General features: G+C 46.4%; 1 protein-coding gene across 2 annotated transcripts; it reads right to left on the reverse strand.

The window, feature by feature from the left end:
- Window positions 1-24465: 24465 nt before the first annotated feature.
- Window positions 24466-208328, reverse strand: TMEM171 (transmembrane protein 171). 2 transcript variants are annotated; one of them, XM_069627504.1, is made up of 6 exons: window positions 208211-208328; window positions 207950-208098; window positions 146252-146338; window positions 82813-83519; window positions 31548-31683; window positions 24466-24915 (listed from the first exon to the last, which is right to left on the reverse strand). In XM_069627504.1, exons 4-6 carry the CDS (start codon window positions 83450-83452, stop codon window positions 24687-24689), a joined length of 1005 nt encoding a protein of 334 aa, XP_069483605.1. In that variant the 5' UTR covers window positions 83453-83519; window positions 146252-146338; window positions 207950-208098; window positions 208211-208328; the 3' UTR covers window positions 24466-24686. The 2 variants fall into 2 exon arrangements, with proteins under 2 accessions (XP_069483605.1, XP_069483606.1); XM_069627505.1 differs by lacking the exon at window positions 208211-208328 and having other exon boundaries at window positions 207950-208174.
- Between the last annotated feature and the right edge of the window lie 80030 nt (window positions 208329-288358).

The raw sequence follows: 288358 nt of genomic DNA on the forward strand, positions 1-288358 counted from the left end.
TCTATAGTACTCTACAAAACCTAAAAAGGATCTGACCTGTTTTCGATTACCTGGCATGGGAAGACGTAGAAAAGCTTCTACTTTGTCTAGTTGGGGTATGATGTTTTTCCGCCCCATACTAGATAGCCCAAATACCTGGTTTGTAGTGCTCCTAGAGTTGTTTTCTTTGGAACGATCTTCATGCCAGCAGTCTCCAGTGTGGTCACCACCTTTCTGAAATGTTCAAGATGGTCACTCCAACTGCTACTCAAGTCTATAATATCTTCTAGGTAAGCCGAACAATATTCCCCATGGGGTGCTAGTACCATGTTCATGAGTGACTGAAATGTTGCCGGGGCCCCATGTAAGCCGAAAGGCAAAACCTGTGAATTTGTACAACCCCCGACGGTGTGGAGAAAGCCGTTTTAACCTAGTCTTCTTTTCCTAGTGGTATTTGCCAGTATCCTTCAGTAAGGTCTGTGATACTGAGGTACTGGGCAGCCCCCAGCTTCTAGCAGTTCATCTATGCAGGGCATAGGGTAGGCTTGGTAGGTAAATATGGCATTTAAACTTCTATAGTCCATACAGAACCAGGTCGATCAATCCGGTTTAGGCACTAGAACAATTGTTGAGGACCAGTGACTTGTAGAGCATTCAATAACGCCTATTCTCAGCATTTCTTCCACTTCTGCCTGTAGCGCGGCTCGTTTTGTCTCCTGTTTTCAATTACCTGGCATGGGAAGGTAATCTTACAGACTGGTTGGGAAGAGTGTCTATGGAATGCTCTATTAGAGAGGACCGACATAGATAATATGAAAACACATGGCTTAGTGGGTTAAGATATGTTTGTAGCTCTTTTTTCTTTTCTTCGGTCAGCTGTGATCCCCACTGAACAGCCTGAAGGGCGGTTGTTTCTTTCGCACTGTTGGTGTCTGGGTATAGGGTGGTATGTACTTCTACTGGTGACTCAGAGGATTCCTTCCATTCCTTTAAGAGATTGACCTGATAATTCTTGGTTTTCTCTCTCCTATCGATTAACCAGGTAGTTTACCATCCCCAACACGGCAGTCATCTTATACGGACCTCTCCATTGGGCCACCATCTTATTGTGTGATGTTGGTAACAATACCAACACCTGGTCCCCTGTCTGGAAGGTGCGCACCCTGGAGTTTCAGTTGTAATATTTTTCTTGGTTGCTCTGGCACCTGCCTAGGTTTTCCTGAGCCAGTTCTCTCAATTTTGCGAGGTGGGCCCGTAGCTCAACCACATAGTCAGTAAGGTGTTTTCCTCTTCTTGGTCCTCCCCTCACTTCTAGCTAGGTCAAGCACTGTCCTGGGCTTGTGTCCGAACAACAATTTGAACAGTGAGAACCTCGTGGAGGACTGTGGGGTATCCCTTAACACGTTCTACCAGACCATCTGTTTGTGGGTGATAGACCAAAGTCTGTATCTGCTTAATTTTTAGTTGTTGACATACTCTTCGCATAATACTGGATACAAAGTTTCTTCCTTGATCGGTTATTATTTCTGCGGGTAACCCCACTCTGCCAAAAAAAAAGGTAATAGCTGGTTGCAGACCTGGGTGGCACTTAGCCCCTTCATTGGGAAAGCCTCCGGGTACCTTGTTGCGTAGTCCACTATGCCCAAAAGATATTGGTGTCCATGGCTGTTGGGCTCTAGGGGTCCCACATTATCCATCCCAATCCGGAAAAATGGTTCCTTGATAAGGGGCATGGGGTCTTGAGGGGTAGTCTTCTGGCATACTGTACATTCCTCACAATATTTCGTCACATCCCTGTACACCTCTGGCCAATAAAACCTCTAACACTTTCTCTTGGGTCTTCTCCCGGGCCAGGTGTCCCCCTGTAGTCTCATCATGTGCCAATTTGAGGACAGTTGATCTAAAACTTAAGAGATAGAGATAGAGGAGAGGAAGGACCCAAGTTGGACCTGGGAGGGTCGATTGGAGAGGAAGGAGTTCAGCCAAGCCAGGGCCTGATCTGTGATACCCAGGTTATCACAGAGACAGTTGAGCAGGATGGCATGGTTGAACGTGTCAAAGGCAGAAGAGAGATCAAGTAAGATAAGGACACGGGGTGTTGGAATCATGGTCGGAGAGCAGGTCTTCATGGATTTTCAGGAGAGCATTTTCCATGCTTCTGGCAGCTCTGAAGCCAGACTGATGGTCATGGAGACAACCAGCAGATTCAGAGTGAAGATTAAGCTGGGAGATGGCCAGCTTTTCCAGGAGTTTGCCCAGGAAAGGAGTGATGGAGATTGGACGATAGTTAGCTGGACAGGAAGGGTCAGGAGAGGGTTTCTTAAGAATGAGGTGCCCAAGGGAGTGCTTCAGTGGGGAGGGGAAGACTCCAGGGGTGAAGGAGTGGTTGCAGAAATCAGCCAGAGCTGGAGCCAAGGTGTCAATGTGGTCCTTGATGGTTTTGGAGGAACAGGCGTGAACCTGTTTTGACGAGACTTTCATAGATTGGACTTGTCTAGAAACCTTGTCTGAGGAGAAAAGGGGAAAGGCAGAGAAGGAGGGAGGAGAGGTGGCCAAAGAAGTGCCAGAGGAAGAGCAGGGAGTCGAGGGAGGAGGGGGAGAGGAAGAGAGAGGACAGGATGTCCTGAGTTTTAGAAATGAAATGAGAAGCCAGGGCCGTGCAGAGGGCCTGGGAGGGGACAGGAGAGGTAGAGACTGCAGCAGGATTGGCCAGCTCCTTGCAGAGAGTTCGGCCGAGTTGTTAGATGCCGCAGAGATGCAGGCTTGGATGAGGGCTCTCTTCTTGGTGTGGACAGAGAGCCGGTATTGCCTCTGGAGCAGGCGGCAGGCCAGTTTATCAGAGGATGTACCGGAAGAACGCAATTTCCTCTCAGCCACTTTGAACTTGCGTTTAAGGGTGATGAGGTCCGAGTCGTACCAAGAATTGCACTGGGCTTTGGGCTTCAAGCGGATCCTCATGACGGTGCAAGAACATGAGGAGCAGATATAGAAGAATGGACCATGCAAAGGGCTGTGTCAGGGTGCGAGTCAGCCAAGGGGCTGGGTGATAAAGTGACAGCAAAAGCCTCAACTGACACATGCGTCATGGGTCGGATAACCAAGAAGGTAGGTGGCAGTGCTGGAATTGGTTTGGCCTGGGGGGGGGGGGGAAACGGGTGAGATGGGTGGAAAGGAGAAAGTGATCACTCCAGGAGAGAGGGATCGAAAGGGGAAGGTTTGAAGAGATCAGAACATCCAGAGTGTGCCCTGCAGAGTGAGTCAGGCCAGAGGGGAGAATAGAGAGAGAGTCGCAGAGGTCACGAAAAAGTCCAGTGGAAGGACAGGAAGCATGGATGTTAAAGTCTCCAAGTAGGAGTTGAATGGTTGAGACCAGGAGGGAAGAGGAGAGGTCCACCCACTCGGAGAGGCATGAAGAAATGTGACCAGCTTGCTGATAGGTGGTAGTCACAGTAAGGGAATGGCCAGGAGAGAGAGAGAGAGAGCCCGCAGACGAGGCATTCGAAAGAGGAGTAGGCCTGCGTATCAATGACAGATCAGGAATCCACTTTGGGAAGATCAGGGCCACACCCCCTCCGGAGAGATTGGATCTGGGCGCGGAGCGGATCTTATAGCCATCAGGGAGGAGAGTGTCAAAGCTCGTGACAGAGATGGCCGTGAACCATGTCTCGGTGAGACTGAGGACATCAAACTAAAGTTTCTCCAGGAGGCGGTAGATGTCCGAGTAGTGTTTGACAGCGGAGCAAGAGTTTAGAGTGGCAATATGGAAACAGTTGCTGTCCTTGAAGGACTTTCGGGGAGGGGTACAAATCAGAGGTACACCCTGTGGAGACATAGAAGCAGCCCGAGTGGGGGGGGCAGAAGAGGAAGGAGGAGAGGGCAAGGTAGCCAAGGAGGAGACAACAGGGGGAGGTGAGGATGCCGTGGAGGGGAGAGAGGAGACAGCAGGAGAAGAAAGGAAATTGATGAGGCTCGGGAAGTGTCTATCAAAGAGGAGAAGGTTGGCTTGAGGGCCTTGGACCAAGACGGTACCATTCAAGTAAGCTTCAAGGGGAAGGGGCACCTTGCAAACGGGAGTGTGTGATAAAAGGGGCATGCTGGGGTGAAGAGGATGGCAGGAGGCAGAAGGACATTTGCCGAATACTGGGGCAAGGTGTGAGGGGCTGTCCAGAGGCAAGGCTGGATAGTGAGAGGCAGGGAAATGCTTATATGGATAGGTTTGGGGAGTAGTGGCCCCATTTGTTTGCTGACTTGAAAGGTGTAGAGTCCCTGAGTAGTACGGCTGCTGGCTTTCCAGGTAAGTTTGTTCTTAAATAACTTACATTTGCTTTTGTTTCCCATTTTGCTTACTTATGGCAACTTATTCAAAAGAAACTTCCATGGTTGGAATTGTGCTGTAGAAAGACCAGGGCATATTGCCTCTGTGATGTCTGTGTGTCCCCACCACCCGCCCCCAGTCCCTCTTGCCCCCCAGGAAGCTCTTTCTACTGTGACCAAAAGATGGCCAGAGAGAACACTGCCATTAGTGGACCTCTGCTGCACGAGTCTGTATGCAGATATGCCCGCATCAGCCTCTCAGCCCTTGTGGATGTTTCTCCATGCCCCCCTGGGCTCTTTCACACATGCGCGCGTGCTTGCATCCATCCGCTCACCACCCTCGCCGCCCCTACTGCAGTACATGCCCAGGTTTGTTCCCTCATGTTCCGTATTCAGAGAAAACTTTGATGTTTAACCTGCTGAGGTCAATAAATGAGCACCCTAGTCTGTTGGTAATGAGCAGCGCTCAGAAGCCTGTAGCGCAATTTAACTGCAAAAATGAATACTTAATAAAGTGTGCAGTGCGTGTGCATGCTCAGTCATGACATAGTTAAATAGGGGGGCAGACACGCTGAAATATCAGAGGCATCTTTGTACAGAGGAAAGCAGTTGGGGCAGAGGAGGGGGCGCTTAGGGCAGTGTCTACACACCTCAGCCATTTTACACCAGCCCAGGGCGTGGGTGAGGGGGTGCCCCCGCCTTAGATCTTGTTTGGTGTGGTCAAGGCTCAGTGCTGCCCGGATGAGCCATCGCCCCCAGCAGTAACATGAGACAGGCAGGGAAAAGCATGCTGATGTCAGGGAGAAGGGAGGGGGCGCCTGGCGTTCCACAAGACCCTCCTTCATGAGGGATCTGGGCTCGGCCAGGGATCGAAAGTCAGAGAGGCAGGGCCCTTTTGTTGGAGGGGCGATTTTCTCACACCCCAGTCTATATTTACACAATAATCTGCTTTCCTCATTTTGCCATTAACATGCCCGCCCCATTATGAAATTACCTGCAAATAAAACTCCTCTTTGAAGAAAGCACATCAGAGTTTGGGATGCCGTAAGAGGGCACTCTGCACACCACCCACGTGTGACAGCATACTGCTGGGAACTCACAAGGTCTCAGTCCCCGACTCTTTAAGCAATGTCCCCATCTCTCTATAGGCTGCTACTTCCTAAAGCGCCTTGAACATTGCCCCCTCGGCACACACACGCTGGCTGGGCATTCAGAAACCTCCACCGAGCTCCGTGAGGAGCTTGCATCGGGAGAGGTTTCAAGCCTCTTGGGTATGTCATCAAACTGAAAAAAGAGGAATTGTTTCCATAACCTCTTACACCACTTACCCCGCTTTCCTGGCACAAGGGCAAATGCCTGCTGTTGGTAGGATTTTGTGATGGGTAGGAAAAAATGACAGGTCAGGCTGTCAGATTTTCCTAGCCCGTCACTTTTTCCTACCCCTGGGTGGGTTGCCCAATGCCTGCTCTCGGTAGGATTTTCTGACGGGTAGCAAAAAGTGACGTTACACCGGGTTATTTAATGCGGGCATTGCTTGATGCTTCCATTTGTGGAGATATATATTCACTGGCAATCTAGCTATAAAGCTCCTTTCGGTTTGTTCTGGTGTATTCATAGCACTAACATTACGCCTTCTAACAGCCTACCTGCCTTACAGACGTCTTTAACGAGCGTCGTTCTCTACTTGATAAGCTGCCATGTCTTCCTTAGTTGCAGGGTGTTGACAAACTGGTTTGACTGGGGGTTGAAACTCTTAAATCGCATCTTTTTTGCGGAGCGCTCTGTGCCTGTATCTTCCCTGCTGGACTACACCCCCTCCCCGTATCTTCCTGCTGGACTACATCCCCCAGAATGCTCAGAACACCAACTCTTCTTCAACCACTTATCAGAAGGTTTGTAAAATGGATGGGGGCGAGTTGATTGTATGCAGAACTTCAAAGTCATGCCACGGAGACAGCAGTGTTAGGCGTGTAGCTTCACCCATGGTTGTTTAGTGTGCGTTTATGTGGGTGTGTTTGTTAAGCGAGGAGAACCGAGTTCAATGGTAGTACTTTTCCAAACCGTGTGATCTTCAGGAAATCACGTTATGCGCCCCAGAGCCTCAAATATTCATGAAACATTCAAGGAAAAAAGATTGTGTAATAAAAAGCGGTCAAATTGGGCAAGCGCCACACAATATTAGTGTCTGGGTTCATATTCGTTCTGTCTGCTGGGTTTGTTGGAGTCGCTCCAGACCCGGCTTCACTCTGTTCTGTTATTTTAGTCAGCCTAGCTCAGATAAAGTTAACCAAACTGCACGCCTGGGACTCCAGAATGACAGACACACCACATTCCTGGTGTCAAAAATATCCTATCCATTAAGTAATGACTAAGCATGCACACGCATGCTCAGTCAGCAAGATAGGATTTTTTGACACCTAGCAAAAAGTGACGTTACACCGGCCCATTTCTTGTCCCAGTCCGACCCTGCCAATCTCTTCCTCCACTCCCATCTTCCCAAGGAATCTCCCTGAACCCAGTGATGCTGTTAACATCCTTGTTGCTCCCAGTCGGGGATTCACCGGAGGCCCCATGTTTTTCTCCACCTTCATAACCCTTTGTTTCACACACACCCGCTCTCCTTCCACCCCATAGCCCCGACCTCCTCAATAACTTCTATCATTTGTCAATTCTCAAGTATCCGGTGTGGGGAACTTGGGTACATGAGAGTTGCTGGGGAATACCATGTGGTCCATAACTTTCCAATTGTATTTTTTAAATAACCTATCTGTCTCCTGAGTACTGCATCTGGTTTTTTCTACATAATTTTTATTGTCACCGGAAATTTAATTTGCCCCATCATTTTTCTCAGTTCCCACTGACTTGTTTTGCAATTGCGTAGATGTGGGATCAAGAATCCCTTTGCTTCAATATGGTTTAGTTTCCAGGCTTCAGAAAACATGATCTCAAACCCAGCTAAGCTCTAGAAGTCCCCCTAGATTGTGCCAGGCTTTTGTCTCGCATGGTTTATACAATCTGGGATCAAGATATTGTACCTATGCTAATATCACTGCAACAACAACAAAAATACACGACCTGCACATACCACTTTAAGTACCACCCACCTGCCCACTGGATAAACCAACTGAATAGCTCAGAAAGGGGTGGTCTGGTAACTCGTTTCAAATTATGACTTTTCTACCAGACGTAATAACCTAAGAAATTCCTACTTCTTTGGCAAAGAACTATTGAAACTGGAGTAGGAAAAGATAGAACCTCCAAATGCTGTTTGGATGGGATCCTCCTTATCACTAATGGGCAGATCACCCCATCTTCAAATTCTCAACCGACAAACTACATTAAATAGTTAAAACACATTTTAAGAGAAATCACTTTTTCAAAATGTATAGGTTATTTTGGACCAAGACTAAACTCAAACTGGGAAGCTATGATGTATAGGATGCCACCTGGCAGGCAGACTATTCCACGAGTTTCTTTAGCCAGGTCTGAAAGTTGGGGAGTAGCTTAATTTAAACATTTGTCTCAGAGTCCAGTTTTGTAATCTTCAGAATGCAGAGCAGTGGTGGTAGTTTGGAGCCCAGTTGCGGTAAAGTTAATCTTTTATCTGGTCCTTTTGGCAGATTCATTCCATAAAGGAGTAAATGAAAGAAGAACGTGGCTGAAGCTTATGGTAAACACACCGAGAACGGGTGGAGATATTAACACCAAGTAGAACAATGGGTCATCACTTGCTGCTGACCTCAATATCTGTATTCAAAAACACTGGCTTGGCAAGTTTCAATGCAATAGTTACTCTGGAAGGCATGGCCAGCTGCGTCCAATCTCTAAGATCTTCTCAGGCCACCCGGGCCGAAAGGACGCCATCCATCCCGATACCAGCATGTGCAGAGGGCTGGGTTGTACATCAATGAGCCCCCCCCCACCCCTGGTGTGGTGGAAACCTCTAGCTGAAGCCGGGCATTTACTGGGAGTGGTCACCCGTGACCCCATGATGGAGGTGGGTTTGGGGGCCAAAGGCACAGCCTTGAGGAGGTTGCATAAGCCTGTTCAGTGGGTCAAAGAGCCAGCAGTCTGGACTGAGTGCAGAGACAAGGACGAGAGGTCATGACCCCAAAACGTGGAGCAGATCCAACTCCTGCAGCCTGGGTCAAGCACAGAGCCACAGACCAGAAGGAATGTTCTTGAGGAGCGGGCCAGGCACGTTGGGGAACAGGGTGTTCCCAGAGTCTTTGGCTGGAGGAGCTGCCGTGGTAGCCAACGGATGAGGAGGACCATCAGCCGGGGACATGGGGGAGAGACTCGAGGAGAGTGGGGGCCGAGCCCATCCACTCTACTGGCACCCGTACTTCATGCCTCCCCCCACATCTCCGGCCCCAATCTTCATTGGCTCCCTGAAGGGCTCCGCAGGAGGCGAGCGGTGAAAGGCTCTAGAGAAGGTGAATGAGCTCTGGGGGTTTGGGGGGTTGAGTGCTCCTCCGCCAGGGAGAGACACTAGCCACAATTGTGCCCAGCCCGTTTACAAGCCCAAGAAGGTTGGTAGGTAGCAGGCCTATGGTTCTGGGCAGTGCATATGAACGCATAATGTAATATGCACTCCTCCTCCTCCTCAAGGCAGTGCATCCTCGTGGTGGCCCTACAACTAAGCACCTAGAGCTCTTCAGGAAAGAGCCAGATGTATTGGGCTCTAGTGAAAATAAGAGCGTTCTGACCTGTACACCAGTCTTATATGTCTCCCTGTAAGATCCCCCGTTAGAGGCAGATCGTACCACCTCCTCTGGTTTAGTCTACCGGCCAGGGGAGGGTGTGGCTGAAGGTGAAAGAGGATGAGAAAAAAAAGGGGCAGGAGCAAAGATATCAGAACCCAGGCCAACCGAGCCCAGTGCAACACACCTTTACCAAAAAACAAAACAAAAAAAATAGGACCTGCAGGATCACATGGGGTCTCTAAAAGATGACCTCTCTCAAACAGTCAAAGGTGAGATTGCAGGAGACACTGGAGAGATAAGAAGTCCTTGTTAGTGCTCTCTAGGGACCTGAAGCAAATTACTACAAAGATGGGCAATACTGAGGATGTTATTCACCTCCAGGGGGAGCTAGCAGGGGCGAACCAAGGAATTAACAAATGCTTGACAACTATTGAGGATCTCGTGAACAGGCAACGAAGGGAGAACCGGAGAATCAGGGACCTCAAAGAAAATACCGAGTGATCAGACCGAAGGGTGTGGTTCCTCTGATTCATCGAACAATCATTCCTGGGTATAGCCAGTGAGGGCATGGCATTGGAGCATGTCCTCAGGGTAAGCCCATTGCACAAAGGTGCAGAAGCCTTCCCGAGATATAATAATTAAGTTTCACACCTTCCCGGTCATGGAGAACATCTTGCATGTCTCAAAATCGATGGGTGAAATAGTTTAGGGAAACCAGAAACTCCTCATACCAAGATCTAGCAACTCTAACCCTCAAAGAGACAGTCATTCCAATCTTTTACAGTGAGCTACAAAACGGGAAGGCCAGGGACAGGTGCAAGAAAGGGGGGTTGGGCCCTACTATGCAACACTCCTAGCTCTTCGCTCTGTAGTAGAATTGTTTAATCAGAATATTTTAGACGTACTATCCCGAGCAGTTGGAGGCTGTGCCCTCGTCTCCTCTTGTGAAGACTATAGGGTATGTCCCAGATCTGAGCGCTTCTTTTAGATAAGGATAAATATCTAAACATTTGTTAAGGTGCAAACCACTTGGGTTGTTACAAACTGGTATTGGTTGGGTGAGCTTACAATTGTCGGTGCGCCGCAAAGTTAGAGAATGAGCACATCATGAGATAGAATTTGAAAATCCTTTAATTGAAGATTTTAAAATTTTAGCCTTTGTGGATGACACGTGTTTTGGCAGAGATATATTGCCTTTTTCAAATCCAGGCTAAATGTACAAAAACGAAAGAAGAAAATAAGAAAAAAAGCCATGATAAGGCACTCATAAAAATTCATTTGCAATAATCAGTTGTCATATAATCACTGACTACATTTCTGGCGCTCAAAACATTAATATGTGAATATACATGGAGCTCCATGATTTAGTTAACTCATGCTTAACACACAGTCATAACGAGATGGAGAAACAAATGGGGAGGGGATAGAAGGTGTAGGGGGACTCTGGTTAGTGAAGTTTAAAGTGGTTACAGTCCGCTATGCAGGATACATCAAAAACGAAGTATTTAAACATCAGTGACTAAGAAATATAGACCATAAGGTGGTGGGATCATACTATAGGGTCTTACCCATATTAATGTCGATGGATAGCAGCATAATGCAAGGAAAAGGTAAGTCATGGGTTCAATACCATTGTCCTCCTCGTGGGACGAACCTAATGTGATTACAAGGACTTTAGTTGCTTCTTCTGGGGTTGTACAAGGGCATTGCTTGCCTTCACATGCGAAAAGTAAGCCAAATGGAACAGTGCAAGAGTACTTGCGTTAAGGTGCTAATCACTTGGGTTGTTATATTCATGAAAAAGACATGCTGTCCATGTGTGGTCAGCCGACATGTTTCTAGGGGAGATATATATATATTTGTATTCCAGTGCACTTAAACTCCAATCTCATTCGGCTACAGAGATGCCACAATAATATCACGCCTAGAAACACTTGTGTACACAGGCATGTTATAAATGCCATATCAGTATCAATAAAGTAAGAATCGCCCATATCTCAAAGGAGCAAAGAAACACTTCTTTTCCACAAAGGATTACACCTTTATCTCTCTCCCTCACTCACTCTCACTGGGTGTACTCTGTAACAGACTACTTCTAGGTTGGCAGAGCCACAGTCACTAGCTTGGTGTGAACAATCTTTATTTCCTCGACATAGGAAATATAGCTTGTTCACACCATGCCCTGATACTAATTACTCCATCTCCAGACATAGGCAATGGAAACTTAACCCGGCCTTGTTGAAAGACCCAATTGTGTGCAGTGCGATAGATGGTACCAAACAGGATATCTTCCAGAATAATCCTAGGGGACAGGTGCCCGAGACAGCAAGATAGGATGCATTCAAGCCATTCATATGGGGGCTAGTGATCTCAAAAGCTATGCACTTAACAAAACTAAGGCGATAGCCAGCCCTGCCACTTGCCAGGGAAATGAAGGACATATAACACAAATGTAGGGAAACAGGATCCAGTAGAGCATTTTGGACCCTACAAGCTATTAGGAGAAGGGTCAACACCTTAGAACCTTCCAAGAACGAATTTGCCCTGATCCGAATAAAACTAAGGTGCTTTGAGGAAATAGGGAAAATGTTGGCCTGGTAACTGAAACAAAAGGGAAGGTCAGGGCAAATTCTGGAGATTCGAGGGGAAAAGGGGGGCATAGTTTACACACAAAAGGTTATATTAGGGTATATTTGACAGAAACTATTAAAATGTGTGAATTCTAGGATGAATGCTCAGTATCCCGCCTTAAGTGGAGCAACAACATCTTCTTAATGGGGAGATTCCAAAGGGGGAATTTCTTAAGACCATTTCTTCTTTAAAGGAGGGTAAAGCTCTGGGTTTAGATAGCTTCTCCGTTTACTTTTTAAGCAATTTTTTGCTTGCTTGGTGACTCCTCTCCATAGTCTATTCAACAACATGCTCTTGCATGCGGTGTCGTCAGGGACCATAGGCAAAGCCAAAATATCAGTGATACCTGGGGGGTGGTGGGTGTCGGGGGAGAAGAGCCCACCCTTTGGTACCGCCTACTGCCGTATTGCAGTCCTGAACGTGGATATAAAAATATAGGCCAAGATACTGGCAAGCAGGCTATATCAGGTGCTGCCTTACCTGGGTGGTGTGGAGCAGGCAGGGTTTGGGAGGGGGAGGTAGGAGTCAGACAAAGTCTGGAAGATCATAGGCCTCAGAAACATAGCCCATAGAGCGCATATCCCCTCCATGCTACTCGGACTCGATGCCGAAAAGGCATTCGAGCATGTCGAACAGCCATTTCTTAAGGAAGTGCTTAATAGATTCACCTTGGGGGAATCATTTTATATGGGGGGCCTTCTCCTTATACTCCACAACATAGACAACAGTGGCAATGAATGGATTCCAGTATAAGAGGTTTGATCAGTCTAGGGGCACCAGGCAGCTCTGCCCCCTTTTGCCATCACTGTTTGTCCTGGCGGTCGAGCCCCTTGCAGAGGATGGGATCAAAAGGTATTCTGTACCATGACTATCCCATAAAATCACCCCATTTGCCAATGACGTACATCTAATGCTTACAAAGGCTGAGATCAATGTCCCCATAGTTCTGTGGCTCAAGACATTTAGGGAAACTTCAGGCTACAAGGTGAATCTTGATAAGATTGAAGCTCTGAACATGAATCTAGACCAGGGCTCTATGCAACACCCAAAACAGATTGTTCCCTTATGTTGGGCAACTGGCTCATTAAAATACCTATGGGTGCACTTGGCACCACGTGGACCTGACCTCTATTAGGAGAGCTATCCAGGTCTGTTCAAAGCGATCAGAGCGGAGCTAAGGTTGTGGTGCATCTGTGAGATATCCTGGTTTGGGAAGATCATTTTGATTGAATTGAATATCCTTCAACGGTTTCTACAAGATTCAAGCCTTGCTAATACCCTTTCCTTGTTTTGTAGGGGAACACCAATCCAAATATTCAATACATGCAAGTCCACAACAGTGCACATGAACATTAATGCTTTAATTAATGTAATGCTTTGCTATTAAAAATGCCATGCCACAATGAAAACATGTCCAACTGGCTGCACAACGTAGACCAGTCTAGACACGTAATAACATATTACAGTAAAGCATTTAGATGTACCTAGACTGGTTGCAGAACAATGCCAGTTGAAGCAATAACAGTTATTGCATCACAGATGCCCAGAAAAATAATTAAGAAACGACTGGCAGCACTCAAATGCCAGTCTAACCAGGTAATTAAACTTAGCAGGACTCCTATTAGTGATGCCCAGTTAAAAAAATGCAAGCCAAACTAAGAAAGGAATAGATGGGATGAGGAAGAGTGAGACTAGGAGTAATGAAGATTACAGCTAACTAAGCCAGGCATCACCTCCATGTCCCTCTACCTCATCCCAGTACTTGTGTGCGAGGCAAAGAGTCTCATACAAAAGAATAGAGCTAGGAGTAATGAAGATTACCAATACATAATCAAGGCATTAAACACAAGCAGTGGCACAACACTATTGAGCTGACTAGGCTTCAGCCCCTTCCCTTACTTACCCCAACAGTTTGGACTAGGTTGACTCAATCTGGCTGACCCACAGAGCTGTTGCTCGACAGAACAGGGCACAGATGTTAAACGGTACCTGGGTTTCACTGTTAACAAAGGCCCAGCAATTACTAATGTAACGCATTACACTGTTAGCACCTGCATTCAAATTGTGATGTGGGTTTAGCATACCAGGGGAGTGATTTGAAGGGTATAGAGGGGATAGGAGACTGCTCATTCTCACAGCAATCCATAAGTGGGCGCTTTCAGACATAAAGGAGAGAGTTAACGGCTTGTTAAGATTGAAGATGCACTAGAATAGTCGCATTAGAATGCGTAAAGAGGTTAGATGCCCCCACACAAATACATTTGCCCCTCCCCACCGCCCTTGAAGTTGGCGCCTCTCCCAACATTTGAAGGGTTAGCCCCCCCAAATTTTAGGTTTTGTTGTGCCCCTGAACACAAGCACACACACACAATTCACCATACACACACGCGCATACCCAGCCACCCATACATTTAAGCGTGTACCCTTTCAGCATACAGGCACAACCAGGCAGCAATTCCTACAGTTAAATGTACATCCTTTACCCATGCAGGCACAAACATGCAACCACCCATACATGCAAGTGTGCACCCTTTCACCATACAGGCACACCCAGGCAGCCATCCATACATCATGCACTCACTCATTCATGCACATTGCATTATAATCATATACACACACACACACACACTGAAAGACAACACATTTTCTTAGCTTTAATCCGTTGGTCAAGGGAACGAGCCTTACAGGTTCCTGCAACAGCCAGAAACGCTTGTTCCCGTCATCTGAAGAGGATCTCGAGGCTTCCAAGTCATGGGGTGGAGGGGAGCTCTAGGACTTTAAGAAATTTTTTTTTTAAGTCACTCTGACATCAAAGAAATTATTTCTGTTACACTGAAACAGAAATAATTTCTTTATGAAGGCAGTGACTTGGGGGGCGTGGCTAGGCAGACATGAAATAGGACGTGTCTTCCCGAGTCTCTCGTTGATCCTTAATGATTCTGCCGTGCACATGGATCATTGCCAGTGCATTAGTGTTAAAATACAGCTACCGACATGGGAATAGGAAGGAGAGAAACGTGGAGAGCTAAGCCTTATGGCAATTTGAGGTCGGAAACCGCAGCTCCGAGGATAAGTGTAACTGGTGACTCCGGAGAGGGACACCTGGAAAATGGTGCCCGCCTGATAACAAAGGAATGGGCAGTGTCAGAGCGGAGGTGAAGCAAGTCTAACGAGAGGTGCCCGACAGGAAAGGCTGCGCTAGCCTGGAGCGCAATAGATATGTAAGCCCTGATGGACCAGCTGCCTGTTGAGAGCTACCGGAGCTGCTGGCGACTTGGGGACACGGACAGCGAGGCGGCCATCATTTTCATGGGCACGGTATGCAGCGGAGATCTGGCAGTGTCAACTAAGCGCACCTAGTGTAAGCACAGTGCGTTCTACATAACGGACACAGAGTGACACAAACGTCGGATTCGATCTTTGGATCACTGTGCTTCTCAAATATTACTGCTGGAACAAATAAAACAGATCGTGAGCCACGCAGCACTGAAATAAAGAGCAGTGTGAGATAAATCAGCTGTGTACACAACACGCAGTACTACTGAGGCGCTGCGATACATCAGGGCCGCCCACCTCTGTACGGCTAGTCTGAATAACATGATGAGGATCCCCGTGGCTGCAAGCACGACTCAGCTGGTGATCTGTGGGGCATACGTTTTGTGAAACCAGGGAGCGAGCTGGCGGCCCTGAACGAACATAGGAGGTAAGCGGACGGACACAGGCAGCAGAGAAGTGTGAACTGCAACACATAACACTGTTGCACTTGGTCTGGCGAGCAGCAAAGAACCGAGAGATACATTGGGCCTCATTACAAGGTTGGAGGTAGTCATGGCACTACAAGCGCCATGACTAAATCCAATACCAGTACCGTGTCCGGTCATGTTCAATGGTGACTTACCGGTCTATTCTGACCTTTGTGGGACCGGTAAGTCCCCATTGAAAAAGCCATTCCCCATTCCCATTTCAGCCCCCATAGGGATCAATGGGAAGGTGCTAATAACGGTACCGCAAATTACGGTACCGTTATTAGCTCTGATGTCCCTTAACGGGTCCCTTCCATAACGCCTGGTAAAACCAGGCATTAAGGAAGGGACCCGCCAAGGGACCTCGCAGTAGGGCGGTAAGGGATTACCGGCAATGGTGCCCTTACCAGTGCTGGTAATCCCTTACCATCCACCTCGTAATGAGGCCCATTGTATCTAACGGGTGGCTCGGTTGGTGATTCCAAGGCGCACAACATCAGAGGCTGTGCTACTGGGTGCCCGGTGCAGTCAAATAAAGGTGCCCTGGAGATAAGACCTAAAAGCGGATCAGGACAATACTGCAGCAGTGTATCAAAGCGGATCAGGTGGGTGGGGCCCCACTCTAGAACAGCCTGCTTGGCACTAGTGTGTATGCACCCAGGTTAACAGGCACTCTGGAAATCCCCCAGAGGATTGGGACAGTGATGAGTCGAGGAACATGATTGTGCCAACGGCCGGATGGTTGTGGTCCAATAAGAGGGGCCGGCAAGCTACTAACTGGACTGAGGGCTGAAGGGTGCCGGAACCCGTGCAGGAGGCACCTGAGGGCTCAGACAGTAGTGCTCCAAAGCTGAATAGACAGCCCCAGGCAGGCAGCACTGCCAGGAGGTGCACTGGCACATGTGGCCTGCGCAGGAATAACAGCCAGGCAGCAAGGTGGCAATAATCAGGATTTGGGCTGAAGAGGAGCCATTGGCCCCACTGGACTCCGTGATTTCACAGGCTAGCAGACGGGTGGCGAGGACCCTGCACACAGCGGACCTGGTCTCTAAGGCAAAAGGGCAAGTGGTAGATCGCACCATTAGGAGCCCCGAACACTCACTGTGGGAGACCGGATGCCCAACACTAGATCTTGTACTGCCCCGAGGCCACAGGAAGTCGAGGGGGGGCGCAAGAAAGGCAGACGTCGACGGGGGTAATGGCGCTCAAGGGTGGCAAAGTTAAAGGTAATCAGCCAACAATGGACATTTTTGCCAAACCACCGCATTCCCCGACCATGCCTGCACAGACTAAAACTAACGCACAGGAAACGACGGCCTCGACCCGGGACAATCACCTGGTCCTAGATGCCATAACGAAACTGAAATCCTCGTGGGGGACCATGATAGAGTTGAAGGTGGCACTGGAATTCAAGATCGACGCAATAGGAGCGGACGTCAACCTCCTGAGACAGGATGTGAGCGCGGGCGGAACGCACAAGTGGCCTAGAAAGCACAGTGAAAACTAACACAGAAGTCAGCTCTACCAACGCCAAGGATGTTCATATATTGAATCAACAAGTGCGCCACTTAGAAATCCGAGCAGAGGAGGCAGAAGGATGAGCAAGACGCAACAACATACGCATGGTATGGCTGCCTGAAGGGGAAGAGGGCTCGGACCCTACGGACTACGTGGAGAACATGTTGATGCAGGCAACAGGAGCAGGCAAGCTCTCCCAGGGGTTTGCCATCAAAAGAGTGCATAGGGCCCAGATAAGGACGCCTCAACCTGGGGTTCCTCCCCGTGCAATCATTGCAAACGTTTTGAACTACAGGGAAAAGATCCTGGAGTACTTTCGTAAAGGTGGAACGATAACCAAAGCACCTGCCATGGTCACTGTGTACCCGGATTACACCATGCTGGTGCAAAGACAATGTTTCAGCTATGTGGCAATGAATAGATGACTGAGGGTAGCCGGTTTCAAATATATGCTTTTGTATCCTTCGAAGCTCAAGGTCCTACACAAAGGCAAGGCACACTTCTTTGAGGCACCGGAAGAGGTGACAAACTCTTTGGACACCCAGAGCTGTCTGCAGGATGCAGCTGGATCGGAACGACAGACAGGATAAGTGAACCAGAGCCACTCTACTGATTGCTAAGGCTGCATGTCAATATAGATCATTAGAGGAGTCGCATTGGCATTTCAGTGGGGTGTAGGCACTGACATTAGGCACACTCATCATGTAGACTTGTTGGACTGGAATATATAAGCATGCAACGTCAGACATTTGCGAGGAGTGCGCAGCGTATTATAACTTAATACGGGAGACATAGGAGAAGCATGACCTACCCCTAGTAGTTAGAGTAGTTGAAACCCCCACCCCGCACAGGGAACAAGCTTACATCCACGCGCTACTGCGCATGGGGCGGAAGACAAGGGAGGACAGAGACGGGACGGGGTATGGATGAGAGATGGGAGACCTTAACATAGCAACCTGGTATGTCAGGGGGCTCAATAGTTATTTGAAGAGGAATAAGATCATGATGTATCAAAAGAGGCAGAGGATAGATATCGCCCTATTACAAGAAACGCACCTCACAAAAGAAAAACAGGAGGTGATAATGAAGAAATGGAAGGGGACTACCATAGGGGCAAAGTATTCTGCATACGCCCGAGGGGTGATCGCGTAAGATAGCACCACATGTCCCCTTTCAGTCAGATGGGAGGATGGTAGTGATACAGGGATTGATAGCTGTGAATCATTAACACATGTCCCAAACCAGGATACTATGGCCTATTTTAAGTCCTTATATAGTAAAGCGAGCCCGTACCTGGGAGGGGCGGCGATATGTGGAGGTGCCTTTTATTGCATGTTGGATCCCATGGTGGACAGATCAGACGAGAAGTTAGACAGACCCACCCCTGCAGCCAAAACCTTGAGGACCCTGTTGAGAGACTTTCATCTGGAGGATATATGGGAGGCTACACCACCCACATGAAAGACATTCTCATTATTCAGCCACACAAAATGTATACACACGGCTAGATTATATGTTTGCCACTCCGGAGCTGATGGGGGAGCTAGTGCGGTCGGAACACAAAGCAAGGGTCCTTTCAGACCACTCTCCACTGATCTTAACATGGCAATACTCGCCTTCCAGAGCTAGGATCCCAAAGTGGCGGCTTAGAGCCGAAGCATTAAAAGATACAATGTTCAGGGGGAACTTGAGAAAGGAAATTGTAGAATACTTCAAAAATAACACTGGCAGCGTAGATTCGGCTGGCACTCTGTGGGAGGCAATTAAGGTGGTGGTGAAGGGAGCAGCTATATCCAATTTGAAAGGGTTACAAGGAGGCATAACACAGGAGTTGCAAAAGGCAGAGGCGAAATTGGGGGCAATTAAATTATGCGGAGAGAAGATAATTCCCTTGAGGATGCTGAAACCATTAGCCAATTGCAGCAGGAGTGTGGAGGTCACTGGGAGAGATTATGCAACTTAAACTACAAGAAATACATAGAGAGGCAGCACGCAGGCGGTGACAAACCGGGGAGGTTGCTAGCATGGTTATATAAAAATGATACACCCAGATCAACGATTAGAGCAATAAAGGGGGGAGACTGGGCAGACACTTGATACCCAAGAGGGCGTGAACAAGAGATTCCTTGAGTTTTACTAACAACTGTATGGAAACCTTGAAGGGGGAAGAATGGAGCGGGATGATAGAAACATTAGAGGATATAGGCTTATCTAAACTGAATGCTGAAGAGAGTGAGAACCTAGAGGCCCCAATCACATTAGAGGAACTCAAAGCAGTAATTAAGCTATTGCCTACTAGTAAGGCCCCGGGAACGGACAGACTACCCAGTGAGTTCTACAAAACGTATAAGATGGAGGTGCTCACCCCCCGCTACTGGCAATGTTGAATGAAGCGTTCGAAGTAGGCACACTGCCAGAATCCCTGAGAGAGGTAACTATTATCCCACTTCTCAAACCTAACAAGCCAAGCACAGACTGCGGGTCGTATAGACCGATATCCATGCTAAACCAGGACAGCAAGATACTCACGACTGTGTTGGCAAACAGACTGAGACAGGTCATTAATAAACTTATACACCCTGACCAGACCGGATATGTTCCGCATAGAAGCATATCCGACAATCTCAGGAGGCTCCACTGTGTTATAGAGCAAACGGAAGGGGACTCCCAAGAAGTTGCAATTGTCTCATTAGATGGGGTAAAGGCCTTTGACTCCGTCAAATGGCCTTGGCAGATGGCAGCCCTAAAAGAATACGGGCCCGGGTATTTCAAGTGGGTGAAACGACTGTACAGCAGGCCACTTGCCAGGGTCAAGACAGGAGCAATCATCTCGGAGAGGTGGCAACTCAGTAGAGGCACCAGACAGGGCTGTCCTTGGTCTCTGATGCTGTTTATCCTTGCACTAGAACCCCTGGTGATATATCTGAGGCAACAATACGGGGAGGTGGGATTCTATACGAAAGGAGGGTCACATTTAATATCAATGTACGCTGACGATATGCTGTTATATTTGAGGTATCTGGAGGAAAACCTGCAATATATCTTAGAAGTAATGGAGCGATTTGCGCTGCTCTCTGGCATTACAGTCAACCCGAAGAAGTCGTGAATATTCCCCTTGGGGAGATATAAAGGGATTACATGAGAAAATTTACCAGTATTACAAATACCTTGGGAGACTAGAACTTTTAGATAGCTAGGGATAAATGTCTATCATACGATGGAGGCTGAACATAAACATAATACAGTGAAGGCAGTGGCAAACATCGAGAACAGCATGAGATTCTGGGCTAATCTCCCTTTGGCCATGGTAGGGAGGGTGGCACTGCTGAAGATGGTTGTATTGCCGAGGGTTTCACTTTTTTTTGGGGAATATACCATATATGATACCCAAAATATTCTTCACCAAACTTCAGAGCATATAGAGAGAGTACATATGGCACAATACCAGGAATAGAAAAGCCCTGTGGAAACTGCAGAAAACGTATGATAAAGGGGGAAACAAATCGCCCAACTTTGAGGTCTATTATCTGGCCAGCCAAGTGCAATATGTGGCTAAGTGGTTAACAGAAGACTCATCGGAGTCCAGATTGTTGAGGTCTGAATGTGCCCTGTTCTTTTTGAAAGAATGGATATGGCTGCCTACAACAGAGCTAAAAGGGTGCATGAGAATGATAGAATTGGGATGGAAGATGTGGCGTAATGCTTGCCAGGCCATGGAGAATCCGACCCTGTGTTCTCCGCAGGTGCCATTGGTGGCAGTGACCGGAGGGGATGAGCAACTGAGGAAGACTATTTGTACGCATTGGGAACCATTGGGCATTGCAACGCTGGGAGATGTATGTCAAGATGGGAAGGTAATGGAATTTAACATATTGGTAGAATAAACAGGTCTACACCTAGGGCAATATATTATCGATACCAGATTGGTACGGCGGGTGAAAGAGACATGGTCCGAAATAGTGCTGGAAGACCAACCCGATACGGCCATAGAAACAATTTAGGATATCTCAGAGGGGGAGGGGAGGCACAAGTTCTCTCGAATCTATGAACTGCTGATGTCCAGGGTGGGTAAGGAAATGACCCAGCTGAGACAAGACTGGCAAGAGGAAGCTGGGGAACCCATGAATGACGGGTTGTGGGTCCAGAGAGACCATTAAAAAGTATCTAGGAATGCGAGGCTGCAACAGATCCAGCTGTATGTCACCCACAGGGCGTACATGACCAAGTGGATTGCTCTATTCAAGAGCGCAAAGATACAAACATGTCCCAAATGTGGGGAAGTGAACGCAGGGATGATGCATATGTTCTGAGCATGAAAATTGTGGGGAGAAGTAGCCCATTGTCTAACCGAGAAAGGGATCAAGCTAGATGTGGAATCTGTGTGGGCATGCATGGTGGGGGGCTTTTCTAGACCGCGCAAACTGAAACACGCAAGCAAACTCAAGGACTTGGCCTATATAATTGCCAAGTGTAGAATTGCCATGGGTTAGAAAGCAAACAGGCCAAGGGTAGAGGTCTGGTGGCACGATCTCCAGAAATGAAATGGGCAGAGGCGGAAAGGGCAGTTTTGAATGTGGTGGCCATTAAGGGGGTTGGGGGTGGGTGGGAATGCTGATGGCCTGGAGTCACTTAGTAGCAACACTGTCTGGGTCCTCCCAGGCATGCCTAAGTGAACATGCTCCTCTGGGGGTATAGAAGAGGAGGAGCCCCTAGAGGAAACAACGGCGGGAGGAGGTTGAAGTGGAGTAGGCTCGAGTTAAGGTGGAGGGTAAGAGGGAGGCAGTGGATATCCTATGATACCGTACATGATGTTTGAAGCAATATGACATGCACTGTCGGGTTTGTTTGTGTTTATTGGTTGTTGTAAAAACTAAAAACATTTTTTTTTTTTTTAAAGTCAGTGACTTCAAAAAGAAACTAATTTTTAAAAAAATCTATTTTTTTTACATTTTCTTTCGAGGGGGCCCCCTCACAGGACATGCACTGGTGGGGCCCCCTGCACCGCAGGGACAAGTGAAGTTGGTATCTATAAAGGCCTTATGTCTGCTTTAGTAGCCGTTTGTTTTTTTATGAAATGTAAGCTTATGTAGGATTTTTACACCCGTCAGTCACTTCAGGTGATGTTGGCAGGGTTAAATGTCATGTGATTTTATTTCGGTCATGGCAGTCAAAAGGTGATATGACATCACTTTCTGTGCCATAATCGGGTGTGTGATGTCCTTTCCGCTTCTCCTTGCCTCCACTGCTTTTTCTCAGAATTAAACAACGCAATTCATTATGGAGTTTGTAAAGCATCAACACTTTTTTCAGTCTTTTCAATTATTCAGTGCATCTGCTGAGCTCTTAAGCTGGCACAAACAGTTCCCAAGCACAAGAAGCCAATGTTTATACACTACCTTTTGTGAACCAGCCAAATGTTTTATTTACAGACAGATTTCATTAAAACAGTTCCAAGAAATAGCATGAATCACATGAGAAGATCATCATTGCAATCAGAGCATGGAATTGGAACCAGGCATTGAAGGAATCGCACATCCCCGTCCTTAACCTGTGTAAACTGTGGGAAGTTACTTCAAGTTGAAGATCAGGAAAGATAATATAGCGACTTCATCTATAACTGGGAGTTTCCTCCATATACACGAGCAGCCTTGAGCGATAGAAAGTCATTACCGCAACTCCCCGATTTAGAGAAGGGTGAAGGGCGCGGTGGAGGAGAACATCCATAGCCTATCCTGCAGTCAGCATAAACTGGAGTTGTCTGCAATAGTATGGCAGTCTAGGCTACTTCCCCCTTAAGGCATTGCCCTGCCGTTGTTGCACTAGTTTTGTTTTGGAAGCGGCATGTGCCAGCAGAGGGTCACTTATGTGTAGAGTGCCAAGGTTACCTCCCTTTTGAGCACTTCAACACTACTGCGAGCCGTACCTTCTACTAGGAGCGTGCTGCGCCGTAGCATGCTAGAGGGAGATTGGTTCACTCTTGGTTCTCCGTCATCCATCCTCTTGTACCAGAAGGTGGGCTTGGTGCTAAAGACCCCTTTAGACAGTCACTTCCTATCCAAACACATTCAAATATCCAGGCATAGCCGCACAAAAAAATGATATGATCATGCTGAACACACACACACACACACACACACACACACACACACACACACACACACCTCCTTGAGGCACTTGACCGCTCATTTAGAACTACATTTTTGCACTACAGCGACTAAAAATACAACAACATTGGCAGCAGTAACCCCGATGAAAATCAGTAATTTCAACAACCTCTCCAGCTTCTGGTTAATGTTTTACCTTTAGAATTATATAGTCCGGTTGATAAATTTGAACCGGTTCGGATCGTTTGCATAAGTCGTCGACAGCACTAAAGCGCAGCAAATGGTCAGCATGTAATACGCACTGGTATGAATTAAAGACTCATCTTGGAATAGGGAGGTGTAGGTGACCGGCTGCACTCTTCTTGCAATATTAATCGAAAAAGCTAAACAAATCCTTAACTAGATTTTAAAGTTCAAATTAAGCATTAGGCATTGGTGTGTGCTACTGACAATCCTTGAACTATCAGTTTCCTTCAACTGGCTCAATGAATTTAATTTACCCACAGGCCAACAGAGGCAAGGTACATGCGCGTGGTTGCCTTTTATCAAAATCAATTCAGATTCCTTTAAAAAGACTTGTGCCGATTTTTTCAGAGAGTTTTTTTCCTTTAAAAACCCCATCACTGTTTTGAGTGAAGGGAGGGTGACAGTCCCAATTTAGTATAAAGGGACAATAATTATAAAGTAAATATACATAACATTTTCAGAATTTTGATGTGGTAGGTTGGACTCAAACCCCAACCTTTCAGATACCACCTGCCCTATCCCCCAGACCCAGGGCATGCCCATGACTCTCCTGGATCTGCTCTGAAGCCCCATGTCGCACAGACCTGCAACCCGTGCTTCAACGAGCAGGTGGTTTTCAGAAGACTGCAGCCTGCAGAAAACAGTCGGCTAATTGAAGCGTGGGTTGCTTGTGCATGTGATAATACCGCTTAAGAACAGGATCTGTCCTGAAGCCGAGTTATTACATACATGAGAAACCCACGTTTCAACAAGCAGACACTTTCACTAGACATCAGCATGGTAACCGACTACAAAAACATCCAAAGCCTCACATACTTGTTGCAGCTGTACAAACTGGTATATATGTCCCGCAATGTGCAGACATTATTTGCTTAGGTTGAGTGCTGTGATCAATCAAAACTGCAGAGCCCAAATTCCATTAGTTGCTCAAAAGGGTTTCTTACTGAATCACTATAAGACATGTTTCAAATTTAAAATTGTGGACATTCCTTTGTTCCCATAGTGCTCTTTGCTTTTATGCATATCGCCAGGATTGGGTTCAATGAAGAGATATTGTATTGAGTGACCTTGCCTGGGGCCACACAGCTCGACCCCGCCACTCCAAGGATGAGAGGGATCCCCCAGTCCATTATTTCCGTTTGCAGCATAGAGTACCACCCACATGCATTAACTGGTTGTGCCACAGACACGTTGAAAAACACACACAAAGGACCGTCATATCAATCAGAGCCATAGTTCCTTTTGTATTAACCTCCATCCATCCTGATTTTAAACCACACATTTATTTTAAAAACAGAATCTGTGCTGGGAATTCTGTGGGCAGGGAGGGCAGGCGTTGTTAGGGGGGGAGGATAAATAGTCCCTCATTTATGTTGTTGTCCATCTCGGTTTTTCTTTTTGAAAATCTTGTCACAGTAGCAGGTGATAGACATGGAGAAGCAATGTTAAGCAGCCATGAGATTAGTTCTAGGAGTGGCGGCATCTGGGGAAGCGGGCTCCGGGGAAGGAGCCTGCACTGGCAGGTCCACGGTTTCTTCTTTTTCTTCATATTTGGGAGGAGGATCAGATGAAAAATACAGACTAGGAACAATCTCTGTGGGACCAGACCTGGAAATTGAATATACGGATTCTGGACTTTCATCCTCTGTACCGCCAGAACTCCTTACATGTGATCTATAAAAAAATAAATTAAAAAAAGTACATACAGTTCAAGTTACGAGGAAGGTTCAACATTAAAGCCAGATTTATCATCAGGTAGACATACAATTAACAGTAACCCACAAAACAGGCAATGCATTCTGCTGCACATTCTATACCTTGATTACAACACATCTTGTGAAGACTCTCATCATTCAAATATTACTGTGGGTTATTTTAGGGGTGGTGCTTTCCATGGAGATAGTGAGCACCTATACCTATAGCAATGCCCTAAAATGGCGAACCAAGCAGCATCAATGTTACCCAGTGCCAAGGCCCCAAGCATGATAGACGTACAGTAAGTAGTGTTACGTAAATGTAGGTAAGAGGTTCTCCAGTATCATGAAGACTATGACAAAATGGCCTTTGGTACATTGACAGTGCGCAAAACATGGAATCTGTGACAAAGTCGGGGTTATGCAAATGAAAACTGAGCAAGAGGAAACGGGAGCACCCATGAGAAAAAGCGGGTCCAAGAAGTTCTAATACAAGGGAGCTACTTAATGCATATGCCCTGAACCTGGAGATGTGCTTCACAAACCATGAAATGGGTAGCTTCACATGGTGTGACTTTTAGTTTGTTAATTTTTGTCTCAGTTCAGTAATGTCAATTTGTTGTGTAAAATCCAGTTTGTAGCATCTTCAAATCAATTGCCACACAAACTAAGCAGTGCGACGTGCTTTTTTATTAGCACTCATTTCATAGTTTCAATCATGATTTGTAGTTTGCCAAAGAAAAATACAGAAATGGACACGTGTTTCATCCACATCAGCAACTTCTTCAAGGCTTCAATTGACCTGGAGTGAAATTCATATAGACTTGTGGCACTACTTAAAGGCTAGACATGCAGTGTGTCATTTTCATTATACCAGTGTGATAGATGGGGTGTTCTCTTGCTGTACGTGCTGCTCATTTATGAAGTAGCTAGCACACATTGCTATACCAGAAACTATGTTCGGGATGACTAGGCTTAAAGTATTGCCACAAGGCCTCATGAATTTCACCACAGATCAAGCAATGATTTGAAAAAGCATCTGCTGCGGCATGAAACCCAGGTTGTAGAAAACCAGAGAGGACAGCACCACTGTTAGATTAGGATAACGTTTATACTCATTAAAAAGAATAATAAGGAAACAGTCCCCCAGCAGGCTCCGTTGGGTAAACATAACACAGGAAGAGACAAGAGCAGTTAGCTCGGGTGCTGTCGGTGCACACCTATGGTTGTAAGCTAATTCTTCTTTAACATTTCAGAGAAAGAAGACTCCAACGTTTCAACATTTCAAAAAAAGTCTTAGTGATCCAGGTCAGTCATTTGGTTAGACACAGAATCAGACAAATACGATTGGTGACGACAATGCTACATAAATGGATGGCTTTCCTACATTTCAGATCTCTTAGTCATTAGGTTTGCACTTAGAACCACATCTACCTGGCCACATCCACCTGGTCTTCTCGCTCCCCTCCTCCGAGAATCTCTGGTTTCTTCTCATCGCTCTTGGGCTACTCATCTATGTAACATCGTGCTCTTCCTTTGATCTGGTCCAGTTCCATTTCTTTCCTCTCTGCGTTTCTCCTCAGCCTCCCTGCTCACACAGGTGCAGTGTCTGAGGACCTCCCAGGATTAACTTCACAGTAATTGCGAACTCCTCTTCCGTCATTGTTCCTCACGCATCAGTGTTGCAAGGCCATCCCCTGCCACGCTGACGCACATCCTTCCTCACCTCCTTAAACTGTCTCTCCTGAACCTCGGTCAGTGCCGTTTCTGCACTTCCCTCCCTGGTAGCAGGCTTTGGTCTGCCTTTTCTACTCGCAAAAAGCATTCAGCATGCAGGCCGGTCCAACCTGGCAAACATAGCACCTCTTTGGGCGAGAATACAGCGAGAATACAGCACCTTGCAGAAGGCATCTCTACGGTTTGCCCTGTGTCTCTTCTCCTCCCCAAATACACTACTCCAGCATGTTCAAGGAACTCTAGGCCCGGTTTCCTCCAACTGCAAATCATCAGATCATTGGTAGGCCTGGCTTCTGTGCCCTTTCTCACGGTGTAAATCTCTCCTTTTGTATGGCCTGTAACTCCGCCAGGGTGGTAAAGGAGTACGAATGGGGGAAAAATACACAGACGTCTCCTCTGCTCAGTTGGTGTTCGGACTGTGGCCTTTGGCCACCACGGGTATTGCGATTCTGCGAGTACGTCCACTGCCATCGGTTCATCTTGAAAGAACACCTTTTACACCTAACGTGGAATCCATACATACAGCCAAAAACATCATCCTGTACTTCAGAAAAAAGTGATATGAAAAATGCATCGAACAGCCAGGAGGGGACTGGATTGGGTTCTGGTGGCCAACATTCCTCGACAGAGCAGTACCCTGCATATTACTAGGAAGATCATGGGGTTGGATATTGAATACTGTAATTGACCAGGATGTTCTCCCATTTTCTCCTCATAACTGTCAATCACCTAAAAGAAAATACCTGGTAGGTGTATCTGGTTGTGAATGCAAGGATTCATTTTATAAGAGCAGATATTCTTTACTGCAGGCAATACACATCTAAATTGTGAAAAAAAATATTTCTTGTTTCGATCCCAAAGAGCTGTGTGGGGCTGCAGAATACAAGGCACAGGTTATGTAAATATTTTCTTATCATGCCTTCAAGCTTGGTTTTAACAGGAGGCCAAAAAAGCTAACATTACATAAAACATGTCCACAGTGATCCCACAGGGCCAGTCTGTAAAAAGGACAGAATACACAGTCCCTTAATGAGTCGGACTATGAACAAAGACTGCTTAATTCTCCATTCTTGGAATCAACGCATGTCATTCTAATATAAGCTGGCTGGACATCTATTTATTCATTCATTTATAAAGCATAAAGCGCAATAAACCTGTGGGCATCAAGGCGCTGTTACAACCAGTTACACATACTAAACAGAGATGGTAGGGTCCAGGGTACAATGTTACAGTGTTCAGGTCAAATGTTTGCATCCCACTGTGTGTAGTTATGCAAAAAGCAAGGTTTTTAGTGATCTCCTGAACACCCACTAGTATTTCTCCACTCTCAAGGATGGGAGGAGAGAATTCCATTATTTTGCGGCAAAGGTGGGGAAGCTGGCATCACCAGCTTTGGAGCGTTTGAATTTAGGTTGGAGTAGTTTGTTGCTGTAGGCTGCTCTGCGCGGTCTGCTCGACTGATCCTTGATTTTCTCTATGAGATAGGGTGGGGCCGTGTTGGATAGACATCTATGCGCAATAGATAGAGATTTTAAGATGATGTGCTTTCTGATTGGGAGCCAGTGGATATTATTCCTGGCAGCAGAGATATGCTCACATCTAGGGATATTCAGTGCAGCCCGAGTAACTTTTTGCACCACCTGTAACTTTGCAATGTTCTTTCAAGAGGTGCCGGAGAACAGGGCGTTGCTTTAGTCAACCTTGAGCCTACGATTGCCCAGGCAATAGTGAGGCAGCTGGCCAGGAAGGGCCTGGCGGCGTTAGTTTAGTAGTATGTGCCACAGACGAGGCAATCACATTCACTTTTCATGTGAGGAAGAGAGTAGTGTCAAGGTAGATGCCGAGGTTTTTTTTTTTTTTAAGGTGACACATGGATTTGGATGCCGTCAATGAAGGAAGACTATTGGACATCCAGGTTCTTGATTGTGGCCGGCAGCCCCACCAGGAGGAGCTCTGTTGTCTCGTCATTGAGACAGAGGTGTCGAGTGGCCATCCATGCATGAATTATGGAGTAGACATTATTTGGAGTATCTGTGTCTTCAAGGTAGTTGCCAGAGAGCAAAAGGGGTACTTGTGTATAGTTGGTGTAGGATAAGCCAATAGAAAGATCAGAAAGGGGTTTTGTAAATGTGTTGTAGAGTGTAGGAGACACACAAGTGTGGGAGACAGACAAGAGCCTGGGGGTACTACGCAAGATATAGGGTCAAGTGGGGTGCTGTGGTTCTCTGCAAACACGCTCATAGATCTGTCCTCAAGGAATGAGACCACCCAAGCAGTGGCTTCCAGCGAGATGCATGCTGCAGTGGTTAAGTGCTGGCAGAGGATTTTGTGATCGACCAGATCAAATGCAGCTGAGAGGTCCAAAAGCAGGAGATGGGCAGACTTTTCCTGATCTCATCCATTTTTTTTTTTTTTTTTTTTAAGTCAAGTAAGGCAGATTGCGTCCCGAGGCCTGGGCGGAATCAGGAATATCGTACTCAGAGGATGTGGTGGCGTTTCCAGAAATTGTTGGATGTGTATATATATATACAGCTCTGTCCAAAACGTTTAAGAGAAAAGGGACGGTGATGATGGCCTGGTAGTTGTTGGAACCGCTGGATCAAGAGATGGCTTTCTGATCAGGGCGAGTACCCATGTTCCTTGAGGTTGGCTGGTACTATGCCTGAAGAAAAGGAGGTATTGGTGGATTTAGTGATGAATGGGACCAGTTCATCTGCAGTCCTTTATGATTGTGGCAGAGCCAATGTCGCCTTTGCATCTGGAGGTCTTCAGACATTTGAGAATAGATGCTACTTCCGAGTGTGTGATGTTGGTGAAATAGAACATTGAGCAGGGTTAATCTCAGGTATAGACACTGTAGATGGGTTGTTGGAGAGCAGGTGTTCAGCTGGAGTGCTTGAAATTTGGGTGCAACGCTGTCCCTCGCGAGATTTCATGAACTACATTTCCAGGCTGGGGCAAGGATGATTCAGCATGCGTGGTCATCTGAAGGGATGAGATAGTAAAGGAGACTATACGGTGGTCGGACTGTAGGCAGGGCGTGATGGCAAAGATGGTTACCTGCCAGTTGGAGTCAGCTACCCAGTCAAGTCTGCGACCTTTTGTGTGGGTAGGACTCTGGGCACGGTCGAAAGCCAAAAGGCACTGAGCGAGTTGGCTACTGTATATGCATGCAAGCCCGAAAGGTCGTAGAGACCCAGGTTCAGGTTCCATACAAAGATAATTGTGGAGGCGGGCTTGATGTTAGCTAACACAGCATGAGGGAGGTCCTCTTCAAAAGTAAGGAAAGGGCCAGGGGGTCTGTAGACAACAAAGATGGTCATGGTGTCAGTGTGTGAAAGCGACATATTGGCAGAAAGGGGGTGACAATTGCCCGCCATGGGTATTGTGGTATGTAATGGGGATGGACTCTTTGGCAATTAACGCCACACCACCGCTCTGGCGGATAGTCCGTCAGTCCTGTATATGACATATCCGGAGGGGATGGCAAGTGATAAGACTGGGCCAGCGGAAGGGTGCAGCCAAGTTTCCGAGACAGCCAGGAAATCTAAGTTATGGCTGCTGATGAGGTAATTTATGTCAAGGGCATATGGAGGAATGGATCTAGCGTTGATCGGGCCCCCCCCCCCGAGGACCTTCCTCAGTGTATCTATCTTGTTGGATGCCGAGGGTGTGTTGGTGCTACGGTTCGAGAGAGTCTGTGGGTTAACTTTCTGAGACCTCAGAGGGCATGGTTGTCGCCATAAGTTGACATCACATCAGATTTCTTAGAAATGTGTTATTTTATGAAACAGCTTTATTAATTTCACGTTTTTTCATATATGTATTGAACCCCTCTACCTACCCTCAATCTTTCATGGATTCAGTCAATCCTTTGACATTGCTGGGATGTTTACACAACAACCACCCTTACCAAATAAGCTAACTTCGTGTTTTTCTAGAAATGAGATTCCTGCCATTGCATTGGCTTTTGAACATGTGATGGAACAGGGGTTACCTGCAGAAACAGCAGCAATCTGGAACCAATGAAGGATGGTACGGCAACCAGCCATTGTGTGGCTTAATGTACATTGGCATGCATGAGGAGTAGACACAAAGGGGGTACGGGTTTCAATCTGCAGATTAGGTATGGTCATTTTTCTTGGATCGGGCATTAATTTAAAACTCAATTAAGCAAATATATAAAAAAGAAAATAAAGAACCTATGCCCTTAGAGTAGTTTACCTTTTCTTCTGGGTCAATGCGAAAAAAAGGTGTTCATAAAATTGTACTTTGTTCTTGACAAATAACTAAATAGGTTTATACATTAAACATGTAGACCACACGGTTCTACTACATAGTAGAAGTCTATGGAGCCCCTCGGCAAGAGACTGTCTCTACAGCCCTGTGCTTATACTGGGGCTGCACAGATGTCTACCTTAAACCCCAAGTGCTGTGGGTACGTATGTAGTTAAACTAGCCGTATTCTGGACAGGATCTGTGCCCAGTGTTGCAGAACGCCAGGTAAATAATTGTTCAAGCAAGGGAGAACGAAAACCTCCCTTCGTGCCCATGGAGAGTGAATTGGGTGAACAGTGTAGATCCCCATAGCATTAGGGTGAGCTTCAGTGGACTCCAGGTTAGTGGCAGAGATGCACAGGCGCCACCACCGAGCAGTCTTGTTTCCACGCGGTGGGAACACTTGCTTGTGTGGTCTCTTCCAAGTGTATGTATAGTCTAGCACAAACATAAAGCCAATGCAAACATGATGTACAAAAAGGGGGGCATGATTTGCGCCTACAGAAGTGAAAAAGGAAAATTATCACACAAACCGAACCAATTGCCCACCAAGACACAAACATGTCTATGTATGCACTCTAAAGAGCTTTGCCTTACCTGCTACTGTAAATACTATTGTAAGATGGAGGGTTCTCTCTACTTGGCAAACAATTGTTACGATTGATGCTTCCTTCGGAGAACGGATCTGCAAAATAAGGAGGTGGTGGAGGCGGGAATAATACGACAGCGCCACCTAAATAATAGAAAACACAATGCATCAGGGGGGGCACGGGCAGCAGCAAGTTGTACATGCAGAATTGTATTACAGGGTTCTAGTGTGTGCATTACAATATTCAGTTTGGTACAAACCAGTTTAATATTTTCTGCTGGTAAATATGCTGAACTTGCATGTATTCGATGCACACATACAACTAACGTGCTCGTGTTTAGGGAAACGGAGACGTTGTGTCCAAGATTACGCAATGTGTTGTCTCCAGAAATATCTTCAGCGGGGAAACGGAAGAAAGCAGAGTAGAGAAGAGCAGGCTATTCCAGCTAAGACACACACATGCCACAGAGAAACACACTAACCCCTCCTGAAAGTCCACCACCAGTTCAGAAACACTGACCAATGCATGGTTATAGAGCAACACTAATTTATACACAGCTTTATAACAGACCCCACGCAAAGAGCACATAACCGCCTATGCACCTCACCCCCATTAGGGATCAGCATTGTGGCCCAGTCTATCATCCTTGTGATTGGCGCATTTGCTGCACGTACCCTAACACCATCAATATTCTGATGGTGCTAAACATGCATACAAAATAACCTTTCAACCTGAAATGTGGGAAGAGACCAGGTCATTTAAGAAAACAATAAAAAGGCCATGCTTTTCAGCTAATGTACATATCCACAATGCATTGCTCAGTGACTGGGAACTGGAGGTTAACTTGCATGGATGGCAACTAGATGGCGCTGTGGCATGTGTGGCCCTCCCAGCAGCTGAAATGGTGTATTCCATTCTCACAGTTCAGCTTGAGGGGTTCCTTTAATGCATTTCTTTAAAATTCCACCATAACAAGTATGGTATTTTGTAGACCGAGCTAATGAGAGAGACTCTACAACAGCACATCCAGTACAATGTCCTACATTTTAACACTCATGGTCCCCCCTCCCCCAACTACTTATCAGTATGAAGCTTTCGGAGCACTTTCATTAGCCAACTTGACTGGAAGTGTGTCATCATACAGCTTCATTATGAATAACAAATAGGTTTCCATAACAACCATCATACAACAGATAAGACAAAGCACTTCTAAAATATAAGCATGATTTACAGTCATTACATCTCACCATATTAAAAATAGCTCACTACTTTGCTCGGTTGCCATCAGCTCGGGGCAAACCTCTATGCACGCCGATTGGAGGTGCCTGGATCTGTATCCAAATATAATCACTAAACAGGCCGACTACTGAATTGCAGTGCATGTTCCCCAACTAAGGGCATGAAAGGCATGGATTCAGGTAACTTTTGTATTGGGATTCAAGACTTCGGTTTCAAGGTTCAAAAACTCGAATCACGTGCAATTAATACATTTCTCAGCAAGTAAAGAGGGGCAGGGGGTGGGAATTCCTTTAAACCAGTACAGCATTGAACAGCAGCTGTCTTTGTTGGATTAGGGAAGTCTCCAGGTTGCGGAAGTGGATTGCTTTCATGGGATTAGCCCCACTGAGGCTCTATTCCATGCGCTCCTTAACTCCCAAGTAAATGAATCCTAGAAACCCATACCGTTTAGAGTCCCTACATTAGATGGCAATCCATCTACACATTCATTTGACCGTCTAAATTGAATTAAGCCGCAAGGAGAACGCCAGAGGAAAATGCCTGCACCTCTTTGCAGCTCTTCGCTGCTCATCTGCCATAACGCTATGCCGCTTCAAAAGGTAAGGAGACTGGCTGCTACCAACTCCATCCAAACCCAGGCCTTGCCGCTATTACACTCAGACTAGGTTCCCGCACTCATGAGGCCACCACCAACTCCCAGACCCTCCCAACGAGCACCCACAATGCACGGCAATGCTCTTGTATTCAGATTCCTATTCACTGTGACAGCAAGACCAGAACTATCAGCCCCATTAAAAACCCCACTGCACAGAATGCTACCTCCACTATATCTGCCAACGGAGCACAATCTTCTACCGCCAATTGTACTGCTATTGTGCCAAATGTGATTTTACCTGTGTCTGACACCACTGAAAATGAGCCCCCAATGCAAAACCTGTAATGCAACAACCTGACACCCCCAACTGTGCTGCATATGTGCCAAATACGACTCTGCCCACTACCTCGCCCACTCCTTCTATGCCCCCCCCCTCCAGCCACCACAGAACCGCATATCAAATGCGCCATGGTCAACTCCAGGTCCATTAACGCCCACGCCCTAGACATCCACAACCTCATAACCACCCACGACCTTGATCTGCTCATGACCACCAAAACCTGTTTACATGAAGCCTCAGGTCCTGCGCTCTCTCTTGCACTGCCCCCTGGCTACTCCATCACCAGACAAGATCGCCCATCTAAAGGTGGAGGTGTAGCATCTATTGCCAAAGACCACCTCTCCATCAGAAAGATAGAGAAATCCATGAACAACAGTGACTATCTCCAAGTCAAAATCAACCTTTCTCCCCACTGTACTATTGCTATTCATCTTGTCTGTCGCCCACCAGGCACCACAGGAGACTTCCAAACCTCTCTCACCCACCTCCTCTCTGACAACCTCAAAAAACCTTCGAAATCCATTCTCTTTTGGGGACGTCAACCTAGGCCTCTTTGACACCAAGGACCCAGCAGCCAAATCTCTTAACTCAGCCCTCAAGACACTAGGCTACAAGAACAACATCTCTGGCCCCACCCACACCCTGGGCAGGACATTCGACTTGAATGCCCAGCATAACTGCCCACTCATCATCACTGGCAACACTCCCACCCCATGGCCTGACCACCACATCACATTTAGCCTCCCCACCCCCAGCTCCTCCAACCCCTCACCCCAACCCCTGCCACCAGCCCTCGCAAGAAGCTCCCGCCAACTCACCAAGGCCCAGCCTTCAGACCACCTTTCTCCTCTGACCCAGAAATCCTTGCATCAGCCCATGATGTTGCCATCAAAGCAGCGGTCAACTCGATAGCCCCACTCAAACCCCGTGAATCCAAACCCACTACCCATTCTAATACCTGGTTCACCCCGGACCTAAAACGGGCTGCACTCTCACAGTGGCAAACCTCCCATTCTGACAAAGAAACTGAACTTCAAAGCCTGCTCCAACAAATACAAGAAGGCAATCGCCCAAGCATAGGCCAATTCCTTTGCATCTAGGATCTCAGAAGCCATATCGAATGCAAAAGAACTCTTCACCATCTTCAGGCAGCTAGAGACTCCAATACTCGCCCCCAGAACTTCCCCAAAGATTTAGCCTGGTGCAATGAAATCCAAACGGCTATGCAAACCAAACTGAGCTCTCTCCACGTCAAAATACTAGCTACTAAACAAGCGCTGCCCAATACTCACACCCCCCCATCCTTAGATCACCCCAAACCCTTCTCTTTCAAAGCCATACAGGAACAAGACATCAACCTAATGAGGAACATCAAACCTAACTGCAAAGGGGATGCCTGCAAAGCCACCATCATTAAGGACTGTACCGAAACCCTAGCACCATTTCTGACCACCTTTGTCAATGCCTCCTTTGCTACAGGGAAAGTCCCCTCCTCCCTCAAGGAAGCCTTGGTCTATCCGCTCTTAAAAAATAAAACTACCCTCAATCCTACCTCCCCTAACAATTACAGACCCATTACCACTGTCCCATTCCTCCTCAAAATATTGGACAAAGCAGCTTACCTGTAGGTTAAGGACTTCATTGAAGACAATAAACTCCTAGGACTCCGCCAATCTGGCTTCCGCCCTAGACACGGGACTGTGACCACCCTACTTGATCTAAAAAACCAGATGGACAATGCCAGAGACCTGGATAAACCAGCACTTCTCCTACTCTTTAACCTCTCCGCTGCATTCGATCTTGTAGATCACAATGTCCTCTGTCACCACCTCTCTTCCACTGCTAAGTTTTCCCCTGATGCAACAGCCTGGATCACCTCCTTCCTACAAGACAGAACTATGCAAGTATTCTCTGACTTGGCCTCTGCCTCGCCCACCATCATGCTTTGTCGTGTGCCCCAAGGCTCCTGCCTCTCCCCCACGCTCTACAACACCTTTACACACCCCCTCTTCCTCATCCTCGACGCTATGGGTATCTCCTACACCAACTACGCTGACGATAACCAGATCCTACTCACCCTTACCAGCAACTAGGACACAGACTCCTCAACCCTCAATAACATCTACAACACCATCCAAGCATGGATGGCACACAATGGACTATGCCTCAATTTGGACAAGACCAAACTCCTCCTGGTAGGTTCCCCCCGATACATTAAAAAATCTCGACTCCCAATTCAGTCACTTCACCATTGACTCCAATTGACCGATACCAGTTTCAGACTCAGTCAAAACTCTTGGAGTCTATTTGGACTCTAACCTATCCATGAACAGGCAAATCAGTGCAATAGCCTCCTCCGCTGCCTATCATGCTAAACTAATCAACGCAGCCAGGCCCTTTTTCTTCAAAGTGAACTGAACCAACATAGCCAGAGCCATCACTGGCTATAGGCTAGACTACTGCAACATACTCCTTCTAGGGACTTCCGCTAAAAACCTGGAGAGGCTCCAAGTCATACAGAACAATGCCCTCTGTGCAGCCCAAAGCGTCTCCAAGAGAGAACACATCTTGGAGGCCAGGAAATCAGCTCAAAGCTCTGACACTGACCCAAAAGTGCATCCATCACACCGCTCCGGCCTACCTCTCACAAAGGATCCACCCCGCCACCTCTACAAGACCAACTAGATCACCTTATACCAACATGCTCTGTGTGCCCCTAGTAAAAAGAACCAGAGCAGGTGGCTCCAGCTTCCCATATCTCGCACCCACTGTTAGGGAGAATTCTCCAAATGTGGTAATTTCTCTTAACTTTTGAGACCCCCGGCAACTTTCCTAGGATTTTATTTTTTACCTGGAAAGAGTGTGAACCTTTTTTTTCCCCACTCATGTATTTTGATGTGTGTTTTACTTTTGTGTTCTTTGGATATAGTGTTTTAAACAAACTCCATGGCATCATCTTTTTCTGTGCGTCACACAGCACTTTCAGTGCAGTGGCACAGGGGTGTCTTTCAGACTCCCCAAGGTTTAAGTACCTTCTCTGGGACCGACTATTGTCTCCAAAGAGCATGTAAAGTTTACTAGTCTCTTTAAATTTACTGACCCAGCACACCCTATCTTCCTATAGAGTGTTGCAGGGGTCGCTTAGCTTCCCCTGAGTCAAAACACTTGGGTAACAGTAAAATGTTACCATTTCCTACTTTAAATGGCTGTTGGCAGTGGTTTAGATCAGCTACCGTGATTTTTCCCGACCGCTAGCAACGGCAGCTAAAAATCGGGTCAGCTATGTTTTTCAATATGGCGCCCAAGACCTATCTGTAAAAATAGACTCTGGTCATCTTTTTTCGCCATTTCTTTTAGGAAAGGTCCTTCTTGTGTTTGTCTCTGCGTGCCAAACCAAGTTTGGTCCCTTTGTTCATTGGCCTTTGGTGGGCTTCAGTGCTGAAGCCCTCCTCTGGCGCCTGAGTGTCTGGGGTGGACAGGATGGGAGGGAGGTGCCCGAAACTCCCTGTGCTTAGTCTCCTAGGAGACCTGAATGCACTCTGGCGTGATTGGCCAGCTGGCTGTCTGGCAAGGACAGCCACCCTGCTCTGAGAGTGACAGCCAGGCTGGTATGAATGGGGGAAAACTGTTTAAAAGCAGATCTCTGGGACTTGGAAAGCAGAGTCGACCACTGGAACGAATGAACCAAAGAGGAGAGGAAGGATGAGGACTGCTGCAACTCCTGGACGACCGGTGAAGCCCTGCTGCAGGTCCGAATTGCCTGAGACTCCGACGAAAGAGAAGCCCTTCAAGGTCAACTTCTTCCCTTGAGTTTGGTGGGAACAACCAACTCGCAAGCCACCTGGACACTGTCCTATTCTAGTCGAATTTTCCTCAGAGTGCTGTTGAAAACCAGATAGCCAGAGGGAAGGAAACCAGCTTGTGGACTTTAAGGCACTCACACCTTAAACCGACGTCTTGCTACAGCTTTTGGCCTCTTCCCTGGGCAGTGCAGGAACCTCCCGACGTCCTCCTTGTCCCCATGACTGAAGCTCAGGAACAGCGAGATCTGCTCGAACTGCCAGGAACAACTGCCTCAGCTACAGCTTTCTTCATTGACAAGGTACTGTGTAAACGCTGTCCGGAAATCTTTTCGGCCATCGAGAATTGCGTAAAACTTTCCTCAACTACGAAGGCTCGTCCTTCCCTTAACATTCGTCAAACTTTTCGCCTAGCCAAATCCTTAAAAAATCTGTGGAAAAGACTTTGAACCACTGACTTTGGCCCAGGCCTATTGAGAAGAATTGCTGGTTGTATTTAACTGAAACCCTTTGCCTATGCATGTATTTGGGCTGTCTATTTTTATAACCTTGTCTTTTCCCTCCTTTAGTAAGTATCTGAAGTGCCATTTTGCTCCCACTTCATTTTGGAGCTAAACTTGTTCATTTACTTACCGGTTAGATTTTTGTGGTTTATTAGTGTGTGATAATGAGCTGCTTATGCTAGAGTAATGTTTTCTAAATGAATGAGTAAATAAATGTATATTCTTTTACTAAGAAACCTTGAGTAAGTGTCTATTTGAATCACTGTATTGGTTGGTCCTTTGTGTAACTTGTTCTACTGCTCACACAAACTCTTTAGATAAGTCTGGCTGCTCAGCCATCGCTACCACTTTACTGTGAAGTACAGGCTTGTACCAAAGGTGAAATTGTGCTTATACGTGTAGTCCTAATTGCCTGCAGTGTTCCCAAAGGGTACTGCAGGTGATTCTGCCTAACACCCACACATTGGAATGCCCTACCTCCCACGCTCCAAGGTGAGGCTTCTCTCATCTCCTTCCATAAAGCTATGAAAACTAATCTCTTTACATAAGGTCCCATCTATCAGCTATGAATGACTAGCCCCCGACCCATTGCATAAAACTGTACTAATGTATTCATGTACTGATTTGTAAATGTGTCCTACAACTGTTACCACCTCTGTAACTAAGCTCTTGCAAGTAACAGCGCCTCAATGCCCATCGGCTGCTTGTGCGCTATATAAATGTAATCAATAAATAAATAAAATAGAAGAGTCTAACATCCATTTATCTCCTGGAGTCTAGCAGTGTCCCAAATGCACCCAGTAATGGCAACGCATAATCATCTGTATCACCAAAGCTCGTAATTTATAAATGAACACATCGGTAATTACCTAATACTAAGTGATGAGAAGAGATGTGCTTCCATTCATGAGCTCAGCTATTACCCATTTTGAGTAATACTCTGGACTCCCAATATTTAAGATTTCCCGCTGCTGAATACTAACCAATGTTAATTTTTACAAAATATAACCTTAATTCAGCAAGTGTGCATCTACCCGAGAAAGGGGTAATGGCGATTATATTTTGGAAGATGATTTGAAATAAAACATTAAATTAACTAGGTATATGTTAGTTATCAAATGCAACTGAAATCCTAAACGTCAAAATTTCAAAATAACAGGTTTCCAGTTCTTGTAATTTCTAATTTGGTCTTGAAGGGCCAAGTCCGTGAAATATCAAGCGTTACTAGCAGAATCAAAGCGGGAGTGTTCAGGGAGTATATCAACTTTAAAAATGGAGGACTAAACAAAAAGTATTTTATGAATTTCATACCCAAGAAATTGACAAAATTGGAAAAAATACAAATGGTAATTGGACTTCAGGCATTCGATTCAAATCCCTCATTGCTTAATAGCAAGAGAACATACAGCACTCCGCAAAGGCTGTAGTATAATTTTAACGATGCTAAGAAAGCCACAATATGCTCTAAATGGAAGAATGAGGAAAATCACTTGCATACGATTATGGGATACCCTCGACTCAGCCAATGGTGGAGGGAAATGAATAAACACATTCTATGAACACCAATGGATCCTGGGCGGTAAATTAGGTTGTCTTGCAGAATCTCTGTCACCCAATAACTTTCCCACAGCAGCTCTGGTTTCTAAGAAAAATTGCCACACAAGGAAATAGTGGGAAAGAATCATGGCCTTCGAACAAGCAATGAATCGGAATAGGAATTAGGTCTATAATCATAGATATGACATATCTGTAGGGTGTAGCTGAAGCGATATACATGACATTTAAATACTAGAATGGCTACTGTACAGATGAGATCTAGAAATGGTTTATGATCAGTAGAACATGCAAAGCTAAACATAATTAAACTAGGAAGAGGCATCCACAGATCATTCTTTAGTAGGATGAGAGAGATTAGGGAGAGAGACTGAATCAGACTACATAAAATCCAGGGCTCTTAGCTTCCTTTCGTTTACTCGTGCCTGCACGGCGCAGACACACTGGCGGGCCAAAGCATGGTTAGCAGCAGCAGCACCAAAAGATATTCTGCAGTAGAGACCCTGCATGACAACATCTTTGCCCGTTGCCATGTCAATCAAATGGTGTGCTTTTCGCCCCTTTCCAGTCTCTCACCTCTCAGTAGCATTGTTTTTCGGTGGCACCAAACTGTAGGCATAATTTGCAAAAGGGTACCCTATATTTCGAATGATCACCCTAAAAAACTATAAAAGATTCCCCTGGCATAAAGATAGTGTGAACATTGCCTCCATCCTACATGATCGAGCAATCATTGATCAGAGGACAAACAAAATAATATGTACTCTTTTACAAACGCGTGTGGCCTTGCAGGGCACCCATACCACCATGTGATGTGTGTGCTCACACAAGGAAAACCTCAAGGAAAACCTTGTCACCACGTACAGACACAATCGCTTCATTTTCAGAGAAGAGTTTGCTGAATTAATGAGGAAGATACACCTGAGGCAGTTTTTTGCTGATAAAGAGGAAATCAAAAGAGAAGACAGTGGACTCCATAGAAAATCGGACTTCACTCCACCAATGAAGCTACAAACCGCAGAGGCTAAGGTTTTTGAAAGAAGGGTCCTGCAAGAGATTAGGAAACTAGAAGAAAAGGAAGGTGAGAAATCCTTCCAGAATACGACCAAAGAAGAAAAACTAGCCTTGACCCAACTATTTGAAAATGAATCAATAGTTATTCAAGGTTATTTTTGTTTGTATATATGTGGCTGCATAGTCCGGTAAAATAGGCCTAAAAGTGTTCATGCAAAGGTGGAGGTTGCAGGATAGTACACGTGTGCACCCAAAGCATGCGATTGGTTCAGCAGCATGGGCTCATCCAAAGTCTAAGGAATTGGTATTCTCATCGGGTGGTAGGAAGAGTGCGCGAGAGGCGAGCATGCGCATCATTGTTCCTTGGCAAGTGGGCTGCCAGAAACGATGCAGCCACTTATGATGATGTCAAAAAGACGTGCATGCATGAACATGGTTCGGGCAGAAACTGAGAACGAAATGAATTGTGTTAGCACCGGCCCAATTGGGCCCCTTCAGATAGGGAGCTGTAGGTTAGGGGTTAAGTAAAGAAGGATTTAAAAGAAAGAACGGAGACTAACACACTGGAGTGTTAACAAAGTCTTCTTTAATTTCAATGTTTTATGTGCTTAAAGGATAGTTCCGGGACTTTTTTTTTATTGTCCCTACGGGTCGGCCATGTGTTTGTAAGCATAAATCGGTAGATCGTAGGAAACTTTCCTATGGACCTTACCCGACTTTTCGCCCATTATCGCACTCGAAATCAGCCTCCATTTTGTGATAATCCTATCATTCCGCCGCATCGACCTGGCTCACCTGCCTTTGCGGCACTAAATCAAATCCCCCGCCCCTGAGCCTGACATCAGCAGACGCGTACTGCCCATTTCAAGCACGTCTCGTGTCAACAATCGCTGCGCCTCAGCTATTGACGTGTTGCCATGGAAATGGCAGGACGCCTCTTTCCCCAATAAGTATAAACAGACCGTTTCACAACACACAGCAGCAGATTTTCGATTCCATTCCTCTCTCTGTGTTACTTTGAGTATTCTGTGACTCGTTTCAGTGCTCTGGTCAGCTACCTTCGCCGCTTGTAGCCCGTGTGAACACCTGTACCATCTCTGTAAATTATTTTACTATCTTTACCGCACAATGGCCACAATAATGCCGTATATGTACGAGCCCGAGTACACCGAGGAAGAACTACTGGAAAGTCAAGCACGCGAAAACGATGGGGATTCGGACGGCAGTTGGGAGGACCAGTCAACGGATGAAGAGCCTGGACCATGTCGCATGGACGGCGTCTCCACCTGGTGCACGTGCAATCGGTGCGAGCTAATGCCAACTGAGGAGGAGAACTGCTGCTGCCGTGAAAATTCCGGGTGCTTGGCCTACATTTCGGAAAGCGAGCAAAGTCTGCAGGAAGGCGAGCAAAGTCCGCAATGCATCACCGAGCTGCCAGAGTTCAGGGAAGCCTGCCTCTCACGGACCGTGTTGAGGATGATGATGGTGCTTATGCACGAACTTCGCGGCACTGTTCGTCCGCGTAATCCGAGTAACGAGTAAGTATACTCTGTTTGTGATGTCAGTGATGCCACCACTATTTCATGGTCGTCTCCCACATATAAAATTACATTTACATATCATTCGAACGCATGTAAATTTGTTCCATATAGTGCATTTTCTAGATATAATTTTTTTCTAAGAAAAATGACATGTGTTACCTGAATCGACATTGATAAGAAAGTTTGGTCAGTTTAATACAGTTTGCATCTTTTTTTTTCACAGGTGGTACAGGCTGGTGGCCTATCGTTGCTTCACTTGGTGGCTTCACGGGAGGCTCGGACACCGCGTTCGGAGAGTAATACCTGCCTGTGCGGTACTTGCCATTAGACAACATTTCCCCAGTGACAGTGGACAATACCGCGGATTTTCCCTCGATGTGCTGCAACCTCAACTTTACAATGTGTAATGTTTATTATTTATGTTTAATTAAAATCTAAAATAAAGCCCAACATATATTTTAACAATGGTTGTTTTGATTTTTTAAATGAATCTAGTGTATATTCTCCTGGGAGGGTGAGGTATTTATAAACTCACCCCCCTGCATTCCATGTAGTAGATCCTGCAGCCATCCTCTTACATTCAGTTAGATGGCCTCTCCTTGGTGAGGCCCTGCGGCAAACTGGTCTTGTCTGCACGACCACCGCCCCGATCCACCCCCCGCCCTATCAAAGGCAGTTCGCACCGGGGTACTTGTGCTGGCAAGTGGAGCTGTCAGGGAGCGATAAAGGCCAAGAGGTGCCAAAGACCATGTACACTTCAAAGTGGTCTATAGAGCATGGGTTGTTGTTCCCATGTCTACCTACAGACCCCGTGTCTCCTGCCAAGCATCCCCCCTCACGCTGGACGGCCCCCTGCAATCCACATAAGTGTGTCTCCATTCACGAGTCTTCCTGTGTCTTGTCTGCACGACCACCGCCCCGATCCACCCCCCGCCCTATCAAAGGCAGTTCGCACCGGGGTACTTGTGCTGGCAAGTGGAGCTGTCAGGGAGCGATAAAGGCCAAGAGGTGCCAAAGACCATGTACACTTCAAAGTGGTCTATAGAGCATGGGTTGTTGTTCCCATGTCTACCTACAGACCCCGTGTCTCCTGCCAAGCATCCCCCCTCACGCTGGACGGCCCCCTGCAGACCGCATAATGCCACGACATATACACGTCATTCATTCACAAACACACCCCTGTTTCGAATTCTTTATAACCCACTTCATATTTCTAATGAGAACTTCTTTGCGCTTTGCTAGTCAACCCGTGAAGGTGCTGGTTATCTGCTCTTCGTCTCTGTGAACTTCCGTGACCACTTTGAGCAAACTCGTCAGTTTGCAACCTGTGAACTGCTCCCTGTTCTACGACAAGAAACTACTCTGATCCCTGCATCTAACTGTTTGTTCGTCAAGGTAAGTCCATGTACCATAATCATTTTGCGTCCAATTTTTTAATTTATATCTATTTGCTAGTAGTCATCAAATTGCATCCATGTTTTCTTTTCGTTCACGACAGTACATGCAAGGAACTAGTCACATGTTCTGAGTTTAGTCAAATTACTTTTTCTATTTTTTGAAAGTTATTGAAATACTTATCCGCATGTGAATAACGTGTATAGTTCCAAGAACCAAAACGGACCTTGCATTGAACCTTTTATGTGTCATTTAATGTTTTAACACATTGGTATTCATAGAGAATTGTTGATCTTTACTTTTCAGAACTTTCCATAATGCCTGCCTGTTCCATTGGCGGTTGCCCTTCGAAGACCCATAACAAATCTGAAGGTACTATAATGCATGTTTTCCCTAAGACAATAGATCAGATAAGAGAATGGGTCCGATATTGCGGATATCCAGCCTCTGAGATAGAAAGTAGAGTCCTAGAAGTCTTTGCGGACAAGAGGGGTGATCGATACCGCATCTGCAGCAGGCACTTTAGCCCAGACATGTACTCCACATCATTGCTAATAAGGACGAAAACACCGCGAGCGAGGCGAAAATTGCTCTCAACCGCTATTCCCACTCTATTCGTCCACATCCCTCCACTGGTGAGTCAAGTTTACGTATTTATCTCTCGGCATTGCGGTAGTGTGTAGCATTAGCTAACAATAATTTCCCCATTTATGTATCCACTCAATATGAAGGCTGAAGATTCTCCATCCGTGTCGTTATTGCAGTCATCAGCCACTTCAAGCGCCTATCGGGTAATCTTACTTAGCTATTCTGACACTGACTTGTTTTAGGCATGTAAATCAATAGTTTTAATTGATCGTGTAATTATTTTACCTAATGGTACACCACAGTACTCGTCCTCTAGTCTTTGTTTTCAGTTATAATTATTGTTATCCAAAATAATGCAAGTACTGTCTTTCAGGGAGATGCTGAGGAGTCCAACGCATTGACGACAACCGTAGATGTCACTCAGATGCTCGAGGTACGTTTCCGGACAGTTCCATCGATGGAGATCATCAGATCTTGCATTCTTGTAGCGTGATTGTTACACACAATGTTTCTTTCGTTTTTAGCCATTGGTATGTCCTTCTGTCGTCGCCCTCCTATGTGTCTTCTTTTTTCAATATTGTGTTCATTACTAATGAAAGTCCTATGTTTCAGGGAGTCGATGGAGCATTAGTCCAAGAGGAAGGGGGAGCATGCAGTTACGGGTCGGCGCAACAGCTTGCAGAAGTGTGCACCGCAGTTACAGCGTCCCTTGATGTTCTTATGCATTTCGAGGTATGGATACTGACAGATCAATCATACGAGATCAAATGACGTGATTACATCCGCTATACTTCCTTCTTTATTAACGCAAGTACTATGTTTCAGGGAGCTGACGGAGCTTCTTCAACAAGAACATCACCCCTAGTAGTTGATGCAGATCTCTGGGTGGTGACACTTCCAACGATGGAGCAAATCGAATCATATTTAGATATCCATTATTTATTTTAGACAACTGATCATTTGTGCAGGTCTATTTAGATGAGCCGTTGACGCCTGCAGAAAGTTTATGTTCTTTTAAACAAAATACAAAACCATACTAATGCAATTACTGTGTTTCAGGGAGTTGCTGAAGCCTCATCTTCAATAATATCATCAATGGAAGTCTATGCGGAGCCCGAGGTATGGATCTTGACAGTTCAATCTAACTAGATCAACAATGCGTGAACTATTGTCGTTTGAATGTTCTACACAATGCGTTCATTCGTGTTTTGCTATTGAGATGTACGTATGGGTATTGGTCCCCAAGTACATTTTGTGTTTTCAATATTATTATACATACTAATGAAAGTTCTATGTTTCAGCGAGTCGATGGAGCCTCAGTGAGTGATGGATGTGCTTATCATGAAAGTATAGTCGTTGCAGCGCGAGAGGAAGTGGAGACATGCACACACGAGTCGGAGCAACAGCGTCCAGATGTTGAAGTTCGAGGAAAGAAAGTTTCAAAGAAAAGAAAGCAAAAGAAGGTTAGTGTCCTGTTCACTATATTATGTTGTCTTTCACTGTCAATAGTTCAATACTGTAAGTTGTGTTTAAACTGAACATCCCTTTTCTAATCTGTCCTCTAGTTGCGAGTGGGTGTAAGAACTAGATCTACACAGACAGTGAAGCGAACGAGAGATGTTGCTTGTCAAACCTTTTGGCAGGGACTTGAGACTGGAGATGCATCGTGCCAATGGGAAGAATATGAAGTGATTGACAACGGAGCTATACCACCACCAGCCATTGATAGTGAATGTCCTCCTGGTAGTTTGGATGCAGTCGTAGATCAATTCACAGAATCCACACCCGCAAAAAATAAGAGCACGCGAAAGTTGAAGACATTGTTTTTTTCTCCCATCTCCGGACAAGGAACAGATGTTGCAATGGAAGAGAATGAAGTGGACGACAATGAAACACCATCAATATCACTCAGCATAGCGGAAGACGATATCAGAGATTGTACCTTTCATGCGAGTGACATGTCCTCAACGTTACAGGCCGAACCAGCTGGGATGCAGAGTGACAGTATAAGGAAAGAGGCCAAATTCATTGTATTCGATAGCTGTTTGATGGATATTATTATGATGATGAAATGTGGGCATTGGGTTGGTGGGGAAGTATGTGGGGAGCCATTGATTAATGTGACTCGTGCAATTCGAGGCACTAACCTTAAAATACATGCCACCTGTACACAATATCATCCGTTCGCATGGTCTGCACAACCCATGCTGGGGCAACTGCCAGCAGGCAATCTACTTTGTGCAGCGGCCGCACTTTTTAGTGGTTCAAGTTTTAAAAAGTTACAGTATTTCTTTCAGTTTGTGGGAATCCATTTCATTGCGAAAAGTCAGTTCTACAAATACCAAACCGATTATCTATTTCCAGCCATCAGCGAAGCTTGGAGAATGGAAAAAATGTCAATGGAAAGTACATTCGCGGGCAAACGCTTCAGGCTAGCCGGTGATGGACAATGCGACAGTCCAGGATTTTCAGCCAAGTACTGCACCTACCACTTTCAGGACATGGAAAGTAAGAAAATTGTGAGTTCGGTGGTCGTGCAGGTGTCACAAAGTACATCCTCAGTGGCCATGGAGAAAGTTGGCTTTGTAGCATCATTGCAAGAACTACAATCGCGGGGAATGGTGATCGACCTGATAGCCACGGACAGACACGTTTCAATTGCCAAGACAATGAGAGAACAGTACAAAAATATAAATCACCAATTTGACGTTTGGCATCTTGCAAAATCAATCAATAAAAAATTGTCGGCTGCAGGAAAAAAAAAAGATATGCAGGTATTTCACAGTGGTCCAAGTCAATCAGCAACCATCTTTGGTGGAGCTCAAAAACATGTGAAGGGTCGTTGGAAATTCTACTGGAAAAATGGCGGTCAGTAATGTTGCACTGTAGCAACGTACATCGATGGTCGACAAATGAGCATTTCCACAAATGTGAACATGGCCATTTGTCCACAGAGGAGGCACGGAAGAAGAAGTGGTTGATTCCTTCATCACCCACTCACAAGGCCATTGAAAAGATTGTATTTGATAAAACTATAACAAGAGATTTGAGGGGACTCACGGAATTCTGCCACACAGGAGATTTGGAGGTGTTCAACAATATGTGCCTAAAGTACAGGCCCAAAAGATTGCATTTTGGCATGGAAGGCATGATAAATCGGACTCTTCTAGCGGTCTTGGCACATAACCATAATGTTGGCCGTCAACAAAGTAGGACGACCGGAACTTTAGGGACGCTTCGCTACAATAAGGCCTTCACTAAAAGAAGTAAACAATGGGTGATCAAACCAGTGTTTGAGGATATGCAATATGAGTTTATTGAGAGACTTATCGTAGATGTCCTCGATAGGCACATACATGGAGTGGTGAACGAACCTATGCAGGGGACAACTGCATTGCCACCCAACATTGCCTCTGTTCCATGTCCACCTAAAGCAGAGCTCATTGAGAAATACACATCACGGTTTAAATGATTGTAATTCGATTGTCTGTTCTCTCGAGTCTCCTCATGTTGCAGGCCCATTGCAATTAAACCAAACAGTAATATAAATCATTTTTACAAAAATTATAGAATGTTTCCGTATTACAAACACATGGCCGACCCATAGGGACAATAAAAAAAAAGGCACGCAGACAAGATGCCCTTACACTAACTGGAGCTAACTAGAAATGTGTGCTCGCTCAAAGTGAAGGTCAGCTGCTTTGATGTTTTGCTCGGGTGGCGGAACGGCCCACGACCCAATATAAGGTTCTATTGTGATTTGACCTTGACAGGCCGGGACCATCCTGAAAGACTAAGAAAAGATAATGAATAAAATTTCAGAAACGAAACGATGAGCCACGTTCATTAGAAGAAGTAACGTCGGCAAAGAAGGAGTGGTGTTTCGGGTCTGCCCTACACAGAGACACAATGGAAAATGCAAATATAATGTAAGTAACTTTTGATGAGTTTATACCGCAATTTCATTACTATACAGTGGCTTTAAAGACGGGTTCAGTTGTACTTGTTCGTTCTATGTGGCATAGTGTTTTCTACCGCGCACTATCTGGAGGAGAAACATCTGCTTTTACTGAAGCACCTCAAAACCTTCCTCTTTGCTTCTGCTTTCTCTCTCCCTCTCCCCTGCTACAACTGGTCCACTGTCTGCGACCTCGGTCCTGGGCCCTTCCACTCTCCACCTGCACTGCCTCCCTGTCAACCCCTGCACTGGGGGACTGTCTCAGTATCCTACAGCCCCCCCTTCCCAGCACTTGTTCTGCACTTACCTTGCACTTGCCACCAGCTGGCCCTATTTATTTATTATTTTATGCTACTTACCTTGTACTCCACTCCCCCCCCCCTCCATGCCTCGCCACGCCTTTAAACACTTGTGTACACCCAGTAGCGCTGTCCTCGCTATGAAATGAATAATTTTAATAAGGATCTGATGGTGAGACTAATTTCATTTTTTATGTTTTTAGGTACATCATTCACTACTGTCTGTGTCACGAGTACCAGACACCGGCGGACGGCTTCTACAGCCGCCAGTTGCTTCTCCGCGTGAACAACGTTACCACCCTGACCATTTTATGGGACGATCGCCAAGTACAAGTATGCCCTTACGCGGTACTAACGGTTAGATGCAACATACCTACCGTTGTGGTGGCCTAGTGCCTCGTTGTTGGAACAGCCATGCGATTATCAGTGCGACAGAAGAGCTTATTTTTATCGTAAACCAACACCCTGTGTACTGCACACGAACATCGCTTCCCTCAAGACGAACTAATTTGGATCGAGAGCAAAGAAAAATGCAAATCGCTGAATATTCTCTAAACATTTGATGTCCAATAAACGTACTTTGCCAAATGTACAATCTTGCCGTTTGCTTTTAAACCACGGTTTCACATTCCGAATTGTGGTGCTGTATTGTGAGATGCTCTAAGACCCTGTGTACAGCAAAGGACCATCGCGTTCCTCAATACGAACTTTTTGGAACATGAGCAAATAAAAATGCAAATCGCTGAATATTCTCTAAACATTTGATGTCAAATAAATGTACTTTACCACATTTACAATCTTGCGGTTTGATTTCAAAGTACAGTTTCATATTCCGAATTGTGGTGCGCTGTATTGTGAGCTGATCTGTGTTGATTTCCGGGGTCTGTGTGGAGTCGCGTAGAAGACGCCTGGGCGCGTTTGCCTACGCAGCTCAGTCACGTCACGGATAGAGGCGGGGAATATGAATGTTTTGATAAAGTCTGTTTCAGGGGCGGGGGATTTGATTTAGTGCCGCAAAGGCAGGTGAGCCAGGTCGATGCGGCGGAATGATAGGATTATCACAAAATGGAGGCTGATTTCGAGTGCGATAATGGGCGAAAAGTCGGGTAAGGTCCATAGGAAAGTTTCCTACGATCTACCGATTTATGCTTACAAACACATGGCCGACCCGTAGGGACAATAAAAAAAAAGTCCCGGAACTATCCTTTAACATGCGCTTACCTGAAAGTACCAAGTTGCCCACCATGGGGGACAAATGGAACACTGATACAATACACAAATAGGCAGGTCTCCCTTGCCAAGAAGAGTGGACTGGACTTGGGAGATTCCAAAGTGAAAAGGAAGACAGAAGTGACAGTTGGAAGAAGGACGACAGAGATAAAGACAGACGAGGCAAAGAGAAAGAAAAGCAGAAGAGAAAAAAGATCTAGCACTCCCTGTCTTGAGGGCCCCGCCGCCCCCCAGGGCATCATGAGAATGGCTGGCCGGGCTGTGTAAGCCAGCTGCAGGCCGGCGCGATCCAAAGCCCCAGGCCACGTTTGAGGTGTGGCCTGGGTGAAGTAATGCCCCCGCCTGAGGCCCGCATGTGTGGGTCTATCCAGAGAAACGAGCAATGGCCCACCCAGGGGTCCATCCAGACGGATTGGGAAGGAGAGAAAGCCTGGGACATGTAGTGGGGGCTTCCCGATTAAGTGCCCCAACCTGAAGCCGCATAAGTGGGTATCACCGAACCAGGGCGTGGCCAGAGAGGAAACGGTCCACCGAGGGAAGATGAAAGTCCCAGGCTGCATCGCGCACGGTAGCCCGGGTGAAAATGATGGTGAGGCCTGTGTAGAAAGTGCTCCGGCCCCGGAGCCAGATGGGGCAGGTGGTGAAGATGTAATACCCCAACGAAACCAGCAGTGTTTTTGTCAGGCAGCCAGCAAAGACGGGTGGCCTGTGAGTTCCATGCCCCAGCCCGGGGCCACACAGGGAGGGCTGCGCAAAGTGGGGCTTACTTGAAATGCGGCCGGTGTATCCGGCGGGGGTCCCGTGCGAGGTGCATCGGTTCCTCAAAGGCTCCGCCCAGGTACGCAAAGACTAGGCGGAGCTCAGAGATGCTGCCTGCTTGCCGCCAAAGAAGAAAGTGATTGGCACAGCGCCATGGAGGAAATAGAAGAGGGACTGCCAAAGCCCTTACCGTAGCACCAAGGAGGAAAATGCCAGGGCTCCAAAATCCCCTATCCTTCTACACCACCACGGAGGAAACCACTGGTTTACACATAACATGGGCTGCACTGGAGGGCAGTTCTTTTTTCCCATGCCAACCACCAGCAGCAGAGCGGGGGGAATGTACAAAGTGGAAAAGGACCAGAACAGGTATGAAGAAACATGACATTAAGGTACTGCGAATTTGGGACATCTTACGTTTAAGGTACCTGAAAAACTGGAAATGTGTACTCAAGGCAGACTGCATCTGCTCAAGCAATTTAAAAGGAATCGAGTGTCAAAAGTATTCAATGAAAGGGGAATTATTGGTTGATGGGAGGGGATCCCAGGGGATGTGTCGTTAGGAACTTGGCTAAAATTAACATGGAGATGGGTTTGTTTTGGAAGGGCATCTACTATCTGTGACAATAAATCATGAATGGGGCATCGGAATGGGGGCACGTATTGGAAGGAAGAACGTCTACCGATGTAATGGTTTCATGATTTTTATAGAATAGCCTGAAAAGTAATTACAAAACTCCCCTTCAGGGTACTGTGCCTTATTTAAGATCTGGAACTCAGGATTGTGGCACATCTCCTGTATTAGCACCTTTAAAATCACAGGTTTCTCAGCGCCTCACCAGAACAGCTGGTCTGAGACAGTGGGGTGGTTCCAATGCACGCCATTACTTGCCCGGGGGAAATGTAAAGCATGCTCTCTCGCGCCAGGACGAATGCAACCAAGGGCTACGGTGGCACTGATGTAATTCGGATGCAAACATCATAAATGCATTATATAAGAGATGCTGATTTCAAAAGGGACGGCACAATAGCGATGAAGGCAGTCTCCAGGCAGAAGCTCGCTAGTCACTTCTAGCTGCACGTGAAGTGCTGCTGATCCACGTATTCTAGCATTTGACAGAAGAACCACGTGGTTGACAGTCTGTGCAACAGAGACATGCACCTTCCCATTTCCCTCCACCAAGTGGTGTGCGGTGGAAGGACTGGGGCAAAGGGTGTCCATTGGCATGTTTATGAAGTTGGTGGTATTCCCAGGACAGCGCTTTCAAAGACAGTGCGAGCCTTCCAATGCCAAAGGAGGCCCATAGTTATGGCGTCAGCCACCTTTTTCTTTTAGTGTCTAATGCACATGGTGTTCAGGCTGGGGCTACTTTTTATTTTGATTTACTAATCTTGCAGCAGTAATAGGCCACAAGCAGAGCTCAACTGTGTTCGGAATATCCTGAAAGCCAAACGAATCTCGCATACGCATTGCTCCGCAGCACATTGAGAAAAATATGGTTACAATATCACGGTTATATGATGTACATTGCAAGAATGGATCACCAGTGTGTGTTATCAAATTACTGTCAATGTAAGCAGACGACCAACACAACAACCTGAACTATCGTACATCACTCTGGCTAAACTGCAAACAGACAGAGCATCCAGAAGAGGACTTAACCCCAAAGTGCAGACATCCAGTGCCTGCCAAGTGTCTGGCCAGAGACTGGAAACAGCAACTAACCAACATAAATCCAACCAGGAGACAATCGGAGGCTGTACCACATCATGCTTTTACACTTGGACAAGGCTTGCAGTGATTTTCTGGTCAATAGTGCACTTTGAACCACTGCACAGCAACCTACTCGCACAAGTCACCCAGAGCCTTAATATCCCAAAACCATTTTCACCACAGCACTCCACCATCCACTGCGAATCGATAAGCAAGGGACCTCCGTCAACAACTTTAACTGTCTGGCACCCATTCCCGGCCTCAACACCTCACGCCTCCAATGCCTCTCTCCAACACCTTGTTTACACATTGCCACCCTCCAGCAACTTAAGTCTCTAGCGTTCTCCAGCACCATCAACCTCAAGAAAACTAGCAATTTAAGTCTCGAGTACTCTCCTTCAACACCCTAACAGTGCGAGTCTCAACTACCCTCCTCAAACATATCTGCATTCAATGCATTTCAACTCTTTCACAACACATTAAGTCTCAAACACTCTTCCAACATCTGTAAGCCAATAGTACAACATCTTAAGTCTCCAGTACCAGCCGGCACCTCAAACCCAGAGTCGTGCCAGTTGTTATGAATGATTTGAAACCTTCCAGCCATCACCTTTCTGTTTTGCTTATTTGGTAAGTAACCCACAGTTTGTTTTGGTAGATGGGATATAGCGGGCAAGGATGTGTTGCAGGTCACAATAATTACACGTTTTTTTCCATTTTAAAATGTAAACAGCAGCAGCAGCTCAATGACGTCACCCCTAGAAAAGGCCCATAATATTTTCTTTCGTCCTTTATATGTGCTTCCTCCGGTTTCTAAGCACTGGAACTGTACCCATGTTGCACTGCATCTTCTTGTCCCCAAAGCAAGTGCGTTGTCACTGAGCTATCCTTCCAAATATATTTGTTTGCTTGAGGAAGATGGTTTACCTCAAAGGCCGGAGCCAACTTCATGCAAGTTAATTATCTCACCATGCGTCTATCTACAGTGTGCCTGTGATAAGGGTCTGGCTGATCTGGGTCAGGTCACATAGTGCCCAGGCAGGATTGGTGGCAGAAGCTACTGGGGCACACCCCTATCACAGGCCCAGTGGCTCACTGGATGTGCAAAGTAGACAACGGGAAACACGGATGACATTTGCATTCATGCTGAGGTGTCACTGAATACTGAAGGCTGCTCTTACCCATTCCCAGCTAGCTAAACCTTGGCCCCACAACCTTGCTGTTGCTACTGTACTGGGTATGAGCTACACAGACAGCCCAGCCTCTTAACCCAACCATTTTGGCATTCTTCACTAATGGACTGTAAACATGTTGGTGATGGCGGCTTCATGTTTGTTCCTGCATTCCTCTCCAGCTAACGAGATCTAGATTCCCGGAGAAAGAAAAATCGCTGGCACATTTAGCTGCATTTACAACTGCCTTTTTCAGGTGCAACACAGATCAGTCTGACTTGAGCCTTCCCAGGGGCAGTGGGTTGTGGGTACACCGTAGGAGTAGGGCCTGTGGGAATTGAAGTGAACTCACATTCTGCGTTATAGGTGTCTGGTTTGTGTGGGAGAGTGAACACGCGGTAACTCACCAACGAAGGCTAGGACCTGTCTAACGATCCCGAGAAGAGTACGTGAGTGCAGCACTATACACGCGAACACAACGGATGCCTCGGAAACCTGGGAAAAGAATGCCGTAGCGTTCTCTGGCAACCATGGGAGATTAAGCGTGAAATGGATACGCAAGATCAGCTCCAGTAACAGAGGTAAGGCAGCCCATACCCGCTAGATTGTAGCATGTAACAACCCCAATTAATTGTCTCTTAAATATGTTAAATCCATAGGGCACTGTGATCTGGAATTTAGTGGCACCTACAAAAAACATTAATGAACCCCTTGATTGAGGCCAGGATAAGAAGTTCTGACTGGTAGATGCCAGAGGAAGCTTAGATAATCCTCGTTCTGACTAAAGATTATGAACATTGAAAAAGGATACATGTGAAAAGAGGTAATATAGAATTACTGGGGCTTTTTAGCCAAAACCGAATGAAAGCATCATGTTGGGAGTGGACTGATAATACAATACTACTCTTATCTCTCTTTACCATATAGGGGGTGGTCTTTCTTTAAACCAATCCTTGAACAACTAAATAGACAAGAGAAAAAATAACTGCAGGAGTATAATTGACAGCTCTCCGCCACTGGGAATAATACTCCTCCTACAGGTTTTGGAGATAATTTGCTTAACCCTAACGTCTTAAGATCTGCGGCTAGAAGTAAACCATAAAGGTATAGAAAATGTACCCCGCAGGGGGTAGAGTCAATACTGCCAAATACTTGTTAATGTGACAGCGAATTACTAACAAGAATAAAGGGGATGCAATAGAGAAAAAGAGAAAGACGATAGGGACGAGTGTACCCATCGGTAAATGTAATTAAAACATTTATAAAAAATGTATGAATTACACTACATTTAAAGAGTGGTTTATAATAGAGCCCTCTGTATTCCGCAGAAGATCATCCAGAAACTGACCTTTAGCTCTAATCAAAAGGGATGAGAAAGGAGACCTAGAAGACTGGTGAAATCCAAGAATAAAGAACAATTCTGAAAACAAAGATTGCTTTTTTATGTATCTAATATTTTTTTCTTCCCCTGAGGAATTTCCTGTAAAGTAGTGTGAAAGTTGGTAATGAGGAATAAAACATGTCGGGTATGTTTGTTTGAGGAATGAAAGAATGGATGAATGAGGAGCCATCGGTATAAAACAATGGAGATACTAAAAGACGGTACTTAATAACCAGAACTGTGAACAAGTATCCCATGGTGCTATTGAAAAGCTATAACACACTAGATCTAAAATTGCCTTTGGGAGATGTACTGTAAGAAAATGTTTGTCAACATGGGAGGCCTAAATGTTGGTATATGTAATAATTTTACTAAAAGAAATTGAAAAAATAAAAATTGATTGTCCTCACAGATAATGAAATATGTTGTTTGCATATAGGAAATGAAGAAATGGTATATTTGTTTATGAAAATAAATTGGCGATATATATTTTTTTGAAAAAAGGCTCTCTGTAGTAAGTCTAAATATAATTGGGTAATGACATACATCTAGGGTCAGTAGCTGGATGAACAGTGGAAAGCAAGGGACCTTATGCACATCTAATACTATATTGTGGGGTTCCATGTAATAATGTCCCTGCAAAAATATCGCCATGCCAAAAAAAAATAAAAAAATGTAAAAAAAAAAAATTAAACAAAAAAATAAAAAAAATATCGCTGAAAAATGGCCGTTTGTTGTGGGGACATTATTACATGGAACATGCGAGGGACATCCCTGCAACCCCCACTGCCCCTGTCCCCATATATATGGTCACCCAAATAATATCACCACGACTTTTTCCCAGCGATATTATTTACGGCGACCATATATATTGGGATAATATTACCCGATACCTATTGTGGGCGGTTTTTTTTCGAAGAGGGCTGTTGCATATAGGTCCAAGACAAAAATATTAGTCAAAAACCTCTATTTTCTCAAATTTGTGTGTTCCATGTACGGTCGCTAGGCCGTGAGACAAATAGTGAATAAACTATCTCTTTTTCTCATGACATCCTTTGACACTTGGGAGGAGTGCCACACGGCACAGGTGATTCCATGGCTGAAAGATGTAAAAGTTATGACGATGGATACATCACCGAACTCTTGTGCAACTCATCCCTCTTCGGTGGAGTGTTGGGAGATACATCCAACCTCACGAACTGGGATGACTTTACTCAAATTAAAAAAAGATTGATAAGATCAGAACTACATGGAAGTATAATGTTGGAATACTTAAGAAATGGCATTTTGCCACAAGGGTTGGTGGTAAGAAATGAGTGCAGACTTTTTTTAGATAACAAAGAATTCCTCATACAATGGAGCTACATTGGAAACAAGTGTGGAAGGGATTTGGTTATCTTAATCATCAACACGGCGAAACAAACTACAGAAAAAATTCCCATAGATTTACAGAAACTTGAAGAAATTAAAAAAAATAGTTCCTATTGAGCAGTATAAGAAGAGAGTAGATGAACTATTAATGGAAATGAAAATATTTAAGGAAGATCTAACTAAAGAGCGGGTGAGAAGACTGAAAAAGGATATCCAACAATTACCCATGAAAAAGCATTCCCCTACACACAGGAGAACTTCTTCAAAGAACAGAGGGAACAGGGAATCTCCCAAAAAGGTAACAGTGGGAACAGAAGAGTAAGGTTCAGAGGAACGTCATACAGCTCCAGTGAAGACAGTATAGGAGAAAGCAACATGGCAAGACGTGGGAGGAATGCCGAATTCAACACAAGTCGGAGACAATATAAAGGCAGACAAGGTGGCAACAGAAGGAACACCAATAGGGGAAACCCTAACGATCAGCATTTTTTAGGACGGGACAGGATGGAATGGGACCCAGACCAGAGAGTGACACCGAGCATGAAAGCACTCTGGTAAATCTTTCAGACTACACACAGAGTGAAGTAGAAACTAGAACACTAGAAAAAGGCCTAGGATTTGTCACCACGTACAGACACAATCGCTTCATTTTCAGAGAAGAGTTTGCTGAATTAATGAGGAAGATACACCTGAGGCAGTTTTTTGCTGATAAAGAGGAAATCAAAAGAGAAGACAGTGGACTCCATAGAAAATCGGACTTCACTCCACCAATGAAGCTACAAACAGCAGAGGCTAAGGTTTTTGAAAGAAGGGTCCTGCAAGAGATTAGGAAACTAGAAGAAAAGGAAGGTGAGAAATCCTTCCAGAATACGACCAAAGAAGAAAAACTAGCCTTGACCCAACTATTTGAAAATGAATCAATAGTTATTCGAAAAGCGGACAAAGGAGGAGCCACTGTAGTCCTAAACAGAAAAGACTACATTGATTAATGCATGAGACAAATAACGACACAAGCAACTACCAGCTATTGGGCATAAACCCAACAGAAAGACTGGAGAAACTCATAAGTGTAAAAGCTCTAGAAAGGGACTGGATTACCAAAAAAAGAGGTGGATTTCGTACAACAAGAAAAACCCATGATTCCTCAATTTTATGTGCTCCCCAAGATTCCCAAGTCCCTCACAAGACCACCAGGTAGACCAATTGTGTCAGGGTGTGAATCAGTTCTAGAATCGCTCTCAAAATTTGCCGATGCATTCATGCAACCAATGGTAAAACAGATGCAGTCCTTTGTCAAAGATACCACGCAATTAATAAAGGAGGTGGAAGGAAGACCTTTCTACTCGGAAGAAGAAATCCTGATATGCCTTGATGTGGTTGCATTGTATACCAATATACCGCAACAGGCATCCTTAGATGTCCTTGAGGAAAGACTCCTGAGTGAAGCAAGGAACAGCAAGACCCCAAGCTCCATGATGTGTGGTGTGCTGAAGTAGCACTCACAGAGAATGACTTCCATGTCAATGGAAAGTATTACAAGAAAATACAAGGAACAGCAATGGAGTCTACTTTAGCCCCCAGTATAGCAAACCTATACATGGAAGCCTTTGAAAAAAGCGTGATCTACAGCGAGAGTAATCCCTACAAAGACAACATCAAACTATGGAAAAGGTACATAGATGGTGTACTTGTGATATGGAAAGGGGATGGACAAGAAATGTTAAACTTCTTTATATGGCTAAACTTACAAAACCAACATCTGAAGTTTACATTTAACCATAGTAAGGAAGAAATCAACTACTTGACATCACAATAAAGGTCGACAAAAGGAATTATATACTGTATGTGAAACCTTATAGAAAGTCCACAGACCGGAACTCTCTCCTACATTATCAAAGTTTCCATCCAGTTCACATCAGAGACAACTTGCCCTTCGGCCAATTTTTAAGGTTCAAACGTAACAGCACCAACAGAGAAGATTACAAAGAATGAGCCAGAAAACTGAGAAGTAACCTGCACAATCGGGGATACCTAGCAATTTTGACTAAAAAAAGCCATGAAGAGAACAGATAACCAGGAGGCTCTACTGCAATACCAAAAAAAAACTAAAAATAAAAAGGTGGTATAGTGTTTGCCAACACATACAGTAACCTATCGAACAAAATTCAAAAGATTATCTATTGGAACTGGAAGATCCTAGAAACAGGCAGTACTCCAATTAAAAAACCACTGATAGCGTTCTGTAGAAGCAAAACCATCAGAGATCAAGTAATGAGAAATTACATCACAACACAGAGGAAAAAGCAGCCTACATCGACTGAAAACTGGGGTCTCAACACCCTCACAGGCCATTTCCCATGTGGAAGTTGTACCTGTTCTCAACAGACTAAGAAAACATCGCAAATAAACATAGGATTGGACACCAAATGGAAACAATGCAGTATGACAAACTGCAATTCAACTTTTGTTGTTTATGGCATCTGGTGGCCATGCAACAATCTGTATGTTGGAAAAACTGAAAGGAAAATAAAACTAAGAATAACAGAGCATAAGAGCTGTCTCAAGAACCGTGTACATTAAGCATCTCTAGTAGGACACTTTGTGGAAAGAATCCACAGAACGGAAGACCTGAGATGGTCAGTCATCTATAAGCTTAAACAGAGTAATGACATCAATGTGGATCGAAAAAGGCTACGAAAGAAAGAAAAAGAGCGGATTTTCCTGACTAAAAGCGCAGAAACAGGTCTGAATGAAAGATCAGACTGATGCCATCAATGCAGCACCACGAGAAGAAGAAACGTCCGCCCCCAATGGCCAATACATACACGATGCATCTTGAACTGGATGTCATATGCTGGAATGAAATAGCTTGGTGCTACTGCTCGAATTCATCTGCACTCTGCAAATGAACATTTTGGATAAAAGCTATATATGGCAAGTACTCACCTGAATAGCAACTTGAACATGGTTGGGGAAAAAGACGTGCTTCCTGCGTAAAATGGATCCCAGTGGGTAGCGCATAAAGAAAATATCCCAAACAGTAGAGAAAAGGACCTAAAAATGCAGAGAACATACGGAATGACGTCATGACGACTATAAACAAATGCACGATCCATCCAGTAACAGATGTGAGGCGGGACAAATGGACGCTGCAACGCAGGAGGAGGAAAGAGAGCGTAACTAAGGAGACAGACGCCACTGGATGAGAAAACATCTCCGAACTGAAGCGACAAACAAGAGAAAGGGAGAGCGAACACGCAGTAACTCACCAACGAAGACGAGGACCTGTCTAACGACCCCGAGAAGAGTACGCGAGTGCAGCATGATACACGCAAACACAACGGATGCCTAGGAACCCAGGGAAAAGAATGCCGTAGCGTTCTCTGGCAACCACGGGAGATTAAGCGTGAAAAGGATACGCAAGATCAGCTCCAGTAACAGAGGTAAGGCAGCCCATATCCGCTAGCTTTTAGAAATAGCCTATATTGGAAAGATGTAGCATGTAACAACGCTAATTGTCTCTTAAATATGTTAAATCCATAGGGCACTATCGTCTGGAATTTAGTGGCACCTACAAAAACCATTAATGAACCCCTTGATTGAGGCCAGGATAAGAAGTCCTGACTGGTAGACACCAGAGGAAGCTTAGATAATCCTCGTTCTGACTAAAGATTGTGAAAATTGAAAAAGAGGATACATGTGAAAAGAGTTAATATAGAATTACTGGGGCTTTTTAACCAAAACCGAATGAAAGCATCATGTTGGGAGTGGACTGATAATACAATACAACTCTTATCTCTCTTTACCATACAGGGGGTGGTCTTTCTTTAAACCAATCCTTGAACAACTAAATAGACAAGAGAAAAAATAACTGCAGGAGTATAATTGACAGCTCTCTGCCACTCGGAATAATACTCCTCCTACAGGTATTGGGAGATAATTTGCTTAACCCCAACGTCTTAAGATCTGGGGCTAGAAGTAAACCGTAAAGGTATAGAAAAATGACCCCGCAGGGGGTAGAGTCAATACTGCCAAATACTTGTTAATGTGACAGCGAATTACTAACGAGAATACAGGGGATGCAATGGAGAAAAAGAGAAAGACGATAGGGACGAGTGTACCCATCGGTAAATGTAATTAAAACATTTATAAAAAAAATGGATGAATTACACTACATTTAAAGAGTGGTGAATAATAGAGCCCTCTGTATTCCTTGTATTTTCCACAGAAGATCATCCAGAAACTGACCTTTAGCTCTAATCAAAAGGGATGAGAAAGGAGACCTAGAAGGCTGGCGAAATCCAAGAATAAGGAACCATTTTGAAAACAAAGATTGCTTTTTTATGCATCTAGTATTGTTTTCTTCCCCTGAAGAATTTCCTGTAAAGTAGTGTGAAAGTTGGTAATGAGGAATGAAACATGTCGGGTATGTTTGTTTGAGGAATGAAAGAATGGATGAACGAGGAGCCATCGGTATAAACAATGGAGATACTAAAAGATGGTACTTTATAATAACCAGAACCGTGAACAAGTATCCCATGGTGCTATTGAAAACCTATAACACACTAGATCTAAAATTGCCTTTGGGAGATGTACTATAAGAACATGTTTGTCAACATGGGAGGCCTAAATGGTGGTCTATGTAATAATTTTACTAAAAGAAATTGAAAAAAGAAAAATTGATGATTGTCCTCACAGATAATGAAATATGTTGTTTGCATATAGGAAATGAAGAAATTGTATATTTTTTTATGAAAATAAATTGGTGATATATATTTTTTAAAAAGGCTCTCTGTAGTATGTCTAAATATAATTGGGTAATGACATACATCTAGGGTCAGTATCTGGATGAACAGTGGAAAGCAAGGGACCTTATGCACATCTAATACTATATTGTGGGCAGTTTATTTCGAAGAGGGCTGTTGCATATAGGTCCAAGACAAAAATATTAGTCAAAAACCTCTAGTCTCTCAAAATTGTGTGGTTTCTGTGTGTGACACAATGACTGAGGCAGCCCTGACTGAAACTAACATGAATGCTGAAAGGTTGGGTGCTTACCCCAATCCACATTCTTCATTATGGGTGTCTGCATGAATGCCCTTCTGTGGGACTGGTTGATTGAGCCTGGCTCACTCCGAGTGAATGGGAACCAATGTGTATAACGGGGGACCTCTCACTCAGCAAACTTGTTCAGAAGCTGAAGTCGCAGCTGAAGCAAGAAGAAGCTGTTCCTTTAAGCCCAGCTGGAGGAGAAGTATGCTGCTGCATTTTTTTCATGTAATCCAAAAGCTGCCGTGTTCTTCCAAGGACCGATTGAGAGAGGACCTGCAAAAGAGACCTCTCCCGAGCTACAAGGGACCATTGTGCAAACTGCTACTCTTCATCAAAAAGTACCCTGGAAGCCAGTCCTGTGTGCCCGCCCTCCAGAGAAAGGATCTTCGTGAGTCCTGAAAAGGAGAGCCCGATCATTTTGAGTAAAAGAAGTCCATTGGTGTTGTCCAGGGTCCAGAGGTACGTTTCGTGATCCCTGTAAACTGTTGCCGTCTATAGCCCAGAAGAGAGTGTACCCTGGCGTAGAAGCTGCAAAAGTTCCAAACTGCCTAAGAACATTCAAAAGGACCTCCTTGCCATCATCACGGACCGCTTTTTTCCACCGGAAAGAGTCCAGAGTCATCGAGTACAGAGGAAGGTCTGTTGGTGGGTTTCCCACCACCAGAAGCTAACGAAAATGTCCCGAGGGTCCAGACATGGTGAGGGTCCCAGGTCCATTCCAGTGGTCGAGTCCAGGTCACCAGAAACCGTCCAGATGTCTGTGCTGCGGCCACAGCACTGAAGAACCAAAAGTCAGAAAGCCACAATATTCTGAAACCCAAATTGATCTATGCGCCCATCGCCGCCATAAGTCATCAACAACCTCAGGGGTCTTACTCTCATCTGCCACGCCTTTACGGAGCCCACAGCAAGTTTCATCTTCACATGACTTCTATAGTTGGTGAAATCGTTGACCAAAGGAGAGCCCCACGAAAAAAGTCAAACTGCTGCACTCCAGAAAGACTTTGGTTCCATTGTTCTTCTTGGACTTAGCCTCCCAGTGGCTCATTCTTCCAAGGTGAGGGTCCGTCCTCGGAGGGAATCGTCGAGTGAAACTGAAGAACTCTGCCACTTTGCCTGCCAAGGAACCAAATGTACTGTGATGAGTAAGAGGATCTTCTATCCTGAGGAGTCGTCCAGGGGTTCCAGATTCATCTTGGATCCCGTTCTCCTGTGGCCTCATGTACTTTGCGATGCTAGAACCTTTTAAAGAAAGCAGGTTATTGAACATTATTGACAGGGCTGTAAAAGACAAGATAAGTTACTCCCTAACTTTTCCATTACAGGTTTCCCCAGGTGGTCGGGGGGTGGGGGGAAGAGATCTTCACAATAAATTGTATATCTAGTCTAAAGAAAGCATTCTGCCACTGTTCACAACCAACCTGCCTTTCTTCCCTATACTATGCTGATACACCTCATTTAAGAATGTACATGCCTACTTTATATATTCCTGAATCTTATTTATATAAAGAAGCTGCGTTATCCCCTAACAGTGTGTGGACATTCCTTTGTGGGACCTTGGGGGACTAGCTGTACTTAACAGCCTGTCTGCATCACCTCCTGAAAGCTTAAGCCTGGCTGCTCGTCCATTGCTACCAAACAGATCCATGGCTGGAGTGTTCTGTGCATTTACCCTACCGTATTGAGGGCAGAAGTACAGATACCCCCCCTCCAGTCTTTACAGGCCTGAATAGCCAAATGCCATGGAAGAGAAAGGAGATGCGGTTGCCATAGAAGACACTGTATTTTCTGTGTCAGAGAAATAGGGAAGACACCATGATGGGGTTTAAAAATTTAAAATAAGTGGCACCTTGAATGGGTTTTAAGTGTGTGCCACTAGAGCGATCAAAATGGAATTTCAGAGACTTGTGAAGGATTCACCAGTAAAACGGCGGGAAAAACTAGCCATTGATTATATTAGGCCACTTCCATAACTAGGCGAAGACTAGTTATGGCCTAGTGGTCACACATTACCAAAGTATGATGTATGCCCAACTGGATTGAGTGAAAATAGCGTGCGGTTTGCTAAGCTAGAAGTAGGTACGCTTTAGGGATAGTGGCAGCACTGTATCATCCACAGGGTAAGAGGCTTGTGGAGCGGTAGACTTGCCTGGGTAAAAAGGGTTTGCAGTGGGTTTTGCCTAGCAATATAGTGGATGTTGAAGCTATTGGGACAGCACCACATTCTAAAGCATTCATAATAGCCAGGTGCCCCATCCAAAATGCTCAGATTTTACATTTCAGCCATCGAGCTCAACAATGTTAGGGAGGCGTGAAAAATGTCAATGTGCCAAGAACGGCAATCTGGATGCTGAGAGAGTTCCGGGAATATTTCAGAACACCAAACGTGGCATGGCATGGGATGGTTGGAACCATCAGAGTCAAAGTAGTTGAACAAAAATCTTAACTTAGTAAGACTCCTCGGAAGCAGAGGAGTCTGAGGAACACCAAACAGTCCCTTGTTCTACCAACCTCAGACGACTTCAGCTTCCAGGTAGTTGTGGGCAGGCTCAGATGGGACATCACTGTGGTAAAGAGCACTCATGTGCAAGACAATTTGGTCAATCTTAATAAGGTTCAAGTGTTTTCTGGGACACTGAACGCTGGAGGGTCCATTTCAAGTAGAGCATGATGGCATCCACTCACGTGAATTTACAAGGGCATTGCTCCATCGATTTAAATCTAACGCCAATAGCATCAGTTGAAACAGAAGTGCTAAGCCCAAATGTGGTGCTGGATTACAGATCGGAAGGGGAACTAAAACCGTTCATATTAGAAGTAATAATGTGGCTAATCTTGCTCCGAGGCTGGGGAAGAAAGCAAAGTAGTGTAAAATGATTGCGTTCAGGTCAAGTTACCCAATCTGATGGAGCCTACTGTCTGGTTCCCAAAGGCTATATATTGAAGCAATGCCCTCCAAAAGCCATCAGAATTCTGTAGAATCTGCCGCTGCGACATAGATCATGTGAAAAGATGGATCTCAAGAATGGAATCTTCTGAAGTGATCAATTGTTTTGAACTGCGACATGACAGACAGGTCCCAGTTAAACACCCCATGCCACACCAACCCCCTTCTCTTCAGTCTTGTCAGGGTGATGTGAATGCAAGAGTCAACAAGGCTTCAAAGTCTTGAAACCAACACGCCAAGGTTTGAGAGTACAATGATCATAGTAACTTGAGGAAATCCTGCCAGGTGTGTGAAAGACTCCCTTGAACACAGTCAAGGAAAGCACAGATTATTCAAATCTTCTCTGTATGGGACAAAACGGACTGAGAAATGTTTGGAAAATCTCTGGTGCACTCGAGTGTTACATACCTTGTGCCGACTAATCTGGACTTGGTTGGAGGCCTGAATCAACCAGTCCATCACCGATGCCCGGGTAGAGATGAACCATTCCTTGGCAGAAATGCACAACTACTACCAAAATGCCTTTCATGAAGACTCTGCATTCAGACCATAAGGCAAGCACTTCAACTTGTAATGACAGTCTGCCTCACAAAGCAGACATGTACTGTGCTCTTCAGGAGCCGAATGTGGAAATGCTCATCTTGGTGGTCCACTAGCACATCTAGTTCTCCACCTGCAGTGCCTCCAATATCTGAGCTAGAGCCACCAAGTAGTAAGTGTCCATATACAGAAGGTGATTTAGATTGTAAAGCTCCAGAATGGGTCCAAGGCCACTTATCGATAACCAGGAGGAGTAACAACCATGACCTTTGATCTTCGAAAACCAGCTCTATTGCATGTAGCAGAAAGAACCTCTGCATTTCTTGAAGCAACTCAGGAGAGGATTTCTTAAACTACAGGGATCATGATGGTGGGATGTGAGCCGCAAAACCCTGTTTAATGATTTCTAGAACCCAGAGGTCCTGGTTTATGCGAGTCCGCTGATTCTAATGGTAAATACTCGGCCACATCTTGGGCGTTAATGCTTCTTTTTTGGAAAGAGGAGTCACCATTCGCTGCTGAAAAAAAAATCCACAAACTTCTTGAATATGTCTGAAGCATCCAGGTGGGAGATTTCATATTTATATTCAAACTGCTCTTCTTTGGGAATTCTGCCAGTAGTTTTGGAAGAGAGTCCCTGCCAACCTGTAAAATTCTAAAAAGCCTCAATGGGCCAGCAGAGAATCTTCGTTTGGGGATTCCATATCAACTGATGGATATTACAATAACCGCCCCCAAGATGCACTTCTTCTAGACACTGTTGAAAAAGCCAAGTGCCATCCCCATCATCAGTGGAAAGTCCATTTTTTATAAATGTGGATGGCCGATGGGCATAGCCAAGTGTTTGTTCTCATCTCTACCATCAAATTCATGACTCTAAATGTAGGGTGTCAAATCCTCAATGATTTGGAATGGCTCCTTTCCTGCTGAATGCCAGGAGGTGTACTCTTCTACCACTTAAAATGGGGTGGGAGAGGAATGGGGCATCCCAATTTATTTTTCAAGTTGTGCAGGACATGGCCAAAGCAGCAAAGGGAGACCGTGGCTTTTTGGTTAGAGGTGTCCTGTGATTCCCATCCTTTGGCTTCCTTACATAAAACACAACATGGCTGAGGATTAGGAACATTTCCCTTCCCAAAAACTGCTCTCACCATGTCTCACTGGGCTGATAGATTAGCCACAGACCACAAACTAGTGACCAATAGGGATCTTACATTTGAGATCAAAGACTTGAAAATATGTGCCTCAGAAGGCATTTTGTCAAATAAGAAAACATTGCTTGAATAAGAATGGGTCCATGTCTAAGTTTGGTTCTTCATATAGGCAGACAATCTTGAGAAAAGCTCCCACCCCCCAAACCACCTTACAGACTTTTCAGAGAGTAACATGCCAAGAACGCACATGGCTTTTCCTAAGGAACATATTATACAGTCTGGTAGTGTGAGGAGATTACATTTCCTGTTCCCCATCCAGATCCATACCTGTGCCAAACTTCGGTCTCTTTTTGGCGTCAGAAGTGGACTGTTGAACTGGACCACCCGGATGATCTACTAACATCTAATCTAGAAAAGGAGTCACCAGAATGGAGCCTAGAATCCATGCACCTGGAGCATGTATTGGAATCTGAGAATCCAGGGACTGCAAATAGCTCCCAAAGAGGCCAGAGCTCAGAGAGCATGGCCTGGAGCACGGCCACTCTGCCCACATCCTCAGCATTTAGTGGAGGTCTGAATCAGTATAGGCTTCATTTGAAGAGGTAAAGATGGCAAATTAACCTGCTCGGGAGCCTAAAGGGAACCAAGCATTAATGTAGTGTGTGCATGGTACAAATCGAAACAAATTGGGCTCAGAACCTGAACTTTCTTTAAGAAAAACAGTTGTTGTGGATGCAGCAGTTCAGAAGTATGTGCTCAGAACAGAATACTCCAAACTCTTTGATGCCATATTTGCTGGTGAAAACTGCAGAGGTGAGGTTGCAGCAGCCAACTCCAAATAACCAAAACAGGTGGCCTCGAGGCACCCACAGTTCAGGTCCTAGGTCATTAAAAATCCTATGGAAGACAGGTCACTCTGCTCAGAGGCGTGGTCCACTGCTGCAGACTCATCAACCAGAACAAAAAACTGCTCAGTGCCAGAAGAGACCGGTTTAAACCAAATGCTAAAAGGAACTTCCATGCCCCATAATTACTGCAAGCTATTTGACTTATGCTTAGAACAAGTAACAGATGAACAAACATATTTGACACCAAGGGTTTTAAGGGCCTTAAAGCCTTCCTAACCTTTCTTAATCCCAAAACAGAAGCACAGAAGGTTTGCCCTTCTAAAGACGCAATGAAGTCTCAGGAACAACCAGTAACTATCATACAGAAATGGGATCCAGGGAGGGGTAAATGCTACTATTGAATTTGCAGAATCCATAGAGGAAAACAGATGGTTTTGTTTAATTTGGCACCCCAAGACACAAGAGGATCTCCAAGAAACCCCATGCCTGAATGACTGTCACAGCTGGAGCTAACCCTCAGCAGCACTTCTGTAACCTTGCCCGGTATTAATGGGTCGCCAGATACCACGGGAATTCCAACCGAAGTACTGGAAGCCTCCCATTCAAGAGTTACTGACCTGCATTTGTGTCTGGGGTGGCTCCCCCTGACTGATGGGGACAAAGGCTCAGAAAAGGAGACATTCCTACCAGCACTGACAGATGCTGGCGGTTTCAGTACCATCCCCCACCACTCTCCATAGCGGAGAGCTTGCAACCTTACACAAATTCAAGGCATAAAATAAGCAGTATTGCATCGCAAATTATGATATAATTAAGCCCTTTTGCTGTTTATGTTCATAATCATGTCGCAGTTACTGCGATCTGATTTTCCCAAAAACAAAAAAAGCTTCCTTTTAATGCCTGCCTCTGTGCACAGCGTGCACTGCAGTCGAGGCAGGCAGAAGCACCCGGGCTGGGCTCAAAACATTGTATCAATGTGATCCCAGCCCGGGTGCGGCATCATGTGAGAGGAGGATCTCCGCCCCCCTCGCTCACTCGACTCCGGGTTCCACGGTAAGGAGGTTTGGGTGGGGGAGCCGGGCCCTTTTTATTAATTTATCTGTTGGGTGCTGGGTGTAAGTGGCTGATAATACATCTCCTGCCCGTTCGGGCGTGAGAAATATTCTCAGCCACTTACACCCAGCACCCGCCGTAATACCGCAGCCTTGTGCTCGTGGAAGACCTCTTCTACAAGCACAAGGCTGCATTATTACGGCGGGTGCTGGGTGTTACAGAGCAGGTGCTCTCTAACACCCAGCACCCATAACTGCCTACGTTTTGAAAATTAAAATCCCTGAGATTTATGCCCTGCCTACAGTGAGTCACAAAACCGCGCTCTGCCCACATGTCAAAAAGGTAAACTAAATGTGATGTCAGAAATTTGCGGTTCAAATTGAAATATGCATATTTCATTAAATTGCCTTTTCACAACCACCCAAATTGCATTGGACAAAATGCATTTGCCTTCCACAAAATCAACACTTTAAAATGTGCACATGTAAACTCCAAGAACCAATACAAAGGTTTTCCCTGAATTTTGCAGTACCGAAATAGGACATTTCACCTTAGTTGTTTTTCATCAGGTTAGTTAGGGAGGCACAAGGGACACTGCTCCCCTCCTAGCTAGGCCACTGGTCATACAGTGAAGGTCATTAAATAAGAGCACATTATAGACGCCAGGGTGCAGGACCAGATATAGAACCATGGAGGAGACTCTGATGTGTGCCCACCAGCCTCCCCACTGCTGATGGTGGAAACAGTGGAGCAGGGTCGGACTGGGGCATACAATTGTCTCGAGCACCAACTGAAAAAGTGCTCCACAGTGAATTAATTCCTTTTGTTACATTGTTTAAATAACCCAAGGGGGAGGTGAGGCAAATTGCACATTTTAATTCAGCAACACTGGTCAAAACTATTGGGCCAGTTTTATGAGTTACTGGACTCCAGTAACTCATCAAACTGGCCCACATTGGCCAAAAAGTTGGCTCACTTTTTTTTGCGTTCTTGGTTAAGCCATGGGCCTATTGCCCTATATACGCCAGTCCGAGCAGCCTGCAGTGGTGCATGGAGGTTAGCTGCCAAATTTATCACGAGGCAAGTAGCCAGAGCCAGTAGGAAGCTTTACACTGGCCAGTTTGCGGACTGGAACCCTGGGGGCAGTTGCTGGACCTCCCCCTCCTCCCCCCAAGAGGCTTGAGGCCTCACTTGTTTGTAAAGGTGAAAGGCCCCAACGCTGTCCCCGATTGCTGGGCTGGGTGTTGGCAAGTGGCTGCGCTGGCATTTGTTCGGCTGTCGATTCCCGAGGCCCCCCCCAAAGTGAGTGTGCATGGTTGTGGGTAGCCGGTAAATGAGTTGCTTTTTGCCTATTTTGTAGGAATTGGTCTGCAGTGTAGAGGAAGATTAGGCAGAGAGGACCTTCCCACTTGATAACAACGGCCCTGAGAGGTAAGCCTAGCCCAACGTTTTATTCTAAAAATATCTTGCAGTGAACGTTTACATTTTACAGACATTGCACTGATGTTATACTTCAGGAGGTACATAGAAATCATTTCTGCATTCTTGCTAATTCTATATTTTGGGGTACAACTAATTCTGGTGACATTCAATATTAGTACCAAATTGCTAATCAAATTAGTTCATTTGCTAATTTAAAAAAAATGTAATTAGCAAAATCTGCTAATCAATTTTTTAAAACAAATTTATGCCTTGCAAATGGGACTGCTGCCTCCAGTTCGTTGTCACCCACCGCAACCAATGTATCTCTTGAACCGCGTGTGTAGAGGGTGGTGGCAGATGTTTTTGAAGTTAGGTTCCGAGAGAGAGATTATCTGGGGACCTTACAGAGCAGCACTCATTGGCTTGATCAATGATTTTGAAGAAGAGAAGGTATTGTACAATAGGTTTCAGAAAAATAAATGTGCGATAGCGAAGTGATTGATCAATTCTGTACTCTGAAGGCTAGCAGGGTTTTAATAGGGCAGAGGCATCTACAAATGAAAAAAAATTCTAAGGCTATGTGGTAAGGTTGTCAGTGTCTATGGTTCAATGGGTTTCTTATGGACATTAGTTTATAGCTTTTCACTTACTCGATGATGCATTGAAATGTTGAGTGGCAGTGGAACATGTGATGATCACTGTACAGTTGCACCAATTGAGGAAGAATATAGGTGCCTAGTGCAATAATATGGTGTGAACGTTCTCCGGTGGACGGTTGGTGAATGGGAGCAAGACTGATGCCGGCTCCAGGTGGTTGTGTCAGTGCGGGCTTTGATAATGTGCATTCTCCGTTTTGCCTTCGTTTCACTACAATTTTCACAGTTAAATTTTGCAGTTGCGGATAGTTATCCTGTATAATTTAATGGTGCTAGAGAGCCAACAAGAGATGTGGGCGTAGCTTACATAGAGCACACAGGGTAGGTTTCTGTAGCATGTATAACGTTCTGGAGTATGCCAGCGTGACTGCACCCCTGTCATGAGCTTTGGTAGATCTGGAACGTGGGGAAGTAGAAGGTTTTCATATGCAGGGGGAAGGCAGTTGCTGCAGTCTTTTTTTCATAGAAGGACGTCTTGAGAGGCGGTATGGGGGGGCCAGGGGGAAATGTAGCCCGGGTCTTTTGGTTGTACACCCGGATAGAAGCTCAAGAACTAAACCAAAAGTCTACTTAGCCCAGAGTCCCAACATTAGTGCAGGCCCAGATCTTTTCCAGACCTAGCAACATCCCTGGTCGTCTTACCAGTTTACCTGGGACTCCCTCTCTAAAGCTTTTTAGAAGGAAATATGTGTTCTGCCTGTAGCTCCTTAGACCAACAAGCCTGTCACAAATCTATCTGCCAATGCTGCTAGAAATGGAAACAAACTCCGAGCACAACGAGAGCGATGCATTATCCAGAAAAGCAGACCGTGCAGCAGGTGGAATGGCCGGAGATATGTAAAGTAGCAACAAGACTTTGGAGGCAGTAGAAAACAAGGAGTAAAGTACGCGCGTGTGTGGGGGGAGGAGGGGAAACGTTATTGCTGCCCGGAAAAGCAGTCTCCGAAAGGCGCCTGAATAGGCTGGAATAAACCAGCGGAGGAAAGCTGGAAACAGGGCAGGTGAACAGAACCAACGCGATAACGATTGCAAACCAAGGTATACGAGTTCATTTCGGCTGACGTTCTGGCAAAGCAGTCGGCTGTGGACAAGAGTTGGCATTATCCGGGTCTTTCCACTTGCAATTGGGAAATATTCTTAATGACCCCAAATATATGTAAAGGCGGTTCATTTACATGCTACTTAACATCCTTTACAATACGAGACAGCCTGTATATCAAGGATAGCGCATTATAATAATAAGCCAACAAAATGGATTCCAGGCACTTTTGAATCTCGTTTGGTTAGATTGGGTCACTGACAATGAAGCGTCATTCCACCAGAGGCCTTGGGAGCAACAGTGCGAGACCTACTCATTCATTTACACTGAGGTTTCATTGTAAGGTAGGTCAAATGTAACACACGTATTTCATACCTTTGCTTTACTAGCCAATACTACTGTGGCACATCAATACATATTATGGTAGTTATTGAGCACGGACGTAGCTCCGAGAAACATGATCCTCATCCCCCCTTCTCCCTGCTGAGCTATGTATCCTTACTACAGTAGCTACTTGGGCACCTCCCAAAGAACTCCCCGCCATGTTCTCTTCTCCAGCATAGCCACCTCACCCCCCTACAAAACCTGCAATTGTAACCTGGCCTTCTGCCCCCTCGTTTAACTTACACTTGAGCCAATTGGAGCACCACCCACCCCTCCTACATCTAATGCCAGAACTCATTCCCCTAGTATTAAAAAGAACCATTGGCAAAGCCAATAGCTTTACTTAATGTCCTGTGGAGCTTTACCGCTACATTTGAGGAGAAAGGCCTCTTGTCTTTGCCAGTGCTTGTTACAATGGAAGACATGATGGACTGGGAGCATCAACGATTTACGATTTATCGGAGGCTCCCAATCCATCATGGATGCACGTTTTAACCACATGAACAGTGGAAGCCATAGATGTTGGCAATAATATTAGCCACAACAAAAAAAAACCGCTGTGTAATGCAGCCCTAACTTTGAAACTGCTCTCTTCTCTACTTAAACGGTTTCCTTGCGTCTACAAAAGGTCTGCCCAATTTAGCAGAGCGTTTACCATGATGTACTTGTTCTGCATCACTGAACAGCCGATTGTCAGCACCGCCTCTCTAATATACATCATCCAGAGCGCTGGCAGAGCTAGCCTACTCATGAGCTACACCTAAAAAGCAGTTGGAGGATGGGCTTCCCAATCCAGGAGTGCAGCTAGCAATGGCTGGACCTTCAGTCAGTGTGTGTGTGACCCAAGGGTGTCCCACTGGCCGAAAGGCAGACGGGGGTGGGAGGAACCCTTTCAGCTAAGGATGAGGGCCAACACCCCACTACCCCAACAGCACTTGAGAGCAGAGTCCACCCTTCTACTCTGCCCTTGCTCAAAACACTGTTATATGTTTTTCAGCAATGAAGTAAAGAACGAAGTGAAGGAAAAAATACGAGAAGTTGCAAACCCTACCGAAAACGAGGACACACAAGGGTGTGGTTTTCACATTACCAGTAAAACCGCTTAAAGAAAAGAAATATGAAGCATGGCGTTTTCCCAAACTCATGCCATCAACATAGTTTAAGAAATTATGCATCCAACAGTGCGCAACCACCGTGAGCATTTTTTAACTAGGTTATCAGTACACACACTTATGTAGGAGCCCCTGGAGGGAGTGAGGGGCAGCCTCTAAAGGCTATGCAATAACTTTGTAAAACTTTGCTTAGGTTGACTTGCTAACTAATAATACAGCATGCACGAAAACCCATACTTCCCAGAAAGAAAAGAGTAAAGTATAATGGCAGAAACCTCTCATTTCAGCAACAATCTCAACCCTGTGGATGGCCACACAAACTCACTACTCACTTTGTGAGATTCAATTAAAAACATTGGGTACAGGCAACCATAATCCAAAAGGTGTATTCCCATCGTAACTAACTTCCATAAACACAGTTCACCTTTGAACTTCACCCACTGGCAATACTCACCTGAGAGAAGAGGAAATAAGTTAACCGAGCGCCTAGGGTTTTTCATAACTGGCCTCTCTTTCTCTGAAGCAAAAATTAATGTCTTTGATAACTCTTAGGACTTTGCTTAAGGTAAGTGAGTGGAAATACAGGTCTGCCCCCTCCCCTCATCTGGTAATTTCCTGATCCTTGTTGTGCATAGTGTACAGTACATCTAGAAGAGAGGGAGAGCGAGAGGGAGAAAGAAAGAAGAGACAAACCGAGCAACAGAGGGACAGGTCGAAAGTGAGAAAGAGCCCAAAAGAGGGGTGAACGGCCGACAGAGACCGACCAAGAGAGAGAGGGATAAAGGGGAGGAAGAGGGTTACAGATAGGCCAACAGAGGGAGGAGAGTGGGAAGAGAGAGACTGGCGAAATTAATTCTGCCCTAGAGGAATACAAAAAGTAGTGGCTAAACCGCCAAGTCAACCCTCACACTTCTACAAAACAGTGATCCAAATCATAAAGATGAAAACGGCCGCGTAAGAGATATACCTCCTTCACCTTTTGTGGCAACATGGGTCAAGGACAGTCTATCCTCTCAACATTTATGTGAATTGGTAAACAGTAGCAACCCATAGAAGTATACCACTCCAAATTAAAAGAATGTCCAATCCTATAAAAATATATACATTTTAAATACACCATATGCAAAAATAAATAAACAATACAACCCCCATACTATTCAATTCCATGGTGAAGGAAAGGCAACAAACCAGTATTCCGATGTGCCCTGAACTGTGGTCAAAGATTCAGCCAGCCGAAAACTTGACACACAGGTAATAGAGGCAAATCAACATGCCATGAAGGACTACAACCAACTAGTAGGAAGGGCACCTCAAGTGGGAACAATCCAATATTCTAATGTAAATCTGTCCAGATGCCCAATTTAGTAGTAAAAAAATACTGACTTCTGTATTATTCAGGCAGCCATGTCTAAGCAAAAATACCCTATACCTCTCAACTCACATGCTGTTGGTGGGTGTCACTGCTGTTGCATACAGTCACTCGTGCCTCACGCCCCTTGCCTGTCCATACACTTCAATGGGCTCCAAGGACCCCACCCCACCAAAAACAAAATCATCAATTTTCGCCTGCCCTGCGGATTCAAAAGGTTGGGAAAGGAGATAATCGTGTGACCCTCTAATGTAGGCCCCCGGCCTTGACACAGGACATTTTCAGATGGTCATATATTCTAAAACTCATAATTATGTCCATTGATGCCCAACGTTATGCCTGGTGATGTTGATGGAAGTCCGTGATACTTTGCCAGTCCTCATAGTGGAGGATGCAGGGGGTTGAAGGTCTTTGCTAGAAAGGCTAATTTTCAAACTGTACAAAAGGACCCCTGAGCTCAGCACATTGCCACCTAGCTAGAAATGTGCCAAACATAAGTCAACTCCTTCTGCGTAAGAAGCAGAGCTTCCCTCAAACATTGCCAAATTACTTAACCAGATCCAAAGTTTATCCTTCACTAATTGGATGAACCATCACTTCAACCTTTTACAATTACCTGCTTCCCCTTGGTAACACCTGAGAGACCCGCGCAGATAAAATTATGGCTTATAGCTTACTCCAAAATTACTATGGGACTCTCCCAGGACCCGGTGTGACCAAATCCCCCCCCAGTGGTTGACCCAATGCAAGTCCCCCACACACACACACCTACAGGTACATATAATGCAGATTTAACAAAAATTGCCTGGATGAGTCTTCAAAACAGGCCCTTGAGAAAGATATCATGACATACTTTGAAAAATAATAATGGCTCAGTGCCTGGCAACGCAGCCCTTTGGGACACATGAAATTATATAATCCAAGCTAGGTACATGTTGAAGGAAAACTGAATACTAAAGTCAATCGAAACCAGTGTGAACGAACTGGAAACTGAGTTGAAAGAAAGCCAGTACAAAACGGGCGAATCAGCACTCCTGGGAAACCTCAACCACCCTCGACACATTTAGAGGGTTGAGGCCACTATGGAGAACAAACCTATCCACAGACACCAAAATGCTGGACACTATAAATGACAAACCAGACAGGCTGCCAATATGGATAGTTCCTGCGAGACCAAGGAAAGACCTAAATCAAGGAACTAAGAAAATGTTGCCTGGGAAACGAGGTCAAGAAACAGACGTTTCATTCATATTACAAACTTCTTTAAATCCCTCAAACACAATGCACCCAAGCGGACATTCTAGATTATCTTGACACAGCCCAATTCAGATTCCTGAATTCAAGCAGGCAATAGTACTTGATGCCCTGAAAACTAAGGATGATATTAAAAGAACAATTAAACATCTCTCATGTAGTAAAGCACCAGGGACAGATGGTCGGCTTCTACCTCATTGCCCTGTATCTCCTTCATATGCACGGAGTAGCCCTATGCTTCGGCAAATTCCCAGACACCACATGTACATAATGTGCTTATTTGATTTCTGGAGCAAACGCATCATATTTATCCTTTCTATACCACAATTGTGGATCTTAAAAGTGGTGTATCTAATCTTCAAAGCTTTATTTCAATTTATGTCTTTTTTGGCTGGCTCCCTTGCCACGTTGAGAAAGGTTGTCATTTGGTTTGAGATTTCGTGTGTTAAAAAGGGCCTTACTTCAAACGGAGCATCCATGCTACTGGGCTTCATCTTTCGCCTGAACTTTTAGAAGATACACATAGTCTACCGGCAAAACATGTTTATCACCGCTGTTGTACAGTCCTATGTTAGCCACTTCAGCATGGTTCGTACTATATTTGTAAGGAAAAAGGTAATAAATGGTGGAGTTTCTATGCATGGTCTTGTTGGGTGACCCCCAAACTGATAGGTTGAGGATTCCACTTATGCTGCAAAGACTGATCTTTTGGACAACACAGGATCCACAGGTGCATGGAACCCAACCAGCGTGTTCATTGTCTAAAGCAAAGCCTTTATCTCCCCCATAGAAATAGGTGATCAGAATGGTGGCCTGAACATAGATTAGAGATATTGATCTCTCAGATATGCTATGGACCTAAGGCTGCACAGGACCAGCCCAGAGGCTACTCCAGCACGATCGTTTTGACCTAGTCTTTAAAGCACATTCATTTCTTTTCACCAAAGAACAGGTTCCCAACCCCTACCTGGAGAGCTATAATCTTGCTCTGCAGTCAGCTATGTAATTGTTCCCTTTTGCAAAAAGGCTACATGGTATTGTGACAAATCTGAACAATTCGTCCCTTCTCCCCAAAGGGGAGCCACCCCCTTTGAGGCTAGGGAGGTGAGCCCACTAAGCAAGACCCTCGGTAGGGGTCTGAGAACTCACTGGAGTGACTCACCTCTTATAGAAAAGGCCTCCCATTCCGACCAGGAACTCGCAGTCCCTAACACCCTTTCTGCCTATATGGGGGTTGGAAAGTCTTTGGCATCTGCCGTTATAACTGTAACCAACAAATAACTTTCTTGCACTCTTTTGGCTTCAGGTAATTCTGAAGATAGCCTAAATTCCATAAATTCCATAAGAAAAGGAGGACAATTCTGCTAGTGCTGATGACATGCATAAGAGCAGAGCAACCTGCGAGTGCAGATGCGGCTCCTACGGAGGAAGGAGAGTACCTGCTATGCAGAGGCGAGCCACTGTAGGGACGTCTTGGAGGGGCAGAGCCACGCCAAGCCGTGGGAACCCGCAGTGGCATGGAAGAAGCGAGACCTGCTAGTTGGAGGATGCAAGGTGGTTATTTTGACTGAGCAAGAGACTCCGGTCTGGAGAAGGACGGCGATGGTTAGACAACTGTCCTCACTGGTGGCACAACCACTGCAGACCAGAGGAAGGAGATGAGCCCAGGTCCCCGATCTCCACACTATAAGTGTCTTTACTGCCGAGATGAGAACTAATGGGAAGCAAATGCTCCAGACCTGAGAACGCAAATGATGTGTGTGAACTTTGGGATCTTGTCTATGCCTGGCGTGGGAGAATCAAAATTCTTCATGGAGCAGTTAGCCACTAAATAGTTGATGACTACATTTATATAAATACAGAATAGGAGTGGGTCAAGGACGCATCCTTGTCTCGCTCCTCTTTTTACATCAAATGCATCAGTCACCTCCTCTGCAAGCCCCCAGCGCACATCTGCCTTGTTTTCAATGTACAACTGTCAGATGATAACTAGCAAATGGGTTGGAATGTCCCTCCTTTAAATACCCGCCAGAGTAGATTTTGTGGAACACCATCAAAGGTGTTATTCAGATCCACAAAGACTGCATATATCAAACTTTATTTAGAAGAGTGTACTTCTGCAAAATGAAAAACAGGCGAAAGCACTGATCGGTTGTGCACATGGCTGGAACCCCACCTGAAGGTGACTGATAAAAGCACTTAACACCTCAATCCTGCAGGACTGCATGTGATAATGTCGCCATGAAAACGTCGCCAGGTAGGCAACATTTTTACCTAGACCCCTAAAATTCTATCCCCAAATATTCTAGGAGGGGTATACTTATCTATTACCTCCAAACCTAGACTATTTGGGGAAAGCGTTTGATTGTCTGGAGGGTGCATTTTTAGGGAAATGTCACCACCTGGCAGCCATTTTCACTGCGAGATCATCACTGGCTACCATCCAGCAGGTATCTCAGAATAGCCTTGGCAAAGATCCCCCCCCCCCCCCCACTGAGTCGAGTAATTAAATTGTCTGCTAGTTACCAGGCTTCTCCCTCCCACCTTTTTTATATTTCAGCCCTGCGGCAATGTGATGCTGGAAATGCATTAGAGGGACAGGGCCTCACCTTCCTTGTCCTGTAGTCATTATTCATTTGTGTTCTGTATTGTTTTCTGGCCAGGAGTCCATGTGGGACTCATGGCAGTGCAGCTCTTCCTGTTTTTTGATTCGGTGTACAGACCCATGGGATACTCTTATGGCACCCACAGGTGGGGGTATAACCCTGTGCCCCTAGTGTATGTTTTTGGGCACCTGTGTGTGGCCCACAAAGCAGGGTGTGGGCTGGTGGCAGCTCCATGCTGAATTTGAGAGGTGCTCTGAGAATCCTCCATTTTGGGATACCCAGGCCCTGCCATTGGAATCAGTTGATTCCTGATAGGAAACAAGATGCCCCTGTGGCCTCTTGCTTTCTATTGCCCGTTACCTTGTTTTCCCAAAGTCCTGGGCAGCCCTGTCTCTGCCCCCCCCCCACAGGCTTTTGGGTGGAAGTTCCATATATGGTATTGTTGTGGAGTTCATTCCAGACTGGCTGGCACCTTCCCAGTGACTGTATGTTGTGGGTACACCCTGTGGGTGGGACCTGGGTGAATGGAGTGTGTGACCAATATGCACTTCTTGTTGTGGATGTCTGGTTTCTGGTGTTTGACACAGTGACTGAGACAGCCCTGCCCAGTGTGTAGTGTTGAATGGCTGGGTACTTGTCCCAATAGACATACCTTGTTGTGAGTGTCTGAGAGGGAGGAGAATGGCCCGAATGCACTGTATGCCCGATTGGCTGACTGACTGCTGAATGCCCTTCTGAGTGATTGGTTGCCTGAGTGTGACCCAGCAGAATGAATGGGAGATCAACTAGTATATCTGGGGGCCTCTCACTGCTAGAAATCGGTCAGAAGTTGAAACTGACGCTTAAATCTCGAAGCTGAGCCTGAAGAAGAAGGTTGACTGCGGTCTCCCTTCGCCGTAATCCGAAGGCCGAAAGCTGTCAAGACTAATCCAAGAGAGGACCTGGTTAGGCATCCTCTTCCCTCGCTCCGAGGCACCATCGAGCACCACTAACTTTTGCCGAAGAAACCTGGAAGTCAGACCCCCGACAGGCTGCCGAATGGAGACTGGGACCGCCGAGGAGAACGAAGATCAGCCCCGGACATTCCGTCCACCGTCATCTACCACGGTTCGCAAGTTTGCTGCAACTGATGGAGGCCCGTCGTAGCCATGTTGCCGCCGTGCCGCTGATGACAGGAGTCAAATGCTCCTTTGCCTAAGACTTTTGATTCACGGACACACTCGTCTGTACCGCCGCCCACCTTAGCCCGCCGGAGAAGGCCAGGCCGGCGATGCGCCGAGGAGCATTCGCCGGTGGGTTTCCCACCACCCAACGACCGTAGAGACGCCGGACTCCTCAACGCCCTTGCTGGGCCACAGTTCTTCACAAAATCTTTGCAGTCCTGAACTATCGACATCGAGGTCGAGGATCCCAGCAAGCCTCTTCCTTGCAGATCGTCTTTCTTCGAGGGATCTCGACGATCCGTGGCTCCTGCTTTAAAATGAGCCACTCAAGAAGGATCCGTCGATGACTTGTCGTCGAACTCTGCTTTTCCAGGTACATTGGGGTGGTAGAAACATTATAGAAGAAATAAGACTTATAGAACAATATGTGGACTGGGCTGCTGATCTATCTTTACTTTACAGGTTACCCAGGTGGGAAGGGATCTCCACAAAGAACTGTGTCTAGTTGGTATGGGCCAGTATTCTGCCAATTGTTCTAACCAACTGCTTTCCTCCTATGAATATTGTTGGTTACCTTTATTAAGTGATTTGCGTGACATTTAACCAGAATACAGTTGATGCACTTTAATGAAATCTGATACTAATTGAGGTACCACTTAGAACTGGATATATTTACCATGGTAGATTTACTGAGCACAAAGTGAGTTATTGTGATTGTGTAGATAACCATGAACTTAATTATATTAAGACTGCGTTTTAACTAATACAGCGTCTGGACATTCCTTTGTGGGGCTTGGGGACTGCACTGTACCTAAGAACCAGCCTGCATCACCTCCTGAGAAACTAGGCCTTTATTACTTGTCCATTGCTACCGTAATAGAGAATCTTGGCTGGGGTCCTCTGTGCCTCTCCTCTACCATATAGAGAGCAGAAGTACAGAACCCCCCCACCCCTACAGTCTTTATAGGCAAGAACCTGGGAACTTATTTAGTTTAATTACTGCATTAAATAGCCCCCACAAAGTTGGTACCCACACAATTGTTTCTTCCTTAAATAAAACAAGGACTCGGTCCAGATACAGAGCTTTCAGTCCCTTTGCCTTCCTAATGGCTTCTTCCACCCCTGCCATTGTAAGAGTGAAGTCCATTACACCCAAATTCGATGAGTCAATCTCGGCCACCAATTCCGGTCCATCAGCACCATCTGCAGTGACCCCATATAACTCATGAAAATGGCCATGTACTTGGGTTTATAATGCATTGTAGTTTGGTATCCCCATGCACCTCTATCCATTACAAGCTTCCGGTATGTAGCCACGTCACCCCTTTTAGCTGTCTTTAATAAATCTTCCCACTTTGCCTTGTAATATACCTCTTTCTGTATTTTTATAACAGATTTATAAAGTACGCTGCAGAGGAGTAATTGTGTCTTATCTGCCCATGTATTGTCGGCCAAACAGAGCATTACATCCTTTTCTGAAGCTCTACATTCCTCATCGAACCAGCTGTCAACTTTCAGTCCGTTTCTCAACCCCAAATGTTGGGTGGGTTACCAATGGGAACAAATTAACTAGGTTATCAAATTCTGCCACCAAATTCATCACTACAGGCGCCACTGCAGATGTTCTCCAAGTTGCCCAAGGCAGCCTGGTATATGGATTTCTTAGTATCAATGGATACTATCTTTGCCCACCTAACCAAGCAACTGGAATGTCTAGTGATATGTGAGGTCTTAATTGGGTTTGCGGGTCTTGCCATTAGTTGGCCCAGAGATCTAAGGCCAGCAGATAAAGGACTATGGTCGCTTTCATAGCGTTCTAAAACTGTGAAATGTTCAACTAAATCCCAATCTCTAGCTGAAACTAAGATGCCGTCAATCAGGTAAGAGTTTCCATGACCGTAAAAGGGTTTGCTTGCTGGTTGGTCAAGAGCAAAATGACCAGTACAAGCACTCATATTGAGCCCATATAGGACCCTTGCAGAATCAATGGCTTTGTTATGTGATCTTATAGGATATTCTGCTACTAGAGCAGGGATCTCCCAGGCTACATTTTGCTCATTCCAAAGATCCTGGAGTTCTTTCAAGGGCTCAAATTGTGGGTTGAGGTCACCTACGGCCAAGACATGATCTCTACTGAGATCAAAATGGTCCCATCTCGCAATACATTTTTTCCATTAAAGTCAAGGTTCTGAGTGGATTATTACCGCTACCACTATTGAGAATGAATACACCTATCAAAGAGCCACAGGGCTTAGGTGGAGTCCCAGTGCCACGCAGATGAAGACACAGAAAGTGTGTTAAAAGTGATCCTGGTGGGGATTTCAACACTTGTAAAAATCTGGGAAAGTAATCTAAGAAGAATTCTCCTTTTCCAAGGCGGAAGAGAATACAATACAGAAGATTTGTAATTTTAACTACCAGACTACTGTATTACCATGTCCTAAATGAACTTTGAGACTGAAAAAGTCAACTATAAGTTGGGCCAGGCAGAAGCTCACACCGAGACTGTTGCTAAAGTCTCCCCTTTTCTTTCAAGTTAGATTTCCTAAAGTGGTAGGGCCAGTTATTCGATTAGGAATTGGACTTCGATGAGCACCGTTAGTTTTGTTTAGAAGGCAGGGAACTTCCCTCATACTGATAGGGCCATATAGGCGGTAGACCCACTGTAGTCCGAGTCCTTCTTCTGGTTCGCCATAGTATTCTCGTAAGCTCAGACGCGTTTGCCTGAATATGCAAAAAAAAACAGCAGTGCTGGGTGAAGAACATTCAGTGGACAAATGGTTAATCTGGGCAGAGCAGTACAATCCCATATTGCCTCCGGTTCAAGGACATCCTGCTGGATTCTTCAGGATGTTTCACAACCAGGTTCATGCAGATTGCTGGAACATCACAGTTGATTGAACTGAACAGCACAGCAGTGAATCCCTCACTTTCATTGGCAATAGGATTGTTAACCTCTATGCAGATTTTAGCTCAGCATTATTTCCAAGCCTTAGCCTCAAACACACAAACAATTCTCATGGGTGCACATCACATGGTCTTCATCAAAGCAAACGCCTCATATTAACTCATGGGACCTGCAACCTGGATGCCAGACCATTGGATCGCTTCAGGGTACTTTTGGACATGTAGTAGTATGATTGGTTTTGATTAATGGCTCATGTTGGATGTGGATGGTACTGGCAACCACCACACAGGCTCTCCTCAAAAAGACAGCCAACTATTGAACAAGGTCGGAATTTAACGAAGTATGAATTGAACAGCTCTAATGGAAGTCCCTAAACACCTTCCTCAAAGTGAAAAATCACATCTACTTAATGTATATGTATTTACCTAGTCACTATATGTTTGCATGTAGCTTTTCTATTTTTAGGAAACTGTTACCATCACTTCTTGATGTTTTGAGTAACCTATTCATATAGTTCTAGGAGTTCTGCAATAAAAATGCACGTTTGCCCCTACCCGTTTTACAGGTCTACGTCACAGTCAATTATTAACTATGCCTCTCTCTCACTCTCGATAAATATTAACTAAATAAGCAATTCTATTACAAGCTCAGCATGTTGCCTAATTATGTAGTACTCCGCATGAGGAACAAAAAGCATTTCCAAGGAGGAGTTGACAGGCCGGTTGCCAACGGAGTGATACATTCAAGGAATGCTGTACCAATTTCATAGTAGAGGCAAGCAACGGGACAGAGGTCTCCCTTGCAGTATCACAAATGGTAAGGTGACAGCAGCGAGTATTAGACAAAAGTTCAAGTATGCCACTGCCAGTGGTAGCTTAGGAGGCGGAGAACAGGAATGCCAGTAGACTGAAGTTCTAAGGCCTGCCAAAGGAGTGCATGCTTGAGGTTTGCCCTGGAGGATTTTACCAATGAGAACCAAGAACAATTCTGCAAGACTTTTGGGGCAGGAGTACAAGGGGCACTGCAGATAAAGATGATCAGAAAAGCGAGCGCAGCCGCTACGGTGGGACTTTTACTACAAAATGAATACCATGACTTCTGACCAATCAGGTTGTGACTAAGAAATTGGAGCATTCTGCTTAGCCTGCAAGTGCATAAACAGCTCCAGAGACATTTCAGAAAGCAAATGTTAGATACAGGGCACAGGCATCATCATTAATGAAGGCAAGAGCAGGAACATAAATCAACAGGTACAGTTTCAAACTATCATTCTAGAATGAAATCGATTAAAGATGAATAGACATCCACCTACCCACGGTTATCTGGAATGGCTCAGAGCTATGCGTCTGCTGTTCTTCCTCAATAGATCCCTCGTCATTTGGACCCATAACGTGCTTCTTCTTGATATGTGCCACCACAAAAAAACACAGCCCCACAAGAACAATCAAAGGCCCCATTATTTGTAGGGAAAGAAAGCCACAGCTTCGATGTTCAGCGTCGGAAATGCTGGTATTGTTCCTTTGCTGTTGTGGTGATGAAGTGGTGCATCCAGGTACCCACATTCCAAGCACACTAATGAGAACTCCACTGGTTAAAAACAGGAATCCAAAAATCAGAAACTGGGCAAACTGGTTATTTTCTCCACAGAGGAAGAAGCGGTCAACGTCCACCTGTTCTCCCTGCAGTTGCCTTTGTTGCAGATGAAGCCTTGCTCTAGACTTTGCTATCAATATAGACCCCAGTCCGACTGCAGCAAGCGAAGGACCCAGAACTTTCAGCGTCATGCTGCAGTCGCTGAAGCTTTCAGCCTGGCATGCCTGAAAACCAAAGATCGAAAGCAAGAGTCCCGCACAGAACAGGACCACTCCAAATACGAAAAGAACAAAAATAAACTTGCTGGAATGTCCGGTACTGCTGCCTCCAAAACAAACAGGTATGGAAAAGGGATACATTGTGAAACGGTTAGTTGGAAGGCAAGATTCTTTTTCCTTGGTCAGAAGAGAAGACCGTCAGGAGGACCTATAACAAAGCATAGAACACATTAATTAACACATGCACAAGCAGTGATGGAGCTCGTGATCTTTCAGATGTAGTTAGATGTGTATAGCGCATACAGAGCACTTAGCCACTCCATCCAAGTGTCTCACTGAAGGGTTCATACAAAAGGGTATCCATAGAAACCATATGGAGCAAAGAATCTTACATCCTTCCAAGCTGTGTAGATTTACCTATATTAACATTGCCATGGAGTCCCCTCCCCAGACATCGCCTGGCTACTCACAATCTCTGCCTCAATTTCAAGCAGATAAATCACTGCTTGAAGCTGCTGGAGCGCTCCATGCATAGGCCTTTGTTATATATGGAAAACTGTCCGAATGTTAACAGGTTTAAGTCATTAATACTGGAGACCAAGTTAGCCGATAAGTCATCCCCTCAGACAAGGCTGAGCAGCAAGGTTCTGCTTGGGAGAGGCCTAGAGAAACCAAGCAGCGAAGAGCCATTTGCAGAAGGTGCCGCAAAGTGCTCTCGGCATTCCACACTACAAGCAAGGTCTGCTGCTGATGCAAAAGTGAATACAAGTGTGAGCCTCCACATTGACAAACTGGCTATGGAACCCAATATTCTGCATGCCCCACCCAGTCATGACTTATTTGATCATCTTCTCCATTTGTAAGCTGCTATGAACGAAATAAAAAGTGATTAGCTAACTCTGTGGGAAGAGAAGCAATCTGAAAGGGTGCTTCTGGGAAGAACTCTGTAGAACTGTCAAACTATCTGGTGGCCTCTGGGAGACAATTGCAGAACACCTAAATCTCTCTTCTGACCCTAGTGACAACTTTCTAGGATGAAGGTGAAACTCGGCATGGCTGCATGCCGGTTCAGTCTGGGCATTTGCCTCAAGCTTCCACATTGGCTATTTGATCAACTATTAACAGAAGCAATGGGCCTTTGTCCTCCTCTGATAAGGATGCTGCCGTTCTATATCATGCAGTGGCTGTGAGTATCTTCAGCATACCCTAGAAATGTGCGATGACAAGGAATCTTTACTGCCTCTTGGAAATCGCCAATCTTAGGACCTAGAAGTAAATGATGATGGCAGACATCTTGCACTGGACTGCTCTAAAACAACTACCGCAAGTCGGTTTCACACAAGGCCCAGCTCCACACAGACAGCAAAACAACGGTAAAGATGCACTTGAGAATTCAAAACCCGCTACCTAGGAATGTTGTGACTAGCACCCCGCACCAAGCTCCCCCTGATGCCTGGGGCTACCACACTGGATGCAAAGGTCAAGATGGTGCCAGCCATGGACCAAACTTGCCACAACACAGAAGGGCCAACAAAAGGGCCCGTCTGCACCTGTCCGTGACGGGTCGCGGATGGTCACACGTCTAGTTATCACTTTATCTGCCACTATGCGAGTACAGTTCACCATTAAAAAGTGCTCTGCTTCCTTCAGACCCCACCTCCCAGTTTCTGATCCTTACATAGTGCTTCGCCCTACAACATCCGACAAACTTTACTTGGTGCAGATGTGCATACTACTGACACTATGTTATCATTCACTTGCTATACATTAACCTGATACCTCACGTATTGTGCCACCGGGAACCTCCGAAAGACATACTATGCTCAGCCCACTCAGACGAATTGCATGTTGTCAGGTCATTTCATACAGGTCCATGCACCTAGAACTTTGAATGCTATATTAAGTTGTCTATTGCCTCTCCAGTACTTGGCGATGTTGCCCTGCCGAGCCCATTAATGCCTGTGATTAATATTAACTAAAACCTGATTGCTACATAGACTGTTATATGTAATTTGACTGCTGCCGGTCCTCACGCCAGTACACGGCACTGTTGCCCTGCCTAGGCCCATTACTGCCTGTGATAATCATTAACTATAGTCGGACAGCCGCGAGAAAACTGTTTACTGCCCACCTAGACACCACCATAAGGTGCCACCTAGCGCCTTGTTAACCCACAATATTGCTTGTGGTTATTGACCCAGGCACACCATGCTGCCCAAAGTCTCCAACAAGAACTCAAGCTGCCCCACCACAACCTCTTTGCTTGTGCTCCTTCTCCTTCTCACTCTCTCCTCTCTCTTCCTGACCACTTCCAATACCAAACCCACCTGCGTGCGTGCCTCCACCTCATCACACCACATCAGCGCCATATCCACATGCCACTATGTCCACCTTAGCCATCAAACAGCGGCTCTGCAACCCACATACAGCCACTTCATGCCTACCTCACTGCCCCACTACAGATAGTAGACTCAACAGACTCAGATTTCGAACTCAACCTCTAGAACTTAGTTGTCATCCCACACTCACAGCATCCAGAAATCTACGATTAGGATCCCGTTCCTTCCACAGGAATACTACTCCACTCCTCGAACACCTTACCGCACCTAAATACATACCCACACTCCCGAGCAGATCCCATCATGGCTGCGCCCCCCACTCTGGACTCAGCCACTCACAGACACCAAAACCACACTTACACCATTTATTAAATTTGCTCTACTTAATGCTCACTCTCTCGCAGCCCATGCCCTAGAAATACAGGACCTCCTAACCAATCTTAACCTTGACCTACTAGCCATCACAGAAACATGGCTACATGAAGCTTCTGGCCCGCCCTCGTCCTTTCTCTCCCCCCGGGTTTTACCATCCTCAGACAAGATAGACCAGCACGCCTAGGAGGCGGAGTAGCCATCATCACTAAAGACACCCTCCCCCTCAGGCTTATCAGTTACCCACCAACCAGTAACGCAGACATTCTATCTGCCAAGTTCTCTCTGTCCCTTAGCAGCACAATCAACATTCACGTGTTGTACCGCCCCCCAGGCCTCTCCGCAGACTTCCAGGGACACCTGATCCATCTACTCGGTGACAACCTAAAAAGCTCCACCAAAACCTTGCTACTTGGAGACCTGAATTTAGGGTACAATGTCCACAAAGATAAAGCTGCTGCTTCACTCACCAAAGAACTCCATGACCTAGGCTTTCCACAAAAAGTCTCAAGCCCCACACACTCCAAGGGCTGCATCCTGGACTGGGTTGCAGACCATAACTGCTTCACCTCCAACACATCCAATACGGCGATGCCTTGGACCGACCACAACTGTATTGAATTATCCCTTCCTACCATAGTCAACCCTAAAACCCTTACCGCTGCACCTGCTGCAAAAGTGAGAAGCTCTAAAAACTCACCAAGGAGAACCTCCACCCTTACTTATCCCTGTACTAGCCCCCCTCCAATGATCCCAACACCCTATCAGACATATACAAAGACACGCTCACCAAAGCCATCAACTCAATAGCCCCACTTGAAAGTAAAAAGGAAGAAAAGTCCCTGCACGCTAACTCCTGGTTTACTGAAGAACTGCAGTCCCTTCTCTCCCGCAAAAGGGAAGCACAAAAAAGCTGGCAAACTAACCCCAACGACACTGCCAAAAACGATTTCAACCTAATCTCCCGTCAATTTAAAACTGCCATCACCATAGCCAAAGCCAAAGCCAACTCTGCGGTCATCGACCGCATTTCCAATGCCAACTCACAATCCAAAGAAATCTTCGTCATATTCAATGAACTCATCTCTCCTCCCAACACTCCGGACGAGATTATCAAAGACAAAGCCTTGTGTGCCAGTATTCAATCTGCCATACTAAATAAAATCGACCTGCTTCAAAAAATAAATCCAGGACCACTGCAAATCCCTACCCCATCAACCTGGCCCCAAACAAACTGCTTCCACTCCCTCTTCAATCAACTCCACCAAACCCCTCTTCTCTTTCAGCGATATCACTGAAACAGAAGTTATCAACCTCCTCAATAACTTAAAACACTCCATGTGCAAATGCGACATATGTCCTCCTAAGCTCATCAAGGAATGTGCTGACCTTCTCGCACCGCTACTGACAGCGTTCATCAATGACTCCTTTAGAACAGGCACTATCCCTGCTGGCCTAAAAGACGCTTGGGCCAGTCCCCTTCTAAAAAAACGAAACACTCTAGACCCCCTACAGCCTAACAACTACCAACCCATAACCACTGTGCCGTTCCACCTCAAGATCTTGGATAAAGCTGCACATAGCCAAATCCAACACTTCCTTGAAGCCCACTCCATCCTCGGCTCAAGGCAATCTGGCTTCCACAAAGGACACGGCACAGAAACAGCCTTAGAAACAGATCACCCAAATCATGGATAATGGAAAGCCTGCCCCTTCTGTTACTCCTAGACCTCTCAGCTGCTTTCGATCTAGTGGACCACAATACTCTCACCTAGCAACTCACCCACTCGGCTAACTTCTCCAAAGAAGCAGCTCGATGGATCACTTCCTTCTTGGAAGGCAGGGCAATGAAAGTATTCTCCAACCTAGCCAACGCGGCACCCACCACCATCCACTGCGGAGTCCCACAGGGCTCCTGCACAGCACCCACTTTGGATAACCGGTTCACGAAACCCCTCTTCGACAAGCTCGACGCACTTGGTATCGCGTATACTAATTACGCAGACGATACTCAGGTACTCCTACCTCTCACTGGACAATATAACAGACACCGAAGCGCTCCATCAAATATACTCTACTATCCAGGCATGGATGGCGACTAATGGCCTGTGCCTCAACGGTGACAAGACCAAGGTCATCATATTAGGTCAAAAAGCTACATTAGCCAAACTTGACAAACTCTTGCAACTTCACCATTGACAATACGGTTATTCCTGCCTTGACATCTGTGAAAACCTAGGGGTCTACATAGATTCCACACTATCCATGACTAGGCAGGTCAGCGCCATCACCTCCGCCTCAGCACACACCACCAAGTTTATAAACGCTATAAAACCTTACCTATCCAAGCCCAACTGTCTATCAATAGCTAGAGCAACCATTGGTGCGAAACTAGACTATTGTAACACCCTTCTAGCGGGTACTTCTGAAAAACAACGTACACCGACTCCAAGTCACACAAAACGATGAGCTACGAGCAGCTTTAAGCATCCCCAAAAGGGAAGATATCTCCCAGGCTAGACAAGCAGCTCATTGGCTACCGGTCAAAGAACGCATCACTTTCAAAATCCTAACCCTCACCCATAAATGCAGCACCCTCACAGCACCATCTTACCCATCAGAGACGTTATCCAAACATACGTCCATTCGACCAACCAGGAAGCACTACTCTAACCAACTGCACACCCCACGCATCAACAGATCCAAAGCTGGCGTGCTAGGCTTCCCCCACATCGCAACCTAACTTTGGAACGCACTACCCACTGACATCAGAGCAGAAAACTCGCTCCTTGCTTTCCATAGAAAACTCAAAACCTCCCGCTTCGCCTAATCCTTGAGTTGCTATACACTTTCTCTTGCCTGTACTCTAAACTGCGTTTGTTTGAAAATATCTGTAACTAAGAAAACTGTAACAAGCGCCACGATGCCTCCGGGCCATTGCGCGGTCTACAAATTTGAATAAATAAATACCCCTAAAAGCCTACGGTACCATACAGAGTGCAATGTATAGCACAATCAGGCCTAAATCTTTCACATCATTGCCGAACCAAAAAGGATTTTACATCTCTGAAGCCGGTTGGGTTGGCATTTCTCTTACTAACATGGGGCTTTTATTTTTCAGAGTATACGTTAGCAGATTTGTAGGACTGCTTGAAATCTAGTGTGACATGTTAGTCATGGTAGATTCATTGGTATTAGTAGGCCTGTAGAGGACCCGGCCTACAGAGGCGCAAGGAATGGTTTGCCAGAGCGCAACAGGTAAGTTGGAGTTGGATTGTAGTCATATAAAGTGGGGGCAAAGGGCTGGGCTGGAATGGGAAGAACTAATTCCCATTCCACATATTAAATGGCCCAGGCAGATGTGTGGTGCATGCATTACAATTGATAGTAGGCTCCTAATGCACGTTACAATGGGCGATTTCCGCTGTGTCATCATTAAAGTTGTAGATCACGAGCCCCACCTTGAAACTCATTAATCTCCAACCATATTTGCTGCCTCACACCAAAGAGCTGAGAGTATTAACAAGTCTATAAATATTTCAACTGCAAGGGTTAAAAAGTTCCCAACGCCAGCAATGTGAACTATACTAGGAGATCCTGTGCTCAAGAGCTGGATAGGATGCTGCACTCAACACGCATTCTAACTTTGTATACAGTAGAATAACCGCTTTTACATTAAACGGGAGAGCATGAAACTAAATAACAGAACAGAACACGTATGAAAGATACTATGTACATCTGAAGCAAGTGGGGGCAATTACTTTCTGTGTAGCATCCAAAACCTCCTCTAAAGTGCATCAAAAGCTTCCGATTTTTACAGGATTCCCTTACGTTTCCCCACCAACAGAATATCAGATGGAACTTTTGTCCACTGAACACATGGCTTTAGTAACCGGTTACACCGAGGGTAACAGCTCGGCAGCCCAGTTAAAGGCCCAAGCGAAGAAAGAGCGTTTAACGAGGCACGGGACATTACCCCCCTGTATAGCCAGTGGAACGGGTTACAAACGCGATGAGCACCCCAGGTTGCCTATCCAGTAACCTGGGGTCTTGATAGCGGGGTCTTTCTATGAATGAACGGGACATCTCGTGGGATACCCTTCATTCATAGAAAATAATGTTCCAAGATGGCCATCACGGAGTTGTAAGGCGGGGCTCCTTATGGAGCCCCTCCACCATTTCTGTGGCGTCTGGCAATGGGAGACCGAGAAGCTGCCAGGGGCGTCACTGCAACCATTAGGTAAGTAAGATGGCTTTGCGGGGCAGGGGAAGCAGTCTGTGGGTTTCACTGCACCCAGGCGGTTTCTGCCCACGATCCACATAACCTGATTGGCTGTGCCCCTTGTCCCAGGTACTAATAATTGGAAGGTTCCTACGAGGCTAGGAGGAGGAAGGCTGGTGTACATTATATTAATACCCCTTTTCTCCCCAAACATCACATGGTGGGTGTGAGGGGTTCCTACACTTGCAAGGTACAGTTGGCAATTAATCCAAGTTGTCTCCTACATAGGATGGCCCAAACAGAAAAAAGGGCTCAAGCAGTAGGGCCAGGCCTCGTTTAGAATAGGCTACAAAGATTGACACTGTAGGTAACAAGTGGTTGATGATTGAGTCACCCATGACCTACATCTGGTATGATCAAAGGGGGATGGAGTAACAGCCATTTTTCTCTGGTCTCCACAAAGTCACAACTGTTGATTCCAAAGAGAGCGTTTAGAATCAAGTATCCCCTGAAGAAGGCTAAAAGAGCGCAAATTATAACATGTAGGGATTTAGCTACAGACCAGTTCCAATGCACAAAATAAAGATCAACACAATGTGTTTCAGAACAACTGACCTTATAGAAGGTGTAATATGTATGCACTGCACGTGAGTTTTATGTTGTATATTGTAATCTTGAAGAAAACGATAAAACAGTTGGATATTTTAAAAAAATGTCAATCTATGATAGTGTTGACTTCTTGAAAAGGTAAAAAGGAAGGTAATACACGGATAGGATGAAAATTAAAACTCTTTAAATGAAGCATACGTGTTTGAAATGTCATTATGAATATGTCTGCAATTTATTTTTTTATTTTTATATATGCTCACTGATGTTGCCACATTGTTGGGTGTGACCTGTGTACCATTAGGATTGTTTCAACTACCACTTATCAGGTACTGCTGTCCTTGAAAAGACCTTGCTTGCTGGGTGGCTTACACACAGATACACAGACGAGGAGGTGACTCGTGTGTGTTAGGAAAGTTCGATTTGCTCACAGAGTCACACAATCTAAACAGTAAGGAAGGAATAATAGTTGCTTGTGCATACTCTGGATGTGGGTTAGCAATAAAGAAGAGTGACACAGAACCTAAAGTAGCCAAGGGTAAAATGTTGCCCAACAGTGAACAGTACTTCCCAGGAGGAGAGGACGACACATAATGTTTCCGTACACAGAGTCACAGCAGCCACCAGGAGTGAGCAGTGTCTGAGCCATGGCATAGAAGAGGAGACGCAAGTTTCAAGACTGTGGGTCTAGTGGCAATCAATCCAGATCAGTCTCGGTGTTTAGGCGAGGCACTGACAAGTGGAGGCTGGAAGTGAGAAAACTGCCAAAGAGAGATGGATGTATTTGATCTCCAGCAGTTTGGGTAATTGTGAGGCTTCAGGGTCAAATAAATGCCCTTCATGCGCGCGAGTAGGGAGCCAGATTCAAAAGGTTCCTCAGGCTCAAGTGAGGGGCAAAGAGCAATCAGTATTCGTTCTAAAATCCCAAATACTACCCTGTGAAAATAAAGCACCTTAGCAGAACGGAGGTCATCTATAGATGTCCTAATCTGCTCAAATGCCACAGGGGCACATGTGCAGCCCTGCTTTAACTTCTCAATTCGCATATAGATTCACATACAAATCCCTGATGTTAGCGTTGGTGCCAAAGAGCGCAGGAAGCTCGCAGTTCTGGTCAGCAATGCAATGGATGACACAAGGGATGGACCAGGCCTGTCGGCATCAATGAGAAGTTCCTCGTTTCCTTAGCTACTGACTTGAAAGCATGTACCTTTTCTTTAAATTTCAAACAATATCTCCTAAAGATGCAATGCACTGTAGTGCCTTTCAAGTATCCTTAACACTCGTTCTCTACTTAAGTCTGCCTTTAGTGCTTTGAGGACTCCGTGTTCTGTTGACATAGAAAAAGCCTCGGTATATAATTCCCAAAGGGTGACATCTGAGCCCACTGTTCCTAGGTTGATTTCAAAGAATTACATGATATTATCGTGCATCAGGGAGTGGAACACTGTGTCCAGAGAAGACCAATTAGATCCCCATTGCGGCCAGGGGACAGGTAATGTAGCAATATGACGCTTCAGTACTAGCGGGAAATTGCACGGCAGGACAACGCAGCATTCAATCATGAACCCGGCTGTCACAAACAGCAGCCACAAATCTATCCTTGAAGAAGAGGTGCTGTGCATTGACGATTAGAACATCAACTCCAGGCTTGTAGGGAAAATCAGTATCTGAGAGCTTGCACTCAATGTCATTCTGCAAACCATGCGTGCCACCATAGACAGCCTGCATCATCCATAGACTAACTCATCTCTCAAACGGTACTGAAATCTGTCCAGACACCGATGAAGCCCTCCTCCTCTCGTAACGTGTGATCATTTCCCCAAAGAGTTGGGGACCAAGTATTTATTACGTTAACTTTTTTCACCATTACAAATGTCCACATGGAGACACAGATCTCATTCAGTGGCAATCGAGTGTTCAATCACCTCTCTGGAGTAGGATGTCTATCAAAAAAGAAAAGTGCTATGACTATGCATCCCAAATCACTTGCTGCAAAGTTACCAGCAAAATGGAGAGTCCACCACAGCCAATTTTCTGTGACCTTGCAGATGGCTTCATGCACTATATATTTTACACTACACAGAGCGGTGGAGAATAGAATAGCTTTATAGACCCCTATCCTCTAGTCGTACTGGATGGTATCGGCCTTACATCTTATTAAATATCCTTGATGTGCTGGGGCCTTAATCTCACTCCGAGGACACAAAAAGCCAGGTATGGCCCTCAGACCAGGTCTATAAAGCATATTTATGCCCCCAATGGCCCATCTCAGAAACATAGCAGGAGCAGGGCTTCCAAGATCCCCACCTCTCTGGGGTAAATGTGTGATGGCTAAATGGGGCAAACAGATTGTGAAATTAATAACGCATTACAGTCAAGCATTGCCGTAACAAGTCCCCCATTCCTCACTACACTGCAATTTCTTGCTTTCCACCGACCACCACCACGCATTCAATTGCCAAGACTTGAGACCAGTTTGGGAAATTATTCCTTTTGGGTCCAGCTACATCACCACTAGTCGCATCCGGGTAATGGCTGAACTTATTACTGCCCATGGAGTAGAACACCACACGTGACATTCTTTAAATGTGTGGCATAGTTGATGACCAGACTCTTTTTAAATACTGAAAGGTTGTCATTCATGGGTCCACTCTCCATCAGATTTTCAGTCATGGCTTTGCGTCACCCATGTTAGATTCTATGAAGAGGGCCGCATAAGACATATGCTTTGACTTTCTGTTGTATCCAACATCTGGGCAGGTACAGCATTACATGCATGGGCCTCTTTTTTTTACTTCTGAATATTTCCGGATATTCTGGGTCACCAGAGAGATATCAGGCTAAAGCGAAATTATAAGGAAAACCAAGCACTTTTTCATAAGCAGGTCTTAGAGCCAAGGCACACTCCCTGTATTTGGGGATTTTGTTATGGTCAGCCAGGTTGGACGTCAGGATAGCGCGTATAGCGTTCTCTTTAGCTCCTGATCCGGAACAAATGGACGTCAGGATAGCAAAAATAGAATAGAGAGATGAAGAGTTCCATCTAAAAGTCGACGGCCTTGAGAACCGGGAGTGATGCAACAATATACGCATGTTTGGTGTTCCGGAATGAGAAGGAGAAACGGATCAGGACCTAAAGAGAACGCTACACGCACTGATCAAAATACTCTTTGAGGACGACTCAATAGACGAGCCAAAACTGGACTGCATCCACCGCACAGGCAGATCCGCGGAAGGCCCGTGAACAATACTCGCCAGATTCCACAATTATGCCGACAAGGCTCGGGTCCTCGACAAGGTCAGACATGGAACGCAAATCCCCCTGGAAGGAGCAAACATAACTGTATACCAAGACCTCTCATCTCTCACCCTTGCCATGAGAAGAAAATGCCTCCTTCTCCCCAAATTCCTGAAAGACAAAGCAGTAAGATATTAATTGGGATACCCTTTCTCCCTTAATTTCGAATGGGAAGGAGACCAGATGCAACTAAAAACCGAAGTAGACATCAATCGGTGCATGACGGAATTGATTGGCGGGCGAGACAAAGGACCTGCCTCCAATGATGGAAGAAACAGAGATGAAGAGTGGAAAACCAAAGGATCAAGACAAAGGAAGATTTCAGGCTCACAAAAGTTCAGGAGGATGAATATATCCCCAGACATGGAACACTGAACCACTAAAACCAAATCAATGATGCTACTTTAGTCTCGATCCGAGAAAGAAATCCAGCGGCATCTTCCGGACAAGGCACTCCGTCTTCGAGATTAGACAAAGCTAATCAAGTGACAAGATGGACAAGACTGATAGAAAGTAAGAGCCTAAAGGGCAATCAAAGGTACTAAATGTTAGCGGGAGGGAGAAAGAACAGAAGGGATGTATTCTTCTAAAAGTATTAAACGCCTTCGATTCTAAAGGGGGAGGGGGCAACCAGGAGGGGTTAATTTATAAGAAATGTGTTAAATTTGAGGAACCAAATGGGGTACGATTCTCACCGGTGCTCCAAAACCGACCGGGTCAAGGCAACCCAGATGGATCGAACGCCACAAACAGTCAAATCGGAGGGGGGGGGTGAGGGAGAAGAAAAAAATTAGACGACAGGCGAACATATTGGGACACACAATCTCAGAAAGCTGGCATTGAACCGCAACATGTGGGGACCAATGAACAGGCACAAAAGGTGTATGCATTGCGCAAAACACTGATACAAGGGCTGACAGGTCCGGTCACCTCAAGACTGTCTCTCCGAACGTCAAGGGTCTCAACTCCCCCACGAAAAGGTCACTGGTATCCTGAGAATTCAAAAGGGCCAACCTCGACATTCTATTGCTACAAGAGCCTAGATTTGCACTTGGGGAGGAACGCATTCCAAGTGTGGGTTTGAATATTGGGTCTCGGGCCCTCTACGGAAAGCTGGAGTGGGAATCTTAATCAGAAAGGGACTCAAATTCAAGGTCCTAAAGACTTGGTCAGATGTGGGAGGTAGACCAATCATGATTGTAGGTAGACTGTACAAGACTACAGTCTCTCGTGCCACCCTTTACACACCCAACACAGGACAGTCTCGCTTTCTCCAGCATATGGTCCCGAAGGTGATGATTGAGGCTGAAGGGGAGGTTATCCTTGGAGGCGACTTTAACATGTGGGCAGACCTCGCACTTGACAGGCACCCTGGCAATCCACTGGCGAATGAACCACCCAACGGAGGCCGCAATGATGTGATCAACATGATGGGTGTATACAGACTACATGACGCATGGCATAATTCACACCCGCACCAAACGGGATATACACCCGAGGTGGCGACATTGCCATTATCTCTAAAACTTGTCTCTGCCTTAGACTAGTCCCTACCCATTTGTCACAATCATGTGAAATTCTCTGCCAAATTTCAGATTAAATAATTCACAATCACTCACTATTCACCTAATATACATACCGCCTGCTCCTCTTGGTACCTTTGAGGAGGATCTGCATAACATAATCATGAATAACTTTAAACCTACCTCGCAACTACTCCTATCAGGAGACTTTAACTTAGGTTTCAATGACTAAATGGATAAAAATGTAACAGATATAGTCAACATAATCAATGCACTAGGTTTCTCCCAAAAAGTCAACAAACCCACCCACCTAAAAGGGAGAATACTGGATTGGATAGTGGACTTTAACTGCTCAGCAACCATTTCTTCCATCCTACCATTATCATGCACCATTCTCTGGTGTCCTTCCACTTATATAAGACCCATTCCATTGGATCAGCCACTAGCCCCACCATGCTCAACTAGAAGTAAAAAGAAGTATCACAGTATAGAAAGTCATCCCTGCTATCCTGCCCACCCTCAATGCACTGCCAGAAAATCTTTACCCTAGTATCCTAGTTCAGGAATTTAACAATATTATGCTCACCACTCTGGACAAAATTGGCCCTGTCAAACTCAGACCTAGTAAACCAATAGCCCATTTAAACAAATGGTTCACACCACAACTTAAAGACCTTCGTATCTTAAAGAAAACAAGTGAAACTAATTGGAGACTTTGCCCCTCCAGCGAGAATAAAGCTAAATTAACCCCACTTTCCTCACATTACAAGAAGGAAATCTGCCAGGCAAAATGCAACTCCTACGATGAGCGCATTGCTAATTCCAACTCTAGTATGAAGAACTCTTCTCCATACTCAAAGAACTAGAGCCCTCAATAGCTATACCCGATGTTTGCACCAAGGACACATCCTGGTGTACAGACATCCAACACGCTCCAGCTAATAAAATCAACACGCTCCAAAATAAAATTCAAGAAAAAAAAAAAAGAAGTACTGAACCTATAGCACTCGCCCAATATCCTCCTGCATAGTGTTTCACCACCAGCACACAATACCACCCTCCATTTTTCTAAAATGTCCACCTTGGAAGTAGAAAAAATGATCCTGTCACTGAAGCCTTCAAACTGCAAAGGTGATATTTGCCCAGCACAATTAATAAAAGATGCTGCCATAGAACTTTCCCCATTCATCACCAAACTGATAAATGCCTCCTTTGCCACGAGCACCATCCCTGCTTACCTCAAACAATCATGGGTGCTCCCTCTTTTCAAGAAACAGACACTAGATCCTCTCATCCCTACTAATTACCGCCCCATTACTACGGTCCCATTTCTACTCAAAATATTGGATAAATCGGCCTATATCCAAATTCAAAAACATCTTGAACTGCACAAACTCTTAGGTAACAGACAATCTGGCTTCTGTCCACTACACAGAACAGAGACAGCTTTAATTGACCTCAAGTCCCAAATAGACGAGCAGAGAGACAAAAAGTAAGACAGTAGTCCTTCTCCTACTTGATCTCTCTGCCGCATTTGATCTGGTGAATCACAAGGTCCTATGTCGGCACCTTGACTCTGCGGCCCACTTCTCCACGGGAGCCATCAAATGGATTGAGTCCTTCCTGAGCAAGAGAACTATGAGAGTCTTCTCGCCATCGTCAGCCACAGACCCAACACCCATCCTATGCGGTGTTCCTCAAGGCTCTTGTGTCTCGCCAACCCTTTACAATATCTTCACTAAGCCCTTGTTCGATGATCTGGACCATCTGGATATCACCTACACCAACTACGCAGATTCTCCTCCCGCTTTCTGGGAATCACAGTTTGGACACAGGATTGGTGAACAAAGTATATCTTATCATCCAAGCATGGATGGCCACTCATGGCCTGTGCTTTAACGATGATAAGACTGAGTTAATAATTTTGGGCTCATAGGCCAATATTAAAAAACTAGGCCAGGATTTTTCCTCATTTAATATTGACGGGAACACCATCAAAGTCTCTAAGGAGGTAAAACCCTTGGATTCTACTTGGACTCCAAATTGTCTTTTGATAAACAGGTCAAATCCCTTACCTCCTCCACGGCCTACACCTGCAAGTTACTAAGAGTTGGCAAGCCATTCCTCTCTGACAACAGCTGCCTCATCTTGGCCAGACCCCTAATACTCTCTAGAATGGACTACTGTAATGCCCTATACAGTGGTGCTAATAAATCTACCATCCAAAAGCTCCAAACATTACAGAACAATGCCCTAAGAGCAGCCCTAGGCATAAATAAAAGAACCCACATCTCCTCCCTGAGACGCCACACAAACAGTTATCCATGGCCAATAAAATACAATTAAAAACGCTTTTCTTGACTCACAAAGCCCTTAATAACGCAGCCCCCAGCTACCTTATAGACATACTCCAGAGAAGAACTTTGCTCAGATCCACCAGAATTGCGAATGACAACTATCTGACATATCTAAATATAAGCTCACCACCATCAGTGGTAATAGCTTCACTGTAAAGGCAGTTACATTTTGGAACTCACTGACTCAAGATTTTGAGAGCCGACCAACCCTACACAGACTTCAGAAAAAATCTAATAAAACACATCATTGCTACTGACCCCTAGTCTCCCAGCACCCGCTTTGGACCCTATTTGGTGCACATCTGAAGAGACCTATTCACCCTGTATTATTATTGTATCACTGTGTCTACATTAATGTGTAATTTAGCCTACCTGTGAGCCTAAGTGATATATGTTTGCACATGGTCTACTGTTTATCTCTAATTACATAGGGCATTTTTTTGTTTTGCTCCCATTTTTGTACATTGTATATATTTTGTAAGCATGTAAGTACTATATTTGGTGTATATTTCACAACTTTGTAAGCTTTGCATCTTCATACTGCTGCGCCCTTTTACTTACGAGTCTGGTGCGCATAACAAATGAATAAACAAACAAACATGTTTTACTCGGCCACACACACCACACACACAAGAATAGACATATATATATATATATATATATATATATATATATATATACACACCTCACCCCAAGCTTGATCGACGCGATGTCCACATCAGAGATCACTCCAATCTCATGGTCGGATCACAACATGGTTACTGTCACCCTCAACATGATAGCATTCCCATACAAAAACTCAAAATGGCGCTGTAACGAATCACTTTGGAAAGATCCCATATTCCGCAAACAATTTGCAGCTGAAATCAAGGAATGATATGAACACAACAACAAAGAGGATATGTCCAAAAACACTGTGGGAAGCGGGGAAGGCGACATGGAGGGGAATACTGATGAGGTAAAGGGCCTCTAAAAAAAGAGAAAGGCCAGATAGAAAACAAACTCGGGAAAGAAATCTCCATGTTGGACCTCCAGGCACAGTCCAACAGAGATGAGAGGAGAGAAAGAATAGCGGCAGCAATAGGGCAACGGAAAGAGAGATGCGTTAAGGTCATAGAAACTCTACACAACCCCCAGACATCAGACCCTAAAAGCATTTCCGAAGCCTTCGCAGACTTCTATGAAAACGTATACACATCCAAAACCACACAGGGAGAGAGGAATTTGAACCAATACATGAAAGAGATCACCATGCCAAAGCTTTCCCGTGATAAAGCAGACACATTAGAATCTCCCATAACCCCAGATGAAGTGGAAAATACGATAAAAAGACTGCAGTCGGGGAAAAAGCACCCAGAAACGATGGCTACACAGCAGGGTTCTACAAAACCTTCCTAGGTCCACCTCCCCTTTGTGGTCGAATTGTTTAACCAAATTCTCCTCACAGGCGTGGCCCCTGAATCATTTTCAGAGGCACTAATTTCAGTAATTCCCAAGAAGGGTAAAGATCCTAAACAATGGTCATCATATCGTCCCATTTCCCTCCTGAACATTGACGCCAAAATATGCATGAGGGTACTAGCAGCAAGGCCTAAAACCCATATGCCATCAATAATACACTCCGACCAGGTCGGATTCATACTTGGTCGACAAGGCGCCGACTCTACCGTTAAAACCCTCCACCTAATACATGCGGCCCGAAATATGACTAACGCCCCCTCACTTCGATTGACGCTGAAAAAGCATTTGACAGTGTGGAATGGCGGTTTCTAGAGGCAACATTATGTAAAATAGGCTTAAGCCCATCAATCCGGAGGGGGATCAAGGCAATATACACCTCACCCCGAACACCGGTCATGGTCAACTCCGAATATTCAAGTTGGTTCTCCCTGGGAAGGGGCACTAGGCAGGGATGCCCCCTCTCAGCAATACTATTCATTCCATCTTTAGAATCTCTAGCCCAAACGCTCAGAGCCAACAGACAAGTTGAGGGCATACAGGTGCAGGGAAGGGAATACAAACTGGCCCTATGTGCCAATGACATGTTACTTAATGTACAGAACCCCCTAACCTCTGTGCCCCGGGCCATACAATTGATTGAGACATATGGACAGCTATCGGGCTTCAAAATCAAATTGGTCCAAGTCCATCCTCTTCCCCCTGCAAGAACCTACCCCAGACACTCGAATAGAACTTTCTCAGTTAGGTCTAGTGATAGGAGGTCCGACGCTCTGCTACCTGGGGATTAACCTGACCCGGAACATCGCAAACATAAGAAGCAAACTTCCCACAACTCCTCACCGCGGTCCATGCAGACTTAGCTAAATAGCGCCCCCTCATGATATCATGGATGGGACGGTTGAATGCCATCAAAATGGTCAGCCTCCCTCGCTTTGTATACCAGTTCCATGTCCTCCCCGTAAAAATCCCTGAAGAATGTTTTAGAGAAGTTAAAAAGGCTATACTGCGATTCCTGTGGGATGGGAAAAAACCCAGAATATCATACGACACCCTCATACTCCCGAAAGAGAAGGGTGCCGTGGGACTCCCAGATCTTAAATCATATTACCAAGCGGCCCAACTGAGGGTACTTATCCCCCCCAGAGACAGGAAGGACCTACAATGGGTACAATTGGACAATGATAACCTAACCCCAGTTACGCTCTCTGGTGGTTATGGGTTCCGGGATCCAAACTTCGACGCAAACTTCGGGAACACCCCATACCTGGAACAACATGGGGAATATGGAGGGAGGGGAGAGAAATGGTGGGAGTCACAACCTGAACACTCAAGGTACCAATCCTGGTTTTAGGCGGTTCTGGAGAGGTTTGGACAGCTATGGAGAGACGGAATATTTTTGATGATACACAAACTTGAGGAAGCACTCCAGCTGAACCCAATCCCGGTTTTCCTCTACCTCCGACTTAAAGGTGTGTTATGAAAACAAAATTGGCGTGCAAAAATATGTAGAGAACTCACACCGTTTGAAAATATTCTTGACACAGTAACCACAACTAAGGGGCTAATCACTCATGTACCAAGCACTACAAAGCAAAGGCCTAAACTCAATCTCAAAACTTAAAAAGATGGCAGTATGAGCCCCACAGACTATCCAAAATGTTTCAAGCCACTAGTCCTAGGTGCTGGAGAGGATGCAGAATGAATGCCAATTATTGGCACATGTGGTGGGACTGTCCTAAAGTGCGCATCTACTGGAATGAAGTCCTGGGCTGGATCAAGCAGGTTGATGGGATTTCACGGGAGGCAACACTTATCCTAGTGCTGTTTGGCCTGGAAGGAGGCAGAGCAGGCGGAATTGTGTGCCCATTGCTCCTAAAAGCATGTGCATGCTTGGTGACTAAATGGAAAGCACCTCATCCCCCCTCTAAGAACGAATGTATCGGAGTGGCCACAAACATATACAATGGAAAAAAAATCACTGCAGCCCTCCATGACAGATATGCCCAACATGAAATACTCTACAGTGATTTCTCCAACCTGTATGCCCCCAACTCAGGAACAAACCACACCGACAGAGGTGAAATATAAAACCAGTAACTCACGAGAACAGAACTTCAATTAACACCCCGAACGACTGGAAAAATTCCTGTCAAGTTAACAGATATAATCAACTCATTAACAAACGCCATCACACAAGCAACGTGTCCCCACACAATGAAAACTTGCATATGTGTCACTGAATTCTACATGTGCCAACAACGTGTCTGGGGTGGGGGGGGAGGGAAACGACAAGTTAGGTGCTTTATCGCGGTATGGTGTTACATGAACATGATATTCTTTCTTTCTCATTTGTTAAATGTCTGTGACTTAATGCCAATGTTAAGTAAGTTGTATTTGTTCTTCTCTGTTAAAACAAAACCTGATTTGAAATAAAAACAAAAAAACATCTTAACAGGGGGTCCTCGCAAAATGTTAGCTTGGTGTACCAGGATGGATGAGTTTGCAGCGCAGTGGCGGATGGTCTACAACACCAGGCAGTCAGTTGAAAAGCAGGCATCAGTTACATGGTCCCAGCACATTTGTGGGACTTCACACTGATATGGATGCCACAAAATGTGCACAAAAATGGAACATGTGTGGGCTGTCCTCAGTACTCCAACAGTCTCCTCAAGGCACAACCTGTTCTCAAAGCTGTGTAGCCTAATAGATCAAGTGGAATAGGTTGTGCTGCAGCTCCTTATTCACATGGAACCATGGAACACGAGTGGAAAGTCTATGCACATTCAACGACACTATTCACTATGTGGCAGAAAATCTTCAAATGCCTAGATAGCCATCAGGATTGCCAAGCCACAGTCCAGAAATAATATATCCCATAATATGCACTCTTGTATTTAGCCCAGTGTCAATCCCAGAAATGGGTGACAACCCATAGTCACATTACCAGTGCATCCCCCACCGATCACTGGGGTAGCTATGGGCGAGTCCCCTAGTCTTAACCAAAGCTGCAGGCCACATCAGTGGCTCGAGTGCACATCAGCAGACTTGCAAGGTGGCCACTGGAGTAAATGTAACTGCGCTCTGCATCAGGTCTGTGAGCACCCAGGAGGCCTTTGCGCTGGAACCGATTCTACAGTAATTATGTCAAAATGTAAAGTTAGTGCTTCAAGGTTCACAGACCAAAGTTTGGCTTTGTAAACCCTTCATACTACAGAGAAATCTCAAGAAGCTCGAATTACTGGTCAACTGGTTCCCTGTTCAAGTGGGATTTGGGCAGGCATCTTGAGACAAAGCTACTAAAGCCACAATCTTGCTTCTCATTTAGAATTCCCAAGAGGTCAGGGGTACATTTTCACTGGAAGATTTGACAAAACATTCCAGTTCTGAACTAAAGGACTACAGTTTAATTCACCAGTTGTCAAAAGAATGTACTACTTCTTTCAGCCAATCTTATTTCATACACATCTCAGACCAGTTTCCCGCCCCAACCCCAGTTATCCCAATTTATCACCCACCCAACACCCATATACTCCTCTCCTCATATTATCTTTTGCTTGAGTAGATGCTGGGTGTAAACCGCATGGTCATCTCTCCAACATTATCAAGCCTCATCATTTACAGCTCCTAGTCTCACACCACTTTCCAATTAACCTACATAGCCTTCCAATAGGCTTCCAATCACACTTGTGGGACTCCCTTGATCCCCATATTCCTATCCTCCACCCTCAACTGCTCTGTTCTCTCCATAGACCATTCTCCCTCTTATCACCTACTTATTCACTGCATCATATTTTCCCCCTCCACTCTTATCCTCCCCTCCTTCACCTAACAGCAAAAGGAAGTTCAAACCCAGCTCTATGGCTCAATACCTGGTCAAAGTGAAGTCCTCCCTTCTACTTGCATACTCCATTGAACACATTTGCCTTCACAGAGTTCAACCATCACGACCCTGCTTGCTCCTTTACCTTCTCTCACCCTCAACCATGGAACTCCTCATCCATCCAACAAATGAAGACAACCATGCATCTCCATCTACACAGCCGAGTCACAGGTTGATTTTCTAATCTTCTCACAGTCTATACAGCTTCTCTGCTGGTCCTCACCACTGCTTGATTCTGCCAAATCCTCTTAATATACTCTCCAATAAACTAGTTATGATGTTCCAAGCTATGCAATCGGCACTAAAAAGCTGCCGATTATAATCCACGCTCTGGGCCGTTGACTGTTGATAGTACTTTTCTTCCAGAACTACTCAAATATGCCATGCCGTATCCAACCCTGCTCACCTACTCCCTCATTTACTGCACCTCCGGTCAGCCCCAGCCTCCCCTCATTATCCCAACTCGCCCGCTGAGCTCTCTGCAATTCTCTGCACATTCAATTAATACAGTGATCGCATTCACACCATAAAGAATGTGTACCCCATCACACCCTCTTACCTCTTGTCCCCAGTCTATATCCTACTCTCCACAGGCACCTTCTAGGCCGGTTACAAAATAGGTGGTGGCATCCCCATAATCAATAAACAAGCCCTCCTTCTACAGACAGGTACCTCTCCTGACTCATATGGTACAATCCTCAAGAGTGATGGCATTTATCGTATTTTTGACTACCTTTTGGACTACCTCTGGGATTATACATTGATCCTCCGCAATCAGGCTTTATGAGCAAACACTCCACTGATAAAACGTTCTAATCACTGGTTACCACTCTCCTGTCTCCTCCATACCCTTACCTGGCCTCTCTCAGACCGTCCTTCAGACCCTTTCCTCCTGTGACTTCAACGACGCTACACTACTGGGTGGTCTCTTTTCTCTCAGATGACTCCTCTTCCATCTCATGCAACGTCCTCCTCTACACGCTTTCTGTAGGAATCCACTTGGCTCACCAGCCAAGGATCAGGCTGTGGCCCACGCCACTCCACACCTAGGTAGGCAACCTCGCTGCCTCTCGCTACCACTTTTTGACACCCTGTTCTTTTTCTCTTCTCCCTTACTCACCCTTGATTGTTCTGCAAGCATCACAAGCAGACTCACAGCCATCAGATATTGGACGGCTTTGTGTGCTAGTGTCCCCAATGCCAACCCTTTTCTCCCAACTCAAATCTTCTTCAGTCCAGACCAAACACCTTCAGCAAAGGTTTGGAACCTTAACCTTGAAGGCCTCTTTGACAGCCTTTATGTTCAATTTAAATACAATGCTTCTTGTTTTTGTTATCGCTTTGGACTTTAATAGAAGCTATGAACCACTTTTGAAAGCTTACATATCCTTGAAGAGACTTTCCTTCAAAATCTTATTCAGAGCAAAAAGGGCACTATAATACCACTGAATCTATGCACCCAAAACATTAAGCTGCAGCACACAAAGCTGATCCAGAATCAAGGTAATTGAAAGAAACTAGGAGCTGTGGTTACCCTTTCCTGGAAGTTTGCATCACTATTGAGCCTTTAGTAACTGTGATTTATGTGCAGTTATGCAGGGCCACCCGATTTCTAGATGACTCACCAGAAGCTAAAGAGCCCTCCCCTTATTCTTCTGAATTTGCATTTGTATTTATTTATTTGTATAGCGCGCATGGCCCGATGGGCGCATATCTTAGGTTACAGTGACATAATATACAACAAAAAATAAGCGAGCAAAAAAATAAAAAATAAAAATAAAACACAATGTACATCAGCAGCAGGAGGTGTGGTGTGTGAACCGGCACGCCAAGTAGTTAGGAGCCTGGTTGGCCAGACATTTGTGCATGAGAGCAAGAGATTTGAGGGAGACTCTTTGGGCTACTGAGAGCCAGTGTAGGCTGCATCTGGTGTCAGAGATGTGTTGATTCCTGGGAATATTCAGTACTGCCCCGATAGTATTGTTTTGGGAGACCTGAGGCTCGCTAAGATTTCGTTGACGCGTTCCTAGATAGAGCGCATTACAGTAGTTTAGTTTTGTCATAATAAGGGTTCTAGCAAGAGTGGTGCAGTTAGCCGCTGTGAGGAATGGTCGGCAGGCTGTAATATGTTTGCACGTGTATGCGGAAGCTGAGATGACGGCATTGGTTTGTCTAGACAGAGATAAAGTTGAATAAAGATAGATGCCTAAGGTTTTAGTATCATTGGATACCTTGATGGTGTTGCCATCGATGAAGGATTTCAAGGTGGGCTCTAATCTTCTAAGCCAGTGGTTGGAACCCAGGACAAGGAGCTCTGTCTTATAGTTGTTAAGACAGAGTTCACGTTGTGCCATCCAGGCCTGAATGACCTGATAATCATGTAAAGCTTTTGTGTCCACAGAGTGGTCTCCAGTGATAGGGATGAGTATCTGGGTGTCATCTGCGTATTTAGTGTAGGTGACACCCAGATAGTCAAGAATATCGAAGAGCGGTTTTGTGAACACATTGTAGAGTGTAGGTGAGACGCAAGATCCTTGAGTGACCCCGCAAAGGACTGGTGAAGGTTCAGCAGAAGGGGAGAAGAACCTCATGGGTCTATTGGCCAGGAAGGATCTAATCCAGGTGGTGGCCTTTTCTGAAAAGTGGGCAGCCGATTTAAGATGAAGGCAGAGAATTTGATGGTTAACCAAATCAAATGCTGCCGATAAATCAAGTAATAGGAGGGCCAGATTCCGGCTGTCTTTCAGATCCTCGATTTGAGTTTTTAGATGCATGAGGGCTGTTTATGTTGCGTGCCTTGTTCGGAAACCAGACTGAGGCCGAGTAGTTTATTTGATTCCAGATAATCCTGGATCTGCAGGTAGGCAGCTCGGTCCAAACCTTTAACCAGAAAAGGAACTGTAGCGATGGGCCTCTAATTAGTGGGTATGCTGGGGTGTAAGGGGGATGACCCAAGCGTCCTTGAGGTTGTCGGGGACGATGCCAGAAGACTACTTTGGGCAAACCATATACTATCTGCGAGGTCCTTAAGAAGGGCAAGAGGACACAGTGAGGCAAGCATCACGCTATGTGATGTCTAAGTGAGACCTCTACACAAACACATGGGTAGAATGGAGAGTTGAGGGCTTTCCCTGGCCAATTTGGCTAAGGCATAAAGTCAGTTTTGAGGGATACAATTCTCAGCTCAAGACCTGGCCCTAGAGCTGCTGTAGACTCGATGTTTTGACCTTGGCCTGGTCGCATTTGCACGCCTACACCCAGGCAAGGGAGGAACTAATGCAACCACCAATCCCCTCCACACACATGCTGAAAAGGAAGAAGGGGTTAGGCAACCTGCAACATGAAGAGGACAAGGAGAACGTTCCTTCAACAGTGGATGAGCTACAGTCCAGAGTTCCTTGCAATGATCGCACAACACAACCAAAAGACACTGGGATATGTTTTAAAATACAATAGGGGAACTCTACTGGAAGAATCATTAACCCAACACATAATGACAATATTTATAGGCATACCTTTACCTAGCCTGCCCATCAAGGGAATCAAAGTGAGGACACCTTGGGGCACACATGCAGATCAGTTCTCCCATATCGCCCACATTATACAGAAATCGAGGATAGATATGGAGCAGGGCCCCAACCATTTACCACCACCCAAACTTGCCTCTACCAGTTCCTCCAACTACCTGTATTCTTCTGCTGACACCACTTTAAACCCAACATTGCCTTTACCAGTAATGCTTTAACTATATATTATTAGGTACAAAAAACATTTTTAAATGAAGAGTTAAGGATAATCTAACAAAAAGTAAAATGTACAATAAGTGGGAATAACAACATTAAAAAGGTACAAACACCCCATACCACTACAAATCAAACACCAACACTAATTTCAGCAATGTTATTCTTGTAACCTGACAAACTTGAAGTGGAGTCCCGAAAAGGACTAGCTCAACTCTAGTCGCATCACAAACGTCATCCTTGTTAAACCTGCCTATTGGTGAGCCCTATCAAGAAGATCTGAAATGTGATGGTATGGGTGTGATTCCTTGGCACACTGGATATAATCCTTTCATAGACTACAAGCTGCACACTATATACTTCAGATTGTCGTACTGTACAGAACACAGCTACTTGATAAAATCCAGGGAGTGCAACCCAGTGACGAGAGGTGGTGATGCGAGTATCGAGATGGTTAGTACTCCCCCATTCCCTCTAGGCTGTTGAGGGAGTTCTTCCCAAGATGTACCGCATGTGAGAGTGTAGGGTTACTGTTTTCAGCCAAATACATCCTTCTACTACCTCGTAGCTCTTGAACTTGTAGCCTGCATTCCTTATAGTCAGTTGTATGTCTTACCCCAATCAGAAGTAACACCTACAATTGGACATTTAGCAACCGTTTTAGAAAGCCTCCAACCTCACCAACAAAAGCTTTGCCATGATTTCTCGTACCAAACACAAACCAAAAAAACAAAAAAGAATGCTACATTTGTTCAGTTTTTTGTGGCCCTCAATTACCATCAAGTATCACTATACACTCCCGCCAATCTCCATATTGCTCAATCCTGCTAACATGTGCACAAAACTAGACCCGTGTGGCATCATCTACTATGTGTGTGAGAAATGGAACACCACGTCCAGTACAAAATTCTGCCTTATTGAAAAAAATCAGGTGTTGCATTTCGCTTTTTACTGTGCTCCAGCTGTGTGTCAATACTGGATTAACTAGGTGTTGTGAGAATACATAGAGTGTGGTTACTGTGTACACAGATGACAGACCCACCCAGAGGAAGAGCACATACAATATGTCGGGCAGTCCTCCCCAAAGTGTGAAAACTTCAATTGCTCTAAATGGATTTTCAGGCTGCGTGCTGGCCACTAATGGTACAGAAAACGAAATTTGAATAAGATTTGCCAAGTGTTAAGGAAATAGCTACCTGGGGTTCTCCAATTTTTATCAGAGATTCAGCTAAGATTTTTCCTAAATCATACTTCAAATCATACACCGTCTTAAAAAGAGCACAGTATTTATATTGGATGCAGATAATGAAAACATTGCACGAGCCCACTCAATTTCACATGATTAACTTTAGTACATCCAGATCCATCCCAGGCATCGAAGGAGGGAGGGCAAAACTGATAATTCTAAATTATGGTGCAATTTATCACAACATCACAGTTAAAGAGGACAGTGGTAACCAGCAGGTTTCTGTTCTTGTAAACTGCAGCTTAAATAAAGACATGCTACCGATTGGGGTTGGAAGAAAGTAGATATTTATATTATTTTCCAACCTGACATCTACGAAGAGTTTACAGTGATTAATGGAATTCAATTCCCCCCATACAAAAAACAATTAAAAAAGAAGAAAAAAAAAAACAATCAACCCATTCCTCGATAGCCAGACAGTTGCATTAGTCATTGTTTTTTGGGGCCTTAGCATAATCCGCTGGATGCGTTTAAAACTATCAATGCCTGCAAATTTGCCGACAGGACAATATCCGTCTGCTATATAATCATATCATTTTATAAACCTTCGTGCTGCTATCTTTCTGCATGAGCTTTTTAATGCGATTAAGCTGATATTGCTCAGAGCAGATTAGCTGCTTTTGTACTCAACTGCTTCTGATTTCAAGACACAGATTAACACACATCTGCTTTTCAATTCAGGAATGGCTTCTGAAAATCTACTATTTTGTTACTTTTAAGAGTGCCCACAATTCCTAGTGCTTCCGTTATCTTACAGGGGCTTTCACTTCCTTTAAGGCCTATAATCTTCCATCTATCCCTTAAATCAAGACTCACTCATTGAGCAAGTCATACAGTCACTCACAATTGCTAGGATTTGATAATGTCCTGAATACTTTTCTCTGGGTTGGTGTAGGGGTCGTCAGCGTCTCGTGTTGATCATCCTGGAAACTGCTACCAGGTACCACCAGCCAATACCTTAAGGTCATCCAACAGGGTTCAGGAATCCAACAGTGAATTATCAGTTTTCCCCTGGTAAAACTCAACCCTTTCCCCATACGTTTTGCCCTCAGAGAGCTTTACGCCCTTCTTCCTCCCAGTACTTGGACTTCTACTCCCTCCATTTGTTACCGGTCCACTTTCTGCTCGCTGTCTCCCCTCTGTATCCTTCTCTTGCCACTTACTACTTTCCTTATCCTCAACCCAACTGCCGGTTTCACCCCCTCTCACTAGATCTTCATTTTCCACCTCTACACTGTTCCACCCTTCTCTCGGCACTGCTCTTCTCCTTCCCCCCTCTTTTAATGACACTCTTCCACCTAACCTCCTACCTCTCAATTTAGATATTCCAACACCTACACCTCTTTTCATTCTTAGATTTTTAACATCCCCCATCTTTTTTGCACTTCATCCATTTCTCTCTTCATCAAGGCTTCCTTGCTCAGACATCTGACAGCTCCCTTCCCTGCCTTTTTCTCCATGCTCCAAGTCTCCGACTCCCACACTCCCCCTCTTGGTTGCACTTCCTTCATACTCTACGTGGGATTGAAATTGGATTAGTGAACAAGGGCAAGTGTAGCTGTGCACTAATCGGACTGGGAGCAACCTCTGTAAACTACACGTCACCATGTTGTAGCACATCACCATGTTGTAGTCACTTGTGCAAATAAAATAAAGTGGCTCTTTCGAAAACACATCTAGGTCTACTGCTCACTGCACAGGTTTAAGGCAAAATTATTTTTTACCGCTGCATTGGATTTTTCAAGTTTCCTGAAATTGCGACGTTCCGATGTAAGAGCTGGAAGGGCTTTGATTTATTACAGACCAAATTGGTTTGTCAGAATATATTGATTGAGCTGATGAATGACGGGTTCTACATGCACCAAGTAATGATTGTGTTTTGACAGTCGAACCTCATTACAAGGGCAGAGTTTTCGTAAGGGATACTAATAAATATAGAAGTATGGAAGCAGTTAACCAACAGATATATATGTACTTTTATAAACCCGGCCAATTAACTTTTGATTCAATATAAAGTAATAGCGCATTAATATGTAAATGCGGGATAGAGGCGGAAAAGGGATTTTTTTTTAAATTTAGATTTTTATAGATTTTAAACGTCAGTAACAGACATACAGGTGGGTACATGTTACATTCACATATTAGCACCAGGAAACAATTGCTTCATCACCTGCGTCAACTTTTAACATCGACTATTCGTCTCCCCTTCGCGGGGGAACGTTTTAATCCCATACCCCCCTCCCACCCATCCCTTGTCCTTGCACATGCAACTTCGGGTTCTTCGGCGTTCGTCATGGTGATTTGTGGAGAGCGACATGATGTGTGGCGCTGATCAACGTTCGGTTTGGAGTTCGTTGCGTGCACAGTGTAGATTTGTGACAGGCATGTTAAATTGGCGGGTTGCGCTGGGGCGTCCTGTCTGGGCCAGGGGAGGACGTTTGGTTTTGCTGGTGCGATGGGTCGTTCGTCGCTGAGTTTGAAATGTATTGGTTGGCGAAGTCGCACCAGGCTTCTTCGTGTCATGCAGCCTTGTTATGGAGTGCCGCCGTGATTTTTTCCATTGTGTAGATGTTTGTTGCAATTTGTATCCAGTCCTTTTTAGTCGGGAGGTGTAAAGACTTCCATTTGAGGACTAAGCTCGCTCTAGCGGCCAATAGCAGGGGGGATACTAGTCCTCTGACTCTGATCAGCTCATCGTCCTCTTCTTCCAGACCGAAGAGGATCAGAAGTGGGGGACGGTTCCCTTTCTATGCCGTCTAGCTGTTTGATCCATCCCAGGACTTCCTGCCAATAGATGCGGGCCTTGGGGCAGTCCCACCACATATGCCAATTATCAGCATCCATGCCACATTGACGCCAGCACCTGGGGCTGGAGGACTGAAACATTCTGGAGAGGCGGCGTGGGTCATACTGCCATCTGTGGAGTAGCTTTGTTGCGTGTAGCTTATATTGGGCTGCGATTGACATTTTAGATGGAGTTTCACAAATTCTGTCCCAGGCTTGTTGGTCAAATTCTCTACCGAAGTCTCGCTCCTATCTCTCTTTCAGGCGGGAACTCGAGGGTTGATCCTTTGTGATCAGAGCACTGCACATGCGTGCTATTAGGCCTTCGTTTGTGGTGGTTGTGTCCAAAATTGTTCGAAGGGCGTGAGCTCCCTCTGGGTTTTGGTCTTCCATTCTTTCCTGGACAATACACCTTTCAATCGGAGATACAGAAAAACCGGGATCGGGTGTAATTGGAGGGCTTCCTCAAGGTCCGCAACTGGAATGAATTTCCCGTTTCTCCACAGCTGGCCTACTCTCTCAAGTCCTGCGTCGAACCAGGCTTGGTATCTGGGGTGTTCGGGGATGCATTGTCTGATCCCGGGAGACCAGAGATGGCTCAGGGGAGAGGGCCATGTGGTGACTCCAGACGTTCCCTTCCCTTCCTTCCATATGTTCCACAGCGTCCCCTGTATCGGGTGGTTGTGCAATCTCGTCAGTTTTGGTCTGGGAACCCATAGCCACTCAGCGAGGGTAACAGGGGTCAGGTTGTCATTGTCTAGTTGGATCCATTGCAGGTCTCTTCTATCACGCAGATGAGGAATCAGGATCCTAAACTGAGTCGCCCTATAGTATCGCTCTATGTCCGGTAGACCTACTACCCCATGCTCTTTTGGTAGTATCAGGGTTTCATAGGATATTCTAGGTTTCTTCCCATTCCAAAGGAAATCTAATATGGCTTTCTTGACTTGTTTGAAGAATTGTTCCGGTATTGTGATGGGAAGAACCTGGAAGGGATACAAGAAACGTGGGAGGCTCACCATCTTGATGGCATTCAGTCGTCCCATCCAGGAGATCGTAAGAGGTTTCCACTTTGCAAGGTCCGCTTTGAGGGCATCGAGGAGTTGAGGGAAGTTCACCTCAAAGATGTTCGAGGTCTCTTGTTAGGTTGATCCCCAGGTTTCTCAGTGTTGGGCCTCTGATGATTAATCCCAGGGTTTCAAGGTCCGCCTGTTGGTCCGGGGAGGGTTCGTGGAGTGGGATGAGAATCAATTTGGTTTTGTTTATTTTGAAGCCTGAAAGCTTTCCATATTCTTCTATCAGGTGAATTGCTCGGGGAATCGAGGACATCGGTTTCAGGACGTCATCTTCGTACAGGACCAGTTTGTACTGTCTGCCACTTACTCGCAATCCCTCTACATCGGGGTCTGCTCTGAGTGGGTGGGCAAGGGGTTCGAGCGCGAAGAGAATAGCCGAGAGAAGGCATCCTTGTCTCGTCCCTCTGCTAAGGGGGAACCAGCGCGAGTATTGGGAGTTTACTGCTACCGAGGCACATGGTGCCGTGTAGACCGCTTTGATCCCTCATCAGAGAGGGAGTCCCATGCCTATTTTCACCAGTGTGGGTTCTAGGAAGTGCCACTCAACTCTGTCGAATGCCTTTTCAGCATTGATCGAAAATAATGCAGGCATGTCCGGCATTTTCCTGGCTTCGTGTATGAGGTTGACGGCCTTTCGGGTAGAGTCCGCACCTTGCCTCCCAAGGATGAACCCCACCTGATCATTATGGATTATCGCTGGCATGTGAGATTCAAGGCACGCGGTAAGAACTCTCGTGTAAATCTTTGAGTCAATGTTCAAGAGGGAAATTGAACGGTAGCAGGCGCACACGGTGGGGTCCTTGCCTTCCTTGGGAATGACAGTTATTAATGTTTCTGAGAATGAGTCCGGCGCAATGCCTAATTGAAGAATATTATTAAACAGCTCGACGAGAAATGGGAGGAGTGCATCCTTGAAGGTCTTATAGAAGCCCGCTGTGTAGCCATAGTTACCGGGGGCTTTCCCACCGGGAAGTCTTTTGATCGCCGCTTCAAACTCCTCTCCCGTGATTGGGGCGTCTATGGTTTGTGCCACATCCAGGGGGAGGGACGGGAGGGACACCTTGTCCATATAATCGTTGATCGCCTCTGGGTGTGGGGCAGCATCTGAGGAATACAGCTTTTCGTAGAAGTCGGCGAAGACTTCAGGGATATTGGGAGGACGATGGTCATGGGATGTCTCACTGTTGTGTATTGTTGGAACCCATCGCTCTTTACGTTGCCCTCAGAGTCTTGCGGCTAGTAGGGCACCTGCCTGGTCTCCATGTTCACATTGTTTCTGCTTGAGGCGTTGGAGTTTATGGACGATGTTATCAGTTTCTAATTGCTGTAGTTCTTCCTTCTTGTTGTTAGCTTGTTCTATGTTTTGTAGTCTGTCGGCGGCTGAGGATCGAGCGATAAGATCGAGTTGAGAAATGTCTTTTCGGAGTCTGTGTTTTATGAGTTGGCATTCTCTTTTTTTGGTGGCCCCCTCCTTAATGAGTAGTCCTCTCCAGGTGGCTTTACCTGCTTCCCACACGGTATTTAGAGAGGCGTCGCCTGTGTTATTTAGTTCAAAGTAGTGGGTGATGTCCTGCTCCAGCTGGTCTCGAAAAAAATCGGGTCTTTGAGGAGTGTCTCGTTACATTGCAATTTAAAGCTCCTCTGGGGGAGGGCCATCCGGTCAACCGTGGCTGTGACCATGTTGTGGTCAGACCATGTTATAGGAATTATCTTGGAGTCGGCCATAGCCTCAGTGTGTTGAGGAGTGAGGTATATATAGTCAATTCTGGTGAACGTCGCGTGTGGTGCAGAGTATTAAATGAAGCCTGTTGCATTTGGGTTCATGTGTCTCCATGCGTCCTCGTAGGCCTCCATCATGTCCGTGACCTGTGAACGACCAGGTCCAGCTGGGGGGGGCTGCGAGTGGGTTGCCTGCTTGTCCATCTAGATCTGGATCCATCCATGAATTTAGGTCCCCTCCGAGGATCACTTCGCCTTCTGCTTCGATCATAATCTTGGGGACGGTTTGTTGGAGGAACCTGGACTGACCAGTGTTGGGCGCGTATATGGATGCGAGCTTGAGAATGGTGCCCTGTATTTAACCAACAAGGACGAGCACTCTACCACTTACGTCAGCCCAGGGTTGGAGGTGTTCGAACCGGATTGCGCTGTTGATTAAGATGCCGACTCCGGCTTTCTTGAGAGGGCCGGAGCACCAATATTCAATGCCAGCTTTGGTACCTAGGATCATCCTTTCCTCCCCCCTGGCATATCGGGTCTCCTGTAGAAAAAGGATGTCAAATTGTGCTCACTTGAACTCTCTGTAGACTAGTGATCTCTTGGTGGGGTAATTTAGTCCCTTTACATTCAATGTGCCAATTCTGAGTGTGCCATACCTGTCACTTCGGTTGTCATGTCCGTTGGTCAGAGGTGCACTCTGAGTTCGCTCATCATGTGTCGCTCGCCGCGGAAGATCGCCGTAAAGGAAGTGTTGAAATAAGCGCCTCTGGAAAACTGAGGCTGTGCCATTCCCTGCCTCCCTCCCCCCACCCTCCCCTTTAGGGTATTGGACATCATACCCGTTGCCCTCTGTCTTGTCACATTGCTCTACGGACCTTCAATGAGGGTTTGTGTCTGTTTGTGGTGGTGTCCGAGTTGGACTGGATGTGGACAGCCGGTCTACTGTCGGACCACCAGCAAGGGTCGTAACCGCACGGCCCCGTCAACTACCATCATCAACATAACATTATGAGCCCCCGCAACCCTTATGTAAAATTGTGTAACAAACATGTTAAACGACAGCAACTTATACTGTGAACTAGTATATGTAATGATACATGCGGTTTCCGGAGTCTTCGTTCATCGGCAGCTTGTGTTTGCGGTTCAAGCAGTTCACATGTCGTGAGATGGAGCCAGTGATACGGGAGTGCCGAGATCCGGAATATAAGTAGGTCCTTTGCAGGAACTCTCGAAGCGAACATTGCTGGAATGCAGAACTTAGTCACACAATATCACTTGTTGTCAGGCGTGTCGTTGGGTCGCCTGTACTTCCTGGATCCCTTTACTAGTTTCCTTCTCGGGCCCTGAAGTTCCCATCTCGATCTTTCCTGTGCAGGGGCGTCCTGTGTTCCCTCCCCCGGGGCCGGCATAAGGAGGTCTGCGATGCATTCTCGGATTTCTTCTTCAGAGCGGAGTAGTATCTTCCTACTACCATGTTCAAACACGAGGGAAAAGGGATATCCCCATCTGTATCTCGTGCCTTGATCTTTAAGCCATCGCGTGAGGGGACCACAGAGACGGTGTAGGGCCAGTGTAAGCGATGATAGATCCTGGAAGATGGTGATTTGGGCCCCTCCAAGGGTGAGGATGCCTCCGGACCTGGCTTTAGTGAGTATCATTGTTCTGTCCTGATATCTGTGGAATCTGGCGAGGACCGATCTCGGGCCACCTGGGGGGCCACCAGCTCTGTGAATCCTCTCGATCTTGAGTTCATCAATGTCCTCGTCCGCCGCTAGGATTTTGACGATATCATGTACAGTTTGTTTGAGGTCTTCTTCTGTCTCCCATTCTCTTTCCGGAATTCCCAAAAAACCGTAGGTTGTTCCTTCTCTCTCTATTTTCCCAAATCGTCTAACTGAAGGCGAATCTCGTCCTCCCTCTTCTCTATGTTCCGTATTCTGAGCTCCATTTGGGCTTCTAGGGTATCGATTGAGGCTTGGTTGTTCTCGACTCCATCTAGCCTCTCCTCGATATTATCCACCCTCCGGGTCATCTTGTCCATTTTACCACCAAGGTTGGCCCCCATATTCCGGATTTCACTTAGAAGGGCAGCGATGTATCCCTTGGTAGCCGCTGCACCCGTTTCGGAGGCTTCTAGCGACATTGTTCTTCTTGGTTCGGGAGCCTGAGGCATGCTGTGTCAAGGAGGCCGAGGTATCGGTGCCGGCCCGTGCTAAAGGCTCTGGAGAGAGTGTGTGGGGCAAGGCCGCCGACGAGGGGGTCTTGGCTTCAGGCGGAGTGGAGGGGAGAGCACCTCAGGATATTCCGTTACTCTCTGTTGGTGATCCACCTATCCATGTCCTGGTCGGGCAATAGGTTGGTGCTTTCCCAGAGGAGGGCACACGCCCCAGAAGTTGGGGCCCAACCCTCTGCTTAGACTTGGTGTAAGGCTGAATTCGGTGCTGTGTAAGCTGTGGCCTCGTCCGAGGGGATTATGTGGGTAGGTCTGGTTTGGAGCGATGAAGGCTGGAGCCTAAAAGGCACTTTCGCTGGTATGTGAGTGCCTCGTATCTGGAAGGCGGACGTGGCAGGCAGTGTGCAGGGGGTGACTTTAGTGGCCCATGAGGTGGCCGTTTAGCGAAGCGGGAACCAACGTCGTAGCCAGCATGTGGGGTGCGCTGGGCCGGGTCTTCGCCTGGAGGTTGGGGCCGCCCCCTGTGGGCCCTTAGTGTTTTGGTCGATGGGGTCCCCCAGGGGTGTCGGGAAGAGGATGCTGGGGGCGTCAGGCGTGTGGATAGCCCGCTCGGGGGCCCTCGTTGTTCGGAGCTAGGCAGCTGATGAAAGGCCTCTGCGGGCCTGCACACCATCCTAGGTTGCGGCACAGCTGGGTCCTCAGTGGAAGTGGAGGGGTGGGGGCCTCTTCAGCACCCCCTGCTCAGCGGTTCAGGCCCCAGGTAGAGCACGCTCTGGGGACGGAAATGAGCCCCAGCCCAGGTGAGGTGCTTCGGAGCACTTCAGGGGGGGGAGGGTGTGCACTTTCCTGCTCCGCTAGTTGATTCTATCCATCGTGGGGCCCGTGTCTGGAGGCGCGGGGGCGGCCGCACAGGGAGTGCGCGTGGGAATGCCTGCAAAAGGCGTGCATCCGGCCCCCGAAGAACGCTGGAGCGGCCGCTGCTATTTCAGGAGTCACAGCAGGGTCCGGATCCGCCACGGGGGGAATGGAGGGAGGGGTTGAGTGCAGCGGGCCACGTGTGATCGCGGCCTACCTTTCAGCTGGTGTCTGCGTGGGTGGTAGGTCGATTCAGATTAAATTTTCTCCTGGATAGGGGGTCCGATTTTTGTCGGGTTTTCGCTTGGAGGGTGGGGGGGCAATTCCGACAGCTCAATCTGCTGTTGGTGGGCACAGGGGGGGCAAAAGTGGGGGCTCAAGTCACTTTTGGGGCCCGTGGGTCGAGAGCTCACATGGAGGCGATCATCGTCCGTGCGCCCCCTGGTGGCCAGTCTTTAGAACTTTTTTTTAATCAATGAGGGTCCCATCATTCTGTTTTTTATGTCTTGCCAAAAATACATTAGAACATCCTTAATTTACCTGGATGCCCAATACTTTCAGAGATCAGATCTATCCTGGAAGCCCTTTCCACATTTTTGATAATTTCTTTAAACTTTTTAAACACTTACCTTCTCCTACATAAGATATACTGCACACAGTCAATTCTTACTTTAGAGAACTCTGCTTTCTCACAGAAAGAAGAATTTTTGGCCATGTTCGATATGGAGTGTCTCGCTCTACCAACATACCTTCAACAAAAGCTATGTAGGTCTATTGTGAGACTTAAGAAAAACACAAGTTCACTCACCTTATTCCTGGCAGTTTCTTGTATCAACTAGCATTGAAAGGTTTTGTATCTTTGTACTCTTTACAGAGTAACATTTATGGGGATAATGTTTGTCCCTAGCATACAAATCTATACATGGTTTGCTTTGAATCCTAATTCATTGACATGAATTCAGCATCAGGTGCTAGCGAAGTTACATTGCTATTGTTCTACTTCACAGATAAACGCTGGGCGAGGTGGTTGAATTCATGTAACCTACATCTTCGGTTCACTAAGAACTCAATCAATATGGGAATACAATGTTTGAGGGGCATTGATTGTAAATCTCTTCACTAAACCTGCAGAAAAACACTGATGCTTTGTTAGACTAATAAAACACTCTGAAGTTCTGAAAAAAAAAACACATCAGGCTTATCTAAAAAAAACACAACAAAAGAAAACGTTGTCTTGAGCACTGAAAAGAGCCTGTTTAACAGGCAGACAAATCGCTCTTCATCCTTAAGCTTCTAGAATGATTGATCAGAGTTACAACTTCTACCAAAAGCAAGCAATGGTGTTTGTAGATTAATTTTGTAAAACAGGCATCCAATTAAAAAAAGACTAGGATTACTGGACTGAAGCCTTTATTTGCTTTTAAGAAATCCTGCATTTAGAGGAAGCATTATTTCAGATGCACCATGAACCAGAGGATTAGTTATTTGATCTTCGGGTCTGCCATTGATCTCGGGCAACTATAAATGTGGTAGCTCCGTTTCTTGTCCTTTAAATTTAGAAAGGAATACCTTTGAAAGGATTGATCTGACTTTTTCCATTCAAACTGCAATTCTACAAAACGTGTGTATTTAATAAAATGCCCTTGCAATCAATTATATGGGGTTCACAGGCCCCAAAAAGGTACACCCCAAGTACTTTGACCTTAAACGGCTAGTTCTTGAGAGGGTCACTGCCTGAATGAACAATATTGAATTGCCTTCCTGAGAGCAATAGAAGGTGGTCTGAGTAAACCTTACGACCTACGAATTGAATAGCTGGATCATTGGGTGAAATTATTCTCCGATGGGTAGACACGCATTTGTTTTTTGTACACAATGCAAATCTGAGTAAAAATTATTTAGACCATTTCTCAGTTGGAGGAACACTTCTCTGACTTTTTGCTTTATGGTACCAAAGGAGATGATGTCTAATTTGGTATGTGCCCGGGAGTATTGACATATGATGCATGTGACAAATCTAGGGTGTTTGTCCCATCTGCCCAGCGGGGAGCCACCCCCTGTAAGCCTCAGAGGAGAGCTTGCTCAACAGGACCCTCCCGTGGGTTATGCTGGTTAAAGAAAAAAAAATGAAAAAAAAAAAAGGTTATGCCTTTATATTTTGATTGTATAGTTAAACTCTCTTCATCTTCAAGTTCACCGTTCCCCAGCATGGTGTGAAAATGTGTTTTCATGAAGATGAGGAAAATCCTAATTGCCATCTCCCTAGGCCGCTGAAACGCGTCAGCAGAGATTGGTGCCTCAACCTGGATCTAGAATAAGTTGGAGACAAATAGTTTTGCAAATGACAAAAATAAGGCTGAGTGAGAACATTCTTTTTCACTTCAGTCTTTTCTTATTCGAGCTGGTGCTATATGCGCTTAGATGCAGTTGCACTGTGCCAAAATTAGAAAGGCATATTTGCATCCGATGAAATGAGAAGTATGGGAGGAATAAGCACAGTATCTAACTTTAATTCATCGATTACAAAGGGCCTCTATGATGTGTCTTTGTAAACACGTAATTGTCAACCTTGTTCCATTGCAGAGTCCCTGTGATGGCATAAGATTGCCTAGTAGCATAATTACAGCACCTATTTTCAGTTTTAGCTAGCGAGGAGGCATTCGGCCTACAGCCTTTTGCTCTTTAGAGACCGAAATGTTGAGCCCGTAATTAACTGTTCATTGACACTGGAACTGCCATGCCTGGAACAGTCGTGCGCTGTGTGACGAAAAGTGGGGAATTATTCTGAATGTTTGCGATAGTGGAAGGTGAAGGTGACCGTGCTCATTCGGTTTGTTAAAACAATAGCTGTTGTTAAAGTGGAAGGGCACAAAGAGGTGCACTTTGCCATTTGGATAGCAGAGGGCAACCTAACACTGATAAATCTGAGTACAGAAACATACCCAAGCAAGTATATAGACAGATATTTTGATGAAACCACAATTTCGTTCCTTTGAATCCTTCTTCCTTTCTCCTCCCCCACACCTGTGTGGAATTATGTGAACCATATAATATCAGTTACTCTTCATTTCTTCTAGCCCTGCCCTTCATTGTCAAGTTTCTTACGATTCGCCAGCTTGACATGTTTCAGCCTCACCCACTTTTGAATGGTCTAGGTAAATAAGGAAAAATCAGGAGACCTTCTTGCAAGGTGGTGGTGGTGGTGGTGGTGGTGGGGGGGGGGTGGGGGGGTTGTAATGGAGGAAGCCGCACTAGGGTCAGAAGCATGCCCGTTTTAGGATACTGGACATAATTAATGTGAAATGGACAAGTTAGAGCCAGAGATATGAATATTACCCCATGTAAACTGGAAGAACAGCATCCACGGGGAGAACCATAGCGGCATAGGCTCGGCTTTCCACCAGGATGCAATCATCTACATGGTTGATTAGAGAAGAACAAGCTACTTACCAACTGGTAACATTCTTTCGACTGGATGTTCCTCAATGTATTCCACATCTTTGACATGTAATGTCCACAGATGTGCACTTCGGAATCTTTTTCGACAGAGGGTGTCCTGTGTCGATGGCGTTGGGTCAATGTCCCTCGAAGGCCTCCGTCGAGGGCGACATCACAGGATGTTATAAATAGGACGCAGGGCACCCGTAGCCTCAGTTTAAGTTTTTTCCCTCAGAACGTGTGGCACCAGACTCATGCCTGCTTGACTGCACTTAGCCTTGCGGAAACGGAAGCTGTAATCGCATAGGAAATTCTCCTGATAGGCAGGCTGGGAGGGCAATGTGGAATACATTGGAGGAACATCCAGTTGAAAGAAAGTTACCAGTTGGTAAGTAACTTGTTCTTCGAATGGATCGTGTCCTCCAACGTATTCCACATCTTTGACAGACTCCAGAAGCAGTACCAGTAAATGCAGGAGGGAAAAGAATTTAGAGTACCCAATTAGATTGCAGAATAAAGAACCGCCTTCCCAAAGGCCATACCCGGACCATGGATTGTATCCAGGGAATAATGTTTTACAAAAGGTGTGGATGGAAGCCCATGTAGTGGCATCAGAAATATTCCTAATAGGAACACCCCGCTGGAGGGTGGTGGAAGTAGCCACGCCCCTAGTGGAATGAGCTCTCAACCCTTCAGAAGGGTCCTTACCCACCAATCGGTAACACTCCGTAATGGTAAGGATAATCCACCTGGACAAGGTCTGTTTGGAAACAGCCTGGCCCAATCAGTGTCCAGCATATCCTGCAAAGAGTTGATCATCCACTATGACCCTGGACATCCTGGAAATGTAAAAGCTTTGAGCTCTCCTAGGATCCAACTGATGGAGTCGCTCCTCTTCCTTACCAGGATGAGGAGGAGGGTAGAAAGATGGAAGAACAACCTTTTGACTCAAATGATATTGAGAAACTACCTTAGGTAGAAAAGAGGGACGTACCCGCAGTACAGCCCTGTCCTTGTGAAACACAGTAAAGAGTGGCTTGGATGAAAGTGCCTGCAATTCACTCACTCAACACAGTCTTGAAGGACAGTAATCTCAAAGGACAAGAGTGCAAAGGTTCAAACGGAGCACCCATGAGAAATTTCAAAACCAAATTCAAATCCAAATCCAAAACCGGCACCTGGAAAGGGGACGCAGGAATACATTAGTCAGCCCTTTAAGAAACTGAGAAATCAAGGGAATCTTAAAGTAAGAACATTCTTCAGACGAGCGCTTAAAGATAGACAGCGCCGCCAGGTAACCTTTATTGGTACCCACTTGAAGGCCCATGTGGGTCAAAGAATATAAGAAAGACAAAACCATAGGAATGGAGCACTGAAAAGGATCAACATTTTGATCCCTGCACCAGTCGCAGAAATTACGGCAACAGTACAGGGATTTAGTTGCAGGCCGCCTGGCCGAAAGCAACACCTCCATCATGTCATCCGGGAGGTCCCAAACCTTATACCTTCACCTTTCAGATACCAAGCGTGAAGGTTGAGAGTCTTGACCTCTTTTTTGTTGAGGTAATGCATGGCCACTATGTTGTCCGTCATGATCAGGACACTCTTCCCCCGTACAGAGGGCAGAAAAGCCTTCAGGGCTAGCTTGATGGCCCTCAGCTCTAACAGATTGATGTGGAGTCTAGACTCCGACGGAAACCAACGACCGATGGCGGTCAAGTCGTTGGCATGAGCGCCCCAACCTGTGAGGTAAGCATCCATCACCTCCGGCCGAGGTTGCCAAAACTGTTCCCCCTTCATCAGGTTCCCTTCGTTGGCCCATCACAGAAGATCCTGGGAGACCGAGAGAGGAATTTGAACAGGATCCAACATCTTGCCGGAGAACTGTGACCACTGCATCTTGAGAGCCCACTGCAAGGATTTCATCCACAGCCGGCCTCTGGCACCAGAAAAATGCAGGATGCCATGAGGCCAAGCAACCTTAAGAATCCGAAAGCCGGGAGACTCTGGGCAGGTTGAAGCCTGTCCACCATCTGCACAATGTGATGAGCCCTTACCTTGGGAGGAGAACACTTCCCCAAGGATGTGTCCAATACAGCCTGATGTACTGGAGCTGTTGGGAACGTGTCAGATGAGACTTCTTGAAATTCAGGGAGAAGCCCTGCCTGTGGAGGGTGCGGCAGTTGACACCGAGATGATCCAACGCTAGCTCAGTAGAGTGTGCCCGGATCAGCCAGTCGTCCAGGTAGGGGTAGATGTGAATCCACCCCTTGCCCCTCGCTGAGGTACGCCGCCACCACCACCATTAGCTTGGTGAAGACCCTCGGGGTGGAGGTCAATCCGAACAGCAGGACCTGAAACTGAAAATGCGAGTCACCAGCTGCAAACCTCAGGTACTTCTTGTGCGCGGGATGAATCGGCACATGAAAGTAAGCATCCTTGAGGTCCAAAGACACCAACCAATCCTGAAGTTGAAGGGCATGGAGGACTTGAGAAAGAGCGACCATCTTGAACATGTCCTTCCCGAGAAGTTTGTTCAACTAACGCAAGTCCATGATGGGTCTCAATCCCCTGTCCTTCTTTGGGATCAAAAAATAAAGGGGAATACCATCCTTTGTTCCTCTCCGCTACAGGCACCAGTTCTATTGCGCCTTTCTCCAGCAGGCTCAAGATATCCTGCGCAAGGAGCAGATCCGGAAGCTTTGAAGAGAGATTCCCCAGTGGATTGTCATGAGTCCGCTGAAAGAAGGGAAGGAAGTAGCCATGGGCTATGGTATCCAGAACCCACGCATCTCATGTAATGCCACGCCATTCTTCGAGATGCTTAGACAGTCTGCCCCCAACCGGCGAACCATAGAACATGGCCTCATGACTGTTTGCCTTCAGTCCAAAGAGGCAGCTGCCTGATCGGCTTTGGCACCACGATTTCCCCGACCACCACAGGTACTTTTTCGCTGGCCCTTTTGACTGGCGGGCCCTCTCGTTCTACCAAAGGAGGAGTAGTAATGAAAGGAACCTCCCCTCCACTGCTGTTCCCTAGGACGAAAAGGCAGAGGTTGACGCACTGCGGCGCTTAAAGATTTGGCCACAGCTTTTGAGGTCTGCAACCTCTCAAGGCTCTCATCAGCCTTCCTGGCAAACAAATGTGCGCCATCAAAGGGCATGTTCATGCACATCAGGAGCAAACCCCGACTTCCGCAACCACGCAAACCTGTGTATAACGGTGCTCGCAGCCATGGATCGGCTAACGCTGTCGGCCGTATCCAAACCTGACTGAAGGGATTCACACATGGCATCCTTGCCATCCTGCACGAGAGCAAGGAACCCATCCCTTTCTTCCCCCTAGGGGATATGCTCAGCCACTAAAGAAACACAATTCCACAGTGTGTGAAAACCTTGCCAAGGCACACATGGAGTTGGCTGATTTCAAGGCCATGCTCCCAGCAGAAAATACCTTCAGGGCACAACCGTCAAAGCGCTTATCGTCCCTATCCGGAGGGATTGTAGGGTACGCCGCCTGCCTCGAGGTGGCCATAGCCGCCTGAACCACCAAACTCTCGGGAGTCGGGTGAGTAGATAAATAGCTGGGGTCGCTAACGGAAGGGCAGTATTTCTTGGTCAAAGACTTATTAACAGCCGGAAGAGATTCCGGGGACTGCCAAGCAGCTGCCACCCTTTTCTGTAAGGTAAGATGAAATGGCAAAACCGGGTCAGAGGACGACCTTGATCTAAGATATCCGTTAGATCATCCTGCACAAAGTCTTCAGGAGGACTGGACCAGCCCAGATACTCCGAGACTTGCGCCATGAGTCTCCGGTAAGAAGACTCTACATGGGCCCCAGGCTCAGGTCTACCAAATTCCACTTCCGGGGAAGTTTCCAACCCACTGGTATCATGGAATCATGGAGGGTCTGCCTCAACCCCTCCAACTGACTGTCTCCAGAAAAATGTGGATCATCATCAAGTTCACCAGGGTCCTCAAACTCGGACCTCTCCTCCTCTTCATAAATGTCATCCAGAGGGATTTGAAACCCAGGCCTGGAGGCCAAAACATGCCTCACAGACTTTGACGTAGCCTTCCTTGGAGGATCCACGATATCCGGGTACTCCAATGGCAAATTCGAGAAAAAAATCCCAGAAGGCGCCAAGAACGCCAAAGGCTTCAACGTCGAGAGCGTCGACAACCTCGACGTCGTGATCGATTAAGGCTTTGGCGTCGACACTGGTGCCGACGGCGCCGTGGGCTGGTAGGATGGTAAAGCGTCGGATGGAAACGGCGCCAACCAAGTCGACGGCGGCATCGAGCCCTCAGTAGGTTGCTGCGGTCTCGCTGGGGACGAGAACCGAAACCTAGAGACACGTCTCTTGCGACTCTTCGAATCCTTGTCCGTACGGGACCTCGAAGGCTCCCGAAGTGAGTCGCGTCATGCACCCGAGCCCGAAGGGGTGCAAGCCACGGTACGAGACCGATCCTGGCCGGCTTCGTCAGAAGGCGCAACCGGACCCGTGCCATGCGATTGAAAAATCGCAAACATGGATTGTTTAAACGCTGCCCATTCCTCCGGAGTCGAGGACTTTGTAGGGCACATAACCTTCCTCGAGGCACCATCCTCCGAGGAGGACGGGAAGAAGACCGGTGACGGTGCTTCCAAGAGTGCCGGGACGAGGAAGACGAGTGGCAGCAACTATTCCGGGACCGAGATCCCCAGGACTCCTTCCGATGCGGAGAGTCGCCCCTCAAGTCATCGGTGGAAACCCCCTTGGACTTGGAAGTCCAGGACTTAACAGGCTTATGGCCCCTACCTACCTGGACCATCCCCTTCTGCTCCTGCAAGGCCTTGGCAGTCAGCGACTGGCATTTCAAGCAGTTGTCTGTGACGTGCTACTCGCCCAGGCACCACAAACAAATGCGGTGGGGGTCAGTGAGCAACATTTTCAACTTGCAGTCCCAGCAGGTCTTGAAGCCAGACCACGAGTCGGAGGGGGTCGAAGAGAAAGACATTGTAATGATGCACACGAGGCGCGCCGAGTCTCACGAAATTAACACGTTCACGGGAAAAACAGAACTGAGGCTACAGGCGCCGTGCGTCCTATTTATAATATCCTGTGATGTCGCCCTCGACGGAGGCCCTCGAGGGACATTGACCCGACGCCATCGATGCAGGACGCCCTCTGCCAAAAAAAATTCTGAAGTGCACAGCTGTGGACATTACATGTCAAAGATGTGGAATGCGTTGGAGGACACAATCCATTTGAAACATACATTGGATACATCAACACTTAAGACAATGGGCCTCATAGGTTGAGCGGCGTGGTAAAATGCAGCAGAAATACCATATACCACGGCATTACCACACTGCCCAAATACGAATTTGGGGGTTAAGTGGAGGAAAAAGCAAGAAGCTGGGCGCATTTCCTCCACCTTACCGGACAAAATTGCCCAATTCGGCAGTATTAACACCGGCAGAAATACTGGCGAAATCCCCCCCCTACGTACTCCAATTAATGGCGACTAACAATGCATACCGCCAATTGTAATGCGGCAGTAATAACGCTGTATCAAGTAGCAGTGTTTCAGTTTGGTGGTATCTTGGTGGGTTTACCAGCGAGATACCACCAAACTCGGAACGAGGCCGAATGTTTTGTAAATTGTGTTGAAACTACCTATGAAGACTGGACAGTGGTATCAGACACGTTGCTGTACTGAAACATTCAATTAATTTGGGTGGACAACCATATAGGAGTAAAAGATTGTTTTGCAGAGAACTAAGGAAATTGTGAGAAAACAAAAACAGGTGTGGTAAATAACGTAAGTATGGATGGCAAAAGGAAAGCGGAAGCCGGGAAGGCAGCATTCGACATGCTCGAAGGGGTCACGCTAAATGAGTAATCATATAGGAGCAAGGCTAGTAAGGGGACATCTTTGGAATTTCGGTATTGCCTCATAATTAGAAAATAGAATGATAGTCGCGTCGCAAAAGTAATGCTGCTTAAAGTCATAATCTGAGTGAAGAACAAAAATAATAATAAAAAGGACAGGGTGGACACAACTTGGATTTCGTATTGGCTTTAAGCTCGCAGTGATCTTAGCGCCATCCGGCATATCTTCCTGGCTTCCCCTTCTGGGCCCTCCCCCCCAGCCCTCCCACCACCTGTGACTGGTCTGGCCTCCTCTTTTTAAGACACCTTCCTAGGGCAGCTCCCTGCCCAGGCAGCCCCCTTTGGCTAAGGGCCCCAAGACAAATGGCAGCTCCAGCAGATGCAGCTCCAGAACGTGTTAGCCGTGGTTCGGGGAGGGGGCACAACCATTACTGCACCCCATTAAACTGGCCCACCATTCTTATTACCCAATAGCTTGTAGTCTGATGCATGTTGTCGACTGTTGTATGGCAGGTAGATCTCACATCTAGGCAAACTGCGTCAGGTAGCAATAACTTGCATTTAGGCCAATTGCCTACGGTCTACTGGTATGGTACCAGTTAGGCATTTCTCCCTCTATCCAGGTGTCCCAAATCTTGTTGATACTGTATTTACTGTTGTACCCCCATTTTAGGTGTTTCTACTGTGTCCAGGTGTCCCAAATCTAGGTGTTACTGTGGTGCCCCCATTTTGGGCATTTCTCCTTTTATTCAGGTGTCCTAAATCTAGTTTTACTGTTCTACACATCCTCTATTCAGGTGTCTCTAATCAAGATGTTCTCTTTCTACACTTACCAGCCTGACCCACCACCCCTACTCCCACACCGGATCCCAGCTACACTGTCCATACATGGGTGACCTCGCAATTAAGGATGCATCCTACCCACAGGATAGACACCATGCCACACACTGCCAAATCAGAGCTGGACGATTGCGCTCCAGTAGGCCTAGTGTGACCCACAACACCCTAACCCAACCGTCTACAATGCACAGCTCAATCTCCCAACCCTCCACCTCATCTCTCGCCCCCCTCCCACCCACCAAAACTCCAAGGTATACGCAACACCTCCAAGCTTGGTCAAACCCCCCCCCCCCCCCACCCCTGCTACATGCTTGTAGATCTTTTTTGGAGAGCTGCACGATGGAGAGCGGGTGTTGAAAACATGAACCCCCCCTGAGCATACTGCACTATCCAGTGGCCCAGATAAGCCAATCTTCCCACCCCCATGACCTATTCACCTGCACACCCTCCTTACACCTATCCCGAACAACAATGCACCCCGCCCCCCGCCCCCAACGCGCGCTTCCCTTTTCTCAGCACAGCAAGAGCAGCCCTGGCCAAAACCCCAACCTCCGCAACCCCACTCTCACCCACAACCCATGGGCCACCCGTAAAACAAGGAAAAGCTCAGACCTAGCCCACCTCAGGCCCCACTTAGCATAACCCATGCTCCAACCCAGATCCTAATCCCTGCCACCTCACTATAGGGACCAAGCCTCCCCACTGGCACATAACACAGTCTTAGCCCCATTCCCCTACTCCCCCAATTTCCCTGGGCCACCTTCACCCTGCCCACACCCTACCTCCACACCATCCTGCAACCACCCCTTTCCTCTCCTCCCAGCACAACCAACACCCATGCTCCAATGCCCTCCCCTGGCAGTACCCTCACTCAACCCCCTCGCCACCTCACCCTCCTCCACTCCCTCTCCTTCTACAATCCCCAACCCAACACGTCCAGCACTTGCAAACAAACCCCTAAAAATGTCTTGCAACCTCATGAATACCAGGTCAGTCTCTAAAAACAAATTAAACATCTTTTACCTCATCAAAGACAAAAACCCAGACGTCCTTTTCATCACAGAGACCTGGTTTGCTGAAGACTGAACCAATTGCGCAGAAGGCCTTCCCACTAAGTAAGAACCTTATTGTTCAGAACAGATCACAAAGGGGTGGGGGATTTGCGATACTACACAAACACCAATTTCCACTACTTATCAAGGACATCTCAGTTACCACCACAGGCTAGGAATCCCTTCTGGTAAAACTTTGTCCCTCCACCTCACACAGCTTCCTACTCATTTATAGACCACCCTGGCTACAACAGAAACTTTGCAGACGCTCTCTCTGATGCTCTGACAACTAACTTCAACCTACATCCAACACTCGCCATCCTAGGTGACTTCAACATCTGGTCAGAGTCCCCTTCACACCCCATGATCTAATTTCTCACAGACAACCTAGAAGCCTTTAGCTTGACACAACACATCTCCACGCCCACCCACACTGGATGCTACACCCTTGATGTGGTCTTCAGCACCACAAACATTACCACACTGCCTCCGCGCCCCCCTAACACACTCAGCAATCTTTTTCTGTACCATTCTCAAATGTGGCCCGCGCCCAAGGCCACACCCAGTGACTACCAACCTCCACACCCATCACCCCACTCTGGAACAAATTCGTTATCACCCCGCGTCTAGCCAACCCCCTCCTCGCCTCACTCCCAGCAATCTCCCTCGTGGAAGGCCCTCCCCACCCTACCATCAAACTCCTCACCCTCTGGCTTTCGAGCGCCCTCGCACCCCTCATCCCAACAAAACGGTCCTCTCAGATCAGGTCGCACACCCAGGTGTTACACCACCAAACTCAAATTGCTAAAAACACTAAGGCACCGCCTGGAACGGACCTGGAGAACCAACCAAACTACCCTAGCAAGACTACCAAGAGCATATAGATTGGAAATCATAAAACCCAAGAAAGCATTCTATGGGAACATAATCTTAAACTCTCACAACCTGAGCAAGGCACTGCATAGAAGAATTTCTTAATTCAATTCTCCAGGCTGCTCTACCCCCCTCCACCCAACTCACAATCCCTATTCATCACCTTATCAGAACACTTCCACAATGTTGCCATCGCCAGGCACTCTGCCATCATCTCCAAATTAGAAAGAATGCACCCGCCCAGTACCCATCCACAGCCTGATCCTGCCCAAATCCCCTCCAGAAACAAACCGTCACCACCTTTGCGCCAATCTCACACCAGGAATTCCTTTCGCTCCTAGCACAAAGTCACCCATCAGTTCCCCCGCGAGCCCTGCCCGCCCACCCTCCTCAAAAAAATCCTGTCCTCAACCTGTGCAGGTAGTACCGCACACTCATTCCTCAACCACTCTCATACATCGGGAACCTTCCCAGAAGCTTTAAAAACCTCAGATCAAACCCCTCCTCAAAAAACCTAGATTCAACCCACTCCTCCCCCAGAACTACCAGCCCATCTCCAACACCCGCTTCATGGCCAAACGCATGGACTGCACAGCATACAAGCAGCTCTGCCATTTCACTGAAGCCAACAACCTCCTGCCCAACCTGGTTTCAGAATGTCCCAACGAACAGAGTCCTCCCTAGTGTCCATCTGGATGACCTAAAAAGAACAGCTGATGCAGAAAGTTGCGCTGTACTCTTGACCTCTCTGCCACCTTCGATACCACGACCACACCATTCTCCTAGACAGGCTACACTCTTTAGGAACCAAAGACACTGCCCTCTCTTGGATCTCCTCGCTCATCTCTAATCGCTCATAAGTCATGCTCCTTCACCCTTTTACGTCCACTTCATGACCAGTACCCAAAGGGGTCCAACAAGGAGCATCTCTATCTCGCCTCCCTTTCAACATCTATCTCAACCCACTCCCTGTACTCATCTGCGCCCGCAATCTCACCTGCTACAGCTATGCAGACAACACCCAGATCATCCTTAAAATTACTCGGTCGCCAGGCTAAGACTGTCCAGATCAGTCATCATGCCTATCGGATATTGACCGCTGGATGACGACCAACCACCTCATCCTGGATCCTGGGAAAATGGAAATTGTAGTCAGTGGGAAACAGGGCTCCTTCCCCAACCTATTCCCTGGCCTCAATCCCTAGCCCCCCCCCCACCGTCACCCTCCACATCGGTGAAAAGCCTTGGATGCACACTGGACATGGATGTATCCCTCTCCCAACGCATCAACACTGTATCCAGAACCTGCATCTTCCATCTACGCATCTTCAGACATATCTTCCCATACCTCAGCTAACCTCACCATTTCTCTGCCATCATCTCCATCATCCTCTCCCGCTTAGACTGTGCAAACTGTCTTTACATAGGTGCGCCAGCGTTTCAGCTAAGGAAACTGCAAAGAAACCGAAATGTTGCGGCCCGCCTGCTCATTAGCCTACCTCCCAGAGAACACATCAGCCCTACACCAAGAGTCCTCCACTGGCTCCCTATTGGTCGATGCACTACCTTTAAAGCCATGTGCATCACTCATGGGTCATCCACAACACTGCCCACGAAATTCCTCCAGGATAAAGTCACTTGCTACCATCCCTCATGGACACTCAGATCTGACACAGCATCTCTCCTAGTTGTCCCACATTACAACTTCGCCAGACTGGGCGGATCCTCCTCCACCGTCCAAGCGCAGATCTGGAACTCTCTGCCCCTGCACGTCCACAACATTGACAATCACTTGGCGTTGAGAAAGGCCCTCAAAACCGGGCTCTTTCCTTCCTCCTCTTGAAAACCTCTCACACTCCACATTGTCGATACACGCACAGAAACACTGACCCAAACCCAACTATGCACCTATCCACCCATTCTCCCATGGATGCCGGCAGCATTTGCAGCGGTACACCATAACACATTTTTGCCCTCATCCCACCCACTCACTGACAGATCATCATAGATCACACCCCCTGCCCACGGACGATCACCTCCAGGCCCCTCTCCCACTGCTCAGGCTTCGTTCTAGGGAGAGCATAAAAGTGTGCAGTATGTATTCTCAGCACCACGTCTGTGGACACGGGCCGCAGGCACGGCCATCCATGCACTCTAGAATGCAGCTATGGCTAAGCTATTCCAGTCTAGCAGCTTACATAGCTGTCCACACCATAACCAGACATACCTCAACACCTCTGCCATTAGTATGCAGCAGCAACTCGTGAACTTTCGGTCGAGCTGAGCACCCATCAAATCCCCATCACTAGCACTCTATCCTGAATCCTAAACCACCAACAGCACCCGGCCACATGTCTGACCTCTGGGCAGCTTACTGGAGCCTAGCCAGCTCACATAAGCCCTAACCTGGCAAAATGCACACACGCATTTTTAAACTAACTCTTAGAATCTCCCACACATGGACTACGGTCACCAAGGACGTTCCAACCACAAACCGCAATGAGGCCATGGGCACTATATTAATAACGAATACAATACAATATAGACCAGGCCATTTATTAAAAGACAAACATGTTCAAAATGCAAATAAGACAGGAAAAACATTATTTTTTAAAACTCAGGGCCATAGCGAGCATACCCCCAAAAAAAGCTAAACATTGTTCTACATGCACATGTGAAACTTTTATTGCCCAAATTATAGATTTGGTGAGCAAAAACACTCAGATGTATTCCAGAGATGGTGCAGCAACATGCAAAAACTGCACCTACCAAGTAGCCAGCCTCATGTCACGAAAGACATGCTCAGCCACGTCTGGCTTTTTAGAGAGCAGTACTTGCATGCTGTGAATAGTAGATGTACAGTTCATGGGAAAGGTTGCACTACGAGTCCCAAAACTCAATGGGCCTCATTAGGACCCAGGCGGTAAGGGGTTTACGGCGGCGTAAACAGCGCCGACCATTACCGCCCGATTCCGAGGTCCCTTAGCGCCATGGAGGATTTAACACCTGCTTTTAGCACCTGCTTTTAGCAGGTGTTAAAATCCATGGCGCTAAGGGACCTTGTTGTTAATTACGCCACCGTAATTTACGGTGGCGTAATTAACGCCTTCCCCACTCCCATTATGCCCTATGGGGCAAAAATGGGAATGGGGAAGGGTAAATGGGGATTGGGGACTTACCGCCCCGCCAACCTCGGAATGGGGCGGTAAGTCCGCCAACCACCATGGCGTAAACATAGTTTACGCCATGGTGGTAAAGGTACGACCCAGGCGGTAACTTGCCGCCTGGGTCGTAATGAGGCCCAATGTGCTATTGGTGAACATGTTAGGAATGGCAGGATCGCATATCACACAATCACTTTGCTGATACGCACAACAGATGTGTTGTATGTATATTTAGCTTCTTTATCCTCTCTGCTTCCTGTCCGGTTCCTTGGTGAGGGACCAAGGATGCAGACACCATGGAGTGATGCCGGATGCCCTGTGGAGAGAAACACAACATCCCCACACACACACACTCTGCCCACCCACCTCCACTGTCGAGGTTTGCCATTATATGCCTAAGAAGTCGTGACATTGGCAAGGACTGACATTGAATGACATTGAAGTGCTCAAAGTTGACATACTGGCAAGGATGGTCATCAAATGTCTGGGGACTTTCCCCATTGCCACAGGTTGCAAACAGGTGGCAACAGGTACAGGACCACTACCAAGGATCATAGGCATGTCCAGGGAGTGGCCTGGGGTGACAAGTTCTAGCCCTGGAATCTGAATGACCCAGGTGCTGTCTCGCCCTCTTTCTGTTGTTGTTTGTATAAAGGAGCCAAGTCTCCTTTCTGTTACTTGCAATTCAGTGGGCTGCGACCCACGTGTTAGGGAAAGGGCGGGGCTACCGCCCGCGAGGCAGTCAACGCTTGGATAATTAAAGAGTTGGACGCATCCCTTCGGACTCCGATTTATTGCCAGATTACTATTTACTGTGATTGATATGCATGTATGCTGAGCATTTCCCACATTACCCATAACAATGGCGACGAGGACCTGTTGATGCTGCGAGCATCATATTTCTTGCTGCGCGCCTCTACAGTGAGACACTACTTCATTTCAAAGGCGCCGCAATGGAGGAAATTCTAATCCTGTTCCCGCAGAATTCACATAATACGCTCACCGTGTACAACACGTGCCGTGTGCACAGAGCAGAGGCATATCAACTGACACTTGCCAATCCACCCACAACATTCACTGCTCAGCACCCACATCGACACAGGGGCCCACCAACTACATGTGGCAGCAACTTTCGTCTTGGTTCATTAGACCAGCCAATCTGCTCAGCACAGCAGCCATTACGCCTCTGAATTACTGAGTGGTCACATTTCAGGATACTCCAGTTATACAAAGTCTGAAAGTAATGCAGACAGTGGTCTACAGAGCCCGCAGTCCAGCTCTACGCCATGCCATGCCATGCCATGCCATGCAACTCCCAGGGAAGACCGTGGCACGGAATCCCTGCAACTTCAAGCCATGCAACACTTCGACATGTCAGACACCAGCAGTTTGGCACCCAGGTGCGCCAGATGGCTCAAAGAACTGCATATTTACAACGATGCATCTGGTCTGAGAGAAGAACGCTGATTACGAGGTATTTTATTACACTCGCTGGGTCCAGTAGTACGCGATATCATATTTGAAATGCCAGAAGCCAGTACAGCCACATTTCAAGGTATAATTGACTCATTAAACACTTATTTTGCGCCATTGAGAAACGTTGACTACGAAAGACATTTTCCACACATCCACGCAAGAAAATGGTTAAAACGTGGACAATTTTGTAATGTGGCCACGGAAGAGGCACAAATATTGTGACCTTGATCGATATTCCACAGAAGAAGCACTCAAATCGCAAGCCATCGCTGGCTATGGATCGCCAGATTTCCGCAAAAACCTTCTCCAGAAAAGCAGAACACTTGATGCGATACTTCAGCTGGCAAGAGCCGATTCAGCACTAGCATTGCAGACAGAATCACTTGGAAACATCAAAATCACGTAGTCTGCCACAACAGCAATGGCATGTCCCATTCGCACACCTGCGGATATAGAAGAACTAAAGAAATGCTACAGGTGCGGATTTAAATTTCCTCACGTTGGTCCGTGCCCTGCAATAGGACACCACTGCGATAAATGTGGCGGTGAAAACCATTTCCAGTCCGTCTGCAGGAACATCAAATTCTTCCAATCGGCTGAACCAATCAATGAGTCATGGAGACAAGATGGCCGCAACTCTAGGCGGGAAAGCCCACGTCCTCGCAGGCGACACCTTTCCAGTGCCAGCAGGCGCCGCTCCCACAGCTCATCACGAGAGCAGCCACACAGTGCCAGACGACGAGAGGAAAGGAGGGACAGTTCCAACCGCCGTAAGAGTAGACGTGACTCAACGAAGGAAATCAAGACAAAGAATTAGATACTTGGACAAGGCACCACGGGGAAGACATGAATCACACGCATCATCATCCAGCGGAGACCGCAAAAGAGGGTACGTTCATGCCATTGGAAACAACAGAGCTGTTGAACATAGCTCAACACTACTACTGCTTCAGCTAAACTGACAGAGTCAAGAATTCCCGATTGACACTGGTGCAACGGTAAATATAATCAACGATGACATCTACAAGTCTCTTGACACAAAAAAAGAACTAAAAGAAGCTGACACCTTAATATACCCCTACGGTTCGAACAAACCGCTCAATTGTCAAGGCATGTTCACCGCCACTTGCCAATACAAAGACAAGTGTCTAAAGGGCAAAAATCTACATCATAAAAGGAGAAGTTCCAGGGGGCAGCATACTCAGTTTCAAGTCGGCCATCCAAATGGGGCTCATTCACATCATGTACCAAATCATGTCCGCATATACCACCAGCCCAAAGAACATGATACAAAAAAATGTTCCCGGCACTTTCCAAAGGACTGGGCAAGTTAAAAGACAAACAAATCAAATTACACATAAACCCTTACATTCCACCGACCGCTCAACACTACAGGGGTATTCCTCTCAACATCCAGAGACAAGTCGAGGATGAAATCCAATCTCTGCTACAAGACATTATTGAAGCGGCGTCGGGACCCACGTCGTGGGTATCCCTGATCGTACCCGTGCCCAAAAAGGAGAACAAAACCAGCATACGCCTCTGCGTAGACATGAGGGCCCCAAACGTTGCCATCGAAAGAAAGTGTCATCTTGCCCCCAGAATGATATGCACTTACTCGACAGTGCAAAAGTGCTTTCTAAACTGGACCTAAACAAAGGCTACCATCAGCTTGAACTGCACCCATCGTCAAGCTATATCACCACATTGTCAACCCACCTAAGTCTATTCAGATACAAAAGGCTTAGCTTCGGAGTATCATCAGCGGCCAAAATCTTTCAAAATGAGATCCACCAGTTAATTAAGCACATTCCAGATTGCCTAAATTACAGTGATGACATTTTAATCTTTGGCACAACTAAGGAAATGCACAATGACACCCTCAGAAGAGTGTGCATGGCACTGGAAAATGCACACCTGACACTCAACCCGGACAAGTGCGAAATCAGCAAATCAACCCTGAAATTCTTTGGACATTCTCGAATAACAGCCTGCAACCGGACCCTGAGAAAGTGCAAGCACTGATAGAAGCCCTGACTCCCACATCAACATCAGCAGCTTGCTTGTTCTTGGGAATGGCAAGTTACTGCACGCGCTACATTCAAGACTTTGCGTCAGTAAGCACACCCCTTCGAACACTCACGAGGAAGCATCAGGAATTTCACTGGCCAAATGAATGCAAAGAAGCTTTCCAGGAGAAACGCATTTCGTCAACCTCATGCAAGGCCTATTACGATCTAGAATATGACACTGAACTGACGGTAGACACCAGCCCAGTGGGGCTAGGAGCAATACTGGCACAGTCAAAACCAGGAGCACCACTGAACTCCCCGAGACGCATAGTGGCATATGCAAGTCGCAGTCTTTCAACAACTGAATGTGCATATTCACAACAGAGAAGGAAAGCTTAGCAGTCGTATGGGCATGCGAACATTACCACCCATTTCTATATGAGCGCCCATTCACTATCATTACCGACCATCAGACCCTCACCACCATCTACGGCAAACCCACAGCCAAAATGCCACCACCCATCGCCAGGTGGGGACTGAGGCTACAGGAAAATTCATTCAAAATCCTCCATCACCCGGGCAAGGACAACAACCCAGCTGATTTTCTATCCAAGTACCTACTTCCAGCTCACGACGAACGTCAGTCAAAGCAAATCAATACATCAACTACTTAGTAGGAAATGCGCTCCCCAAGTCAATCACGGCAGCTCAACTCATAGAAGCAACACAGAACGGCCTTTTACTCCGGACAGTTCAAGGGTGCTTGAAGTCCGGGCAAAGGAGACACTGTTGGGGACAAAAATTATAGTCTAATGAAGAGAAACGTTTTCACACATTCAAACTTATCAAGCACACGCTATCAACATCGCCAGATGGTCTCCTATTAAAGGAAAACAGACTTGTCATTCCATCCAGTCTACAGGGACAAGTACTAGCCATCGCTCACTCGGGACACCGGGGGTGGTGTCGACAAAGAGGCAACTCAGAACCAAAGTGTGGTTTCTCCGTATGGATGAGAAGGCTGAATCACTCTTGGGCAAATGCATCGCATGCCAGGCTGTTGCCCCACGCACTTTCCCAGAGCCACTCAAAACGTCAATAATGCCCCTACAAGTTTGGGACGAAGTGGCCATTGACATGTTTGGACTCCTGGCAAATGGCAAATATGTGCAAGTGATTGTCGATGAAATGTCTCGATTCCCAGAGGTGCACCTCATCCACTCCACGAGTGCTCAGGTAGTGATACCAGCACTAGATAAAACCTTTGCGGACTATGGAATCCCATTGATTGTAAAATCTGACAATGGACCACCCTTCAGCGGACACGATTTCACCATGTTCGCAGAACACTTGGGTTTCCAATCTCGGAACATCACGCCGCTATGGCCACAAGCCAACGGCATGGCAGACAAATTCATGAGCATTTAAAACGTGCCCTACAAATCTGTTCCATTACCAATGGATCGTTCATGCAAGCCATCTGCACGCTGTTGCGAGAATATAGAAACACACCCCACAGAACCACGGGGGAATGCCCATCAGCCTTAATGTTTGGCTGGATAATATGAACCATGCTGCCACACAACCCATGCGCTGCTCTTCCCACTACCTACATTGACAGTGCACAGGCAAAAGACAGGGCAAGCAAAACGAAAATGAAGGAATAAGCAGGCCACCGAATACAGACGAGACCAAGCACTGGTCAGACAAAGCCAAAACACCAAGGACACCCCGGCGTTCAAACCCGAGTCAATGACTGTGACCCACATACATGGGTTCATGATAACGGCTGCAAGTCCACAAGGAACCATCACACAAAATTAATCGTTCTTCATCTTTCATTCTTGAAGGTGAGCAAGAACCTGTGAACACTACCATGAACATGGCAGATGAATCTTCAGACAGACTCTGAATACAGAGAAGACGACAGGGACGTGGACGACAGTGACAGCGACAACCCCAACACAAGTGCAACTCCACTTACACGAAGCCTGTCGCGAAGGATGATACGCAAACCGTCCAGATGGATAGAGGAAATTAACTGAGAAACCTCAACTATATATTAAGCAAGGGGGAGAAGTCACGTCCTCTTTCTGTGGTTTGTTGTTTGTGTAAAGGAGCAAAGTCTCCTTTCTGTTACTTGCAATTCAGTGGGCTGCGACCCACGTTTTATGGAAGGGGCGTGGGTGCCGCCCGCGAGGCAGTCAAAGCTTGGATACTGAAAGAGTTGGACGCATCACTTCTGACTCTGATTTATTGCCAGATTACCATTTACTGTGATTGATATGCATGTGGGTACGCGCTCATACTTCATGCCAAGTCTGCATAAGTCAGTGCCCCACTTGGGCCACCCCAGTCAAAAGAGTCTGAACACATCACTGCCAAGGATCAGAAAGAACTGCATTTTGGCCCATTATCAATGAAGCCCAAGTTCCTGCATCGTTTTTAATCATTCCCATCAATTTAGCACGTATTTCCCCACTCCCTACCCGCCCCCTGCCCCTACCTCTAGAACACAGGTGAAGAAGGTAGGTTGGGATGCAGCACCACCCCTTCTCCACTGCTTCCCTTGTTCCATCTCTGTCCCCCGTCCCGCTAACATTCAGGAAAGCAGTTGCTAAAAGTATGGGAAAGGCTGCAGAAGACACGCTTGTGGCCCCTGGGGTTTCACACCCATCCCAGAGCCCACTGCCGACAGCAAAGCAGCGACGAAGTTGCTTTTTGTACGTCTCCCGGATGGGTACCCAGAAGGTCATGTGGCCAGGGCAGTAGCCCCCGCCAGGTCTCTTTTGGAAAACGAAAAACTACGGAAAGGTCTTGAATAAAATCCACAACTTCAATTTGATTTGATGCTCCCCCTGCCCACGTCGCTTGCACTCCACGGCCCAATCTCGTGATAGTAGAGGCCTGCGGTCGTCTGTTCTTTCCATGGTGGCTCAGATAAAGCCACACTAGAATCCTGACTCACCGCAATGCAATAAAAGATTGCTCAACCGTCTAGTCTTTGTTTCCAGAGCACGTAAAGGACAACTTGTTCTCAGACAATTTCTCTACCATAAAGAACTTCGCCTCCCTCTGCATCGAACTTTCATAAGAGGAAATATTTGGCTCGTTGTTCTAAAGGTAAACGATGAAGCCAAATGCAGGACGAGGTCAGGTTGCTTTTTTTTCTATATTTAAATGGTGCCGTGAAATGGCTGGTTCGATGTCTAGCGACTACATGGCCTTAAAGGCACAAGGCACTCTACCTGTAAAAGGCTGTACATGTTAGAGGGAGGTATATGTTTTCCAAGTTACCAGTGAATGGCCTGGATTGCTAATATGTACTAAAAAGTGCATCAAAATCAGAAACACACACAAATAAATGTCCTGCCCCACGGCCCACTTCTAGGGGTGCCACATTTCTACAGCCGAGGGGCCTTTCTCCAAGTGCCTGAAAGTAGAGGGGAGGTCAAACGATTAAGTTAACGTGTGTCCCGTGTAACACACGGGGTCCACTTCCGACACATCCTTCAGTCATCTAATAAACGCCATAGTTTCAAGCCAAACAAAACATGACTAAGGGGAAGGTATTTCAAAGGCCATCGCCAAACTACGTGACCAAACCACCGAGAAAATGCACCATTAGAGGATGAACATTTCCTAAGTTGCGTTTTGTTAAAATTACTTGAAAGGTCGTCCCTATGCATCTAAAAGTAGGGCCACCTACTTATGCTGGAGCTGTACTGTGAGTGGATACTCGATTACCAACTGGGGACACAGCACCTTATTTGGTCACAGAGCACCCACTCACAGTACAGCTCCATGTACTCCGCGTTTGCTTAAATATACTGTCAACCACATTTTTCGGTGCTTCCGATAGTCCATTTAAGCAAACAATAGCCAGGTGTGTAGGTCCGCACTGCTGGCCGCGGCCAACAAGGCGCTCCTAAAAGGAACCTGCACCCAAACACAGCGTACCACACACCTGCACAGTACTGCGGGACTGCAGACGTCACCACAGCCTGCCAGGCCAAGAAAGCTGAATGTACACAATGCCCTTTGTGTGTCAGCATCGTGTATCCAAAACATTTATTTTTCCACAGCCAATGGGTTAAGCAACAAAATAATGTTTGCTTGCAATCAAATTGTGCTGGGCGATCTGATATCGGAACTAATATACTAATAGCCTAGACTTCCACGAATGTGGGGCCACTACAGAGAAAGCGATTTGACTGAATAGCAGGGCTACAATTTTAGGCCCAGCACTGGGGAAAAGATCTGAGTGCCAACTTAGTCATTCTTTCCGGAACTTTTGCCAGGACAGTTTAAGCGAAGCAATTCACGTTACAGATACGAGATACCGCCTCTTGAAGGGTCATGGGCAAATGCTGGTTTAGATTTTGTAAAGCAAAGTTTCTACTCGTCGATTCATATAAATGAGCCCCCCAATCAGCCTAATACCGGATAGATGATTAAAAGAACTAGCTGTGTCCAACTCGTTTATCAAATAGCAAAAGTAGCCCAGCAATCGGCCTGATGGAGATTTCCTGGAATTTTTCTTCATATTTTTGCTCAACTTTTAAGCCTACCAGCAGCCCAGACTATCGAAAAGTATCAACACTGCACATCGACCTTGCATTTCCCTTTCAGTTGCTAAAGAAGCAATATAACCCATTTGTACACCACCTTGATTCATTAAGCGCTTGGGAGGTCAGAGAACAGTATTAACTCTAAGACAACCATTGCATCCAGGGAGGATAGCACAGGGCAACGAGTTTGTCTTGGAAGCAAGACAACGCAGAGCAGCACAGGTTTGAATCCTGCTCTGCGCTTAAGCACATTGTAAACTATTAATTAAGGTAGGGCTGTGGTCAAGGTATGGTTGAGCTAAAGAAGGGTTCTGAAAAAACTGGGATGGAGACACATCCTCAGAGGCATAGCAGGGGACCACATCTGGGTCAAAAAGTTAACCCTGGGGGGCAGAAGACCAAGAGGTCTTTCATCATTTAAGATCTTCGTCAAAGGATACAGTCTTGGCAGAAAAACACATCAACTATTTGTATTTTATAAAATGTATAAAGCGCCTTTCGCCAAAGGCGCTGAACAATAAAATAATTCACAAAACTGTACAATCAAAATGAGACAAATGAGTAGGGATTACATCCGGTTCTGTTTTTTCATGAAGCAAGAAACGAAAGACGATACAGTTTAAGATTTGTTTGGCAGAGATGAAGAGTAGAAGAAGCGCAGAGAAAGAGGAAGCGCGTTCCAATGCTTAGGAGCCAGAAGAGAAAAAGAGCGAAAACGGGACGAGGCATAGGGGGCTAAGGAACAGTTAAGAGAAATAGATTCTGAGAACGTTGAGGACATGAAGGGATGCAGAACAAGAGTATGGAAGAGAGGTAGGGCGGGGTCAGACTGAGTGAATTGTGAAAGAAGAGACGATTAAAAAAAGACGATTAAAAAGGAAGTCAGGATATTGACAGCAGGGAGGATGTAATAGGGGACTGAGGGGGCAAAGAAAAAAGATGATCAGATTAATTATAGATGGAACGGAGAGGGAAAAGGTGGCAAGCAGGGAGGCCAAGCAATAAAGATCAACAGTAGTCACTATGGGAAAAGACAAGGAAAAATAAAAAGTTTAGTGTCGTGAAAAGGAAGATAAAGTGCGAGCGTGACGAATGTTAAACAGAGCAAAGCAGCAAGCGTGAGGAAAGAGAAGGATCAAAGATAACACCTAGGTTGCACGCTGAAGATGAAAAGGAGAGAGAGGATGGGGGAAAGATTAGAGGGAGGGGATGGAGTAGGAGATAGTTAAAGAGGGAAAGAAAACCTCAGTTTTTGAGGGGTTAAAATGTAGAAAGCGTAGAAAGGTAGAAATTACACTAGATTTGGTGTCCTAGGACCACCAATCATTGCAAATGTGGTTATATGTCTAGACTCAGGATCAATTTCCAATTGATGATACCCTTGATTCAAATCAAGCTTTGTGAATCTCGTTGCTCGATTCAGTCTGATCATATCCTCAATATTAGGTCCTGGATGCCTCTCCCTCTGTATAGCCATATTGGGAATATCTACACATAAACAAATGCGTCCATCTGTCTTTGGAACCACTAGCACTGGGGATACCTATGGTGTGGGACCACTTTCCACTTTTTCAATTATATCATTATCAACGAGTGGTTGTAATTTTTTAGAAACTTTCTCCTGAAGATGGAATCCTATTCTTCTTGGATGTTGAGGAACCGGCTGCATTCGTGGATCAACGTGAAGATGTATTGCATCTCCTTTCAATTTCCCCACTCCTTTAAATAAATTAGAGAATTTTCCTTTTAATTTCTCCAGGCTCATTGTCTCTTCTGTAATGGTTTGAATACTATGACATTGTGGTGGCGTGTCCTTTATCATTTCCGACTGGTCATAATTTATATTGATAAGTCTTAGCTTCGTTGCCGTCATGCAACTAATGAGACATCTCCCTTACACCGGACTGTCAATGACAAACATTTCAATGGGTATCTGATTATTTTTGTGTATCAGGTCACACTTGAATTTTCCGCTCACAATCAATGGTTGTGTTGCTCCCCAGTGGAAAATGTTAGCTCGAGATAGTTGTAATGGATATAACTGAGCTATTTCTTTATATATTTTATTGTCATTATATTTACTGTAGCCCCAGTATCTACCAAAACCTGTATATTTTGATCTCCTAGATTCACTGTTACTTTTATAGCCGAATCTCCATCTGACATGTCATATATTAAACGCACATATTCTTTACTGTACATGTTATAATCTCAGATTAACAAGGGGGGTCCTGGGAGTCCCTCTGCCAGACATTAGTCCTGGTTGCGAGAGACTTACCCAGAGTCTTTAGCTCACTATCTTTCACAGAGAAGAAATATCCTAAACATATCAGTCTTTGTCCTGCCCTGGGGCAGTCCAGCACCGAAATGCTAGGCAATTCTCCTCTGAACAAGAGTACCAACAGCATCCCCAGACACGTGTTTCGGTCTGGTTGAACCTCATCAGTAGGGAGGAGCTGTGTCTCTCTAAGAATAGTGAGCAAGGGGTCCACGTCTGGATTCCCCTAGTAACTTAGGGTGAGACCCAAAGTTACTTGCATATGCAGATTAACAAGGGGGGTCCTGGGAGTCCCTCTGCCAGACATTAGTCCTGGTTGCGAGAGACTTACCCAGAGTCTTTAGCTCACTATCTTTCACAGAGAAGAAATATCCTAAACATATCAGTCTTTGTCCTGCCCTGGGGCAGTCCAGCACCGAATTGCTAGGCAATTCTCCTCTGAACAAGAGTACCAACAGCATCCCCAGACACGTGTTTCGGTCTGGTTGAACCTCATCAGTAGGGAGGAGCTGTGTCTCTCTAAGAATAGTGAGCAAGGGGTCCACGTCTGGATTCCCCTAGTAACTTAGGGTGAGACCCAAAGTTACTTGCATATGCAGATTAACAAGGGGGGTCCTGGGAGTCCCTCTGCCAGACATTAGTCCTGGTTGCGAGAGACTTACCCAGAGTCTTTAGCTCACTATCTTTCACAGAGAAGAAATATCCTAAACATATCAGGCACAGCTCCTCCCTACTGATGAGGTCCAACCAGACCGAAACACGTGTCTGGGGATGCTGTTGGTACTCTTGTTCAGAGGAGAATTGCCTAGCATTTCGGTGCTGGACTGCCCCAGGGCAGGACAAAGACTGATATGTTTGGGATATTTCTTCTCTGTGAAAGATAGTGAGCTAAAGACTCTGGGTAGGTCTCTCGTAACCAGGACTAATGTCTGGCAGAGAGACTCCCAGGACCCCCCTTGTCAATTTGCATATTCAAGTAACTTTGGGTCTCACCCTAAGTTACTAGGGGAATCCAGACGTGGACCCCTTGCTCACTATTCTTAGAGAGGCACAGCTCCTCCCTACTGATGAGGTCCAACCAGACCGAAACACGTGTCTGGGGATGCTGTTGGTACTCTTGTTCAGAGGAGAATTGCCTAGCATTTCGGTGCTGGACTGCCCCAGGGCAGGACAAAGACTGATATGTTTGGGATATTTCTTCTCTGTGAAAGATAGTGAGCTAAAGACTCTGGGTAGGTCTCTCGTAACCAGGACTAATGTCTGGCAGAGAGACTCCCAGGACCCCCCTTGTCAATTTGCATGTTATAATCTCAACATTAATTATTCATGCCCATATCCATGTATCTTCTACCGGTGGATTTTCATATGGATCACTGTATAACATTTTTCTGTGTTTTTGATTATATGCTTGTGTCCCTTGAGTTTGTTCAGACACTGTATCTCTTGTGTTTTCTATTTATAAAGCATCCATTGATCTTACAAATCCTGATCGTGAGGTTGGGTGATTTAAATTCGGTCTCACACTCTAATTCGGCCTTTCCATGCCCATCTTCGCATTGGGATTCCTTTGACTGTCATATTTCCTACTAGGAATCATCTGAGTATTTGACTTGTACATAGGTGTCCACAGTATCTTTTCTCAGCACATGTTCTGAAAGTGATTTACTTGACCACACCATAGACACATATGACCCGGAGCTGGACATTGACCTCTATGGGGAAATTGAAATCCGCATCTATAACAGTGTCTTTCCCCAGGATTTCTGCGGTTGTTATTGTTCCAATAAGGTGTTGACCCTATTGATTCGTCGAGTATCTTTTTTTGCCATTGACCACCTTGGTTTTGGTTTATTGCAGCAATGATGTCTAGTCTTTTAGGGTTTTCCATATTCGCCGCTTGTGCATCCACCCTCTCATAAATTCTCGCCAGCTCCAGTACTTCTTTCAATGGAAGAGATTTTTTAAGGAGGTGCTTCCTAAATTTGGATGATAAACGGCTTTCAATCCTGATTAAAAATGTAGCGCTCATAATCTCGATTTGGTGGCACTATAATCCTTGTATTTATTGCTGTTACCAAAAGTTGATAAGTTGTTTTTTCTTCTGGTGGTATTGTTTCGATAATAATTTTCCATTTCTCTTCCTACTAAATTTATGAAAATGTCCAATTTGTTAACCTCATTTTGATTTCCGACTGCTCTCAAAAATTCTTCAAACTCATCAAACCACTCTTGCCACCTTTGTCCTTGATCATCCTGTGGTTCCAAATTAAAAGGATTAGGTTTTCGCAAATAGTTGGTTGGATCTGTTGAAATGACTGGCGTTCCTAGTATGGCCTGTGATGCAGCATTCATGTCTCCACTTGCATTCTCAGAAGACATCTTTCTGTTTTCTATGTGCTATTTAAAATTTCTTATGTATGTCACTGTATTGCCCTTTCTATCAATTCCTTAATTTATTTCCCTGGTTTTCACTTTTATTTTTCCTGTATTTCCCTTTGTTTGTTTGGCTTATCTATTTTTTGTTTCCTTGTAACTCTCCTCTGTTTGTTTATCTTAATATGAATCGTGTGAACCGATTTGTATTATAATGTTATTACTAGTGCCGCGTTGCTGTGACAACGTTTCCCTCAGTATCTCAATATCCAAGATGGCGGCATGCTTTTCCATGTTTTGGGTGCTTTCCTCTAATCTGCATGCAGCGTCTTTACGTCAGCAGACCATTAGATGATTTAGAGGCTCGCGCCTTGTCTCGTTCAAGTACGTAAGTTTTTGATATATTTAAAAGATGCAGTTCCTTTAACTATGCTCTTTAGCTTTGATCACGACATACTTTTTTTTAGTTTAGTTTACTTAGCACGTCTTACCATTTCCATGCGTTCATCCGATATCTTCAGATTCAGTCTCTTTCTAATTTCTGGCACTTATCTTCACCAGAAGTACTGTCAAAGTCAGCAGTGTTGGCTTTCTTGCAGGCATGGGATAAGCATTTACCCAACACTGCCATAACAGCACTGAATGCCAATAGGATGCAAGAGCTGGGCATATGATGGCAGTGTCTGGAAAATGCCCATCTGAAACCTACACACAAGCCAAAAACCATTATCTTAGTCAATGCTTGCGTTTAACAGGACTTCAGTGCAAGGAACAGATATAAATCAAGTAGAAGAAGGCCCACCTGGTTACAACACTTAATATACCAGTGGCACTCGAACGGCTGCAATCGAGCCATAAACTCTTAGCAGAATGCTTAGCAATAACACCAGCAGGCCAAAGTTTGATGTCACTGCTCAATAGAGCTACGCCAAACAGATCACAAGAGGATGTGGTTTGGGCAGGGAGGAGTAGGTACTTGATCTAAATGTCTATAAAAATTAACATGGCAATAGGCAGTTAATGAGTGGGTAAATAATCAAACGACATCCACACACTAGGTGTCCCCCTCAATCCATCTCCCTCTCAGCTCTACTCCAGGGCAATAGAAGGGGACACTTAAATTCCACCCAAAACCCAACACTAAAAATCAAGTGAACAGTATGCCAAGAGAGATGGGGGACATATAAACTGCATCCCTGTACCCCCCCCTGTCCATGTCCTTCCAAGTGTACACTTTAAGATCCATGCATCCAGTTGAATAAATATATTGTGTCCTATTACTGTATGCTCTTGTTAAGCATTGCTTCACATATGCACACGTACACATACCTCCCAGAAGAAAGCAAGGCGTTTCCTTTCAAGGTTTTCGCTTTGGAGATGGCAAAGGTTTGTTAAACGCAGGCACGCCAGTGACATCTGTGGAGGCAAGCACATTCAACAGCATTAGAATACAAAAATACGAGTAAAAGTTGGCATTCTTCAGATGTAAACAATTACTGTTTGATATTGAGAGGTCCTATTCAGTAAACGGAGGATAGCACAGGGGCAACGTGCTGGTCTTGGAAGCAAGACCACGCAGAGCAACAGAGGTTTGAATCACGGATCCGTGCTAAGAAACAATGAAATCAAATAAAAATAAAATTCATTTCTCATTCTAATGCAACAGGGGCAAAAGAATGAATTATGGAGACAGAGGCAAAGTGGCACAACCAAGGTTGCCATCCCATTAAAGGTGGCAGGATTCCACGCCATTTATTGGGACACCAAAAATCAAGTCTTGGGCTTTCCTTTAAAAAAAAAAGGCAGGTATGATGCTCAATTCCAATCCATTCAATTACAAAAGCTCCCAGCACACATCAGCTTGTAAATGAAAGTCCAGGACTTTACTGGTAATATCATGTGTCACCCTTAACAAAGAAGCAAATGATTTCCGAAGGGCACTGGGCACAGTGCTTAAAGTTCTGCAGTGCTTACTTCCCTTTTGGGCTGGGCTTGCCCGCTATTCCCTGACACGTATCTGTTGCCAATTCACAAGGTTATCATTAGAAGTCCTATTGTTATTTCATGGGAAAAAAAACGTCAACGTGATCTTTCTTCCTGAAAACGGGGCAGCGTTGAAGATGACAAACGCACTGCACATCCTCATCTGCAGTGGAGTAACTTTACTGACATTCTTGGGGGGCAGAGGGGGACATGACAACTGAAGGAAAGAGGTGGGGTGGAAGAAGGGCGGATGGTGGCTCTGATGGACAACACTAAACTACTACACCACAAGAACCCGTTGCCGACGCTCAGTTACTACTTCATAAGACTGATGGCGTAATTCAATTCTAAAGACCACCAGTCTTCTGAAAGTTTTAACACCACAGTGCATCTTTAGAATTCACTGCATTGACATCAGTAAAAAAAGCCTGACTCCCCCTTTACCCAAAAAGGGCTTGCAAGCACGCTGAAGGCGGCAGGTGGTTGATTATTGCCGCCAGGGCATTAATAGCCAGCTAATACCACTACAGCAGTGCCTGGAAAGTGCCTTTGCACGCCTACACAAAACCAAACTGTTAGCATTGCCAATGCTGGTTCTAATTCCTACTGCAAAAGGTCCTGTAAAATGTGGAGTTTTGACCTTGGGATGGGTATGGCTCCTTTGCTTCTCTGTGTGGGTATTTCTGCCCCGTAGCGGAAATCAAAAGTTGCCTCATTAAAGTCCTGAAATCACTGAATAAAATGTTTTGAATGGGCGAGTAAAAATTAAATGCTGGGCTGCCTCAAAATGAGTGTTTTACAATGGGACATGAGGGGCAAAGATGAAAAACGTAGTTGTGTTGAAAAAGAGTGTGGGAGCCCCTCTACTGAGAACGAACATGGGTCAAATATCCTGTTGTATGAAGGGTCTACGACCACGTTTTAACTCACAGCACCCTTCACAGAGGAGAAATATCCATTTGCATATCAGTCTTTGCCCAACCCACAAAGCAGTCCAGCATGGAAATTCTAGGCAATTCCCCCCTGAACAAGAGTACCATCAGCAAACCCAGATGCGTGTTTCGGCCTAGTCGGGCCTTATCAGTGAAGTGAAGCTGAGCCTCTCTGAGGCACAGTGAGCAAGGGGTCCACGTCTGGATTACCCTTGGTTACTTAGGGTGAAACCCCAAGTTTTACAAAATTTGAAAAAGGAGTGTGGCAGCCCCTCTACATAGAATGATCATGGGTCAAATACCCTGTTCTACGGAATTTCTTTCACTCAGGAGGGTCTACACCCACGTTTTAACTCACAGCACCCTTCACAGAGGAGAAATATCCATTTGCATATCAGTCTTTGCCCAACCCACAAAGCAGTCCAGCATGGAAATTCTAGGCAATTCCCCCCTGAACAAGAGTACCATCAGCAAACCCAGATGCGTGTTTCGGCCTAGTCGGGCCTTATCAGTGAAGTGAAGCTGAGCCTCTCTGAGGCACAGTGAGCAAGGGGTCCACGTCTGGATTACCCTTGGTTACTTAGGGTGAAACCCCAAGTTTTACAAAATTTGAAAAAGGAGTGTGGCAGCCCCTCTACATAGAATGATCATGGGTCAAATACCCTGTTCTACGGAATTTCTTTCACTCAGGAGGGTCTACACCCACGTTTTAACTCACTGCGCCCTACACAGAGTAGAAATATCCATTTGCATATCAGCCTTTGTCCCACCCATAAGGGCAGCCCAGCACCGAAATTCTAGGAAATTCTCCCTTGCACAAGAGTACCATCAGCAAACCCAGACACATGTACTTGTGTTGGTTTGGGAACCAATGGTTAGACGCTAAATACCACACGATACTACACACCCTGAACATATACAAACACAATAAAAATAACGTAACTTCTCTCCTTTTAAATGCGGCACTCGATTGATCAGCTGCACCTAGCTCAGCTGCACCTGCTCGCCTAGCCTGGCTGAATGAGCTTCCTAGTTCCTGACTGAGTGGCACAAGCGAAGCCGGAAAGCGACACTCACGCTCGTCGGCTGTGGTGGAAGTGCTGCCAGCCTGACAGCGTGTCCGGGCCCTGCACCATAAACTATCAAGAGGCAAGAAGTGCAGGGACGTCATTTAGAGGTCGCCAGGGGTCACAGCTGCGACCCCTCAGGTCTCCCTTGCTACCCCTGTGGTATCCCTTGCTACCCCCAACACATTTTCTTTCTAATGCATGGTCCTTGGCTGTGGCCAGAGCCATGTGACTCTTTGCTTCTGGAGTGGCAGGCTTTCTTGTTCACGACTCTTAAAAATAAAAACAAAAAAAAGAACAGGGGTTCCACAACACTTTCAGCAGTGACCTTAAATAAGAAAGAATGGGAATATCAACTCAGCCTTTCATGCTTCTGAGGTCGGTAAATGTGTACCAGCACAGGTTGGGCGATATTGTATGCATATTTGGTCTATATGAAGCACTTATGCGGAAGTGCTATATAATAGCATATCATTATCATTTGGCCATAGGCGTCTGCTTGCATTCATAGTCATTTGGTAATATATATGGGCCTATACACACTGATATTAACGATACAGGGGGCGTGGCTTGGGCAGCAATGGAGTAGGACGTGCTTCCTGAGCAGCTCCGGAGGATCTGACATATGATCTGTGAAAACTACCTACAAAAAGGCGCTACTGGTTCCAGGAGTGACTATACATGCATGGGAACGTGTGTTCTGCTCACTGTATAAAGACCGAGTGAATCGGGTGTGGTATTCTGGAGGAATCGCTCGGCGAAGACGGCGGCGGCTCGGTCCATTATCACGCAAGATGGCCGACAACAAAGGAAACGAAACTGAAGCACCCGGAGCGGCAGAATAGAGACGACAGCCGCGGGGAAAGAATGATGGCGAAGTGGAGACGGAGCGAAACCCCTGCGGCGGTAAGCCTTGTGTCACGTTGGCCTGCGTGCTGACCCGGAAGGCATGAGCCCGGGGGCAGCGGGGGTGCGAATAGATAGGCCGCGCCATGATAGACATATGAAGTGCTCGCTCGGCATCGATGAGCAGAAAGCCGCGGTGAGAGGCGGAGGACGGTGCGACTGCTTGAAGAGCACTACAGTAGCTGATAAGGGTGGAAAAGACGGTTGGGGAGGCACGCGGACGCTGAATCGAAACAGCGAGGCATAACGGAGGCCGCAGAATGTCGGCGCGAGGGGCCGCGAGCAAGAACAAGAATAAGCAACCCACGATGGATATTTTTGCCAAAACGCAACATTCTCCTGCGGCCATCGCGCCCAAAGGCCTGATGGCACCAGCGGAGGGCACCACAGTGGCTGAAAAACATCAGATTTTGGAGGCCATCATAGAGCTGAAAGACTCTTGGGGGTTGCGATGTCAGACCCGCGCACTTCCCTGGAGGCTAAAATAGACGAAGTAGGCATAAAAGTCACCCTGCTGAGGCAAGATGTCAGGGGGCTGGCGGAACGAACAAACAGCCTGCAAGGTGCGGTGAAAACCAACACGGACACCAGCACTAACAACGCAAAGGAGATCCATGTACTCAAACAACAGGTAGCTAACCTGGAGTCTCGAGCGGAGGAGGCAGAAGGGAGAGCGAGGAGGAACAATATTCGCGTGGTGTGCTTGCCGGAGGGTGAGGAGGGACAGGACCCGACAGACTACGTCGAGAACTTACTCCTACAAGGAATTGGGGCTGGAAAACTCTCGCAGGGATTCGCGGTGGAGTGTGCAAATAGTGCCCTTATGAGGAAGCTGAGACCAGGGGCCCCTCCCCGGGCGATAATCGCCAAAATATTGAACTACAAAGACCGCAAGAAAATACTGGCGTAATTCTGAAAAGGTGGAACAATCGAAAGGGCCTCGAGCACCATCACGGCGTATCCGGACTACACTATGTTGGTCCAGAGGCAACGGTACAGCTATGTGGCAATCAAAAGGAGGCTGCGTGCGGCTGGGATAAAATATATGCTTCTGTACCCCGCGAAATTGAAGGTGGTGCACAAGAGCAACATTTTTTTATTTGACACTCTGGAAGAAGCAACGACGTGGCTGGATCTGCAGGGCTGCCCGGACCGAGACACGGAAAAGACCCAAGAGGGACATGATATGTGACTGGGATACGGTATGCATACTGTTAAGGCGTCGAGTGAGCACCCCAGGGGTGCCTAGATGAAGATTAAGATTAATGGGCGCGGCTGTAGGAGGCTGATATTTTGATAAGATACCGCTGACTGTAACGGACTTGAAGGGCTGGAATATAGTAGCGTGTATATATATGCAAATTGTATAGCAATGTGTTGTTAACCTGAAGTGACATAGGAGCGGCAGGGAGAAAGCACCCTACCCCCCCCCCGAATTATAGTGTTAGTAGTAGTAGGTTGGCCACTAGGGCGGCCTCACCCTGCGGAGCTTCGAGTACAGGCGAGAGCCAGAAAGAGCAAGATGCGGGGGAGCCTGAGATCCAGGGATGGAGCTGGGCAACAGTTGGGGGGGGGGGGGGGTGATGTTGGGGAAGGGACAGGAGGCGGGAGGGAGGGGGAGGGGGAACGGGAAGCTTGGGGTGTTTTTGGTTAAAGGAAATTTAGAGTGGGATACGAGCCTATACAGATTGGATTGGAATTTAAAGTCAGACTGCACCTGGAGGAGGAGCAACGGAACTTGTACAGGCCATGGGGGACCTTAAGATACTTACATGGAACGTGCGGGGGCTCAACAGCTACTTAAAAAGGAACAAAGTTATGTTGTACCTGCGCAGGCAGAAAATAGATATTGCATTGCTGCAGGAAACCCACCTTACACGAGAGAGGATGGACCCGATTGCTGGAAAGTGGAAAGGAGTGTTGGTGGGCTCATCGTACTCTGCTTATGCGAGAAGAGTGCTTATTTGGGTGGCGCCACATGTCCTTTTTCAGCAATTGCAAGTGGTGGCTGAGACAGACGGGAGGATGGTTATACTGAGGGGACTGGTGGAGAACAGGGAGAAAAGCATTGTTAACACGTATGCTTCGAACCAGAACACAGCGGCGTACATTAGAACATTGAGTGCGAATTTTAGCGCATGCGTAGGAAGCGCGATGATCTGGGGAGGGGACTAATTGCGTATTGAACCCGAGGGTGGACAGATCGGATGGGAAGATGGATAGACCGGCCCCTTTAGCCAAGGCGTTACAGACATTGCTGGATGACTTTGGTCTGGAGGATGCATGGAGAGTGAGGCACCCCCAGGAAAGGCAATATTCACATTATTCTGCCCCACAGCAGTTATTCTCGCATGGCAATACTGCCCCCCGAGAGCGAGGATCCTGACATGGTGCCTATGAGCGGAAGCGTTGCGAGACCCCTTTTTGGAACAAATACTGGAAGCGTGGATTCGGCGGGAACACTATGGGAGGCCTTTAAAGTTGTCATGAGGGGGGGTAGCTATAGCGAAATCCAAGGGCCTACAAGGTGGGGTTTTAGCCGAACTGCAGGAGACAGAAGAAAAATTAGAAGAGGCTGAGAAGCTAGAATTGACACTTAGGCTAGAGCAAAAATGTGCAGAATATTGGGAGAGATTGTGTAACCTGAATTATAAAAAATACGTAGAGAGACAGCATGCGGGAGGGAGACTTTTGGCGTGGTTATATAAGAGTGAGACCCCCAGAGTCACAATCAGGACTATAGAAAGAGAAGACGTAGCGTAGAGGACACCCAGGAGGGAGTTAATCAAGCGTTAAGGATTATTATAAGGTATTATACGGAGACGACAGGGAGAGTAGTCACACTATGATGGAAGAAACGCTTGAGGACATGGGGCTGCCCAAGATAAGTGAGGAGGAGAGAGAGGAACTAGATACCCCGATCACCTTAGAAGAATTAGGGGAGGTGGGAGGTGGTGAGGCAGCTGCCTACTAGTAAAACCCCAGGGACAGATGGACTCCCAAGTGAGTTTTACAAAGTATACATGGAAGATGTCCTCCCCCCACTGTTAGAGATGTTAAACGAAGCGTTCGAGACAGGACGCTTACCGGAGTCACTGAGAGAGGCCGTCATAATACAGCTCCCCAAACCTAATAAACCTGGGCACAGCTGAGGCTCCTATAGATCCTTGTCAATGCGGAATCAAGACCGCAAGATATTAACTGCTGTCTTAGCTAATAGACTGAAGAGGGTTATTGGCAAACTAATACACCCGGATCAAACGGGCTATGTCCCTCATAGAAACATTACCAATAATCATAGGCGACTCCAGAGAATCATTGAGTTTGGCAGAGAAAGAGATGAGGAAATGGCAATTGTGCCTCTGGATGCATTCAAGGCCTTTGACTCTGTTAAATGGCCATGGCTGCTTGCGGCCTTGAAGTACTACGGGTTAGGGCCTGGATATGTAAGGTGGGCGAAAATGTTATATAGCGAACCGCTGGCTAGATTTCGGACGGGATCTGGAATATCGGAAAGGTGGCAGCTCAGCAGGGGTACTAGACAGGGATGTCCGTGGTCTCCAATGCTCTACATACTGGCCCTGGAACCTCTAGCAATATATCTGAGGCAGCAATATGACACTATAGGCATCAAGGTGAAAGGGGAGCGGCATCTGATCTCCCTATATGCAGATTACATGCTGCTGTACTTGCGATTCCCAGAATAAAATCTCCAGTACATCCTAGAAGTGCTGGAGAGATACGGTGTGCTGTCCGGTATAGCAGTGAACCCCCTGAAGTGCAGCATGTTCCCATTAGGGGGTACATGGGGATTCCAGCGGAGCGACTACTTGTATTGCAAGTGCCGTGGGCGGTTAGCACATTTCGGTACCTGGGGATAGATATATACCACACCGTGGAGGAAGAGCATAGGTGCGACACAGAAGTAGCCATTAAAAAAATTGAGAAGTGCATGCAATTTTGGGCAAAGCTGCCCTTGGCGATGATGGGGCGGGGAGCAATGCTAAAGATGGTGGTCCTGCCAAGGCTCCTACACTACTTCGGGAACATACCGTACCTGATTCCTAAGATGTTCTTCACCAAACTGAATAGCATGTGCAGGGACTTTTTGTGGCATGGCACGCGAAATAGAATGGCGCTATGGAAGTTACAGAACTTCCATGACAAAGGAGGAATAAAGCTGCCCAACTATGAGGCGTACTACGTCGCAAGCCAGTTACAGTATGTTGCCAAATGGCTCTCTGACGAAGAGACCTCCGAATTTAGGCTGTTTGGGCGCGATTGTGCACCTTTTTATTTGAAAGAGATGATGTGGGTAGCCAGGGCGGAAATGGTGTGGCGCCCTAAAATGATGCTACTGGGGTGGAAGGCGTGGCGCAGGGCATGTCAAATGATGGAGAACCCGTCCCCATGCTCACCGCAGATACCACTGGTTGTATTGACGGGGGCAGACGCGCAGCTACGAATGATACTCAGGAACCACTGGGAACTGGCTGGGGTGGCAACAATGGGTGATATTTGGCGGGAGTGCTCTAGTATTACTTTTGAGGGGCTGCGGGAAGAAACTGGGTTGCACGAGGGCCAGTATGGTACAGAGGATTAAGAGAACATGGGCTGAAACTGTGTTGGAGGAAGAACCAGATGCCACCATAGACATGATATACGACATAGCTGAGGGGGGTCATGAGATTTCCAGATTGTATGAAATGCTGATGTCTAAAGTTGGGAAGGAGGTCACGCAGTTGAGACTAGATTGGGAAATGGAGGTTGGAGCCCCGATGGAAGACGGGATGTGGGAACGGGTGCAGGGGTATCATAAGAAGGTGTCTAGAAATGCGAGGCTGAAACAGATTCAACTGTACATAACGCATAGGGCATATATGACGCCTTGGAGGATATTGAGGTTCGAAAATGCAGGACGGCAAGCATGCCCCAAGTGTGATGAGGAGAACGCGGGTATGGTGCATATGTTCTGGTCATGCCCGATCATAGAACGTTTCTGGAGGGGAGTGAAAGGGAAACTGGAAGAAAAAGGGGTCAAGATTGTAGTGGATACAGTGTGGGCCTGTCTGCTGGGGGGGTTCCCAAGACCACAGAAGCTCAGGCACGCAAGTAAGCGGAGGGATCTGGCTTATGTGCTTGCAAAGAAGAGGATTGCCATGGGATGAAGACATGCCATGTGCCAAAGGTAGAGGTGTGGTGGAGAGATTTGCAAAAATGGGCGGAAGCCGAAACCATGGCATGGCAAGAAGCGAGTAGCACAGGGATGGAGGAGGAGACTGAGTCCCTGATGGCCTGGAAATCATTGATAGCCAAACTGTTTGGGTCATTAGATGACCCGGCGGAGCCTGTAGAAGAGGAGACCGAACCAGAGGATGCGGAACCTGAAGGTTTAATGCAATAGACTCGTAGAGGGGGGTGGGATAAAAGAAGTAGTGGCTAGAAGTTGAGAACGTGTAATGAAACTGTTGGAACATGCACGGTTTGTTTGGTTGTGTCTATAACTCAAATGTTTTTTTTTTATTTAAAAAAAATGATACATATGGTAATCCATTCTTGTAAGAAGTGCCTATCGCATTATAGTGATACTGTAACAAGAGTTTTCGTACCATGCTTAGGAACAATGCTATTTGATGCCATTTCCTGTTTTTGTCAAGGGGCTCACTTCCTGTGAGGTCAGGTCATCAGAGGCCAAGGGTCGTGTGATGACACTTCTGCTACCCCTGGCATTTTGGTGAAAGGAAGTCTGTGAAGAAGGGTGTATTTTGTGGAAGCAATCTCTTCTATTGTGTGTTCTCATGGCCTAACCTAAACACAGGGGTTTACTTCCTAAAGCTAGCACATGCGTAAACTCCAAAAGGCGGAGCCAAGCCTATTCTAGCTTGAAACCACTGAACATGCAGCAGGCGCCAGGCGTAATAAGCCACTCCGTTGATTTTTACGGCCTTCTTGGTCTCAGAACATGAAAACCATGAGCTTTTGGGACCTGGAAGATGGTGATCTCACTGCCTCCGCTCCGCTTTGCCACAAGTGTGCAACCACTGGTCTTCTGATATATTCGGGATGGCCTGCCCGCTACTGAAGCCAACTGCAGCAGATGGGTGCCTTTTCCTTGGACTTTGCTCACCCCAGTCTTCACAAGAGACACAAAGGGGATTTCTGTCCCCATGCATTTTATGGGCACTCACTCACGTGAAGTCAACAACCAGACATCTCTTCGGCAGCTTCTTCAATTCATTCGAGTCAAGTGGTCTCTTATGCACTTCATATGCACAGCAAACGGGCATGTCTTTCTCATGGCAACAGTGTCTTCTCCAAGCTCTACACACAGCCAGCTGTTTATCAGGCTAAATGATCTCTTCTCACCTCAGCTGGCAGAGCCACACTTGGCACATGCCTCTGGAAAGGCACAGCAGGAGCTACAGGAATAAGCCTGGAAGGGGCAAGACCGCTTCATTTTTGGTGGTGGAGTGGGTGTAAAAATGCAGGGTATGTACGACGACACAGGGTGCAAGACAGGAAATACACAGAACTTTTGACTTTTTCAAGCCTCTCCTACAAACTCGGGTACAGTCATCACAATCAGGTAGGTATGTGATGGTATCGAAATTGTAATGGTTTGGGCAACAGTTAAGAGCGCTATTACTTAACCTCTTGTAAATATCCTGGCATCGGCTTCATGTATTGGGACAGCGCGAGCCTGACTGGGTGTCCTAGCCCAGGCTTGTGCTGTACAATTAATTAATGCGCCTCCACCCGGCCCTGCTCTTCCCCCACCAAATGATGGGGGGGGGAGGTGGCAAAAAGGCATGCCACAAAAGTTGGGCGGACTTGTCCGCCCCATACCTCCTACATCCTACAATTACACCCATGCGCATCTAAACAGTGTATCTTAAGCCGCATCTGCGGGTATCTTATTAACACCCATGGACGTGAACCTTCCTCAAGGGAATGTTTGGCTGGTATACAGGTGAACAAGTTACTTTCTTACCTGGTAACGTTCTTTCAATAGGATGTTCCGACGACGTATTCCACATCTATGACAGGTAATCACCACAGCTGTGCTGCTTTAGAACATTTTCGGCATCTGTGTCCTGCGTCAATGACGTCGATACGCTGTACTCGAGGCCCTCCATCGAGCCGACGTCACCAGATGTTATAAGTAGGACGCACGACACCCGTAGCCTCAGTTGTAGTTTTTCCCCAGAACGTGTGGCACCAATCTTCTGCCAGTATGACTACAGAAAGCCTTGCGGAAACGGAAGCTGCAATTGCATAAGAAATTCTGTAGAGGGGCAGGCTGGGAGGGTACGATGTGGAATACGTCGTCGGAACATCCTATCGAAAGAACGTTACCAGGTAAGAAAGTAACTTGTTCTTCGAAGGGATTGTTCCTCCGACGTATTCCACATCTATGACAGACTCCCAAAGCAGTACCAACGTAAGGAGGTGGGAAAAGAATTTAGAATTTTAGAATGCCCAATTAAATTGCAGAATAGAGGACCGCCTTGCCAAAGGCCACATCTTGCCCATGGATAGATTCCAGGGTGTAGTGTTTTACAAAAGTATGGACAGAGGCCCATGTGGTTGCTTCACAAATGTTACGAACGGGAACACCCCTCTGCAGTGCAGTAGAGGCAGCCACAGCCCTAGTAGAATGGGCCCGTAAGCCTACCGGAGGGTCCTTACCCGCCAAGCGGTAACATTCAGAAATTGTCAGGATAATCCATCTAGACAGTCTGTTTAGTAACAGCTTGTCCCAAACGCCTTCCAGCGTATCCTACAAAGAGCTGATCGTCAACTCTAACCCAGGACACGCGTGAGATGTGAAACTTAAAGTTCTCCTAGGATCCAACCTATGGAGCCTCTCTTCCTTACCAGGATGCGGAGCACGATAGAACGCCAGAAGAATGACCTTCTGGCTTAAATGAAATTCTGACAACTTTCGGAAGAAAAGAAGGACGAACCCTAAGGACAACCCTGTCCTTATGGAACACTGAAGGGTGGCTTAATGGAAAGTGTCTGCAATTCACTCACTCTGCGAGCGGAAGTGACCGCAACTAAAAATACAGTTTTCAAAGTCAACAGTGTCAAAGGAAAAGAATGTAAAGGCTCAAACGGAGCTCCCATTAGGAATTCTAGAACCAGGTTCAAATCCCAACCAGGCACCTGGAAAGGTGACGGTGGGAACACATTAGTAAGCCCTCTCAGAAACGGAGAAATCAAAAGGACTTTTAAAATAAGACACTCCTCAGACGAGCGCTTAAATATGGACAGCGCCGCCAGGTAACCTTTAATGGTACCCACTTGCAGGCCCTTGTGGGCTAACGAAAGCAAAAAAAGACAGAACCACAGGAATGGCACATGAAAAAGGATCCCCATTCTTAACCCTGCACCAGTCGCAGAACTTTCTCCAACGGCAACGGTACAGGGACTTCGTTGCAGGCCTTCTGGCCGAAAGCAACACCTCCATCATGTCTTCAGGGAGGTCCCGATCCTTATACCTCAACCTTTCAGAAGCCAAGCATGAAGGTTGAGAGACTTGACCTCTGGATGGAGAACCTGACCCCCCCCCCTCCCGTGAGAGCAGATCGTCTCGGTATGGAAGACGGGGTGGAGGGCAGATGGACATGTCGAGAAGGTCCGGGTACCACGTTCTCTTGGCTCATGCCGGAGCAAGGAGGATCATTCGGGAACCAAACCTCCGTAACCTCCGCAGCACTTGCAGAATGACGGGGACTGGAGGAAACGTGTACAGCAGTGGGAAGGACCACTCCACTACGAACGCGTCCCCTAAGGCTCCTCTTGGAGGAAGTTCCTGCGAGCAGAATCTTTCGCACTTCCGGTTGACACTGGTGGCGAAGAGATCCATTTGTGGGGCCCCCCAAAGGGCAAAGATCTCCAGGAGAATCTCCTGAGCCAGCTCCCACTCATGGGAGACTGTGCTCTGGCTGCTCAGAGCGTCCGCCGCCGCGTTTTTGTCTCCAGCCAGATGAACTCCCGAGATCAAAATTTCCTGCTGGATGGCCCAGAACCAGAGCTGCATTGCCTCTCTGCACAGAGGGAGTGACCCTGCACCCCCGCCCCCTTTTTGTTGAGGTAGCCCCTGCACAGACGGCAGAAAAGCCTTCAGGGCTAGCCTGCCGGCCCTCAGCTCCAACAGATAGATATGGAGTCTGGACTCAGACGGAGACCAACGACCGTTGACTGTCAACTCGTTGGCATGAGCTCCCCATCCCGTGAGGGAGGCGTCCGTCACAATCGCCACCTCCGGCCAGGGTAGCCAAAACGGAGCCCCCTTCATCAGATTGCCCACCACAGAAGATCTTGGGTGACCGAGGGTGGCACCTGAACGGGATCTGACATCCTGCCGGAGGACTGCGACCACTGCATCTTGAGAGCCCACTGCAGAGATCTCATCCGCAGCCTGGCCTCTGGCACCAGGAGAATGCAGGATGCCATGAGGTCGAGCAACCTCAAGAACTCGAACGCCGGGAGTCTCTGGGCATGTTGAAACTTGTTCACCATCTGCAGAATGTGAAGAGCCCTCACCTGGGGAGGAAAACAGTCCCAGGGATGTGTCGAGCACTGCTGCGATGTACTGGAGCCGCTGGGTAGGTGTCAAGTGGGACTTCTTTAAGTTGAGGGAGAAGCCCAGCTTGTGAAGGGAGTAGCAGGACATGCTCGGAAGAGCGCGCCCTGATCAACCAATCGTCCAGGTAGGGGTAGACGTGAATCCCCCCTTTCCTGAGATACGCTGCCACCACCACCATGAGCTTGGTGAAGACCCTCGGGCGGAGGTCAATCCAAACGGCAGGACCCGAAACAAAGTGCGAGTCGCCAACCGCGAACCTCAGGTACTTCTTGTGCTTGGGATGAATCGGCACATGAAATTAAGGGATCTTGAGGTAGAGAGACACCAACCAGTCCTGAAGTTGAAGGGCCTGGAGGACTTGAGAGTGACCATCTTGAACTGGTCCTTCCTGAACTGGTCCTTCCTGAGGAGCTTGTTCAAACCACGCAAGTCCATGATGGGTCTCAATCCCCAGTCTTTTTTTGGGATCAAAAAATATGGGGAATACCATCTCTTGTTCCTCTCCGCTACAGGCACCAGCTCTAGGGTGCCTTTCTCCAGCAGGGATTCGATTTCCTGTGCAAGGAGCGGATCCGGACTCTTCAAAGAGAGATTCCCTGGTGAATTGTTGTGAGGCCTGTGCCGGAAAGGAAGACAGTAGCCGTGGGCTATGATCTTCAGAACCCACACATCTGAAGTAATGGCACGCCATTCTACAAGATGCTGCTCCATCCTTCCCCCAACCGGCGAACCATGGGACATGGCCTCATGACTGCCCTCAGGCACTGACGCAGCCACTTCATCTCAAAGAGGGAAATGCCCGAGCAGCTTTGGCACCTCGAGTACCTTGTTTTCCACCTCTGGTTCTCCTACGTTGGCCCCTTTGATTGGCCGCTCCCCCCGATCTACCAAAAGACGAGTAGTATCGAAGGAACCTCCCCTCCATTGCTGTCCCCTAGGACGAAAAGGCAGAGGTTGGCAGACTGCAGCGCTCAACGACTTTGCTGCAGCTTTGGAGGTCTGCAACCTCTCAAGGCTCTCGTCAGCCTTGCTGCCAAAAAGATGTACACCATCAAAGGGCATGTTGAGAAGCCGGGCTTGTACGTCAGGAGCAAACCCCAACTTCCGCAACCACGCAAATCTGCGCATCACGGTGCTCGCCACCATGGACCGGCTGACACAGTCTGCCATGTCCAGACCCGACTGAACAGATTCACACATGGCATCCTTGCCATCCTGAACAAGGGAAAGAAAGCCATCCCGTTCCTCCCCTTTGTGAATACGTTCAGCCGCCAAAGACCCACAATTCCACAGAGTGTGAGTGAAACGTGCTAAGGCACACACAGAGTTGGCTGCCTGTAAAGCCATATCCAATGAAGAAAACACGTTCTTCACCCAGCCATCAAAACGTTTGTCGTCCCCATCAGGAGGGATGGTAGGGTACGACGCCTGCTTTGCCGGGGCCGTAGCTGCCTACACCACCAAACTCTCCGGAGTGGGTTGCGTCGTCAAGTAGCAGGGGTCGCTACTGGCTGGATGGTATTTTTTCGACAACGACTTGCTCACTGCCGGGAGACTCTCCAGAGCAGTCCAAGCCGCCGCCACCCTTCCCTGTAAAGCCATATGAAATGGCAGCACCGGGTCAGTGGGTGGACCTTGGTCAAGGATATCCATCAGGTCATCCTGCAGAAAATCCACTGGTGGCACAGACCACCCCAAGTACTCAGTCCCCCTCGACATGAGGCGCCTGTACGAAGATTCAGCATGCGTACCAGGCTTAGGCCTGCGAAACTCGACCTCCGGGGAGGCATTAAGACCACTGGCGTTGTGCAAAGACTGACGCATATCTTCCAACTGGTTATGACCAGATAACAAGTTGTCAGGAACCTCATCAGGTACCAAACCTTCCTCAGACCCTTCATCCACCTCAGAGATATAATCCAGAGGCTGGAATAAATTCCTGGATGAGGGCACAGAAAAAGGTTCAAATACAGGCCTCACTGACTTTTTCAGGGCCTTCCTCAGAGTTTCCACCGATGCACGGGTTACCTCTGGTAAAGCCTCCACAAAAGGCGTCGAGGGCTTCGACAGAATCGGCGTCGAGCGTGGCGCCGATGGCGGCGACACAGGCCTCGAGGGCGGTGCCCCGAGTGTGTCCTTAGACGGCCTTGGCGCCGATGACTTCCTTGGAGGCGGAGCCTCGAGAGAGTCCCTCGACAGACATGGTGCCGATGGCGTTGACATCTTCTTAGAAGACCTCACAGGTTCCGCCGGTCTCGAGGGCGTTGAGGACCGGGACCTGGAGCAGGCATGGTTAGAGTGATCCACCCTGTCCGATCGGGACCTCGAAGGCTCCCGATGATCGCGCTGACCGCCCGAGCCCGAAGGCGTGTGAGCGGTGGCCCTAGCACGTTCCCTGCCAGACGGAACGGAGCCCTGCGATTGGAAATGCTTGTTGGGACAAGCAACCCGCCGCCTGGCGGAGTCCTCTGACGAGAACGGGGAAGGCGACCGGTGACTGCGCTTCCGCGAGTGCCTCGAAGAGGCAGAGGAATGGCAGGAACCTCTCTGGGACCGAGACCCCCTGGACTTACGCCAATGACACGGAGAGTCACCCCTCGAGTCGTCGGTCGAAAGCCCAGCGGATTTCCACTTTCGGGGTTTGGAAACCCTACCTACAGTAAGCTTCTTCTTCCGCTCTCGCAAGGCCTTCAACGTTAACGACTGGCAATCGTCACAGTCATCAGTGGCGTGGTCCTCGCCGAGGCACCAGAGGCAGACGTTGTGCGGGTCCATAAGTGACATCTTGGAACCGCAGTCCCGACACTTCTTGAATCCCGTCCGAGTGGCTGAAGACGACGAAGACATGATATCTTCACAAACACCAAGTTTGAAGAACCCGTAGAATTAAAGAAGAACCGAGGTGCGCCAAGATCTCCGAAGCGAAAACGTTCACGGAAAACACAGAACTGAGGCTACAGGCTTTGTGCGTCCTACTTATAACATCCGGTGATGTTGGCTCGACGGAGGGCCTCGAGGACAGCGTATTGACGCAGGACGCAGAACATTTTCCAAAGCAGCACAGCTGTGGGGATTACCTGTCATAGATGTGAAATACGTTGGAGGAACCAATCCCTTCGAAACGTTATGTGTCCAGGTACTTGCAGCTTTTTGCAAGTTATTAATATCATATACCCAGGGAGGACCAGTCCTTTCGCAGGAAGTAACCTAATATGGTCTGGTACTCCTATGCCAGGGATTGCTGTAATATACCAGGTAATGCCATCAAAGAACTAGGTATTCACACAACTTCAAAGTATTGCTATGAATTGTCAGCAGGACTCGCACCATTGCCAAGTATTACCATCAAAACCTAAGCATTTTTACCATTACCATCCCAATCCTAGATACTAAAATCATTGTCGTTGACTTTACCATACAGCTCCCAGGTACAAAATTGTTATCATTGATTGTATAGTTAGCAGAGCAGTGCCAGATTATTTTATCAATTAGCTAAGTGCCAGGATGGGCTATGCCTAATTAGCATACAGCAGGCAGATTTCAAATGCCATGTTAAGACATCAATGCCATGTTCGGAGTTAAGTGGGAAAAAATGAAGTGCCAGAGTCCAATATGCTCAACTAGCACAATAAAACCACATTCAAGTATTCATAGTTATCACCGCAAAGCTAGTTACCCTGATGTCCAGAGCGCATAGATGCATAGTAAATCTGAATTCCGTTATGCCCAGTTAGCACATCACGGAAAGATTTCACTGTGGCTGTGCATGTTGTGCTGGTTGGGCGTGGGGCAGAGAGACAAAGAGTGTGTGTACATATATGCAGTGCGAGTGTTTGTGGTGCATTATGTGAGGGGTCAGAAATGTGAGGCAGGCAACTTTGTGAAGGCTTTTCAAAAGATGCTATTTTATGAACTCACAAGTTTGGAAAAACGCCTCACTATCCCTACCATGACGAGGAGTTCCGTGCCTAAATTAAACTAAAAGAAACACTAGCAAAATTTCCCTCATACTTGTACATACACCAACTCAATAAGGCAATATATGGCAGTTAATAAATAAATAAGTTGATAATCCAAAGTTCCAATTTGAATTCAACCAGCAGTTGACAGATGTGCAACAAAGCGTTCCTCTTTTCGCGTGTAACCAAGGTCTTGAAACACTACTCTTCATCAGCAAAGCAACAAAGTTTGTACTTCATGACTTTCCACAAAATGCCATCAAAGAATAATTTTGTACTTCATAAGTTTCAACCAAAAACAACGTCTGTCAGGATATTTCTACATCAGTTTATAAAAAACTCTTGTTTGACACTTCAACAATTCCGCAGCAGTTCATACAACACTTGCTTTAGAGTTATGAATGGGTCAGGCTACTTCTGTATCATTCTACAAAAAACACTTAGTGGTTCTTTGGCTTTGTCCTTAGGAATCTTAACTACACCACAGTACTTTAATGGATTTCTTCCTGGTCTACAGGCCTGCCAGGCCTACTACTACAAAGTTCTCTATTCTTATGTACTCGCTTGCCAGAACAGAACTACTAACCGCAAGTACTTTGGTAACGGGCAACTTCACTTCCAATAAGGTAGCCATGTCTCTTGCTTCACAACAAAGTATAGGAATTTCTTTAAGGGAAACAAGAACCACATTGGTGCCGTTTATCACACATGTGATTGCCACACACACAATACAGGTTAAGCTCCACTCCTCATGAATATCTTCTACAGAAGGGCAGCCTTCCTGCCACTTTTGTTTCCACACTCTGACGTTAACCAAAAGCGGTAATGATTCTTTCTCACTTTCACATTTCCTTGGCTTAGGAAATGTAGGATTAAGCCACCTTCTTTTAGGACTTATTTTACATCTGGGCAATAGTCTTTACAAAAACTGAAATCCTCAAATTACCTTCTTTTGGCTTGGGCAATACTGGTTGTTCACAAATTGGCCCAATATCATTCTCTCTTTGCTTTGGCAATTGTAGCTTTTGTTTTCTTCTTGGTTTCATTGCCCTTTGTTGGCTTTTTATATAACCTACTATGTTATACTCGCACCCTTCTGGTTTGATCATGAAGATCGTGAAATGCCGGCTGCCCCCTTTTAAATAAGCTTGGTCAGAATCATTAACCTGCTTTACATTTCGGTATTCAAAAAGCCTCTTCTTTCGAGTTACTTTGTTTATCGCATTTAGGGAATTCAAATCACTGGGCTTGGCCAGCAGGCGGTTACGGAGCACTTCGGGGTTACAATATAACAGCGAGTTTACCGACTCTGGCATGCATGTCCGTGCCAGGCTGCCTCCAGGACTTCTGCTTCAGTTTCCCAGCATAGTGCAGCAACTTCTTTCTGTCAATTTCAGAGCCCTCCTTGCTCCCAGAGCTATCCGGTACTCGCCTGTCACTGGTAGTCGGGAAAACCTTTCTGCTGCACGACCTCTGCAACTACAAACGGAGACCCTCTCAGGACTGGGAGTAATTCACACACGCCAATGGTCCCAGCGTTGCAGCTTTGCATCAACATCTGATTCTGCTGCCGTGTGGCGGTTACAAAACTGCTCCACCTTCTACTACTACTACTCTCCTTCCGAATGGCCTGCACCTGACGGGGGCCTTTTATGCCTCCCAGTCTGCCTCAGGTGTGGGTCATTATTCCTAATGGGCTGCAACCTGCAGTCCTGTGCCTCTGCAGTCCTTTTCTTCATCCCAGTACCTTGGGAATTGTGGGACTTGAAGTCACTAACAGCAAAATTGGCCTTTCATCAGTTTCTATTTTACAATAGGCCATTAGGATATCGGGGTCTTGGTGAAGTTATACAATGGGTTTCCCATTCATCCTGACCTGCTTCCCCCCCTCATGTGATCCTCCTACAGAACACCTCCCCCAGGGTCAGGATCAGAAAGTGTCCACCTTACCCTGGCCACACGAGAAGGGTCCCAGGCCAGGTTCTCTGGGTGAATCATCTCCAATTCATCACAATGAGCAGATAAGTGCTGGGATAAATGTTTGTGCAGTGCCGGAGGTGGGGTTTGATCGTGGGGTGTATGCTACAAGTCCACTATAGTTTAAGATAAATAATGTTCTGGACAAAACAAATTACTTTTTGAGTTAGATGCACCAAGAAAGAGAAGCCCCCATTGGATTAGGCCGGAAAGTCTACATTCAAACATGGCTGCTTCATTTGAAAAAACCCTTCTCCCCATAACAAAAATCTCCTCACTGCCCTTACTAACAGCTACAAAATAAAATCATTCAGGCAAAAAAAAAAAAAGACCTTTAATGACAGAATCAAAAAAGCGAATTCGAATACCAGGGAAATCTTCTCCATCCTGAGAGAACTAGAATCCCCAAGCGCACCCATAGATTCTTGTACCAAAGACAAAGCCTGGTGCACAAACTTTCAAAAGGCCTTATGCAACAAAATCACAATATTACAAGACAAAATACTAGCCAAAAAATCTGCCCTCCCCAACATTGCCCTCTCCACGCAAGAGACCATCCTTCAGGATCTTGCCGCCAACCAAACTAAACCCCCTAACTAATTTAGTTTTAGAGCCATTTCTATTGCGGAAACTAAGAACATCATCATGTCTCTTAAACCGTCTCGATGCCTTGGTGACACCTGCCCAGCCCCAATTATTAAAGAGGCTGCAAATGAACTAGCCCCTTTCATCTTCATCACATCATTTATCAACTCATCATTCAAAACATGCTCTGTGCCAACCAACCTTAAAGATGCCTGGATATTACCTCTCCTAAAAAAAGCAAACCTGGACCCCAATGTCCCAATGAACTATAGGCCCATAACAACTGTCCCGTTCCTCCTCAAAATCTTAGATAAAGCTGCATATCTGCAGATCCAATCTTATCTAGAGATCAATAAACTACTAGGAACAAGACAATCCGGATTTAGACCGAGACATGGAACCGAAACGGCTCTCCTTGATCTTAAAAACCAACTAAATGAGCGCAAAGATAGAGGAAACATCTCTATTCTCCTACTCCTAAACCTATCAGCTGCCTTCGACCTGGTAGATCACAAGGTACTTTGTAATCACCTCAAATCAGCGGCCAACTTCTCCCAAAAAGCCACGGTGTGGATAAACTCATTCTTGGACCAGAGAACCATAAGAGTCTTCTCGCCTACATCAGCAGCGGATCCAGTCCCCATCACCTGTGGAGTCCCTCAAGGGTCATGCGTTTCCCCCACTTTGTACAAAATTTTTCCAAAGCCCCTCTTTGATATATTGGACAAACTAGGGGTCTCATATACCAACTACACTGATGATACCCAGATCCTTATCCCAATCCAGGGGGACTATGAAAAGGACACCAGCCTCATAAATAAAATCTACCAAATCATCCAAACCCGGATGGCCACACATGGCCTATGTCTTAACGACGACAAGACTGAGCTATTAATCATCGGATCTACCAGTAAACTTAACAAATTCCCCCATCTGTACAACTCCATCACGATTAATGGCATCAAAATCAAGGTAGCCAAGAAGTTAAAACCTTAGGATTCTACTTAGACTCAGCTCTCACCCTCGACATGCAAGTAAATGCCACAGCCTCAGCAACCAGTTACACCTGCAAACGTATTCACGCATGTAAACCATACCTTTCCACAGACAGCTGCACCACCATAGCGCAAGCCCTCATCCTCTCCAAATTAGACTACTGTAATGCACTGTTCCTAGGCACTAGTAAACATAACATCAACAAACTCCAAACCCTGCAGAACAATGCCCTTAGAACAGCCCTAGGTATTCCCAAAGGGCAACACATCTGTCCATAGAAGAATCGTCAACTGGCTGGCCATCAAGGACCGTATCAAATTTAAAACTCTGAACATTACACACAATTGTCTGAACAACAAAGCACCTGCATACCTCACAGAAAAATTCACAAAGTACACGTCCGAACGACTCATCAGAAAGGCCCTCTCAAACTGCATCAAAATCCCCAACTTTAAACTGAAAAGAACTGGTGGATCCAGCTTCCCAGTTCTAGCAGCTCAGCTCTGGAACTTCACCCCAGACGCACTCAGAGCCACCCCCTCCTTCCATGTGTTCAAAGCTAACGTCAAACTCTGGCTTCACACCAACGACTGCTAAATGCCTCAAATGTACCAAATACTCTGTACATTTACTGTAAAATACTTGAAACTGTAACATATCCTACATGTAAGTCATCTGACACCAACATAAGAAATGCTTGATATATGATCCTGTAACATAAGAAATGTAACATATTTATGTACCTGTAGCCCAAGATTTTATTTTTGCAAGCGCCCAGTTGCTTAACGGCCAGGTGCACTCCATAAATAAATAAACAATACAATACAATGTGCTGCAGTGTGCCTTCCCTTTAGGAAGGAAGGCCCCGGGGGGGGGGGGGTTATTTTGGGCGCTGCACAGGCCAACGAGCTGGCCTGCGCATAGCACGTCTCCAGGGATATTTAAGGGGGCAGGGAAGGTTCAGGAGCAGGCGACGGTTAGGACAAGCGTTTGTCCAGGTCGCCTGCTCCCAAGCCTTCCCTGCGTTTGGGCCTAGGTTGAGCGTTTGGGCCTAGATTTTGTCAGATTAGTGGAGGAGAGGTAGGGTTTTTTGTCAGGTAGTGGGGGAGGTAAGGTCTCATGTTAGGGAACGTTATTTTGCTTTTTAAAATTTATATAAATTAGTCCAGGGAACCGTAGATAAGGTACCCCCCCTTACCGCATTAGTGGTGCGGTCTCCTCTTCAGTGTCCGTTAGAGTGGGGAGGGAGGGTTTTCTACATTACAGCCCTGCGCGTTGTGCAGCTCGTCGCATCGGGTTTCCCTGGGGGCGGAGGACTGAGCGGCTCCAAATGGGTTTGTGGGCCACGGGATTGGGGGGGGTGGCAGCTGGGGGTTTTATTTTGGGTTGGCGGCAGGTTTGTTTAGTTGAAGTCTGGGGGCGCAGTAGGAGGGAGCGAGCGGACGTCTTGCTTGCTGCCAGGTGATTTGTCTTTGAGACGGTGTGCACGTGGTGTGGTGCAGCGTCCACCAGGGGGCAGTGCGGAGCCTTAATGGGCCGCACACTATTTACAGTTTAGCCAATTAAGCCTACGCTGCGGGCAGGCAGGACAGTAGGTTATTTATTGGTTGTTAACCCGCTTAGGTTTAGCTGCTACCTGGGGTCTGGGGCCATTAATTAAAAAAATTCAAAAAAACATTTTAAATATATAATATTTTGTTTATCAATTTACTTTTCATAGTAATAGTGGCACTGGGATTGTGGGGCCTTTCAGATTATCAGGTGGTCAACTCTTTAAGAGGGAAAAGGTTCTGGGGCCAGTTTTCTGATTGGTTGTAGGACTTTGGCAATTACCTGATCCATCCCATTTCTCCCTAGGAGAGACCTTGCCAGAGGACAGTTGTTTGGTTCGGGGGTCTTTTTGTAAAGGGCAGGACGGTGCGCAGGTGAGCAGCCTTGCGGTTGGACTGTGTGCAGGAGCTGCAGGGAATATATATACATATATATGCACCAAGTTAGAGTATTGCTGGGCGCCATGGTGGGTCAAGGCGCAAAAAGGAAGGGACTGGTGGATGCCAAGGCCCTGAGGGAAGCCTTAGAGATCATTAGCAGGGCATCCAAAGCCCAGCTTGAAGGGGTTGTGGGGGAGGTTACGGGTGAAGGGGAGGAAGGTGGAGGTAGGCTGCAGCGGAGAGCAGCAGCAGATGGGGCTCTCGCGGCGGTGGTGGCATGTAGCCCCGCGGCGGGTAGAGGGGAGGTATGGGAATCTAGGGGTAGGAGGATGAGATGGGAGATTGACAGGATAGCGTCCTTGTGGGGGGGGGGTGTGCAGTTAGGAGAGGGGCCTGGGAGGGGGTTTAGGAGACAAGGACCAGATGGAGGAAGGAGACGTTAGGAGTGTGCAAAAAGGTGAAGGTTGGGTGATGCGTGGGGGTGACGGGGTGCAAAGTGGGGCGACAGGGCAGAGGGGCAAGGGAGGAGAATACCTGCAGAAGAGTGCAGGTGGGAGGAGGAGAGAGAGGTCCCCTTCGATCAGTGAGGTAAGGAGGGGTGCGGAACGCTCCGCCCCCGGCTAGGAGGATTTCGGGCAGAGGGCACAGGGTGGCCCCCGCTATTGCAGAAGGGGACCAGGAAGAGGGTTTAAGAACGGCCCCTCCGCAAACTTCGTGAGGACAGTCTAGAGGGCACAGCACGGCCCATAACGAGGAGGACCACAGGGTGGAGGAGAGGACCCCTCACCCGAGAGAAGAGGACCAGGAAGGGGTTTCTGCCCTGGACTCACAGGAGGAGGATCTGCCCGGCCCGAGCATGTGCTCGCAGCAGCAATGGTATTACATGGGTGATGATGAACGGGTGGAAGAATATGTGGGGCAGTGGGAGGATGACGGGTACAGTGCGGTAAGGAGGAGGGAGAGGGTGAAAAAAGGGGCCCAAGATGGGAAGGGGTAAGACAGTAGCAAGAGGTTTGGGGGGCAAGAGGTCAGGGGGGATAACTGGCTGGATGAAACTGTTGACATGTTTTGTCCCCACAGCAGGAGCCCTTTAAGGAAGGAGATGAGAAGCATCGGTGTGGAGGCCAGGCTGCAGACGGGCGATGACAGGGCAGAAAGAGGTGAGCGGGAAGGGGACTGGTGAGTGGCATGGATGAGGGGGGGGACACAAGGTTGGGGCCAAGAAAGATAGGGACAGGGGTGAAAGGGGGGGAGAGGAGAGATTGACGTGCAGGCTATTGGAGCCTTTGTTGGGCAGAAGGAGAATTGCTCGGTGGAGGTGCAGACAGACAAGGTGATTGAGCCCTTGGCACCCGAGGTACAGGTTCCAAAGGAGAAAGAGGTAGAGGTAAAGGGTAAGGAGAAAAAGCTACCATACACGGGCATTAAAAAACCTCTGGGAGCACATTTGATGATGACAACAAAGGATAAGATGAGATATGTGCAGGGGAATTTGTGGACGCGTTTAAACTGCTTCATAGGGAAGTGAGAACAAAAGAGGGTTCTAAAGAGGAGGAGAGGGAGCTGGCCTTGCGCCCAAAGGTACCGGTGACTATCGCGGGATTAGAAAGGCATTCACAAGTTTTGGGGCTTTGCGTGGGTGCGTTATGATGAAGAATATAGGGCAAGGATGGCAGAGGACAACCAAGCGGTCTGGGGTGAGATAGACATGGATCTCTGGTTGCAGTGGATGGCACCGACGAGGCCAGCCCCGACATTGCACACAGCGAGTGGTTTGCCTGTGCCTTTCCGGCCGTTTCTTGGTCGCCCCACCCATGAGGAGGAGGCAGAGGGCAACCCTCAGCGGCATACTGGGCCTTTAATAAGGACGGCTCCACAAGGACGGTATGTAGGTTTAGACATGAATGCAGTAAGTGTGCAGGGAGGCACCCAATTACTCAGTGTTTCCAGCAAGGAGACCGGGGGAGAGTGCGAGGAGCGGGGAGGGGGGTTGTGGGGAAAGGCTTTTACTCCAATTAAATTGGAGGTGTTGGAGAAGTGGCTTGAATTTTATCCGGACAGGGAGGGTTCAGAGATCCTGGGAGACGGTTTTCGTTATGGTTTCAGGCTGGGTTACCAGGGGCCAAGGGTGCGTCGTTGGGCGGAGAATTTGAAGTCCTCCAGGGAAAATGTGGAAGTGGTAAGAGAGAAATTGGGGAAGGATATAGCAGCGGGTATGGTAGTAGGGCCATTTGCTGATCCGCCAGGGGATTTAGTGGTATCCCCATTGGGTGTTGTACCCAAGAAGGTCCCGGGGGAATTTAGGTTAATATACCATTTGTCATGGCCAGAGGGCATGTCAGTAAACAATTTTATTGCTCCGGAGGAGTGTGGGGTGGCATATGCAAGCGTGGTCCAGGCGGTGGGTCTGGTGAGGAAGGCGGGGTGCGGGGCTTTCATGGCCAAGTGCGACATTAAGGCGGCTTTCAGGTTTTTGCCAGTGCATCCGGAGGATTTTTGGCTGTTGGGAATGCAATTTGAGGACTGCATCTACATTGACAAGGCCTTGCCGATGGGGTGCGCAATTTCTTGTGCCTTGTTCGAGCGTTTCAGTTCATTCATTTTTGCAGTGGGTTTTTTCATATAGGTCTGGATCGGAAGGGTATTGCATTACCTAGATGATTTTCTGTTCATTAGCGAGGCGGGCAAAGAAAAGAAGTGCGGGGAGATGCTAGGGTTGTTTCAGGAACTGATGGGAGAGTTGGGGGTGCCGTTGGCAGAGGACAAAATGGAGGGACCGGCAGTGGTGTTGACCTTTTTAGGGATTGAATTGGACTCCATGGCCATGACCTCACGCTTGCTGCACGACAAGGTAAGCAGACTGGTAGGTTTGCTGAAAAAAGCGGTGGGGGCTCGGAAGATGACACTAGTGGAGATGCAGAGGTTGGTGGGGCATTTTCTGCATGCAAGGTGGTGGCCCCAGGTCGGACTTTTTATAGGAAGGTCTATGGTGGGAGCGCACCATCGGGTAAGGGTGTCAGGGGCAGTTCGGGAAGACTGTAGGATGTGGTTGCGTTTTCTGGAGAGTTTTAACGGGGTGTCCATGTGGCTACAAAGGGATCCAGTGTCATGGGAAGTGCACATATTTTCAGATGCAGTAGGTGCAGGGGGGTTTGGAGTGTTTTGGGGAGAAAGATGGTGCGCCGAGAAGTGGCCATCGCGTTGGTCGAAGGAAGGGAGAAGCATAGCATTTCTGGAATTTTTTCCTTTGTTGGTTGCGATGGAGTTGTGGGGGAAGGAGTTGCAGAACAGGAAAGTGAACTTCAACATTGACAATGAATGTGTGGTTCATGTAGTGAACAGGCAGTCAGCAAGGGACCAGAGGGTGGCGAGGTTAATGAGGGAGTTTGTTTTGCGTTGCATGGAATGGAATGTAGGGCAACACATGTGCCGGGGAAGGATAATGGCATTGCTGATGCATCATCTCGTTTTCAATGGCAGAGATTCCGTGGATTGGCACCAGGAGCAGAACAGGAGGAGCAGCGGATTCCGGAGGAGCTGTGGAAGATAGGAAGTTGAGAGCGTTGTCTTTAGTCGAGGGTTCGCTTGCCACGGCATCTAGGGATGCATACAGGAGAGCATGGGAGGATTTCATAAAAGGGGGAGCTTGTAGGTGGAAGAGCAGGGGGGATGCGGAAGAGCGGAGAAGGGATGATGTGGTCCATTTCCTCTTGAGGTATGTTGATAAGGGTTGGTCTAAAGCAACTATATCTGGGAAGATGGTGGGGTCGCTTTCTATGGGAAATGGTTTTGGGCTTTCCAGCCGAGCGGTGGAGAAATGGCGAGCAGAATGTTAGAGGTATGGGTGAGGGTGAGTAAGAGGGGGAAGGATAGTAGGAGGCTGCTATCGGCGGCTCTATTGGTCAGGTTGTGTTGGGCTGTGGAGGGGGTCTGCTTGGGAGGGAGTGAGGTTTACAACTTGCTTTACATGGTTGTTCTTTGGGGTCTTTAGGGTGTCTGAGCTGCTGGGAGGAAAGGGTGGAGTAAGTGGCCTGCGTTGGGAAGATATGTATTTTTCGGAGTTGGGCCTGGACATCAGGATTAAGAGGTCAAAGACGGATCAAAAAGGAAAGGGAAGTTGGGTGTTGCTGGGTTGGGGCAGTGAGGAGTTGTGCCCTGTGAGGACATGTTTGGCTTGGAAGGAACTATGTGGGGGAAGGGCGGGTTTGGTGTTTCGGCATGAGGATGGGGCGGCAGTATCAGCAGCACAAGTTTTGAAGGTTCCAAGGAAGGTGTTGGTAGCGGTTGGGGAAAAGGCGGAGGAGTTTGGAACTCATTCGTTTAGGATGGGTGCGGCATCTGAAGGTAGTCGGTTGGGCTTATCTGAGGATAAGGTGAAAAGTGTGGGATGGTGGAGGTCCGGGAAGTACAAAGGGTATATTAGGGACTTTGGAAAAGGGGCTGTTTGAAATAAGGATGGGGGGGCATAGGGCAGGGCTGAAGGGTGGGTGGTCGTGACTGAAAAGTGACATTGTAATTTCTTTTTCAGATGCAGTGCGGAGGACGGGGGAGATGACGCAGATTTGGATTGTGGGCCACTCTATTGTTAAGTGGGCAGGGAAGGAGGCAGAGAAAAGGATTTTTGCCACCCAATTAGGGTGCAGCTACAAAGTGGCGCTGGTAAAGGGGTCAGGATTAGGGAGGCTTCATTCGAATCAGCTGCTGCCTTTGTTGGCAGGGTTGAAGGAGCGCCATGGGTCTCCAGAGGGGGTGATAATTCATGCAGAGGGGAATGACCTAGTAAGAGACACAGGTGTGGCCCTGCTGAGAAAAATGAAGAAGGATTTAGTATGGGTCCGGGAAATGTGGCCCAAGGCAAGTGTAGTTTGGACAACGCTGTTGCCCCGGAGAGTATGAAGGGGAGCGAGAAGTGAGGGAGCAATAGAGCGGGAGAGGAAGGGAATAAATAGAGAGATGGTGAAATTTTGTGCCTTAGCGGCAGTGAAGGTTTTGGAGCACAAAGAAATAGTATATGAGGGCTTCAAGATTTTCAGGGAGGATGGCGTTCACCTGTCAATTTATGGGAACAGTTATTACTTTTGGATTGGACTTTGCAGGTGCAAGCGATAATAAGGAGGTGGAAGTAGAAGGAAGTTGGTAGGGGTGGGGCAGAAAGAACACCTTGGTGGAGGTTTTTTCTTGTGCCGGGGGCATGGCCCCTTTAGATGAGGGGGGAAATGAAGCACAATGGGGGAATAGCGTGGGAAATGATGGGGGTGGTGCTGTTTGCACAAACGGACTACCCCGGGGGAACAGATATTGAAGATGGAGGGGCATGGCCCCGGGGAGAAAGCAGGACGCCTTGAGAAGATGTTAAGGAGACGGTAGGGACCAAGGGATGGGTAGGGAGGAAGTGGAACTAATTAATTTATTTGTTGGGGGGCACTGAAAGTGTTTAATTATTAAATTGGTTGTTAAAACATTTTGTGTTACTCTGTAAGGCCAGGGAGCCAGGTTAGCGGTTCTTTGTGAGCTTTGACCTGTTACATTAAAACAACTTTTTCCATTACAAGCGAGTCTGGGTGTTTTTGTGCAGTAAGCCCAAAGGGGGGGCCTGGAGGGAACGCGAAGCGTTTTCCCCCCGGAGTTATTTTGGGCGCTGCACAGGCCATCGAGCTGGCCTGTTCATAGCGCGCCTCCAGTGGTATTTAAGGGGGCAGGGAAGGTTTGCGAGCTGGCGACGGTTAGGACGAGCGTTTGTCCCCACCCGCCCACCCTCTTTTTAGAGGCCGGCTAGGGTTCAAATTACAGAGGAGGTGGGGGTTTTTAATTAGGAATTTTATGGTTGGTTTTCCCCTCCCAATAGGTTCATGGGTTTTATGCTTCAAGTTGAAGGGCAGTATGGGGTATCTGGGCAGTTTTCTTGTGACAGGCTTGTGCATTAGTTGGGGAAGTTGTGATGTAAAGTTTTTGTTGCTGATGTGGCAGGTCAGCCTGGCTGCAGGTCATAGGAAGAAGGGGTTTGGTGTAGAGGGGAGTCCTAGGGTATTGAGGTTGTTGGTTGCAGGGGGCATGGCCCCTTTAGATGAGGGGGGAGTGAAGCACAACGGGGGAATAGCGCAAGAAATGATTTGGGTGGTGCTGTTTGCACAAAAGGTCTACCCCGGGGGAACAGGTTTTGAAGATGGAGGGGCATGGCCCCAGGGAGAAAGCGGGACGCCTTGAGACAATGGTAAGGTAGGGACCAAGGGATAGGTAGGGAGGAAGTGGAACAAATTAATTATTTGTTGGGGGAACTGAAAGTGTTTAATTATTAAATTGGTTGTTAAAACATTTTGTGTTAGTCTGTAAGGCCAGGGAGCCAGGTTAGCGGTTGTGAGCTTTGGCCCGTCACATTAAAGCGACCTTTCCCACTACAAGCGAGTATAGGTGTTTTTGTGCAGTAAGCCCAATAGGGAACAGTAATAGCCATTCTCTGAAAGACAGCCTCAGTTCAAAATAGCCCCCTGTTGCTCCGTCATTCATCTGCCCACTTATACCTCGTTTCAAGATGACCACCCGTTCCTCTGTCAAGAGGTCTAACTGCCCAATACATTACCTTCTAGGTCGGCCACCAGTTCCGCTGTTACCCCATCTGCTGTCTGCTGTCAAACAGTGTTGTGTATGTAGCCTCATATCCATTTCCCCGTCACGCACGGTTATCTTATCCAGAGCATGGGAGTAAAGGACCGGAAGGGGGTGTCTGTACTCCTGCTCTCTATATGGCAGAGGAGAGGCACAGAGGACCCCAGCCAAGATTTTTTATTGTTGGTAGCAATGGACAAGCAATCAAGGCCTAGCTTCTTAGGAGGTGATGCGGCCTGGTTCGTAAGCACAGTGTAGTCCCCAAGCACCCACAAAGGAATGGCCACACACTGAATTAGTTAAAACACCGTGTTTATATAAATAAGGTTCAAGGTTATATACACAAATCACGATAATACACTTTGTGCTCCGACAATTCTAAAATGGTATATACAGTTCTAGGTGGTACCACTATTAGTCTGATTCCATTAAAATGCATCAACTGTACTTAGTTAGAATAGAATACGAATCAACACTGTAAAAACGATAACCATAGAATTAGGAGGAAGACAAGTTGGTTAGACAATTTGCAGAATGCTGGGCCCCTACCACTAGGCACAGTTCTGTATGAGCATCCCCCACTTGGGCAACCTGGAAATGAAGATGAACTACAAGCCCATTCGATATATTGTCTCTTAGAGACTTATCTTCTTCTATAGTTCTGCAACCCAAATGTACCTTGTGTTGGAGAGTTCTTCGTCGGGGAATTGACAGGCCCTTCTTGAGTGCGCTCCCTTTCAGGCTGGAGCCCCGGGTCGCCGAAATTCCAAGATGAAGAAAAGGTGAACGTTGTCATTGAGGCAGCAGCTTCGGTCCTTGTGGTGCTCGCTGACGATCAGTCGAAAACGTCCTGCAACAGGGGAGGCGTGCGGTGCACCTAGACTACGATGGTTTGTTGCCGCAAAGAGTCAATGAAGAAATTTGGCCCAGCAAGGGCATCGAGCCGTCAGCGTCTGGCGTCGGTGAACGGAACGTAACCATGGCTGGCTTCAGTAGCTTCATCGGCCTCTCTGAGGTCTTCAGGTGGCGGGAAACCCACCGGTGGATTCTCCTCGGTCGTCGACGGCCTTGACTTTCTCCGGCAAGGTGAAAGCGGTCGACGATGATGAACAAGGGAGGCCTTGGATCAAATGTTCTTAGGCAAAGGGAGCACTGCAGCTCCAGTCGCCGACTGCGGTCATAGACTGTGGACAGCTGTCCGGTGTCTTTTCATTTCCCGTCAATTCAGCACGGAGCTGCTAAAAGCCCATACACTGCTCTGTGGGCCACACACAGGTGCCCAAAAACATACACTAGGGTACAGGGTCGTACTCGCACCCATGGGGGCCATAAGGGTATCCCAATGGTCTGTTCACAAAGCCAAATACAGGAAGATGCACACAGCCAGGAGTCCCACATGAACTCCTGCGTGGAAAACAAGTCAGAACACATGATGAAAATAATAAAGGACAAGGATTCAGAGGCCCCGTCCCTCCGATGTATTTCCAGCCTCACAATGGGTATAAAGTAAGCTCTACATGCCCTGTAGTATTCCCTCTCCTCTAAAGAAAGAGGCTCTTCTTTGAATTTGCTTTTATTAAAATGTATTTTTTGTGTGGGGTGGGGGTGCGTTATTGCCACTTTGCAACGCATGTTCATTTACACGGCGGTATGGAAATCTGGTTGGCGTGTTACATATGTAAAATGCAGCATTCAAAACATTCACAGGACTGCAACTTTTCAGATATAAAACAAAGGTTTTAATAAAGATATTTTGGCAGAGTGAACTATTGGCTGCAGTTCCAAGTTCTCGGTAAGAAATAGATTGATTTGAGCACGCCTCCATTGCTTCCCACATAGGGGTGTGCGCTTCAGAAATCCCATTTATAAAACTGAAAAAACTCCCTTTGGCGTAACTTAATGTTGGTTTAGGTTTTGAGTTGGAATGCAGCTTGTATTCACATCAGTAACGGTCATATTTAAGACCTCTCATGTTGGCCCATGTGAAGTGCTCGGTGAGTTCTGGATTATATGCTCCCGTCACACTCTACTCTTGTATGTGTAGTCCTTTCTTTTAGACTGGTAAAGTGCAACTAAAAATACTGTACAAGAATACAGAATGATGCGAGCTAGGAAGCCAGAACTTAACAAACATCCATATTTTAACCAGGACAACTAAATGTGCATCATGAAAAAGTGCAGTGTGAAGCACACGCATTTGCACACTATGCAACCAATAAACCTGGCCATACAGCTAGGCCTCCCCCGTTGACCACATTTAATTTATCCTGGGCACATCACTACTCAAGTGGATCTTATATTTTTTTATTACCAAAAATGGGGTCGGCAAGAAGGGTTTCAGTGGGGTGTGGACCACACTCAAAAGCTTCATCATACATGGTTTAATAGACAATGGTGTTTGCCCCATAGATGTGTCAGGGGCTTGCAGCTCTCCGGATGTTTTGAACGACAACTGCCATGACCTCCCTTTGACCCCCCAGTCATTGACTAGGCTGTCTATAGCCAATGGGCATTACAGTCCAAAGCATCTTGAGATACAAAGACTGCAGACCCGATTTATATAGTGCACATTACATGCTGAACTGCTCCTTCGCTTGGGCTCTTCTTGTGGCACCATCTTTTGTAATTGGTAATTTCTTAACAGAAGGGTAATAGGGCTTGGGGGGGGAAAAACACCTTCACCTAAAATGTGAAAATAGAATAAGCTATTTGAGCCAAGTCACACATGCCACAGCACCATCAGAAGGCAAGTCTTTGCTGCAGAAAATTGCATTAATATTACAGAGCAGTGCCATTTTATTCAGAGCTTCTTAACCCCACTGCAGTCAATTCTCCTAGGTGCAGACAATTGCACAGCGCATATATGTCTTGGCTCAAATGAAGTGGCTTGTGGAGACTGAACACTTGCCCCACTTAAAAATGGTGCCTACATTTGGCACAACCCTGCCTGGGCTGCTTTCACCATCCGACCCACCTCTACCTGCACTCGATTGGCTCTTTTGGCTCTTTCATTGCCGGCATCAGCCTATCACTGGGAGCTGACAGGTGACGCCGGCCCCCAGGCAAGGCCCACAGTTCAGGCCATGTACCCCTGTCTGGGCCTGTACATGCGTGGATGGGGCCACCATTGCAAAGAATATAACTTTTGAAAGTTTGCTGCTCCGTTCACTCCTTTCCGCACCATGTGAGGAGGTGTCTCCTCTAAAGAGAGCCTGCTCCCTTTAATCAGTGCCCTCCAAAGTAAGGAGCATTATGTAACTTTGTACCAACATAGGCATCATCACTTAACTGCTCATTCAGCTCTAACCCCCCCATTGCCAACACCTACCAAAATGTCTGCAACCTTACTGCCTGCCCCGCCGTGCACCATTTGAATCAACCATTGTATACAACACTAATGTATCCCCCAACCGTATGGGCGCGTAGAGCCGAGGTTTGCTCCGGAGTACTTTAAGACGAGATAGCTGCACCTTTGAGATGGATGGGGGTGCAGATTTAGGACTCCAACACCAATCAATAAGGACAACTCAATGGTTTGGCATTTCTACTGGTTAGGAAAAGGTAACTTTAATATGGGCGCTATATCGGTATATGGTAGCGGAGCGAGGGATTGGATAAACACCGTCAGGTGGGCGTCTAAGCCCTTCCTTCAGAAACGACTACTGTAGATGTCACTAAAAACTAAAAGTACGACGTCCCATTGGTTCTGCTGACTATAGGACCCTAGATTATTTGGTCCATTGTGATTGGGTTGGCACCAACCCTTGCATATTCTTCCACTTTGCTTAGCAGCACGCAGAATGGTCAGCCAGGTGCGGGGTGCCCCCGAGTTACCCGGCCTTTCTCCAATTATAGCTACATTCAATCATCACTTCAACATCTATGTGTCAATTATCTCAATGTGGTTGGCCTCGAAACTGCATCTTCTGTCTGGAAAAGTGCTGATATCTTCTGCTGGGGCGGATGCCAAGCGTAGGTGTGAACCCGTGCTCTCCTCGCTCGGCTGGTCATGTGATTTACACACCATGAATTTGTCTCGTTTTTCTCAATTTGTGTATTTGATTCTTATTTAGCTCAGCCACCTGCCTACGCCTCCTTATCTCAACCTTTCAGAGACGGGATATTCTGTGCTTAAGTTTCAATCATACGTAGCTAATGTTCCTCTTCTTATTAGCTTGACCTTGGCTCTTCTGGCATGAGTTGCTCTTGCTGAGTTTCGATTCAGCCGTCTCTTCTCGGTTTGCTAGAATATGAATCTCCGATCATTTGGCCTTTAGTAACCTAAGTTGATTCTGCTTCATTGTGCAAAGTGGACTCGCACTTATGATACTGTGCTTTGTTTTGAGGTAGATTATGTATAATGGCGCATGCCACGCTATTCTTTTACTTAGCATAGCAAGCTGCACCGTTTTCTTTGCCTTCTTGCGGTTTCAAGCGTATGTACAGGTGTAAACTGGTCGACTATTTATTTTGCTTACAGCTTAACTTTCTTTCATTTTGATAGCTTCCCATCACTTTTAGGTTCATGATCCCTTTTCTCACGAGGTTTCATCTCTTTGTGTCATCCTTGGGTCGTCATTTCTTCCATCTGTGAGTCCGTCTGAGTCCTCGTGACGTCACCATTCGTCTTCCATTAGGACTTTTTTGGTTTCTTCCGGGACAGTAATTAGGCAATCTACATTTCGTCTCATTTGCAGATATGGTTTTCTCAATGGATACCTTACTGTCCATGGTTTTCTGGGTATTAGTACTTCAACAGGTGTTGTTCTTCTGATAGGCACTGGGCAGTGCCCTACTGCGGCGCTCTGCTGGTTTATTTGCTCATTGTACGTCTTTGGTGTGAACGTTCCTGGTACTTCAAAATGGGCAATGGGAGTGCAGGATTTATTTGGGACGTCCTCTACACTTCACTCCCCCCCCCCCCCCCCCGGGCGATTCATCAACCACTTTCACTTCCTCCTTTGGATTCATCTTACTTGGTTCCTCTGTATTCATCTTCACTTCATCGTCTGGGTTCATTCTGTCCTTCTTCATCTTCTGGGTCTGTACATGATGGTTTGAAGAAGTGTCTCTTGGAGTCCATATTTTTATTACTCTTTTCAGGTTTCCTGCTGTCCTTACATGTTCGTCTTTATTCCATGTCATTAGTTGACATTGTCCATTTGGGCTACAGTAAATCCATCTTCCCACATAATGTCTCGGTTTCCTAGGATAAAGAAACATTAATCCCTCAGGTGCATGCCTGCTGGCCTTCACAAAGTCTCTTATTTCTTCATCAGTCAGATCTTTGGGCTTCCATCCTGGCTTGACATCAATCATGATCTTCATCCCTATGGCTTTCTTCGCAGTTTTCTGGCATTGCGAGATTATTATCTTGATAACACAAAATCCTAGTAATATCACTAGCAGGGCTCCTAGGAACTTGAATATGTCTGCCATCCATTGTGGAACCCATGAAAACAGTGATCCAAACCAGCTGTCATCAACTACGTCAGTTTCGTCGATCATCTGGTTCTGTAGCTTCATCAGCATAACTATGGCTTCTGTTAAAGTTCCATTTTCCTCGTCATGAGATGGTATAAATGTGCAGCATGATTCTCCAATTTTTGCACAAACTCCTCCATCCATAGCTGTAATAATGTCAAGGACATATCTGTTCTGGAGAGTCAGTCGGATTGCTCTTAACTATTCCTTAATTGCATTAAATCCTTTTATGGTCGTGTTGATGGTCTGCAGTAACTCCCATCTGGTTATCTGCAACCATTTAGTATTCACTCCATCTTGGATTCTTAGCACGAAGAGCGTTGTGAATACTGATGAGGTGAGGCTGAACAGCTTGTGTTCATATGGGATCGCATGAAATGCTTCTTCTGATTTAGCAGAGAAGTCATTTTCTCTCTTCATTCGAGTTATTAGTTCCACAGATCTCTTCTTTCTCAGATGAGCATCTGCTTTCGGGAAACTATTTATGGCCACTTTTCGCAATTACTAATGCTGTCACATGGACGTTTACTATGGTGCATATGCCTCCCCAGTCTCTTGGCAGTCTGATGCATGCTTTGGATCCGCATGCCCAATAATGATCCATAATTACTGCAGTTCCGTGAAGCATTCCTGGAGCATCAAAAACTCATCCACAGTTCTGATTCTCTCCCATTTTTCTTGTGTCATTATTCCTGAAGCAGAATTTTGGGCTTTCCAGTGCCACTATCTGTAGGCGTCCTCCTCCGTCTTCGACCCATGTCAGTAGTTTTGCAAGTTTTGGCCATAATGATGTCAATAGTTTCTTTGTAGAGTCCAGTGATCACCTATGCTCTGCAGATCATTACTCCTTTCTCCCATCCGTCTGGTGAAAGCACTGTTACCCAATCTGCATTTGGGCCCTGTTCTTCCACTTTCGAGCCTCTTCTGAGGTTATCCCTTGGACATTTAGCTTTGGGTTCACTTCCCATCTTATTCCTGCTCCTTTAACTCCAGGCTTCTCGTACCTGATCACGTAATTCTTAGTATGAGCTCTGTTTCTTGTCTTAATGTCTGGGACATAATCATCTTCATCGGGGTAAGCTGTTTCAGTTGCCCATATTAGGGAAGCGTCACTTCTCAAACTGTCCTCTAGTTTTACACATGGCTATGTGTGAAAGACAGTGTGCTGTCTGGACATCCATTTCTACAGCTACGAAGATCTTGGACTTCCCCATGCTATACGGTAGGAGTGCACAAACAAAGCATTCCCCTTCTGAATTTCGTCTTCCAACTTCCTTCATGTGCTGGTAACAAATATTATTTCCCAGGTGTGCTGTGCTATCCAGGTAGTCGTTCAGTTCATTGTCATCTCCATGCATGCTTCTCTTGATTCTTAGTGTTCTCCTATAGTTTGCTATAACTATATCCCTAAATGCATCTGTACTGCTCCTTCTGGCTAGAGGATTCTCAGGTATTCTGGTCCATGGTGCAGGACTCCTCATCTGCGCCATTTGAGTGGACAAGAGCCTGGCAGCTTTTTCCTTTTCTTCATACATCTTTTTCCTGCTGGTTACAGATGCCCATGCCAACCAGCCTGACGCTGGTCCTGTATATGGCTGCATTGTGGAACTGGTACTTGTTCCTTGCGTGGGAACATATGTGCTTGGCAATACAGTCTCTGATTTTGTTCTTCAGTTCCTCTTGCAGTTTCCTCGCTCTGGCTATGCGCGGGAATAATGCCTCTACCATCAGTTGTGTCCGTGCAGAGAGTTTCTCCGAGTTGGCTTGTTTTCTTAAGAGTTTCTGATATGACTGCTTCTGTTGGTTGTTTTCTTAACTCTTCTTGTTTTCTCACACCATCTGCTGTGACGTTTCTTATGGCAGGCAGTCTCTTCTTCTCTACTGCTTTGGTTTGTGGTTCTGCAGTCATTGACACTAGGCCTGTTTCATGTGCATTCAGTGTCTGTATGCGTGTAGTTGTCAGTAATATTACTTCATTCATTTTGTGCCGACCCTATCTCCGGCTTTCCTTTTCATTTGTTACCACAAGTGTGTATGTCATTGCTAATCACATTCATTACAAGTTCATTTACTCCACCATCAGATCTTCTAGGGACTGGAATGACTATATAAGATCCGGGTGCTTTTGTGGGTTTTATGCGTGCATCATTAGGTGGGTGCACTGAAATTGGAAAGCTTTGTGCACCAATAAAGAATGCAGTTCTGATCGTTAATGACAGTAAAACAATAATGAATATGATGCTTAGGTACATTATGCCCCTGTAGGTCAGGCAGCAGCATTTTCTTCCAGAGAAACGGGAGTGCCTCTCTTCTTGTGGGAGGACCAGGTTGCTGCTCTGGACCCGCATCTCGATCATTCGTCAACTGTCAGTGTCTAATGTTTCTGTGTTTAAGAGTGTCCGGTACTCCACAGGTGTCCCCTCCCTCTTGCGAGTGACAAATGGTCTCTTATTTCAGGATACAGTTCCTTTGCTAGACTATGGGAAAAATCAAATAAAATAACACTTCAGTGAGTTTCTTTACTGTGCATGTTCAAAGTAAGTAAGCTCCCGATCCACTCCTCGAATTTGCTTCCGTCCTGAGGACATATTGTATGCCGATCAGTATGAGGAAATAGGGAACAACAACAAGTGAAGTTCTTGACACTGCTTCCTCGATCTGTCCCTCAGCGGAAGGCTTTTTAGAATATCCTCAGATAGCTCCTCTGATAGTTAGAAAGTTCTACTTGAAGCACGATTCCATGCAGGAGCATTCCCATCTGTGCGACATTAGCTGGGTCTCTGATGAATGTGAGGACGTCAACATTGATGGGTCACCCCACTAGCTCTGAAAAGACAGTGACTAGGCAAAAAAGGACATTGTGTGCCAATCTGCTGTCTTCTGGTGACAGGGACATCCGTTGTGTCTTGCTGGGTTCAAGATTATATGTTTTCTCCTTGATGTAAACAATGTCTGCACTGTCCAGTCGCGTGGAGTGCGACTCGGATTACAATCTTATTTAAAAGATGGCTTAAAATGTTCAGCGTTTGCTGGGTCTCGAAGAAACGTGAGTGTATCTGTTGTTCTTCCTTTTGGTTTCTCTAGAATGGCAAATAGCAAGTGCTCAACGTACGTCATTGAGCATCCCATTACAATAGTTGTAGCCTTCTCTATGGCGAACGCTGCAGCAGCTAAACTTAGTTTGCACGGGAAATTACACCTCATTACTGGGTCCAAATTCCCACTGTAGTATGCCAGGGGCCTATACCCCAGCGTGGTTCTCTGTGCGAGCACTGCTGTCATAACGCTGCCATTCTTGTGTGAAAAAAGGTAGAATTCCTCTGCATAATTGGGAATCCCGAAAACTGGTGCTGTGCAAATAGCTCTCGAGTTCAGCAAACCCTTCCATCATGGTCTCAGCCCATTCAATCTTTTCTTTCGTTACTTTGGCCTTCTTTAGGGCCTGATGTAAAGGCTTAGTGTAAGAGCTGTAGTCGAAGACCCATGCTCTAACATAGTTTCATATGCCTAAAAAGCTCTGCATCAGTTTTATCGTGTGTTCAGTATGGCCTCAGCCCTTTCTGGGGTCACTCTCCTTCATGTGAGATCAGCTGGCCTATGTACAGCACTTCTTGTTGACAATATTGTAAATTTTCCTTGTTGACTTTATTTCCTTTCTCAGCCTGTATGGTCAATAGCTGAATAGAATCGTGCCTGCATTGCTTTTCTGTTGTGCTGCAAATTAAGAGGTCATCCACGTACTGCAGGAGGACACTATTTAATGCAATATTGCTCAAGTCTATCTGAAGGACTCTGTTGAAAATAGAAGAAAACTCACAGTACCCCTATGGCAGCCTCGTGCTTTTCAGACGCATTTGTCTGAATGTGAATGACGTCAGATCTTGTGAGTCACGGTGTAACGGGATTAAGAAAAATGCATTTTTCAAGTCAATCACCATGAAATATTTTGCCTCAACGGGTAGATTACATAAGATTGTAGACGGGTTAGGGACTAGAGGGAACTCTGCCTCAGCAATATAGTTTATTGGCCTCAGGTCTTGCACTAGCCTCCAAGATCTCCCTTTACTTTTTTTCACAGGGTACACCGACGTATTACATGGTGACTCTGACGTCACTAAGATGCCCTGGTCCATTATGGCAGAAATTGTCTTGAAAATCCCCTCATCTGCTTCTCTGGACATGGGATATTGTCGGGCTCTTGATAGAATTGCTCCTGGTTTCAGTTTAACCTTCACTTCTCCATCCCCCTTCAAGAGGCCTACATCATAGGGTCCTGTAGTCCACACTGAGACAGGCATCTTGGCTATGTCATGAAAATATTCAGGACGTTTTGTGCCAACATCATTCTCTGAGGTGGTTCTCTTTTTATCATGTTTACCCAAAAGAGGAGACTCACTTCCATCATTGTCTCTCCCATCTCTGCTTGTTCTTCAAACAGATGGTCATCGGTGACGTCAGTCACTATATCCCTCTTCAATGGCAATTATCACGCACCATTGTCTGCCCTCGTCATCGTAACCGTCAATCAAGGCCACTTTCCCTCGTATTGCAGCTGTGTGTATCATCAAGGGAAATACTTGTCCCTTCTCCTCGTGCATAGGTATTCTGGGTCTGAATAAGAACTCATCAGGGGTTCTCATGATTTTGTCTGCAAGGCCTGGCAATCCTCCCATAAGCACACGCATACCATATGCAAACATTTCTGGTTCTAATGGTATGGCCCTCATGGCTATGTGTCCTGAGTATGCTCTAATCATTTCGCATACATTTGAGTAGTGCATTCCTGGGGTGGAACATACTATGCCCTCTGCCGTGAACGATTTGGTCATGTTCAACTTTGTCATTAAATCTCAACCCAAAATATTTACTGGGGTCTGCCGAGAATATAATAAAGGTACATTCATTTTGCACTCTACTATGGAGACTGGTAGTGCATTTGTAAAGGGAACATGACTGGTAGCTCCTGTAAAACTCTGAGTATCTATGGCCTCGCCGGACAAGGAAAACTCGCCTTCACGTATGCACGAGCGTGTTGCACCCGTGTCAACTAAGAAGGAATATTCTTTCTCCCCTATAACGACATCCACCCTAGGTTCCCTGTGAGGGTCTGGTGTCACTGATAGGATAGAACACATCAGGGTTCCCAGTGAGCTGTCCTAGTTTATATACACATTTGGCCCACTGTGTGCTGGTGGATTTCCCCCATTCCCATTGTTACTTCCAATTCCAGGGTTCATGGTCTGTGATAGTGCATGTTGGGATTGTCCTCGTGGAAAATTCACCATGCTTTGCGGTTGCACCCCTTGCTGCGCTCCTTGTGCTTGTTGTACCGTGTGATTCTGTGCCCCACCCTGCTGTTAAACTGCAGGTGGATTTGTCATGCTTGCTCCTGTTCCTTGGCCGTTCTGTATCATGCCTTGATTTCTGCATGTGCGCGCCAAATGCCCTGTCATTCCACACAGCCAACAAACCGGCGGTGGTCGGGACCATTTGCCCATTTGACATATCTTGGTTGCCATTTTGCATATTTTGAAAACCTCCTCGATTGCTCTGCCATCCTCTTCACCAGAATCCTCTTCCCCTGGGATAAAATCCAGTATTTCCCTGATTATTTTGCTGTGGACTAGCCACCTGCTGCATGCTTGATTCAGCTGTGCGAGTTGTCATGGCTCCCTCAAGAGCATATTTTGACAATTTCTTTTGCACCAATTTCGCTTCCTCACCTTTACGAGTTGCTTCCTTTTTGCGATTCTTTTCTTGCAGCAGTCTACACTAATGTGCAATGGTCAACTGTATTTCAGCCCAAGGTTTGGTTTCGATTCCCACCATTTTCTTGAGTTGTTTCTGCAGCAGCTCTGGCAGCCCTTGGCAAAGTATATGGTAAAACACAGGTATAGATTTCGTCCAAGATTCACGAGCCTCGAGCACCCATGCGTCTTGGAAATTCTGTATATAAATTAACAGATCTTCAGACTCCATCTTTCGCATCATTATAGCTCCCATATCAGAAGCATCTGGGTATAGTACTCGTAGCGCTTTCCATACTGCGGCTCTACAATTGGTAAATGGAGCTCCGTCCTGCGAGGTATTCATTGTGGTTACACCAGGGTAGCCTGCTCAGGCCCACACATCGTCTGCTCTCTCACCAAGTATGGCGATCAGGAGACCTTTGATGTCCCCTATGGCTAGAGTGTTTCCTCCTGTCATTTATTCTAACTCGTGTATCCACTCTCCGGCTCCAGATTTCATCATTGGAAGTTTGTTTTTCAGATTTTCTCGATCCATGTGTGGCCATGGAATATATTGCGGTCTTATTCCCCCCTTATCGAGCAATGGAAATTGGAATGTGTAGCCCTCCCTTTATTCCCTCATGGTTCTCCTATCTAAGGCAGGGGTAATATTCCCACATCATTGCGTGCCTGATAGGGACCCAAGTCTGTCCACGTACGGCGGTGAAGAAACCCCTCCCCTCTGACCGTGAGATACTTCTCCATGCCGGTCTGACTGTGTGGCCGATTCTGATGCTCTTGGTGCAGATTCACTAGTGTCTGACCATCTTATTTCCTTTTCCCTTGGGAGTCGTCTTTCACCTTGCCTCCCTTCTTCATTTTCCTTACGCTCCTCCCTTTCGGAGTCGGACATTGTCTATCCCCAATTCACGCAACTTCTTGCATCTTCTTTGTTTCTACCGATTTCTAATCTATCCAGGGATAGTTCCCTATTCCGACTACTTCAGGTGACATCCTCAGTGTCATAGAACTGGGTGCTCTCTAGGCACTATTCTTCCCCCTACTCTTGGGGTATTTGTTCTAGCCCCATTTCATCATATATTCTATCGATTGTTTCTCTGATGCTTCTGGTGTCGAAGTCATCGTCAATATTTGTCCTAGACGTTCCTGGCACTGAATCGTACGCAGGAAAGAATTCTTTGATGTCTTGCCAGTCTACAACTGGAGCAGGTTTTTTAACCTCTCGCCCCAGATATTCAAGATCACGTGCTCTTTGTCTTCACTTACCCTCTACATCGTCATTGAATTCTTTGCATTTCCTCGCCTCTTCTCTGACCCCATCTTCTTCCTTCCTCTTTTCATTTCTACGTTCATCTGCCCTTCGAATTTCCTCATCTGTTTGTCTCCTTATTCTTTTTTCACGTATCCTTTGCTCTTCTTCTACCCTTTGCTGTATCGGTCTGTCTTGATCGTTGGCTGCTGTTGGGTTGCGATCGAGCTGTTTTTGTTGCTCTTCGCGATATAGCTGTTCTCGCCTGGCTCTATCTTTCTTCCTTATCTTTTTTTTCATCTTTAACTCCTTCTCTCTCCCCTTTCTTCGTGCCTCATCTTTTTGTTTCATGTCATAGATGCCTTTGACATCGAGTTTCAATAAAATGTGTCCTCCCATCCATTCGTCTTTTGCTAATGCTATCTCATCAGTTCTTTCTTCGCTTCCCTTCCTTCTCTCCTTGTCGAGAGATGAACTTGTCTGTGCCTGATCTTTTCTTTCATCATCACGTCTCCCCTTGTCCCTTGAGACTGCAGAGGTAATATTCTTGTCCTCATCTTTCCCTTGATTTTCGTCACTACTATGTGTAGGTGACTCCCCGTGGCTGCTTTGAGTTCTCTGAGTGGGTATAACCCCTCATCCTTACTTTCTTCAATTTTTGTTTCGGTTGGGGCAGGTGGCACGGTAGGCGTCTCACTCCCCCCCTGTGCATACATTAAGTATCCAATCCATTGGCGGCTCTTCCCCCTTTCCCTGTTCATACATTTTCCATAACTCGAGAACAGCAAGGCGTTTTTTCTAACTTCTTGCCTGTATATGTGGCATGCAAATTTGTTATATGTTGTAAGACGGCTTTAGATAAAGACCCATTGTGGCCATGGCATAAACATCTTTTGGGCGGTACCTTTAACCCTCTGTTTCCACAAGTGTGCCAATGGAGTGTCTTCCTGTTCCCTTTCCTCTTATATGACACTTGTCAATGCTTTCGTGTGATTTAAACACTTCTAACAATATGAGCGAGCACCAAATCTCGCAAGCTCCAATCCAAATTTCCACTAAATTTTTATACTTTCTGATTTACTCAAAAACATCAATTCATATGCGATTTTATCTCAACTATTAAATCGCCTAAAATGTAAATCAGTTTTCTGTAAGAAAAATGTTTTTTCCCCACATATGACGTCACAACAAAACATGTAAGACAGTTGCTTGACAGACTAGACAGACACCAGCTGGACCCAGATATCTCTGCCTCTAATCATCACCCCTTTATGGAGTGTAAACGTACCCGTTTCACAACGTCTTTAAACGTCGTGGTAGTCTATTTGTTCCCCATTATGTGGGACTCTGGGTGCATGTTTCTTCTAGCCGCTATATTAAAGCATAGGAATAAGGTGAATCCTCTCTCCTCGGGTGTCTGCCCCGGTAACCTTTTATCTACTTTTATTACTCTCGAGATGATATATATATACACACACACACACACACACACAGACACACACAGACTTCTCTACTTCTAACTATATTTTGTTTTCCCTCTGTTACCTTTTCTCTTTACTTGTTCTAAGGCATGCACTATTTGCCAAAACATTTTATTTTTGTTTCACTCGCCGTTCGCAGGGTTCCTCTCTGGACCCTTGGGATCACTGCCTTTGTTACCGCCTTCTTCAGCTATTCACGCGCTCAGCTGCCTATAGGAATGGGAAGGGAAGTGTGGGGGACACGGGTCCCTTCAGGCCCCTTCTGCAGGTTTTTCTAAACTACCACAGTCTACTCAGCCGAATGGCAAAGGACTCATGATATTGCCGAAGACCTAGAGTTACTTTATGTGGATGGTCAATAGGGGTCTTACTTTAGTCAATAATCGATAACCATCAAATCTCTGCTACCAAGTGTACTGGGGAGACCCCCTGCCGGCCCATAGGCCCGAGGTTTGCTCCAGAGTACTTTAAGATGAGATAGCTGCACCTTTGAGAAGATGGATGGGGGTGCAGGTTTATTACTCCAACACCAATCAATAAGGACAACTCAATGGTTTGGCAAAGTGAGTCTGTATAATGACAAGTACAAAAAACGGGATCATGGAAATCATCAGTGATGAGATAGTCCGTCTCTGTTCAACTCCAACAAACTTCATACAAATATTGACATTTATACTCAAAACCCGTCATAATCTGACGTGTAACACTCGAATGTAAATAAACATTTCTATTGATTAGGAAAGGGTAACTTTAATATAGATGCTATATCTGTATATGGTAACGGAGTGAGGGGATTGGATAAACACTGTCAGGTGGGCGTCTAAGCCCTTCCTTCAGAAAAGACTACTGTAGACGTCACTAAAAGTACAACGTACCATTGGTTCTACTGACTATAGGACGCTAGATTATTTGGTCCATCTTGATTGGGTTGGCACCAACCCTTGCATATTCTTCCACGTCCCTTAGCAGCATGCAGAATGGTCAGCCAGGTGCGGGGTGCCCCAGAGTTACCCGGCCTTTCTCCAATTATAGTTACAATCAGTCATCACTTCAAGAACGATGTCAATTATCTCAATGTGGTTGGCCTTGAAACTGCATCTTCTGTCTGGAAAAGTTCTGATATCTTCTGCTGGGACGGATGCGAAGCGTAGGTGTGAACCCGTGCTCTCCTCGCTCGGCGGGTCATGTGATTTACACACCATGAATTTGTCTTGTTTCTCTCAATTTGTGTGTGTATTTGATTCTTATTTAGCTCAGCCACCTGCTTACGCCTCCTTATCTCAACCTCTCTGAGACAGGATATTCTGTGCTTATGTTTCATTTATGCGTACCTACTGTTCCTCTTCTTATTAGCTTGACCTTGGCTCTTCTGTTACTCTTGCCGAGTTCCGATTCAGCCATCTCTTCTCGGTTTGCTAGAATATGAATCTCCAATCATTTGGCCTTTAGTAACCTAGGTTGAGTCTGCTTCATTGTGCAAAGTGGACTCGCACTTATAATGCTGTGCTTTGTTTTGAGGTAGATTATGTATAATGGCGCATGCCTCGCTATTCTTTTACTTAGCATAGCAAGCTGTACTGTTTTCTTTGCCTTCTTGCGGTTTCAAGCGTAGGTACAGGTGTAAACTGGTGGACTGTATTCATTTTGCTTACAGCTTAACTCTCTTTCGTCATTTCTTCTATCTGTGAGTCCGTCGGAGTCCTCGTGACGTCACCATTCGTCTTCCATTAGGACTTTTTTGGTTTCTTCCGGGACAGTATGTAGGCAATCTTCCTTTCATCTCATTTGCTGGTAGGGTTTTCTCAATGGATACCTTACTGTCCATGGTTTTCTGGGTATCGGTACTTCAACAGGTGTTGTTCTTCTGATAGGCGCTGGTTAGAGCCCTAATCTGCTGGTTTATGTGATCGTTATATGTCACATATTTTGGTGTGAATGTTCCTGGTACTTGGGCGATGGGAGTGCAGGCATAACATCCTGCAGCTTTGCGCTGCCATGATGTACATGGTTATGCTGCTCTGCATAGTCGCACCATGTTGCTTCATCCTGAAACTATGCAACAACGATCTCTGCATCACCTTACTTTGATTCCTACCATCATATTCACTGATGTAGCCCCCAACTGCCTGGGTGCAGGTTTTCCAGTGTGTGACTCTTTTATTGATCCTTCATTACCTTACTGAGCTTTGCAATGGTACACCCGATGTAGTCCCCTGCACCACAATGTGATGCTTAATCAAAGGCCCCAAACAAACAGAACTGAAGGGTCCACTGGAAATATTACCTGCCAGTCTTCAAAAATCTCCACACTGAAAAAAGGCCTATTAAGGCCAACAGGTGGAGGGGGGGGGGGCTGCAAGTAACACAAGGAAGTGTTAGGCCTTTTCACATATCTGTAATTACAAAAGGAAAGGTTGTGTTGAAAAGCAACCTTTAATTCGCAGTGGCAGAAGAAAAAAAAGGCTCGTTTTAGATGAAAAGCAGGATTTTCAAACAAGGACAATAAAATGAATTTGCATGTGCGTTTGCAGTTTTAAAGCAAGACAGATGAGAAAAATGTTGCCATGCTAACAAAGATATCAGGGAAAAGACTTGGTGTTTGTTGACAAGATGTAATTTATTAAATTAAATGTTATGCTTCACATGCAAAATACCTGCAACAATTGAAAAGAAAAGGCCACTTGTTTCCATGGGTCACATGTAAATTTCATTTAGGCCCAAGGTAGTCCCTTTTGCTTGTTGGCCGTCTGTCTAGAAAGTGATCCCTTTGAGGCTAATGCATCCCAACTATTTACAACCTGCAACCCACCAATTTCAAACAACAGAATGGCAAATGGACTAGCCAGTGCGCTACTGGAATGTAGAGAGGAGCTGCTCAATCAAGGGAAGCTTAAATCTGAAAAACAAATACAAGAAAATAGAAGCTTTTCAGATTGAAATGGTGGTCCACTTCAGATAACTGCTCACATGCTGCCAGGAATGGCAAATGGCCTGGGGACAAGAGAGCTCAGATTTGCATGCATATGAAGATTTCCCATTAGTTTAAAAGGATCATCATAACAGATGCATTTTTGTCAGCAACCGCAAGTCGCACTGCATTCATTTGTGTGTAATTTTTAAGATAATTTCCAGGCGATTTTGTTGAAATAAAATGTGTCCACATGCGACTTAGGGAATTGTAATGGCAAGTTAAAATGTGTTTCTGGCTACTCTGAACATGTCCCGAATTGAAGAATTGGTGTGCTGTGGAGGGTATAATTAAGTATTCGGACAGTAAATTGCATGTTCATAACTATTATACTTTTTGTATAAATGGCAAACAATTGCTACGTGCCTGTGCAACATGGCTGTCATCGTATTAAATCCCCCATGATTAGCTGAAGCCGAATATATATATATCATGGCATTTATTAGTAAATTATGAAGTTTTGCCATGAAGGTACTTATTGCCAAAACATTGATGTTAAAAATTAAAAGGTGACTTCATGTGGGAGTTGCAATTTTCTGTTCTAAACTCCTAAACTTTGGAGAGATGCTTGAGTTGGGGGAAAACGGTGGGGGGGTTAGGGGTAACGGTCCAATCCTGGTTGCGAAAAATTCTTGCTGGGCACTGCCCAATACTGAAATCTTGATGGTGTCAACACCGGTATATAAAGTGGATGCACAATGAGAGAATGGGGAGCTGCTAAAAAATACCAACTGACAGCCGCAAGGAAACACCAAAGGAGATTTGCTGAAACTACATCTGGGTGGAGCTTAGAAGATGGCTGGAGCGGTCTATTTCTGGGGAGGTCTAAATGCCGATTGGGCCCTGGAGTTCGCACCATCCTCGAGAGTGGTGTGACCAGACCCCTGCTCTATCTTCAAAGAGGGTCTTGAAATACAGCTGGCTTTCCTGAACAGAGGTTTTCAATGTAAGTAGAATTGAGCCATTTGAAACCAAAAGGTGGGGGAATCTGCTTGCCTTAAATCCTTTCCCCTTTATAGTGGGCAGGGGCCGGGGGCAAAACTGTGTAGATCCTTAGCCTATTTTACTGAATATTAATTTAATTAATTCCTCTTTAGCAACACACCAAGTGTACAGTGAACTATAGCCTGTAATGTAATTGGGCAATCCTATTTGTCCTGTTGACCCCAACTTCTTTAAGCAAGAGGGGGTGTCCTTTAGAAAAATTCCTAAACTGCCAGGTTCCCGAACGCAGGCCTTTAAGTGAAGGACGGGTTATGAAAATCAAAAATTCCTAAAATCACAATGTTTCTGCCCAACTTCCCCAACACGGATATTTAAGTGAGAGGGGGGGGGGGGACTGCTAAATCATCCTGTGTTTATTTTAAAGCAAAAAGTGTGGGGGAAATAATAATTGCCACATGCATTTGTACAAATCTGTAAACCAAAGTGCTGGCCTTTTTTAGCGTGCAGGAAAATTAAAATTGCACAGCACTGCATATGTAAATTGATATTGTTCATTGGCCAGTGTTCATTCTCTCTTGAATTGAAATCTATATGAAGCAAACTATTGTGATTTGTGTTTTTCCCTAACCAACTTGTATGATTTATTTATGTAAAAAGTTTAATTGTGAGCCACAAAGAAGGGGCGTGTGTAGTTTTAGTGCAATCTCTATTACCTGGAATCCAAATAAATATAAATATACTTTCTGTACACTGGCCTGGTTTGTGGCTAATTGGTGACACGGGGAGGGATTCAAGGGACATGATATGATCTTGAAATATGGCTGAACAAAGAATCCACTAACCAGTTTGTTGTGCGACACCTTGACTGGGGAGGGAAGGAAACTCCCCAGCGTTGAGGCTGGCCTCTCAATAAACCGTTACAAATTGGGGGCTCGTGCTGGCTATTTTTTACTCCCGACAAGTGCTGCTACCAACCAGGTAGGTGCGGTGTGGTCAGGGGAGCAGCAATCACTGCACTACACCAAACTGACCCACCCCTCAAATTATTCCTATTTCGCTTACCGCACCACCCTTTAGCACCTCAGTTAATTTGTTTCAGCCACCCCTTTCATTTCCCTAGGAAAGTAACATTACATTGCTGCTGTGTTTATAACTAGGCCTTTTCCCCCTCTTTTTAGGAATCCAATTTCTTTTTTTTTGTTGGCATTATAGTTACTGTTGTAGTGTGGACTGGGTCCCATTAGGTTCTCTCCCACTCTCTAGGTCCCTACACCACTGGGGGTACCGTTGTATGGTTGGGCATCTCCCATCTGCTCCTCCTTTATGTCCTCTATTGTGTGATCACCCCAGCCCCTCTGCACTTCTGTGTTGTTTTGGCACTGGTCTGTGTCTCTCCTTAACTCCTTCGCTCCCTCCTCCTCCTACTCCTACTCCTACTCCCCTCCTCGCACTCCCTATGGTGCTTTCCGTACATCCCATCTTGTCTAACTGCCACTCTATCTCTTATCCTATCCCTCTCAATAAGTCTGGAAAGAAGATGTTCAAGGGGGGGGACATCTTGGTCTCCAACCCAGGCCTCTTTATCGCCGATACCTACATCAGTGCTTCCTCCAGACAGACTAGCCTCTTTGTCACTCCCTCGCCAGACCTGTGGACCCCTAATATGGTCTTGGTCTCTCTCCTATCTTTTCCTCTCCCATTAATGGTGGCACTCAGTGGGAGGTCCTCTTGGCCTCCTTCCACTCCTCCAAGACCATCATTAAGGTCTATCTGAATGGCACCGTCTTGGTCGAAGGCCCTCAGCCCAATCTCCTCCATTTTGATAGGCATCTTCCGCATCTGATCAACCTTCTTCCTTCTCCTGCTACTCATACTAGCACCTCTCTGGCACTCCCTCCTCCTCTCTGGATACTATCCCACCTCCTGCTACTGCCTCTGCCCACTCTCTGGCCCCTCTACCACTTCCGCCGGGTGTACCTCAAGCCTGTTCCCCATACCCGCAAGACTTTCAAATGTGGCAGCCTGCTCCACGTCGCTACTCTCAACTCTCGTTCTGCTGTCAAACTCTCCCCTGATATCTGCCAACTACTCGAAGAACTTGCCCTGGATGTCCTTGCCCTCACTGAGACATGGTTCACAGCCAGCTCTGTCACGATTTTTGACACTCTCCTCCCTAATGGCTACAAGATTTTATCTCCGAGCCCAGAACCAACTACCCCGGAGGTGGAGTAGCATTGATCTTTCCGGAGTGGGACCCTGCTTCTGTCATTCCTACACAGGCATACTCCTCCTTTGAATGCCTTGTCTAAATGCTCTCTATCTCTCCTAGCCTCTCTGACTGTGGCCACCATCTACAGGCCCCCTGGCCATGATGCCCTCTTCCTCTCAGAGAGGGCTGACCTCTTCTCCTCTCTCCATGCCTCTACCTCTCAACGTTTCCTGCCAGGAAACCTCAACATCCACCTGAATGCTTCCAATTGCTGTGACACTCTCCCTCTTTCCATTCTACCCTCTGCCGGACACACCTTGGAGGTTCTCATCGCCTCAGACATCCCCCTCTCTAACCCTGTCACCACTCCTCTCTCCTGGCCCCTTCTGCTTTCCACTCACCTGAAACTCTGTCCCCAAGGCAAAGCCCGCCAAAGCACGGCCACCTACTTTCTCTGTCATTAGGCACATGAATTTTGTGTCAGTGGAAACCTTTGCCTCTACTTGCTGACTCACACTCTGACATAGGCCTCTCTAACTTGCACCTTTCTATCTCAAACACTCTGGACATCCTTGGCCCTGTCATGATAATCCGTCTGAAGCCTACCTCCAAGTGCAACTCCTAGTATGACTCTGACCTCGCCGCCCTATGCAGGGTGGCTGAGAGGAAGTGGGCAGGCTTCGGGCGCATCCTTTGACAAACTGGCCTGCCGCCTGCTCCAAAGGAAATACAGACTCTCTGTCCTGTCCAAGAGAGTCCCCATCCAATCCTGCGCCTCTGCAGCCTCTTAACAACATGGCCAAATTCCTTAAAATCTGCAAGGAGCTGGCCAATCCTTCTGCAGTCTCTACCTCTCCTGTTCCCTCCCACGCCCTTTGCACAGCTATGGCTTCTCACTTCACCACTAAAAACTCAGGACATCCTGTCCTGACTCTTCTCTTCCTCTCCCTCCAACTCTCTCGGCCCCCTTGGGCTGCTTTCTCCTCCGACAACACCCGACGATAATTTTAGCCAAGTCTGATCTATGGAAGTCTCATCAGAATAGGTGCTCCCCTGCTCCTCCAGAACGATCAAGGACCACAGACACCCTCGCTCCAGCCTTGGCCGATTTCTGCAATCACCCTGTCACCACTGGTTTCTTGACCTCTCTTCTCAAGCACTCCAATGTGCACCCCACCTCAAAAAGCTTTCTGCCGACCCCACATGTACGGCAAACTGTAGCCGATCTCTATCACTCCTTTCCTGAGAAAACCCCTGGAAAAGCTGACATACTGAATCTGTTGGTCGTATCCATGACATCAGCCCAGCTTCAGAGCAGCCAGAGGCACAGAAACTACTCCCCTGAACACCTGTGAAGATCTGCTCTCTAATATATATTTATAGACCTGCAGCGAGGGCCGTACCGAGCGTTATGGGCCCTGAAGACCGAGTTAATGAGCCGAGCGAATCGAGGGCCTTTAACGAAGTATGAGGGAGCATAACGCCTGGTACGGCCCGAGGTGCATGTCTTTAAAGCTATTAGAACCCCCTCAGAGTTTAATTAAAGTACAATAAATTTGAAATGTTTAATTAAAGTAGAAATTAGTCAAATGTCATTTATAAACTGTAATACAGCTTTTGTACCCATATTTACTATGTGGCTGTAGCTTTTATTACTAGCTGTGAGGTACTTGCATTTCTCCTGTACCTTCGTAGCAGTCTACTGCAGCCCAATGTCTCTTTTCCCATAACGTGGCTGTTTCAGCGCGCTCCTGTAATCAAGTTTGGGAATGCTGGGATAAAGCGTTCTGAGGGGCAAAGTGAATGTTTTAAACCCCCACATTTCATACCAATGGGGGGATGAAGTTGTGCCGGTGCCCACACGTTACAGGGGGATATTCTACCAGCAAGTCCAAACGAAGGGAAGTTTTCTTCTTTAATGGGGAGGGGCCACGCCAGGCTGCAATCCACACACAGAACTTTAACTGTTTCAGTTCTGTGTTGAAGTTAACGGTATGCTGCAAGTGGACCTGTTTGGGCGGCAGCCGCAACGTAATTAATTAAGATACACACTACAACCGTGCTGCCGCCTTGTAGGTAAGCTTTGCTTACCTTTTTCTGGGCTTTAATCAATCTGCGGGCTATACCAGTTCGTATAGCGCCCAGATTGGCCAATCACGCAATTGAAAACACCACCAGGGTGTTCTAGTCTTGATTATAGCCTTAATTCTGTCCTTATCCTCCTGGACCTTTCCTCTGCTTTTGACACAGTCAATCACGCCATCCTGATCAATCAACTCCATGAGAACTTGGCCATCACGGATCAGGCTATGGAGTGGTTCACCTCATTCCTCCCGGACTGACCGTCGCAGGTCCAACTTGGGTCCCTTCTCTCCACAACCTCTCCACATGTGTTGTTCCCCAAGGCTCTATCCGCTCACCCCTGCTCTTCAATGTCTACTTGGACCCTTTGGCCCACCTGATCTCTACCTTCTCCTCTAACTTTCAGTGTTATGCAGATAACACTCCGCTCTCTTAGGTTCCCCTCAGCCTCCTCCCTCGCTCATTCCTGCCTGTCTATCCACGATTCAGGATTGGTGCGCCACAAACGATCTCTGCCTTAATGCCAGTAAGACGGAGATCCTTCTCATTGGGTCTTCTGCTCCCACTTTCCCTCTCACTATGGCCGCCTTCCTCCTTCGCCTTCCCGAGAGGCAAAAAACCCTGGTGTCATCTTCGATTCTACTTTCTCCTCACATCACAGACCTTGCCAAGAAGGCCCATTACCAGCTGCACCTTCTCAGTGGTATTCTTCCTTTCCTCTCCTTCCCCCAGAAGCTCACGGTCTCCAGAGCCCTGGTTCACTCTAGGCGGGCCTACTGCAACAGCCTCGTTCTCAATCTGCCATCCGCTACTCTCCGCCGTCTGCAACTTATCCAGGACAGGACTGCAAGGCCCATCCTTGGCCTCAAGCCCAGGGACTTCATCTCTCCAGCCCTGAAATCTCTTCACTGGCTCCTGGTGGCTGCAAGGATCAAGTTCAAGACCCTCTGCATCATCCACAAGGTTTTCTGGGGCCGTGGTCTGCACTACATCCAACCCTCTCTTCCAAAACACCTTCCTTCTCGAGCCCTTCGCACAGCTACCTCCAACTAACTGCGGGTCAAACGCTTCTCCAGGCAGAGAGTGGGGACGGGGGTAGATCCCTCTTCTCTGCAGGTGCCTCCCTCTGGAATGGCCTCTGTGCTCCTCTTTTTTCCCCCTCTCCCTCTCCCTCTTCCCTGCGGACCTACCCGTCTGCTGCTCTGACTGGTTGCTTGACTACCAGAGTGTCATTGGGTACCAGGCTCTCCTTGGTCAGTCTCCTCTGCACTGCCTCCGGGCCTACCATGCACTTGTGGCTGTAACTGTAACCTCTACAGCACCCTGCCTCCTTGCACTTAGCCAGAGCAATGCTGCCCTGATTGCACTTCCACTTTCCCTTTGGCGCTGTCACACTTGCACGATCTGAATGACAAAGCCAAGTAAGATAGTTTGTCTTGTCCTCCCTTTGTCTTGTCATGCCTAGAAACACTTGTGTACAGGCGCATTATAAATGACATATCATATTATTGTGACAGACTAATTATTTTGATGTAATTGAATTAAAGTGGAGGGAAAGTCATATTTGCTTTCTTAAAGTGCTGCAAGGACTTGACCCTCGAGTTCCACGGAGGTGTATAGGTGAAAATTTAAGTTTGAGTAGTTGGCATTGTGAGTGGATATTAAGCGAGAACAGGGTGATTTTAGCCCCTGCGCAAAGTCGGTTCTACAAAAATGGCAAAAAGTCATTTAAAATCACTACCATAGATGTGTGTGATACCAGGAAACGTCTCCTCACCAAATTGTTCATTCATGGAGAGTGGACAGGAGCAGGCAAGCTAAAATGATTTACATTAGAAGAAATTGACATTTGGCTTTAAGATAGGAGGTTACACAAAGCGTTAGAGACATTTTACATGACCCAAACTATACGTGAGAACAGATTCAAATTGCTCAGATCACGGCTCATTTATATTTGCAATTAGCTGAAGAGCAGTTGCAAATAAAAAAAAAAAAAGAGGCCAGTGTCTTGGGTCAAACTGAGGCCCTAAAAAGGCTCAGCACTCATGAGAACAAGTGAAGGATAAATGCAACAGAGCCACATTTTGGATGTGAAATAAAGTCTCATAGAACAACTGAAAAAGGAGTTAAAAAAACATTTTCAAGCCAGGGCAGAGCGAGAAACTGTTTGCTACACTCCAAGACACCTATAGGGAGTGTGCAGAAACTGTAACCAACATTCAGTGTAAATTGAATTAAATGATGTGAAATGCATCGCATTTGCGAAATTAACATTTTCACCGTAGTACTCCAGTTAGTTTGCAGGACTGGAGGACCAGGATCATTATAAATGGTCCACCCATAAAGCGGCCATTATAAAAACATTTTTCCTCACACAGAAACCCACAAGGGAGGATCAGGCACCTAGCGAGTTTGTGCAGGAGCTAAAGCGTGCATTTGCTCAGACTTCCTGGCAAATAGTTCATAACCACTTATTTCCATGAGCTCCCCAAATACATAATTACTCAGCTGGTGCCGATTTTCATGAGCCCAGGACCCTGGATTGGGTAATTGAACAAGCCTCCAGATCTATGAGGTACAAAGGCCCACTGAGAATAAAAACACCCCCAAACTCCCCAAGCCATCTAACACATCTGCTGCAGAGCAGACAGAGGTGAGAACTACCCCTCCCTCAGACCTGGAAGGGAGGGGGCTAAAAGTAACCCTCCTGCCAACAAGCAAAATGGAAGGTAGAAGGGACTCCCCCCATCCCGGCCCAATCAGATGGTAATCAGGCAGGGGCCCAGAACAATGATCCCTCAGACCCTGCCACCTATGTAAGCCCTAGGTGCAAGGGTACCAAGCCAATCCTGGAGGTGCGACGAGACAAGGGAGGGGGAACAGAGGCAAGACGCAGACAACAATCTTACTAGGCCAGGTGTCATTCAGATCGCACAAGTGCAGGGGAAGGGGACAGTGCAATACATGGGATAATAGAATAAATAAAGCAATAGGTAAAAGGTATTGCCAAAGTGCAAGGGTAAGTGCAGACATCAGGTGTCAAGTGCTGGTAGGGGGACTGTAGGGATACAGAAACTGTCACCAAGTGCGGGGGTTGCAAGAGAGGCAGTGCAGGTGTGCAAATGGCAGGGGAGGGGACCTGGGCCCGAGATCAGAGGGTGACCAAGAAACCAGTGTAATTTCAGTTTCAGCCCGGAGTTCAGCAGGGGAGAGGAGGAGAGAAAGCAGAAGCAAAGAGGAAGGCTTTGAGGTGCTTCCGCGGCCGTAGATGGTTCTCCTCAAGTTTCAGGGAGCAGGGAAGCTGTTCCAGTGGGAGGCCCCAGCCAAAGAAAGATCTACCACCAACTCGTTGCTTGGAGAAGCGATTGACCCTGAGGGAGTTGGAGGCAGATGAGCTCGAGAAGGAAGATATTTAGAAAGAGAGTTGAAGGTATTTAGGCCCCATGTCCCAGAAGGCCTTGTGTACAATGCAGAGGGTTTTGAACTTGATCCTCGCAGCCACTGGTAGCCAGTGCAGAGATTTCAGTCATGGAGAGATACGATCCCTGGGCTTAAGGCAAAGGACAAGTCTTGCGGTCCAGTTCTGGGTGAGTTGCAGAGGGCAGAGAGTAGAAGCAGGCAGATTAAGAAAGAGGCTGTTGCAATAGTCCAGCCTAGAGAGAACCAGAGCTCTGGAGACAGTGAGCTTCTGGGGGAAAGAGAGGAAAGGAAGAATACCTCTGAGAAGGTGCAGCTGGTAGTGTGACTTCTTAGAGAGATCAGAGATGTGAGGAGAGAAGGAGAGTGTGGAGTCGAAGATGACCCCGAGGTTTTTAGCCTCGCAGGTGGGAGCAGGAAGAGGGCCAAAAGACATGGACAGGAAAGGAGGGAGCGGGTGTGCCGATGAGGAGAATCTCAGTCTTACTGGCATTAAGCCAGAGATCATTGGTGGCACACCACTCATGGCTAGCAGACAGATAGTCCAAGATGAAAGAAGGAGAGGAGGTGGTTTGAGAAAGCCTGAAAATGATCTGAGTGTCATTCGCATAGCACTGAAAGTTGGGGCAGAGCGGCAATGCGGTGGGCAAGAAGTGCCAGGTATCGGTTGAACAGCCAGGGAGAAAGGTTAGATCCCTGGTGAACACCACAGGTAGGGATAGAGGAGGGGAGAGGAAGGACCCAAGTTGGACTTGGGAGGGTCGATCAAAAAGGAAAGAAGTCAGCCACGCCAGGGCCTGACCGGTGATACCTAGGTTGTCACAGAGACGGTTGAGCAGGGTGGCATGGTTGACCGTGTCAATAGACAGAATAGAGATCAAGTAAGATGAGGACACAGGGGTGCTGGAATCAAGGTTGGAGGGCAGGTCTTCACAGATGTTCAGTAGAGCAGTTTCTGCGCTTCTGGCAGCTCTGAAGCCAGGCTGATGGTCATTAAGACACCCAAAAGATTCAGTGTGAAGATTAAGCTGGGAGATGGCCAGCTTTTCCAAGAGTTTGCCCAGGAAAGGATTGATGGAGATTGGGCGATAGTTAGCCAGGCAGGACAGGTCGGCAGAGGGTTTCTTAAGAAGAGGGTGCACATGGGAGTGCTTCAGGGGGGATGGGAAGACTCCAGTGGCGAAGGAGTGGTTACGGAAGTCGGCAGGAGCCAGGGAGTCAACGTGGTCCTTGATGGTTTTGGAGGAACAGGGATGAACCTGTTTTGACGAGACTTTCGTAGATCGGATTTGTCTCGAAACCTTGTCTGGGGTGAACAGCGGAAAGGCAGAGATGAAGGGAGGAGAGGTGGGCAAGGGAAGGGCCAGAGGAAGAGCAGGGAGTAGAGGGAGGAGGGGGGCGAGGAAGAGAGAGAGGACAGGATGTCCTGAGTTTTAGAGATGAAATGAGAAACCAGAGCCGTGCAGAAGGCCTGGAGTTAGCCGGGCAGGTCTTGCAGTTGGAGCGACAGGTCCATCAACTGACCAACGATCCGGGGCGCATGCCAAGGGCTCAGTACAACCCTCAACCCAATTCTGCTTCCCAGAATTCCCCAACTTCCAGGGCTGATGTCTTGGGGTGGGGGGGAAATTACGAGAGGAAATGTCTGGCAAACCACAGGTTCCCGAGATGGGGGCAAAGCCCTAGAGGAAGCTTCTCACCCAGACAGAACTCCTAGAAACCTTTCAGCCTGAAAGTGACACTTCTACCCCCGAAAAGTCAGAACCCAAAGAGCAAAGGGTAAGTAGGACAGGCCAAAGAAGAACCTGCTTTGTGGAGGAGCTCATGATTATCCCGTTTGAAAGAGAAGCTTCCCTGAAGGATTCAGGTAAGCAGGCATTCTCCTTCAGAAACAGGGGGGGCTCCCAAAGACCCTGATTGGGAAAGGGCAAGTATGGAGACCGACCCAGAAACTATTCTACCCCAAATATGTGAACCAGACAAGACAGAAATGGTATTGTCCTCCCCCTAACAAGTTATAAGAACTGCCTCCAGGTAAAGGGCGACAGCAAAGAATCGGGGGAGAAAGAGTATTCCCCAAATCTGCCCATTGTTAGTTGAAAATGTTCTTTACAGATTCCCGATCTTCGACACAAAAAAAAAATCACCCAAAGTCTCCCAGTGTCGGAGTTCAATATTAAGAAAATGACCAACGGGCGGGCAAATAACTCACACTTTCGTTGCACCCCGGTGAAGAAAGAAGGCTGATTCTATGCGCCAGTCAAGGTGCAGGGTCAGTGTGAATTATCAGCTCTGGTGGGCACTGAATCCCAAGCCACCCTCCTGTCCAAAAAGGTAAAAGGTCAAACAGCAAGAGGAGATTTTTGTTAACATTCAAAATTAACAAAGCTCATTCCTAGTGTACGCTGAAAACTATAGCCTGTAATGTAATTAGGTAACCCTATTTATCCTGTTGGCCCCAACTTCTTTAAGAAAGAGGGGTGTTCTTGTCCCCAAACTAAAAAAATCCCTAAACTGCCAGCTTCCGCAACACAGGCCTTTAAGTGGAGGGGACGGGGGTCTGTAAATCAAACTGCTAAATCACCCTGTGTTTATTTCAAAGCAAAGGTGTGGGTGAAATAATGGCCATATGTATCCGTACAAATCTGTAAGTCAAACTGCTAGCCTTGTTAAGCGCGCTGGAAAATCGAAATTGCACAGCACTGCATATGTAAATTGATTTTGTTCTTTGACCAGTGTTGATTCTTTCTTGAATTGAAATATGTATAAAGTAATGTGATTTTAGTTTTTCACAACCAACTTCTGTGATATATGTAAAAACTTTAATTGTGAGCTACAAAGCAGGGGCGTTTGTACTTTTAGTGCGATCTCTAGTACCTGTAATTCAAATAAATATACTTTCTGTACACTGGCCTGGTCCGTGGCTCATTGGTGACACAGTGGGAGAGATCAAAGGGGCGCGATATGTACCTCAAATAGGGATGAACAAAGAATAAAACTAAACAGTTTGTTGTGTGATACCTTTGGGGAGGGAAGGAACTCCCTATGTTGAGGGTTGCTTCTCAAACCATTACAACAAGGTGAGGCTCTCCAATGATGCACCCTTACCAATGTGACTTTTTTCCTACCTGTAACTGCATACTTGATGTAGCCCGCCCCCCCACACCATGAGGTGAGGCTCTCCAAATTGTGCAGCCTTACCGATGGCGCACAGGGCCAATGTAACGCTCTTTGTTGTATTCTTAAGATTTCCCGTGCCGCCCCACCCCATCTCATCCTGTGGCACCGGGAAGCACCTGTCGAAATACAAATGTCCAATAAATATAAAAAGGACATTTTTTACCTACCTGTATCTGCATATCTGATGTAGCCCCCCGTACCATGAGGCGTGGCTTTCCCAGGCTGTGCACCTACTGTAAATTTGTAACTCATGCTTTTCTTTACACTGGCAGCGTCCCCTGTTCCAGGAGGCATGGCTCCCCCAGTTTATGTGCCGAAGATCTACCGTAGGTTTGTAACCATATGAGTGGTCATGCCCTTGTATTATCTCACTGCGCACTTACTGTAAGTAGAGTCCTGATACCTGGTGGTTTGCTGCGCTGCTATAAATGCAAAAATAAATAAGTGGCTTTTTCTTCTTTCATATTTCAGGTGGCAGTTTCTTTTGCTATCCATGATTCCAAAGCTTCAACTAGAAGGCAATCAGGATATATTGCGCTGATGAGCCCTAATAGGGGTGAAACCAGTATACAGTTGTCTGTAGCCTCGGGAACTGTTTCTTCGGTTGAAGAAGCCATGTATAATAACGCCCTGACCTGCAAGAAAGAATGTTGGAGCAAAAAGCTTACATTTGAAGTAATGTGCATACTCGCAATGCTTTGCTCACATGGCTCTGAACTGGAGGTCATCTTCCAGTGATGGCCACTAGGTGGCTTTGTGGCATGCGCGAGTTGGACCAAACGTCTTATTCAACTTTCACAGAAAAGTAAAATAAATAAACTACAATATTTGATTTGGAAAGGGGGGGGCGGACCTTGAAAGTGCAAAGAGATTGCCAGTCTTATTTACTCTCAGTTCCCCCCACCCGCAAAAACATTTTTTTAAAAATTACAATATTCAGCCTAGGGGCAATGGGCATGATGTTTAGCTGCCAGTGGGTTGGTGGAGGAGAAGAGGCACTGCTACTGCCTGCATAATCCTGAGGCTTGCTACCTTCCACATATTGCTTCATCTTTTCTCTCCTCTCTCCCATCATCCAGGACCAGTGGGTGCTGTCTGCTGCTCCCACGTTTTCCTACTGGGGGAGTGGGTAAACCTGCCGCTAGGGCTTTAGGCCACTAGCAGGATTTTTCGGCATGACCCAACTCAATATTACTCATTGTATCAGCCTCAGAAAGATTATTTGCTTGACGTATAAGATACAAACCTGCAGCTTCACAACAGATCCATCAACCACTGAGGTACTTTACAAATTATATTCAAATTATCTAAACTGCGAGTTTGACTTCCTGAGGCTAGATGAAGACTAAGGGTTCATATGTGACTAATGGAATCCTGGAAGAGAAACCAGAGTAAAACCAAGGTAATGCACCTGGGGTTTTGTGTAGTGGCGGCGGGAATAGGGGACGGGTATGCACTACGGAATTCATGGATGAAAGGCTTTGAATAAATCCTGACCTCTACCTTTTGCTCTGGGCAACCTTCCGTGCTGCAGTTTTTTTTCTTTCAGCCCCTTTGCAGATGAGGAACAGCCAGTTGCAAAAACCAGTCTTGGTTCTGCCACCAATGCGTGGTGGGGAAGGTTGCCTAGACTAACGCTAGTGGTTATGATTCGTCAACAAAATCTTCTAGCCATCACTTTTTAGTTTTAGTGGCAAGCAGGTTGTCTTTAAAAATTACACCTGGCCAGGGCGCCAACAACATGCACGTTTCTGAGATGGCACTTCCCTGGGAAGTTGTGCCAAAAGGTTTGCCCTCCCCAAAACCCAAGTAAGGTGAAAAGTTGTCAGCTTGCATCCTCTCCCATCAGAATGCAGTGCACGAAACTGCTAATGAGGGGCCATTAGTCACTGAATGGTCTTGGGTCTGCATTCTGGTGGAAGGGGAGGTGGTGTGTGTAGTTGGTGTGCACAAAAGCCTCTCTGTAGGAGTGCTTGTGACATCACACATTACCTTTCATAGGCCCCCTCCCACCCCCACTTTTGTCTTAGGGACCCTCTCTGCGCCTCCTACATGTGATTCCTGGCGACGCCACTGCTTCTAAAGCTTTGTTATGCCTGGTCATGCCCTCATCACGCGTTGCTAGGCCTCGTTGTCCCTTGCTATACTGACTTGCTTATTTGCCCCGCTCACAATCCTGCTCAACATTCCATTTTCTAGCTCATCCTTTACCACTCCTAGGTGTCCCACTGTGTTTCTGCCTGCTGGGTTTACCCCATATGTCCCATTGTAATGTTGCTCCTGTGCGCCCTCTGCAATAACCCCCCCCCCTTGAGGTTTTGGTCCCTGGTGCCCCACTGGAATTTGGCCCTCTGGTTTCCAATGCAATGAGTGCGCCTCTGTAGGTTTGCCTCCTGCCGCCCAGCGTAATCCGCATGGCAAGCTAATGGATACTGCACTGTGTCCGCTTGGCTTGCTGGGTGATTCCTATAGACCTCCGCCAGGACGCTGCCCTCTTTCTCTGAACTTCACTCGCAAACCAGGCTCCCTGTGCCTTCCACTGCACCCCATGATCTCCCACTCTCATCCGGGGCCAGCCGCTGTCTTTGTCTACTGTGGGAGGCACCGGCCCCCTCAAGTGTATACACCAGGACCGATCCTCTCAAGAACCTTAACCAAATGGCACAATAAGCGAAATGTCACACGGGGGTACCCACTTCCGGGATTTTCATAGAGCACATAGTGCACGTACCAACTAAGTCACTGAAATATAAATTGAATAATATGTGTTTATAGACAATAAGGCGCCACCTATAAATCTCGGTCACTTTGAGGAGCTAGGATAACCGTCCCAGCAGAGCAGACATGATACAGCAAAATGCTACAACTATAAAATCAACTGGTATGTTAAGATTCCCGGCAAATGAATCCTAGCAGCCTGGGCCTTCCCACTAGGCACAAAGGCCTCTTTGCTTCCTCGCATGGCACTTAGAATCAGACCTACGCACAGAGCTCTGGGTACTTCTGATCCGCACGCATCAACACAACAGCAAAGCTACCCCCCAGTCCCATCCCAACAAAGGCCCTACCACGCCCACTGCCACCTTCAGATCCACCAGAGCTCCTGGAGACAATAAACATAGCAGTGGGGCACCCGGGCACGGAATACATTCTGATAACATAACAGTGTTACTTAATTATATGACAAGACAGGAGTGTGGGGGATTAGCCATTATTATTCAAAATGCTAAATTTGGAAGGCATTTTAAAAACATTACTCTGGGCTATTAATCAAACAATTTGGCACAAAATTAATAATTTGCGCTCGTGGGCCACTTTTTCATCAGTGTCTGAACCAATCCCATGCCCCGTCCACACTATAAAGTAGTGATCTTGTGTGCGACGAGTGGCACATAATTCAACAAAAACGCATTCGGGCATTTACGAAGCAACGTTCGTCAGAAGAAAACACAAAACACGCATTACATTGAAGGATGATGACAAACAAAATGTGACAGCGTACACAAACAAGGAAGGCAGGCCCCCGATATAAAGTCAACTGGACACGTTTAAAAGTCACGCGACCTAAAACTTCCCAACACTGTTCCCCTTATGCCACCATAGTATACATTACTGCAACAAGAGTCTGTCTGTAACAGAGAAAGCAGCCCACTTTTTCTTAAAATCAAGGTTTAGTTGGGGGGCGAGGGGGCTGCCCTCAGAAAATTCCCCCCGCCTCCGTTACTCACCTGGCAAGCAGTCCGATCAGCTATAGACCCCCGCAGCCGAGCTCCCATCTATGCTGCTCGCGCTGCCCGTTGCCCTTGCTGCACTGAAGGCAGGCAGGCAGCTCACAGCACCTGCTTCCTCCGCCGTACCTGGCTGCCTTCCAGGTCACCTAGGAAAAATACAGAGCAGACATGCCAAGTGTGTTTGTAGATAACAATCGATTCAAGTGGAAATCGCCAGCTCTTGGCCTCTAGGAAACACCCCAAGAAGAAGAATCAAACCTGGGCGGGGTTGCTGCAACAAGGAAAGCACACAGACCGTGTGTGCACAGAGGTGCAGGTAGGGCCCAGCCCTTTGTCCTAAATCACTACAGGATTACACATTACCAGCCCACGGTTTACTTTCTTGTGTCATTTGAGCCATGCTAATTATGCATTTCGTTTAGGACAATGAATTATTTAGGCAAATTGAAAGCCGTGTACAACCTCCCATTTGTCGTTTTGTTTCACTTCACGGGTTAATTACATCAGGTGATTGCAACGGTCTCCGCGGACAGTCAGCAATTCCGGTTTGATACTGTAAGGCGAGGCTGTGCCTCTTCACCTGAAAGGCAATTCTATGTCAAGGCCCGAGGCTTTCGGTTACTTCTTTATCCACTCATCCAGTAGCAAAGAAAAAATATTCCTTAAAAATGTTATTATGTGGAGCCTTGACAGCTTCTAATGAGGGCCATGACCCAAGAGCAACCAATCCCCTCAGGTACCAGCACATACAGATTTTATAATGAGTCCCTTTTCAAGACTGTTTCTTCTTTTTCTAGCTAGAGATTTCTAAATGCATTTGGCTGTTGTGTTGGTCGCTTTGCCTGCTGTTAAGAAGCGTTTCTGTCACCATGGGATATACCCGGATTACTTACTGGTACTCTTCATTACTCCCAGTCCTACTCTTCCTCGTCCAGTACTTACCTGTGCATATGTTCATGCTCACTGGAACTTTTTTTTTTGTAGCTGGCCTCCTCTGTCCCCTTCTCTCCCAGGAGGTATAACACCCACTGACCCAGTACATGGCAGTAAACCCAAAGCCAAGACATGGGCAAATTCTACCGATGGGCAGGAAGGAAGGGTAGTCCATACTGGGACGAGGAAGAGTAGGACTATGAGTAATGAAGATTACCAGTAAGTAATCCAGGCATTACTTCCACGTCCCTCTTCCTCGTCCCAGTACTTGCTGAGTCATACCAAAGCAGATAAAGGAAGGCACACGACAAAAGACACAGACCCCAAGATCAATGCGAAACCAACCCAAAACCGAAGAAGGCAGGAAGACCAGACCCCTGCCACCCCCACAATCAGAAACATCCCCCAGAACACCCACACCAAAGGAAGTGGACCGGGGCCCCACCAAGGTGAGCTGGGAAGGCGTGAGTAGCAGCCCAGGCTACAGCCCAGCAAATGTCTAGCTAGGGCACCCCCGCAAGGTAGCCTACGAGGTGGCCACCGCGCCCTAGTGGACCGACCCCAGACCCGCCACACCTGGCAGAGGTCCGCAGGCACACAGGTCAGGACAATCGAGCACTTAACCCAGCAGCCGACCATAGGAGTGGGAGCCCCACGGCCACAGCCCCCCACCCCAAAGGTCACCAAGAGGTGGCCAGAGAGACAAAAGGACACAGGCCCAGAAAGATAGTGCAAGACCGCCCCGCTTGAAATCCAAGCAATGCCAACCCTCTTCCTCGGAATAGGACGGAACAGGGAAGAAGGCAGGAAGAACTCCCCACTGAGACCGATGGAACCGAGAGGAGACCTCAGGCACAAAGGAAGGGACATAATGCAGGACCAAGGCCACGACCCGGACCACAGGCAATGGAGGCTGACACACAAGAGCCTCAATGTCCTCCAGACGATGAGCAGAAGCAACCGCAATCAAAAAGGTAGACTTCAGCGACAACCACAGCAGCTCGACAACCTCCAGCGGCACAAAGGGAGGCTACTGCAACATAGCCAGGACCAAAGGGAAATCCCAAGGAGGATCCCCCACCAGGCCCAAAGAATGAGAGTCCGCCACCCCCATCAATAACCTCGAAACCACAGTCTCCCCCCACAACCCCCTGCCGGATGGGACCAGGAAACCCAAAAGGCCCGAACGGCTGCCCACCAAGAACGGACAGTAGAAACAGCCAACCCCCATACAGCTCCCACACGAAGAAACTGCAAAAGGAGAGGCAGCCCACAGACCAGCGCCAGAACACCCCTCGGGGAACACCAAGAAAGAAAAGTGGCTCAATGACGGGCGGAAGACATTAAGCAGAGAGAACTGATGCGCCAGCCGGACTGACCCAGCAACAGCTGCTGAAAGGCCAAACGCCCGCAGACCCCACCACACAGGTTCCAGACCCCCAACGGACGAGAGAGGAGAAGGGTGGACAGCCCACCACATGGGAGATGACCAACTGGGCAACACCCATGGAGAAGCCAAACTCAGCTCCAGAAGTTATGGGAACCACTCCCACAGAGCCCAGTAACGGACCACAAGGATAAACTCCCCCTGAGACACCCTGATCCAGCTGATGACCCTCTGAACCAGGGGAACCAGAGGAAAGGCATAAGGCCTGGCCAAGGATGAGCATCCAGCCCCTCGGGGAAGGAGTCCGGGAGCAAAACCGGGGAAGCAGAGCATTGCAGGAGGAGGCAAAGAGGTCCAACCAGAACAACCGAACCACTGACACACCACCAGAAAACCAACAGGCAGATGGGCCAACACCCCAAGACCAAAAACACCCAGCAGAGAGGGCCTGCAGAGACATTGTCCACCCCCAAACATGGACCAGGTGAGCTTCTGCCCAGGACCCGATGGACAAAGAAAGAAACCCAAGGAGTGGGACCCGTGCCCCCCAGATGGGCGATAGAAGCCATGGCAGAAGTAACAGCTGTCCGAACCAGGAAATCCAACCCCTGGACCGAAGGCTAGAATACCACCAGGGCCCGCTGAACAGCAGCCACGCGCTTCTTAATGGTGACTTTCCCCAAGTCCAGAAGAGACCACCTCGCCAGATGAGGCAAGACCAGTAGAGACACCCCCCAGCCCACGCCACCGGCGAGAAGAATGAACGACAAGGCCGGGGACAAGGGCACACCTCTCCGGAGATGGGACAGGGCCAACCACCAGCGAAGTGACGACCACAGGGCAGGGGAGATTGGTACCAAGGAGTCGCACAGAAGGGACGCCGGGCGCCAATGGGACAGCAGGTGGCAAATCTAGGGATCCAAAAGCAGCCAGGCCCAGGGGACCACAAAAACATAGGAAGCCATGTGACCCCGGAGACACAAAAGGGTCCCAGCAGACGCCCCAGATCTGTGACAGAGAACCCTCAGGAGCAACAGGCATCGGGAGGCCCGAGCCAGGGGAAGGCGAACCAACCCCACGCTGGTGATATGATATTGATATATTTTATTTCTATCGCGCCCATACTCAAGTGTTTCAGAGCGCGACGAGGCAAGGCAGGGGAAACAAGGGAAGACAAAACAACAATCTTACTATGCCCAGTGACATTGAAAATTTGCAAGTGCAAGGGAGAGGAAGGGGGAAAGTGCGAGGGGTAGCGAGTGTCGAAAGTGCTGAACACGCGATAGAACAACAACAGTTAGTGCAGCAAGCAGGTGGTAAGTGCGAGAATAAGGTGTAGACAACGGGTGTCTAATAAGTGCTAGAAGGGGACTGTAGGGTTGCAGATACAGACCCAAGTGCAGGGGATAGCCAGGCAGCAGTGCGGGTGTATGGCTGGAGGGCAGGGATCTGTGCCTGAAATCGGAGGGTAACCAGGTGCCTGGTGCTAAAGCAGACAGATTAGCAGGGGAGAGGAAAGAGCAAAGGCAGAAGCAAAGAGGAAGGTCTTGAGGTGCTTCCAGAACCAAAGATGGCTCTCCTCGAGTTTCAGAGAGGCAGGGAGGTTGTTCCAGAGGGAGGCCCCAGCCGAGGAAAGGGATCTACCCCCAACTCGTTGCTTGAAGAAGTGACTGACCCTGAGGGAGCTGGAGGTGAAGGAGTGAAGAGCTCGAGTAGGAATGTATTTACGGAGGGAGAGTTGGAGGTATTGTGGACCCAGGCCCCAGAAATCCTTGTGGACAATGCAAAGGGCAGAAACGGGCCCCGATGAATTGAAGACACAGCGAGGGAGACAAGTGTGACTCTGGAAGATTGAGTAGTAACCCCTACTGGACCAGGTTATGGCAGTCAAGATGAATACGGACCACCATCCGATGCCAGGAGCCAGCCCAGAACAACCAATTGACCAAGAATTGGGACACCACAATTCCGGCCAGGCGTAAAAGATGCCACCAGGGGAGCCAAGAGCGCTATGAAGACCTGAGGAGCCGACGCGTGACCGAAGGGCAGAACACAGAACCGAAAACGAGCCTTCCCCACAGCAAACCCAGGGAACCGCTGAAAACTCTGGCAGATCAGGACAAGGCAGCAGGCATCCTGTAGGATGCAGTAAACCATCCACCCCCCCCTATGATACCGCCAGAAAGACAGACTGGAGGGTCTTCATTCCGAAGCGTCATGATTGAACCAAGGCAACCAGCTGCTGCAGGTCGACAAGATGAAAGGAGAGACCCTGAGGCTTGGGGACCAGAAACGCACAGGAATAGAAGCTGGACCCCAACTGCCCCAACAGCACCAGTGATGCAGCCCACAAGCAGAGAAGGCCTAGGAGACCAGATTTTGGAGGGGGGGGACAAAACCCAGCTGTTACCCCAAGCTAACCGGGGACCGAGCCCAGGAGTCGGAGACCAACCAGACCCATGCCCGCGAAAAGTGAGACAAACGCCCCCACCAACCAATACAGGGTGCCAGGACTTCCAAGGCTTATGGGGTGGGACCAGGACAACGGAAAGGACCACGGAAACATGGCCTGGTGCAGCATGACAGGCAGGAGCTGGGAACAGCCAGGACTACCCTCCTAGGTCCGCTGCCGACCACGAAAGCCAGCCAACACCATAAACATGGCAGAGGACCCATAGGGGCAGGCCCGTAAAGCCAGATGGGACCCCACACAGGACTTCCTGAAGGCAGAAACCACATTCCAGTCCCCCGGGACCCTGACCGCAGCCACCACAGCAGACATGGACGAACGGCCCACAAGGTTGGCCAGAATGCCATCAACGCCCACCATAGGAGGCCGGCGGGTCACCGCACCCAGGAGAGGGTACACCCCAGCCACAAAACAGGACATGGAGAACCTTTCCAATCTGGCCTACACTTGAAGGATCCTGGACCAAATGACAGAGATCAATGGAAGACCCAGCACGGGCGAACCAGTATAACGGTGAAGAGCGGGCCCCACTACCTCGACCACAACAGCAGGCACCCGAAACCGCAGAGACACCAGAGGCAGCACAGGATACCATAAAACCAACAAACAAGGCTAGAAGGGCTATGCGAGAAACCCCAGGAGCAGAGGCAGCCACAATCTATTTCGGGCAGTGCGGAGGAAGAAGAGGCACACACGGCACGGTTCCACCTTCCCATGTGTTCACCCATATCCAAACGGCCCCAGAACAACGCAGCACACTCCTGTGACCAGTGCCGCAAGAAGGTCCTCGTAGCCACAGCAACCAAAGGAAGTACCAACAAGCCCCACCCCTGACAGGGGAAGAGCTGGGACAGCACTGCGGCCAAAGCCAAGGCAACCCTCCACAGCGTCGTGAGAGGCGGGAGCTCGCGGCCCCATAGAAGGTGGCCAGTGTCCCGCTCCACCCACACAATCCTAGACACCAGAGCAGCAGGAACCCACGGCCCGCCCACTGCCGGCCTCCGAAAAGGAAGGAACACGAAGGGGGCACGTGGCCCTCGCACTGCATGCTAGCAGACTGCCCACCACCAACCACTGCCCAGGAGGCGGCCCACAGTCCAGGAGCAGTGGGAGCCCACAGCCCATCAACACCGCTCACCACAACCAGAGCACCCCGCCACCAACTACAACCAGAAAGCAGGGAGGAACAGAGGCCCTGCAACCACCCTCAACCCCAGCATACTCACCGGACACACCGGGCGGGGCACAGAAACCCCCAGCCCGGTGTAGATGCTCACCGCAACTGGAAGCACATCAACAAGAAACCAACGGGCACACCCTAGTTACAAGAGGAAAACGTTGCCGGGCTACAGAGCCCCGCAGGAGGCCAGCAGGAACACCAGCACTGACCAAGACCCGCAGAGGAGGTGCTGGGCATGGGGCACCAGCCATTACTCCTTGAGAGCCCTGCACCAAGAGGATCCTAGAGTTCCAGCAGGAACAAAAGAACTGCCTTGTATTGGATGAATGGGAGGTTATACCTCCTGAGAGGGCAGGGTCAGAGGAGGCCAGCTAGAAAAAAGAATTCCAGTGAGCATGAACATACTCAAAGGTAAGTACTGGGACGAGGAAGAGGGACGTGGAGGTAATGTACAAGTCGTTTTTTTAGAAGCCCATTTCTAGTTGGTGTTGGTTGTCCAGACTGGCTCTGAGGACTGGCAGAGCGCGTGGGACCACTCGGGAGAGCTTACCGGCGACCTCCACCGATGTCAGCATGTACTTGAATGAGACATTGGCGGTAGGAGTGTCGGAGGATAGCCAGGGTACACTGATATCGCAAGTCAGGTAGCCAGTGGGCTCGACTTATTGACTGGGTGCTGTAGGCGCTGGAGCTTGCGGTTATGTTAGCATGCAACGACATAATGGGGAGGAGGAGGAAGCGTATGCTGCTCATAATGTCTTGTGCACTGGATCTTGGGGCTAAGTTGTTACTACTTTGCACGGTATATGTAACTGTGTCGGAAACCACAAGGTGTCTCACCTGCTAGTTCCTGCAGATCTCTCTCTCTCTCTCAGATGGCCAGGGCACGCCCATCGCCTTTGGATCCAGACCCTGGGGGTGAGACCAGTGGGGGAGGATCACCTGGGTGAGGGGTCTTCTGGGAGTGGGACACTGGATGGCGAGACGCAGTATCCCTCTCCTCCCTGTAACATGTTTACCTTCCTACCAGGTAGGATATATGGAAACTCTAGCCCCCGCCCCTTTTCCTGCGCAAACACTTTCACATGGACAGCCCGCTCTGGGAGAAAACAGACTCACACCCGAGCCATGTACCTGACATGTCCCACTACTATAGTCAGGCAGGGTCAGGCAATTACTGACAATCACTCACACCTGACTTCCATTAAACTTCCCCACATGGATAAAAGGCGAGCATGACAGCACACTCTGAGTGAGGCAAAGCACATGAAGGTACAACAGTTTCGAGTCGGCAGCTGAATGAGGGGAGAAAGACAGGAAACTAAGAAGTGAAGTACCGTTGACCTTTTCGGCAAGATGCTGTTACTTTCAAGAAACCTTCAAGGCAGAAAGCGTAAGGCCAGTAAACCAGACTGAAGAATCCTGCATTGTGTGTTGAAGATACAGAGGGCCCTCCCACGTAACTGACAAACACGGAGAGGAGCAGCAGACACTGCGGTATCGTCCTTGGCTCCAAGAACAAAGAAGGGACAGAGAAATCAACACAGCCAGTGAGTTGGGGAGACGTATGCAAGACCGGTCTGTGTTGAAGTCAAGGTTGCAAGCGGCAACATTGTATAACGAGTGCTGGAACGAACATTGTTAAACACGTGTGAATAATGGCACCAGTAAAGCTAAACTGCTGATGAATGTTTGAACTCGAGAAGGAAAGATACAATGCTATTGACAGAGTAGTCCGGCACCATGAATGTGCTCAATCGAAAGTCTCTGTAAGGTATCCTACCAAGAGAAACAAAAGTAGAAGATTGATGTGAAATACAATTGTGCAAAGTGAATTGAAGTGGTCATGTAACAGTTTAAGCAAACCCCATCGCATATTCGAAAGTCTTCGATTTTGATATCAAGAGGATCTGAGCCTGAACGAGGGGGATCCGTGGTCCGAGCCCGAACGAGGGAGACCAATTTTGAACATTGTGGAATAGGGGTCTGAGCTCTAACGAGGGGAACCGTGGTCCGAGCCAATACGAGGGAGACCAGTTGTGAACTTGTGAATGTGAAAACCCTGACAAAGGAAGGAATTTCTGTGTTTTGTTTGTTACATTAGGCCCTCTGCAAGAACAGACTGTCATTGGGAGAGCGACTTTAGAGGAAAGCCCTGATGCCTATATTTTGAACTGTTACCTCATGTCCAAGAAGCCAGAGTGTGTGCGTAGCTCGCATGTGCCGTCTTGCCCCATGCTGAAAACACACAGAAGGGAAGCCAACTGCTCAACCGTCCTGACATACTATTTCTTGAAGACTTTTCTTTTGCATACACCATTGTCCCACACCCTTTTGTATTTATATGTAAGTATTGGCAATAGGTTTATTAGTATAGGCCCTTTTATTTGAAAGATACTTCACTAGGACTGCATTATTATTATTTGATGGTCGTAGCTTGCTCCCATCGTTAGATTTAGGTTTAGATAGGCATTCATCCAACCCATTTGAAGTTCAATAAACTCCCTTGAACTGTGATCACTTGTGTCTGTCATCATTGTTCGATACATGCCTTCCTTACAACAGTCAATGTTGGATTACCAAGAGGGTGGCTGGGGGAGGTTTTGATGCGTATTGGGCTGATAGGTCAAGACTGGGGTTGTTATGACTCTGGCTGAAATTGATTTACTCCTGAGTTTCCCAAGCAAGATCTGACTGTTGACCTGATTGATGTCTGGTTTTGGGAGGGGAACCACTGTGTGGAAGATGTACGATAGGGCTGTTGCCCATTTGAGGCTGGGAGGGGGATTGCGTCTGTAGGTTGGGGTGTCAGAAGCAGGGAGGAGATTCTGGCGGGTGTTGCCAGTTTCTTTTTTGTTGGGACTATGTGATAGTTTCATATATGCTTTCTCTAGGGGGCAGGCCTAACATGAGGGAACTTACTGCATGGCTACGCTGAATGTTATAAACTGGAATGTGTGAGGGATTAAATACTGTAGTCAAAAGGGGTACGATAAATTAATATCTGGCAAGCCTCAAGGTGGACATGGCTATAATCCAAGAAACACACCAGATGAAAGGGGAGTTACTCAAATTGCAAACTAGATAGAGGGGGTTGGTGGTGTGCTCGTCCTTTTATTATTATTTATTCATTTATTTGTATCGCGCAGCTCGCCCACAGGCCTCAGTGTGCACAAACAAGCACAAAAAGACAACACAAAAGTAAAACCAGAGCAATAAAGACAGAAACATATCAACGATCCACAATCAGTTTCAGGTCCGAGGGCATGTTAAGAAAGTTGTTACAATTTGCCAGAAAAAAGGGAGATTAGTATTGCCGCAACCAATGATTACACAGTCTCTATCGGTTTGCGTACACCATTTGTCCAGCTGAATCCTGCGGAAGATGAAGGGGCAAGATGGCCAAAGGACAGATATGATATGATTGTTTATTTATATAGCACCTATACACAATGTGTTTCAAAGCACTTCAAGGCAAGGGAGGGAACAAGGGGAAATACAACCACATTCTTACAGGCTATGAACAGTAAGGATGTGAAATTAACTATCGTACTCGGCCTGACGACATTTCAGATAGTGCAAGAGCTAAGACATAGATAAGGAAGGGAGTGGGAAGGAAATGGAAACAGACAGGCGACTACCGTACTAGGCCTGACGACATTTCTGGTAGAGCCGGAGAAAAACAAAAGGTGAGGGAGAGGGGTGCAGGAAGGGAGGGGAGGAACAAAACAAGCAACTATCATACTAGGCCTGACAAGATTTCAGATAGTGCTGGAGGGGTCGTGGGGAGGAAAAAAACAGTAATGGGAGGGTGGAGGAAACCGACGAGGTTGCTATCATATTAGGTCCAGGGATAATTCTGATAGAGTAAGTGCATAGAAGAAAGTAAGGGGAGGAGATAGGAAAAGGGAGAAGGGAAAGGAGGAGAGAAAAGAGAGTAAGCAGTCAAAAAGAGTGGAGAAGCAAGAGTGGAGAGCGAATACAATTGCAAAAGTCAGTAGTAACACATAATGTCGCAAGCCAGGATACAAGATGAAGATGGGAACAGCATGATTCAGGGCCACCATGAGTACAAGATGTAAAGGAAGTCCAGCATGAGAGTTGAGAAAGACTGACGCACCGTGAATGAATGAAGTCCATAAAAGTGAAATCCGGCATTGGCCACAAGACAGTGATGCTGAAGGAAGGCACCAGGTGGGCGGGGCTTGCTACGTGGTGAAAAAGAGCAGCAGGCAGGATGGTACCAGGTGGGTGGGGCTTAGGCCAGGTGACCTAGATCCACTTGCACCTGCTCCCCATCTGGAAAGGAAAAGAAGCTGGAGGGCTCCTTAAGTAGGGAAACAGAGCGGCAAGCAGGAAGGTACCAGGTGGGCGTGGCTTGCTAAGTGGTGAAAAGGAGCAGGAAGCAGGAAGGCACCAGGTGGGCAGGGCTTGCTAAGTGGTGAAAAAGAGCGGCAAGCAGGAAGGCACCAGTTGAGGGGGGCTTGCTAAGTGGTGAAAAAGAGCGGCAGGCAGGAAGGCACCAGGTGGGCGGGGCTTAGGCCAGGTGACCTAGACCCACTTGCACCTGCTCACCATCTGCAAAGGAAAAGAAGCTGGAGGGCTCCTTAAGTAGGGAAACAGAGCGGCAAGCAGGAAGGCACCGGGTGGGCGTGGCTTGCTAAGTGGTGAAAAAGAGCGACAAGCAGGAAGGCACCAGTTGGGCGGGACAAAAAACCTCGTGGCATGGCCATTTTGGAGCCACGCCACCTATTTGTGCCAAAAGCCGTAATCGCGGTTTACCTAGCAGGAAAGGGTTAAAAACATACGAAATGATAAGCTGCCACCAGCCCTATACAAGACATATCTGCACTTCTCCTTAAAAATCCTTTGAGAGTATCAAGGGCCTTTGGAAATGACTAATAGACCCACGTGCACTGTACTGGAAGGCACATTGTACACTTGTTACATGTTGCAGAAAAGTTAAAGTTGCAACATTGGAAAGGACTAAGGGAAACATAGTCTCCCAGTACGGACTGTCTTAAGGGCATGTCAGTTTCCCCATAAAAAGTGAGCGAAAAGCACATAGGAGTGCAGCAGAAGGCTGGGTTCCTCTTGTAAAGTCAGACTATGGTGTTAAATATCAGCAAAAAGTTGGGGGGGGTACACAACTGCAGGGAAAATTACACATGAAATGGAAATCTTTTCTAACACTCGACCCTTCCAGACCAAGGAAAGGGGGAATTAATCCACCCCTGGATGAGTCTCAGGTTCAGGTCGGTTAAACTTTCTGGACAACCCATCAGCATTGCTATCTTGGACACCTGGCCTATGCTCAATAGTGAAGTCAAAGCCTTGCAGACTTATGGACCACTGAGCAGCTTTTTTTTTATTTTATTGTGGTTTTGGCTGGAGACATTTTCCAACCTTTCAACATTTTTACATAATAAAACAGAAAATATTATTTACAATATTACATAAAGATCAGAAAAATAAAATGTACAACATATACTTTCAACATGATCATTTGTACATTTAAAATTTCAGCATGAAACTTACATGCTATATATTAAAACAAGAACAAATTACTAAATTTTACATTTATAGCATATGGGGCAATATGAGAAGGAGAAGGAAGTCATGAGTTAATTGGACTATCTCCCATTTCACCATTCGAACAATCCTTCAAATTCAATATTTTCAAATAATTAATTATTGCATATCTGATGGATTTCTTATTTGTATGAAACGGGGCAAACCACAACTGATCATGCGTTAGATTTACATATCCTTCCAAATGATGTTTGAAGTACTTGCATCTCAATAACAGTCTTGCACAGTCAACTAACAGATGTCTTAAAGTTTCTCTCCCTGACTGACAAAAACGACAGTGTATTTTATCTTGAGGCAATAGATTGTGTTTGCATAATACAACTGCTGTTGACCATAGATATAGTCTGAAGCGCAGAAATGCTGATCGATGCTGCGGACTAGGTGACGCTAACAGTGGGATGCCGTCAACCTCCAATCATTAGCCTTATTTGGGTTTTCAAGTAATAACTGGAGTGAGATATATGCATCGTGCAACAATTTCTGCGCTCTCAAACGCCATGATTTGATAAATGTATCATTCAATTCTTGCGACATATATGTTGATATTAGAATAAGTAAACCACTCTTGTGGTCATTCATCATATATTTCCGGTACAAAGCACACCACTTCCACTTGTATATGCCATGCAATGAAATTAGTATGTATCCAAATATTCGGTGTACCCGTGGTGAGAAGTATCACTAGAGTGATACAAAAAAGGGTAGTACTGCTACTGAGCAAGGTTCATCTTGATTTTTAGTCATTGAATAAAGCATGACCAATTTGTAATATCAAGGAACCTAATTTATATTTACTAATGAAGTATATCTTGGAAGAATTGACCCAAAGAAAATGTCCAGAAGGAAAAACCAACAAGAACTCGAGGGGCTGTGAAAATAAATCGCTTGTATTAAGAACGTATACTTACACATATATACACGACATTATTTCATTAATTGCAAACAAAAAACAAATCATGATATTTACAAAAAACAATACAATAAGAGCAGAGTGTTATGGAAAAGGATACAAAGATAGAACTTGTACTAAGAAGAAAGGCAAGAAAAAAGACCAAACAAGTGTTTAGAATGTGCAGGGAGTATAGCACATCTCTCTGGTCGTTAACAATTTGTGTTCTTTGGAAATCTTCTTAAGAGAATAAGTTCCTGGAATGTTCCAGTGGTCTTAGGACTATATAGTTGGGTAAGTTCTAAGTGAATCCCAATGAACGGATGTTTTGTTCTGATAAGTTCTATTGAGACAAAATGAACCCGACTATTTATATGCCTTATATGCCAACGTCGCAGGGGGTATGTTGGTGGAAGTTCCACATCTGAGTGCGACAATTAGAATGCAGTATTGTCTCACAAAACCATAATAAATTGGTTCTTAAATCCCCCTTGCTTGAGAAGTGACGTTTCGGCGGCCATGGCGTCCATCTTGTGATCAAATTGGAGGGACGTAGAAGCCGCCTTCTTCAGGGCGAATGAGTGACCCCACAGACTCCTTGTGGGCACACTCTTGATCGTGCAGGCTTCCCGGTCAGGGCGTAGCAAGATGCAGGACTGGTTGCTGTGCTTGTGTGGGGTTGAAAGACGTGATGTCGACCACCCTGGTTTGAAGTATGCTGGTAAAGTTCCAAAGGTGGATGGTAGAACTCTGGAAGTGGAAGTTTATTAGGCAATCCGTCCATTACTCTGTAATGGGAGACCAGAGTGGAGAGGGCTCAAATGGAAAAATTGCCGTGAGTTCCTCGTTGTGTTTCTGCCTCAAGTGCAGAAGCTGGTCTGTGTAATCTGCCTGTTGTCGGGAGAAGTCCGTGCAGCGTCTGTAGAGCTAGGTAGCCAATGAATTAGGCCTAATTCATACCAAATTAATGGCAGTGATTCTGACATTGGTAATTGCAATGCTTTCTTCCAATAGGCACCCTCAATCTTGGACCAATAGGAGTATGGTCGGCATCCTTTGGTTTCTGTACCATTAATGAGGATTGGCATCATTTTCTGTTTGTAATAGACTATTAATGGAAATATAGAGAATTTACAAAATTTGGCTCTGATAATCCTGGTTTGAGATATAGCTGTACATTTTTTTGATTTGGTTACTTTCTTCATAGGGTGCATCTGAAGGATGATTACTTATTGTCACGCCCAGATAGATATAGCTTGAAACCACTCTCAAGCTGCTATTTTGCAGAATCCATAAGTATGTGCGACATCTCTGCTTTTGGTTACCAAATTGCATTATCTGTGTTTTGGTCATGTTGATGGATATGCAATTTCTTTGTGCATAACCATCAAGTAAGTGCCTTTGACATTGTTTTGAGGCCTTGCAATGTTTTCGCCAATAGAACCATGTCGTCAGCATACAATAACCAATTTATCGGAACACCCATAACTCTTGGGGCATCTGTTATTAGACCCCTGAAGGTATGTCCTATATCGGAGATGAAGAAATTAAACACAGCATATGCTAACAAGCACCCTTGCTTTAAACCTCACTCAGTTTTTATATCCTTGGATAACAAACCATCCCTCCTTAAGCGAATTTGTATGCTTGTGCCCATGTGAAATTGTATCAACCATATTAGAACAAACCAAGGACAACCATTATCCAGAAGTTTTTTATATAATTGTTCATGAGGTACAGCATCAAACGCATTGCGAAAATCTATAAATGCTGCAAAAATAAGTTGTTTTCGTTGTTTATCCAAGTGAATGATTATATTAAGAGTAATCAAGTTGACTGCAGTGCCCAGCCCTGGAATGAATCCGGTTTGAAACTCATCCCTTATGTTTCTTTTCGTTAACCAGGCATTAAATGCGACAAGTAGAAGTTGCGCAAAAATCTTACCAGGACAGTCCAATAGGGCAATTGGACGATATGATCTCAGATCTGCCCTGTCCCCTTTCTTATAGATAGGCAAAATTATGGATCTTTTCCACGAGTTAGGTATTTTGCCAATCTGAAGGATATGTCTAAAGTTTTTGTAGAGGATGGAAGCCCAAGCTACTGGATGCTGTTTTAACATTGAATTATGAAGTCTGTCCGGTCCGGCAGCTCTAGATCGACTGAGCTTTGCTATACACTGCAATATGTCGTCTTTATCAAATGCAAAGGCATGACTTATCTTTATCTCTGACCAATTAAGTTTCATTTGAGGGAAAGGAGTCCGATAAACAGCAGTATAATATTGAGTCCATATCTCTTCTGATATAGGATTTACTTGCAAGGACATCTGGGCGGTGGAAGATACCTCGTTAAGTAAAGACCAAATGCCACCAGATGATTTTTGGACAGTTTGAGATATCATCTTTTCTCCATCGAGCAGATATTGTTTAGCTCTATGTGCTCGTAGCCAATTTTTATATGATAACTTAAAATGTTTTATCTGAGTGACTTTTTTTGTGTAAAATCCTTTTCCAAATGCCTTATATCTTTTCTCAATTGAGCTTTTCTAATTTTCAAATCAAGATCAAAGGCATGTATGTGCCTAATTTTACGTTGCTGGTTAGAGGACCCATTTCCAATGAGCATCTGCATGAACCTCACATAACAGCATCCCTCATTCAGCCTATGATCTGTCCATTTTATACAATTGCCTTCCTGGTTAACTATGACATGTGCCGCTTCATGATTGATTTCAATTGTATTAATGTTCGGGAACAACTAGCCATTTCCATGACAAACATAACTGGTTATGGTCATTTTGGCTGTTTTCTTTGACAACCAATGATGTGACCATATTTAGAAATGTTATATCAGAGTAGATATAATCCAGGCAGGCTGAAGATGTTTCTGTATGCCAGGTGGTTTTGGCGTGAATGTCCCCTGTGATGGACCCATTTTGCATAACATAATTTATTTCTTTCATGAGGTTTATCCAATGTAATTCATCATATGTGTGGGCTTTAGAGGTTTGTGAAATTAAATGGAGATTTAAATCGCCCATGAGTAAAATATGGCTGATGGTTGTATCCAATAGCAGGTAATTGAAGACTTCATTCATATATTCGAAAAACATCTCTGTGTCCAACAGTTTTTTGCCCCAATAAAAATTAATTATGGCGATCGTATGGGGAGCTTTAAGTATTTCTACCACCTGTATATATGGCGAGGGTGAACTGCATGATTTGATCTTAAAGTTAATAGATTTTTTAACAGCTATAAGAAGACCTGCCATTGGACGGCCAATGAGGTTTATTGATGGTTGGAATTGTTGAGATGTAATAGAAACCCATACAGGTTCAAAAGAGAGCCACGTTTCATGAAACACAATGATATCATATCTATTCAGTTATTCAGATTGGGTATTTATGAAATGCTTATGACCCAGAGTGTTCCAAGACAACAAGCTCACATTTTCTGTTATCCCGCATTGTTACAAGCTATTTACATGAGAATGTTGTGACCAGTTATCAAGTGCAATTTGAGTATTCTGGTGTATATTGGCCACATTCTGAAAAATTCTAGGCCTCGTTTGCATTTGTAATGGCATGGGTGGTGTACCTGCTGCTATGTATTGTATTAAAGAAAAACCTAAGTTAAACAGTTCTGATCTTGCCTGCCATAAGGCATTTAGTGTAATTCCTGATCTCGTGTAAAGCCTTACTTTTGACAAGTTACCATGATCAATAAACTCTACTAGGCCGTATATCTGTGGTTGTTCGATCCTGTAATGTCGATATCTGTGCACATATATTCAAAATGCTTGTGCGGTTGAGGTCATACTTTGGGAATGGATGATCTCTGCAAGTTAATATTAAACGATGACAAGTTCTAAATTCACATCGTTCATGGATTTGTTTATCTTTGTCCACTACATCCTCAGTAATGGCCACCGCCACCTTCGTAGCACGAACTTGCAACAATGACGGGATGGCTCCATTTTTAGCACATGAGGGTCCCTTCAATAAGAGGGGTAAAGCAGGTATAGACCTAGGGAGTTTCTGTGGCCCTATTGTATCCTTCAATGTATGATGTATTGTGCTATGGATTCTTTAATCTCGTCTCGTAACTCTTGGATAGTAGGACAGATTTGCTTAACTATCTCTCGTTGCTGCAATACTAGATGTGGAGCCTGAATGTCCTTTGCTAATGAAGCAGTACATGTGTCTGAGTCTGAGACTAAAGCAACCAGATTATTCAATGGTTCATATTCCTGAGGAGGAACAGTCCCAAGCACCTGACTATTGGAGGTATGATTGAACCGGAGTTGATCTGCTTCTTTATTTTTCAGGACACTCAAAGAGGTTTTAGGGAAATTAGATTTCTTGGGCACTATTTTCTTTGCTTGAGGAATCTTCTGCTTGATTATTCACACATGATTGCGTCTCGGTGTAGGATAGCATGATGTTGGTTTACCAAAAAAGTTGAATGGGTTAATAGGCTTCGGGCAATCACCAATTTCAGCCACTTGTAAGGCTTTATTATGCATGTTGGCCACCTCCTCTACCGAGGTGGAAAGTGGGATTGCCATGGCATCTTGCTTACTGGTAGCAACAGAATCAGTAGTTAGTATGTCACTGATTTTAATGCCTACCTGTTGATTAATAATCGTAGCTTCCACATTTTCAGGAGTAATGTTGGAACTACTGGCTTGACCCTATACATGTTCTTTCAGGTCAGTCAAGGGGGTCATTGTTGCAATCTGGTTGACCACTGAAATGGACGGCTCTTTGGGCATTTTACAAATTTCAAATGGTTTTGTGCACTCACTTAATACTTGCATTAACAGATCTGTTTGTGCATTCATTTTGTGTTCCAGCACTTCATACAGTCTTGCTACAGACAATAAAGCAGTGTTCATCACACTTAAGGTGTTATTTAATGCTGGAGATTCAGGAAAGGAAGAGCAACTTGGGCATTGCCCGTTAATAAGTACCTCGCAGTGTAGGTGCTATGAAAGACACTGAATTATTCAATGACTGCACTATCGATTTGTCAAACATGATTGGAGATTTTGACAATTGATGACAATTAGTTCTAAACTCATCTTCTGCTGTTAGTGGTTTGTGAGGTGTAATTCTTTGTGAGACAGGTGAAATGCTCTTTTCGGTCAATAGAATTAGATCACCTGTGTTTGAACATATATACCATTATATCTTCTGATTCAATACATGTATTATTAGATGTATTCATGAAACTTATTGTGTCGTCATTCACTTCCCCCGCAACTAGCAGCGCATTATGCGCAGCTCGAAGTTTTTGCTGTGCAAGAACAGAGCAGATTTGAGGGGCTAAATCAAGTAATGTGGTCGGCATACTCTCTTGTAGGGGAAGCATGATATGAGGCATAGCAGCTACTTGAGTAGATATGAGTTTGCCACTATTACACGCTGTGATTAACACAGCGTCAGGTATTTGAGAAACCCGAGGCAATTCGGGCGCATTAACATCATTTACGGTGTTAATAGCCTGTTGGAGCATACAGGAGTTCGAGTATCTGTGCCTATCGTTACCGCTGCTGATTCCAATGGAGTGCTTGTCACAGAAACTCGAAGCATCTCGTAAGCATGCACAGTGTTGCTAGTTTGATCTATGAGGCCTGCAGGCACGAGAGTTCTTACAACTGAAGATGGCATGCCTAGTGTTACAGCTGTTGTTTGTAATGGTGTACCTATTTCAGATACAACGGTTTTCTTTGAGTCATTAACACAGAATTAACACAAATCTGGCTCACCGTTGGATACCATGCCCGCTGCCCGCTCGCCAGCTAGACAGCCGACAGCAACTCCACTTCCTCAACTGCACTTCCTCAAATGCGTGCGTGCAAATGCGCGTGCATGCAGACTAATGAGGAGTTCTGGGAGTCTGGGCGGGGCAGGCACTGTTGGAAAATAAAAAAATAAAAAGAAAGATGTGATGGCAGTTCCTTACGTTCGCTGGCAATTACTCCGAACCAACGGACCACTGAAGTCTGTGAAAAACAAGTGGCTCAGGTCCAATCATACCCAGCCAATCCGCTGGGAGTAGATATACAAGCAGAGTCCCACAGCTTTGGTAGAAAAGGAAAGACACCGGGACAGCCAGACAGCAACTCCACTTCCTCAACTGCACTTCTCAAATGCGCGCCTCAGCAACTTTGGATTCTCTCCCTTCATGTTCATTAGCCACCTTAAGGGCTTATGGTCAGTCTGCACAGTGAAGTGGGTCCCACAAAGGTAGGGCCTCAGCTTCCTTAGGGCCCACAAAACAGAGAAACATTATTTCTCTACTGTGGACCATCTGAGTTCTCTGTCCTTAAGCTAGCTACTAATGAAGCCAATAGGGTGTTCCTTACCCTTCTCATCTACTTGTGATAGTACAGCTCCTATCCCAGTGTCAGGGGCATCTGTCTGCACAATAAAAGGTCTTTGGTAATCAGGGGCCCTGAGAACAGGGGCTTGGCACAAGGAGTCTTTTAAGCCATTAAAAGTCTTACCACACCCTTCAGACCAAGTTACCTTCTTGGGTTTCTTAGGAGTTGTGAGAGCAGTCAGAGGGGCAGCTATGTTGCCATAGTCTGCCATGAAATGTCTGCATTACCCAGTGAGTCCTAAAAAGGCTCTCACCTGGGTCTGAGTAGTGGGGGTAGGCCAGTCTTGTACTGCTTGTACTTTACTGGGTAGAGGCTGTATCCGCCCTCCACGTAGTTCATGTCCAAGGTAGACCACTGAGCCTTGTCCATTCTGGCACTTACTGGCCTTTTTGGTCAAGTGGGCCTTCTGAAGAGCCTGCAGCACAAACCTAAGGTGTTTCACATGGTCTTCACAGGTGGCACTGAAAACTGCTATGGCATCCAGATATGCAAGACAGAATTCATCCAACCCATTCAGCACATGATTCACAAGCCTCTGGAAAGTGGCAGGGGCATTCTTCAACCCAATAGGCATTACCCTGAACTGGTAAAAACCCTCTGGTGTTGGAAAGCTGTCTTCCCCTTGGCATGTTCTGAAAGAGCTATTTGCCAATAGCCTGCAGTGAGGTCAAATGTGCTGAGGTATTTGGAGGCACTCAAAGTATCCACCAGCTCATCTGTTCTAGGCAAGGGGTGTGCATCTGTCTTGGTGACAGTATTCAGAGCCCTGTAATCTACACATAACCTCAACTCAGAGGTACCTGCCTTTGGAACCAAAACCACAGGGCTGGACCAAGGACTACCAGAGGGTTCAATCACCCCAATATCCAACATGTTGTTGACTTCTGTCTTAATGTAAGACCTTACTTTGTCTGACATCCTGTATCCCCTACTTTCAGTAGGTACACTGTCTCCTGTGTCAATGTCATGTTTGCACCAAGGTGTCAAACCAGGAGACTGTGAGAACAAGGGGGAAAATTGCCCCAGCAAACATTTCACCTCTGCTTGTTGATCAGCAGTCAGGTGAGGGGCCACTTGGACACCCTCAATGGAGCTGAGCTGTCTGAACGACTGCCCTGGAACAGGTCATGGAGAGGTTCTGATTCCTCTTCCTCAACATCTGTAGCCAGCAGCAGTGCAACGATTTCAACTCTTGAGATGAAAGCCTTCAGCAAATTTCCATGGAACCCTTTTGGAGCCTGTCCAGCCCTTCCAAGGTCCACTAATTATTCACCTCACCCAGTGACTCCACCACTGTGTAAGGGCCTGACCATTTGTCCTGTAAAGCTCTAGGCCTTATAGGATTCATGATCAGGACTTGCAGACTAGGTGTGAAATTGATGAGGGAAGACTTCTGGTCATACCAATGATTAACCAGTGCTTGCCCTGCCTTCAGTTTCTCACTAGCCAGAACCATCAGGAGTACCATCCTTTTTCTGACCCCTAGCACATAGTCTACTACGTTGGTAGTAATGGGGGAGTGGGCATCTCTCATCCCTCCTTGACTATGGCCAAGGGTGCCCTCACAGGGTGACCAAACAGAAGCTTGAAGGGGCTGAAGCCAACACCTTCCTGTGATACCTCTTTGTAGGCAAACAGTAAGCATGGTAACATAAGATCCCATTTTCTTCTTTGGGGTTCTTCCAGAGCCCCAATCATGCGTTTTAAGGTTCTGATAAACCTTTCAACTAGACCATTGCTTTGTGGGTGATATGCGGCTGAAAACCTATAGGTGACCCACATTCCTTCCACATGGCCTGCATTTACATAAAGGTGTTGCCCCTATCAGACACAACGTCTTTAGGGAAGCCAACCCTAGTGAATATGCCAAGTAAAGCTTTTGCAACTGACTTGGCAGTCACAGTCTTCAATGGGATGGCCTCAGGATACCTGATAGCATGGTAGACTAGTACCAGGATAAACCTATTTCCTGAGGATGTTTGGGGGACAAGGGGACCAACAATGTCAACCCTACCCTCTCAAATGATACCCCCACAACTGGGAGTGGGACCAGCGGAGCTTGGATTGTTGTGCCACTCTTACCAGATAACTGGCAGGTGGCACAACTCCGGCAGTGACTTTCTATTTGCACCCCATCTTGGGCCAGTAGAAATGCATGGATAACCTTTGCTTGGTTCTCTTGATACCAAGGTGACCAGCAAGGGGCACTTCATGTGCCAGCTGCAGGAGGAAGGGTCTTACAGTAAGGGGCACCACCAACCTCCTATGGTTGCCTTCTGTACACTCTGTAGGCTCACTTTGGAGGAGCCCACCTTCCCAATAAATCCTATGCTTCCCAGGAGGGTCACCCTCAAGCTGGTTGGCTCTTACTGAATTCATCCCTGTTAGGACCAGCTTCTACTAACAAGTCTTTTAGTTCAGGATGGTCATTTGGATCAAATACTTCAGGTATTACCTCTACCTTGTCAGGTCCAGTTGTTTGACCAGCTACCACCACCTCAGTGGTAGATGAGTTAGAGGGAATGCTTTCTTTCCCTCGTTTGTCTTTCTTGACTGCTTTAGCCTTGGGTTTCCCCTTTGGCTTGGGCATGGCAGTGGTCTTGGCCAGGGCTGCCCTTGTTTGAGACCTTCTGCAGGGTCTTTCTGCTGTATCTCCCACAAGCCCTAAAGCTCTGAGATCATTTCGCAGCAAGACCTTTCCTGGGACATCTCTCTGAATGCTCACTGGAATCCTGACTACTGTACCATTTATAGTACTGTTTGCAGGTATAACTGAGAACTTGATATTTGAGCCATCAGCCAGCTTAGTGGGCATCAGAGGAGCTCTGGAAACTGCCTCTGGGTCTACCAAGGTAGAATCCACTACAGTTCTGCTGCACCCACTATCCGTAGGAGCAGGCGTATCTACTCCATTGATCAGCACACTGTCCTTAAAGTAGTTCTTGGTATTTTCCAGAATCCTAACATAAGCCTCTGAGACTTAGGCTCATAGGAACCCAGGGAAACTAAAACTACCTCAGAATGTATCCCACTAGGGAATGAATCTGAGAAGAAGGATGCCCATGTAATCTCTTCTTCCTCAGAGGAGGAGAAGGTCAGATTAGCAGAGTGGACCCCCAAGGTTTTGACCTCACACCTGGGGTCCCCCTTCACATGGTCACTTGCTCCACAAGCCACACAAGATCCACTGGGTCTGTTGACATAGGGAAGCTTACTGTAACCAGAGTTCTGTTTTGGAGGATATCCCCCACTACCCTGTGTGTTCTCTTGTGATTTACCCTTATTTTTCTTTTTGTGGCTCTTCTGGGAGGAGGTTTTATCAGATCCCCCACCCTCCTTATCCTTGGACTTTTCCCCTTTCTCCTGCTTACCAGGATTGAGTCTTGTCCTTATGGAACACTCTTTGTGACACCCAAAAATCTGCTGCAATGGCCAAATTCTTAGGATTGAACTCCTTTGAATCTACCAAATGCTGCTTAAGCTTAGGGGAACAAGATGCAAAAATATGTTCAAGCATGACAAGACATATCATACCCTCAAAGGTGGAGACCTTATAGCCTTCAACCCAGCCAGTCAAGTTTTTTTTTTTTTTAAATAATCAGACACATATGACATCCAAGTATTTCCTTCTTTCTTTTTGTACTCTCTAAACCTCTTCCAGTATTGGGCAGGAGTCTTCCCAAACTTTAAGATGAGAGTTTGCTTCAACATTGCAAAATCTACTCTTTCAGCTTTTGACACTTCCATAATAGCATTGCAGCCAGAATGAGGCAGTCTGCTGAACGACCATGCAATCTTATCAGCATTTACAACCTCTTGAACTTCACATGCATACTCAAATTCCTTCAAGCAGTCCATAATGTCATTCTTCTCATCATACACACTGAGCAGATCTTTAGGAAATCTTGGATGAGAGGAGGACACAGGCCCATGTCCAGATGCTTGGATCCATTTGAAGCTTGAAGTTTGTCCATTTCCAACTGGTGATCCCTGTCTTTCTGTTTTTATGCCTGCTCTACATTCAGTTTAGCCATGTGAAATTCAAGCTCCTTCTACCTAAACAGCAGCTCTTGCTTCTTGAATTCCAACATGGCCTCAGCACCAGAGGTCGTAGAGGAAACATTAGACATTACATCATCCACATCCTCATGGGCACCATGAATGAGGGCAGCGACAGAATGGTCAGTTCTGCCAGTGGGAGCAGCCCCACCTCCCTTTGCACCTTCATCAGAAGCTATGGCACTGATTTGCAACTCTTGCCATTCCATGACTCTCTGGATCATATCCAATTTTGTACCTTGAGCAGGTAAACCCCGCTCAGTATACATCTTTCTCAATGTTTCAGATCTAAAAGCATTTTAGGTTATAAAGGTACTTGTTTCCATTATATTAGATAGGTCTATGGCCTTTACAGTTATCACTATGTGTCCTGGGTAGGAATAAATAGTGTTCAACACTGGATACCTTCAGTCCTATCCCACTGCTGTACACCAATATGTTAAGATGGATTTCTGAACTCTGACCTGGTGGGAAGAGGTTCAGGAGGCCACCCTAGTTTCTTGGAACAGGGTAACCTTCTGGACAATCCAGACCAATCAAGGCGGCGGTCAAGACTAGGTCTCAGGAGGGGTCAGGGTGACTGAAAGACCTCAATGAGCACACTGAGCAAAGGACACTTACAAATCACTCCCAGTCAGGTGTAGATATATAAAAAATAAAAATACATTTATTTCAAGGCCTTTGAGTTTCAACACACAAATCAAATCACAATAATACTATTAAGCCAACACAATCCTATCTAAATACATACATACAAGACCAATGCGGTCTAAAGGGTTAATGCATGAAATGGGTCCACCACCTAAAAGGGGAAAGAAACAGGCAGCGCAAATAGTCTTTAGTCCCTTCTGCATCCAACACACTGCTAACCAAGAGGCAGTGGCTATTTCTCAGCTTCTGGTGGATGGATCAGGCCATTTTAACTGCAGCAGGCTTCAGGGGCAAGAGGGGCACAAATGCAGCTCACCTGCAAAGTCCCTCACCACGGCTCGGCGACACAGTAACCGCATATACTCCGGTTTGGGCGCACTAACTTTACTCCAGACCTGGGAATGCCAAGTGTGCGAAATTCGGTCTGAGAGTGCGGTGAACACAGAGCTAGCGACGTACCAAGTTGCCAGGGCCTCAAAACGGCATCGGTATCAGGGCAAAGAGTCTGCATAAGCTGGTCAGCCCACTGGCTGGCCCAGGGACAATTCAGAGAGAGCATACTCGCAGCGTTTGATGAAGGTGCCGAGAATAGTTGGTTCCTTCTATTCCAATGGGTCAAAGCGTCTTCGCAGACCTTCTAGGACGACCAGATGCAAAGGGGTCCCATGGGACGACAGCGGGCTCAGGGTGCCAAACCTTCTAGCGGGTCACCAGCGGTTCCTTGACTTGGCTTCTTAGATTCAGGATACTTGGATCCTATCCTTCATTCAGTGAGAACTCCAGAAATCAACATGGTATGGGTGTTTGGGGCCTTGTCTTATCCAGAATCTCCTTTGCGCCAAAACGAATAGGACCCAATGGGAGATCTACTCACATACAGGCATACCATCACATACAGGCATACCATACGTGGACCAATCATCGACTATAGTGGTCCCAGGCATTCACAGCACTCCAGCTTCTCTGGCACCCAGGATGTGTATTGGAACCACACGTTCCAGCCCACATCCTGGAGGCACACACACAAGGCATGCAGAAACCCGCGTAAGCCTGGCGCTTCGTGGGAAAATGCATGCCCAACCGGCTCGACCTGGGGAAGGTGAAGGGGAAAGATGGCCAAAGGACAGGACAAAGAACCTTGTGGCATGGCCATTTTGGAGCCAGGCCACCTCTTCGTGCCAAACGCACTAATCGCGGTTTACCTGGCAGAAAAGGGTTAAAAAATATACAAAATGATAAGCTGCCATCAGCCCTGTCCAAGGTACATCTGCACTTCTCCTAAAAAATCCTTTGAGAGTATCTAGAGCCTTTGTAAATGACTAATAGACCCAAGTGCACGATACTGGAAGGTACATTGTACACTTGTCACATGTTGCAGAAAAGTTGCAACATTGGAAAGGACTAAGGCAAACATAGTCTCCCAGTACTGACTGTCTTAAGGGCATGTCATTCTCTCCATAAACAGTCAGGGAAAAGCCCAGAGGAATGCAGGAGAAGGCTGGGCTCCTCTGGTAAAGTCAGACTATGGTGTTATACATCTGAAAAATGTTGGGGGCTACACAGCTGGAGGGAAAATTACACATTAAATCTTTCCTAACATAAGATTTCTAGCATCAAATGCTAGTTCTCTCAGACATATCACCAATATACGGTATTTCAGATTTACTGAGGCGAGCAGTCCCAAAGGGGCCGATTCTATTTTTAATACTGGTACTAAAGGCTGCAGAGGATGGAGGCGGGTCCAGGTCTACACCTACTACAGACAGTTTTCCATAGTCATGTCGAAAGGTATGTGTACCAGTAGGTGGTGGTATAGGGATGGGAGAGCACTGCATCTTGTTTTCAAGAACCAAGGGCTTCAAAATATTCATAACGCTGGGCTCAATTTGGCCAGTTTTATCCTTGATCACTGCACAGTCAAAAACCTGCACAGAAGTTTTGCAGCCAACCTTTACCATGTCAGCCGCTCCGTATGCATCTGTCTGACAGGAGTTGTCCACAATAATAGGCCGTACTAAAGTAGCATATGCCAAAGTCGTGATAGTTTCTACATAGAAAGAGATCAGCAGTGATGCGTTCCTTTGCTAACTACCATTGAGCAGAAAAAAACTTCACCTCAGCAAGATGGTCCACATTTAATCCCAGACTTTCTGACGGGGGGAGAACTTCTTATCTCACCATTCTCAGGACAAATCTGGGGTGACATAGCTAACACCGGGGATAGCAATTTAGTACTACCGGTCAGGACAGTGGGTAGCCCAGACACTTTTTGGCTAGAGTCCTCCAAATCCTCATCCTACTTAGTAGCCTCCTCTGATATGACTCCTCCAGAACCTTAGTTCAGTTTTAAGGAGACACCTTCTCCCACTAGGTCTAGCAGCTCTCACCTCGGTTAACCAAATTCTATGGGGAGTTACCATTTCACATACTGTACCCTGACCAGTACAATGCTTGGGGGGTGGGGGGGTCTTCCTTTGCTTGGCGGGGGCGGGGGGGAGTCCTGAGATGGGTCAGGGAAATAATCCCCATATTGGTTGAACAGACCTTGATTGATCCTTAGGGGAGGTATGTGGGCAGGTTGGTGGGGTGACGATGTTCCGTTTAGACACTTACACAGCTAATGTGGACCAAGTACCCTTCTATGAGAACATGAGTGCATTGATAATGAGACACCACGTGTCTGGGATGCTGTGGCTGGGGAATTTTAATTGTGTTGTAAGTGAGACACTGGATATATCAGTGCGACTGTTTGCTGCTGTCTCGAGCAACTAAAGTACTGAGGAAGATAATAGTGGATCTCATGTTCATTGATGTTTGGCAACAACGACAGGGATCGGAACATTGTTACTGGTATTAGTCGGGGTGCTTAGTTTCTTGTGAATTCATTATGCCTTATTGGGGGTGAAAGTGGTCAATATGGTAGCTAAGGTGGATTTCTTGGACAGGTCACTGTCTGATCACGCGTCCCTCTGGCTTTCATTGGTAAAACCTGAGTGGGCAGCCCCTACTTCATGCTGTTGGATATGGCATTTAAATTTACCCTGAGGGAGGAAATTGGACTCTACCTTGACCAAAATTGGGGCTCAACAGCCAGTAGGGCTACATAGTGGGAATCCCTGAAATTGAAGGGTGTCTGCATTTCTACAAAGGTGAGGGTTTATAAGGTGCTTATTGACACAGTATTCTGTCTAGAGGGAGATCTTGCTGGCCTGCACTGGAGGGAGGCTAGGGGGAGAAGGTGCAAGCTCGAGACGGATTGGATGGTTTTGAATGTGTGGGATATGGGGGAATTACTTGCGTGGCTATTGAGAAGAGAGGGAGGCAAGCACTGATGTGCCGAAATATGTGATGTCGGGTACCATGATCCTTGAGGTATTTGTGAGGTGTTCACGAGCTTTTATGACTCGCTTTACACTAGACGAGCTGGGTGTGATGCTGCTAAGGCAGATGAGTGTCTGGACGAGGTTGGGTTGAATAAACTATCGGTGGAATAGGGACTATTGGTACTCCAAGATGTTGAACATTCAATAGACGGTATAGGATGATTTTACAGACAAAAAATGGTCGCAATGACAAAAAGTTCTAAAAATGCTACCACCAAAAGTTTGAACCTTTGGTGGTAGCATTGTATTAAAAAAAACTGGGACTGTTGGGTGTGTCCCCCGCATCGCCCCGCTCACTATACTTCCTGGTATAGTGAGCGGGGGCTAACGGGGACACCCCAGCAGCCTTCCGTTTAAAAAAAAAAAAGAAAATGGGGGCTGCAGGGGTGTCCTCCCGCATCGCCCCGCTCACTATACTTTATGGTATAGAGAGCTGGGGCTGCGGGGAACAACCCTGCAGCCTTCCGTTAAAGAAGAAAAAAAGAAAAGGACCCTGTGGCGCCGGTTCCCGATCACGGAAGTGAAAGGGAACTGGCGCTGCAGGAACCCAGTGTGAAGATGAAGGTAAGTGGGGTTTGTTTATGTTGGGGGTGTAGGTGGGGGTGTGCTGAGAGTGTGGGTGGGGGGGTGTTGTGTGTGTGCGAGTATGTATGTGTGTTCGCATGAGAAAGGTGCGCACTTTTGGTAGTTCGCACCTTTCTCAAGCAAACGTTCCGGCCGCGGTAAATTCAGCCGCGGTCTGATCACTGCAAATCCAATAGACTGGCTAGGGCTAGATAAGACTTGACGGCATAATGGTGGAGTTGTATAAGACTTATATGGACCTCCTAGCTCACAAACCTCTTGAGGTTTATTGAGAGGATATGGACACTGGTGGATTCCTGAAATCTATGCTGGAAACATTGTGGTGGTGCTACTTGAGGCAGGTAGGGACACCTCAGATTGTGGGTCTTACAGGCCACTATCTATGTTAAGTGTGGGCATAAAAATGATGTGTGTGTAAAATAGTGGTGGACCTCCTGAGTCGGGTGAGAAGGGAATTGGTATACCCATACCAGACAGGTTTTATCCCCGGTAGCAGTACAGTGCAGAACTTACATAGGCTTTTTTAAAATCCTGGACGGTTATAGGGAGTCTGTATGAAGTGGTGGTGGCCAATCTGGATTCCTATATGGCATTCAACCCCATTTGTTGGGATTTTGAATGGAACGTGTTGGAGGGAAGGTGGTTTGGACCCTCATTCATTGAATGGGTCAAGGTACTTTATGAGGGGTCAACTTCAAGGGTGAGGGGGAACAGGAGTGTATCCACCCCTTGGCTGGTGCAGATAGGTGCATGCCAGGGTTGTCCGCTTTCACCTGTGATATTTGCACTTGTGATTGAACCGCTGGCAAGAGTGATGCATAGGAGACACCTAGAGGTCGGTCTGCATCTGGGAGGAGTGAGTCACTGTATTTCACAGAGTTTGGTTAGTTATCCGGATTGGGGATGAATCGCTCTTAATCGGCCCTGTACACAATACCCAAAAGTGTGGAGGGTAGGCAGATTTAAATGTATTGGAATCCAGGTGAGGGTTGATCGAGATGTATGACATATGACGAATCAAGGGAATTTGTCCCTTCTCCCCAAGGTGGAGCCCCCATGTGAGGCTAGGGAGGTGCGCGTGCTTAGCAATAACCTCCCTAGAGGTAGAGGCAAGCGGGACCTCACTGGGAGAGACTCCCCCTGTGGGGACAAGGACTCCCGTTCCTCTAAGGAACTCCCAAAAGAATATCCTGAAATGGCCTACTTGGGAATATCAGACTTAACTTAAACGGCATTCAATAAAGAGAGTTGGGTGAAGAAATAACTGCCATCTATTGTCAACCAGAAAATGAATATTTCTCTTTAAGAAGAAATTCCCATTTAACTGGGACGAAGAGGCTGAAGTGGAAAGAGACTCTGCAGCAAGCGGAGGCAGAGAGACACATACGTCAGCCAGGGAAGCCCCACAGCAATACAACATCTGAGAGGGGAGGAGAATCTGCAGACGGCAAGGCCCACGAGTTTGGAAACTGCTGCGATGCCGATAGCAGAGCATGGGACATAGACCGGCCTTCAAGAATGAAGAAGCGAGAAGTGGATGGTGTTGGTGTGACTACAGAGATGCTGTGGAGGGCTGGCGGTCCCCAGAACTATGCCAAGACCTCTAGGTGGCACCGACTGCCTATCATCCAATTACCCGCAGCGCTGTCAATCCGTGCAGAGAGAGAGTACAGAGCTCAGGACGCTCGAGTGAACCGAGAAGGTGAGAAAGCGATGGAAACAACAAACCCTGAATGAACGAAGACCTGGTGACGTTGTCCCAGACAGCCCAGCTAACGGGGAGAACCGGAGGCCTAAGGGGAATCCTTATAGGACTGCTCATACCCGTCCCAGTCACATCCATGAGATAATGAGAAAATGGAAGGATAGTGATAAGAGAAACCTGAATACACTTAACTTTGAAGGATACATTGAGTTTAAGACACAAACACTTGGAGAGAAAAGCTGAGTGTTAAATGAGAGAAATATGAATGCAATAGGAATTGTGTGAGAAACTGAGAGTAAGAGAGCAATGCCTGAAGAGAAGGGCAGAGTGGAATATCTGTCAAAAGAGAGAGAACATAAAGAGAATACTACAATGTGAGGAGAAAAGAGAATTTAAAGAGAGAACATTGAAGAGACTGGGTATCACTACCCTGGGAAAGGGGGGAAGCAACCCGATATGAGCAAAAGGAAGAGAGGAAATAAAAGTGTGAATCTTCCATCAATGAAGATTAAAGTTGTTGTTCAGGAAAACAACCTTTGAGAAGGAACAGAAATATAATAACATTTTGAAGGAGTTACACGAACTGATTAAAGAAGTTGCAAGAAACTATTTAAAAATATCATATTAAGAAGAGTCCAGAAGAAACTTGCAAGAAGCAAGCTTCAGGAGAAGGGCGCCATTCTCCTCTGTTTAGTTGTTAGAATAGTGGTAGGGTCAGTTAGGGTTAGTTTGGACTGTGGACACTTTCTTATGGACATTCACAGATAACTGAGGAGCACTTTACTTAGTATGATAAGTAGGGAACACCCCATAGAGATATGGAAATTTAGGCATTACTCTTATTCTTTAATAAAACCATCATTGAAATGGCCTCTGACCTAACATATATGGTGTTAGAAGTGGAATCCTTAGCAGTTGATAAAAGTTGGGTACCCCTACTATTCACTAAATGAAGTCCCAAGGCCCAAGCTCCTACAAAGCACCACAGAAATCACACGCAATGCCCAATCAGCCCTCACACTATTGGACATATCAGCGGCATTTGACAAAATCAGCCACGCAACACTAATAAAAAGATTGATAGAATGTAGCATACAGGAATCTGCACTAAAATGGCTCACCTCATTCCTAACAAACTTAACCGAAAGAACCTACTTACAACCGTTCACTTCAAGCACCAAGAATATATCATGCGGAGTCCCACAGGGTTCCAGCCTCTCCCGTCTACTTTACAACATCTACATGTGCCAACTGATAAAAATCATTAGATCCCACGGACTTACCGCCTACAACTACAAAGACGACACACAACTGATGGTGAAAACAAACAGGACACAGGAACAAAATAATAACAACCTCAAAAACTGCCTCAGTCATGTTCAACTGGATGACAATGAACAACCTCAAACTGAACCCAGCAAAAACATAAATAATGCTGTCACCCACAGGATTTGATGGAGGGAACCTAGAGCCAGACTGGCAGATCGGCATGGGAACGCAACCAGAGACTACCGATATAGTAAAAAACCCAGGAATACTCATGGACAATGGACTATCGCTGGAATCACAAGTCAACGCAATTGCCCAAAAGTGTTTCTCCCTCCTACAACTGCTGAAAGGATTACTCCCCTACCTCTCCTTCCCCCACAGACCACTCACAATCATATCCCTAATACTCACAGGAATTGACTATGCAAACGACCTCTACCTAGGAATGCCAGAAAGACTTACTAGGAAACTCTAAAGGGTGCAAAATACAGCAGCCAGGATCCTATTAGGACTAAACAGAAGAGACCACATCACTCCAGCACTGAAAAGCCTACACTGATCACCGGTAAAAAAGCGCATCAAATTCAAAGCACTCTGCATTGCGCATAAAACCTTGCAAAGACAAGGAGTGGAATTCCTCCAAGACAAGAACAGCCGGTATCGCCCAGTAAGGGAATTAAGATCCAGCAATGACCCATAAATAGAGGCAAAACGCTATAAAAAAGCAAATTCGGAGGAACATCATTCTCACATCTAATTGCCAACATCTGGAACAACATGTCCAAAGTAATTGGAACCACAGAAGGCCACATCACCTTCAGGAAATTGCTCAAAACCTGGCTATTCAGCAGACAATGACAACTGAGAAGGACACCGGCAACCACAACACCGTAGACAAACAACTAGAGAGGAGACGAGATGGACCAAAAGAAAAGAACATCTTACAAAACCTGGCTAGATACCATCATCCAAAGGGCTGCGCAAGAGGCCCCAACAAGCAAACTGACCGACTTTACTAACCCTTTTTCCGTTCCTGCCCCTCCTACATAACTGACGTCACTACACCAGATCTTGGACTAGCCGCGCTATAAATAAACAAAGAGAACCATTACTTTGTCTAGACTGAGAGTGAACAACACAGATAGTCCATAACCATCTACAATGCAACTAAAGACCAAGATGCCGGTTTACCATACAGCTTCAACCACCTGTGATTTTGGATCACTTATGGACATTATCTAACCAGTGCGCACAACCAACCCATCGTAACCACACACCACACTAACACGAAGACAACACACTACCGCAGACCTGAGGCACCGAATCGTACCCATATGTTTACGAAGCATGAGGCCTCAGACAAACTACCACATGCAAAACAACACTCACAGATGCCAGTTCCTCCTGGTTCTGAACCTATCCTCTCCCCCAGTAACCCCTCCCCCACCTCTCTCTTGCAGACCCACGCAAGCGCCTGGAGACTGCCCCTTGATGGTAACTGTGCACAGTACAAATCCACATAACATAACACCACCCAGTGAAGCCATCTAATTCCCACTGGATTAACATTAGCCACCCCCCAAAGGAACCTGTATAAGACTAGCTTCAAAGTCTGTGTTGGCTTGGACATGGATTAGACGTTCTTGCGGAAATCATCGATCCTGACTACTGAGGCAATGCTAAAATCCGCTTGTACAATCACAGAAATAATCCTTACACCGTAAAAGAGGGGGCAAAGGTATCCCAAGGGATACTTGAAAAGACATTGTTGCCAATACCTCAATAGATAACAGTCCAAACCGAGACAAACGGGTGAGCAAAGGTATTTGGAGAAGCAGACCTCCCCAGAAAGGTGACCTACCCCCCAAGAGTCAGACGAGGCTGACCCATTACTTGATCTTGTGTTAACTCAGAGGAGCAACCGCATCCTCACAGAGGTCTTTTGAAAAGTAGTCATGAAGAAGGACGCAGTAAGGCCGGTTCCTTCTTCTTAAAGAAGGGATTGTTGTATCAAGGAGATGGGACTCCACAGGGAGCATCTCGGTCCCAGCTGGTGTTTCCATGAAGTCATAGACAAATTGGCCCTCATTACGACCCTGGCGGATTTTTTCCGCCATCGACGGACTTTCCGGCCATGGCGCAAAGTCCCTTTACGCCATGGCGGATGGCGGACTTACCGCCCCATTCCGAGGTCGGCGGGGCGGTAAGTCCCCATTGACCCATTTACCCTTCCCCATTCCCATTTCGGCCCCATAGGGCTCAATGGGGGTGGGGAAGGAGTTAATTACGCCACCGTAAAATACGGTGGCGTAATTAACACCAAGGTCCCAGAGCGCCATGGATTTTTCCGCCCGCAAAAAGCGGGCGGAAAAATGACCATGGCGCTCCAGGAACTCGTAGTTGGCGGTAAGGGGTCCGCGCAGCTAACGCTGGCGCAGACCCCTTAGCGCCAGGGTCGTAATGAGGCCCATTGTCTTAGAACTATCCCACTTCCATCTGACAGCCGCACATCAAGGGGTAAATAAGACCCAAAGTTAAATAACACCAACATTCTATTCGACAGGAATGTTTGACGATGTAAAGAATTTTGTAATGAGGTGTGAGATCTGTCGGAAAACGGCAACTACTCCAGTCCCCACTGCTCCATTACAACCCTAACCTATCATTGATATCCTGTTTTCAAGGATAGCAATGGATATTGTGGGCCTTTTAGAAAGATTTAGACTAGGAAATCATTTTATCCTAATAGTCGTGGAGTATGCCACTTGTTATCCCAAAGAATTCCCTCTACGAAACAACTGCACAGCAAATACTAAAGAATGATAACTTTCCTCTAGAGAGTAGGGTTCCCAAAAGAGATCCTTACAGACCTGCGTACCACCTTTTTGTCCCGTTTGATGCAGGAGGTAAAAGAAATGCTCAACATTAGAACCAAGAACCTCTGTGTGTTATCCCCAAACCGACGACCTAGTAGAATGTTTTAATCAAACATTAAAATTAATACTACGTAAGTTGGTTGAGGCCGATGGCGGGGAAAAACTGGGATGTGATGATGCTATGGGCATTGTTTGCAGTCAGGAAAACCCCACAAGCTTCCCATGGATATTCTTCATTTGAACATCTCTATGGGAGGTAACCACAAGATGTATTAGATATTTTAAAAGAAACGTTGGGAGAGAGCGAAGAAGCCATTCTTCCAATCTCTCAAACCGTTCAGCAACTAAAATCACATATGACAGCAGTAAGAGAGATAGTACGTAAATCCCTGGGACAAGCCCAAGAGCATCAGCACGCTGTCTATGACAAACATGATGTATCCCGTACCTTCTCTTTTGGACAGTTAGTCTTGGTTCTCATACCCACTTTGGAAAACAAAATGGTTTCCAGGTGGTATGGAAGCTATAATATCGTAGAAAGAAAGGGACCCCTGAATTATGTTGTATCACAACAAGAAGAAGATGCAAGTCTATCGTATCAACTTGCTGAAGGAGTGGAGGATTGACCATAGTGAGAATACCACCATCACTATGGTTGCTCTCCTTATGGACTCTGATATGGAAAATACCGTAATGTCACCCAATCTGTCCCAGTCCAAACAAGCTTAAATTAGAGACTTACTCACCCAGTTTCCCAAGGTATTTGCCGAAAAACCAGGTATGGTTTCTAATTGTTCACATTTTATTAGAACCCTGGCAGGGAAAACTATCAATTTAAAGCCCTACCGAATAACTGAAGCTCGTAAGAGAATAATTGAGAAGGAGGTAGAGGAAACGCTGATGGCAGATATCTTTGAGCTTTATAAAGAACACCAAAAAAGACACCACTAGCTACCCACCTCAACCACACTACAGTTGTAGGCGACCTACTTTCTAATTGATATCCAATATCATTAAATGATACGTTCAACCAAAGGCCTAGTATCAAAAGAACATATTTTAATTCATATATCTCAATTATATTCATCACATAAAACAAATAAAACACTAATAAATGCAGTCATTGCTTGAAGGACAGCAAGAGGAACACAAAAGTGAAATGAATAAACACTCTTAGCTGTTTCTATCTCGGATACAAATGTCACTAGTTAAGCATTTAATAATTGCGCGATGTTAGTAATAGTGACTTCAACCATGTCTATCTATTGATATAACATGGGTAAACAGCGTCTTTGAGCTCCCTGAAAACCCCTGGTCCTAGCCCATCGTTTTGGTAGCAAAACCAGATCAGTTGTGGCGCTTCTGCATTGATTTCAGGAAACAGAATTCGATTTCTGTGTTTGATAACTACTGAACGCCGAGCATTGATGATCTAATTGAAAATTTGGGCTTGGCTAGGCATATATCAACCATAAATCTAACTAAAGGCTGCTGGCAGGTGTTAGGGGTCAGAAATGTGCGGAGTACAGCGTTGTGAAGTTATCTCAACTAATGCCTTTTTATTATATGATCAGGTTGGATGAATGCCTCACTACCCCTACCATGGAGAGGATTTCCGTGCCTAAAATAAACTAAAGGAAACACTCCAACAAAGGATATCTGTCCCTCACACTTATACATATAACAAATAAACAAGGAAATGCATTGTAGTTCAAAACAATAATGACTGAATTCACAATGTAACCACAGTCTCTCTTCATAACATGTCAAACTCCCCTTCCCAGGTTTAAGTGTAATTCTGCTCCACAGTTCAAGAAAAAAACACAAGGAAATCCTGAGTTGTAACAAACTTCCAATACAGTTTGATGCAACTTCAACTAGTCAACAGAAAATTCCAACACAAAAGATATAAGGCTCTTCTTCCTTGAACAGGTTCTCAGTTCCTCAATAGCAACAATGTTTATCTTGGTCAGGATGATTTGCCACTCTGATACCTCAAAGAAATACAACTTCCCCATAACAGCTCTTCCTCTAGTACCACTAACAACATAAAGTGCCTCACAACAAGGTTGGCAGTAACCCACCGGTGCCACCGGCGGGTTGCCGCCAAACCTGTAGCACTATTTCTGGCGTGTGACTTCCCGGTGCCACTGGTACATTACAAGTCCCTGCAGGTCAGGAAGTCCGGCCTGCTGGGCGCAGAGGCACCGGAAAGCAGAGTTGTAGTCTGCCGGTCCGGAAAGGGAGCCGGTATGTTGCTACCGGCACCCTCATTTCCGGACCGGCAGACTTGTAATGAGTCCCACAGTGTCTCTGTCAGGACCACCTGGTAGCATTCCAACTTCCACCTGGCCTGTTTCCAGGCCAACAATCCCCAAAGATTTGCCATCCGGGTGTACTCCCCTGCCTGAAGAGCGTTTCACAACAAGTGCTTTTGTGGTCAATATCAACTGACAAGTGGTTTGCAACAGCTTCACAACATGCAACACACTGCAGCTTCTAAACTTTCAACAACCTTTCAGGGAAAACAAGATTCACATTGATGTTCTTTAATACTCTTCTGCAAATGATGCCCTTCTACTTATTGATATCGTTTCCCAGAAAGGCAGCCCTTTTGCCGCTCTTTTTTCCCCACTACTCAAGCAACCGGAAGACTGATAGGGGTAGGGTCTCTTGCTGCATATCCCCTGGTTTTGGCAATGTGTGTTTATCCAAGCTTGTACCAGATGTTGTATACAATATGGAAAAAACGTTTCAGAGCTTTTAGACCTTGCGTTAGCCCCCTTCTGCTGTTGGGAATATTTGCTAGATTGTGTTTGCCTTGGTTTGAGGCTTGGGTAATGCCTATTGACATTAACTCTTAACAAAGTTGCACCTCAGGGTGCAGGGTTTTCCAAGGACTCACAATTTTAAAGTTAGTCATTTGGCTTTGGTATAATGGGTTTGCTGCTTTTCCCTAGTTAGATATTCAGGATTAACTTGGGAATCACTTTCACTCACACTTGAGTGCTGCTTCTGCTGCTTTGCAATAGTTCGGTATTCAAAAGTAATTTGTGAATCACTTTCATTCCCACGTTTATGCTGATTGTGCTGCTTTGCAATAGTTTGGCATTCAAAACCATTCTCTGCACTACTTTTGCTTCTACGTGAGTGTTGCTCACTTGCTGAATGCCTGCTTTCAGCACGCGAGCGGGAAGTTAGCGCTCCGTGGTCACTGACAGCTTTTGAACTCACTGGGTAACACATGCGCGTCTGTTCCCCTCACCAGTGAAAGGACTTCTGTTGTTGTGGCTCCTCATAACCCAGCAAACTGCTTAGTTTAGTCCGCCTTCACTTCCAATTGGAGCTCTTCTGGTTCCTGAGGCCCTCTGGTGCACACCAGTCACCAGAGACCGCCCTGAGGCCCCCTGGTGCACACCAGCCACCTGAGACAGCCTCCTACACATTTCCCGCTGCATAGCCTTGTCAGAACAGGTCATAAGGGGGGGAATCTTTCCTACTGCATACATCCAGCTGCACAAGCTCTGCACTTCAGATTTCTGGGGGCACAGACCCTCTCAGAACAGGCAGCTGATATCTGCCAAGCAGTGGTCTCGACCTCTTCTCTCTCTCCTCTAGCTTCTGCCTGGGATGCCAGCACGAGTCACTCTGCTTCTGCTTCTGACTTCCTCTACTCTTCACCATCAACGGCTACTCCATGACCTGCACCTCAGGGGGCATTCTAAGCATCTCTGTCTCCCTCAGGTGTGGGTCATCTACATCAATGAGCTAACCACTCCTACAACATTGTACCTCATCAGCCCTCTTCTTCGTCCCAGTACTTCGGGGAATTATGTGACTTGAAGTCCCTAATGGAATATTTAGGTTTTCTTTTTACTGTTATTTTACAATAAGCCGTTAGACGAGTAGTGCATTGGGGAACGTTGCACAAAGGGGTTTTCTTTCTGACCTGCTTCCCCCACCCCCATGTGATCCTCCCGCACACCACCCCCCCAGGGTCGAAATCAGAAAGCGTCTGCCTTTCGCTGGCCACATGAGAAGGGTGCCAGGCCAGGTTTACTAGGGGAATCATTGCTGATTCATCAAACAGGTCCCATTGAATCCACCAGATCAAGAGGAAAAATACCTTTTCAACCCCACAAGGCCTGTTTCAATTTAAGGTTTGTCCTTTCAGTCTTCATGGGCCCTGCCACATTCCAACACCTCATGGACAAAATGTTCAAGGCTTATTCCGCATTTTGTGGAGCATACCTAGACGATATTGTGGTTCATAGTAATAGTTGGCCAACCCCCAAAAATATCACCTTGCCCAGTCTGCAGTAAGATACCTCAGGTTTTTCGTACGGAATGGCCTGATTAAACCACAGAGTGACAAAGTTAAGGCTGTCCAACAAACTCCCACCCCTAAAACCAAGAGAGATCTTTGTGCCTTCCTAGGTTTAACCGGCTATTATAGGAGGCTTATACCTAATTACTCTAGTATAGACACTAACCTAATGAACAAACTGGAAAATGCACAACCCCACTAACTCCTATAGGGCAAAGAAGACCAAGCAAGTTTTGGTGGACTGAAATATCTCCTCTGTAACGAGTCTGTCCTGAAAATGCCCAATTTCAATAGAGCATCTATGTTGCAAACAGATGCATCCAAGAAGGGACTAGGTCTATACTCTCACAAGAACATGGCGGTGTCGAACATCCAGTATTGTATACAAGTAGAATTCTTTTTGCCAGAGAACAGTCTTATGCTACTGTTGAATGAAAGGCCTTGGCTATCAAATGGGCTGTTAAACCCTTAAGATACTACCTGACTAGCAGAAAATATAGGTTAGTTACAGACTATTCTCATTTAACCTGGATGGGTTTATGGAAAGACACCAACGCCAGAATAATGAGGCGGTTCCAGGACTTACAAACCTTTTGTTTCACGGATGAACACCGGAAGGGACAAGAACAAGGGAATGTTGACTTCCTAAGCTGCTTTCCGCTGAATGACGAAGGGGAATGGAAATGGTACATGATGAATTGAGGAACTCGTCCCTTCTTCCTCTCAGCAACACTCTCCCTAGGGCTAGAGGCAAGTGGGACCTCCCAAGGAGAGACGCCCATGTGGGCACAAGGACTCCCATTCCTCTGAGGAACTCCAAAAATATTATCCCAAAGTGGCCTACTTGGGAATATCAGACAAATTAAAGAACATACAATATAGAAACTTGGGTGAAGATGAAACTGACATCTGTTATTGTCAACCAGAAAATGAATATGCCTCTTTAAGTAGAAATTCCCCTTTAACTGGCACACAGAGGCAGAAGTGGAGAGAAACGTTGAAGCAAACGGAGGCAGAGAGACCTGTACATCGACCAGGGAAGCCTCATGGCTATGCAACACCCGAGAGGGGAGGAGACTCTGGAGACGGTGAAGCCTGCTAGTTTGGAAACTGCTCGGAAGCTGATAGCAGAGCACAGGACTCAGAGTGTCCTTCGAGGACAAAGAAGAGAGAAGTTGACAGTGGTGGCATGAACCTAGAGATACCGGGATGGTCCGGAGGTCCCCAGAACTACGCTGAAACCCTTGGGCTGCCCGACTGCCTACTATCTGGTTACCCGTAGAGCTCACAGTCTGTACAGAGAGAGAGTATGGAGCTCGGGATGCTGGAGTGAACCGAAAAGGTGAGAAAGCGAGGAAAGCAATTGTGACAGAGAGTGAGTAAGAGAGCAACACCAGAGGAGAAGGCCAGAGCGGAATATCTGTCAAAAGACAGAAAACATAAAAAGAAAGAATACTATGAATAAGGTGAAAAGAGAATCTAAAGAGAGAGAATTGCAGAAACTGGGTAAGGTGAAGGCAATGCTATATGAGCAAAAGGAAGAGAGGAAATAAAATGTGAATCTTCCATCAATAAAGATCAAAGTGGTTGTTAAAGGTTCAGGAAACCAACCTTTGCAAATATATCTAATAACGTTTTGAAGGAGTTACAAGAGACTATTTAAAAAGAAAAGAATATATATCCAAGGGGCATCATTTTAACGGGGGGCAAAGGTGTTTGTCCCGCCCCCAACATTTGTGGCACTCCATTTTGTCCCACTCATTTGGCAGGGCCCGGTTTCATTAAGATGTCATGTCCCCGCTAACATTTTCAGCAAACTTACTCCACTGAAAAAATCATTTTAAGAAAAGTCAAAAAAAGAAACTTGAAAGAATCAAGCTCCAGAAGAAGGGAGCCAATCTCTTAACTTTAGTTGTTAGAACAATGCTAGGGTCAGTTACGGTTAGTTTGGACTGTGAACACTTTTCTTTCGGACATTCAGAAACGACTTGCGTTAGTTCGTTAGTTTGATAGGTAGGGAACTGTGATGCTGGAAATGCATTGGAGGGACAGGGCCTCCCTGTCCTTGTCCTGTAGTCCTTTTGCATTTGTGTTCTGCATTGTTTTCATCCAGGAGTCCATGTGGGACTCCTGGCAGTGCGGCTCTTCCTATTTTTGGTTTGGTGTACACGCCCATGGGATACCCTTATGGCACCCATGGGTGGGGGTACAACCCTGTGCCCTTAGTGTATGTTTTTGGGGAACTGTGTGTGGCCCACAGAGCAGGGTATGGGCCAGTGGCAGCTTCATGCTGAATTTGACAGGTGCTCTGAGTATCCTCCTTTTTGGGATACTCGGGCCCTGCCATTGGAATCAGTTGATTCCTGATAGGAAACAAGATGGCCCCGGTGGCCTCTTGCTTTCTATTGCATGTTACCATGTTTTCCCAAAGACCTGGGAAGCCCTGACTCTGTCCCTTCCCCCTGACTGGCTGTTGGGTGGAAGTTCCATATATGGTATTGTAGTGAAGTCGAGGCCAGACTGGCTGGAGCCTTCCCAGTGACTGTATGTTGTGGGTACACCCTGTGGGTGGGACCTGGGTGAATGGAGTGTGTGACCAATATGCACGTTTTGTTGCGGATGTCTGGTTTCTAGTATGAAACACAATGACTGAGACAGCCTTTCCCGGAACTGGTATGAATGCAGTGTGTAGTGTTGAATGGCTGGGTTCTTGTCCCAATACACATTCCTGATTGGCTGACTGACTGCTGAATGCCCATCTGAGTGACTGGTTGCCTGAGTTTGACCCAGCAGAAGGAATGGGAGATCAACAGTATAACTGGGGGCCTCTCACTGATAGAAATCGTTCAGAAGCTGAAGTCGAAACTGATGCTTGATCTCGAAGTCGAGCCCGAAGAAGAAGGTTGACTGCTGTTACCTTCACTGCAATCTGAAAGCCACCATGATGTCGAGACTGATCCAAGAGAGGACCTGGTTAGGCACCCTCTTCCCGAGCTCCGAGGGACCATCGAGCACCGTTAACCTTCGCCGAAGCTCCCTGGGAGTCAGACCCTCGACAGGCTGCCGACCGGAGATGGGGACCGCCAAGGAGCACAAAGATAAGCACCGGACATTCCATCCACCGTCGTTGACCAGGGTTCGCAGGTTTGCTATAACCACTGGAGGACCGTCGAAGCCCTGTTGCCCAGAAGCGGGGACTGCTTGACGCCGTGCCATCGACGACCGGAGCTCCACGCTTCATTGATTAAGACATTTGATTCCCAGACATGCTCGTCCACACCGCCGACCGCCTTGTCCCGCCAGAGAAGGACAGGCCGTCGATGCACCGAGGAGCATCCGCCGGTGGGTTGCCCGCCACCCAAAGATCGTAGAGACACTGGACGACACGACGCCCTTGCAGGGCCAAAGATCTTCACAAACTCTTTGCGGTCCTGAACTATCGACATCGAGATGCCCCGCACGCCTCTTCCTTGCAAGACGTCTTCGACTCGTCGTCGAACAGCACTGCCAGGACCGAAGCTGCTGCCTCGACGCCGCCGAACTTCCATTGAGGATTCTCAAAGCCGAGTTCACTTTCTTCGAGGCCCATCGATGATCTGTGGCTCCTGCTTTAAAGGGAGTCCCTCAAGAAGGATCCCTCGACGCCTCCTCGAGGAACTCTGCTATTCCAGGTACATTGGGGTGGTAGAACCATTTTAGCAGGGAATAAGACTAATTGAACAATGTATGGACTGGGCTTGTAGTATATCATTATCTTACAGGTTGCCCAGGTGGGGGGATCTCCACACAGAGCTGTGTCTAGTGGTAGGGGCCAGTGTTCTGCCAATTGTTCTAACCAACTGCTTTCCTTATGTCTATTGTTGGTTACCTTTATTAATTGATTTGTGCGACATTTGACCAGAGTACAGTTGATGCACTTTAATGAAATCTGATAATAGTTGTGGTACCACTTTGAACTGTATATATTTGCCATTGTAGATTAACTGAGCACAACGTGAGTTATTGTGATTGTGTATATAACCTGGAACCTTAATTATCTAAACACTGTGTTTTAACTAATACAGTGTGTGGACATTCCTTTGTGGGCTTGGGGACTACACTGTACTTAAGAACCAGCCTGCATCACCTCCTGAGAAGCTAGGCCTGATTGCTCGTCCATTGCTACCAACAATAGAGAATCTAGGCTGGGTTCCTCTGTACCACTCCTCTACCATATAGAGAGCAGAAATACAGACACCCCCCCCCCCTCCAGTCTTTACAGGAACACCCCATACAGATAGAGAATGCTAGGCATTGCTCTTATTCCTTAATAAAACCACTCCTGAAACGTCCTCAGAGTCAGTGTCCTCCTTTTGACCGCCGTAGACAAAAATGTGATGCAGAGCATGATCGCATTTGACAAAATTGCTGAATTTTGGATGAAATTCCTGTCGGTGGTGGGAAGGGTGGCACTGGTTAAACCGATAGTGCTCCCATGATTACTATATGTCTTCCAGGCCATGCTAATGACTATTCAGACTGAGTTCTTCCATAAGATACACATGAGGATGGATAAAGTGTTCTGGAAGGGTGGGTACCCAAAGATCGCGTTGGCAACCTATAAAAAACTCCAATCCAGGAAGGGGCGAGGGAACCCTGTGGTGGTTTGAAGACCCGAAGGAGGATGAGATCACCTGTATGCTTGCTATCGAGTGTAGCCCACAACTTTTGATGTAGTTGATTGGTGTTAAAGAGTACTTGGTCAGCTTCCATCGCAAGTGGCAACCTTGGTTAGGGTCTGGAGGCAGGCGACACGACTCCAGGGACAGAAGATGCCTTTCCTAACGGAGTTGAGACTATCCTGTAGTAGGTTGGGATATTTTACAGGTAGAGGCGCAGGAGGAGGGGTGACTAGGCTGGGACAGGGTTGGAGAGTTTGGGACCTGTACGATGCAAATAGGGCCCTTACTTTTCTTGAATTTTGGAGTGACACCGAGGGGCAGGCTCAATATTTTGGAGTACACTAGATTGATGGTGGTGGTCAGGGGTCTTTGGGATGGGTTTCTAGAACGGCCTAAGATACATGTGATTAATGTAGCCTTACAGAACCTAACGGGAGGGGGTAGATGCCCAATGGAACTCCAGACTGCAGATGTGGTGGCTAGAGATCGAGTGGTTAAACCGAGATGCAAGTGGGGGGAAGACCTGGAGGAACCCCTGACAGACGGCGAGTGGTCCAGAGAACTGCTTTCTGCAAAGCAAGTGTCCAGAAATGTGAGGTTCCAATGGATACAATATAAATTCACAATGTGTGCCTATTTAACGCCTGTTGTGGTGGCTAAAATGGCTCCTGATCTCGGCCCCAGCTGCTGGAGATGGAAGAGGGAGGTGGGCACGTGTATACACATGCTGTGGGGCTATAACATGGTCCGGTCGTTCTTGAGTCAAGTACTTGACCTGCTGTATACCCTCACGGGGGTGCAGGTACAACCCACAGTCCGGCAGTGTATGCTTGGATTACTTCCCACCAAACGAGGGAGGAGGAACAAACTACTCATGAAAATGGTCTCGTTAGGGTTCATTCTGGCAAACCAAGCCCTTGCATTAGAAGTTGCCCGGTGGTACCCTCTTTGCTTCCTGGCTGAGGGAGGTTCGGAAGTGGACATTGTGGAAAAGTCAACGGTACCTGGGGGTTGGGGGTTGTTTTAGAATATGACATGAGGTGCCGTCATGCCCCCCTGACAAGGGGTCTGGGTACTGTAATGGTACAGACGTAGATGGCATTTGATGCTGTTCAAAAGGTCCAGTGGAGCAGAGGGTCACGGAGGGGGAGCGACATGAGAGAACCAGACAGCATAATGCTTGATGTGGAATTTGGCACACACTGCTATCTATAAGTGATGGCGCTGTTGGGGGGCGGGGGGTTGTCGATCAGGTGTCGATCTTGGCTTCAAGGTCCTCTCTTTGTTGTCGAAGAAACAAAAACACCATTTAAAAATAGCGCAGCCTCTTGTCTATAAATGCTACAGGCGTAGTACTGTATGCGCGCCTTGAAACACTTGTGCATAGGCGCGTTACAAATGCCATATCAAATGCAAATATAATGCATATTGATGAACCTGTACATGTCGTATAAATGGAAAATGAATAAAGAAATATATAAATAAATAAATAAATAAATAAATAAATAAAGCTTCCCATGGTGTAGTTGCAGGGTGCATGCCCAGATAAATCTGCGGCAGGAACCACAAGTGTTCAGCTCATCCAAGTGTCGGTTATGGAGCCCTGGGGTATAAGACCCTTGGGAGACCACTGGTTGGGGTTCTAGGTAATTGACCGGCATAAGTGATATAGATTCCTTACCTTGCCCAGGGGTTTTATTTTCCTTGTCTGGCGGGTTTGAGGGGTCCGGTCGTTTTTTCGTGCAGACTTTTTCTATTGTCCCAGGGATGACACATGCCTTAAACCACTCTGCCTGCTCAACGGATAGCATCCATTAAAGAGACAGCATTGGCTTTACAATTTCTTGTTACTTGCTCTGCCGTGTAAATAGAAAACTCTAAGGGTACTGTTTTATCATGCACCCCACGACCCCCTGCCTGCCCAGCAGATGGACCCATTCTCACAAATCAAGCATGTGCTATGTATTGGTTTGGCACACCCTCTGCCTGTTCAGTCGATAACTGCAACCCTTACAGGGGCCTCATTACGAGTTGGGTGGTATCCCGGCAGTATTACGACCGGGATACCGCCTGGGCTAATAGCATTACCGCCACCCTGTGCAGCGCTATTAGCGCGGATGATGGGTTGGACGGTAATAGATATTCCCCATTCCCCATTGGGTCCATTAGACCCAATGGGTCATTTTCGGCACAATTAGCGGACACTAATTGTGGGCGAAAATGGGTGTTAAGTTGGCGCATTTACCCCCAGTTTAGAGCTGGGGGTAAATGCTACCAGACTCATGATTGTGCGGACCCTTAAATACAGCAGTAATAGTGTTACCGCTGCATTTAAGGGCTACTGCCCTGCCCGTGATGAGGCCCAATGCCTTGTGTTATTTTTCCACTTCTGTTGCCTGCTTGGCAGGTAGATGCAATCCATCGAAATGTTTATTTGTCTGATTCCCTAAATGTGCTGCTTTCATGTTAATGTGACAGTCACCACCGTATGATGTTCAACCAATACCTGGCACTCCTTGCCCACCGCATCAGCGCTCTCTGTCCCAACTTTCAGTGCTATGCAGATGATACCCAGCTCATTTTCAGGCTACCCTCGGCCTCCTCCTCTCCTTCCCTCATCTCTGACTGTCTGTCTGCCATCCAGGAATGGTGTGCCGCCAACGACCTCTGCCTTAATGCCAGTAAGACTGAGATTCTACTCATCGGCACACCCACTCCCTCCTTCCCTGCAGCTCTCAGGCTGGCCTCTTTTGGCCCTCCTCCCACTCCCACCTGCAAGGCTAAAAACCTCGGGGTCATCTTCAACTCTGCACTCTCCTTCTCCCCTCACATCTCTGATGTCTCTAAGAAGTCACACTATCAGCTGCACCTCCTTAGAGGTATTCTTCCTTTCCTCTCTTTCTCCCAGAAGCTCACTGTCTCCAGAGCCCTGGTCCTCTCCAAGCTGGACTACTGTAACAGCCTCCTAAATCTTCCTGCCTCCACTCTCCGCCCTCTGCAACTTATCCAGAACAGGACTGCAAGACTTGTCCTTGGCCTCAAGCCCAGGGATCGTATCTCTCCAGGACTGAAATCTCTGCACTGGCTCCCAGTGGCTGCGAGGATTAAATTCAAAACCCTCTGCATTGTACACAAGGCCTTCTGGGGTCTGGGGCCGCAATACCTTCAACTCTCTCTTCCTAAATATCTTCCTTCTCAAGCTCTTAGCTCATCTGCCTCCAACTCCCTCGGGGTCAGTCGCTTCTCCAAGCAACGAGTTGGTGGCAGATCACTCTCCTCTGCAGGGGCCTCTCTCTGCAACGGCCTTCCTGCCTCCCTGAAACTCGAGGAGAACCATCTCCGGTTCCAGAAACATCTCAAATCCTTCCTCTTTGTTTCTGCTTTCTCTCTTTTCTCTCCTCCCCTCCCTTGCTGAATTCCTGACTGAAATTGCAGTGGTTACCTGGCCACCCTTTTCTGATATCTGGCCCAGGCCCCGTCAACTGCCCACCTGCACTGCCTCCCTGGCAACCCCTGCACTTGGGGACCGTTATTTCTGTATCCCTTCTGTCCCCCTTCCAGCACTTATGTCTGCACTTCCTTGAACTTGCCACCAGCTGGCTGTTTATGTGTTTTATTTATCTTATTCATTCCACTTCCCATCTACTGCACTTTCCCCTGTCCCTTCCCCCTGCGCACCTTTCTTTTCCCCCCTTCCCATGCACTAACGCGATCTGAATGACACCTGACATAGTAGGATCGTTGTCTGTCCTCCCTTTGTTCCCCCCCTTGCCCCGTCGCGCCTGACACACTTGTGTACAGGCGCGTTATAAATGCCATATCATACCATATCATACAGTCCTATAGTTGAGGTGAAACCTATGAACCATTACATTTTGCAAACATTTTATTGCTAATCATTTTTGAATTGCAGGACAGATCTGGCTGAAACGTTCATAAAACATTGCCTGACATGGGCCACTCCATATTGGAAGATTTGGGGCAAATTGCCACAAAGATCTAAAGGTTTTAAAGCGTACAAGAAAAGGCTGTTTTTGGACCAAGCCCATTCTTTTTCCAAGAGACAAATCTGCTTCCTTTGAGCCGCAACATATCAAAAACCACTGGACAGAATAGTGCAAAATAAGAAACAAGTTGGTCACAAAGTGTTGTAAATCTTTTTTCTGTTTTGGTGTAAATCCGTCAGTAGGCTTATACATCTGACAAAGAAGGGTGTGCCCCAGCACCAAAAATCATTGATATATATCCTATGAAGCATTGGTTGAAGCTGAACTGGAAACTAGAGCACGCTGATGGCATCACAAATGACATCAATGGAAAGTAAATGTTGGTAGGAACAATCCAAGTCCTTTATTTCAAGACATTTGAGAAACCTTCTACTACTAGATGTTTAGTGTGTTCTCCCAAAAGAGAAATATGAACTTTTAGTATGTCAAGCCTTTCAAAATGTATCTCAAGGTCCTGAAAAACTCTGTGGAAGTAGAACAATCTCAAAATTTAGTGCACAACTGCATCATCGTCCTGTGCCCTAACTATTTTTCCCCAAACCTGAAACTATGATTCAAGATTGACCTTTGCCTGTCTTCTCAGCGAAGCATTTGAGTTTTGCATGGTATAGGGCTAAAACAGTTAGCTGTGATATAAAAAACAAGGGGTTTGGTGTACTGCTCCCTCGCTTTTATGTTGGAATGGTGGACAGTCATAGTTAGACTATGCATATCTTCTTTTCATCTCATCACCAAGCTTTGAAAGAGTTATCTGTGGACTTCTTCACATCTGACTATTTTCCATACAGACTATCTTTTGACATATTCTGCAGGCTAAAGTTACTACTTTTCGAATTGTTTGAATTTGCAACTTAGAAGAAGTGGCTTTCTTGCAAAATATATCAATTTAAGAACAGAGATTCAAATCAAAAAGCTGCACTGGGATTTGTTTGACTAGGACATGGTTATCTATCACTATCCAACTCGGGTCTGTTGGAATCTGATGGCTAAAAAGTGACATTAATTTGAAATATGAGGAGTTAGATGTGAAATTAAGACAAACAAGCACTTCAATCCCTCTGCTTATGGTTTTTAAGTGTGTAGAAGTAATACATTTGTATGTCTTAAACATTGTTTCGAAGGGATTGTGTCCTCCGACGTATTCCTCATCTTAGATATCTCCTTCCAGCTCTGCTGGCCTCGGAAAATGTTTTCTCTCTAGAGGGCGCTGCGCGTCGATGTCCTCCGAGTCGATGTCCTTCGACAGCCACCGTATCGACGCCGACGTCATCCTGCCTATAAAGGCCGCGCGCAGCGTCCGTTGCTCAGTTCCGTTTTTCCGCGCTTACTCAGTGCCTCGGAATACCGTTGCTCAGTTCTTAGTCAGATTAATCCTATTTACCTCGAGTTATTCGATCCGTACTTGATGGCTTCCTCGTCGGAACCGACAACTCCTCGATCCGGCTTCAAGAAATGTCGAGATTGTGGGAAAAAGATGTCGTTGACCGATCCTCACTGAATTTGTCTGTGGTGTTTGGGAGCTGAACACCATTGTTCGGAATGCGAGGACTGTATGTCCATGACAGCTAAGGCCCTGAAGGAGCGTAGGGGGAAGCTGGAGAAAGGTAAGACTTTTAAAGCTTCTTCTTCGTCGACGAAGTCGAGACACTCGTCTCCTCGTCACCATTCGCGCTCCAGGTCTCGGAGTGGGTCTCATCACTCCTCGAGATCGAAGCACTCGAAGAGGAGACCTCGAAGAGCCCCTTCTCCGTCTTCCTCTTCCTCTGTTTCGCCAAAAAGAATCCCTTGCCCCACGAAACATAGTTCCCGGGCTGAATGGGAGGAATTCCGAAAAAATATGAGCGTCTTCGAGAAAGCGGCCTCGACCCCCTCGAAGACTGCCGAGAGTGATGCTCTGGTTGAAAGACCCGAAGGTCAAAAACGCCGCGAGTCGCAGTACCCGGTGAAAGAAACCTCTCGAGCGCGTCTCGAACCTTCGAGCAGGACTATGACCTCCAAACCTTCCTCGAAGGTTCCGTCGACGAAGGTTCCGTCGACGTCGAGGTCAATGTCTTCGACGCCGTTGTCGAAGGGACCTTCGACACACGGGTCTGTCGACTCAACGCCAGCTTCGACACCGGCGTCGACGCCGAGAAAAGTCACGGTTACCACACATCCGATGACTATCCCCAGGCCCTCGACGTCGATGGCTTCGATATTGTCGAGTAGAATTCCAATTCTGTCGAGGTCTTCGAGGCCTCCGCCTCTGTTTTCGACGCCACGTTCGAAGCCTTCGACGTCGCCGTCGACGACATCGACGTTTTCGAGGCGAATAATGACAAGTTCGGCACCCTCTGCCTTGGAAATGGGATTTACTCCCTTTATGAGTTCAGAACAATTGAGAATTATATCCTCAATTTTAGAAGAGGGTGATTTGTCTGAACAGGAAGACACATTTGAGTTACAGGGACCTGTAACCCCAGTTAGAGAGGAATTTTCCTCTGAAGAGCGCACGTTAAAGGATCTTCATGATTCTACATGAGGCAAGTGGGTTAGACACTTCCCCTGAGGTGGAGTTTGCTAAGCCAGACCCAGGGAAGCATGCTGAAACCCCCTACAGAACCTTAATGGCCAGGATTACAGAGTTCATGGGGTGGTCTGCACCTTCACAATCTTTCCAACAAGATGACCTCACGGATATTCTTGACAAAGGCCCACAGGAGGATCCTGTGGTGCCTTTTCATAAAGCTCTTCAGAGAAAGATCATGACAAACTGGGAAACCCCAGATGTAGTACCAGCAGTAAATAAAAAACTGTCTACAAAGTACAGGGTATCTTCTACAGACCCAGAGTTTTTGTCTAAACACCCATCCCCAGAAAGTCTGGTGGTACAGGCAGCATCCTCTACCGATGTCAAGACGGCTTATCCTACCGTCCCACAGGACAGGGATGATAAAAAATATGATGGTATGGCAAAGAAAGTCTTTTCAGCATGTAGCATGGCGTTAAAATCTGTTAATGCTACTTGCACCCTTGCTAGGTTCAGCCATACACTTTGGGAGTGTGCTTCTACAGTGGCTTCTCCCGGAGGGAGAAGAAAGGGATGCGTTCCTGAATATTATACAGGACGGTAAAGACGCTATGTGCGAATCCCTCCAGACGGGCATTGATTCGGCTGACAGTATCAGCAGAGCAATGGCGGCAAGTACATCAACCAGGAGATTCGCTTGGTTGAGAAGGTCGGGTTTTGCCCCAGATGTGCAAGCCAGGCTCTTGAACATGCCATTCGATGGCTCTTCTTTGTTTGGGAAAAAGGCGGATGACAGTTTAGAAAAACTGCAAACTTCAAAAGCAGCAGCAAAATCCCTAGGAGCTGCAATCCGTCAGACTCCTTTTCGTCCCACAGGAACCTTTGCGAGGGGCAAGTCCTTTCGCTTCTACTCCACATTCGGAAGAGGTAGAGAACGACCGGCTCAAAGGGGTCAAAGAAGAACTACCCGAGGTGGACGGGGTAGATATTCAAAAGCCGCAGCAACAGCAGGTGCCTCTTTACCATCGGCATCTGCATCAGCCGCCCCAAAACCACTCTGAGGACTTCCCTCTCAGGACACCTGTAGGAGGCAGGTTGACTCAACATCTGACGGTATGGCAGGCTATCACGTCAGATGCTTGGGCATTGGAAACAGTTGCCCAAGGTTACTGCCTGCCTTTCCTACGTATACCTCAGAGTCATCCACCCGGGATCAGCTCTCAGAAAGCTCCAGATCCGCTCCTCTTGCAGGAAATTTGGGACCTGCTAGAGAAAGGTGCAATAGAACCGGTACCTGTAGCGGAGAGGAACAAGGGCTGGTACTCCCCTTACTTTCTCATTCCAAAGAAAGACGGAGGACTGAGACCCATCTTGGACTTGCGAGAATTGAACAAATTCCTCAGAAAAGACAAATTCAAGATGGTCACTCTTTCTCAGATCCTCCAGGCCCTTCAGTTCCAGGACTGGTTGGTATCTCTGGACCTTCAGGACGCTTATTTCCATGTGCCTATCCATCTCAAACACAGGAAATACCTGAGGTTCGCAATTGGCAACTCTCACTATCAATTTCGAGTGCTGCCATTTGGGCTGACCTCCGCCCCGAGGGTCTTCACCAAGTTAATGTCGGTAGTGGCTGCAAGTCTAAGGAGGGAAGGGATTCACGTCTACCCCTACCTGGATGATTGGTTGATCAGGGCTGTTTCTCCGGAACAAGCTCAGATCCAGCTAAATCACGTGTGCCACTTCCTTCACAGACTGGGCTTCTCCCTCAATTTAAAGAAGTCACAAATGATACCATCGCAGAGACTCCAGTTCATAGGAGCGATCCTGGACACTTCCCTGGGAAAAGCCTCGCCACCAGAGGTGAGGGCTCAAGATATTCTACAGATGGTTACCAAGTTCCAACATGCCCAACGTCTCCCAGCCTTCGACTTTTTGAGGTTGCTAGGCCTCATGGCATCCTGCATTTTCCTAGTACCAGAGGCTCGCCTGAGAATGAGATCCCTCCAGTGGGCACTGAGGACTCAGTGGTCACAATTCTCAGGGAGAATGACATATCTTCTTCAGGTTCCCGGCAGGGTGGCTCGAGACCTTCAGTGGTGGGCCTGTCAGGAGAACATTCTGAAAGGAGAACAATTTTGGCAACCCTGGCCGGAGATAACAGTAGTCACGGATGCCTCACTCACTGGGTGGGGAGCCCACGCCAACGACTTGACCATCAGCGGTCATTGGTCTCCATCGGAGTCCAGACTACACATCAACCTGTTAGAGCTGAGAGCCATCAGACTTGCGCTGAAGGCGTTCCTGCCAGCTGTACAAGGGAAGAACGTCCTGATAATGACGGACAACACGGTGGCCATGCATTACCTCAACAAAAGAGGAGGCGTAGGATCACTACCCCTGTGCAGAGAGGCGATGCAGCTCTGGTTTTGGGCAATCCAAGAAGGAATCTCTCTATCGGCAGTTCACCTAGCCGGAGAGAAGAACTTGACAGCGGACGCTCTGAGCAGGCAGAACACAGTCTCCCACGAGTGGGAGCTAGCTCAGGAAGTCCTTCAGGAGATCTTCGCCCTTTGGGGAACCCCTCAGGTAGATCTGTTCGCCACCAGCCTAAACAGGAAATGCGACCTGTTCTGCTCAAGGGAATTTCCCCCGAGAGGAGCTCTGGGAGACGCGTTCATAGTGGACTGGGAGTTTCCGCTTCTGTACGCGTTCCCACCGGTCCCTGTCATTCCTCAAATGATCAGGAGGTTGAGAAGATTCCGGCGAACCATGATCCTAATTGCCCCGGATTGGGCCAGGAGAACGTGGTACCCGGACCTTCTAGACTTGTCCATCTGCCCTCCAATTCGACTTCCACTCAGAGAGAACCTACTCTCACAGAAGGGAGGTCAGGTTCTCCATCCAGACATCAAAACCCTCAACCTTCACGCTTGGCTTCTGAAAGGCTGAGGTACAAGGATTGGGACCTTCCTGATGATGTTATGGAGGTGTTGCTTTCGGCAAGGAGGCCAGCAACAAAGTCTTTATACCGCTGCCGTTGGAACAGATTTTGCAGCTGGTGTAGAGAACAGAATATCGACCCTTTTTCATGTGGTACACCAATGGTTTTGTCCTTCCTACTATATTTGGCAAATTCAGGCCTTCAAGTTGGCACCATTAAGGGCTATCTCGCAGCGCTATCCATCTTTAAGCGTACTGCGGAAGAACCATCCTATTTCAAATTACCCTTGGTAATAGAGTTTCTAAAGGGGTTAAACAACAATGTTTATCCCCCAAGACCATTCCAAGTTCCCCTATGGGATTTAAACTTAGTACTAACTTTCCTGATGGGTACACCTTTCGAACCTCTCCATTCTTGTTCGTTAAGATTCCTTACCCTTAAAACTGTTTTATTAATAGCACTTACATCTGCTAGAAGGGTGAGCGAATTACAAGCTCTTTCTTGTAAACCCCCTCATACTATATTTCACAAAGACAAAGTTGTCCTGCAAGTGAAGCCTAATTTCCTCCCAAAGGTGATTTCTGAATTCCATATCACTCAGAAGATTACCCTACCATCTTTCTATCCTCCTCCCCCGGGGAAAGAGGAAGAGAGGTTACACAGGCTAGACCCTAGGAGGGCTTTAAGTTTTTACATTAGTAGACTAGCCAGGATAAGACAGGCAGACCAGCTATTTGTAGGTTACGCAGGTCACAAGCTGGGGTTACCAATAACTAAGCAGACCATTTCCAGATGGATCATTCTAGCCATTCTGGAATGTTATAAACTGGCAGGGAAAGAGCCCCCTCAAAACCTTAGGGCTCATTCGACCAGAGGTATTGCAGCTTCATCGGCCCGCAAAAGAGGTGTGCCGGTTAAAGACATATGTGCGGCCGCTACATGGTCGTCTGTCCATACCTTTACACGTTTTTACAATCTGGATTCCTCCTCCAGTCAAGAGACTAGGTTTGGAAGGGCTGTACTGCATTCTATTCATCAATAGAAGACAGCGTGAAGTCAGCACTCCCCCCTCCGATAATAGAATACTGCTATGGGAGCCTATCTAAGATGAGGAATACGTCGGAGGACACAATCCCTTCGAAGAACAAGTTACTTCTTACCTTGTAACGTTCTTTCGATGGGATGTTCCTCCGACGTATTCCACATCGACCCTCCCATCCATCCGCGCAGTTCTACTTCCCTTGTTGTTGCAGCTTACGCTCCTTCAGGGTGATTAGTTAGTCCAGAAAGTATTATTGTGGGCTACAAAACGGAACTGAGCAACGGACGCTGCACGCGGCCTTTATAGGCAGGATGACGTCGGCGTCGATACGGCGGCTGTCGAAGGACATCGACTCGGAGGACGTCGACGCGCAGCGCCCTCTAGAGAGAAAAAAATTTCTTACCGAGGCCAGCAGAGCTGAAAGGAGATATCTAAGATGAGGAATACGTCGGAGGAACATCCCATCGAAAGAACGTTACAAGGTAAGAAGTAACTTGTTCATCTCTCTCCCTTGCAGTTGTGATTTGTGCTACGACTGATGCCATCAAGGATGTGTTATGTTATGTTAATGGGATTTATGAATTGCACCACTTCCATTTGCATGGTCTCCAGGCACTCGAGGAGGGGGGTTGGGGGGGGTTCTGAAAAAAGAGGAATGAGTGGGTTTTTCAGTGGGACGAGAGGGAGTGCGCACAAGTGCTTTTGCTGTTGTGTTGGTAGTTTGAGTTTGGAAAAACTGTCACTGTGTGTGGGGTTGCTTCTAGGTGGTATGGGTTGGTGGATGTGCAGGTGCTTGAGGACATACGGGAGGTCACTGTGGTGCAGGGGTACATTGACCGTGTTGCGATTGTGTGAGTTATTGGAGGAGGTATGAAGTTTTGCTATTCGGCGTCAGTCTGAGTGTGCAGTGTTGCGGTTGCTGTGTGTGGGTGGTATAGATGGTTGGTGTATGGTGTGTTGCAATAGTATGGAGAGTTTAAGTGGGGTTAATTAGGGAGAATGGGGTGATGCGCATACCATGGTATTGCGTAGAATCACTGTTGCACTCGTTTTTTGTCGAGTAAACTGAAACTGACTGTGCAGTTGTTCCCTTTGTTAGGTTTAACTGAACAACACTTTCACCACAGCAGTTAGCTGGATGGCCAGAGAGCAACTCATCCTTTAGGACATTGCAGTTCGCCACAGTAGCAGAAGGTCGAGGCCGGAGCCAATTGAATCGGCCATAATCTGGAATCTCATGCTGTATTGACTATAAGGATCCCTGTCTTTTTGGGCTCATCCTTAGGACATCCATCTCTTTACAGAACCGAGGCAGTCTCGGCGTTCTAGCAGGAAGTAGTAAGCTCTTAGTTAAGTCATTTGTCTTTGGGTGTTTGGGATTTTCCCCATTTGTGTTCCAAGTTGCCTACCTTTCGTTTATTGGTGCCTGGCTCATTACCAAACCTACTTAATCATCACTGCCCTTTTCTAAAGCTGTCTGCATAGGGACTACTCGGCTCACTATTAAAGGAATAGTGCGCTCAAAAAAGGTTTCGGGCATGTGTTTTTAAGCATACGTTGATTAATCGTACAAACATTTGCTATGCACCTTACCATAGTTTTCTTCTTTTTTACACATGCGAAATCAGGCAGCAGGGCGCGGCCATCTTGTGATAATCTTATCCGTTGCCTCATCGCCCCTGGCGGCACTAAATCATATCCCCCGCCCCTGAGGCTGACATCACCAAACCTAGTGATATTCTCCGACTATCTCCATGATGTTACTGGACAGCATAGCAAAACGCACCCAGTCATCACTTACGTGTTAACATTAGTTGATGCAGGACCCGGAATATCAACACACATCATCTCACAACACAGCGCGTCCCAATTTTGAATATAAAATTTTAAAGGAAATAGCAAAACTGTACAATTTGTAAAGTACTTTCATTTCACAATAAACATCCGAGAACATCCAGCAATTGCCATTTTCAAGCATATGGGTAATTTTTTTCTTTGTTCTCGATCCACAAATGTTTATCGTGAGTCACACAGTGTTCCTTTTGGGTATAAGAAGCACATTGGATGCACCGCGAATCACAAGGATTGGGCATCAGCTTGGCGCTAGGCCACCGTAAACGATGTCAGGATGCTCCTTATCGCTGGTACCGCGTAAGGGCATATCGGCCCGTTGCGATCGTCCCAAAAAAGCGCCAAGGTGATCCAGCCATTCAAGTGTATCTGCAGCTGCCTGTTAAAAAACCCGTCAGTTGGTATCTGGAATCGATGACAATCGCAGAAAGGCAGGATGTAGCTATTTGAAAAACTTAACAGAAATCTGTCTCAGTAACCGATCTTTATTACAATTGATCATTTTACCCATTAATTCGGCCCCGTGTTAAAACTAATGATGAACACAGACGTAAAACAATGGGAACACAGAGAAAACAACGTGGAAAGTAGTCTACAATTTGCTTCAGAGGTTAGTGCTATGAAGTATGCTAAGCTCGAAATGGGATGCGGAAGCTGACGCTACAATTCGAAGAACCCATAGATGGCGTCTTAGTTAAATATTAGCCTGGAATTTGGCGCTTGTGGAACCTGGTGGACCTCAGTGGTGAACTACATGCATCTCGATGCTGGACTGCCCATGTACCCAGGACAAAGACAAGTACACACAACAGGTTGTATTTGCGTGTCGTTGCAATATGCCACAAAGAACAACCCAGTACAATGTAAGCCAGCAATAACGGTCGGCTAATGATACGTTGACTCGTTGGTCTATAAAATTGTTGAAAGCAAGCAAAACTTGCATCATATTAGTCATTTCCATTCTCTCGGTGTAACGCAGAGACTCCGTTCAGATCAACAAAATTTCATAAAATGAAATGAAATGTTCCTTGGTCCAGTTTTGGAATGGTGAACCTTATCATATTTGATGGTATTACACCCCTCCATTCATTCCTTTCGGAATCCTCCCTTTCTTTCATGGTCGAAAAACAATTGAACCTTATACTGTATACGATGCGTGGGTTTGCTCAGCTCGCAAGCAAAAATTGAAAGCTGCTGACCTTCGCTCAGAATGGGAGCCAATAGCCCTTCAGACCATAGTGGCATTAGAAATATTTTTGAAAAACATATGAATTGTTTGCTGCCATCCATCAATGCTGCGCGAAATCTCTAGTGATTTACTTTGTTCCTCTGGAGAACTTTGCACTCTCCCAGCGACTCCCACAGCCAGCCCACACCACGTGTCAGCTCAGCCCGTCTCCTGTTCACACGGCAAATCACATAAACATTTTTCACAAGGAGCAAGTCTCGAGCCCTGACAAAATGTGCTCGTACGAGAATGTCCGAGCAAGCCCTGCTGCAACCCTCTCCTGCCAGGCCGCAGTCGTCTGAACCCATGACTGGAGTTCTCCTTGAAAGAATCTGGTTTCCAGACCCTAACCCCGCACCACCTCAACCTCATCCCATATACCTATTCTGTATTGGTCATATATTCTGGTAACGCTGACACCTACCCCCACTGCGTTTGAAATCGTAAGACTCAGAGGGCTGCAAAGCAAAGAATGGCCACGGTTAAGCGCCTTCTGTAGTAAAGGCGCTCACTCCCCACACTGATCTACACACTGATCCTACACATACATTAAATAATGATCATCACTATACATTTAAAGTATATATTAGAGGCCTATAAATTGCACAAATGCGTTTGTACTATCCCACTTTGGGTCAATAGCAAGGTGAAAGGTGTGGGGGTCTTGCCCCTGAGGCAACCTGCGGGGGTCGGGATATATATCTGACAGGTCTGGCACATCAGAGCTAGAAAGGGGGTGGAGTGACACATGTTAGTTTAGGACAGAATATACTGTGACTGGGATCTTGTTTTATTGGGAGGCACTCTGTGGTGGTCAGCAAGGAAGGGTCACAGTTCTGGTACAAGAAAAGGAATAGCTTTGGAGGGGCACAAGGTTGAATAAGCAGTAATTTCCCAGCAGCGGGGGTGATAAGTGCAGGAGAACATTTGTTGAGATGGATGAACAACTACAAGTTATGGTTTGGACCTGACACACACAGGACAGTGATCTCAGAGGAAGAATTAAATGAATACATTCTTTGTTCGCAGCATGTTGTCTTGGTGCATCCATGAGAAAGGGATTTGGGAGGCACAGGCACAGGAGTAAAAAGGTGGGGGCTGTCAGTGCTCGCTGTGCACGGCGCTGCTGAGGGGGAGGGGAAACTTCACAATGCCAGAATGCGGCCTAGTCCAATGTTGGAGTCGAGGGTACACAAAATGGAGTCCAAGTGTGTCTAGCAATAGCCAAACCTCTGCTTATGTCAGGGCCTTCTTTCCCATGGCTGCAGAAGGGCAAAGGAGGCGTCCCCCACGAGTGCAAGGGCAGGATGTCACTTTTGCGTATAATGTATGGGAGCTGTGGGCTCAACAGACCCACTCTTTCCTTACATTAGCAATGACCCCCAACACATTCCCCCATGAATATATTGGTCAGAGTGCAGCTATTTCCCACCAACAACCCACTTTCATGCGCTCTTTTGCTCACAGTCAGTAGTTCTTACGTGCCGAGTATCTTATCTAGCCTAGGTCTCATCCCTTTTGTGGGACAAGTAGTTATTCAGCTATTTGGGCAACTGTTTGGTAAGGCAACTGCAGAACCCCAAGTATGCTTTCATACTGTTATCCATCTGGCCCTCCCACGATCAGTGAAGGTCCAACAGTAGCTCAACAAAACTGGGAAGTGTGAAAGCACAGAGTTACATTGTATGGCATTCGTAAAAATGGTACTAGTTGAAAAGAAAACTGACAAAGAGGATAGATTTCAAAAGACAAATAAATTGGATGCTTTATTTGGACACTTTATATAAACCTTGTTTAGGTGGACAGGGCACGTTTGCAATGCTTTGTGGCAATGTATGTGTCCTCGGAACAAAATCGCGTGTGATTCCATGAGTATGTATGTCCAAGACAATCGTAATAAGATCTTTCACAAAATCGAATTCCATTTCTTCGTATATTGGCACCCATTTTTTGCTTCTTTTGGTAAAGGCCATTGTGTAGCGAAGCATCCCAAAGTTTCCCACAGTCCTCGATTGTTCATGCCCTGAATTCTCAATATGCGCTAATACCACTTGTAATGTCCTATACTGCATCCCATCTATGCTGAAATGCAATCTCTTGGGCCTGTACTTTAGGCACATATTGTGGAACACCTCCAAATCTCCCATGTGACAGAATTCTGTGAGCCCCTTCAGATTCCTTTGATAGAAGTTTATCCAACACAATCTTCTAAAGAGCTATGTGTGGAGGTGAAGATGGAATCAACCACTTCTTCTTCCATTCCTGCTCCGGTGACAAAGTGCCATGTGCACACTGGTGGAAATGTTGATTTTCTGTCCGAGAGTGAACATTGGAACAGTGGTGCATTAGTGACCACCATTTTTCTAGGAGCATTTCCACAGAACCATCACAAGTTTTGGAGCTCCACCAAAGATGGTTGCTGAAAGACTGGGACCTTGTTTTCAGAACCTTTTTTTTCCTGCACCCGAGATTTTTAAATTGATTGGTTTGGCAACGTGCCATACATCAAATTGATGGCGAATATTTAGAAACTGCTCTCTCACTGTCTTGGTGTTACGCTCACCTGGCTCCCACACAGGCGTCGATCGGAATTGGACAGCTGCGGTCTCCACCAATGTGACGCGTAGGGCCGATATGACGGACTGGACTGGCCAACCTAGCTTCATTTGCTTGGCCCGTAGGAATATTCTTCTGCAAATGGAGAAAGGGAATTAACCACCCATGGAGTTGAGCGTAAATCTCCCCTCCCCCCTGTTCTCCCCACAAATCGCCTTTGATGTCCCCTCTTATAGTCTCACCTGATGGTTTGAAAAGATGAGCTCTCCATCCTGCATTGAGCGCAGGGGCGCGTTGATAACCAGTTGCTTCACTGGCTCGAAGGAATTGGTGAGTTCCAGAACAATATTGACTCCGAGATTCCCGGCAAGACGCCGTAAGTATAAAGTTTGTAAGAGTACAAATGTCTGACTTTCATTCTTGTCCGATTCCTTGCAGGTTGCAGCTTGACCCGAATGAAGAGTTCCTCGTGGCAACCGGTAGTATTCTGGTAAGAATTTATATTTTCCAACACAGTTCGATAAAATAATGTCAATATGTAACCTGTTGCTTTCTCCCTTATTCAGGCGCTGAGAGAAAGTATGAAGTCTTGGGGAATAATACCTCCGGCGGTAAAATCAGGTAAGTCTATTGTGGTGAGGAGGGTTCCCCTTGTTAGACCCTTTGTTTCACCTTGCTGTCCATTTGTTTCCCCTTAGGGGCCGGGGTTCGGCGAAGATGCAGTGGAAGCTGCGTCGACCCGTGAAGAGGAATAGTACCCCCGGTGGTAAAATCAGGTAAATCTATGGGGGGGTAACTAATATTCCTCTGTGTATTCCCTTGGCTCACCTTGCTGTTCTTGTCTTCTACCTAGGTGTCGGAGTGTGGCGGGAACATGCAGAATGATGCGGTGGAATGTGAAGTTCAGCGCGGCGCTGCAGCAGGTGAGGCGACGCGCATAAAATAACTTCTTCCTTCCAGCTCGAAGACGCGATGGATCGAGGATTAAAGGTATTGCTCTTGTTCTAACCTTTTCTCCTTCTTTCTCCCTTTTTCTAGGAGCTACAAACTCGAGGCGGGCGTGGCAGAAGGCTGGATGCAGACTTGCAGGCACGATGAGCGTTACGCTGCTGGATGCAGAATAACGCGAAGCGTGTGCTGCTCTTCGGGCGTGGTTTAAATAGCCTCCAAAGTAGTCCCAGGTAAGTATTGCTCCCCAGCCCTGCCCGAGTAAAAAAATAGTCCCTAAGTAAAGTAGTCCCTTCCTAGCCTCTTTTGGCTTGGAGCTCTTGCAGCATGGTCTGCATCAGGTATGTTTGCAGCATGGTCTGCATCAGGTAAGTTTTAATCTATGAGCCTGGCGCCTATGGTGCCAGGACTGAATCTCCATTTCAGCCTGGCGCCATAGGCGCCAGGACTGGACCCAAATAGCCCCTAGCAGGGGTTGTTGGGCTTGCTTAGGATAACTTGATGCCTGCTTCCGGGGTTGCTGGACGTGGTCTGGGTCCGCGGGGGTAGGCATCATGACAGCACTCCCCCCCCCCCCCAAGGCCCCTCCTAAAGTCATTCTTCCCTGTAGTTTTGGTTTGTCTGGGAAATTTCAGTGGAATTCTTTCACCAATCTGGGTGCATGAACATGGTCCCTAGGTTCCCATGACCTTTCCTGTGGTCCGTAACCTTTCCAGTAGATTAAATAAAAGAGTTTTGACTTTATCAGCTTGGAGTCCAGGATGTTCTTAACTTCAAATTCGGGTTCTCGTCTATAAGGATAGGGTCTGGTGGCTTGGTTAGTCTTGTCCCTGGTTGCACTGGCTTCAAAAGTGACATATGAAAGACGGGGTGAATTCCCATATTAGCAGGTAAGTCCAACTTGACAGCCACCGGGTTGATAATGGACTTAATAGAGTAAGGTCCCAAATATCTGGGGTTAAAGGTCTGTGTTCCCTTTAGGGGTATATGTTTTGTGGCTAACCATACTTGGTCCCCTATCTGGTATTGTGGAGTATCACTTCTATGCGGATCAGCATCTTTCTTGTATTTTTCTTTCGCCTGTTTTAAATGTGTAGTTGCTTCTTTAAAGGCTTGTATAATCGTAGCCTGCAGATGGTCCACTGCGGGCATTTCTAAGTGTTGGGGTAAGTCAAGGTCTGAGGTTCGAGGATGGTGCCCATATAAGGTATAAAAGGGGCTTTGTCTAGTTCCAGAGTGTACTGAATTATTGTATGCATATTCAGCGATCCAAAGAATGTCTTTCCAATTACTCTCAGTCTGATCTAACATACAACGCAGGTATTGTTCGAGAGTCTGGTTGGTCCTCTCCGTTTGACCATTGGTCTAGGGGTGGTGACTGGTCGATAACCTCACATCGATTTGCGCCAATTGACAGCATTTTTTCCAAAAATGTGAAATGAATTGACTGCCCCGGTCAGAGACCAATATGGACGGAAATCCGTGTATGTGAACAATGTTTTCGAGGAACTCCTTGGCCAGGATTGAAGCTGAAGGTAATCCCTTTAAAGAAATAAAGTGGGCCATCTTGGAAAAAAGATCCACAATAACTAGAATGGTGTTAAATCCATTGCATGGGGGTAGATCAGTAATAAAGTCTAACGATAAGGTGTGCCATGGTGTAGGCGGAATGTCTAAAGGTTGTAAGAGTCCAGCTGGATTTTTCTTTTGACTTTTGTTTTGGGCGCAAATGCCACAAGACATCACAAATGATTTAATATCCTTTCACCAGGTGGGCCACCAGAATTGTCTTTTAATTTTGGCTTCAGTTTTTGCAATACCTGGGTGCCCCTCCATTAGGGTATCATGATAACGGGAAATGACTAGCTCTTATACTTCCTTGTGTGGCAGAAATAGCCGCCCTTGGTAATAAGGCAGATCATTGGTGACAGAGTAGTCCGGGCCTTTTTTTACCCAGTCCTGCAGGGCTGTAGGATCAAAGAGTTGCTGGATCTTTACCTGAATGCCCTCTAGTGTCTGTAGAGTAGTCATGCCAAGAATTCTTTGTTCGGAAATTATAGGTACTGGTTCTGGGTTCACTTCTGCCTCTCCCATCCCTATTCGGGATAAGGCGTCTGCTTTACCATTCTTACAACCTGGTCGATAGGTTATTACGAAATCAAACTCGGCAAAGAACAATGCCCATCGGAGTTGACGTGACTATTGGGCCTTAGCTGTCTTTAAATACTGTAAGTTCCGGTGATCGGTGATCACAGTAATGGTATGCCTGGCACCGAGAAGATAGTGCTGCCAAGCCTTGAAGGCGGATTTAATGGCTAATAACTCCTTGTCGGCAACCCCATAGTTTAACTCGGGTGCCGAGAACTTTCTGGACCAAAATGCTACTGGATGAAGCTGGCCAGTTTCAGAGTCCGTTTGAGACAGGACAGCTCCCATGGCTAGAGTGGATGCATCGGTTTCCACTATGTATGGAAGTTCAGGGCGCGGGTGCTTTAACACAGGTGCAGACATGAATTTCGCTTTCAGCTCTTGGAAGGCATTTTCAGCTTCTTCAGTCCACATAAAGCATTTATTTTTTCGCAGGAGTGCTGTGATGGGATGTGCAACATGTGAAAAATCCGGGATGAATCTGCAGTAGAAATTGGCAAAGCCGAGCATGCTTTGTACTCCTTTAACTGAACTTGGTGATGGCCACTTAAGGATTGCGTCCACCTTTCGTGAGTCCATTCGGACTCCCTTTAGGGTCAGGATAAACCCAAGGAATTCAACTTCTGTGGCATGAAAAATGCATTTTTCCAGTTTTGCATATAGTTTGTGCTGGTGCAATTTCTCAAGGACTGCTCGAACGTGCTTCACATGGTCAGATTCTGAAGAGGAGTATACTAGAATATCATCGATATATACGACAACACAAACGTCAATGAGTTCACGAAGGACATCGTTCATGAAGTATTGGAAGGCTGCTGGTGCATTGCACAACCCGAAAGGCATCACCTAGTATTCGAATAACCCATACTTAGTGCGGAAAGCAGTCTTCCATTCGTCGCCTTCTTTTCACGTACCAGATGGTATGCCCCCCGGAGATCTAATTTAGTGTATATACAAGCGTCCTTCACTTGGTCTAGTAGTTCAGGGATCAGAGGCAATGGGTATCAGTTCTTAACAGTTATCTGGTTCAATGCGCGGTAGTCTATGCACGTTCTGAGGTCACCTTCCTTTTTGGGCACGAAGAACAAAGCTGAAGATGCAGGGGACTTGGATAGGCGAATAAAGCCATTGGCAAGGTACTGGTCTAAGAATTGTCGTAGGTGAAGGTTCTCAGGTTCCGTAAGGGCATAGATCCTGCTACAAGGGGGTTGTGCACCGGGTATGAGATCGATCGTACGATCTGTGAGGAGGTAAGGTGTTTGCCTGTTCTTTTTGGAAGACATCCTGGAATTCTTGGTATTCTGGGGGTAGTTGCATGACTGCTGTGGTTACTGTGGCCAGGCCTGCGTTCTGACTTTTATTTGGGTAACAGGTTTGTGCACAATCCGGGAAGGTTATTCTCTTCTCTCGCCAATCAATACAAGGATTATGTGTTTCCAACCAAGGTATTCCCAGTATTATTTGGAACTGTGGGGCTTTGATTAGATCAAACACAATAGTCTCTCAATGCCCATCCTGACCCAGTAGTGTCAGCTCTGCGGTGGAATGAGTTACAAACCCAGAGGCGATTTCAGTTCCATCGACTGTGGTGATGACACCTGAGGTGGTTTTTCGGGAGAGAGGTAGATTCATCCTGGAAACCAATTCATAGTCCACATAGTTTCCTATGGCCCCGCTATCAATGTATGCCCTTACTGCGTACATACGCGATGGCTGCCCTGGATCTACGAGGACCATTGGTATGATAAAATGAGAGGTCTGAGTATCCTTCTTCAAGCTCGGCAAGGAGACTTCTACGCTTGTCGGGCGTGGTCGTTTCCCGAGTCTGACTCCAGATGGCTTTTATCAGCAGCTCCTACCACCTTCTTGGGTGGTTTTACAGTGCAATCTTGTAGGAAATGCCCAGAAGTTCCACAATAAAGACACAATATCATTTGCCGTCTCCTTTCTCTTTCCTTCTGGGTTAAGGATCCTTTAACCCCTCCAATTTGCATGGGTTCTGAAGCATCTGCTCCTTTGGGGTTAGCATGGGTTTTGACCAACACTTGATTCTCAAACTTGGCTCGATCAGCCTTTCTGTTCTGAAGTCTGTGATCTAACTGGACCACTAAGTCTATATATTCAGCGCAGTCTTGAGGTGGGTTCACGACTTGAGCCAAGACATCCTTGAAGCCATTGATGGAATAATGTGATTTGTTTTACCTCAGGCCATCCAGTTTCCACTATCAACCTATTAAAGGTTGCGATGTAGGATGGAAGGTCCTGGTTACCCTGTCGTAGGGACAAAAGTTCGTTATCCAGGGCCTGTCCTTGGGAGTGCCGGGCAAATAGTCTTTCCATGCTCGTTTGAAAGCCCTGAAAATCCTGAAGAATTGGGTCATCCTGAGTAACTAGTGGAATTGACCAATCAGCTGCACTGCCGCTGAGATATGACAATACAAAGGCTACCTTGGCTTGATCGTTTGTGAAGGCTCCAGGTCTGCATAAAAAGTGCAAGCGGCATTAGTTCATAAACACGGCAAACCTTTTGGGATCTCCGGCAAAGCGTTCGGAACCAGGTAGGGGTGCATGTCCAGCCTGGCTTTGCAATAGTTGCCTGGCAAGGTCATCAGTTCGCTCCTTTGACAAAATCAGTTCTCTCCTAAGAGCATTGGTTTCTTGACGGGCGGAATGCACTTCAGCCCTCAGTTCCCCTAGTAATTGGGCCAATTGCTCAGTCTCTGAGGTATCCATAACACCCGGTTGGGAATTTGTGGGTAGGCTTTGCATTCTGTTACGCTCACCTGGCTCCCACACAGGCGTCGATCGGAATTGGACAGCTGCGGTCTCCACCAATGTGACGCGTAGGGCCGATATGACGGACTGGACTGGCCCACCTAGCTTCATTTGCTTGGCCCGTAGGAATATTCTTCTGCAAATGGAGAAAGGGAATTAACCACCCATGGAGTTGAGCGTAAATCCCCCCTTCCCCCCTGTTCTCCCCACAAATCGCCTTTGATGTCCCCTCTTATAGTCTCACCTGATGGTTTGAAAAGATGAGCTCTCCATCCTGCATTGAGCGCAGGGGCGCGTTGATAACCAGTTGCTTCACTGGCTCGAAGGAATTGGTGAGTTCCAGAACAATATTGACTCCGAGATTCCCGGCAAGACGCTGTAAGTATAAAGTTTGTAAGAGTACAAATGTCTGACTTTCACTCTTGTCCGATTCCTTGCAGGTTGCAGCTTGACCCGAATGAAGAGTTCCTCGTGGCAACCGGTAGTATTCTGGTAAGAATTTATATTTTCCAACACAGTTCGATAAAATAATGTCAATATGTAACCTGTTGCTTTCTCTCTTATTCAGGCGCTGAGAGAAAGTATGAAGTCTTGGGGAATAATACCTCCGGCGGTAAAATCAGGTAAGTCTATTGTGGTGAGGTGGGTTCCCCTTGTTAGCCCCTTTGTTTCACCTTGCTGTCCTTTTGTTTCCCCTTAGGGGCCGGGGTTCGGTGAAGCTGCAGTGGAAGCTGCGCCGACCCGTGAAGAGGAATAGTACCCCCCCGTGGTAAAATCCGGTAAGTCTATGGGGGGGTAACTAATATTCCTCTGTGTATTCCCTTGGCTCACTTTGCTGTTCTTGTCTTCTCCTTAGGTGCCGGAGTGTGGGGGGAACATGCAGGAGGATGCAGTGGAATGTGAAGATGCTGCGAAGGCCCGTGAGTTCAACGCGGCGCTGCAGCAGGCGAGGCGACGCGCATAAAATAACTTCTTCCTTCCAGCTCGAAGGCGCGATGGATCGGGAATTCAGGTAAGGATTAAAGGTATTGCTTTTGTTCTAACCTTTTCTCCTTCTTTCTCCCTTTTTCTAGGAGCTCCAAACTCGAGACGGGCGTGGCAGAAGGCTGGATGCAGACTTGCAGGCACGGTGAGCGTTACGCTGCTGGATGCAGAATAACGCAAAGCGTGTGCTGCTCTTCAGGCGTGGTTAAAATAGGCCCCAAAGTAGTCCCAGGTAAGTATTCCTCCTCAGCCCCGCCCGAGTAAAAAATAGTCCCTAAGTAAAGTAGTCCCTTCCAAGCCTCTTTTGGCTTGGAGCTCTTGCAGCATGGTCTGCATCAGGTAAATTTGCAGCATGGTCTGCATCAGGTAAGTTTTAATCTATGAGCCTGGCACCTATGGCGCCAGGACTGACTCTCCATATGAGCCTGGCGCCATAGGCGCCAGGACTGGACCCAAATAGCCCCTAGCAGAGGTTGTTGGGCTTGCTTAGGATAACTTGATGCCTGCTTCCGGGGTTGCTGGACGTGGTCTGGGTCCTCGGGGGTAGGCATCATGACACTTGGCTATTGAAAAGTGTCTGTCTGTGGCTATGAGGTCAATTTGCATTCCCCTTAATTTGGTTATCTTCCAGGGATTTTATAAAACCAAGTTTCTCCATGGCCACTGAGGATTTACATTCGGACACCTGCATGACCACCGAACTCACAATCTGTTTAGTTTCCATGTCCTGAAAGTGGTATGTACAGTACTTTTCTGAACATCCGGGGCTGTCACACTGTCCCTCGCCAGCTAGCCTGCACCGTTTTTGGGAAAATGTACTTTGAATAGACATTTGTTCAATTTTCCAAGCTCCACTAATAGCAGGGAATAGATATTGACGTTGATATTTGTAGAACTGCATTTTAGAAAAGAACTGGAGTCCCACAAATTCACATAAACTGGACAACTTACTGAAACTGGAGCCACTGAAAGGTAAAGCAGCTGCTCACAGTAGATTTCCAGCTGGCAGTTTCTCAGGCATCGGTTGAGCGGACCATGAAAATTTAGCATGGAGCATTTCACAGGTGGCTTCTTTTTTGAGGTTACTGCTTTGTGATACACGAGTCACATTCACCAATAGCTTCCCGCATACTTCCCCTCTCACTGGATGCACACATTTCAGCATCATTATCCATCAAGCAGCTGTCGAATACAATGTATTTGGGCTCCTTTATTAAGACTATCATCCTGCATGAATGTTGTTTCTGACACAACTGTGGTTGACATATCAGCCCAACTGGACAAACTGTAGTTGAGATCTTTGGCTAGTTCCTCTGTTAATTGTGTTACTGCTTCAGTCTGTGTTATTTCAGCTTCTGTTAGCTGAACACGAATTGGAGAAAACATCAGTGTCGATTGTTTTTTGGGTGGCCCTTTTTTGGCGGGTGTTGAGTGTGTCAAGTGGACTGCAACTAATTTAAATGCATTTTCATTACATTCAGTTTCATGTTCATCTAGTGGAGCTCTTGTATGTAGCAATGGTCCAACAACACTTTACTGGCTTTGACGGTCACATTCAATTCATTTTCTGGCCATTGGGCAAAAGCATCTCGACTCTGCTTATTGATTTGAACACGCTACGCCTCAAATAATAGTTGCTCCATGGTGAAATCCGTTTGGCAAGCAGTGTTTCTAATTTCTGTAGCTGTTTGTGCCTGCATAGTTCGTACACCTTCGCCTTCTACAAGACGGATTGGAAAAATATGTTCAATGTAAATCCAAAATACAGTATATGGCACTTTAGATTTTTTTTTAAAACCATGTTATGAAGGCACCAGCACAAAACACTGTTTGAAAATTAAATTGTTTGTTAGTTACCCTTGCTTTCTTGGTTTGCTGTGAAACCTTCTTCTTCACTGTAACGACTGCACCAGCAAACTGGCCCACCAACTCTGATCCACGTGCCTCCTCTTCTATATCCCGACCTTGTATACATCCCTAGAAAAGAGTATTAATTAAAAATAAGTCATTTGTATTTGAAATCAAATTATTCCATCGCACACATCGCTTACACAGATACTCTTGTACACCATGTATGTCACTAGGTCAAAATATACATTTCGAAATTTCACCTGATTGATGGCTAGTTTACTCGATCAAAGATGATTGTGCCAAACCCACTGATTGAAATGTTGCACAGAAGCAATTTGCAAAAGATGCTTGTTTATAATAATGTGACTGTATAATGATATCAGATCTAGGACGTACTTTCGTTCATTCGAGGGGACTGTTAGTACGCATACCTCTGGCTCTGTATCAGCTCCGAAGGATGATGTAATTGTAGTAGAAGTACCAGCATCACCCTTTAACACAGTACTTTTTTTTTGTATGGATGAAAAATTGAAACTGAACACACACAATGTGATGCAGACAATGGCACATATCAATAAAAACCCATAAATGAAACATTATCTAAACAAATGACAGGATATGTAAATTTGATCATGTTATCTCAAATTCCATGCATAAAACATTTCCGGAACTGAATAGCTAAATAAAACTACCTGATGCGCGCTTGAAGTTGTTGTTGACTCCAGGAAAGACATGGATGCAGAATCTTGCTTTTTCACATTCAGTGCATTGTCATGGAGTTGTAAAGGGAAAATTAGATTTGATTTAGAAATGCTAACCTAAAATATTGACATGTAAAGCAACCATTTATGAAAAGATTATGCTTATTTCCAAGGGCACTATAGCATAGTTATCTGTGCCCATAAATAATTTTCTATGATGTTCCTAAAACCAAGGACAGATGTTTAGCAGAATGGGTTTTAGTATAAAGCAATACAATTTTATAAGGGACATTTACACCTAAAATACCAATCTGTCCATGTAGGTACCTGTTCAGTACCCCAAGACCTACAGCTAAATCAGGAACCGTGACTCACCTGAGGCAGCGTGTGCATGAATAGAGTCAGAATTGCATTTGGAAGCAATTTACTAGACGTTCTGAGTCAATGCTTCTTTATGTACTGTGATTGGTCGTATGTATTTGTGGCAAAGTGCAGGCTGCAGATGCGGAATCGATCACTCCTCGAGTCTCCCAAGACTTCATGGGCTCTACTTTCAAGCTCTTCTGGTGCGAATCTGCAATATCTGACCCATTCTCTTATTAGATCTATGTTCCTCGGGAATACATGCATTGTAGTGACTTTAGGTTTGTTATGGGTCTTAGAGCGGCACCCGTAAACCGTACATGCAGGCATTGTTGGAAATTCTGTAAAAAAAGAAAAAGTCAGCATCATTAGAAAATTACTTTGCATAAAAGTGTGAGAAAGAGGAAATTATATCATACATTTTTCTATGCAATCTATGTTTTGGTCACCGAAGCAAAACCTGTGTAGCGTAGCCGGATGTATTATAGGATAACTTTCATACACAATTCATTGATGTGACGGAAATCGTAACATGTTACTCGTCCCTTGAATGTACTATCGTGCATCAAAAGGAAACATGCTTATAGACACGGTCCGCGAAGGATACAATTTGATCCCAATTGACACTGATGACAATTGCTATATATCGATAACATAACAAATTAAACTCAAGTCAATGGCAATGAGATGAATGAACATTACACTACTGGGTACGTTCGTTCGAAATAGATAGGCATTTTAAGATCAAGGAGATATGATTAGGTGACCTGCCCTTACCATGACCAACAAACAGTTGGATTCAGCAAGCAGGGTAGTTAGTAGCAGGAGAACAGGGAGGTGTTCTCAGGTAGCACGTTCACAAGTTGACTTGCAGTGCTCAAAGATGTTCTCATGATAAATATCAAGTGGTTTATAAAGAATTAGAAAAGTGGGTGTGTATGTGAATGAATGACGTTTATATGGTGTGGTCTTATGTGGATTGCAGGGGTGCGGCCTGCTTCAAGGGGAGCCTGTCTGGAGACACAGGGTCTGGCTAGGCCATGTGTACAATGGCCACTACGCGTAAGATACCTTTGAAGTGTACATGGTGTTTGGCACATTGGCCGTTCCCGCCCCTGCCAGCCCCCATTGGGAGGACACAGCCACATTTGCTAACAGTCATTGATTCTGGAAGGGTGGATGGAGGGGCCTGAGGCGTGCAGGAAAGGGCCGGAACACTGCTGAATGGAGACCCACTTATGTGGATTGCAGGGGCGCGGCCTGCTTCAGGGGAGCCTGCCTGGAGACACTGAGTCTGAGGAGGTCAGGTGGAAAATTACCCCTGCGCTTAAGATACCTTTGAAGTGTACATGGTGTTTGGCCCCTTGGCCGTTCCCACCCCTGCCAGCCCCCTTTGGCAGCGCACATCCACTGGTGCAAACTGCCTTTGATAATAGAGGGGGATGCATGGGCATGAGGCCTGCAGACAAGGCCCGGAACACTGCTGAATAGAGACACACATGATTCACTGAAAAATTGAAACAACCGTTGATAAAAGTTCTGTTGTGTTTTATTTTGTTGCTGATTTTGATGGCACAAATGTACTACACATTATAAACTTCGGGTTTCAGCACAGTGTGGGAAAATCCCCTGTTCTGACCGCTGTCACTGGGGAAAGTTTCTCTAATTGCACCACCGACACAGGCGGGTATTACTCGTCGAACGCAGTGTCCAAGCCTCCCATGAAGCCACCATGTAAACTAACGAGCCTGTACCACCTGTGAAAGAGAAAGATACAAACTGTTTTTAAATTAACAAGATAAGTGTATTAAACCTTAGTTGACAAATACAAATCTTGTATCCAATGGCTTTTTTGCCAGTACAAATGTTACTTAGACACTGTACAATATTGAATGACTATGCATTCCATTCCATTACCTTTGGGACACAAAGAAATATTGCTTCATGATTGTACATGAACTAAAGCTAAGGAGACCACTATGATTTCCCAAAATTGAGAGTGATGTATAGAATTATAAGACTACCCCGTCTAAGAGCGTTAGGATCTAAAGACAAAAAATAGTGCAATTTCCTGATGAAACTTGTAACGACAAGGTCATATTACATCTAGACTCCGGTATAATTGCAAACACAATTTTAGAAACAGGGGAAGACCTCTTGTCTTTGGGGTTTGATATATATAAAGTAACTGACCATCCTCTACAAGATAAATTAGAGAATTTGGCAGAAACAGGTATGGCCTCAGTTACGCAAAATAGCAAACCTAACTCCAGTGAACGGTCATTTAAAAATGGATCAATGAATCAAACCTCGAAAGGTCAGATGTACTGGAGGGAGGCGGCTCCCATTACAAGCTCTGGGGTTTTAGTGGGACACAGTGTGACGCCTGTTGAGCAAGATGTGGTGTCCAGCAAAAATCCCATGGAGAATATTCAAATTACTTTAAATAGTGTTAGACCGAGTAACAGCAGCGCTACCATTCTGGCCAACAACACATTGGGTAAAGAAAACAGTCAAGACTGGAATTGGCTTGCCAGTGCCCTGAATAACAAAAACTCAAGTTAATGCCCAAAGAACAAGGAATTACAGCTCTGCTCTTTTGCGTCATGGAACACACGTGGCTTTATACATTTACTAATTAATGACTGGCTTCTCAACTTGCAACTGGTGTGTCTTCAAGAAACCTGGATTTTAGAAATACCAGTGATCTCAGAGTTCGAATGTGCACTAAATCCTGCCACCAGGGCCGAGAAGGGAAGGCCTATAGCTGGCATTCTAACAATGATTAAGCGGTCTTCAGGTTATCGATTATTAAACTCTAAAAATTATACATCATACATTGAAGTCTCTGAGATAGGCAAAAGTAATCTTGCGGGAAAGGAGATTGATATAATCCAAATAATCAACCTGTACTGGAACCATCAGAGGACTGGTTCCCATCCGTTCCTCGATCAAGTTACATCAATCATTGATAACCTTCTCGAAGCGAATAGAGGGCCGGGAACGATAATATGTGGTGAGATAAACATTGATTTTTTCAAGCCACAGAACCCAGTGAAATCTCAATTGGTGTTAGAATAGTTGGAGGAACTGAACGCAAGAGGTTTAACAATATTAAACGGTTGCACGCAAGGGAATATTCCTGCAAAATCTACGTGGCATCGTGATGGCCAATCATCAACCATTGATTATATCTTTATTTTGGAGGCAATGCATAGCAGGATAAATTCTTTGAAAGTCCTGGCAACGGAACATAGCGACCACGATCTGTTAGAGTTGAAATTTCAAATTTTAGCAGTAGAACAACCTCGACAATGGAAAACAAAAGTGCGAGTCGAATCTAATCGCTTAAGAGTGAGGTTACATGAACACGAGGTGTCGAATTTATGTAACCAATTTAAGACCTGTCCGGAGGAGGTTGAATACACCTCGTTACTGTGTCAATTCAAGGCAAAAAACAGCGGACTAAAACACTTATCATTTCACAACAAACATTGCTTCGACTTAAAAGTGATGCAGCATAAAAGACTGATGCGAGCCGAAATCTGGAGAAATAACCAGGGGGCAAAGTGTGAAATAGCGTTAAAAAACAGAGCCACAAAACAAGCCTATAAAAACTGGCTAAAAAGCCACAAATTTTCATTAATTCAGCAAGACACGGAGGCCATGTTGAGAACCCTAACAACTAAGAATAGTTGAGAATTCTGGCGTGTCATCAATCGCATGGAAACACCACAGGAAGCCTTGCAAGTGTGTCCAGTAACGGAACTCGAGTGGGTGAAGCACTTTACAGCATTATACAACAAAGATGTGCAGTCACAGCCGTTAATAGCACCTGTTTCTACCCCATGGGACCTACAATTCCCAACAGAAGACATTTGTGAGGTAATCAAGAAAGCCAAAAACTCTTGGGCACCTGGTCCTGATGGGTTGTCAAATGTAATGATTAAACAGTTTCCTGACCTCTCGGCGGATTTATGTGTGGATTTATTCGCAAGAATAACTATGTTGCGACAGTCTCCAAGTTCCTGGAAAACAGGGATTATTGTCCCAATTTTTAAAAAGGGTGACAAAATGTCACCTCAAAATTATCGGCCAGTGGCATTGCTTGATGTTCTAGGCAAGATCTACGCCACATTGTTACAAAAAAACTGGTTATCTGGGCTCAATCAGCAAAAAAGGTTGACGAAAGAAAAGCCGGTTTTGTTAAAAATGTTGGGTGTTCGCTAAATTTACTTAACTTGAACCTATTGAAAATGGAAGCACTGCGTACGAATAGCAAAATCTATCTTGCATTTGTGGACTTCTCCTGCGCCTTTAATATGGTTGACCGAGAGCTTCTCTGGCAAACGTTAGGTGTATGGGGTTTTCCTATTGGTCTACTAGCATCTATCAAAGAATTACACACAGATACATCGATTACTATTCGCTTAGACCAGTCAGGCTCCCTATCTGCTCAGATTAAGACGCACAAGGGTGTCAAACAAGGTTGCCCACTGGCAGCTGCAATTTTCAGCCTCTTTATCTCGGATATTGGTGATGCAATAACATCAGTGAGGTCGTTTCCTCCTAAGTTTAACTCATCTCCAATAAATTGGATGCTGTACGCTGATGATTTGGTGATCTTGGATTTGACCCCGATTGGTTTACAACGCAAATTAGATGCTGTACGGAAGTACGTGAATTTAAACAACTTGAAAATGAATGCCACAAAGAGTGAAATACTCGTATTCCATAACTGAAGTGCATCAGTGAGATCATTGGAGACAAAATTTGTGTGGAAACTTAGGCAAGACAAATTACGCTTATCAAAAAGCGTGAAGTACTTGGGTATGTTAGTAAATTCCAGCATTTGCGACGACCCAAGGGCATCTGCTTCTAGGAGAAAATGTGGCCAGTTAGCATGCCAGGGCCTTTTGCTACATAAAAAATTTGGCAGATTCTCGATGCAACCCCTGAGAAACTTCTACGAACACAAAGTGTCACCGATCTTAACTTATGGAGCAGAAAATGCTTTTGGATGCTCATCAAATCACTGGGCATCTCTTGAGCATATGTTCTGGACTAAAGCACTAAGTCTTCCAATTGGCATTTCAACAGCATGCATAAGATACGAACTGGCGATAATTTCATTGCATGCTCGGGTCACCTGGAACCAATTGGCTTTATGTCGGAAATCCAGAGCGCAGGAAGGAATTCTGAAATTTCGGATACTTCATAATGCTACTTCGAGTGGAACTGAGATGATTTCCTTATGGACAAAACGTTGTGAAGAGCTCTTACTTGTATACAACATTAGCCTGGTCACCCTACATGCAAATCCCACGGCTGCGAAAGTAAAGATCTGGCGGGCAGATTGGGAAGCTTTGTGTAGCGAGCGTCCCATCGCCAGAGCAATGACCAACTCACCGGCAGAAGCAAGAGGCTACAATGTGCTACAGAAATATATGCACTTATTTCCAAGCCCGAAAGCCTGCAGGCTGTATTTGCTGTTTCGCTTAAACGCCTTTAGAACTAAAGAGCAATACAGCCATTCGGCATGTAACGCAGGAGTGAATCCTGCCTGTCGGTATTGTGAGAAGGAAGGGGAATTTCTTAAACATCTGGTGTTGTTCTGCCCAGAACTAAAAGATGTCCGATCAGTTCACCTGGGCCGATGGAATGATGAACATCAGTTTGTGAGTGCAGAAGAATGGTGGATGAGAATGTGGAACGGTACTGACATGAAACTAATCTTGCCATTAACATCCTTTTTGGCTTCAATTGAAGAGAGGTTAAACACGGACGTTAAGCAACAGACCGATCAACCCCAAACAAAGCCATGTGCAGTCACAAAAGCTGATTAAACTGGAGTGGGATGATGATGGAGGATGGGAAGACAGTGGGTCAATGGAGGGAGGAGTGGTTTGGGGTATAGTATTTGAGTTGATGGATTTAATTTGTTTTGTTTTTTGTAAATATTTTAAAGGTTTGAATTGAAACCAATAAAAAATAATTTAAAAAAAAATTATAAGACTACATTCGTTTGGCATTGATAGATCAAAGTTACGACAATATAGGACAATATTGGAGACAACCATGAAATGTTAGTGGCCCAAGTGACATCACAACTAGAGTACCCTGGTTGCAGGTACACCAGGTGGAAACGTTGTCCCTGCGTCTAGGCTCAGGCTCTTGATCTGTTGAATTGTCCTCCCAACTGTCGTCCGAAGCCACATTGTTTGCGCATCTTTCTCTTTCGAGTAATTCCGCCTCGGAATACTCTGGCTCGTACTGATAGGGCTGTATTGTTGCCATTATGCGGCAAAATAAAAATTGATAGTAATGGTGCTAGTATCTGTTCGCACAGGCTACGAGCAACAAAGGTAGCTGACCAGAGCACAGAAACGAGGCACAGAATACTAAAAACAAAGACAGTGAAACGATTGGAAAAGCAAATCTGATGTTGTCTGATGAGAAGCGGTCTGTTTATATTTATTGAGCAAAGAGGCGTCCTGCCATTTCCATGGAGACACGTCATTAGCTGAAGCGCAGAGAATGTTGACACGAGACGTTCATTGGTATTGTGAAATGGGCGGTACGCATCTAGTGATCTCAGCCTCAGGGGCGGTGGATATGATTTAGTGCCACCAGGGCAGTCCACCTTGGACGATGCAGCAACAGATAAGATTATCACAAGATGGCCGCACCCTGCTGCCTGATTTCGCATGTGTAAAAAAGAGGAAAGCTATGGTAAGGTGCATAGGAAATATTTGTACGATCGATCAATGTATGCTTAAAAAAACATTCCCGAACCCTCAGGACAATAATATTTTTGAGCGCACTATTCCTTTAATGTCGAAATGCAGTGTGTGTTTGTGCTTCTTGAATGAGTAGGGGAGTGCTTTAAAAACAAAACGAGTAAAAGGTCTAAACAGGAGGCCAGGAGTTGAGGCTGGTAGGCAACGGGCTCAACAGGGAAGTTAAGGTTCAAAGAAAAAGAGGAACAAAAGCACAAAATGTCTTTTCATCAATGCACCAGTAACTTATTTTCACGGGGGAAAATGTAGATTGTAAAATAAAAAGGGGCAGGGAGAATTACGGGGAAAGGGCCATTTGTACACCCAAGGGATAGGACAGAACTTGTGAGCAGGTGCACGCTTCAGATTGAGCCAGAGAACAGTCAAAGCAGAAGACTAGAAAGTAACAGCATATTCAACGCCATCTTGCATGAGCCTGCTGGCAGCAGAAGGCCGGGCAGTGTGCAGCGGACACCCACCAGGGTAAAGAAATCCACAATGGGAGGGCATTAGAAAGCCCACATGTATATTTTTGCCTCATTATGTTGTCAACGCCAACTATGCCGCATAATCAAAAAAGACATCAACATTTGACCAAATTGAGGCTACAATTTAAAGTAGGCATCCAAGACGTCATATTAAGAAAAGGCTTGCCTATCCCAGAAAGTCAAATTTGCAAATCCAACCCAGACGATTATGCAGCGGATAAGTCATTGACTACACTCGGACCTCGACTACCGTGCTATGAAAGGGAAATACAGTGTCCACGCTAGTCTTATTCCAAGGTTTAGGACAGAAGTGCATTTTCTCGTATTCTCATCCCATTTCATGTGAACTGCTAACAAAGGCAAAAACCCACTTAACAGGGTTGCCCTGTTGGGCGGGTGGGAGACGACCACAGTGGAGGAGTCGGCTGGATGCCGGTCTTAACCAACCCCCCCAGTGGGAAGCCCAGAGGCGGTTTTGCAGTCTCTGGGCACTGCGGGGCATAGCAGCTCCAATCTGGGGCTTATATAGAGCTCCTGGGGCATGGGCGTAGGAAATGGGGGGGGCAGGTGGGATTAATCCCCCCAGAGTTTTAAGCAGGGGGTATAAAATAGGATGTATCCCCCCACAATCTGAGCAAAGGGAAAGAATATCTGTTTATGTTTGGCAATTGTAAAGCAGGGCCACTAAGGTCATTGCCCTGGCAAAGTAGGGGGGAAAGTGGGTGTACAGCTGGATGCTGTCACACCCCCACCCACCTTCCTGTCAGAGTTTGGAGGGTAAACACAAAAACTAAAAAAGTATCTGTAGAGCATCTTCTCAATGATAGTGAAACGATTTGAGCGTTCTAAAATGTTACATCATACTCTGTATGATTCAGTGTAAAAATGCATTGATATACAAATATTATTGCTCTAATTTTATAATTTTATAAATAAAATGAATGCCTTTGTAATAAAAGTTTATCGTGCAAACATGTCACCTTCTCAGAAACACAAGATTACATGGTTTCTCCTTCCTGCACAGTTTAGCAAAAATACAGTGATTAAGGTTGTCTTCTCCAACTAGGAGAAATATTGAAATATTATTTGCTGATCGGACAGTATAAAGCGAAATGGGGCCTCATTACGAGTTTGGGAGCATGCCACCCCACTGCACTGTACACCTACACGGCTCAGCATTGAAAATACAACCCCTCCCACTTCACACCCACACTGATCTGCAATCAAACCACCCCACTGCACTGCAGACATGAACACAACCCCAACATTGCTCTGCACTCACCCCATCCATGCAATGCATGCATGCACAAAACCCAACACTGCACTCCGCACACTGCCTCTAGAACCTGGTGTATGTATGGCACTACCCTGTAAAGGTATAAGTACCCTGGGCCTCATTTCAAGTGTGCCGGTCCGGTAACAACGGTGCTGGTAAGCTACTGGCACCGTTGTTACCGGACCGGCATACTCCGAGGTCTGCGAGCGGGTGCCTTTCAGCCTGCCAGGTGTGACCTGGTGGGCGGAACGGCACCCGCTTGCAGACCTTGACAGATGCACCGGCACCATTCGTGAATGGTGCCGGTGCATCCGTCCTCCCCATTCCCATTAAGTCCAATGGGACTCGAATGGGAATGGGAAGTAATTTTTTCTGGTGCCCGGCAAAGGGAAATTACCGGGACTGCCGGGCTGTAATGCCCTAGTAAGTCTCCATTGCCGGGCGCCGGGAAACTACTCCGGTGGCAGCCGTGGTGGTATTTACCGGCACGGCTACCACCAGACTCATAATGAGGCCCCCTGGGTTTTGATATGGGGAGTGTCCAGGCTTTTGATTGCATTAACTGTTATTGGGTACCAATGTATGGTGCATAGTGTGAGTACCAGAGAACATGATGTAAAATGCCTGACAAATGATGGTACTTTCTGGGATTATGATTAAAATAGCTGGTAAATTAGCATGCATACCTAGAGTTATGAAGTGTCTGCCTATAAAAATGCTTATACAGCAGCAAAATCTATTGGCGTTGCCAATGCATGTTCTAAAGTGTTATTGCAGGCATGCTAGTAAACAAATAATTAACTGGAGCTGGAGACCTTTATCATGGTCATAATCTACATATATATGCCCTACTCCCAGGGCTGGTGCAAGCAAAATGGCAAACTAGGCAGCTGCCTAGGCTGCTGGCTAGCATGAGGTGCTATAAACACATTTTTCTGCCTCTGTAATCAATTATTAACTACTAGTAAACCAATCGAAAATAAAGTGGCTACATGATACAGTGCAGCAAACCATAATGCTCGCAGGTCTAGGAGTCACTAACTTGGCAGTAGCAGTTGTCTTATTTCTTACTTACACCTGTTTCAGACAGCACACAACATTGCTGGTGCAAAAGTAAAAACACGGAGGCCTAATAGGAAGTCTTGATAAAACAACATCAGAACCCCACTGTTCACTCACTCCAGACAGGTCATAATCATGGGAGATCCCTCCTGGAACGTCTGCAGGTGGAGAGTGGGCCTGCCGATCCAGACACCCCACGTAGAAGTAGAAGCAGGCGGGAGATTGAACGTGAGTAGCAGTATCCTACAAGTTCTGCAACAAGGAGCTAATTAGACGTTTCCTCACAACCTCATAATGGGGTAAAGTTTGATGTGCTTTCAGTACAATGTTTCTTGAACATTAGGATAAACATTCTGATAGTTTTAGCTCTTTGCAAGAAAAGCTGGCTCTGAAAAAAGACCTTGTGGTTAGTTTGTTTTAGGGTTTGCTCTCAAGCTGAATTATATTTAGTCATGCAACTTTAAAATGACTGCATGAACTACTTTGAGCACACACGATACTGGAAAGTTGTCATACTTTGTATGTGTGTAAATCCATAGCTGCAAACATTAAGTAGCATTTCTTGGAAAGTTATCAAACAAAACCTGCACAGTTAATTTTCAATTTTCTGTACTAACTTTCCAAACAATGCTGAGCTGCTATGGCCAGTCAGGGCTTGCCCCTGTATGCCATGTATGTTTATCTAGTGCAAGTTATAAAACCAAGATAAGCATGCTGTCTGAGAATAAGTGCATATTGAGAGTAAATGCACATATCAACGTTTTATTTGGGTCATCTAATGTTATATTAAACTTAAAGTGAAAGGCATCCAACTAAGTGTACATTTTGGAAGGTTGTCACTGATTATAGGAAATATGATGCTTAAAGTTCTGACCCTCTAAATTAAGGTCACTTAAAAGCAAGGCACCTCTATTAGACAAGTAGGAGAGACAATAAATATAGGGGACGGTGTTAGTACTTTACATTCAGTGCACTTGCCCTTAAAGGGGATACGTGTGTGTATGCGTGTGTGTGTCTATCAAAAGCCCCATTTCCTTCACCTCACGCTTCCACTCACACAAAAAGAGACTGACAGTGAGATATTGCCTATAGAGAGCACAGATATCAGGCATGTTTGCACAGTATGCTCCTTGTTGCTGCCCCTCTTCCCAGCCAGCTTCTGGTAATAGCCACCGATTGACAGAGAGGAGCATCTGAATGCAGAGATTTATGTGAGTTAAAGCTTTCGGCTGTATGGAGCCAGCACCCATGCAGTAACTGTTCATTGCAAATGTAAATTTCACTGGCCCCGTCCATGCTGTGCCAGTTGTGTGTGAGCATAGCTTTCCCTGCTTCGTGCTGTGCATTTATCTATCCATAAGCTTCTTTGCAATGGCCTTACCATGCTGCAACTGTAACCATGTGCCCTAGCTTGCACATGATGTATCTATACTAGGGTATTAGGGAATTATGCACTGGTCGCATCTGTGTGATACTTGCACACATTTTATGAGAGAAATGTGCACAGGCCCTTGTAGACAGTTGCCTTGCCAAAGCTGTTCTTGTGGATGTTTGTAAGGGAAACTTGCACTGTACCTGTCCAAATCCCGTACTAATGGGGCTTGCACTGTATTTGTCCATGGCGTGCCTCTTTGATGGGTGTGCCTCTTTGATGGGGAAAGCTTGCCCTGAACATGACATACCTATTTGTGTAGGAAGCTTCCAGTAACTCTGCACATGCTGCACCGGTTTGTGGGGAAAATGTCTATTGCCCAGCCAATGCCATACCTGATCCCATACTGTATGTCTGAGGAAAGTGTGCACAGGCCTTGCCTAGGCTATACCTGTTCTATTTGTGGTGGAGGCCTGTGCTGTTCCTGCCCATGTTCTGTATTTGTGAAGAAAGTTCATGCTTTGGGGAACTTTGCAGTGCTGTTGCCTAGCTAGTGACACTATTATTGGGGTCCGTGAGGGAAGCTACCACTGCTGCCACACATGCTTTACCTGGTCGCTGTGTGATGTAGCATGTAGGATAACTGTCTATAATCAACCTGCCTATGGTGTGAGTAAAGCTTTCAATGTTGCATCCTCTTCATACCTTTTCTTTATGTGGGAGTCACTTGCTCTGATCCTATAGATTCTGTATATTTCCTGTGTGTGAGGGAACTTTGAATGTCTGATACATGTGCTGTGTTTCTGTGTGTGAATATAGTTTGCACTGTTTCTGTCAGTGGTGTACCTGTTTAGTGAGTTAAGGACATGTCAGAGTGGGCCACGTTCACAAAACAATTCATAACATGACACAGAAACAAAATACCACCATAGGAGCTTTTTCTGGGCAAGCATTGTGGGAAATGGCACATTTGAAAGAATATTCAGCCAGTGAACTTGGTTACCAATTCCAGTTTCAGAGTGCACTAAAGCCCCCATTTAGGAAACGTGACGGAAGCAGAGCTCACCACTCTACCTTCTGGTGGACAGGACGGGAAGCAGAACTGCTGTCTCATTTTCACAGTCACTGCTAACTGATGCTAACTGATGCACATTGGTAGCAGTC

This window comes from Ambystoma mexicanum, chromosome 6p, assembly GCF_040938575.1.
Source record: "Ambystoma mexicanum isolate Mex_15411 chromosome 6p, UKY_AmexF1_1, whole genome shotgun sequence".
Classification (NCBI taxonomy): Eukaryota; Metazoa; Chordata; class Amphibia; order Caudata; family Ambystomatidae; genus Ambystoma; species Ambystoma mexicanum.

Coding starts and splice junctions, on each gene's coding strand:
- TMEM171 (XM_069627504.1), bottom strand. CDS start 83,452: ATGTATCCCTTTTCCATACCTGTTTGTTTTGGAGGCAGCAGTACCGGA. Junction 31,684..82,812: donor GCCATTCCAGATAACCGTGG/GTAGGTGGATGT, acceptor TCTATTATTTAG/GTGGCGCTGTCGTATTATTC. Junction 24,916..31,547: donor AATAGTATTTACAGTAGCAG/GTAAGGCAAAGC, acceptor ATTTTTTTATAG/ATCACATGTAAGGAGTTCTG.